Source organism: Pleurodeles waltl, chromosome 7 (genome assembly GCF_031143425.1).
Source record: "Pleurodeles waltl isolate 20211129_DDA chromosome 7, aPleWal1.hap1.20221129, whole genome shotgun sequence".
Taxonomy (NCBI): Eukaryota; Metazoa; Chordata; class Amphibia; order Caudata; family Salamandridae; genus Pleurodeles; species Pleurodeles waltl.
The window spans coordinates 704,316,407-704,604,764 of record NC_090446.1 but is presented as its reverse complement, the minus strand read 5'-3'; the positions used below and the strand labels follow the sequence as shown (position 1 = coordinate 704,604,764).

Here is a 288,358-nt window from a genome sequence, read left to right as displayed (position 1 = left end):
AGAGCCACTGTGCTCACTAATTATAACTCTATATTGTAATAATTATGTGCAAGTAAGATGGAGGGGCGAGGTAACAGATAGAATTCCTTTATGAAAGTGGGGATCCACTAGGGATGTGTTTGAGCCCCTACATTGTTCACACTTTGTATTAACAGGGTGATTGAAATAATGATTCTCCCTAGATAGGAGGCCAGAACATTCCCACCTTCTTATTTGCAGATGATACATTACTAATACCTAGAACACCAGGAGGTTTACAAACCTCGCACAATACATTCTCAAGCTTTTGTGATTCCTTCTGACTCTAAATTAATGTGGATAAAAAAAAATTGTGGCATTTATCCCCCACAGGACCTTTAGAGGGAAGATGCATCTGTGGGGAACCTGGGGGTATGGACTCAATGATCTGGTCAGCATAGATTGCCAATATACAGGCTTTCCTACTGCACAGAGAAGGTGCAGTACTGAGAGCTTTAAAATACTATTTTTACTGTCCATTATAGCCTGGCTTGTAGATTTATTGAGTCAAAGTGGTCAGTGCTGCACTTTATGGTTCTGAAATATAGGGCTTTGGTAACTCGTCAAAATTTAATAACTGAAAATAGATCAATGGGATCTCTCACAGGACTTCCACATAACGCTCCACAGAGCCCCCTAAAGTGAGGGCATTATTCTTGAAATTTAGCTGTCAACACGTTCCAAAGCAAGTGGTGCTCAGTGACCAAGTATCTTCAACCTGCCCAGTCTAATCATTTCTTGCACGACTGTAGCTCACTTCATGTTCTTTTGTCCAGCTCATGCTAATATTAGGAGATCCTGGCGAGCACCCGCCTGCAGGGAATTGGGGGGTGCGTGATTTCAAAGCAGGGCTAAGGATTTTAAAAGCTGATGGTAATGATTTTTTTGTATGTGCAGTTGCCACATATTTCCACAAGGCTTGTAAAGTGAGACAGAAGATATGCAGAATATAACTAGGAACATGCAGAATTGTTTGGTGCCTGCAGCAAAGTCAATTTAATATCTGGCTTTTGCAGCATGTAGACTTCTAGGATACTATGCGATTATGAAAATTACAAAGTATTTTTTAAATAGTGCTATAGTTTAGTATATACGAAGAGAGCAAAATTAAATTGGTTGGTTTTAATGTGTGATACAAGGTATTTGTTTCCAAAATTAATATCGAGCTTCGAGTTGCTAGGTATGTGATCTGTAAGTCCACTTGAAAGCAGCTATCTGTGATGGTATCACCAGGACTTAATTTGTTAAAATAAAAAATAAATGCCGGGGCCCTCTTCAGGAGGCTCCTGCATTTTGCACCCCCATTGCCACTGTCAGTACCAACACAACTATTAACCATCACACTGCTATGTGGGTGACAATTCAGACTGTTCAAGGACCCCAAAGCTATATGAATGGGTTGGGCAGCAGGTATTTGTTGTCTGTAATGTATTTTAAATTAACAAACAACTATTGTTTGCTCATCTCTAAACTACATAAGTGTCTGTGTTGACAAGTGCTGGTGCCAAGCACGGGAAACCACCGGCTCAAACTAAGCACTAGGTATCATGCTAATTGCACAAATCTCCACTTGTTTTTATAACTTTCTCTCTGCACTTCACACTTTGGGCTAGATGTATGTAGCTTTTTTCTTGTCACAAGGCCCATTTGTAACAAAAAAAAAGCATTTTGGTATGTATAGACCCTATTTTGCGATTCGGTAATCTATTTACCGAATCGCAAAATAGGTTTGCGAGTTGCAAGTAGGAAGGGGCGTTCCCTTCCTAATTATGAGTCACAGGGGGATGTAGGATTGTGTTGTGACCATGAATGCAGTCACAAAACAATCGCAGTTAGCACCAATTTCAAATTGGTGCTAACTCATTCGCAAGCAGGAAGGAGTCCCTTTCGGACACCTTCCCCTTAGTGAATGGTAGCGAAAATATTTTTTCAGAGTAGGCAGTGGTCCCAATCAACCCTCAAGCAAAAAATCCCTATACTAAAACTTTTCCAGGAGCACAGAACAGGGGTAGGTGTGTACCGCCACGTGGACCATGTGCAGGCAGATATTCAGACCAGCCTGGACCACTGATGCCTGTTGCTATCCCGAAGGGGCCCATCCTTTAATATAGGGAGGGTACCTGAGAGATGACTTAATAGCCAGCTAATTGCAATACGAGGATTAGGTAGGTTTGGTCCTGACGAATCGCACCGATCATTTTTTACTTTAGATGCGAGAAACATGTTGACCTTTTTTGAGGCAGTATAGGGATTTCTGTACTGATACTCTACACACTCTCTGATTTTAGGGACTGTAGATAGCATACCATATATTTATGATCGAGGGTTGATTAGACATTACAACTAATCTTTTCCCCTATAGCATTGTTTTTAACCATGACAAGGGTCTGATCCTGATTAAATATGAGTTTTGAGGACCCTTAGTAATTTTTATTTTCACTTTCATACATTCTTCTGTACCAATCCCACTTTCTAGCATTCAACAACCGGCATTTTCTATACTCAAAAGATCTCTGGCAAAGAGCCCCCTTGATGGGCCCGTCAGGCATTGCAGTGCCGGCCTGACGAGGAGCATAAGCCCGATGATAAAGCATGTCACCAATTGGTGAGTGAGGGCTCTTGTTCTAACTAGAGTTGTCTCAAGGGCGCCTTTCTTCACTCCCCTCTGTTTGGAACTGTGTACCTTCAATTTTGGCTACGTTTGATGGGAGTAATGTACACAGGACCATTTATTTCTCAATAACTCCCACTTCATGAGGCCTCTCTGTTTTGCTTTTGATGTTTTCTCCTGCCACCAGGTGTGGGGAAAGCTCCTGTACTATTTTGCCCACCGGTGAGGCTGGATGGCCTATGATTATCCCATGGGGTACTCATGCAGCCATAGATGGCATGAGAGCCCCAGATTCAAATGCCTGTGTCCATTTTAGGCTTGGTATCTGCTCCTGGACATGGAGCACATTCTCACAAAGTAGTTCCCCTCAGGGCCTGGGGCTACTGTGGCAATGTTTACTTTGTGAACCTCAAAAAACATTTTTGGTTTTAGCAATGTTTATTTTTTTTTTAGTGTTGGTGAGAGCTAAGCAGCTCCTCCAGCAACAAGGGTTTACAAAAACCACAGCAAAACAAAACAAGGACTGGCAAAGTTGAAATAGGTTTTGGCAATGACTGCTGAAAATTTGGCACTGAACCAATAGACCCTTGTAAGTATTGTGCAGTTTGCAGTGCTTCCTACTTTGTGAAATTGATACCAATCACCCTCTACTCACAATAACCAGTCTTCCTAGAAGTAAACAATCTTCTCTCTTGATGCCATCTTTGGTGGAGCAAGGAATCCACATAGATTGCAACATGGGGGCAGCCACAAGATTTCGGTGAACTCAAACAGACAAGCACCCCTTACAGTATTATTAGATTCTTTGTTAGGCTTCACTATTCTGCATCAGCAAATTGACCTCTTAGGAATACTGGGCATTGTCCTTCAATAGATTGCTGCCTCCTATGGTGATAGATGATTAGTACTATCAGAGTCTCTTTTATGCCTTCGATGACAAGAGTTCTCCCAGAATCATCACTGGCCCTCTTTGCTCCTCTTCAGTGTCTACAAAACCTAACAGAACTTATCCCATCCTTCAACATCACCCGCTGCAATGACTTGGATGACATGCTAATCACATCAAATCTTGAAAACCCTTCTGATCTTGAATCCTGAACCTTTGGCCCGTGCCTCATACTTATTGACCATTGCATGCAAATAAATCTCCATGAGCTAAACAAAAATGGAAAAACTTGTTTGTGGCAAACACATTCCATGCAATCCGCATCCGGATAAAAGAGCTTGGCCCATCCTCTAACTCACCACACCAACTGAGGAATGATGTGGATATAAACCATCTGGAACTCTCGTATTAATCAAGTTACAATTAGATCATTTTACATGAAAAGATGCCTTCGTCGAATTCTCATTATCTAGGTTTCTCTAAAAAAGCTACAAGCCATGATAAACTTAGAACTCCTGTGTCTAGATCTTCACTTAATGTAATAAAAAAACTAAAGAGCATCTAGAACGATGCATCAAACGAACAACTTAACCTTGATATCCTGGCTTGCAAATCCCCCGTGCGATGATGACCAAGAGCCGGTATTAGCAGAAAATGCAGATAAGATTTATTAGATGCAGCTCAGTCACAGCCCTCATCAGGTCCAAGTGTTATTCTCAGAATCCCCAACTGAAGTTCCCCATTAAACATTCTCGAATGGAATTTCACAATTTGAATGCTAAGGATGCCACAACCTGCACTTCAGTTTTTACATTGGCTATCTGTGGCTAGACACAGTACTGTCAAAGCAGTGTGCATTACTTACTGTACCATTCAGGGCTCTGTAACTATTTTCCATTAGCACAATTCTCAAATGAGAGCTCTTTTACCTAGGTTGGCCCTACTCCAAATGATCCTCTCATAAAATGGTACTCACTGGGGAAGACTCCTTAGTACAAATAGCTAACATATCAACCTCACTTCTTTCTAGAAGAATATTTCAGAAATCTTGAATTCCATAGAGCTCTAAAAACTTTGCTCTACTCACACACAGAGAAAGTTTGAGGGGTGAGGTAAGGGCATATTAGCAGTGGGAATACCAGGTACATGTGAAACATGAGATATGGCTCTGTTGTTTGAAACCTAATGCTTGGAAGATCTGTAACTTGTACAATAACCTTGCTGTATGAGGCACAAGGGAGCATGTTCTTGATCTCCTGAGGTATAGCTCTGCTGTATTGGTGCTGAGTCTATAAATTGCAGAGGATAGCGTTGTTATCGTAAGCCAGAGCCTTTAGGACTAGGCATTCTCCTCTAATAATTATTTGCTATTATTGTTGGAGATGCTTAAAATGTGGCCCCTCAACAAGGCCAATACTTGCGTAGCAAGCACTTCCCACTTAAAAACCATGTGTATTAACCACATACCAAACAGAAACTCCCCTCGCTAATCCTGACCTATAGCGTGCCATTCAAGCAACTGCAGCTACTCATTGACATGCTAGAGAACAATAGTTTGGCTCCAATATGTCCCTGTAATACATCACTCCCCACAACTTAGTATCCTCCATGATGACAAGTGCTGTTGTAAATGTCCTTGTATTGTTCCTCTGCACGCCTACTTAGCAGTGGCGGCCTGCACTTTTAGCAGGGAAAGCCGTCCGCCACCACTCTGCCTTGGAGATCCCAGGAGCACTTGGACTGCTGCCTTCCCTCACTGGCTGACCTTAGCAGCGAGGGGAAGGCAGCAGTCGCTCACTCGTTACAGAGTGGGATGGGATAAGTGAATGCTGACCCTACCCCACTCTCTGACAATGTGTCACTGATCGACACTTGACCCAGGGAACTTCAGGATTTACAACTAAAGGGCCAGGTTCGATGCAGTCAGTGATGCTCCTCCTTGTAACAAGGGGGAGGACCTTGAGGTGCTTTGTCAGGCTGAAAAGTTATGCCCACAGTAGCTGTGATTTCTTCAGCATGGCAAAGTTCATCTTAGGGAGCCAGGAGCCTATGCATTAAGTGCATGTCTAGCTCTTGGCTGGCTGACCTGAAAATAAAGAGTGTCTGTCAGGCTGACCTTTGCTCAGGCTGACAGACACTCTTTATGGTGGCTGAAATGTGAGGGGGCATGGCCCCTCAGTCTATAAGGAGGGGCCCCGGTTGCTGCTTAGGGAGCTGCAAACAAGGTCACACTAGTAAAATCCGATTACACCTTCCGCTCTCCTACGTTGCATGGTAGCCCTCCAACACTCCCTTTTGTGGCAGGTAGTCGTTGTCACACCTGAGAAATTTGTCGTCCCCAGTGTTACAAAGTGGAGTCTTTAGTACAAAAGTTTTTGTTTTTATTCCAGTAACAAGAAGGTAAATAAGCCTGTACAGCATGAGCTGGCATCTTCAATCACTTTAATCCAAACGTCCATCGCAGGTAGCCCTCCAACACTCCCTTTTGTGGCAGGTAGAGTCGTTGTCACACCTGAGAAATTTGTCGTCACCAGTGTTACAAAGTGGAGTCTTTAGTACAAAAGTTTTTGTTTTTATTCCAGTAACAAGAAGGTAAATAAGCCTGTACAGCATGAGCTGGCATCTTCAATCACTTTAATCCAAACGTCCATCGCAGGTACAGAGGACACTCATAACACATTATATACTAAGCAGTTCTTTATTTGGAAAAGAGTAAGGCACTCATTACAACCCTGGTGGCAAATCCCGCTTTCCGCCGTGCAGAAGACCGCCAACATACTGCAGCTGCCACGGAATTCCGCTACAGGTATTACGACCTACAGCTCGCAATCCGCCACAATACAGACACCCACACAAGTCTGCCACACCAAAGGTCAGTGATAAACTGGCGATAACAAAACCTCCACCGTCACACCAACAGGAATACGCCCACAGTATCACGACCCACGAATCAACGTGGCGGTCTTTCAACTGCGGTATTCCATTGGCTGTACACACCGCCGCGCTCAAAATACACACACATTTACAAAACACAACCACATTGGACAATTCGAAATACACACACCTGATACACATCACTCCCACACACCCAATCCAATATAAAACACACACCCACATCACCCACAAACCCTTACTACTACCAATTCTTTTAAAGAAGGCCAGAGAGAGACATTACCTAAAACAACACCAGCACCCACAGACACACAACACTATCACTTACACACAACACCATCACTTACACAACATCCACGCACCTCAAACAACACACACCAACACATCTCCTCACACATCACAACAGACACCACCTCACTCATCACCCACACCACATCATGGCACCTCAACGACACCCCAGGTTTTCAGAGGAGGAGCTCAGGTTCACGGTGGAGGAAATTGTTCGGGTAGAGCCACAGCTATTCGGATCACAGGTGCAGCAGACCTCCATTGTTAGGAAGATGGAGCTATGGCGGAGAATCGTCAAGAGGGTCAACGCAGTGGGACAGCATCCAAGAACACGGGATGACATCAGGAAGAGGTGGAACGACCTATGGGGGAAGGTAGGTTCCGTGGTATCCAGACACCAGATTGCTGTACAGAGGACTGGCGGTGGACCCCCACCTCCTCCCCCACAACTAACAACATGGGAGGAGCAAGTCTTGGCAATAATGCATCCTGAGGGCCTCACAGGCGTAGCAGGAGGACTGGACTCTGGTAAGGCAAATCTTTACTACTTTATCCACCCCACCTGCATGCCATCACATACCCCCACCTTTACCCTCACGCCCATCACCCCAACAACCCACAGATACCCCACTAACGCAACCCACACATCCCAAAACCAAGCCCTGCATGTAACACCAATGCATGGTCACCCATCACCAAAGCATGTCCAGTACAAAGACACACTCATGCCCCAAAATCACCAATCACACAAGGACCAAGCCAATAAAGCAAGCACAGGAGTAGAGGGTCACTCACCCACTGCACAAGATGGCACACACAGATACAATAACTATGCATTTACACCCCAACAGGACCCATACCCAACGTCACCGGACAGGAGGTGCCAGACATATCCAGTCCCCACATAGAAGAGACCCGCAGTGATGACAGCAGCTCTGCACGCCTGGATCAAAATGACCAGCCTGGCCCATCAGCGACCTCTGGACAGTCAGTTCCCCTGACACAGTCACAAACCACCACAGAGCCTCCCCCTCAGGAAACACTAGCACAGCACCCACCCAGCGGGCCCATCCCTCTGTCCCCAGGACACGTCAATCAGCAGTGTGTCCACCACTACAGGGAACCCAGGCAACCCCACTAACAAAGGACGATCAGGGACCTGGGGGCAGTGGCAGTGGGCACACGGTTCAGGGGACAGAGGCACAGGATAACAGGGAAGCTGGGAGGACTGCTGTGTGACAGGGGGAGGACAGGCCCAGGGAACCCACTCTCCACAAGGCACTCTCCAACATCATGGGAGCTTACCACCATTCCCAGGAGACCGTGGGCACGGTTCTGGCCAAGTTTCAGGAGACCCAGCGGCTGCAGGAGGAACACTACCTGGGGATCAGGGAGGAATTGAAGTCCAGCAACACCAACCTGGTCACCATTGCAGGGGTGCTGGCAGACCTTCTCAACACCAGGAGGGACACAGTGGCACACCAATGGGCCCCTGACACTAGCCTGGATGATGAACAGCCCTCCACCTCCGCCGGCACTAGTGGACAGGAGGCACTGCCACAGGAACAACAGGACACCAGCACCCCACCCCCTGCAGATGGAGAACCACCCCGCAAACGGTCCCTGAGATCCAGGAACAAGATGGAGAACATTGCCAAGACCCCCGCCAGGAAATAAGACTCTCCTGAATGTCACCCTTCTGTCCCACTATGTCACCCTGTCCATCCTTAAACTGCCATTGCTCAACTTCCTATGCCCCTTTGGACAATGCACCTGTGAAACAAATAGACTGGACTCTGCCATGGACATGCCGCCACCATCACCCCAGGCCATTTTACAACCCCCTCCACTTATTTGCACAGGAATAAACACACTTCAATCACAAAACAATCTTGAGTCAGTCTGTGTTTTCACAAATGTGTAATTGCAATATCAATGGAACATAGCAATGTCAATGTACTTGTTCACATACCAATGTAACACAGCTGTAGGCCAGGAGTAAACATAGCAGAGGGCACAAAGTGGGGCCCAGATCTTTGAAATGGAAAGTCAAAGTGACATGTGTCTATACACTGAGTGAAAATGACAGACTTATGCTAGCTCCAACAATAGTATGAGATGTGGGAAGCAGTAACATCTTCTTACCTGTGTCTCACTGGAAGTATTGCATGATGATGTTGTTTCGGTTGTCGATATCCTCTTCTGCTTCCTCTTCCTCACTGTCCACAGGCTCCACAGCTGCCACAAGACCACCACCTGGCCCATCCTCCTGCAGAAAAGGCACCTGGCATCGCAAAGCCAGGTTGTGCAGCATACAGCAGGCCACGATTATCTGGCACACCTTCTTCGGTGAGTAGTATAAGGAACCACCAGTCAGGTGGAGGCACTGGAATCTAGCCTTCAGGAGGCTGAAGGTGCGTTCGATTATCCTCCTAGTTCGCCAATGTGCCTCATTGTAGCGTTCCTCTGCCCTTGTCCTGGGATTCCTCACTGGGGCAGTAGCCATGACAGGTTGGGGTAACCAGAGTCACCTGCAAATGTCGAGGGACAACTGTTAGACACACACTAATCCTTAGGGACAACCTCAGACCCAGACACCTATGTTAACTGTATTGGGAGCTTGGGCTCACCTATTACCCACACACGGTGCCTCTGGAGTTGCCCCATCACATAAGGGATGCTGCTATTCCTCAAAGTGTAAGCATCATGCACAGAGCCAGGATACTTGGCATTGACAAGGGAAATGTACTGGTCTGCCAAACACACCATCTGCACATTCATCGAATGATAACTCTTCCAGTTTCTGTACACCTGTTCACTCCTGCGGGCGGGGGTACCAAAGCCACATGGGTCCCACCAATGGCACCTATGATGTTGGGGATATGTCCCAGGGCATAGAAGTCACTTTTCAATGTGGGCAAATCCTCCACCTGAGGGAAAACGATGTAGCTGCGCATGTGTTTCAGCAGGGCAGATAATACTCTGGACAACACGTTAGAGAACATTGGCTGGGACATCCCTGATGCCATGGCCACTGTTGTTTGAAAAGACCCACTGGCCAGGAAATGGAGTACAGACAGGACCTGCACTAGAGGGGGTATCCATGTGGGTTGGTGGATAGCTGACATCAGGTCTGGCTCCAACTGGGCACACAGTTCCTGGATTATTGCACGATCAAGTCTGTATGTGATAATTATGTGTCTCTCTTCCATTGTCGACAGGTCCACCAGGGGTCTGTATACAGGAGGATGCTGCCATCTCATCACCTGCCCCAGCAGACGTGCCCTATGGAGGAGAACAGCGAGCAGAGAGTCATCCAACACTGAGGTATCACAATGTGTTATTTGCTGAAACGTTAGTAATCCGCTATGTGCCGGTATCTGTCTGTATTTCCGGTCCAGATAGGTGTGACGCAGTTTATGTCCATGCCATGTGGCCCCCTGAAATGGCGGCTGCCTGACCTGTAAGGTGGGACAAGGGGATATGAGGTAACTGCGCTGGCGTTGCACACTGTCGCAGTGGGCGGTCGAAGACCGCGGCGCAATTCGGCATTGGTTAAAATTGGGCCCTATGGGTTTCAGGAGCCAATGACGGTGAACACCGGCGGTGACGGTACGCACCGCCGCGGACGTGACCGCCATTTTCTGTCTGTTCACTCACTTGATACCTGACCTTCAACAGGAGAGGACCTACACTGCAAGTGCTGCTGTGATCTGTGTCTGGAAGCGACGATGGCTACAGCGTCTGGGGAAAGGGCCCCTACCTTTACTTCGGAGGAGTTGGAGAAACTAGTGGATTGGGTCCTCCCCCAGTACACGCAACTGTACGGTCCTCCAGACAAACAGGTGAGTACACTGTGATCATGCTGCATGGGCAATGCCTGCTTTGAGTGGTGTGGATGGACTTGCAGGTGTGCAGCAATTGGGGTAAGGCCTCGTACCCCATGGGCATGTGAATTTTCTAGGAACTGTTAGTGCATGGCGTAGTGCAGAGGGCTGCTCCCTGTGTGTTGTGTCCGCCAACGGTAGTGGTGTTGCATGCACTGAACATGTTTTTCTTCTGTCTTTCCCCCCTTTTTGTGGTCTCTCTGCTCTTGTGTGCAATAGCATCATCAGGCGGGGGAGCAGTGGCACCGGAGCAGGAGGGAGCTGCAACCCACTTGGCCCTGGAGGGTGAAGCAACGGAGTCTGAAACCACCAGTGGGATGGAGGGCGAGGGGAGCTCCACGGCGGGGACAGGAGCATACACCAGTGACAGCGACACCTCCTCTGATGGGAGCTACGTTGCGGCGGCGGGCACCTCTGTGCCCACCGCATCAAAAGGTACAGCCGCCACCCCCCTACCAGCACCGCCCTCCCAGCAGTCCCTCCGCGTGTGTCCTGTGCCCGCTCACCCAGGAGGGTGGGCATCTCCTTCGTCCCAGGCACTTCAGGCCCTGCCTCAGTCAGCCATGCTGCCCTCAGTGAGGAGGCTATTGACCTCCTGAGATCCCTCACTGTTGGGCAATCTACCATTTTGAATGCTTTCCGGGGTGTTGAGAGGCAATTGCAACAAACAAATGCATACCAGGAGGGCATTCATTCTGGGCAGGTGGCCCAACAGAGAGCATTTCAGGCTCTGGCCTCAGCACTGATGGCAGCCATTGCCCCTGTGTCCAGCCTCCCCCCTCCAACTTCCTCCACCCAGACCCAATCCCCTGTACCTCAGCCTATCCCAACCACACCATCAGACCAGCATGCACACACATCAACACACAAGAGTGGCTCAGGCAAACATAAGCACCACACGTCCCACAGGCACTCACACAAGCACCATCCCCATGAAGACACACCAACATCCACTGTCTCCCCCTCCACGTCCTCCTCCTCCCTCCCTGTCTCGTCTCCACTCACACCTGCATGCACTACATCCTCAGCCACTACCTCCATCACCAGCACGCCCATCACCACACACCACTCACGTGCAATCATCACCCCCACAACCATTCACACATCCCCAGTGTCCTCTCCCAGTGTGTCTGTGAGCCCTCCTCCCAATGTACAGAAACGCAGGCACACACCCACCAGCAGCCATCCACCTCACAACATCCTCCGGCCCATGCACCTTCACCCACATTCAGCAGATGTACACCTCCTCCAACCACTACCTCCTCCTCCACTCCCAAACCCCCTCCATCTTCCCGTCCCAGTGTGTCTAAAAAACTTTTCCTTGAGCTCTTCCCTTCACCTCCCCCCGTTCTTCCCCTAGGGCCAGGCTTTCCAGGTCCCAGCACAGCACCTCAGCCACCAAATCCCCAGGCATAGTGGTGCCAGGAACTGCGGGGTCATCGAGTGCGCCACCCATCAGGGCTGCCAGTGTGCCACGTAGTGAGGTCAAGGACATTCCCCCACCTGCCAAGGTGAAAAAGGTGCCCACATCCCGGAGGGAGAAGCCGAAACAACTAGCCACCAAGGCCTCAGCAAAAATAAAAGGGGATAGTGGCAAGACAACTGCGGCACCATCAAAGGTGGGGAAGGGCCAAAAGCAGAAGAGCAGGTCAGGAGAGGACATGGTGGCCCTGACTGAGGGACCAGTGTCACACCTTCTGTCCACGACCACACCAACCTGTACGGCGGCGAACACCGCTAGCTGCCCTGCCACCACAACTGCCACCTGCTCCGCCACCTGCACGTCTACAGCCTCAGCGACAGCCCCCAGCCTCTTCCCCAGTGGGCAGCCGTCCGAGGCTGCAGGAGACGTCCTGCTGTGTCCCTCAGCAGGTGCTGACCCATGCACCGCCGTCAGAACCGCCGGCACAGACACCGCCGCAGGCACCGCCGCCACAGACACTGCCGCAAGCACCGCCGCCACAGACACTGCCGCAAGCACCGCCGCCACAGACACTGCCGCAAGCACCGCCGCCACAGACACAGCCGCAAGCACCACCACCAGCCCCGCGATGTGCTCGGACAGTGGCACTACCGCTGACATGGCTACCATCCCCAGTGATCAGTCGTCCGAGGCTGGAGGAGAGTTCCTGGACCCTGGGCAACTTCCATGAGGCATGACTTCCATCACTGTTTGCACCTGCAGGTGGAAGGCGAAGCCGCAGCAGTGAGGGGTATGACTGCCTCCATGGCGTATCATGCTACCTGTACCTCGGCAATCTCGTGGCACACACACCCAGGTGAGGGAATTGTACCAGCCACACTGCACGACGAGCACTCTGGGCACAAAGCCCCCTCCAGAACCAGTGGAGATTCACATCCACTTTCTCAGTCCTTGGCAGGATGAAGCACTCTGGGCGCAAAGCCCCCTCCAGAACCAGTGGAGATTCACATCCACTACCTCAGTCCTTGGCAGGATGAAGCACTCTGGGCACAAGGCCCCCTCCAGAACCAGTGGAGACTGTTATCCGCTTGAGAGACTGTGGCTTTGCACTCCCCAGGATAAAGCAGTGGGCAAACCACCCACTTGAGAGACTGTGGCTTTGCACCCCCCAGGATAAAGCAGTGGGCAAACCACCCACTTGAGAGTCTGTGGCTTTGTACTCCCCAGGATAAAGCAGTGGGCAAACCACCCACTGTAAAGACTTCAGGGACTGTGGCTTTGCACTTCCCAGGATAAAGCAGTGGGCAAACCACCCACTGTAAAGACTTGTGAGACTGTGGCTTTGCACTCCCCAGGATAAAGCAGTGGGTAAACCACCCACTTGAGAGACTGTGGCTTTGCACTCCCCAGGATAAAGCAGTGGGCAAACCACCCACTTGAGAGACTTGAGAGACTGTGGCTTTGCACTCCCCAGGATAAAGCAGTGGGCAAACCACCCACTCGAGAGACTTGAGAGACTGTGGCTTTGCACTCCCCAGGATAAAGCAGTGGGCATGGAGCCCCCTTGTGCAGCAGTGGTGTTGTGATTTCATTTGCTGAGGTGTCCTCCCTCCCCCTCCCATGCCTGTATATTTTCGGTGTGATGCCCCAGATGTGTTCTCTCCGTTTTGAGTCAGGTATCATGTGTGGGCTTCGCCCATGCCTTTTGGACCCAGTGGTCCACGGACAATGATTGGTACACTATCCGGACTTGTGTAGTTGGTGTACATATTTGTATATACTGAATTTTTACTATCTGATGTTTCATGATTACAATCGTTACAATAATTTCCTTTTGTCCTTGCGTTCTTCCAGGTGGTGGGGGGTTGTATATGTAATGTTGCTGCATGTTTTTGGGTGTATGTTGTTGTGGGTGGGGGTATTGCGTGTTGCGTGTGTGTGTCACTCTCTTTCCCCCCACCCCTGTGTTGTAGGTGCAGTACTCACCGTGGTCGTTGCCGCCGCCGCCGTTCGTACTCCTGGTAGATGAGAAGATACACCAGCATGGGCAGTACGTGGAACTCGGGCTCCATGGCGTCCTAGTTCCTCGTTGGGTGTCGAGAGGTGAGTGTTTTTCCTTCTGTGTACTGTTTCCGCCGTGCTTTTGATTGCGTTGGTACCGCTCCAGAAAAGGTGGCGGGTAGGCGTCTTGAAATACAATGGGCGGTACTTTGTCTTCCGCCTGTCTGTTGGCGGTGACCGTCGCTGTATTTGTTTCTACCGCCGTGGCGGTTGGAGTGTTAAAGTGTCTGTCTATGTTGGCGGTTTCCGCCATGGTCGTGATTCCATTTTTTTTCTGCTGGCCTGTTGGCGGTATTACCGCCACTTTAACACCGACCGCCAGAGTTGTAATGAGGGCCTAAGTGTTGTGGCCCAGAAGCCCGAGGCCAGCGCTATTGAACCTCAGGGGTCCCAAATACCAAGACTGCGTACTATTCGTTCCACCGCATGTCTCTTTAATCTTCCGCCAGACACTCCCTGCTCACTTATCTCACTCTTTCATGTTCTTTTTCATCCTTGCTTATTTCTTTGTCACCATTTTTCCATCTTCCTCTCCCTCCCTATTTCCCACTTATGCGTTTTTCGCTGTTGATCTTGGTCAAAGTCTGATGGGGAAAGTTAAGCGCAGGTCCTCTAAATAAGTGCCATTGGACCCCACTTGCAAACTGGCTCAATTTAAGCACTGATTTTTAAGGCATCACACCGGGGGCTCTCAAACTGCTTTCTGCCGGCTGAACGCACATTCTTAATAGTGCTAATATTTTTTCTCTCATCATAACTGGAAGTAGTGCTGATCCTGTGCCAAAAAGCACTGATGCCTGGGTCATCCTGACCTGATATTCTGGGCTCTACTGGGAAATAGACCTGCTAAATTATATTAATAAAAGATATGGGGTGCTGGGATTTCCACTGAACACAATGGAGTGGCAAATTTCCAATAATGGCTGGCAGAACTTCTGCTCCAGCAGTCCAATGTATGTCTTTTTCTTCCTCCTGTTTAATTTAGGACAATGCACCCTCAGAAGGTGGAATGTTTTAAAAGCCTTATAGCCTTCGGCCTCTGGTTATACCAGTTTGGAAAGACCCTCTTCCTCGTTATGGTCTGGCGCAGAGGGGCTTTAACAACCGATGTAGCTCCTGCCAGCAGGCTGTAAAGCTGTACCAGAGACCGCTCGAAATGACTGCTAAAATGGAACATATCTGATCAGCAGAGAAGTGCCTCGTCTAAACAGGATGTGCACAGCTAATACAGTTCTCCTGGTGGATTCCAGTTGGATGACCTCACTGCTCAAAAGAAACGAAGATCAGACGGTAATTTGGGAGTGAAAGTTGTTCTTCAAAGTAACCAATTTTCTATGCAAAGTGGGTTCGTTTAAAAGAAACTCGATCTACGAACAAACGCGTTTAAAAACCAGCTGGTTGAAGTACATTATGTAGCTCTGCAATGGGGTTTTAAAAAACACGAGTTTCTCGTGTGATCTGTTGTCAACCTTCCAGTTTTCTCTTGTGAGCAGCGGTTAAAAATGCTATATTTCATAAGCATGGTATTCATCTGGTTTTTATCAAGTGGAAAAAATGACAACATACTAAACAACGTTTGACACATTAAATGTTTACCACATCTTTGGAGTGAATTGTGCTTTTAGTTTTTGCAGCAGCGTTCCTCATTTTACCTGAAATTTCTAGGCCGGATTTTACTAGAGGAAAATATTTATACAGGTCACACCTACATCTGGAACCAACAGGGACTGTTTTAGCTGGATGGGTGAAAGTAGAGCTCCTTGGCCCCGAAGACCAGGTTGATTTAGTTTGAGATTAATTTTACGCCATGTCCCTGCTAATTGTAAAGTGGCATGTAAGGTTCTCTTCAGCAGCCTTAAAGCAGAGTGGAGCAAATGCTCGCAGTATCTAAAGAAACTGGCTCCCCTCTCCTACGCTTCATCCAGAAATATTTACTCGCTGTCCCACAGCTAATTATCCAACTTTTCTTTAAAAATTAAAAACCGAAACCAGATCCCTAAGGTTTCAAGTCAGAGTCTATTGAACAACATTACCTTGAGATCTGTACTGAATCACAAGGTTTCATGAAAAATCTGAAAACTGAACTTTTCGGACCCACTCTAAACCACACTCTGTACAGTTAAGGGGTCACTACTGAAGAATATCAGATATGACTGGGACCTAATCCATTGAATTCTAGCTGCGTTCTTGCCACCTCAGTGCCTGATGTAAGTGAAAGGTGACAAATAGTATTTTACAAAAACCCTCAATAAATAATAATCTCTTTGGTCCAAACTTGTGTTTCCTTCAGTGTAACCCGAATGTCGATGAACAACAAACTAGAAATCGCATTGTATTTATTGTTTGACTCTGTGCTTAATTTGTAAATGAAAACGTGCCGGTGCCAGAAGCCCTTCACTGAAACACGCGGCTGCTGCAATTAAATGGACAAGCACAGAATATTGAGCCAGGTAATCCTGAAGCCATCGCGGACCTCTTCAATCCATTTACAGTCATTCCCGGCCCCTTCAGCCCACTCTTGCAGCTTTCTTCCTTTGTGACGCTTTTTCCTTTTTCTCTTCCTCCGTCTTTCCCATATGTGTCTTTTGCTCGCAGTAAATGCTTGAGGCAGAAAAGTAAGAGCCGGCCCTCAAAAATAAGTGCCGGTGCTCCTCACCGGAAACAAGCACAAATTAAGCACTGGTTTGAGTAAAAATAGCTATAAGGTACAAAGTAGAACAAAGTGTTCCTTAGTGGCAGAAGCCTGTTGACACAAGGGGAAGCTCTGTGGAGGGGCCTAGCACGATGAGGTGCGACTCTCCTGGCTATATATTCATCCTAATCCAATGTGGGAGGATCATGATTTTGCAGTGGCTAAATCTAGCCTAGAGTATGTTACAGTATTGTGACTGTGACTTGTTTTTTTCAGCTGCACTGTGGCATACACAGAAATTGTCAGGATGAGGGAAGTGTATGTCAGGAGAAGGAGGTGTTGGGTTTGTGAACGTCTGATGAGGGATACCAGCACAGTGCAGCCAGAAAGAACACCACCTGGTTGAAACGCTGTACAGTGCGGCCTACCCTTCAAATCAAATGCTGGCAGACTGACCAGCAGGACAGCCAACTTTGGCCAAGCCAGTGGGCAGAGGGAAAGGCCTTGGAAGAAGAAGCCGAGATGGGACATCTGAAAGATTTTACAGGATAACCATTGATTACCACTTAATTTACATTAAGTATCAGTGTATCTAAGGGCCATATTTATACTTTTCGACGCACAACTGCGCCAACGCAGTTGTGCGTCGAAAAAGTTAACGCCGGCTAACGCCATTCTGAAGCGCCATGCGGGCGCCGTATTTATACAATGACGTTAGCCGGCGGCGCTGCCTGGTGTGTGCGTGAAAAAAAATGACGTACACCAGGCAGCGCCGGCGTAGGGGAATATGGAGCTTGGGCGCCAAAAAATGGGGCAAGTCAGGCTGAGGCAAAATTATCGCCTCAACCCGATTTGCGCCATTTTTTTCGACTCCCAACCCCCATTGAAATGACTCCTGTCTTAGCAAAGACAGGAGTCATACCCCCTTGCCCAATGGCCATGCTCAGGGGACTTCTGTCCCCTGAGCATGGTCATTGGGCATAGTGGCATGTAGGGGGCACAAATCAGGCCCCCCTATGGCACAAAAAAAAATAAAAAAATTACTTACCTGAACTTACCTTATGTTCCCTGGGATGGGTCCCTCCATCCTTAGGCGTCCTCCTGGGGTGGGCAAGGGTGACCGGGGGTGTCCCTGGGGGCATGGGAGGGCACCTCTGGGCTCCTTCCGAGCCCACAGGTCCCTTAACGCCTGCCCTGACCGGGCGCTAAAAAATGACGCAAAAGTGGCTGGACGTCATTTTTTTTGACCCGCCCACTCCCGGGCGTGATTTTTGCCCGGGAGTGTAAATACGGCGCACATGCCTCGGAGTCAATTTTTTAGACGGGAACGCCTACCTTGCATATCATTAACGCAAAGTAGGTGTCCACGTTAAAAAGTGACGCAAACTCCATGGACTTTGGCGCTAGACGCGTCTAACGCCAGAGTATAAATATGGAGTTAGTTTTGCGTCAAATTTGCGTAAAAAAACCCGACGCAAATCCGGCGCAAACGAAGTATAAATATGCCCCTAAATGTATCATATGTCGCTATCCTGACTGTCTTACATGGACCTTAGCCCGGAACTCTACTGTGTACTTCAGCCACAGGGAGAAGTAAGACGCTTCCATGAATGACTGAGTGACAGCGGCTGGACCAGACTGGCTCCGTATGACTGGACTGCTACCCTGGAAAGACTGCCTGTGTGGGTACCCACTACCCAGCCTAGTCTGCCCTTAAGGTGAGGTTCTACCTTAATTCAGTACTAGTCAATTTCACGTGTCATGTTATCGTGCATGTTTAACGTGCGCATAAAGTGTGGCTAGCTTATCATTATGGCTTCCTCTGCTTCCACCCTGCCTTGATGTCTGTAGCTCCTCTTTCTTCAGATGCTTCTGGAAGCTTCAATGCGCGCTTTATTTCTTAGCCAGGAGCAAGTTCCACAGTAACAGAGAGAAAATCTCAATTTCCAAAGTATGAGTCTGTCTTAAACTATCTGCAGACCACGTCCTAAATCCGTGCACATTACAAAACTGTTTTCTTTAGAAAAATATGGCCGGGCAAGAGGAGATTAGGACGCGATCCTGCTCGTGATGCTAGCGGCTCAAAGAGTCTGTGAACCAGTTCTGTTTGTGCAGAAAGCAGCACTGATTGCTTCTTGTTTAGCACGCAGGCAGCTCCATCAACTGCAAAGACGGCGGCTTTCAAGGGGATTGTTCATAATTGTTTTACTTCCACCGAACTGAGCAAAATAGGACACGTTTTTTTCATGAACTGAGTCTACATCGTCTTCCGCAGCTTCCTGGGCAGCCTCGAAAAGGTGCTTCGAAGCGGTTATGTAGTTTACTTACATCACCAAACTGGAAGTAAAGACTGAGATCTATTTTTGGCCTGTCCCAGGCTGGCCACTGGACGCTGCACGACTTCCCCTGTAAACTTCCCTTTCATCTATAATGAGTGCACTTCCTCCTAGGAAATGCTAAGTAATTAAGATGTACAATGATTGTATTCGGGTGACTAAGTGTATCCTTTAAAGATAACAGTGTCTGCATTGAAGTCGGAAGAGCACGACAGCACTTTATGTGCAACAATGCAGATATGGCATCTACAAGTGACAACATATAGATTGGACAGCATCAAGGTTTTTCTTTTCATTTTGTGTTTCAGCATTTTTACTGCCATCCATGGGCCTGAACCAGGGTCAAAGAATTTGTGGGATCCTACAACGGGGGTGTTTACCAAAAAATATGGGGGCAGATTTAAGAAAAGTGGCACTCTACCCAGTGCAATGCCACTTTCCTCGCGCCCCTTTGCGCCCCACTACCCCCACCATGTGTGCGCAGTATTTAAAATACGACGCACCATGGCACAGGCTAGGGGGCAATAGCGTCAGAATTTTTAACGCCATTGATGTACTGTTCAGGGTTAACACCAACATTTTGGTGCTAAAACTGAGCAGTACATAGGGATCCATTGTAACCAATGGTGCTCTGAGCGCGTGTTAAAAATGTCAAACAAATGAGGCAAAGAAATCTTCTAGATTTCTTTGCTCCATTTTTTCAGCCCCCCTAATAGGGGAACGTCCCACTTGCCTACATTATGTCTGGCACAATATGGCGCAAGGGGTCACAAAGCGGTGCAATGCATGCATTGTGTCACATTGTAAATCTGGCGTGGCGATTTTGCCATAATATTGCCACATTAGCATAAAAAAAGTGATGCTAATGTGGCAATAATATGGTGCAAGGGGCTTTTAAATCTGCCCCAATGCCTTTAGTCCATTTGCCATGGATTTTAGCACTTGCTTAATAATAGTCGGACATCAACAAACACAAGTATTTGCAATGTAATGGGTCTCGCGTTTGCTCGATTTAGAGCTATTAATGTTGTTAATTCCGAACTGGACTTTTCTCGCCACATAAATTGAAAATTAAAAATAAAACTGTTGACATAAGCAAGCCAATTCAAAGCACCACGGCTGCCATGAGTGTGAGCGCGAAGGAGAGATACAAAAGGAAAAAAGTTTGTTTGCAGTCAAACATATTGGCAAACATGCAATTATCCATGTAACAGGGTCAATGTCCATGGCAGTAACAAAACTGCCCTAAGGAGGGACAAGTGTAAAGCATTTACTAATGATAATAAAGGATTTTTGAAGGCCAAGCCCATGAACAAGTGATAGTGATGGGCGTGCAGTGTGTGTGGTTAAAAGCCCACAGATAGATTACAACACAACGGAGCGCTTGCGCTCTCAACCTAAAAACTAGCTCAAACACCACTGCAAATTGAGTACAATGCAGCTACTGACACTTTGAAAAAGTGAACTGGTCACCTCAAATTTAACCTATAAGTCATATCAGACATCTCCTGAAGAAGCATTTCTTTGATATTCAGACAACTACAAGACTCCTGTAATGATCACGAAGGGTGAATTCAAGCAAGTTAATACATACGTTGAAATACACAAGTGTGATGGTCAAGTTGGGCAGAGTCATTGATGATCTCATGATGTAAATGGATAGAAGCAGAGCTGGTAGTTTCATACTTTGGTCCATCATCTCACAATTACCCTCTGTTGATATTATGTTGACATATACGCCAAAGCCTTGAACTGCAAGTCATCTTTATTGCACACAATTGCATCTTCACCGTGAGACATCAGACAGGGCCCTGCTGTTTATTTTATCCTAATCAAAGTTTAACTAAGGCCCCTACCTTACTTGATTGAATTCTTCAGTTTTATGTACTACAGTTATGCTGGTAACACACACCTCATCCTGAAAGTGAATCCACATTTACATTGTACTACTGAATATCAATACCAACAATATTGTGGTATAAGAATATCAAGGACAGAGTATCAAAAGGTAATTGGATATAGGGAAGTATAATTTTACTGTTCCTAACTTCACATCCATATAGCTTGATATATGTACCATGTGGATATCCATAAGGGGAGTTAAGTATAGAAAATCTAGACTTATGTGTCAATATTTAATAATTGATATTCTGCCCTCAATACTGTGTGCCATTGATATTGTGGCTTTGATATTCAGGGGGCACACACACAATTAGACCTTGATCCTTAACTGCTTGGGGCCTGTTTTGTCAGATCAATGACTAAATGACAAGAAACCACCAGAAGCTCAGTTCCATCAAGACTGAATCCAGCAATGCAAATCTTTAACACGTGAATTGATCTCCCATTGGTGGCCTAGTAGCTCAGTTCCTCACCTTCTCTCCAATCTCGGTAAGGAGTCGGACCTTATTCTCTGGTTCCATTTATCTATTACGTCCTCTTTCGTGGTCTAAAAAATGCTCCGGTGAATCTTCACTTTTCTAGGCTTCCACATTGGGTACAGGCCCAAATGCTTGAGTACTCCCATGCCTCGAGTAGGCTACCAGGCTATATTTAGGTGTGCTGGAATACCTCATGCTTTGATTCCATAGAGCCAAGACTATAGCAGCAAGACTCGTACTCCATCTTCAGCCATGGCACAAAATCACACAAGCACTTTGTACTCTGCAGTGGCTTCCTGTAGAATGGTTCTTCCTCCCACCTTCCCATTGGAACTTCCCTACAGTGCCTGCATACATAGGAGCAATTGCTCAGCCCTCTCTCACCACTTTTTTAAAATCATTCTATATGCATCGTGCCATGGCATGTCCCAACTGGAAACATCCATGGCACTCACACACATCATCCACCTCTAAAAATGTAGGTTACTTTACCAAATACTCTTTACAGTCGTGGATGCAACTGTCTACTTCTTTTCCCGCGCAAAGGAGCAGCACTTTGAGGATACACAAGCAGCAGGGGTGCGCTTTATTAATAATAATGGCAAAGAGGCAATCGTTTTACCAACACTGTTTAGTATCCCTATGCAAATGGACAGAGTAGGGGGCTTTTCTCTACAGCAGAAAACAAAAACAATATCTATTTAAACGTACTTCAAAGTGAGAGGCAAGGATCATTCAATATTTGTAGTGAAAATGTTCATTTTCCCAGTAAATAACAATTCAGGTAATTTAAGAGGGAACTTATCATTTTTTTTAAACGTCTGGCATATTGATCATATAATACTCCATAATCAAATACGTCTAAAATACATATGTAAGGTACAACACAGTTAAGTAGGGTTGTTTTGTGTGGAAAATGAGTGACCCTAGAAGTCTCACTCTGCAAATACATCGTGATATTGATAGTGAACTCTACAAGACATGTTTTAAAACAGCAGGCGGTGTACCCAGAACTGTTTTAATACATATGCGAATGGGGTAATTGGCCGGCTACCCACCTACCAATGGTTCCCTCTGGTAAAGTGATGGAAACAATGAGAAGACGCGCTTCCTGGCCCTCTTTCTGTACATCAGCCGCTCTCTGCCTACCCCTGACTCTATCTCCCCATCCCTGTCTCACCACTGCCTACAAGCTCTCTTGCTCTACCTCACCTGTCTCCTGCTCTGTCACCATTCCCTGTCCTGTTCAGCCCTTTAGCTCTACTTCTCCGCATACCTCCCTCCAACATACTCCTCCCTCCCTGTCTATCTTGCCTCTATCTTCCTCTCCTCTCTTTCTGCTGCACCTGATAACGCATCCCGACCTAGCTAATTTTACTTATACGGGGACTCGTTTTAGGCCAATGAACCTTTTGACCCTGATTGGGGACTCCTTAGGACGAGATAGCTATTTGGAATTTCAATCAATAGATCAATCACTTCATCAATATTTACAGTAACTAATCAATTCTACTTATCAATACCCTCCAATAAGAATGAAATACCATGACCTTCCAACCAATAAATGATCACACAAATCTAGTAAAGGTTAAGATATTTATTCCCTATTAGTTACAATTCTAAGGTCATGTTTATTAGTCTCAATATCAATAAGCACATCAAAAGCGTTATAATATGGCAACTTGAATAATACTTTATCAAAGCATAAATCAGGAACATCAGAACAAAGCACGGCGTCAACATGAATCAACTTTAGCAGAGTATCATTAGTACAGTATTCAACAAAGCAAAGATTCAGTCATTTGTCTATTTGCACCCGATTTAGTGAATCCCTTAACTAACCTCGAATTAGCATCAGCATGTTGGCCTTCATGCAAAACAATTTAGTAACATGGATTTAGAAAACATCTAACTATGGCCTTTGTCAAAAGAGCAGTTGGTACCTAGAAAGAAAAGGCAAACATACAATTTCAATTCATCATCAGATAGTTACCCATCCAGATGGGGCGGCATACAGTGACAGTCTTCGTCCTCAGGACAGCTGTCGATTCGCCATCAGACAGGATAAGCAGGTAAGGCTCAGCAGGGCATAGCAAAGGGCTCTTCCCTCATAAGGAGGAGAAGTGCAAATCAGGCAAGGGGTAAGGCGAGGATGGTTTAGGGCATCTAACAGCTAAAGACAAAGTCACTCAGGATAGCTAAGAAGAATAACGGCTTCAAGAGTGGCAGGGTAAAGGCGAGTAATGGCTAAAAAATGGCAAAGTAATAATGGATGATTTCTCCTTGTGTCACGTCATTATATTAAAGTTGCCGGACAAGTCTCTAATTTCCAATTGGGCAATATTTGGTGCATCGTTATCTCTCTCCAATAATCCGTTGCTCACCTTACTAGAATTTTCACGTAAGACAGTTCTCATGCAGTTTATTGGCTCCCGTGATTGACGTCTTCAACGGGTAGAAGGTCAGGTAGGAAAAGTTACACTAGTCATTCCAGTCAGTAGTCCCATTGTCTTCCTTTGGTTTAGGCGACCTTGTACCTGTTGCGAATTACACTGTTGCATTCGGCAAGAATGTCTCCTTGAGCAAGTCGGGTCTCATGAGAAAGAATTTACTACGGTTACACCCACATCTCTAGCTTCTGGAAAAGTACAGCTTCACATCCTTCAGGAAGACAGCACATTGCACGTTAGAAAAACAGATTTAATATGAGACCAGGCAGATAGGCCCAGACCCTCGCTAACTAAGTCCTAGTGATTAATTTAGCAAAACCTTAATACATAATTCATAGTGCAAATACCGAATTATACATGAGTACATTATTAATTCATTATTAGTCAGTTTCATTAGTCATCGTATACATTGGTGGCCACTCCCCGTGGCCACATTTCAAACACGTGCATTAATATTTATTCTACCACGTTTTCTATGCAGCATCATTTATACATTATTTTGCAAGCTTTTCATGTTAATATTGATTATAAAGGTCACACTCCAACACACCTTTCATACTCCATCGCTCTTTACCTCTCCAATCATTATCCCACTTTTCTATCTACTCCTCCCTGTCACCTGCTGTGTCTCGTGTCTCCCTCCACACTGCACCTCACCTCACCTCTTCTGCCTCATGCCTTCCTTTACTTCTCTATCTACCTATACTTTTTTATGTCCCTGCTCCCTAGCCTTCTAGCTGTTGTCTGCCTACTTCACCTCTCTTCAGCTCTCTGTGCCCCCCCCTTCATGTCCCAGTCTTCATCTCATCTAATTCTCTACCACCTTCCGGGGCTACCTCTCCATCCCCGACCCATCTGTTTACCTCAGCTCGTTACCTCGCCTACCTCTCTGCACCATGCTGCTCTCTATCAATCTCCCACCCTTGTATTTATCATCCGTCTGCTTCTCTCTTTCAGCATCACCGCTCTTCACCTCTCGCTCCCTCACCACTCTCTACATCGCCTGTCTGTACCTCCTTTCTCCCTCTACTTCACATCGCTCTCAAGTTTTATCTCAAAAGGTGTAGGCATGGTTTCACCTTGTTATGATTTAATTGAAGCAGATAGAAGAGTACTAAAGGGTCTTTAAATCACATTTATGCTGCTCCACTCTTCCGAACAAATACCAAAGACCAGCTACAATGAAGATATTCTAATTAATAGTCATAATAGGTTTACTTTAAGACACAAGCAAAGAATGTAAACTAAGGCTTGAGGTGTTCAGGTATTTTAATCATCAGGACAAAAAGACCTCACCCATCACGTAGGTGCCATGCTTCACCATTGGGTCCCTCCTGGCATCAGTCTTTGAGATCCGGTTGGAGGCAACTACCTGTGTAAGGGACCTGGGAGGTGTTCAGAGTTTCAGAGTTTGTGTCACACTGGGTGCTGAGGGATGAGTGTGTGCGTCTCGGGTGAAGGGCTGAGGTGCAGAGGGAAATCTATTGGTGAATGGAATGATGAGGTAAGAGCATTCTTTAATCCCATAGTGCCTCTGAAACAAAATATCAAGCAAGTAATGTGAAAGAGCATGAAATAAAGATTTACAACCGATGGTCTAGAAATTTCAAATTATATATCCACTTGGGTAGTAGAATCAGATCTAAAAGATAAAATAGGCCTGATCTATCTTCAAACCAACACAGCTCAAGCAACAAAGGCTGTGTCCACACGTGTCAGGCAATCCGTGAGTGAATATCTGAACACTGCATACTTTGTTTTCCTATTTTCCACTTTCCATGTAATCGTTCCCCTTCACTAGGGTGTCAGCGCCTCATCTGACTGGTTGCTATGCAAGTAAACATACGTGGTATGACTGGAGACATCAATGACTAAGTTACTTTGCACAGGCATCTGTATTCTGCTGTTATTTTCATAAAGACAGCAGTCTATCTCTAATTGGGGCAGATGTGCCATAATATGGACAAACAACTGGAAGAGCATGTAAATGTCGTTATTTTTAGAGCCCGAATTCATATGATTGTCCATTTATACACTGGCAGTTATGGGTAATACACAACTGGATTAATCTGTTCTCCTGTGTGTGATCCCTAGGAGAAGAAATCATAGGCAGGCACGGGACGATGCGGGCTGCATCGTTGCAGAGATGGCAATCAAAAACACCCACTGACCTAGTCCCTGGGTGCCAGGCGGGCATGCTTCCATCCCAGAAAAGAGACGCCGGATTGCACGCAGAGCGAGGTCTAAGATCGGTGGTGAGAGTGTCGCATAATTATGTATGCCGGTCGGTGACATCATCAGTGCGGAGGGCACCATTGCATGCTCAAAGTGCAGCCGTGGCCCGTCCTTTAGGGCAGAGGGGTTAACCCCCCTTTACCTTTTGCTCCTCATGAAGAGTGCCTGTCAGGCTGAGCAAAGGCCAGCCTGACAGACACTCTTCATGCTCAGGTCAGGCAGCCAGTAACGAGACATGCACGATTTGCGCAGACTCCTGGATGCCTGAGCTGAACTTTACTGGGCTGAAGAGGTCACAGCTCCTATGGGCGTGACCTCCTCAGCTCAGCAAAGGTGCCTTGAGGCCCTCCCCCTCAGTGACGAAGGGAAGCGTCACCTATTGACTCTGACCTGGGAGCTTCAGGTTTAAGCCCTGAAGTGCCCAGGGTGAGTGCCAATCAGTGACACCTCGTCACAGAGTGGGATGGGGTCAGAAGTCTCACTGACCCCATCCCACTCTGTGACGAAGTTTGGACTGCTGCCTTCCCTCATTGGCTGGGGGAAGGCAGCAGTCCCAATCCTCCTGGGACCTCCGAGCTGAAGGTAAGTGTGTGTATTTTTTAAATGAATGTTTGGTACATGCATATATGTTTGAATGTTGATAAGTGTTGTGAATGGATGTGCGTGCGTGCGTGTGTGAATGAATGAGTGTGAGTGTGCTTCCCGCCCGCCCCCTCCCTTCTAAAATTACCAGCCACCACTGTCAAAGTGTATTGCGGTTCATAGTTCCACATTAACGCGTACTGGGGGAACAGCTAAGGAATAAAGTGATCCAGTACACAAGGTGAGGAGCGCTCAAAAAGCTTACTTTACATCGAAGTGTCAAAGTACATCAAGCTGTCATGGTAAGACGGTATAGCTCACAATCCGCTACTGCCAGTAATCAAACAAACATTGGCAAAGCCAATAGGTCTCGCCTATGCAAGAGCTCATGGGGTTGCCAATGTCTTCTAGCCATGTTGTACAGCAGTGTGGATAAAAGTAAAGTTAGAAAAATGTTTAGATGGGGCCCAGTGCTGGCCGCATAATGCTGTTTTTTTCCCTACAGGTGGGGGTGGGCAAGAGTGAGGGAGAGTGGAAGGGAGGGAACTGATGAACATGGGAGTGAATGGTTATAAAAAATAAAAAAACAATCACTGGCATAGCTAATGGTTCTCACCTTTGAGCCCTTATAAATATTTAGTCATGCAGTACATTACACTGTGAGATGGAACATACCATAGCTGACATTGTGCAACCACTGGCGATCCTCTAGAAGGGTCACCTAAACATATCAAGAGTGTTCCAACAGTCATAGTGTAATAAGGATGTTACATTGGTATGAATTATGGTCATAACTGCAAAAAGGAAAGATCAATAAAACATATACATATCAGGTAAACCCAATAAAAAACTTTATCAGAAATAAACTTTGTGTTTGTGCATTCCTTCATATACTTGGCATTAGACTGTAATGCTTAGAACAGCCACTAGAGAGCACCACAATAAAAATAGCATTTGTAAGAAACATGGTCATGTAACCATACAGTCAACACTGAGAGGGCATAATCACATGAAAAGAGAATGGCAGAAAGCAATGCAGGGAAACCATATATTTAGCCCCTAGAAGGGGCAGTGCTTTACACATTTTCAGGCCTAGTAGACCTACTAGAATAATATTACATTACAAACAAGGCCCTTAAAACATAAACTACTCCCAGCTGTAAAGCAAAAAAGTTCCAGCTAGAAGGAAGCTTGAAAAGACACTCAATGGTGGGAGGGTTACTATTTTGGAGTTCTCCCAACCTAGTACAGGACCCAGAGATGACTTAAACCAAAAGAGCTCGCTGTGCTGAACATTTTGATGGTGGTCCATTGTCCCAGGACCACCACACAGTGAGTTAGGGGCAACAATGTTTTGTAAAAGAAGTGCCCCACGAAGCATTATGGGGCAAGTTTCTGAGTGCAGAGAATATTGAAGTATCTTGACTGTAATGCTCAGAACAGCCCCTTGAGAACACCACAACAAAAATAATATTTGGAAGAAACATGGTCATGTAACCATATAGTCAGCCCCTAGAGGGCATAATGTCATAAAAACAGAGTGGCAGAAAGTAATGCAGTGTAACCATATATTTAGCCCCTAGAGGGAGTAGTACCTTGCACATTTTCAGGCCTGCTGCAATAATATTACAAACAAGTCCCTTAAAAACAGAGACTATTCCCAGCTGCAAAACAAAGGTTTCAGCCATGAGAGAGCTTAAAAAGACACTGAATGGTGGGATGATTATTATTTTGGGTCCCCCACCAACCTAGGGACCTAGAGAAGACTGAAAGATCACACCATGCTGAACATTTTGATGGTAGTCCCATTGTCCTAGGATCACCACACAGCGAGTTGTGGGCAAACATATTTTGTAAAAAGAATGCCACGTAAAGCATTAAGCATTATGGGGCGAGTATTCGAGTACAACAAATATTGTAGTATCTTGACTGTAATGCTTAGAACAGCCCCTAGAAGACACCACAACAAACAATAGCATTTGGAAGAAACATAGTCATGTAACCATGTAGTCAGCCCCTAGTAATCACATGAAGACAGCATGGCAGAAAGTAATGCAGTGTAACCATATATTTAGCCCCTACAGGTATAGCGCCTTACAAATTTTCAGGCCTAGCTGGCCTACTGAAATAATGTTACAAACAAGGCTCTTAAAAACACAAACTTCTCCCAGCAATAAAACAAAATTTCCATTGATGAGATAGCTTAAAAAGACACGGAATGGTGGGAGAGGTTATTATTTTGTGCCCCCCCCCAACCTAGTGTGTCGACTCCAGAGGAGACCCAGACAGAAAGAGTGTTTCGTGCTAAACATGTTGGTGGCAGTCCCATTGTCGTAGGACCACCACAGGCCGGGTTATGGTAAAAAATGTTGTGTGAAAGAAAAACCTGCAAAGCATTATGGGATGAGTTTCCCGAGTGCAGTGAATACCGTAGTATCAGCTCTTCCGCTGTGCCGGGAGAGCCGCATTGAGGATTTCTGTGTTTTTTTCTGTTTAAAAGGCATCCATGTGTATATTTTTCAACTGCTAAACTTATAGATAAGTGGTACTCGTGTAAAACGCTCCTCTGATTTAGTTTGGGTTATATGAAAGTTAAAACAAAATAAATAAAAAAGAAAAGTGCCCCCCTCCAGCTTGCAGCCTTTAAGCACTGACACCACAAAGAAACAGCGGCATAGCCAAAAACATGAAAGAGGAAGAAACAACATACAGCCACGGAGCGCGAAGCGGAGAGACAAAAGAAAAAAATAGTGTGCCACACTAATATATATGGCTCATTGTGCAATAATCCATGTAACAGGGACAGTCTCCGAGGCGGTAACAAAACAGCCTCAAGATGGGGCAAATGTAAAGCATTTACCTAAAAATTCAAGGGAATTTTGAAAGTCAGGCCAAGGAACAAATAAAAGTGATGGGTGTAAATTGGGCATGGTTAAAGCCCACAGAGTAGATTATAGTATGCCGAGAGAGCAGCGCATGTGCACTGCCAGGATCGACCCAAAAAGCGCTATAATGTAGCCAACACTGACTGCCTCACTTTTTATGCGGGGTGGGAGAAGGCAACACAGCCAATAAGAGGGTACCGGTGAAAGGGATGAAGCAGCACAGAAAAAGGTGGGGGTGGGTGGGAAGAAGCAAAGGGTGAAGAAGCAATGAAGGATGGAAATATATTAGTACCTGAAGCCCAGCAATTAACGGATGGACACTAATAAAAGTGAATCAATCAGTAATTGGTCATTTGCTTCAAACCGTTGAATTGGAATTGACATTGGGAAGCGCTGGCTGATTGGGAGGCAGTAAACAACAGTGAAAATGAAGCCGACGAATAGTAAGCAATGGGTGTCCTCCAATTGTATGTTCTGTAGCAAGGTGGAACCTAAAAAGGGGTAATGCTGGAAATGGCACACTCATACTCAAAGGAACAAAAAGTGAGAGCGGCGGCACAAAGGCATGGAAGGCTATACTCATTTCCCTCAAAGCAAAAATGGATGAACGCCCTCCATGAGAACACTGTGCACTAGGCACCCCTTGTTCAACTGTAGATATATGAGGCACAAGACTCTTATAGCTTGGAAAACATCAGAACTCAGTGCAGCAATGGCATAGGCCTTTCTTACGTATTACAATCTGACACTAATAATAAATGGGGCTGTCCAAAAACAGAATAGATCCTTGGGGGGGGAGGGCTCAACAACACTACTCTACCACTAACACACCTAGATGTTAGAAGTTGTCTCCAAGTGGGCAATGCAAGCACTAGGATATCCTGTACTATGTTCCTAGTCTCAAATAGAATGTACTGATTATTTATGAAGAAAAGGCTAACTAAAACAAGCAACTAATTCAATACGTTCTCTGAATAATATCATGCAAGCAAAGTGTGTAAAATGTCACTGCTAAAAAGCAATGCAGCTAAAACATGTAAAATGTAAAATATAAAATAAAGCTATAATAGGGACCCAACCTAGGTCCAAGAGCATCACACTACAGAGGGATACCAGCAGAATGAAACTAGGTCTACCTGACTAGGTGAAACACAATACCAGAGTGACTAAAAGACAGCTGTAATATTTAGACCACGTTCCGTTTGTTGTTAAGAGTTGTATTCAATGACAAATGTGACTCATACAGACACTACTGTTATACAATATTAATGCAGTAGTGTATCAAGCATGCCATGGGCCCTGGTGCAAGCAAAGGAAATTCCCCCTTTGACTTCTGTTGTGGTAATAAAATACAGCAAATATCGTGGTCAAACTGGTCCCTCTGGGCTCTAGTACCACTGCACCTGTTACAGTAACGGTAAAGCCAGAAGTATGGCACCAAGTAGGTGCTACAGCTGTTCTGGGACTCTTGGAGTACGTGTGAATACAAGGCCGAACCTATGCCATACTTTGAGGAGCATTACAGACCCTCCTTCTGGGCGCAATAACCCTATGACATGAGCGTCCTCAATGCAATTGGCAAGTAGCCTATAGAAACCTAGCATGCAATGATACTTGGCATGCATTTTTCAAGATCACCGTCCTTGTTTAATTAAATCAGGGGCAATCATATTGGTCATGATATTGGTGATGTCCTGGACCACTGGACCATTTGTGGCTGATTGTGTAGGGCAGAATCATGTTGACAGTTTTGTGAGTCATATGATCATTACTCCTGAGTTACTCCCAATATACAAATAGTTGTTTTTATTTAAGCCTACCCACTCCACTAAGAAAGGGACACCTAGGAGTGGGTTTGTCATTTTTAACTTTACCTCCCCAGGACCTCAACTATATAAAAAGCACCCCCTGTAATATGGTGAAGCCCATCCTGGCTTTCTGCAGCCAGGATTAACCCGATGATGAAGCACGTCACTACTAGAGTGAGTGACAGTTATACAACCACCACTATGGTGCTTATCTGATCTGCTCTAAATCAGACAAGCATTATGTCAGTGGTACACGGATACTCCTTTTTGTTATAAGCACTAATGGTAGCTACACCCTATGTTAATGCTGAAAATGCAATAAAGAGCTATTTAGCTACGAAAAGATGCTGTGCTGCCGCTGCTAATGGAGGAAACAAGGACTAGGAAAGAAGAAGCAGGACACCTCACACAGCACACTCACTGGGCTTAGGGCAAGGAATATCACTGGGCTTAGCAGGGCTTTGAAAGTTGCCCATGTTTGGGCACCCTGGGAAGGAACCAAGTCTTATAACAGACACAGGTAAGGAAGAAGAACATGAGGGTAGGTGAAAGGAAAGAGTGGAATGGTATGAGAGACTTGGTCATCCTCCACTTGTCCAACTATTTGTATTTTTGGTAAAGCAGAGTAAAGTACACAGCAGGAAAGACAGTTCTCTTAACATGGCTCCAGCAGAAGGAGTTGGTTTGCAGACGGGCTGGATGCGCTAATCTTAGACTTATATCTGAAAGCCTTGCACAATCGCTGCCAGGGCGGTGTAAGAAAAGAGGCTAACAAGAGGCCGTATGATCAGACGAAACAAGCTCCAGGGCTGATCTACAGAAAATAGGGTCACTAGCTGCAATCTGCAGTCAAGAAGGAGAGATGGTCCCAAGGGTACTGTGCTATGCTTTCTAGGCACATATTATATAGGACGGAGTGACATACTCACAGACAGACGGACATACTCTTGGAAGGTGGGCTGAGAGCAGCTCCAGCCTGTGCAGGGTCTGCAGGGTCCACAATCGTAAAAGAAATGGAGAGAGAGACATCCACAGAATAGGAGGGACTAGAAGCACTGCTGGCATGTGTGCAGGAAATGCATGCAATATCAAACAGTCGAGGAGGGGGCAGGGATGAACGAGCAATAACAGCATAAGCTGATGACGGGAAGCATCAACGGCAGGAGAAGAACAAATAAAAGTACCTCAATCCGAGCACAAGCCGCAAAAGGACACAAATAAAGACATTAAACAGTACTTTGTCCATGCTCCATTGAAGAGACGAACACAAGAAGAGGAAGTGACGTCTTCATGTGATGACCAATGAGAATCAAGGCAATGACAATGATGGCAAGGCCAACCAATGGTAAGTAGCGGGCGGCTTAAAGCTCCTTCTTAGATTTGTTTATTAAGGCACAATAAAGTGCATGCATCCTTTCTGTAGGTGAAACCTAAAAACGTCATGAGGATTGTAATTTGATCCTGAATGGATTATCCCAGGCATTTTAAAGAAATGCATATAAATGTTTAAAAGCCACGATGTGTCTGTGTCAGTTTAAAAGTTATGGATTAGAATGTATTTCATTTCAAGTAGTGAAAAACCAACATACAAAGGCTTGAGAAAAACAGTTCAATCCCCATAAATGGAAAATGAGGCGTGGGCTGCTCTCTTCCCTGTTGCCTTATGAGTGGGAGGAAGCTGCTTATGTCCAAGGTACTTTTAAACATACACACCTCAATATTTCACCATTTGAACTGAAATAAGTCAGAAACTTCAATCTTTTCTAAAGCATTAGTATACATTCTATAATAATACCTACGTGTGTTAACATATAATATCAAGATGTTAAGGTCGCATCATGTTTTGTATAACTTTCCTATAATAACATGACATATTTAATAATTAGCATTTTCCTGCATCCTAATTCCCTCACTCCTGCTTAGTTAAGTTCTGCGTTGCTGTACACTGACAGTGTGACTGTTCAGTTGATTGCCTGCATTAGTGCCCCTTGCACTTAGATGTGCATTGCAAATTGTGGACATCGTAGCCAGGCGAGGCAAGAACATTGATGTGCTGCAGGTAATAGAACCTTAATTCAACACCAGGCACTACATCTTCCAGAGCTCGAGTGCAAGGACCTGAGCTGAAAGTAGGCACTGGGGACATACCAGGGAGCTCTTGCTCCTTCACATTACAAAGACATCTGGGGGGGGACAAGGTTTAGCTCATATGAGGGTGTATTAAAGGCCTGAAAGGAGAAGCTGAAGACTAAGCAGGTTGCATCGTACTGGGTTCAAAAGACGGGAAAAGAACTGTTTAATGCCGGCAAAATACATGATTAATATTCTGACATCAATAATATGAAACTACAATGAATACGTATAAAGAAATAGCATAAATTATAGTTTGTATGATCCATGGGATATTAGCAGTCATAAAAAATTAACTAGAATAAACCAAGGAACAACTATTCTGACAGTGTATATAGAGACACCCAGCAGCTCTTATGGAAGAGGAGTGCCACGTGAATCTCGGAGTATGAGGAGCCAAGCTTAAGAACTCACTGTTTTCCATTTGTTTTAATAATTATGGGTTTGAACATAATCACAAGAAACGAAAAAGGAAAAAAGAACATGGGACAAGAATACAACAACAGAAGTCAAGAAAGGAAGAACTGGATTCAGTGCTTAATTTGTAAACAAATGATTAGTTAAAATCTTCACAGTGTCGCCACAAAAAAAAGCATTTCCATTGCATCTTTGTTAGACCTGGCATCCTTAGGGTGGTCTTAACCCAGACTTTGTGCCTTTACCTCCCATTTTGCTGCTGTTTTTTGTTGGCCTCTGAGCACTTTACCACTGCTAATTAGTGCTAAGTGCAAGTGCTTCTCCCCTAAACATAGTAACATTGGTGTACCCACAATTGGCATATTAAATGTACCTGTAATTACCTTGTAAAGTTGTATTCCATATGCCCAGGGCCTGCAAATTAAATTATACTAATTGATCTGCAGCACTGAATGTGCCACCTACTTAAGTAGCTCTGTAAACATGTCTCAGGCCTACCACTGCAGAGTCTGTGCGTGCAGTCTCACCGCCACCCCGACTTGACATTTAAAACCTCTTGCCAAGCCCAGAACTCACCTTTTCCTACATATAAGTCACTCCTAAGGAAAGCCCTAGGTAGCCTGTATGGCAGGGTGCTGGGTAAATAAAAGGCAGGACATATACTTTGAGTTTTGACGTCCTAGCACTGAAAAAACTCATAAATCTGTTTTTAATTACTGTGAGGCCTGTCCCTCTCATAGGCCAGCATTGGGAATTCCTTATATTACCTTTAAGCTGTAATTTCTGACTTGAGGTGAGTAGCTGCATCATTTTTAATACCATTGGAATGGAAAAAATAAATCCTATTTAGTGGTAAAGTAACTATTTTAGAAATGCAACTTTTTGAAAGTGGGCATTCCTCTGCACTCACTCTCTGTGTGCCCACAGCATGTCTCCAATACACAACTGACCTGGGCTGGGTGACTGCTACACTTGTGCATTCCCTTTAGACACTCACAACAAAGGATGCTCAACTGCATTCATCTGCATACTGATGGCCCTTCCTGGGGAGGTGATTTAGAAGGGCTCCTACTTACACCCAAAGGGTAGTGACTAGAGTCCACAAAAAGGGACTAATTACCTCCCACTAATAGTCTGTAGCCAAGGCTGACCTGAAAGGGGGACCTGTGCAATTCACAAGAACTCCTTGTAGTTATCCCTCCCACATCAAAGGCACTTCTAGTATAAGTACTGGGTCCATGACCCACTCAAATAAGTACACTTCTGGACTCAAGGAAACACTGCTGGAGTAAAGACTACTGTGTGCCAGGATTGACTGCTTCCAGGAACTGGTGCCCTGCTTTGCTGCGCCATCCTGCTTCCTGTTGATCTCTTTCTGGTAACCGAAGAGTCATTCACCAAACCCAGAGTGACTCTGAGTGGCTTTTAGTTCCCTTTGTCGCTTGTTACTTCAATCATCCTGAGCAGCCTTGCCTGACTTCGCCACTCGCTACTTCAATCACCCGAGTGGCTCTACCACACTCTGCCACTTGCATCGTGGATCACCTGGAGAAGCCATGCTAAACCTGGCTGCTGCACCATTTCCCCGCACTCCACGCACTTGGGAATTACTCATTCGCTCCCCAAGAGGAGTGCAACCAAGACATCACTGTAATCTGTGGAATCAATGCACCCTTGTGCTGAGGAGTCCCCGGCACCACCTCTTTGACCTCATCATTAGTTATCAACCCTGTTTTACTTTGATTCTGCAAAGCTAATTTTTAACCATTTACAAACTGGATCTATATTGTTCTGACTTTAATTTAACCAGATAAACAAGCTTTATTTTTCTGCATCAGTGTCGAGTCTTTTTGTGGTATACCTCTTGTGATTATCATGTGTGTGTGTTGCGCACATACTTTACACATGGCCTTCTAAGTTAGGCATGTCTCCTCTGCAACAAGCTACCATATATGTATGTATGTGTACTTTTATGGCAATACGCCGAATAAAGTTATTCTGACTGACTGACTGAGCTACCAGAGAGTGAGCACAGGCTAATTTATTGTGTGGAATTGACTTGCCCTGACTAGGATTGTGGTGCCAACTTGGACAGGGTGCATATCTCTGCCAACTGGAGACCCAATTTCTAACAACCTTGTTAAAACAATTCTAAAGCTAGCCAACCTTGATACGATGCTTTCAAAGGAATTTTCACTGAGTGCACAATACAGATTCATAAAAGGTGTAATGTGCAATCCAAAAGCCCCCAGGGGATATTTTATGTTTAACCCATAGCAGTATTTTGAGCTAATTTATATATCAGTGATAGCACCTGCCAGGACACTCCATACCTTGAGAGTGTCATTAGTGGCAATCAATGCTCTAAATTCCACCAGAGGCACTTAGCAGCTCATTATGCACATTACAAGTGTCATGGATGTAAGTCAATGCTTTAAAATCAAGGCAGATGTAAAAGAAGACAACCATAATACAAAGCATTTAGGTGCGATTTTTCTTAAGGTGTAGTACCGTTCCATAGAAAGTGCAATGTGCAATACAGAAGCCCCAAGGAGGTATTTTACATTCACCTCATGTCCGCATTTTTGAGACAATGTGTTTATCCATGGTGGCACCTGCCAGAATGTTTCATGCTTTAAGTGTGTCATATATGGACATCAGTACTCTTAAGCCCAACAGAAACACCTGCCAGATCCTTTCATGCATCAAATGTGTCATGGGTGGGAGTAAATGCTCTAAAATTGAGACATATCATCCTAATGGTAATAGATTTTTTCATACTTTAACTGCGGCACAGTAGAAAAAGTCAAGAAAAGGCATACATGGGCTCTGCATGTGTCTAATGTGTGTAAAAGTAGACCATCCCAAGTAACAAAATTATGTGCTATGGTCTCTCAGTTTCCATCTTGTTGTTGCATAAAACTTGAAAATTCTGACTAATGCCATAGGGACGACACACATGTAAACATAGTAGCTGGCCTCCTTACAAGGTCGAAAGCCATTGTGATGAAATATTGGTCTTAGGGAGGCACGTATTTGAGGCAACAGTGCTGGGCAGCAACACAGTAAATGAATGATTCTGGGTCGTGAGCACATAGTCTGCAATGCTGGCAAGTGTGTTTTCCAATGCGCTCAAAATGTGCAGATTGGCAGTGTCAGGAGTCTAGCGTGTAGGATGTTCCTAAAGGTCTGCCTCCCCATGGTGGCTTTCAGGTATGGCTGGCAGGCCACGTCCACATGTGAGTTATGGAATCCCAGGGCACCGGGAATCTGCTTGTTCATGGACAAGTCTTGTTCTTTTGACCGTTGCTTTCCTTGCTTTTTTAATATACTCTTTAGGTGTGGTAGAGTCAGGGCTTGATGTTTCAGGTTTTCCTTCATACGGTTCAGTGTTGTAGAGCTGCTGTGAAGTTATCTTGCCCAAGAGCTTCCTGCAGCACTAAAAATCGTTCGCAGAGCACCTTTCATTGAGCAAGCTTCAGCCCTACTTACTTGCTAGTAATACTTGACTATGTCCTTTTTGCATTCAGCGTCCATGTTCACCAACTCAAATTCCAGCCATATAAAGGTGCACCTTGTTGTTTTAGGGAGCTCAAACATTTTCCTGCAGGAAGCAGTATGACAATGCTCCAATAAGTTTGTAAGCTTTCGTGGATGGGCAAGGTGCTCATAGTTTATGGTGGGGAGCACTTTGGCACGGATTACTGTGTGTATCCCTTCTGCTGTTGGACTCTGTAGTTTATGATGAAGTTTTGCTAAGGCAAATGAGGTTTTAGTCTCCTTCTCCTCTATTGCCCTTGCTTATAGAAAGGCTTTGCCAGTATCCAACAACCAGATGCCAAGGTAGTTGTGTATATCAGTTGTGGTGATGCTTAAGGGCCCAATGTTCCATGTCAGCTGGTGTTTTTTAGCTCATTATCCAAAGATTAGGACTTTGGTTTTGCAGCATTCGCCTTTAATGAATTTGCGATGTAATTATATAATACGAGCAGCGTCCTCTTCATTCCAAAGCGAGTGTGGTCTGTGATTACCAGGTCATCTACATATTGTATAATGGGTAGCTTAAGGTTCCCGAGTCTTGGGAGAAACAAGTTTCCTTTCAATAGTGCTCAACCAAAATCTGCTGTATGCAAATTGAACATTATAGGAGCAATGACGCATCCCTGCTTCAGTCCCTTGTTCATGTGGATCTGTGGAGTAGCATGAGTTTGGGTTAACCGGGTGTCTGAGTATAGGGCTATTATCCCCCATGCAACAACTCTGGCCCATATTATTCTTTGGTCAATGCCGTTTTATGAGGCACTGTATTCTATGAAACACAAATTTCAACAATTTTTTACTGCTTTATCTGGACAATTACATTATCTGTTTTAGAGGTCTTTGGTTGGAAGCCCATTTGGTTGTATGGAATTATGTTGTTGGCCATAACCCAAGCCTCTTATTCATGCAGGAGCAGCTTAGCATTTATTTCCCTTCCATGTCCAATAGGGTGATTAGTCTATAATTCTCTGGTGTTGTATTATCGCTTTTTTATAAAGAGGGTATAAGATGGAACCCCTCCACGAGGCTGGAATACTAGATGAGCGAACACATTCCTTGAAGAGAGTGTACTTGTGGGGTGCCCAGAAATCATGTCTTCCCTATACACACTACCAGGAAGGCCGTTTGGCCCAGGGGCCCCATGCTTCCGAAATGATTTAAGGATTTTTGCAGTTTCCACCTCCGTTACATCAGTTCGGTCATCTTTAAGTGTCTCTGTCAGATCATTAAGTGCAGAGATTCCCAAACTTTTTCGACCCACGGCTCCCTTAACCTATTGGCCGTTGGCCACAGCTCCCCAATTTGTAACTTTTTTTTGGTGGGTTGGTGAATGTAAGCCCGACCCTCAGGAGTACTTAAATTTTTATTCCTGAAAATAATTGGGATGAAGCTGATGAAGGTATTATAATCATAGATGTAACAAAATAAAAATATAATATTAGTTATATAATTTTAAAAATTGGTTAAGTGAGGGTTTGTGCTGTGGAAAGACCTGTAGAGAGTTAAGAGATACTGCCAGTGCATGATTCCATTGTAGGTAGCAGTAAAACAGTTTCCTAAGCATCCTTTATGTGTCTGTGAGGTGTAGAAATGTGCATATGGAGCTGTCCCCCCCGACATCCCCTAATTCGGAGATGCCAATGATGTCCCAGGCTTGGAAGCCCTTCTATTTTACTGTGTCCAAGCCAGTTTCCATCCCAAAGCAGTGTTTCAGCCTTTGGTACACCATGCCTTGATCCACTTTAATGATGCTTGGTGCCAGCTTGATATCGATGTTTGTGTTGCGGTGAGTGGGCAGTGTGGGGGTATGGGCAATAGAGTAGGTCAAGGGTAAGGTGTTGTTCGAGAGCCCGAAGCTTTACAGCTATTGCAGGATCTTCCTTATCTGCAAAGAGCTAGTTGTTAATTAGCACCATCTGACTTGCAGACAAGTCACTCACTTCTCGGGTACAAGTGATCATTTGCCTTCTTGTTTATCAGGTAGGGTTCATGGGATCTGGAAACGAATGGACATGGGGAGAAGGGAGTGCTTATTTTTCATTGAAATGTGCATTTGCAAGGGCTCCATCTTTATTTTTATTTTTATTTTTAAGTTGAACAGTAATGATCTGTGCTGCTGCCTGCATGCCCTGGAAATCCTGCGAGCCTGAAGGGACATATGGGTCAAGTGGTAAAAGAGCCACTGCAATGAGTAACATGTACCAAACAAAACATTCTCTGCTGTACATAAGAGTATCTTGCAAGCCATGTTGGAGTTCAGTGCACTTATAACGCAGCCCAACCTTCTGCCACATTTCTTAAAGATCCAAGGACTCCTGTGTCTTGCAACAGACCTACAGCATTGTTTTGTTGTGGTTATGTTTTTAAGGCCAATTCGGTAATGATAACTGTATTTCAGTTAGAAATACCACTGCGTAATTGTATTGTGCAAAAGAGCGATAAAACACGGTTACTACATGTAGGCACTGCTACAAATCTAAGTCTATTCCTCATCAGAATTTCACTTCAATTTCTGAGCATTTCAGTGTGTTTTTCAGTCTAAGTTGGACTTTTAAATAAATCTTCACAGTGCTCCTGTTTTTCATACGTGAATATTGATGTTTTGATTCTGAATGCAAAAAAATAGGCACCGTGCAATAGAACAAGGTGTTGGGACGTGAATTGGAGGCATAAAGGTTCATTGAAAAACTGTAAGCCGCATGTGCTGTGCAGGAAAAACCCACCTGTTTATTACATGTCGACCCTTGAACACTGCACTGTGAATTGTTCTCCCCTCTGCTACGTAACCTATACGTGCAACTTTCCACAAACCTAATTCATGAAAATGTGCATCATAAGTCTGTGCACATTTGGTAACTTGTGCCTTTCACCTACTGACTAGACAATTATTAAATTGTGTGGTAGAATTACTGGTATTTACAGCTGATCCTAGCATCAATCTGTCAACTTTTCCACCAAGTTTTTCCTTTTGTGTTGGCTAAAGCATCAGCTTGTAGGCATGAGTGCTAATTAGAGGAAAAGTATGAGAACAGTAAGTCATGACTCTTTGTGAAGTAGTATTTCACAACCACTTACATTGTGTAGGTGTGGGAATAGCATTTCTTGTAGGAAATGAAATTATTCCTGATGTCCTTTTCCATCCAGAAGAGCTGCAGAAATGCTGTAGCTTTCATACTTCGGAAACTGGTCGAACACCCTGCTTTTAAATTTGACTGATTTATGTGGCTGTCTTTTGTGAGTTAGGATGTGAGAGAAAAGAGCAGAAGCCACTGAGTTTAACGAAGCACATTTAAACCAAGGAATTATCCTGCCAAATTTCTGTGTATTACGTACCCATCCCCACTCTCCCAATCTCTTCTTGACTTCAAGTCGACACATGGGGAGGACAGTAGAGGATCTTTGTTCACGGCACCCTGGGGAGCCACGGCGCACAGATTGGGAATCCCTGATTAAGTGGTTCGTGCAGTGTGCCCATTGGTACCACAGCGTCCAGGAATAAATGATGCACGTGTTCTGTAACCCTGGAATTTCTATGATTTGCCTGGTGCAAGAAGAGTGAATATACACAACCACTCTTGCTCTCTGTGCTTTCGTTTTAATGCCCAGGCTAAATTTTTGTGTTTTCTCCTCGTCCCTCTTAGCTCTCTTTCCGCAGCTGCTCCTTTCTGCTTTTTATACTTGGTTTCAGCCAGCCGGCATGTCCTTTTGCTATGCTTGGATTCATTATTCCTGGTATATGAATTATGAATAAGTCTCCACGGCATTCGTGATTTTGTGCCAGGGTTATTAGTAGTTCATGCGGCATGAGGACTCCTTATTAAAGCCCCCAGTCTTTTTCTACCAAGGTAGAGTTCTGATTGAATGCAAGTGGTTTGTGCTGTGGTACAACAGCTTGCTGCCAGGCCCCCACTTAACTCTTTTCTGTAGGGAATTGGGTTCAGTTGTCAGAAATTGCCGAGCCGGTATTAAAAGCTTTTGGTTGTTAGAACTCCAATTGATCTTGATTGACAAGAGAGGATGATTGCTTTCAATTCTTGTTGGGATCTTATATTCAGCACATCTTGTTTGCAAGTGACCGCTCAAGACCACATATTTCAGTGTTGGAAATGTTTCTAAATGTGGGCTTCCTTGCTGATCACAAGCCTCAAAGAGATTTTGATTTACATCCTTTTGATCCCTTCCTGCTTGGCTTAGGTTTCGTATATTAAAATCGCCTGCCAGGATAGCCTTGTGGTCCGGGTGCCGATATAGGATTGCCCAAATCTGATCACAAATGTCCAGGACAACTTTTTTCCCTTTCTTTTCAAGGATTAATGCATATGTTTATCCGTATAATACAAATTGATTGGCCACCCATTTCTAGACCTATTGGTTCAAATGCTTGTAAGTCGTGAGTAATTATTTGTACCTCTGACTCTTAGCTGAAGGACAAGCTTCACACAGATAGATAGCCCATTGGCAGGTCTTTCAAAGGGGTTCTTCTTCTGTGCAGTTTTGTGAATTGCATGATTGCCTAGAATTCAGGCAGCTGCAGTGGCCCAAGGTTCCTGCAGAGACAAAACATCACCAATGATCAAATAGCAGAGGGCATTTTTCTGCTCTAAAAGAGTGGCCAATGCTTCATCATATCAACTTATTGTCCTTATGCTGTATCTGATCATGTTTTATTTACTTTCATATTGCTCGGCACCCTGATGATCCTTAGTTGTTAGAGCTGCGGTCAGCCATCCCCAGTTGGAATGCTCATCGGGTAAATAGTTGTCGCTTGCGCAAGTGCCTAGCTTTTTGTCACCCTGTTTGTCATTTGCACAGTTATTTTTCTCTCCTGTGTTAGAAACAATACTTGCTTTGTCCCTCTCAATATACTTCTTGCTCTGCTGGGCTAAAAACGGACATTTTGTTTTTGCATTAACACATGAGGGTACTTTTTCACCGCTGACTCAATGATGAGGATGCCCCAGGCCTCAAATTGCTAACTTTCCTATAGAATATATATATTTTGTTTACATCGCCAATGTCCCTCCACTCAGTTACTGTTGATTCCTTAAGGCTAATCCAAGTGAGGGTTTTAAACTGCATTGTTTTTAGATGCTCACATGTAAGGTATGATAATGATGGGATTTTTTTTTTTTCTTTTACAAAGGAAAAGTTCGGTCTATTTAATGTGTTGCATGCCCCTCTCATAATGTATTCTGCTGTGAAGACTAATGTTCCTACTGTTGGGGTAGTCAAAGACTGTCCTCCTCTGCAGGCACAATGGGACCAACAAATCAAGCGCCTGTTTCAATTGGCCCGTTCTAGAATCTTTCTTCCTCCTTGGGCACAGAGTGGCAGGCGCGCTTTATGCTTGGTTGGCTTACGACCTTCCATATTGGATAAATCCGTGTTGTTTGGTGTCCAAACGATGCTCCTGTTCAGTCTCCATTGCCATTGTTGTGGGGAGTTCCTTTCTCTTGCCTTCCACCTGTTGGATCATGCTTTCAACTCTCCTGCAGGCGTCCCGTTGAGCCTGCTTGCCACCTATGATGTGAACAGTGGCCTCTTTTATACCTAAATTATGCATTGGTGACACACACACTCATTCTTTCACACAGTCACGCATGCACACATCCATTACCAACACTCATACCATTCAAACATGCACGCACCAAACATTCATTTTAAAAGATCACACACACTCATTCTTTCACACACACACACACACACATCCATTAACACTCAAACATGCAGCGCGCACCAAACATTCAATTTAAAACATCACACACATATATATATACACACACACACACACACACACACACACACACTTACCTTCAGCCTCCAGGAGGGTTGGGACTGCTGGCTTCCCTCATTGGCTGGCCCAGCCAATGAGGGAAGGCAGCAGTCCCAGCCTCGTCACAGAGTGGGATGGGGTCAGTGAGACTGCTGACCCCACCCCACTCTGTGACAAGGTGTCACTGATTGACACTCGCCCTGGGCACTTCAGGTCTTAAACTGAAGCGCCCAGGGAGAGTGTCAATTGGTGACGCTTTCCTCGTCACCCAGGGGAGGGCCTCGAGGCACCTTTGCTGAGCCGAGGCGGTCACGCCCATAGGAGCTGTGATCTCCTCAGCCCAGCAAAGTTCAGCTCAGGCAGCCAGGAGTCTGCGCAAAACGCTCATGGATCACTCCTGGCTGCCTGAGCTGAACATGGAGAGTGTCTGTCAGGCTGACCTTTGATCAGCCTGACAGACACTCTTCATGAGGGGCAAAAGGTGGGGGGGCGTGGCCCCTCCGCCCTAAAGGACGGGCCGCCACTGTTGGTGACTCCACAACGATTTTTCGTTTACAGTTCCCTTTGACAATACATGTCAGTTTTTTTCCTGGTTGCTATTTTGACCTTGCACCTCAGCAGTTGTTGTTAATTGTTGTCTCCCAGTTGGTCAGTGCTCTATATTTCCAGGGCTGTATGTGTACCTTCAATTTATTTAATGTTTTTCATTGATTTCGACAACCTCTTCTTTTCCCACATTGATAGGGGTCTTTGTCACTTTTTCGCCTCTTGGGGGGCTTTATGTTCAATGTTTCCGGCGGATTCTCAGTCGCTTTGCCATTTTCTCTTAAAGTGCCTGATAGGCTGCGGTGGACAGAAGCACTGTTCTGCTCAGCCTTGCAAGTGTCCTTTTGATATTTGTTGTGTTCTGCTCTTGGTTGTTCCTGCTAGGCCTTGGGGGAGGATGTTTCATTCTGTCTGGCCTCACCAAGGCTGTAAGCATCCGAGTCCCTATGGAGCCTTCAATAGTGTCATTGCCTACCTGCTCAAATGCATGTTCTTTTGTAGCATTACTACAAGGTAAGTTAACCAGTACTGGCCTACACCTGTGGTTTGTAAATGATTTGCTTCTGATGATAGCAACTCAGGTAAGGTACAAAGTTTGTCTATTATGGCTTTGTAGCTCACAGTATCGTCTGTCTTACCATGGGACTTAACACTACACCCTTAATTATCTATTTTTTGGTCAAACATATCCATCTTCTTGTCAAGTTTTAGCATACTGTAGGAAAGCATTTGTATGAGATCCACCTGGACTTCTAGTTCATGTGGCTGCCATTTTAAGGCTTTGATATTAGCTAGTAAGGAGGAGTTGATGGTGTTGAAGATCATATTGGATGCAGTTGATTTTTCCTTCTGTGTGTACATTTGTGCATTAGTTAATGCAGAACTAACCCCCTTGGTTGTGGCCCCCCTCTTCCCTTTTATTGAGATGATTGTACCTCCCTCTACGCGTGGGATGTTGCTAGCTGCAGTTGGATCATATTTAACATTTTCAAATATTCCTGAGCTTGTGGAATGGGAGGTCCCACTAAGTGTCTGGTTGGCACATTTGGGCAGTGACCATCACCTCTCCTTGCAGGTATCTATAGGAGTTAAACTTTCCAATTTTTCTCTGTCCCTGTCCATAGGCCATTGTTTCTCCTGGTCAGGTTCACGATTAGTAGGTTGGTGAATTTGAGCCACCGATTTCCATCCCTTTACTATCTGTCGAGACCTCCCCTGTGGAAAGAGTCCTATTTGGATGTCTTTGGTTTGGTGTCCCCCATAGTTGTAGAGGAAAGTTCTATAATCTCAGTGGCCTCTTACTGGCCCTAGTTTTGGGCAAGATCTTTTGCACCTTTGGTTGTTTGAATCCCTTAAATTGCCCGATTTCTCCTTCGATGTGCTGGCACATTTTTAGCTTTGCAGGAATCAACGCCTGACAAGGACAATGAATCTTTGGGCCCAGCATAAGGGTGCAGAAAACAAATCATTAAGTCTCAATACAAACCATTTCAATTACACTGTATGATAAATGTGGTCATACAAGGAAAACTCCAGTCAGGAATAAAGTCAAGGGGTTTTATTGCAAGCTTAAACTCATAGTCACGTAGACAATTCTCAAGACAAATTAAAAAAGATACAGGGGCATATTTATACTCTGGTTGTGCCGGAATTGCGTCGTTTTTTTTTACGCAAATCCGACGCAAAGCTAACTCCATATTTATACTTTGGCGTTAGACCTGTCTAGCACCAAAGATCTTGGAGTTTGCGTCATTTTTTTGCGTGGACACCTACCTTGCGTTAATGATATGCAAGGTAGGCGTTCCCGTCTAAAAAATGACTCCAAGGCATGTGCGCCTTATTTAAACTCCCGTGCAAAAATAGGGCACGGGAGTGGGCGGGTCAAAAAAAATGACATCCAGCCGCTTTTGCGTCATTTCTTAACGCCTGGTCAGGGCAGGCGTTAAGGGACCTGTGGGCTCAGAAGGAGCCCAGAGGTGCCCTCCCATGCCCCCAGGGACACCCCCTGCCACCCTTGCCCACCCCAGGAGGACACCCAAGGATGGAGGGACCCATCCCAGGGAACTTAAGGTAAGTTCAGGTAAGTATTTTTTTTTCTTTTTCTTGTGGCATAGGGGGGCCTGATTTGTGCCCCACTACATGCCACTATGCCCAATGACCATTCCCAGGGGACAGAAGTCCCCTGGGCATGGCCATTGGGCAAGGGGGCATGATTCCTGTCTTTGCTAAGACAGGAGTCATATCAATGGAGGGTGGGAGTCAAAAAAAATGGCGCAACTCGGGTTGAGGCAGATTTTTTGCCTCAGACCGACTTGCCCCATTTTTTGACGCCCAAGCTCCATTTTCCCCTACGCCGGCGCTGCCTGGTGTGGGTCATTTTTTTTGACGCACACCAGTCAGCTCCGCCGGCTAACGTCATTACATAAATAAGGCGCCCGCATGGCACTTTGGAATGGCGTTAGCCGGCGTTAACATCTTTTGGCGCAGTTGTGCGTCTAAAAGTATAAATATGGCCCACAGTATCACCAAGGATTGACTAAGGTAACAAAATAAGTTCAGGCAAACTAACATTAGGATAACTAGGCACTCTACAAATACAATACAAAACATAAGCCGAATTACCTGGTGTACAAATAAACAAGTGTTGCTCAGTTTTATTAAGCATTCAGACAGTTTAAATTATCTAAGTTCAGCTAGTTTGAGCAAGGAAAAACCCTACCGAATAGCCAATCAGAGGTTAACATGTGTTGGGCAGAATATATACAAAACAAAACTAGTGGTTGATGATTAATGATCGCGCATCCGTATACAGATGTATGACTGGTAGGTAAAGGCTTGCTGAGAGTCTTGTGGGTGCCAAACTGGTAAAAACCCAACCACCACGGGTGTTAATGCACTGATCAAAAGCAATTGAACTGTGCTAGAAACAAACAAGAAAATACCAGTGCACTCCAAAAAGTGTGTTGGGCAGAACACATGCGTGCAAAAGACAAAAAGGGCAAAAAGAATTATGAAAAACCAAATCTTGGACGACAGGTCACTAACTAGTGTAGGCAAAAGAGAAGTAAAAAGGGAAGGTGTCAGCATTTCATGAGCTCATTGAAGAGTCTTCTTCTTTGGGTTAGGGGAATAATCTCGAAATCCTAGCACGGCATTTCAAAGTGGCAAGAGTAGAGAGGACAATATCTCTCAGAGTCTTAAGAGTCCAGCATGCAGCTCAGAGTGGCAGGAAAGATTCTGCAACTTTGGGATTCATATTCCGACCAAAGTCCAGCTGGGGAATGGTATATTAAAAGATCTTAGGGCAAGATGAATCATCAGTCCATCTTTCCACATGCCACTGAAGGTGTAACTTCCAATGGAATTCAATTATGCGACTCAAACTGAAATACAGATGCAGATTTTCAGTTTTTTTAATTTTGGGAACGGTGTTCATCTGTACTTTTCTGTGCAATTGTGCAACTACTGTATATTTTGTCAGTCCACAGTCCTAAATGTTTCTTCCTCAAGGATGACGTTCCAGGCTAACTATGTGTAAAACAATATCGAAATCTGGAAGAAAGGTTAACGTTAGCATGATGAATGGACATTTCTACACAGTCACAAATACAGGCCCTAGCAGGCCTCATTTAGGCTAATGCAAGTGAAATAAAACATCACATTAAAATACGTTCAAATAACACACACAACACACAAATTATAAATTCAAAGTTAATAAACTTCCATTAGCATTCGTGTTACATGAGCTCCAAGTTAAATGGAAAATACTCTGCTAATACATTTCTATTAATGTGGCGCAGAACTACATTTCTCTACTTTTTGCGTATGAATTTAAAGCATTTCTCATCAGAAATCTAATATCGTTTTAATGTAGACTATTAGTGTACACTCACAATATAACATAGTGGCAAATTAAATCTGCAAACATGAAACTTTATAGCTATACTACATGGATTTCATCAGTCTAGATTGAATGCACACTAATATGGCTACTCAGTGAAGTACAGTCGAACTATTGATACTTTGGTTAACAGAATGCATAAAAGGATCACTGTGACATGAGGAACAGTACTAACATTTCTGCTACATCCGTTGTAAATCCATCAAAAGCAAGCATATCGTTCGAAGTGGGCCTTGCAGTGCTTTGTGGTGCTTGACAAATGTTACTTGTTGATAGGTTTTGAGGGGCCACCTTACCTCGTCAAATATTTGTGTATAGTGTTAATGTTCCTTGAAGTGATGGCTGTTTGGCCTACCTTTCCACTGGCTAAGTTCATCCTCGCCACCTTGGCTGTCTTGTGTCTGTGGCAACTGCTTTGGCGAAGCCTCCTTGGATGCAGCGTCTTTGCTAGAACCCAAGGGGGGCTGACCCTGGTTATTCGTTATTCATTCTCTACCCCATGAACCTCAGTCTTCGCTTGATCAGTTCTCTTCTAATCTTAGTGTTGAGTTTATGTGACTCAAAGACTCTATGGGAGAGCTTCCAGTTTGGGGCAAAAACTGTTAACCGTGACGTCAGCCTTGCCGCTACCACTGCCGTAAGTGTTGCCACAAGCACTGGCGGGCGTGCCACTGATTTTCCCACTACTATTGATGTGGTGTATGGTCGATGCTCAGATCAGGGCTCAGTGCTTATTGCTCCAGTCTATGTGGCAAGATGTGACTTGTCGGACAGTCACAGTTACTTACAATTGCTTAAATTGCTTAGACCAATTGTCCATGTGTGTTAGCTTATATCCGTTAGTTGTTTGGGTTTTTAAGTCCTGAGATGGAGTTGAGTGGGAGCTCACCATGGTACCATCCAAGGCTCACCCAGTCCTAGCTGGGCTGCTTCCTCGGGCTCCCAGAAGTGCTTAATTTGTAAATAAAAATGTGCTGGTGCCCAAAGCCCTCCTCTTAAACACACCACTGTTGCAATTATATGTGCAAACACGGAACACTAAGGCAGTGTAATCCTGAAGTCATCTTGTGCCTCTTCAATCCATTTAAAGCCACTCCCTGCCCCTTCGGCTCACTCTTGCAGCTTTCTGCTTTCTCCCATTGTGACGCTTTTTTGTTTTTCTCTTTCTCAGTCTTTCCCATATGTGTCTTTTGCTTGTAGTAAATGTTTGAGGCAGGAAAATATGTGCAGGGCCTCAAAAATAAGTGTTGGTGCTCCGCAACAGAAACAACAAGCACAAATTAAGCACTGGCTCCCGGGCTCACACTTACAGGGAGTGAGAATAGCCCTTAATCTCACTGCCTGTTGGTGACACCAGAATGTGCCCAGCTGCCCCTGGTCCTGTTAAGGTCCTATAAAGTGTTTTATGCCTGTTCAGGTGTCGCAGAGTATGTGGTAACTTAACTATACAGCCAAGTCTGAGGAGCAGACAAAAAAAACACACTGCCAGATCAGGAGGAGGCGAAGGCTCTGCCGTAATGCTGTGCTTGCGCTGGCCTGACAGCGCTTATACTTTAACTCTGGTTTCTCCTCCACTTTGGCATCACCTCCTCAAGCTCCTTATGCACCACCCCATGAGTCTGGACCATTGTGCTCTGCCATGCCCGCCTAACCGACTGGTAAAAGACATGAAACTAGGAATTTCAGCTATGAGGAGCAAGGATTGGTAGTATGTAAAAATGACATGGGACCCTGGAATACAGGGCAAGTAATCTGCAGTATTCACAAGAACTGAATTGGAAGTGCGCACACAGAAGAAGGAGCTCAGGAATACAGAATAAAGGGAGGCACAGCATCAGCAAGAAGGGATAGGGGAGGTATAGCATCAAGACAGGTTCTGGGAAATCAATGAATCATGAAAGTTCAAAATCACCCCTAAACTATGAATTATCTTCCAGCAAAGCAGGAAGTAAGACCAGTTCACATAATGTCTCTGTGGCAAGACAGCTGCAAAAACCCAGAGCCCTGGGTCACAGAAAGATGTTGCTGACAGCTCTGGTAGGACGCACCGGGAGAGAGCCAGGTAAACGCAAGAATCCGAGCTCCACTAATAGGATGGAAGCTGCACTGAAACTTGAGTGAGCAAGAGAAACCAGACAGCACAAGAAGGGATGCATGGAAACCAGGAACAGACTGCAGAACCAGCTCTTATAGCGGAACGTCCTGAAAACTTAAACGTAAGCATCAGTAAACCTGTAGGGACCAGGAACAATGCTGATAAACAGAACCAACCTCGGGGATGTGGTCTTGGTTCAGTCTGAGCAAGGAATAAACTAGATTGATTAAGCTGCATCGGCTTGGTAGCGTAAACACCAGGACTGGAATTAGGTGTCTGGGCTGCATTCTTCATACTATTAGGGATGGATGGAGGCGACCGTCAATGGAGGTCTAACAATGATCCCAATCTGATTTTGAAAGGGAAATGTGTTGCCCATGAGCTGTAAGTTCCATGAATGGAAGCTTACTTTTGAAAAGCCCAGAGTCGTGGTGGTGGCAGTGAAAGGACAAGTGCAGTGAGAAGCCAGGGGAGATCCCAGATTGAACTGACATTTTGGGGACCCTGTGGAAATGGCAGTAGGAGGGACCCATTGTGTGAGTTGCAGTCTCGACTACTGCATAAAACACTACCCTTTAAATTCAAGTAATTCAATGTTCCAATGAACTTAAAAATGAAGTTTGGGAGGAGGGACACAGCAGACACTACTCACCCAGCCCGCATGAAAATTAGTTCAACTTTTTAATGGGATGTTTTCCTGTTCTGGGGTGGAGGCACCACTGCTTGATAGTCAGTATCTATAATGTTTCATTTCTCAGACACGAGTAAAAATATCTCCAAAGAAGACCCTTTTTCCAGAAGACAAATGTCCCTCCCAATGGGCCTCACTGCGCGAACATCAATTTCTCCCCCACGTGGGTACTCCAGTACATTTAAGTTTCTCTCCTGCCCACATATGTGCTTCCAGATGCCCAAACCAATTTTTTCACAGCCTTCCCATTCCTTGTGTTTCATATTACCCCCTTTCCATTCCCTTTACCCAACTGCTCACTCTACATACCTCAAGTGCCCCCATCTGTGCACCAGTAGCCGCTCCCACTGCCACCCCACAACCTACCTTCTTTAAGTACTTCCAAGTTCCTTCCGTCTCTCTCTCTCTCGTACTTTATCATTCATTCAAAACGATCCAGGCATTCTGGTAGAATTTCTTCATTCTCTTTCTTTTCCCTACTCCCTCTTCCATCTAAATGCTGCAAAATGCCCTGAGCCGTGATTATCTAATAAAAACCCCACAAATGGTCTCTTCTCTCTCTGCCCTGGTTTCCCTTTCACTGTGCACCAACGCCAATTGCTCCCCTTTTTATGGGCACCAAATACCCCCACATGTGCCCCACCCCCAATTGCTCCTTCAAATGCTGCAACTCCTTCCTCTGCCAGATCTGTGTTCCATCCACAAAGGTCTCGCAGTATCACCTCTCGTTACCAGTTATGCCCATTAAGTGCCCCCAGGTATCCATGTTTTTATATGCACTCTGCCCACTCCCCAATAGTAATTGCTGTTTATTTGTGGTCCACTTTTTCTCTTTTCCAGGCCCCAATCAATTTGCCTGAAACGCCCCCGCCCCGCGCCCCCCCCCCCCCCCCCCCAGCACTCCCCGGTATAAAAATGTTATCCACCATAAAACTAGAAAGTCTGAGTATCCATAATGGCACCCTTGCTTTGTGCCCCAGGTACCCTGTCTGCCTACCCTCCCCCCCCCCACCCCTCCGGCCCAGACAACAGTCCCCACTTCCATCCTTGACACAGATGTTCCCAGCTATAGATACCCTAAGTGAACCAGGCAGCCTCTCTCCATGCTTTCTACTAATTGCTCCCCTACATTGGCCATCCCCAAGTGTCCCTCATTCCGTGCGCGAGATCCTGGGTGCCCCTTATTGACATGCCTTCCTTACATGTCCTCCGGCTCTCGATTCCTGAGTGCTGGAAATGGCCTCTCTGCCCGCACACGACTGGCCTTGAACAACAGTCCAGAAATCAAATGTCTTATGTAAGTATCCTCTCCTTTTGTCACCCAGATACCCACTTGGTGATTTCTGTCAAGTTTGAAATCCAAAGCATCATTGAACATCCCATGAAGCCAAAAACAAGCACATATTCTGCTAAAAGGCACACAAAAAAGCACATGCCCCGCCACAAGAAGCCGAAAATGTACCCACACCACAAGATCATGGAAATAAATAAGAGGTTCAAGAACATGAAAAAAACAATGCATTCCAATGAAAGATGAAGAAATATTTACCTTGTATTAGAACAATCATTAATCTTTGCATAGATAACGTCAGTGAGTGGTATGCTGACATCCAAAAACCGCAGAGAACAGCAAAAAAACATGAGTGATGTCAAACACTGGGGCTCCTGGAGCAGCGGTTAGTAGATCCTCATTCCTGCAGTTTTTATAGTGTTAAACTTTTACTAATCTCAATTGGCTGTTGCTCTGTCTTTATCTGTGAAAAACGTTGGTTGATTCGCCCACTTTAATTTGAAAGTAAATGCGCGAAAATTGTATTCATATGTATTGGGTGTTTGGGAACTTTCTATAACACTTTTGTGCACGCCATTCTATGAATGCTTCCACCTTGACATTACTTGAAAACAAAAACACAGGTCACAGGTAGATGTAATTCCCACAAATGTGGAGTCCGGAGTGTGCGTCTGTGCCCCAGTGCCCTCTTGACTGTCTCAGTTAGCAGGGTAACGTCGTCGATTTGTGGGTTTCTGCAGGGCCGGACTGGCCGTTCATCCACTCGGTCTTTTTTCCTTATGGGCTGCAGATTCTACCCTTCTGCAGGGTGCGGCTGGTTTGAACATTTTTGCCAGGGCTGAGTTTGGTTTCCAGTTCGGCCATGGGTGACTGCCTGGTAGCTAAGGTTCCTGGAGCTACCCCAGCACCGGAGTGGAAGAGTTTGGATATGTGTGTGCTAAGAAGCAATGTTTCGTGCTGTAGTGCCTAGTGTTTGTGACACTGTCTTTAGCACTGTCGGCTGTATTTATGTGACAGGTGTCCCACTGGGCACACGTCTGAGAAGCAAGCTTGGTGAGGGTGGTTTTGTTGCAGAATTCTGTGAGCTCATTTGTGGTCGGCGCACTGTCCTCTGTAACTGCTAAACGGGTCTGTTCCTCCGAAAGTTATTCAATGAAAATGTTTTCCAGAGATCTTGTCAGAACTTCAGTTGTTTTTTTATTAGCTTAGACAGAGAGCTCGTGATGCAAATGGTGTTCCCTGTGTTGTGAGATGGAAACAAGGCGAGGTAGAAGAGATCATGTGTACTGCAGCTTTCTTTAAGTTTTTTTGAAAAGTCAGATTTTGGTGACAATCATTTCCAAAGTGGATTAGGATCACCAAAGAGGAGGCCCTTGTGCATTGCTAATAAGGCTGTTGACATGATCGGGGAATGTTATTTTATGTCCAAAAGGGTGATAGATATTTTGAAAGCAGATGGTTTTTGTTGCGTTAGTTTGATGGTTATATGTATAAGTTAAAGCCTACATTATTAATGAATTAATAATGTTCTTAATAGTTATACTATTCACTGGACCTTCAGTTTCGTCTGTTTTTATGCCTTCATGCTATGACTGAGTGTTCAATCTCTGCCAGCCAGCCTGAACTAAATTTCCACTGCTCAGCTTCCAACCCCAAGGAATGTCAAGATCCTAAAGGGACAAACTTGGTTATCCAGGCAGAGTTCAGCAGTATTGGCAACTTTGAGATACCTCTAAGAAATGAGAGATTCACTTTGGATTCTGCTCGGTGACCACTGATAGTCTGAAGAACCCCAACTAAAGGCCTCACGCAGAGTAGCAAGGTTCTTCCAGAGTTTAGGGTTTTGGTTCTAGGCCTTAAAGAAGTCAAGGAAACAGCAGTGTCCCATTACTGGTAAAATGTGTCTATGTGCTGGTAAAGGTAGACTTTCTTTCACAATACCAGACAACTGCTCGAGGAAGCCAATGTTTATCTGTCTTTGGTGCAATAGAGAAAATCATGGCTGACCAATACTGATCTTTAAAATACTCTGATATCAGGACGAGTGTGCATCTTCCTAATCTTTTGCAGAGAAGGTGGGGTGTTGGGGAAAGGAACTGGTATTAACTAGTCCATGTTTTTTGTGTATTCACTGGGCAGTTATCATAGCAGTTTGGCCAAGGTATTGGTTTGCTAGGTGACACCCAGCACTACACAGAAAGAGACGGGGGGAGTCCGATACCAATGTAAGATAAAACTGGGCTGGTATGAAACTAATATATGTTCATCTGGCCCTCGAGACAGGTACTGAGATTCAAGGCATGTTCTGTAACTCAACGGGCAAACAGATTGTCATGTTCATAAAGGGATAACAGCCTTGAAAGGAACAATAATCTTGCTTGGGCACTGTGTCACCATTGGACGGCCTCCAACCATGCGTAGTCTGTCTGCCATGCACATGTGTATGCCATGCTGCGTACAACACACCTGCTCACCACACGCCTCAAGGGGAAAGTCCAGTATTCCAGTTATGAGTGACTCCACAAACATTACAGAGACTGGTAAGACATCTCCACTGCAGGGGTTCGGTGAAAACGCTTGATCCCCATCAACTGCATCAATCTTCCTGTGACAAGATAATAGTTGAGAGTAGCCACCTTCAACTATTAGCAGGATTGCACTTTGTGTGCATTCTGTAACCGTAAGAGCAAAGCTCCTTGTCCCTCCAAGCACTTACAGATTGTAGAGACCACTGTGGGGGCCCAGGGCAGAGTATGCCTAACCAAGGCAGTAGGTACAGATTTCCAATGCACAGAAGGACTTTATTCATTACAAATTGCTGCCATCCCAGTTATCCTGCCATGAAAGTCTACTGAGTGGCATGCCAAAAGCTATAGTTCCCTTGAGCACCACCAACATACTTTGTGGCATCTTAACTTGTCTTGCATTGCCTTAGAACATTGGTGATCACAAACATTTTTCCAGGGGATCAAAAGTATGATCTGTGGTGTGACTGAGGGCTCCATGGATGCCAGCAGTTTGGAAATTAGGCTTTGGGGGCAGAGGGGTTTAAGGGAAACAAAGCGCATATATCAGGTGGACAGTGAGTCATGGAGTTATTTTGAGGGTTTCATTCCATACTGGCCTCTAAATGAAGCCACTAGTTTCTAGACGAGTCTACATTTGACAATACTTTGTTATGCTGTATCTGAATTGTGACCAGTCTACCACACCTTGGAGTAAAAGCCTTCTCTGCTCGCTATTGCTCCCTTGACAGACTCAAGTGTAAAAAGTAAGTAACTTGATTATTGAATTGGAATGAAATAGAAATGCACAATGTGAAACCAGAAAGCCTTGGATCAATCCTGACTTCCCCACTTGGCCAAATTGTGTGACCCTATGCAATTGTTTTAGTTCACTTTGCCTCCTTTTCTTCATTATCATATGTAAGAGCGCCTTGAAATACATTAGTTCAGGAAGTGTGCTGTACAAAGCCTTCTCTTGTGTTTGATTTCATAAATGATATTGCTGTCCGTGTTTAATAACAACCCTGGTGACACGGGGAGGTCCACATGACAAATGATTGTCCCTTAGTTCACAATTGACATTGTTGTCAGGGTGCAAGGAGGCATGAACGTATCTACATTCATTGTTTCAAAACTATCACTTTTAAGAAATAGTTCTCAATGCACGGATATAATCTGATGTAGGATGGTGAATACACTTCTGCGTGTTAATAAAATACGGTTTTTGTAAAGATTTTATCACATTTGGAATGTTTAATTGCAATATGTCTTTAAAACGAATGTTTCCATTGTTAAATGGTGCAGAACACCTCATTTGCATCTTTTCTTTCACGTCAGTCAGCGGGTAGATAAATGTCTGCCTGTGTATTTAACATCTTTCTGCATGTTAGTGCTCTCTCAGGTAAACAGCAGCCCAGGTCTGCTGTTTACCAGGGGCCTCATGTTAGGTCGGAAGGGCCACAGCTTTGAGCGTCACTGCCCTAGAATCTACCTTAAACAAAGTTGGGAAATTGAATCGTGGTGGGTCTCTGTTCATTTGGTATTCCACGAACAAATGTAGCCGAAATCACGGCCGGAAATAAAACATTAAGTAAATATGTGAACATAAAGAAATTGATTTTCTCGAAATGGAAACTTTCAAAAATATTTTTATTGTTTTTTTTATTAAAGTTAAAATTGATGCACAGTTTTAAAGTGATTTACTGGTAAATATCTATTCTTGTAGCATAAAAGGCGCATTTTGCAAATGCTTAAAAAGCCAGCATTTATTTCCTTCTGCCACTTTCATTTGAAAAGCCGCTGGTATGCACTTGCATTTCAAGGTAGAAATAATTTCTTCTGGCACGCCGAAGCACCTTTTGCGAGCTGCGTGTCAACAAAATACCCAGAACTCTCTACTTAAAATAAATAACCAATACAGTTTGTACGAAACACATTTCTGCAATTTTGCGTCTTAACAATCAATACTATTCTTCAGGTAAGTACCTTTGAACCTAATACACCTCCTTTTGTCCCCAGCTTGCTGATCAACGCTTTTTGGACCTCAACAAATGATATGCATGACCCCCCACATTTACAAGAAAACTCATCCGTCACAAACTACAAGCAGGTTCAGTGTCTCGCCTTTCTTGTTATCACACTTTGTGTCAACGCACAGAATTCATTATGGATCTATCATATCAGTAAAAATGGAGAAGCTGCACACTAAGTTTTTTTTTTTTTTAACAATGCGTGATGCTGGCAATAAATATTGCATGTTTAATGCTATAAATTAAAACCAGAATATATAATTGATGATTTAGCATTGATTTTGCACTCTTGACCTGGGCATATCCCTGATGGTTACAACATGTTAGCTAATCGTACATAAGCAGCTCCATTAAAAAAAATATATCACGTCTCCATTTTTTAAATTTAATATAATTGTCTTTTATTTTTCCACTTTTGAAGAGTGAGTGACAGCATACAACCTCAGCCTCTTAAAACGCGGACAGACTATACAGCAGGTTAAACCATTTCAATGATATCCAGGGTGCTTTATTTGTTCGTTCCTATATCCGTTGTCGCCAGTGAAAAAAACAAATTAAAATAAACAGTCAAAACTTTCGGCCTGTAGTGCTTTATAGAGAGAGAACGAGCACTTAAGCACAATAAATACGGATACTTGGTTATTTCAATGCAATGGTACCACTGGCCCTTAAGTACGAGTGGCTGCTTGGAGAATTGCGGCCTACCTACATCGTTGGTTGACAGCAGCCAGCTCGAAATTCGTATTGTGGGTTAAGTGCACCTTAGGCTCAGACATGGGCAGGCCTAGAGTGAGTTCAACCAGAGGGTAAACTCACTCAAAGGCTAGAGGGCTGGACATTGAATTATGACTAGAGCCAAAACTACCTATCTTTTAGAGGCACTGACCTACTAAGAGAAAAACAAAATCAACTGACTTCTTGAATGCAACGTGTGTGTCTGCGAAACCACTCTTAGCTAGCGAGGTCCACTGTAACGAAAAGCTACTCTACAGTTCTGTGGATATAGTTTGGATTTTGTAAAGCACAACATCCACCCTCACTAGGCTACCTTGCCTACAGAACCTCACAGGAATGTCACAGTCACAACAGAACAGGCTTATTTTTTGAGGAGCAGAAAACAAGCATGCCTTAAGGAGATTTTGAAATGTCAGGAAATTGAGTTGCTGACAGAGGGTAGGAAGCTAAGAGTTCCATCTCGATGCAGCTGTGATAAAGACCTACCTATGAGGGCTCGAAGATGAAATTTACGCACTACTAAGAGGTATTTATCTTCCGGTCTCAGAACACAGTCTGGAATGTACCACTTAAGTCTATGTTTCAGAGGGACAATATTCACGGAGTAGACTGCCTTACGCACCAGGAACATAGACTTGAACATACTCTGCTCCTTCATGGGTAGCCAGTGCAGAAGGGCCGGGACTGGTGACACATGCTTGCTGCGGTATTAGCCTTACAGTGTCAAACGCTGCAGAGAGATCTAAGAGAATCAAAGCAGCTGAGATGTTTAATTGATCACAGTGATGTAAATCATCATGAACAGAGACAAGGGTAAAATATGCGCTAAAATTTGGTCTGAGCAGTGTAACATGTTTTTAGAAATATAGTATTATGTTTGCCAAATCATAAGACAGTACTAGAGTTGAAAAAAAGGAATTTTCACTGCTCAAGAATATTTGGAAAAGCTGTATTTATTGGTGCTTCATGGGGGGCAAGGGGTCTGAAGGAATGCAGGGAGAAGCCACTGCAAACAATGGTGGACAGCGGGTTCAGGGGACAGATGGTTTAATGAGGGATATGACAGATTCTTCCGAATTACAACCCAACCAGGAACCCTCAGGGAGAATTGGCAATAAGTGGCAACACCCAGTGTGTGGAAAATTATGCTAACTATGTACGATTCTCTGTTAGAAAAACAACTAATCATATTTATGTGAGCAAAAATATCAGCGTTTAGATAGTGCATTTCTTCAATTTCTAAGGCCCTGTGCACCTTAGAAATAGGATGAACTTGTGTAGGATTTGGGCTGGAGTCTGTGCAAAATGTCAAGCCTGTGATTGTCACTGATGGGAGCCAAGATGGCCTGGTGCAGTCGTGTATGGACCATGTTTACTGTCACCTAAGCAATGCATTCTGGGTAAATGTGTTGTTTGTGCTCATTGCCGAATGCATCTTGGAAATAGAAGTAGTGCTCGCTTAGGCTCAACTCTGAAGTACCACGAGACAGTGCAAATTGTTACATAATCAGAATACAGATAGGTTGACAGTGAGATCCGCCAGAGGGAGTGACATAAAGGCATGCTAAGATGCCAACAGACCCACTGCATTATGCACATGTGACAGCCTTCCCCCACGCACTGTCCGTAAGCCGAATACTCTGGGCTTTGTTTCTACAAGTTTGTCATAGGCTGAGAATAATAGATCGATACTGTAACTTCTTTACCAGCTTATTTGCCTATCAAGATCAAATAAGTGTGTTGCTGAACTTTTTTGGAGCGACTGGGCCGTCTTTTCTTCTCAGTTACTTGGATAATAGAAATGCTGTTTTAACACAGAATTGAACATTCCTTATTTCGGGTTTTCATTCAATCCATTTAAAACACCAGAAAAGAGGTTCTGTATTTTAGCTCTGCATTGACTGGATGGGTGTAGTGTGAGTGAACATTTTGCATTACTAGCCCAGCATTGGTCCATCCCAACACTTCAGCTTTGCAATCAATGAGCGATCTTTACATGGGCAGCAGAACCCCCTGCACCGTCAAGGATGTTCTGTTGGACAAAGATGGCTGTTTACTCACTTCCGTATTTAGCTTTAGCAAATGTTTATCTTTTCACTTCCCCATGGCCCAATTTCTCTTCTAGAGGAAGTCAAGGCAGTGGAGGAAGGGATGCTCAATAAAGAATAAAATAAAGATATAAAACACCAATTTTTAACCCCTACTGACTTCAGGGGGATGAAATTGCAGATTTTACTCCTGAGGTGGAGAAATGGTAACGGATCTAATAAACAAGTAGCAGTGCACAAAGTTGAAATAGTAATTAACGGTAATAGAAAAGATGCATTGCCAGTAATTCATCGGGCCCTAACATTTTATAATAAATGCTTCACTCGGGCCTTCAGCAGGCTTTTAGTGTCACTACCCTGCCTGCAACTCCCTCCTCCAAACCCCCCAAGTTTCCCCTAGAAGTCAAGTGTGCCTATGACCTTTTGCATTAGCAGCATCATTCAAGGCCCTATGTATCACCTCACAAAAGCGGTACGCAACAGCAAACCTAAGGTGTGAGTAAAGAAACAGATGAGTTCAGGAACAAAGAAAAGAGATACTTATTTCCTTATTTACTCATGGACAATGCCTGGGATAAGACTGCCCTGGGTGCCTAACGCTGCGCGTCCACAAATACAACTTGGCACAAAGGAAGATTGAAAGGAGGCTTGGGAGTGACGCCGGAGACATCATGACAGGTATCGCATAAGAGATGACTAAGGCCTAGAATGGCTGTTGTGGCTGGGCTTGTTGGAGGGTATGGAGAGCAGATGGGTGCATCTCATTCCCCTCACCCATTTAACGACTGTTGCTTATGTACCCAGGCTTAACCAGCATTGATCAATGTCATTAAATCAACTTCATCCACTCCCTTGCACCAGAACCTACCAGATCCAGTTCCTGTGCTTACAATGGAGTGTGAGGGTTTACATTTAGTGCAAGGTAATACCTTTTCTTCCTAAAATAAATATATATATATATATATATATACACAGGGAGTGCAGAATTATTAGGCAAATAAGTATTTTGACCACATCATCCTCTTTATGCATGTTGTCTTACTCCAAGCTGTATAGGCTCGAAAGCCTACTACCAATTAAGCATATTAGGTGATGTGCATCTCTGTAATGAGAAGGGGTGTGGTCTAATGACATCAACACCCTATATCAGGTGTGCATAATTATTAGGCAACTTCCTTTCCTTTGGCAAAATGGGTCAAAAGAAGGACTTGACAGGCTCCGAAAAGTCAAAAATAGTGAGATATCTTGCAGAGGGATGCAGCACTCTTAAAATTGCAAAGCTTCTGAAGCGTGATCATCGAACAATCAAGCGTTTCATTCAAAATAGTCAACAGGGTCGCAAGAAGCGTGTGGAAAAACCAAGGCGCAAAATAACTGCCCATGAACTGAGAAAAGTCAAGCGTGCAGCTGCCACAATGCCACTTGCCACCAGTTTGGCCATATTTCAGAGCTGCAACATCACTGGAGTGCCCAAAAGCACAAGGTGTGCAATACTCAGAGACATGGCCAAGGTAAGAAAGGCTGAAAGACGACCACCACTGAACAAGACACACAAGCTGAAACGTCAAGACTGAGCCAAGACATATCTCAAGACTGATTTTTCTAAGGTTTTATGGACTGATGAAATGAGAGTGAGTCTTGATGGGCCAGATGGATGGGCCCGTGGCTGGATTGGTAAAGGGCAGAGAGCTCCAGTCCGACTCAGACGCCAGCAAGGTGGAGGTGGAGTACTGGTTTGGGCTGGTATCATCAAAGATGAGCTTGTGGGGCCTTTTCGGGTTGAGGATGGAGTCAAGCTCAACTCCCAGTCCTACTGCCAGTTCCTGGAAGACACCTTCTTCAAGCAGTGGTACAGGAAGAAGTCTGCATCCTTCAAGAAAAACATGATTTTCATGCAGGACAATGCTCCATCACACGCGTCCAAGTACTCCACAGCGTGGCTGGCAAGAAAGGGTATAAAAGAAGGAAATCTAATGACATGGCCTCCTTGTTCACCTGATCTGAACCCCATTGAGAACCTGTGGTCCATCATCAAATGTGAGATTTACAAGGAGGGAAAACAGTACACCTCTCTGAACAGTGTCTGGGAGGCTGTGGTTGCTGCTGCACGCAATGTTGATGGTGAACAGATCAAAACACTGACAGAATCCATGGATGGCAGGCTTTTGAGTGTCCTTGCAAAGAAAGGTGGCTATATTGGTCACTGATTTGTTTTTGTTTTGTTTTTGAATGTCAGAAATGTATATTTGTGAATGTTGAGATGTTATATTGGTTTCACTGGTAATAATAAATAATTGAAATGGGTATATATTTATTTTTGTTAAGTTGCATAATAATTATGCACAGTAATAGTCACCTGCACACACAGATATCCCCCTAACAAAGCTAAAACTAAAAACAAACTAAAAACTACTTCCAAAAATATTCAGCTTTGATATTAATGAGTTTTTTGGGTTCATTGAGAACATGGTTGTTGTTCAATAATAAAATTAATCCTCAAAAATACAACTTGCCTAATAATTCTGCACTCCCTGTATATATATATATATATCTGTCCTTTTTAGGGTTTGTACCAGAGAGAGGAGATTTTTGGTGCTAAGAACAAATTGCTTCATCTATAGCCTTTAAAGCTCATTTCTTTTGGATGTCAGAACACTGCGACTATGTAGACTTAAAATTACCCCACTTACTATACTTTACATCACTCCATTTGAATTACAGAGTTCTCCCTTATAGGAGAGTTGTTGCTTAACTGTGTCCAATTCTATTATCCTTAAATCTCCCAGACAGGGCACAATCCAGTTAATTTGCAGATGTGTCAAAGATGCAGATGTGTTGATGTTGGGATGGTGCACAAATTCACACATGAGCGCATGTTGCTCACCCGAAGGGCACTGAGCTGACACCATCAAGCTGCTTTGAGACAGTACAGTACAAAGAACAAGCAGAAACTGCAATCAGGATCTCAAGCTGCAAAGCGGAAAGGCTCTAAACGTAATTTTACTGTATAATGAACCGCGCGGAGTTGTGAACATCATCTTACTTAGCTATCAGGGCCAAGGGACGTGCGCTGGAAAGAACATGGATAACAATACTAATACCAGTGAAGTGAGTAGTTGAAAATTGGTTTATGGAGTTCGGGTCAGTGAAGAGAGCATGTATGCGCAAAAAAATACAAAATGGTATTACCCTTACTGTTATTTTACAATTGGTTCATCTGACCACTGGTAGCTCCGAGTAGAAACCCTACTGAGTGTTATCATGGTTTTTTGGCGCTCTATGACTAGGTTTGGTCAGGAGCCTAGGGGTCTTTTCTGGGAAGTTGGCGAAGAATGCAGATATGCATGAAGTGGAGTTTTGCCAGCGAGCTCCCAGATGTTTGATCACTGAAATGTCACTCAGACTCTCTATGTAGGTTTAAATGGCGGGTGGGGGGAGGGGGGGAGAGGAGCTGTGATGTGGGCAGGCACGGCTTTACTTGCACCCCTGTAAACGGCAGCAGGGCCTAACTAGAAGAACAGCACTCGCCATCAATTTTATTCTACAAATGATTCTTCATAAGGCTTGCACAACAAAGGTATCTTGTCAGGTTCTGCTGCTGTGGAACAAAACAACACATTGTGCAGCGGCTGGGGGGTTGTAAATCACGTGAATGCAGGAAGGAGAATGTAAATTTCAGGGGGAAAAAAACAAAAAACACAAAGCACCTTTCATTCTCAACCCTTGATAGAGATAAAGGTTTTATTGTCCCATTCTGTGGGCTGGTAAATGTTAACTCCCCGTCGCTTTTTACTGAAATCTCACGGATGGTTTTATCTTGCCATTGTGATCTATTGGTTGAGGCCGCACCTCTGCTATCTGCAGAGGGCGGGGGGAATCTCGCGAGTTGGCAGGTAGGAAAGGGACGGGGAGAGAAATGGTACCTCCACGTGTACTGGCCTGCGAGGGTGCGGATGCCTGCAGGTGAGTGTCTCTACCCAAAAGTCAGTCCTAGTGGCCTCGTCAGTGCCTGTTTACACTGAAACCCGGCCTGTGCGCCGCAGAGAAACACCACTACCACATAAAAACACACACAATAGACTTGGGAAACGGGTCTCCGCCCTTCTTCTTAAAGAGCACTCCAGGCACTGAGGGTGAGATTATGTAATCAGCGAGTGGCTGGGGAGAGGCCAGGATGTTGTTTAGCCACTTTTGAATACTAGGCCTGGAATCTGGTACTCCATCACACCACACATCAGTCTTCCCCACCCGTCCTGCGCTCCAGCAAATAACCTAAAACGTAGCCCTTCGGGGAATACCCCATCCACCACCAATGGCGTGCTGCTCCTCCAGCCTCAGCGGAAATGACATTCAGGACAGGTCTTGAAAAGCGACCCAGAGACGTTCTATCCTGGGCAGCTTCCGGGCTACACAGGAGCTCTGTACTACATGCCAATACCTGCCTACAGACACGCACGATGAATGCATGACCGACTTCCCAGGAGATGGGATGGAAACAAAAACGGGTCAATAAAGTAAGGTGGGCAGAAGCAGCGGTAATGAGACGGAAAGAGCCTTTTCAAATTACGCGGTTCTTTAAAAGCAAGAAAACCAAGTTCATTTATCAGGATGAAAACCTTCTAGCTAGATGACCGTATTAGAACTGCACGTCAACAATCTAAACGAAATGAGTGCCAAACGAGGTAAAAACAGTAGCATGCCTCAATCATCCTAGAAGCCAGGCTGGAAATGAACAGAATCGTGGAAGGATAGCACCGAACAGCTGGGAGGTTTTCTACCCCAGGTGGCACCTTGTTCATAGCAGACATTAAAAGGCATGCAAAGCCCAAGCTAATTTTGACCACGCTATAAGGTATAATAATGATTGTCCACATGTACGCGACTCCATTAAGGTCAATGTGGTGCATTTTAAATAAACATATGTATTTCACATGAGCCCTGAAGCTTGAACAGTATAAAATCATCACGCTGTTAGCGACATTAAAAAAAGAAATAGCAATACTTTCATCTTTAAGACATGCACACTCAACAAACTGTCGTAAAAACATAAAATGATGAACGCTCCATGAAATGCACACAAACAGCAATCACCTAAACTTAAGTAAAGCTTGGTCGCAAACGTAAACGTCAGAGCGGTGGCTTCGTTAAAAAGAATCGTAAAGTTTTGTAACAAAAGAACAAGCGAACTGAGCCACAATTCTTTTGAGACCGGTATTTTTATAATGATTGCCAAGCAACTATCGCTCATACCAAACCTGACAACACAAATATAGCTAACATTGGAATGAGGAGCCTGTCTCCTGCTTCAACCTGCTACGTTTGACATTACGTATTCACGCCAGTGGCAGCACAGTCCTGTGCCGCAAGAGAGCGCTCTGGGACCGTAAATGCTTGAAATGAATAGGTTCTATAGATACAGCTGTTCTTCAACCCGAATTATGAGCTGTTCAGAAAGCACGGGTTGAAACATTCATGCCCATGTTTTAGAAGAAAAACATATTTTGACATTACTAAACATAACACCATTGTTCGCAAAAATATTAACTGAAACGCTGCATACTACCGCTGTGCATTGTAAAAATCGGGCACTGGTCGATTTGAATGGCGAAAAACCCCACATAAAACAGTTACATTCAATACACATTTATTTCATGGTGACGCCGCCTGGCATGCAGCATAGTAGAAGGAGTACAGAGTGCCAAGGATTTCAAGGCTTCTCGCGGTCTCATCTATCAAACACACAAACACCCTGCCCCTGAAAGGCGAACTTCGTCTTCAAGTGATATCAATCACGATATCCAGGCGACTCGTACTACAAATGGTATGTCTGTTTCTAGTGCCGTTTCCATTGGGACCGAAGGGTGCAAGCCCCTTAAAGTTGTAGTCGCGATACAAGACACCGTGAAACTCCAGGTAAAACAATGTACGTGCTTTACACCATTATTGATTGACAGGTGAACGTTTCCTGCCATTGTAACAACACTCAATGCTTTAGGGAGTACACAGCATGGGGGAAAGGCCTGCGGATGCGTATTAACAAACGTAGTAATTTCAGTGCTAGAGTGAGGGGAAGAGGGCACAAGCTGGTAAACGCATCACTCGCCTGGGTTTTCAGGGCGCCAGAGTCCATTGCTCCTAGGAACGGATTTCAAGGCCCGGGCATCGTCCAGCCGTGTCAGGAAGTGGTGGTCCGGGGCAGACTTTGCTGCTGAGCGATGTCCAGCAGCCGCGTGAGTACGTGAAAGGGCAGAGGTGGTCACGCAAATGGCACTCACGGCCTGGAGAACCTGCAAGGACCACTTGCCACTGTAAACAGCTCACCACTTCTCAGGCAAAATCACCACGGAACAGAAACGCAACACTGTAATGACAAGGTAAAACCACGCCTCTAAAACATCGATCTCCAATAAAGCTACACGGCGAAAGGAAATTATAAATACACTTCTGAGAAGAGTTTCTGATCTGCCAATAAATATTGTGTGGAATAAAGGAAGAAATGTAATAAATTATAGAAGGGTGTGGTGGGGCATACTAACCCTGGCTCCCATCTTTTTAAAAGACCCCTGCTTGAAGCAGTTGCAGGGGTGACTGAGAAGGTCCCTACATCCTCAGCTGTGCTCTTATGCTAAACATCTCATTAGCTCCGTTCAGGCTCACACACAAGGCAGAGGGCTTTGGAAAGTTCCTTCTGAGAGAAGGCCCGATCGAGAAGTCGGTCCTTCTGTGGTAGATCTTTCATTCATATCACACCACTAGTGGACTACTGCACCCACAATGCCTCAAGGCTTAAATCATACTCTGGAAACACTCTGATGAGAATAGCAAGCCTTTAGCAATTCCAAAACTCTACTTGACTGAAGGGACAGTGCCTCAGACTGACTCCATGGTTCGTTTAACCTTTCAACATCTTCCTACTGGTATCCTCTCCTCCTGGTATGCAGACCGTGTCACTCTTATGGTGGAACACGTGGTAAAATAAAACTCTTGCACAACTCTGCACACCACCAGTAGAAACCTTGTACCTTCTTTCGGACCATCTCTTCTGCTCACTCAGAAGACCCCATTTGTTTTGAAAGGACAGAAATACAAAATAAGGGACAACGTTAGAGAACACAAACTTGGAAGACAGTCTGAACCGGGGCTACTATAGCAATTCCCTATTTTCCATGCAGCGCTTAATACTGTTGATTATCTTGCTTCTAAGCGCTCCCAATTATTGCCGAGAAGGGGACTGAGGCACACAGGGATAAAGTGATTCGCCCACCTTTACACAATTGGGTTGAGTGAGGACATCACAATTGGAACATATCTGTCCTGCGTTCCACGGTCGACGATTTTGTAACTAGGTTACATCTCCTTTAAGACAAAAACTTCTGCAATATGAGAGCCGATGGCCGGTTTCAATTTCCTGTGGCACAGTAGAAAGTGTTTTGTTTCCCTGTGCAGCAAAGAATCCCATCAGTAGCAATCAATAGCGCAGAAGCAGATACCACAGCAAGAACATTTGAGCCCTTGTTTGCAACCGCGAAGGACCTATCTGCCCCTAATTGGGCAAATGAATGTGGCTTCATCATGCTGGGATGCTGTCCTGCAGTCGTTCCAGCTGCTCCTCATGAAAGCGAATCTTCTCATCCAGGTCCTTCTGCTCAACCAAGAGGCATGTCTTCAGCTTTACGAAAAGCTGGTAGTCCTGCAGCTGCTGCTCACTAAGGTACTTGGCCAGGATGCCTGAGACCACCTTCTCCCGGCGGTCCAGGTTCTCCTTAAGGTCCTTTGCATCCTCCCGCTGCCTGGACAAAAGGTTGTACCTCTCATTGAGCGACTGCTGTAAAACACAGGGAGGAGACAAGTCACACAGGGCCATGTCCAGGAACAGCATTTTTTTAAAAAATAGCTACAACTTTTAAGTTAACTTTTTTTGTAAAATGTTTCCAACTTCAATCACAACAAACCACCACATTAGGCTTAAAGTGTTATCAGTATTCTCATTTTAAAAGTTAATAAAAAGAGAAGCAAAACGAATATAAGAATTAAGAACAAGAATCCTCATCACCACAGAGAAATTATCCTTCCACCTAATGATGCTTGGATCCACCTCAGATACAATCTTTCCCTTGAGACTGTCGTCATGGATTATACCAATATTTCTCAGTTGTGTAATATGCAATCTTTACATTTCAAAGGAACATATCATATAGAATATAATATATTTCTTTGGCAAGCAGTGGTACACGACTTCAGGCTGTCCAAGGCATTCTCATGTGAGCTCTTTACAATGGGGACCCACCTACGTTTTCCTGGGCAAGAGACCACTGTCTATATCGCAGATTTTGTGTTGGTCCCTAAATTTAGAATTCATGAAATCGATTCTCTTTGCAAAACATAGGAGGGTTCAGCATGTATCAGCATTCTTTCATCTATTGGCACTTGTTTTCAATCTTGCTCTAATGAGAAGATTACACATTTGTCAACTGTTGTTGGAAACATTTTTGGTGAGTAGGTTACTGCCAAGGATTATTTTAGCTGAGCAACGGATACCTCATTTAAACAAGATAGATGCCTTTCGCACAGCATTACTATCTAGACTTTCTTCTCAACAGAAAGGAGTAGTGTGTGCAACAGCTTTGCAATGCTTTTCACTTTATGGGTAAAGTGAGAACTTGCAAACCAGCCAATGGTACTTGGGCAAAATCAGTTACACGCCAGGACACCGTTTGATGGTGGTTGTCCGATATTGTAAGCCTTGACGTTCACCAGAAAGCAAGCTCCCTGGCTTTTAGCCAAGTGCTCAGGCCCGGAAACTGGAAGAAAACCAACAATAAATAGGTCTAAGTGCTGCAAAGAAAACCTGCTCTACAGGTTTGAGCGAAGTCTTAACTAACTTGCTTTTTGGCGGTGTGATGAGAGATGTCATATTCCATCTGTAGTCGGCGAAGAAATTTCAACACTATGGCAGGGTTAAAAATAATAAATAGAAGAAGCAGCCACACTTTAGGTTCTAGGGTTCCAGGCAACAGCTCAGTATATCATAATTCAAATTCAAAGTCACTCTAAATGCGCCCATAAGACAACTACCACTGCATTTCAGAGACGTCTGCTTTCATACAGACACATGCACGAGCATGAGGAAACCTTCGGGACCTACAAGGACACATATTTTATACAACGCCACATGAAGGAGAGTAAGGCTGGTGGGAAACTACTAAGTACTTAGATCTCCGAAACACCCTGTGAAGTAGAGGAGCGTTCTCTTCGCCAGCGTTAGTTTTGTTTCTCCAATGGAGCGGTTGCAACACACCCAAGCACGAATGGTGCTTAATCATTAATTTTATAGCCAACGTTGACACCCTGAGGCTCCAGGTACGCCCTTTTCTTTATAATGTGATAACGACTCCTATCAAGAATTGCTTTTTTTTTTTTTTGCATCAGTCTCCAAGAGATGAAAAATAGTTATACCCAATCTACAATTCAGCAAAGGTAATACACTTAACAAGCTCATGAAGTTAGGAAATAATATCCTGCTCGCAAAATCTCTCATAACACTGAATGTACAGCAAAAAGATGCTCGCGGCTCTGACAAAAACACGGAGTTTCTGGGTTTCTTCCTCCCATAAAATCTACTCTTTATAGGATTTTTTTTTTACATGCAATTGTTTAACAGTTCACCAACTCCTTTATGGTGGTGATGTTGGTGAAGTATAAAATAAAAAAACTTCATGTGGCAGCAAAAGTCCATTCTTTGACACCTGAGGGAGAAGACAATTTGATTAGTTTGGGAGGCTGGGATTTCACACCAAATGTCTTTGTTCCGATATGTGCAACATAGCCACTAGAGACAGGTAGAGAAAACAGAAGCAACAGGATGATTAGAGATGGTACAAGCGTACATACACTTTTCTGGCTTTGACCCCTTAACCAAAACACTTGCTTTTGAAACCACATTCCCCACCAACACCCTCGCCCTTTTCTACCAACCCTTCACCCCCTCCCCCCGTCTCTCAATCTGCTTCTGGGTCACTTTGTTGAAATTTGACTTAAACATCAATGATTTACAGAACATACTGCTACCCTATAGTATCACCTGAACCTTAAAAGTTTTTACAAAGTTGACTTCTCTCGGACTCTAGGACAACCAAGATGTCTTTCCTCAGTTCCTGCTACCTCACCTCCATAGGCCTCCCATGGCCTCCCACCAAGTAGCTCACCATTGGCTGCTGGGACATCTGGTGTGAATAAGGTTCAATGACTCTTCTGCCCACCTGCACATCCTCAAGTAATTGTTTGAGTGGCGTGAGGGAAGGGGGCTGAGAGAAAAGCCTCCTTGCTTTGCGTCACTGGTCTACTTGGCACCATGGCAGAAGCTGTCCTAGTGCATATCTGTTACTCAGACCTTGCCTGCATCTATTGAGGCACTTTGAAGATGAGGTCCTGTTGTCCCTCCCTGTCTGAGGCTGGCAGTCACGCATGGTGCTACTGCCATGGCGGCAGAGCGACAGGAAGCAAGCCTTGCTTATGCATTGCCATTTGTAGCTGTACCTGGGTATTGGGAGTATCAATGGGCATTTAAATCTATGCCTGGGTATTTGAGGCTGTGCCCGGGTGCATGATGGCTACACTAGGATAGATCTGGCATTACAGCATGAATTTGGGCAAGGTGGTGTTAAGGCATATAAGGCTGTACTCAGGGACATGTACATTGTAGAATCATAGACCACTGCAGCACACCTGGCACATTATACATAATCAATCTATGGCAAATAAATATATAGTAGCATATGTTTTTTATTTTATTAAAGTTTCTCTTTAAAGATGTTTCACAAAAAAAAAAAAAAACATAAATGTAATTTCAAGTGATATAACCAGGGCCGAAGGTCACAAAACATCACTTCCTGTGATTTGACTGGAGTAAAGGAACACAGTAATGTAATGTCACTGCGTGTGATGTCATCATGGGACCCACAGTGCATGACATCCTTTCAGCTACCTTCTGCATGTTGGTGAATTGACATACGTAGAAGACCCTAACACAGCCCCAGTGGAGGTACGGTTGGGCATTTTGGAGTTCTCCTGCCTCAGGGTAATCATCACCCAGTTAACGTGCGTAAAGGGTATGGGGAAAAGGTGCCTCGTTCTTTGGTTTCCACTGTCACGCGATACCAGGATATCACTCAGACTCCAACCTGAAGGAATTCGCTAGTTGAGATGAGCTTATCACAGACTAATCAAATCAAATCAAATCAAATCATTAGCATTTATAAAGCGCGCTACTCACCCGTGCGGGTCTCAAGGCGCTAGGGACAAAGGGGGTGGTTATCGCTGCTCGAACAGCCAGGTCTTTAGGAGTCTCCGGAAAGCGGAGTGGTCCTGGGTGGTCCTGAGGCTGGTGGGGAGGGAGTTCCAGGTCTTGGCCGCCAGGAAGGAGAAAGATCTCCCACCCGCCGTGGAGCGTCGGATGCGAGGGACGGCGGCGAGTGCGAGGCCAGAGGAGCGGAGGGGGCGGGTGGGGACGTAGAAGTTGAGCCGTCTGTTGAGGTATTCCGGTCCCTTGTCGTGGAGGGCTTTGTGTGCGTGGGTGAGAAGTCGGAAGGTGATCCTTTTGCTGACTGGGAGCCAATGCAGGTGTCTCAGGTGTGCGGAGATGTGGCTGTTGCGGGGTACGTCGAGGATGAGGCGGGCTGAGGCGTTTTGAATGCGTTGCAGGCGATTTTGGAGTTTGGCGGTGGTCCCAGCGTAGAGGGTGTTGCCGTAGTCCAGGCGGCTCGTGACGAGGGCGTGGGTCACGGTTTTTCTGGTGTCGGCGGGGATCCAGCGGAAGATCTTGCGGAGCATGCGGAGGGTGAGGAAGCAGGCGGAGGACACGGCGTTGACTTGCTTGTTCATAGTGAGAAGGGGGTCCAAGATGAAGCCGAGGTTGCGGGCGTGGTCTGCGGGGGTCGGTGCGGTGCCGAGGGCCGTGGGCCACCAGGAGTCGTCCCAGGCGGACGGGGTGTTGCCGAGGATGAGGACTTCAGTTTTTTCAGAGTTCAGCTTTAGGCGGCTGAGCCTCATCCAATCTGCGACGTCCTTCATACCCTCTTGTAGGTTGGTCTTGGCGCTGGCGGGGTCCTTGGTGAGGGAGAGTATAAGTTGGGTGTCGTCGGCGTAGGAGGTGATGATGATGTCGTGCTTGCGTACGATGTTAGAGAGGGGGCTCATGTAGACATTGAAGAGTGTCGGGCTGAGTGATGAGCCTTGAGGTACGCCGCAGATGATCTCAGTGGGTTCTGAGCGAAACGGAGGGAGGTAGACTTTTTGGGAGCGGTTTACGAGGAAGGAGGCGATCCAGTCCAGGGCCTGGTCTTGGATCCCGGTGGAGCGGAGGCGGGTGATTAGGGTGCGGTGACAGACGGTGTCAAAGGCAGCCGAGAGGTTGAGAAGAATGAGGGCGACTGTTTCACCGTTGTCCATCAGGGTTCTGATGTCGTCTGTGACTGAGATGAGGGCAGTTTCAGTGCTGTGGTTGGTTCGGAATCCGGTCTGTGAGGGGTCGAGCAGGTTGTTGTCTTCCAGGAAGGTGGTCAGCTGTTTGTTGACGGTCTTCTCTATTACTTTGGCTGGGAAAGGCAGAAGGGAGATGGGGCGGAAGTTTTTCAGGTCGCTCGGGTCAGCCGTAGGTTTCTTTAGTAGGGCGTTGACTTCGGCGTGTTTCCAGCATTCGGGGAAGGTAGCAGAAGAAAAAGAAGAGTTGATGACGGTCTGGAGGTGCGGGGCGATGATGTTGTCGGCTTTGTTAAAGATGAAGTGCGGGCAGGGGTCCGAAGGGGCGCCGGAGTGGATAGAGTTCATGATGGATTTGGTTTCTTCCGTGCTGATGTGGGTCCAGTTGTTGAGGGTGATGGTCGGGGATGTGGGTTCGGTGGTGTTAGGTTGGGTCTGGTGTCCGAAGCTGTCGTGGAGGTCGCTGATCTTGCGATGGAAGAAAGTGGAGAGGGATTCGCATAGATCCTGTGAGGGCGTGACGGCGTTGGCGCTGGGGTTGGAGAACTCCTTGACGATGCTGAAGAGTTCTCTGCTGTTGTGGCTGTTTTTGTCCAGTCTGTCGGTGAAAAAATTCCTTTTGGCAGTGCGGATCAGGTGGTGGTGTTTGCGGGTAGCATTCTTGAGGGCGGCCATGTTGTCAGCAGTGCGGTCCTTGCGCCAGGCTTTCTCAAGTGCGCGACAAGTTTTCTTTGATTCTTTGAGGGTGTCAGAGAACCAGAGGGGTTTCTTGGTGTTGTTCTGTCGCTGCGAGCGTTTGAGGGGAGCAAGGTTGTCTGCGCAGTTGGAGATCCAGTTTGTGAGGTTGAGGGCTGCGACGTTGGGGTCGGTGGTGAGGGTGGGTTGGTTGGCGGCGAGTGCGGCGAAGAGTTGCTCTTCAGGGATCTTGTTCCACTGTCGGTGAGGGATGGGTTGAGTGCGGAGGTGGCGGGTCTCGCGTCGGAATGTGAAGTGGACGCAGCTGTGGTCGGTCCAATGAAGGGCGGAGGCGTGGCTGAAGAAGACGTGTTTGCTGGCGGAGAAGATAGGGTCGAGTGTGTGTCCGGCGATGTGGGTGGCAGTGTTCACCAGTTGTTTGAGGCCGAGGTTGACGAGGTTGTCGAGCAGGGTGGTGGTGTTGGGGTCGTTGTTTTGTTCCAGATGGAAGTTGAGGTCGCCTAGGAGGATGTAGTCCGGTGAGGCGAGGGCGTGCGGGGAGATGAAGTCGGCGATGGTGTCGCTGAAAGGGGCGCGAGGTCCGGGAGGACGGTAGACGAGGGATCCTCTGAGGGTGGTCCTCGGGTCGGTGCGAATCTGAAAATGCAGGTGTTCAGCGGCAAGAGGGGAGTCTTCAGTGGAGGTGGTGACGCTGATGGAGTCTTTGAAGACGATGGCGATGCCTCCTCCTACTTGGTTGGTGCGGTCTTTCCTGGAGATCTTGTAGCCTTCGGGGATGAGAGGTTCCTTTCGTTTTCACTGATTTCTAGTTTTATCAATTTTGCGCTTTTTTGTAGCACACACGAGGTTTAGGGTTGCAGAGGAGCACTTAACAGATTTTCTTTTATTGCAAGAGAGAGAGAGGGAGAAAGAGAGAGAGAGACAAAGACGGGGCAAGATGCACTTATTGAGGTCTTCTCCTTAGGCCCAAGGTCGCCCTTAGCTATGGTGCCAGGCAAGAAACAAGGCCCCGGTGGATTGTTGTTGGCAGGGCAGACTGCTTGCCTGTCCTATCAGGCATTTCCTCTCTGGCTTGGGCCACTGTAGGCTGGTGTTTGAAGGCACAGAGCCGCTGCCGATATCTCTGCCACGTTTCCAGCTCCTACAGGTAATTACAACAGGCAAAGCGAGTGCTTTATGTAAGAGAGAGGAAGGATCAAGAGTCAAAAGAAGGAGGCAGGAGAGAGAGATGAGAGAGGAGTAAGGAAGTAGGGCTGGTTTGAACCTTTTTACGAAAGCAGCTTTTGGTTTCCAGTGCGACCCTGGCTGTGGGCTGCTCATACTAATAATAATAATGTTAACCTGTTTCAGGCTTGCTGACACTAATCTGCCATTCCATAGTAATGTAAACAACAAATATCAATATCACCCAATTAAATGGCACTTTAATGGTACTCTCCAATCTGGAAGCCAGGTACCATCAACCTCCACACCTAGTCTGCACCTGCGCTGACCGCCGGGCCAGCCTCCTCCAGCCTCTTCATCACTGCTAATATAGAGCACATTCAACGAGTGTTTTTACACCATCTGTGTTAGGGAGAGCATGGGAGATTGGACTACGTTTACCTCACTCTCGGACAAAAGTGTTGCTAGCGAAAGAAGGCCCGATGACTTGACAATCTGTTGGGTCATTATTTAGGAATTTGATTCTCTGAGGATACCCCTCTGATATATACTTCTTTACCTGAATGACAAACTAAGTTTGGAAGACTTCCTAACTTTGCAGTGAAAATACATCAAACAACTCAAGTATTAACGAGCTCCTGGGAAACAATATGTACAAGGGTCCATCTGAAGTGTGTACTACCAAGGTACACTTTATGCACATAAAGTCTCTTTTGAGGGAGCCCATTCCCGGGGATTCTAACCTTATTTCGGTTGTGAAATATACCCACTGATGTCTTGGAGGTGCAACTCATGGGCTTTGAAATGGGCAAAGTGTAAAAGGATTTGCTGTTTGCATTGCCTGAGCGAGGCAAAAGGAAGTTCACCTGTTCTCTTGCCATTTCCTCTGCTGGCTTTTATTAATGTTATTGTAGTACTGTGGAGAGCCAGATGTTGGTTGTCATGTGTGGAGAGCCAGATGTTGGTTGTCATGTAAGATGGTGTCTCTCAAGTAATCACCCAAGTTATTTTGTGTGGAAGGGTGTTAAAATTTCAAGGTAGCTCACTTTTAGGTTGTCCATGACTTATTGATGACTTGTGTGTGTAACAGACCAAAGATACATCCAGTAGGAGCAGGACTCTGCTGATTGCAGTTTCCTTATAGTCTAGAACCACTGGGTCCAGTGACTGCCCCGGATTCCCTGAGATCTCCTGGCACCTGAAGATCTTGACTGTGACCAGCTGCTCTCAAGATACAGGACTTTGAAGTTTGGTACACACTGGACATGTCCATGTGAGCGCAAGTGTTAGTCCAGCACCTTGTCCCTCTTCATAGACAAAAGACAAGTTATGCCCCTAAGGGTCCCCCCCTTATGAACTTTGCCCGTGTGATGCTAACAATATACTCCTTGAAAGCCCTGTTAACTGTATGATGAGACATTGACAATGGTCCTTCCAGATTCCAAAACAGCCATTTGGAATTGGGTTGAATGCTGGTTCCATTTTAGGTAGTAGATTTTTGGCCTTATTGCTTTTTGTATTTTTGTGCTATAAAAAGTGCAACACTTGCTAAATACCTACAGTGCTGGCCATCTTTTACCCAGGATCCCATGATGCTAAGGCGGATGTCTCATACCAAACTTGTAAAATTACATTCTTTCTTTCACCAATGCCCAAATGTTAGATTCGAAAAATACACATTGTAGCAAATCAAAGAACAAACAAAGGTTGCAAAATGTTTCTTTTGGCCATACTATCCTGCTTTATTTTAAAATCTGGTGTTTTTAACTACTGAATTATAATAGTGTCTGGGGTCTTAAATCAGCACTAGGCCTCTCTGGAGTTTGAACATTTCCATACAGTAACTGTGCTACACTTTACGCTTATTTACATGTACTCAAAGACATAACTCCATGTATATAGCACTGAATGAACATTCAGCAAACTGAGTGCAATAAATTGTGTCATACAGTATCTGAGTTCCAAACTCCTCTACTGCTTCTTGGAGTAAGCATTGACGTGTAGAATCATGTGTACTAGTGAAATAACTTTCATGTGAAGGGTAATAGAACCCGAGGCCTGGGAACACCAGTTGTAAATGGTATTATCCATCACAAATCCTGCAGAGTAACTACTAACTACCCCATTGGCTAATGAAAGGACCTCATTATCATCGAAATATTGCCAGAAACCTACTACACATCAACACCTCTGCTCACCTCCTTTAAAAGAGTTAATACTGTATCAGCCATTGCTCTGTCGGCCTTTAATTTGAAACACAAGCTCAATTTTAGGTTTCGCCTGCACGTGTGCTTGCGCACATGCTTGTTAAGTTGCGCTTGCATGCATACTTGCAACATTTTTTGTTAGTTAAAAAAAACTTAAAAGGGGCTTGGAACCAGCCCCTTACCTTAACTTACCATTGGCTTACTCCAACGTCGCTTTGATTTACCTGCTTTGGATTGGCCAGCACGTCGTCTTTACGTCACTTCCTGTCACTGTCTTCTTGCCAATCTTGCTGTCAAGTAGCCTGTGGGCCAGGTATTCCTTCAGGTTCCTTCCCATTGGACACTGGCCAGTGTCCTCTGCTTCACTGTCGCCTTCAGTTTGTGATCCATCTTGCTGTGCAGTGGGACAGAGAAGAGCCGCTGGAGCAAGGAGAGGACAGTGTTGAGTGACTCCACCCTCTTTGAGTACCCGCGTCCTGCCAGGCTTGGTGCAACCTGCCCCTCTGCACAGACCCCGTGTCTCGCTGCTCGATCTGATGGAGACCGATCTTTGCTCCTCTTCTTCATACACAATTCCGACTTGCTTATTGGTTGAGGCTGTGAGGTCCACACACCGTTCTTTCAGCTGTAGTCGACAGGGTAATGCCGTACATTTTGGAACAGGGAAAATTTTATAAGAGGTTTGCGTGCGGTGCTTTAGTGATGATTCCCATGATGTCAGCCTCTGTTGGTTTGGGGAGAACAGCTATATTCCGGTTGTTCCAGAAGGAAATGTGGAAGACACTGTGGAGTGGGCCTCAGATGGTGGGAGTGAGTGACAGTTGGACCCTACTTGGAGTATTGCGCTGCTGACTGATGTCAGGGCAGGCTGATTTGGTGCCTGCGCACTTGGTTATCAGTTCAGTCATGGCACCCTTTTTGGGACAGATTTATATTTCATTTAAAAACATTCTAAAGGGAGAAAACATATCCTAAGTCGGTGTAGTAGTCATCGCTTGGCAACTTTTTACAAATCTGGCGATGTTGTGCAGGCGCATCAGCTTGTGTGCCAGATGAGTGACACAACAGGCCTCCACCCAACTTTCACAATGAACAAAAAAAATGTAAGTTTATTTTTAGTAATATTGAAAGTTCTCTTAAGCGATGGGTTGGACTTTTCTCAAAGCACATGCCATACCATGTTTTTCTTTGTGAACCAAAAGACTAATTGAGTTCATCCTACACTTCGTTGGCAGAATTCTTTATACAGCCATGATATTTCTTGGGGAAAAATCTGGGCTCAGTTGTTGCGGGCTCATCCAGGTAGGGTGACTACTGTTGCGATGTCACAAAGAAACTCAGGAACCAAGGTAAGTAAATACTTTTTTTGGCTCTGGAAAACAGCCTGATGCAGTCTCTCTATAAGGCTGCTTTGCTCCAGCTGTCCCTTATGTAATTCTTAAACATTGTTGTAGGAGAATGGCTCAGTTTATGGTGTACACCTATTCTGTGGTACCCTATGCTGAGTCCAGGCAACCCTTAGTGATAGTGAATAGGTGTCCAGATAGCCGAAGCTCTCTAAGCGTAGCTGAGGTGAACAGCTAAAGCTTATCCAGGAGGAATGTAAAGCATTTGCAATACCACAGTAGTCAGACAGTAACTCACCCACAAGAAAGAACCCCACAAGTGTTTAAAAAATAAAGGATACTTTATTACAGCACTACTACTAGACTAGCATTGGTATATCCCCCTTTGGAGATATCTACACACAGTATATACACAAAATAACCATCAGAAATAGCATCAAACTGTACAGGGTCCTTGGGGAGGACCAAACCATATACTAAAAAAGTGGAATGAGAGATAGTGACTCCAGCCAAGGTAAGTGTGGTAGTTAGCTAGGGGCAGTGAGGGACACCAGAGGTAAGTACAGTAAGTGACCCCAGCATCCAGGAGTAAGGCAGTTCCCACCCAGTTGTCCCATAGGCTAACACAGAGAATGTTGGTTGGAGTTTGCAGAATTCAGGACCCCAAAGAAACCAGCAGGCAAGAGGAAGGATGAAGAGTGCCCCCACCCCAGGATACCCAGAAGACAGGAGTACCTACACCTGGACCCGGATGTAGAGACGAGAAGGGTCTCTCTCTGAAGACGATAGATGCCTCTGATTGTCCAGCTGCCGTCATGATCTGTGGACCAGGCCAGTGCAACCCAGGGACAGAATACAGACATGGAGGACCTGCAAAGGAAAGGGACATAGTCCAGCACCCTTGGAGGTGCCCAGGTGGTGCAGGTGGCAATGCCCACTCTCCTGAAGGTGAAGTTCCTGCAAGTCAGTGGAAGAAGAAGTCCAACTCCGGGGACCAGAAGCTGCAGAAGTTCCCAGGATTGGTCTATGAGCTGTCCCTCGATGGTTGCTGGATTGCAGGAGAGTTAGTGATCAGCCAGGTCACCAACAAGCACTGCCAAATGCAAACATGAGTTCCAGAAGAGTTTGCAAAGTTTGGGGGACGAGTAAGGTCCAGGAGACTCTACCCACGAGGGAGAGTCAGAGATGGCCCTCAGCACATAGGAAGGCCAATAGAAGTCAGTGGAGCCCCCACGGGTGACCCACAGGCGCTGGACACAGGGAGTTGTCCAGCCCAGCAAAACATAAGCCCCACGTCGCAGTAGTTGCAGGACAGGAGCTGATCTTCGGTTTGCAGAGTGCTGGAGGCTGGGGCTTCTTGGAATCTGAAGATCTCCTGGAGGAAGAAGCAATAAGCCTTGGCAAGTGCAGCAGTCGCAGTGAACAGGAGTGCCAGTTCATTGGCAGGAGCAGGGGGCCTACAGTCTCGCAAGTTGAATAGAAGAAAAGCAGGACCCAGAGGAAGCCACAAACTCACCACCTTTGCTGCAGGATTTGCAGATGTCTGTGGACAGCAGACACCACCATCCGGTAGACATTGTCTTGAGGTGCCTGCAGTTGCAGGGGAGTGACTCCTTCACTCCAAGGGGCATTTCCTTGCGCTTCCTGGTGCAAACAGAGTCCTTGTGACCCTGAAGGATGCACAGCCTTGGACGTTGCAGAATTATTGCAAGATCCGGAGAAACAATGTTGTAATGGGAGCCTTCCCACCAGAATCAGACTTGTTCGGGTCCAGCAGTGGGTCCAGAGGCCAGGGGCAGAAGATGTTTTGCAGAGAGTCCCTTGTAGAGTCTTTCTTGATGAATCTGAGGACCCACACACAAGGGTGCCTTTAAGTAACCCAAAAAGGGGGTTGGTCACTCTCTGCATTGACCCAGCTATCAGAGGGGGCCAAGGACATCATCTGCCAGGCCTAACCAGTCAGATGCTCCCAGGGGCCTCTTCAAATCTTATTTTCAAGATATCAGAATCAAGTGGCCACCTGGCAGAGCTCTGGGCACCTCTCTAGAGCAAGAGCTGGATAGGGGGGTGGTCACTTCCCTGTCCTTTGTGTAGTTTTGGCCCAGAACTGGATCCATAAGTTCCTGAACTGGTGCAAACAGGATTTTGCAAATAGGGCACCAAATGTGCCCTTCAAAGCAGTCTGGTGGCACTAAGAGGTCACTTCAGCCCAGAAACACCTAATACACAGGAAGAGGTCATCACACCTCTCCCTTGCAAATCCTTTGTTCTGCTCCTCTGGCCTGAGCCTGGCTCACCAGCAGGAGGGCAGAACAATGTCTGGGGTCAGCAGCAGCATGGGCTGGCAGATGAACCTTGTAAGGCTGCACAGGCAGAACTGGGGGATCCCCTAGGGAACCCCCGAGCACATGGTATCATGCAACTAAGACTGGAAACGGTGCATGATTGCAACATGTTAGATACCAAACATGCCTGGGTTCAGAGAAGAAAAATATGTAGTTGGACCTCTCGTGCTGACCAGTGTCCACTACATACCTTAAGATGGCTTCCCCGAACTTACAGAGATCATGATTTGGCGTAGGTTTGTAGGAGCACCATACACATGTAGGGGGTACCCTCACACTTAGAGACATGCTCCCTGCCCTTGGGCGGAAGGGCCTACCAGAGGGGTGGACTTATAATGTCTAAGTGCAGTGGTCAGGTTTGGCAGGCCTGCAGTCACAGTTTGCATGGGCTCCCACGGGTGGCATAATATATGCTGCAGCACATGGGGGACCCTTGGTGTGCCAATGTCCTGGGTACCTAGGAACCACATATTTGGGACTTACATGAGTGCACCAGTATGCCAACTGGGGGTGTGAAAAGTTACCAACAATTACATTTAGGGGAGAGAGCACAGTCACTTGGGTCCTGGTTAGCAGGACCCTAAGTAAATTACAGTCAAAACACACGGACATCAGGCAAAAAGTGGGGATAACTATGCCAGAAAGATGGCACTTTCCTAAAATTATTAACAAAACATTGTACTTTCTATTCTGTATGACATTCACAGTGATAGAAACAACACAGAGGAAAGACTGCCAGAACACTACACATCACACTCTTAATAATGAACACTATGTGCCATAGGTATAATAATATGTACAATGGTAACCATGCTAACAGTAAAATAACAGTAAAATGGATACACAGCAATACACTAAGGACCAAAGGGCCATATGTATCAACGCATTTTCCCATTGACACATAATGTATAAAACCCTTTGATACATCTGGACCAAAATACCTCTAATTATTTGGGCGTTTATTAGCATGACCAAACTCGTTTACGAAAGAAAAAACAAAAGTGAAACCTATTGGCTTTGCCAATGCTTGTTATGATTTGCAAACATTTGTTGGATCCACATTCCAAAATTCCAGGTGCAGATCAACATTCACCAGAGGCAGAATGGCCTGTCACGCAATGGGAATAGAAATATTTACTGATATCAATGTAGTGCTGAGCATATCATGAAGTGATTATACATATTTGCTGGTCATTCCCTATTTGCCTGTGCAAAATTGGGTACATGAGCATTGGCTTTAAAAGCAATTTATTGAAAACAAGAAAGGAAAAGGCAGTTTCCTCCCACCTACCCGCTCCTCTGTATCTGTGCGCTCGTTGACTTTGCTGAGTGCATTTTCAACGCGGGCGAGTCGCATTGACAGGCACAGCAGCAAATTTACCACCTTCTCGAGATCCCCTATAAACATCATGTAGCGGTCATATTCGTTGGGTTTGCAGACTTCCTTCACCAGAGCCTCCAGCTCTGTCCCATGACCACTGTTCTCCTCCACGTCAGCAAGTAGAAGCTCATGATCCTTACGCAGGCGCTGAAGTTTTGCTTGAATATTGGATACAAGCTCTACCTGTGAACAAAAAGACAGTATTACAACTGAACGGCATGGGATAGGCACTTGATCCCTCAAGAGGCGAAAGAAAATGAGTTTTTTTTAATTAATTTAGTCAATGTCACTTCTGTAATATGGTTACTGCATATAAGGCAAAAATGTATCTGGAACTTAAATATTTCAGGGAAATTAAAAGAAATGCAAATGGTGAATCCTGCAAGTCTTCCAAAACAAGTGGATTTTCAATGTGAACTCTTCAGTTGAGAGGAGCTTCTCAAACAAAGCATTGAACTCAAGAAGGCCCACCCACCTATAACTACATGACAAATACTACACTGTAAGTGGTTCAGGTGGCTAGGTAGAGGCTGACTGCATACTCAATCAAGCTCTGGCCTAACAGTACCACAATGACCACTAGGCCTTCAGCAATGCAACCCAGGTGCCAATAATACATGAGATGCCTGGCTTGGTAGGATCTGATTTCAGACAGCCTTTCGATCTCATAGCCATGATTTTCTTAAACCTGAGTGTCAGTTCAGTGGCCTGGGGTGTTAAGAATAATTTCAGATGAGACATTGCTATCTACTCTGCTTTCCCCCCATCACTGAAATTAAACAAAGCGATTGGTCGATAGCGAACCAGCTATTCAATATCGAACTTCGATGGGACAGGGGCAGCCCTACTTGCACCAGTTACTTTAAGACAGCCTTTTTAGGAATCATGCCTTCTAAAATCCAACCCCAGTTGAAACGAGTATCTCAAATATTTAATTACTCATATAACCTGCAAGCAGCATGCTATGAAATGTGTTTTCTGCATTGTCTCCCTAGATCCTCTGTTTACTAATGAAATTAATTAGGTTAATATAGTAATATAACAATTTCTAATCAAGGTAATCATATTACCTTCCTGATAAGCTGTTGTGGAACTCGAGGGATAAAGACTGCTCTTTATTGTCAGCAGAAGACAGTATATTTCCTTTCGCTCTAGGGTGCTCGGTTTGTTCTCCATAATCTAAATTAAAGTCATGTGACAAGTAAATGAAAGGTCACGTGCACTCATTATGCTGCCTTCTAGTTTTGTATAAAATATTTTTATTGAGTGTTTGCAATCAAAACCAAACAAAGGGGGCACGTCTAACAAAGACAGATTTCTAACCATCATGATTATAGAAAGTATATTATGTCTGCTGCTTGCATACAAACTCTTGCTGTTCTCATCAGTTTCTTTCACTGTTATAACACACAGGCAGGTCAAAATAGGCAATCCATGAACGGTATATTTTCTGGTGTTTGTGCAGACAGCCCTGTGCTAAATACATGGCTTTCCCTGTGACAGGGCATCTATCCATACCCAGGCACTCATCGGTGGAGCAGTAGGTGTTACCCGGTTTTTGGATAGGTCTCCTTTTGCTAACAGGAATCCCAAACCTCTAACTATTTCAAAGTATTTTTTTTTGGAAACCACCTACTTTCATAATGCCCAACAAAGTAGATTTCAGGGATAACGTGATCTGAATTTGCAATTCTTCTGCCAGCGTTTTAGCAATTTTGGGCCAGTATTTCAGGATTATTAGGCAAGCACCTGTTAAATGGAACAAAAATTCACCTATATTTGCTACACTTCTGGAGCACCAGGGGTCAGGTAGAAGTCTTGCGTGTCAGAGACGTTTAGGTGCGTGATAGGTTCTCTGCTATGCAGCACTTCATTGAATTGTTAAGTTGTTTTGATAGCTCCGTATCTCATTATATTCACCTAAATATCTATGTTTGGCCTTAGCTTTTGTTGATATCTGGAACAATGTTCTTGACTCCATTACAAATCTATGTGATCTGCTGCACTTTTTATAAAATTCCAGTGGCATTTCAGATCTCGGAGTGATTTTTTTTTTAAGATGGACCAATTAATGCAACAGATGAACAAGTCAGAATGTGTTGTGAATCAGTATCTAGACAGGCTTAAGAAAATAAGAAGCACTGCCAAGTCCAATAGTTTTTCTCATGGGCTTAATGCAGCCAAAGACAGAAAAGAAATACCTCACTTTTATAACCTCGCAGGCTGAAACACACACTAAACACTCCATTAATTGCATCATTTGGATCATGTGCATATTGTAGATGAATGAGTGGTGTTAGATGACTTCTTGTTATGTGAAATGCAGTTATTCACGGGTTTCTGTAATAAGAGAGAATCCCTTTCTGCTACTCCGTTTCTTATTACTTTTCCAGTAGATGGTTTTAAGAAGCAATTCATATGTGTAGACAATCCTAAAAATAGTCATTTCAGTATGCGGGCCCAGATGTTCACCTAAGACAACTCACCATGTTCCCCTACAAGTCATATTCCCACATCTTCACTTACTTTCTTATTGGTGATGTCATCGGGTTCCTTCCACGACTCTCCTTCAGTGGTCTGCACTTGGTATCGCATAATATGGGTGACAGGCTTTGGAGACGTTTCCATTGGACCTTCAGCCTTCTCTCTGTTGTCAAAGAGAAAAAAAATAGTGTCACATTATTTTGGCATCATTGTAGGTGCAGGTGGACTGGCATAGAAACTCAAATAGAGGTATGAACACCAAGAAGGTAAGTACATTCATACTCATGATACCACCCTGCCTAAAACTCCGGTGGCACTCAAAAAATTCTTATCAGAAACTATCACTTGACAATGTTGCAATAGTATATTTACCATCATTTGGAATGCAGCACAAGTGATATTTAAAACCTGCCATGATCAATCATTGGGCAGCTGAATAACAAATTATAACCTGTATTTGGGTATTGTAGGGCTGGATAACAGATATATTTACGTCTATAATTTGTATTGTATTCAGGGTATTTTGTTCTACAGAGCAGACCGAGCCTTGATGCTAAAAAGAAACCTAAATTGTAAATCCTTGTATATATTTTACTCTGATAAGAGGGGAAGAGGTTCTCTGTAATTAGCATTAATCAACATAAACATTTTCATAAACTGCACAAGCAAGTCAGGCTTTCAAGGCAGAAGATTGGGGCAACCCTCAAGGTGAACAGGATGGATTCTACTTTCGAGAATTTCAAGCCTTCCCCTCTCCCATCACAATTATAATGGAAACACTGCAGAGAGAAAGCAAGAAAACAGCATTTCCTCAACCACTGCATTGTAGAGGTTGTGTAATCTAGAACACAAAGATCTATTAACAGATCCCTGCCCTAGTATTTAACCAAATGGCAAATTATTCCTTGTAGTAGAAAAAGAAAAACGCATTCTAAACTGAAATATGTAGGAAGACTCTAAACAAAGGTGACAAACATGAATTTTATGCATAGCAAAACAAAAAATCAGTTGAATCAGAGTGTGTGCCTATTTTCATTAAAAATATAAAGGGGTAACAGAATGATAAAGGTGATAAAAAAAAACCCACTAGTGATATCAATAATAACATTAAAACATATATCATTGAAGTGATAAAGGCCCTACCATTTAATAACCATCCTCAGCGGTATCTTCAGCTATGCCCCATAAACCACATTTTTAACATCAGGCCACAAAACATTTTCTGTACTTACTCGTCATTTGATTTTTGGAAGCAGTTTTTGTTCTTGTTGTTTTTCTCTCTGCGAGACTGGTCGAGTAGCGACATATCTACTGGGAACAGGCCCTCCATTAGATCCACAGCTGTTTTTCTTAACGGGTTGGGATCCAGGATGTCCACAAGAGACTGGTCTTTGGCAATTATTTCTTGTGCAAGCACCTCACACCGCTGATCCTCAGGGGATTTTGCCTTCACAGGTGATATGGCTACTATCTTCTCCCCATCAGCAGGATCATGGTCCGTGCTCTCAGAAACTTTGACTTCAGAGTCACTGTTTATTCCATTTTGATGAGGACCTGACTGCAATGATGGCAGTGACTGGCTGCACGCCTCTCTATCCTGGCTGTTGACGGTATCTGTTGTGCCAACATGTTGGCTTCCTGCTACAGTTTCGTCTACCTTTAGAACTGAACTCACAGGATTGTCACAGTTTTCTTCTTCGGAAACCATTGTTGTGGTTTTAGTGTCCATATCCTTTGCAGAAACCGCAGTTTGGTCTGTGTGGATTTCTGGAGGCACCTCGGGTTGAACTTCGCGGTTAACATCGTTCTCCTCAGACACAGGAGTACTAGATAAAGTAGAGTAAGGCATTTGAGACATATTGTAAGGTTACATTTGCTGTACGAGACTTGCCTAAACATATTCACTATCATCTGTAACTTGTTTATTTAAATAAACAGTAGTTAAACACATGCTTTTAATATTGTATAGTATAAAGCAAATTATATTAAAGTTACAAAATAATATAGATTCATTTTAAGGTATCACAGCAACCCTTTCAAAGGAAGAGCAACATGCGGGTATGGTCCAATGTGCTTTGATCTTCCGAACTACCTGCACCAAATATATCAAAGGAACTAAGGAAACTAAAACAGATCAGGGTCCAGGTTGGGAAGCAGAGAGTTAATGGTACTTAGTGATGCACTATGAAGACATATTCGGAAGGCATACAAATTTCCTTTGAAGGAATTTGATGGTTTGTGGAAGAGATCGGAGTTGAGGAGATACCCTAGAGTAAATGCGGGCAGCCTATCCCGGACCATGGTTTGTACTGAAAGACAAATAACATATTATAACGAGGGCAGGAGAAGTGCTAACCTAAACAGACAGATATAAGGGAAGCCTCTGTAAAATGACAAAGTTAAAATAAAGTATGAACACCAATCTGCTTCAAAATTAATGCCAAAAGAATACAGTTTATAAAAATGTCCAACAAACAAACTGTCAAAACATTGGTGATATTGTTAACACTAAACGTTTGAAAAGATGAAAGTAATGCATGCAGGGTGTGGGAGGATGTGAAGGAGTTTATTGAGGGTTCTGAGAAAAAAGTATGTGAGGTCCTTCCTAGTTTCCACCACTTATCTAATTCAGTGGTACAGGTTCCCGCGGGTAATACCATGCTAGCCTGCCTTCAATGAAGCAGGTAGGAATAGGTATGGAACCTAGGAGTGCTCTTCAAACATAATTTACCCTTTAAAGCCCCTAATAAACAATGGGATTAAGACATTTAGCTACCATGTTGATTCTTTCTCGAGCTCATAAGCATACTTTACCATCATTATAGCCATTTGTTTATCAGATAACACTTCCGCAACAGGTTGTACCTGGGTGCACCGCTAAATGAGTCCAAAGGCAACAGTCCAAAAATGTCAACTTGGCGGAGCATGGTTCTTAACCATATAGAAGGAATTAAAAGGATCTTTTAGTTCTCCATTGATTCTCTGTAAAAGATATGCTATTCTAGTAAACTGCAGCGAGCTTGCTTATTTAATAGAGAGTTAATAAGATGAAAAAGGAACATTATTTTGTCTGGAGTTATGGCAATGACATTTTTAAAAAATATTTCATTTTCCATAATAATTTCTTTCAAGGAAAAAGTATCAAGGCTTTATGTTTTTTTTTTTAACAATTTCATTTACACTTTTTTTTGTTATTACTTATAGGCCCTGTTTACTAGCTCCTCTGTAATCTCAGACATCCGCACAAATCATGGGATTGCACGGGTGTCAGAAGCATGGTATAAAATTATATTATAAAAGTATAATTGTGACGGCTTAACACTGTTAAATCAAACTTTCTAAAGAAACGAAATGCAAAGACTTGGGTTGGACATTAGCCTTTTCACCTACCTTTTATAAGTTTTAGAGGATATTTAATAGAGTGTGAATCAATACGTAGGGATCTGTCTATTATTTTCAAAGAGATTAAGCTTTATTTAAACCTCTGCTTTCAGAAAATGTCCACACTGGCTTCCTGTTCAATGGCGAATTATTTTCAAAACGATGTGTAATTTTCATTATGCTACTTATAGCAAGATACAGTCATTTAGGCTCTACCAGCCTGCAAAGGTGCCATCCTGATACAACACTTTGATCATCCAACATAATCCTTTTTAGCACCCCTAATTATTGTAAGGCCCGCACAGTAGAACAGAACCTTTTCAGTATTCGCCCCTACTTTATACAACAATCTTCCTAAATAACTGTGACTCGTCTCAAACCATCTTGTTTTCAGGATTAACCTAAAAACTAGTATGTTTCTGTTAATAGCGGTTAGTATGTTGATCTTTCTAATTTACGGCTAGCTCCAGGAGACCTTCGGGTAATAGAGTGCTTAACAAACTAACATAACAAAACACTTGACACGACGTGACACAGGCCACGTTGGTGATCCTTTTTAATTTTAACCTGTGAGATGACAAACTGAAATCCTTAAATAATATGCAGTCAATTATAAACGTCTTACACCGGGAACAAACCTGGCCTCAGTAAGGAAATGTAATATATTGAGGATCCATACAAAATAATTAATGCAAAAATGTTTATTGCAATGGGACTTAATCTAAGGATTAAAATAATATTTTGAATTCTCTGGTACGCTGTAGCATTTCTGGAAAAAAGTGTAAAGATTTTGGCACAATCACAATGTGTCAAGATCTATAGATTTCAGGTTGTGCATGGGGATTCAGCTCTGTATTTAAGTAGAGACTAGTCACCACAGTGCATTCCAGGGCCTTGCTGTTTCTGGAAAGAATTACGAAGTCTGTTAACCAAATTGAGACAGCAGGTCCTTAACCACGGCAGAGCAAATATGAATTTTGCCCGATCAGTTTCCTGATGATACTCTGAAAAATGTTATTTATATTTTTGGGAGCCTTTCACTAGTAGATGGACCTTGATTGGCAGAAAAATGCCTTTTCTCTGTACCTTTTTGTTGAAGTTTGCTAGACAGTTCAGCATAGGTGAGCCACTGACATTTGATTAGACATCCAAACATGTTACCTGCTCTGAAGAACATCACAAAACTAAAGAACATCAAGTACCTTATGGATCTAAAAGCTGTTCATAATATCCTTGATCTCCATTCGTGATTATGTTATGGATATGTTCCCGGATACTAATTTTTAAGAGCGATACAGAAAGAAATGGCAACGTTATACAGATTATGGTCTTCAACATTAGAAAACACAGCAGAGCTCCCGAAACAAATAGTGCCATGGCTGTGACACAAGACAGTCCTTCAGCCATGGTTAATGTTTGAGACAGGAATCTGCAAGAAATGACTGCTCATAACAATGTGCTGGCAAATGCCTTATGAAATTTCTGGTCAAAGAAAAGTGAAAGGATCCAAAGTATTGGTTCTCATTGATGAACAATACAAGTCAGGAAAGCATGGTCATCAGAGCAGTCCTCTTTCTACCAAAGGAACTCTTGAACAGTTAGAAAAAGAATGGGTTGTTACCTTGGTCAAAGTCCAAATGAGCATTGAGGCTCAAAAGGAAGGAATGAAAGAAAAAAAAAAAAAAAATAGAAAAAAAAAATATTATATATATATATATATATATATATATATATATATATATATATATATATATATATATATATATATATATATATATATATATATTCGGGAATACCCATAAAAATTAAATCACCACAGATTCTTGTAACCACAAGAAAAGGTCGGGACACCAGAGGGATGTAAAATGTTTTACTGACACACAGATTCTTCCTCCCAACGCGTTTCAGCATTTGATCTGTGAACAATGCTATGGCTGAAACGCGTTGGGAGGAATATATATATTTTATGGACAAAATAAACATCTATGTTTTAATGACAGGCTTGGGCTAATGTGAAGAAGAAGCAGATGCTGGATTTAAGAAATGAGGATGGCACAATCCTTGGGATGCTAGGTAACTGACGCAATGCCTGTATGAATGAGCATCTAATGAACACTTTTAATGTAGGTTGTGGGTTGCAGCAATTTTCTTTTTTTCTTTTTTTTTTAAACAGTTTTTATTGTTTTAAACAATTGGTGCAGCATGCATTAAAGTAACAACAATCAGTGTTGCATCTTCGAACACATATATAAATGTCCTTTGCTACACCACAAAGTCAAGCACATTCATACAATATAAGTAGATCTCCAATTTGAATAAAAACTGTAATAAAAATAACAGTAAGCATTGATAAATGTGAACACAATGCTTCAGTGGATGAATATTAGCAAAAATATATTTTCTCACGGGTGGGAACAGCAAAATAATGGTAACTCAGTTACATTTGGGTAAGGAGATAAATTAAGGAGTAGGTCCCGCAAAAGGGGAAGGGGTTTATGGCAATCCCAAGTAATACTTTAGGGATGTGTGCAATAGTGAGCTGGAAACACAGTCAACATGATATCTTAGGGAATAATGAACAAGGTCTACAACATAAACTTTAGATCCACGTAGCCCGAGATACCCAAGAGGTTCTTGTGTCCTCCTTGACTTATAGGGTTACAATCATGGCATCCCACATGGGTATATGCACAGACTCACCTTTCCTTCTCTGCAGGGCATGTAGGGAGTCCCCTTCACCCATTTAAGCACTATTGCAGCCATGTCACCTCACTATTGCAGGTGCTTGTGGGTTGCAGTAAGTTCTAGATGAGCCTAAAGTTCCTTAACTTGAATACCAGTGAATTTGAATGGTTGTACCACTCCCCTTATCAGTGGAGGTTCTTTCTTATGGGCTCCAGGGCTACACCTTCAATGTTTTCTGGCCAGGTTTTATTATACCAAGAGTGTAATCTATTACTCACTGTTGACATAGTTAAAAGGAAATGCTGACCTACTTCATATCGAGCAACAGCCTGAAAAGAGATAGTGACAATGTCTGAAGGCTGACACAGGCACCTGAAGGCATCTGAACCAGCTGCCAGAGAGATTGTTCAGGGCTGCTGAAATCCCAGCCCTAGCCTCAGGGCGCCAGCACAGCGACTGAGTTAACTGGAATGAGTGTGAATGAGTAAAACTAAGTGAGATTGAGTCAGATGAGAACGAATTAAATTGCACAAGTATTTGAGAATAAGTCAATGAGTAAAAGTGAGTACAAGTGCGAATGAGGCTAGGTGAATGTGAGTGAGAATGAGTGAGACTAAAACAAATTTCAAGTGAGTGTGAGAGAACATCCAAACTCCCTTCTTCCACCCTTCCATCTAAAAAAATGTGGGAAAAATGAAAAGGCATTGGACAGACAAAATGGACACAGAAACTGCAGAGGAGGAGGTAGTTCCCCAACGTTTCCATTTCTCAAAAGGTCTCTCAGAAACTGTAGTGATCCACCAGCTGATCAAGATTTTAATTTTTCGAAAATGGCACACCCTTAAGAAGACATCCACTAACAAAGGCATCTTGACACAGTAATCTTCCATTCAAGCTCGACCAGGCAGAGTAGCAAAGCACGGTGACATGCCTCTGATTTTCTTATTTTAGATACTCCTACGAAGATAGATGTGTAGCTGTTGAAATAGATTTCAATTAAAAAGAGGTCTATGACCAACAAAGGCAGGCAGTCATCCAGCAAAATCTAGAGTGCACAGCCATACTGATACTTTTCATTTTAATAAAAAAAAAAAAAAACACACACCATTAATGGTCTTAGCTATATCGTCTTTGTAGCCCTTGGTGTTACTTGTTAAATAAACTACCGACCGGCACATACAGTCCTTTGTTCAAGGAAAGGGAGCTATTCCATGAGAAGGCATGTCATTCTAGCTGAGACATTTGAGGGTCTTTTGTTTGACTGACCAAAATGTGATGTTGAGGTTAAGTCCTAAAATGATAGGTTGTATTTCCGTGAAATAACACAATTCACATGTTATTGTATTTACAGTTAAAACTTGTCTGATCTTGATGGATTGTAATTTGGAAATGGAAGTCGTATTGTATTTATTGTTGAACAGTCACGCTACACAATAAAAAATGTCACAATGATCTTGGTTTTATAATTCTTGTAGTCCAGCAGAAAACAGCAGAAAATTCTGACTCTTCTATAAAGGTTCATGCACAACGACCATAGCTTGTGAGTTCAAATGATGAAATGGCCAGAAATCATCACCCTCCACTGGAACCGAAAAATTAGTGGGATCATTTGTTTCAGATGTGAGCATAATGAGCCCAGCATGCTCAAAGCACAAGGGAGCAACATAGCTGTTGTAAAGTGAATCCTTTTTAGGGGCGAGCTAATCTCTCTTTAGGGGGATTTTAACCACACCCATGATACGTCAGTCACTTTAATTGGTTCGTGGGCTTGCCTTTTAAAATCCGCTTGTTTTCATTCGTGAAAGGCATGCGTATGTCATGCCTTTTCCAGTGTTTAGCCCTCCTCGAGAGCACAGGTAAACTACTGGAAACATACGAGGCTCCATGTGTTCCGTATGGTTTCTGGACTACTTTTTCTCTTTATTTCACAGCGCGATTGTGTTCGTTTTTTGTTTTTCATAAAATGTGGCAAGAAAGGTTCGGTTAGGACTTTACAACGCAAATAGCTCTAACTCGATGTAATGCGAGACCCGTTGCATTGCAAATGCTTGTTTTCTCCAGCAAACCACTGGAGTGCCTAGTTGAGAACAATTGTACTCTATTTGGAACCTTAGCCACAATAGTTTGTACATTGTTTAGATTTCCCTGCAGTCTAACCCTAATTCTTCCTGTAGCCCAAATAAGAGATATTACAGTAATGTAAGCATGATCCTTTGATGGTTCTAGCTATTATGGCTTTTTTTCCTCTGCTTTGAAACAAAGCTGAAGTCGGTTCATAAGATGACATGTATAATTATAGAGTTCTTAGGGTTGTATGAAGTTGAGGGGGGGGGGAAATGGACGTTGAAGTATTCCTCAAACCAACCAACATTAGTGCTATTTTGTTACAATATAAAGCTAAACAATTGTCATAAGCCCATTATCCCATTGCTTTGAAATGGTCATTTAATATTAAGGACTTGTTTCTAAATTTCCAGGTGAATGATAAAAGCGAAGGTCTGCAGTGATGACAACCATCTTGGTTCACCAACAGAATCGGTTTGAAGACTACACGCCATCAGTGCTTACATCGTAAAGGATTAAGTACCAGTGCCCAAAGCCTCACTCAGAGGCCTGTGGCTGGCTCCATTAAATATCAGCACGCCAAATACCAAGGCTGCCAGTTTTACATCCAGCCCAGGACTCTACAATTCACTACCAGGCACACCTTGCCTCTTTATCTTACTCTCGTGGGTTTTCCACTAGCTGAGTGAAAGATGTGTTAGCAGTGGAGAAGAGAAGATAAAAGAAGTCTCTGTTTACTGTAATCGGCTTTGCCAGTCTCATGTCACCTTCATAAGCAGAGGTGATTTATTTCTTCCACTCTGGATTTCTACAGATTAAATAAATACATGTGTTGTTGGAGATAAGACCAGATGGTTAAGATAAGTAATTATTAGTTTTGGTTTTTGAGCACACTTTTGATTTGAAATATGCAAGTGTAGAAATTGATTAATTTTAATATGGAATAAATGTTGTTGGTTCTTAGAGTTGTCCACAGAACACGTGTCTGCAAACCAAACTGTATCTATGAATTCACCATGTGTTCAAGGTAAGCCATCCACATCTCAGGAGTGAGTTGGAGTTGTTTTGACAAAAGATGTAACTCAGGGAGAATAATATGAGAACAAATTGGTGGGGATGCCTGTGGAAAGAAAAGCGGTGCGGGCTTCACAAAGTCTCCAAAACATTGCATTTATCATGGAGGACTTGAGGTAGTTTGCCAACAGGCATTAGGTTTAAGATTCAGAGGTAACAATGTGTAATAGAAGAGGGAGTTTCTTCTTCTATGAAGACAGCAGGGTAGGATTTGCTGCCCCTATCAATTCCACATCAGCACCCAGTCAGACCTGGATTGATATTATAGCATAGGTGAGCATAATCCCAATAGCACAATGGAGATGTCATTTGGAATGGGGTATGCCAAGACCTCCCTCAGAGCAGCAAATATTTCCTCTCAAAAAGGTTTGACAAAGGGCATTCTTAAAAGATATGTTGAAATATTGTATTTAACCCCACCACCACCAGCATGACGGTGTGGAACTCTGACACGCGGTATGTAACCTCACTTGCTGGAGATACCAATCAAACATATACTTACAGTCAGTCTCTGTTCTGTGTACTCTAGAATATCCTTTGTTGATATCTTGTCTGAGTAATTCACTGTATTTGGTATCTCTTTGTCATATATGCCCCTCCATCACTTTGCATGTCCAAAATCTTATTGGTTGACATAAAATAAGTCATTATAGATAATACCTTGTTTAAAGCAGCCTATCTACACGTTGAAGCTAATCCTAGATCCTTAAATGAGCTGGTTCGTCTGCAAAAAATATATTAAATTGTCGTGTTAAAACAGTGAAAAGGGACACTGACTCCATGACACCTACTTGAAGCAACCCAAAATCTACAGGAAACAAACTTTCTAATTGGAAAGAACAGATCTAATTTTTTTGTCTTCATTAATATCAGAAAAACCATGGGATCATATACTTCATTGTTAAATAACGGCTCGAAGCTTTGAACAAACATGCCCCTATTTGGAGTTCCTGGAATTAATTAATCCTCCCAATAACTTGAGTGATCAAATGTTAAATTCTCCAGAATGAGAATAACCTGCAGGCCCAGAGTTAATAGGTCCTAAATTGCAGGTTTCCCCAGATTCTCAGTAGTCTATCACCAATATCTCCCACCTGCTCTGAGCAGGTGTTAAACATGTCTTGGTGGCTGCTGAGGTCACGTGCTGGGCAGGGTGGGCATCTGGAGTTTGGGCCTGTCACTTAACTGAGGGGAACATTGTCTGCTCTCCCCCCATCATGCTGGAAGAGGTGGCTAGGCTGGGCCTCTGCCAACAACACCTGCCCTATCCACTCATAGGTTTACCAGTTGAGGAAATCAGCCTGGTGGTTTTCCAAAGCCAGTAATTTTGGGTCCATTAACATCAGACCACTCTTAATTGCCCAGAGCGCTATTCCAGTGCAACTGGTAATTAAGACTGCAGAGTTTAGGAACTACCTTTGTTGAAACTAACTTTCAATGGCACATCCAGGTGCTAGCGTACTTTGGCCTTGTAATTTGCTAGATTATTTGACAATGTTACAAATATGTTTAGAGGAATTAAACTTCTATATTTTATATGGCAGTATTTTCATACAAATATACAATAAATAACTTCAGCCAGTTTGAAAGAAAAAAAAAACTAAATGACCAAGTGGGAATTATTAATATTTTCTGTCCATTCTAGACCTTCAATCCTTAAGTACATTTCTAAAGTGTTTGTTATACACTTTAGAAATGAAAATAATGGCATTCATTTAAGCCTAAAACAAGTGTAATTTAACAATCAAGAATTGCTATAAATCATACGAAACGTTTACTGAGTGTCTAGAATTGTGTGTTCATACAGACAACGGGCTGCACACCTCATCCTATTTAGCTGTATCAAGATGTTCTGATTAGCTTTGTAGAGCAAATCTTCTCTGTATGACACAAAGTTAAATAGTAGCTTGCTTGGAACAAGAAGGCAGGACCCAATAAGTCACATGTTTGATATTTAAGTACAATGTGAGGTCAGCATTGGTCAAAGCTCACAAAACTTTCACACTCAGTATCTCTTCTGCCATAGTAGCTGCAGGTGCCCCACCACTACGTTTTTAGACCTGCATCTTCATGTGAGATACAGTCAGGATAGCAATGTTTCTAACGTCCACCTAGTATCCAAATAATCATTGATACTACCCCACAAACGTCTGCAGTTGGCTGCTGTGAGTAGGTGGGATACAAGCATGATACGTTGCTTGGTAGTTTGTTGCTGTCGGGTTGGGGGCATGAGAAGATGCAATAAGTTCACCAGTACTTTAATAGTTGCATAGGCAATGTGCTATAAATATTTTAAAGATTAATAAAGAAGCTTTGAACTGGAACAATAAATTCATGACGCAACCTTGACAGACAGACAACGAGGATTTCTTCAAGATCATGTGTAAGACTATTATTTTGCCAGTTCTCTGCATTGGAGAATACAGACTGCTCAATCAGTGGCCATATCTGAAGATTTACTGCCCACTTTATCACAAAATATCTAAGATTCTAAACTGAAGGATATTTTTGTTGCATGGAAGTTCAGAAGGTATTCTGTCAGAAGTGCAGTAACAAATTTGATGGCTTGAAGAGATATCTTCACATGAAAATACTAGTAGCACTTCTGAGGATTTTGCAGCATGGAATCTATTGTGATAGTGGATGAAAAACCTGGGTGAACAATGGTGGTATACAAAGTCTGTTAGTCCTATATCAGGCTGAAGTATGTTTTTAGAGAGTAAATGTTTTAATCAGCTTCACTATATGATTTCCAGACTCAAATGGGATACTAGATGCAGCAGAATATGGCATGAATAACGGAGCTAAACTGTAGAGGACTGTGTTTGGATATTGCTTGCTATTTATGAGCATTAAGCCCCTGCTTTTTCATATTTGCGCTAACTGAAATACTTTGATTTATGTGTTTGTTAAAGTATAGCAATTTTGAAATACATTTCTTTCTGATTAAGGAATTGTGGGGCTGCCATTTTGAAATTCAGACCTCAAGTCTAAAACAATATTATATATTGTATTTATGTTAGATACAAAAAAAAAAAGAGTAAAGAAATATGCTCATTTCAATGGAATCGGCAATGGTCTTTTCAAAATAACCCAGTATTCCACAAGAAATATCAGAGGTTAGAAGTACATAGTTGTTGCACGCTATAGCCCATACATTTTTACAGTTCATTAACAAAAGTAGAACTGTTATTGTCCTCACTAGGATGTTATTGTGCAAGTTCTGTATTTACCTTTTTGTCATGGACAATGTAAAATCTGAGAAAATTTTAAAAAGCATAAATGAAAGTAGAGCAAAACACTTTTTGACAGGGCTGCTAACCAACAACTGGTTCTATTTAAAAAAAATCTCAACTGAAGCATTAAATTAGTGCCTTGTGAACCAATAGGGTTTAAATATAAATTTAATGCAGTACTTATGTTTTATCACCTTTATTTTATTCTTGCTTATGCAAGCAGAATGGACCCAGAGTTCAGTGTAGCAGATGTCCAAGTTGTGATAAATGAATATACAAAACATGTATTTATTGCTCATCTCTTAGTGTGCTACGAGCAGCTCCACCTGTGTCACCAGATTTGAAAACTATACAGCTTGGGGCACTATGAAAGGGGTGGGGAAAACCCAGAGGTTTGATTTTTTTAGACACCCTTGCCGCATGCCTAATAATTACAGAAAACTGCTCCTATCTTCGTGGAGGATTATGGTAGATGAAGAATTAATTTTATACAAGAAACTTGAATGATTAGTTTGCGTGTATAGGGGGTACATTCGCATTTCGTATATAAACTATGTGATTCAAGGATTCTATATATTAAGAAATATGTATAACTGTGCACTTTATATCATACAGTTTTAATCTTTTGTAGGTTGGTGTAACCATTTGCATTTGTGGATACCTACTAACTAATAATCTATTGTGGCTATCCCTTCCTTATTTATTTTTGTTCGATGCAAGTAATAACTCAAGAAGTACATGAAACAGACATAACTGTGTAGGTATTTATCATGTCAGGGCGTCTGTTTGCTACTGAGAAATGCTGGCACTCTGCCATTAACAGCATTGCAGGTGTGCTGAGAATTGCTTGTACTCTACTTTTCACATTAAGTAGTGGAGGTAATGAGTACCTGACAGTACCTGCCCATTAAATCATTTCTACCAAGGACATTTCAAGTTCAAGTTTTGCATTGTGTATTGCGCTTTTTATTATTGATGATGCAACTCTGTTCTTAAATAGCAATCTAAAATAAGAAATATAGAAATCGATAAATAAATAAACATTACCATCAAAACTACCTGTGATCAACTCACATCGTAAGATATAATAGGCTTGTTGCCTTGCTAGAGAATAGTCATACTTATTGCATGTTCATGTGTTTTGGGCTGCAAGTATATTTATGAAATATCAGGGTTTATAAAAGAACTAATACTGCTCGTACTTTTTATTCCCTTACTAAAAAACATTTACACTAGCTACAATTCCTCATGCTTTTTGTTGCAAACACATTTATCAACAGTTATATTGATAAATACAGAGTAAAACCCCAGGATAGTTATTTCATACTTTCTTCCATATACTAGTAGACTGAATAAATGATGGTAAGGCCTGTAGGCAACTTTCTTTTCCTCTTCTTGGTTCTTAAGTGGCTGTTTCAGTTTTGAAAAGTTCTGGTGGATTTGTTTTACACCTTTTGTCCTTCTAATCCAGAGGAACAATACTCTATCCAGCTGAAGTTATGTATTGATGATGATTAAAGCAAATGTGTTCAGGTGATAAAAGTTTGCAGATTGTAAATCACTCATTCGGAAAAAGGGTCTTGTGCTATTTTGCTTTACTTTTTAAAAAAATCATCCTAGCTAGAATTCTATGAGCTTTCAAAGTAAAAAATACACATGGCTCAGGTTACAGATTTCATAGTCTGCACTTATATTTTCATCAGTGCTCCAAGTAAAAGAGAACCGTAGAAGCTATAAGCCTGGGAAGAATTTTGCACTAATTATCTCCAGTTGAAACATTCTGAATTACAAACACCATGTAATAAACTGAAGTAGATCTCATATGAGGATTGTTGCCTGCTGTGACGCGGAAAGTTGAGAAGATTACCAGTACTCATACTCTTCATGAATGCAGGGAAAGCACATTTTGGCTATTTCCAGCTGACAACAATATTTGACGGCAAGTTTAGAGTAGGCATTTGTGGTCAGATGCTAATAACTGAAAACATAGATATTTGAGACAAAACAAATGGAAAGGCACATTACAAATCAGAGCCCAAGATACTCATTATCACAAATGAGAAAGGAACTGAGGAGGCACTATCAAATGGTAAATTAGCTAGCAAGATAAGAAGCATTGTGGGAGCCAGTAAGGTGCTGGAGAATAACTATACAAAGTGCTTGTGCTGCTACACTATAAATCATTGATCACATCTTCATTTGAAACATGGGTTCAAATTCTAGAGACCAAATCTTTCCAGACACCTGAATACACACAACATACAAACTGGTGCTGCGTTGTCTTCTATTTTTCATATTTTATAATACACCCTAGCTCTTGCACATTCTATAAACAATAGCATACTATCTAGGCACATGTGAACCTATATACACATTAAGCCTTTTGTAGGGAAAATGCTTCCTAAGTTTGTTAAGTTCTTAGTGCCTCCAAAGTCTGAAAATAACTATTTTCTTGAGTTATTGTATGCAATAGGTATTGTTTATCCTGTAAGAAGCAGACCACCAGTTCCTTTCAAAATTATTAAATCCTGCTTAAAGTGTCTAACCCTCCAGTTTTAACATTAAACATCCTCTGGTGCCTTTGGACCTGTGAAGAAACTCTGTAGATGACTTACTCCAAATAGTTATTTTATCAGATATTTAATAAAGGATCAGTGTGCAGTAGCACCCTGCCACAAACACTCTTTGTTGATACTATGCCTTACCATTCATATGTGATGTGACCTGAAAAAGGAATGGGTGCCAAGTTAACTTGCTTTGCCATTTTGTATTTAAATTTGAAGAGTTTTCTTGAAATGTAATTTTAATGATGAACATGCAAAATTTAAAAAACACTGTTAAGTTGTGATTTCATCATTGACACAGATCTCTCAGAAAAGCATGCAACCAACCATTACAAATAAACAGTGACAAACATTACCTTGAAGTATGCATGACTGCAGTTACGTCATCTACAGTGGTAATGAGACACGATAACTGATTTGGCGACAGAGGTGAGTATTCTTGACTCTTTGAGCACAGTTCTGCAACATGGGTATGAAGGCGAGGAGGTGTCCCAATGGGGATATCCTTGCTGGGTGAGCTATCTTTGAGAAAAACATCATCTTCTTCAACAGGAGAAATGATTGGCAGAGTCTGAGCTGGAGTCCCTGGATCCAGTGCTGAAGCCTGTGGCATGCATACAGGAGATGGTACATGTGGGGGTGAAGTGTTGGCATTCAATATTGTCCCACTAGGTTGTATGGTGCGTGAGTACTTTTGGAATGCTGAATTTCTCAAGTTGAGACTGCAAAGTCCCACTGTGTCCTCACTGGTGGTTTTCCTAGGCAGGAATTCATATCTCTTTTCAGTGCTGTGTTCCAAATTGGTTTGAAAGTTCTCAGCTGTTGAGGGCTTGGCCTTTGGAGGGCAAAATAGTGGTGACATACCCTGGTCTTGGGTGCGGTGGAGCTGGTCTGTGCTCAGGCTCAACACTGAAATTTGCACGGTTTCAGAAGTCCCAATTTCTTCCATGGACTTTCCTCTCCCTCGGTTGGAGCAAACACTTTGTTTTCCAGTGAAGAATTGGTCTATCCCTTCTTCCGATGCTGCTAGAGACCTGGAAATTTAATAAAATGCATTGAACTTAAGAGTACACTTTATAAAATGGCATATCTAAAATAAACAATGATTTTTTACCAGACCTTGAAATTCCATTCAAAGTGAGGAAGAAGACCTACAGGACCAGAGGTGAGCGAAAAGTAGTAAATAAAAGTTACCAAAGAATGTGAGGAAGTGAGCAGAAATGTCAGTCAACTTCTATAATAATCTGTTTCTGGTTGGACATACTCTTAAGTGTAAAAGCAACAAGTGTTTTGAAGTGAGCTTCTGAAATCCAAACTATGCTAAAGATATCGAGATGTCACAGAAGTATAAAGACAGTGGTCAAGTTAAGAATATTTCAGCGAAAGGGCAACTCTAGGATATGGGGTCAAGGGGTAAAACCTATAAGTGATGGGGAGGGTTTAGAAGAAACATAAGGACAATTGTCTTCAGAAAGAGTGTCACAGGCATGAAAGTGGATTCGAGAAAGAGGTCAATATCAATACAATAGTTTAAAAGGCAGAAGAGTCACAAGGAAAATTATTGTTACGAGTGGAGACTGAGCTAGAGACTAATGGGTGATGTACGTTTCGGGAAAGCTAGATAGCCCTGGTTGTTATCCAGAGTAAGTACCAATACTCAAGAGCAAATATCCTAAGAGCATATGGTTCTTTGCAGAGGCTGATGCTGTGGAAAGCCAGTACTAGGCAGCCTAATAGTACATCTGTAACAAAGACATTATTAGTTACTCCTAGAAAGGAAACAAAATATTACTTCACATACCGTACCAAGGATGCTGCTCCTCTGTATAAACCTGATGTACACACGCATTTAACATGTTAATCCTACAGCAGAACTTAACATTTGCTTGTCACTTAAAGTCAGAATACACACATACATAAACACACATTTTTCATTTTAAAAGGAGTATGTAGAGATGACCACATTTGCAGCAGTTTGCACACATGGACACAATGGCCCAATTCACAACATTTGGGGTATCAGAAGGTGTGACTTACTCTTGTAGTACTCACAATGTATGTTCAGCCAACAAGGAAGGAGTGAGAATACATCCTCAAAAGGGATACCTCCGATTCACACTAATGAACTGACCAGACCAACAGGACAGGTAGACTGGTGGGGCCCTATTTCTTAACAGACTCTCACCCACATCAATATATGTGGCATTCTTTATCACCAAGTCCTCGCCTGGCAGTCTAAACTATAAGCCAGGGGCGGGGTCAACCCTACTTTTTGGGGGAGCACTTTCATTTTATGACTGATGCGTTACTGGGACCTGCAAAAAATGAGATCGCTAAAATGTCTCTGAGTTTCCCCAATATAAGGAAATGTAATGAATGGGCTCCTAGGGAAAGATTAAAAACAGAAGATTGGATGTGTAAGGAGGGTCAATTCTTTCATAAAGCAACACGTTTCAGGTGATATTTAATGCCTAAACAATTCAGTCAGCTTTCATCAGGACCGTCCAGGTTCCAGATATTGTACTTAGATCTAAAATGCTAATTTTACCACAATCACACCATGCTCACACTCATACACCTACAAAACTAGATCGTTTGTAGTCAAGTATTTCCTAAATTTAGCGTTTATTAAAAACTGAAAATAAATTTGCAGTTAGTTGGCTTCCATCACACCTGTGTTGCACTTGTAATTCACTGCACACTGTCATTCCAAACTGATTCCTTCTCAGTGTTATAAATAGTGATTGTTTTCTGCATCAATAAAAACTTGTGATAATACAAAGGTACGCCCACTTACCATTATATCACACATTTTGGTTTACACGTACAATCAGGCCACTGTAGTTTTGCTTCCCCCACCATATCTCTATCAATGCAAAATGTATTACCATTGGTGTAACGCAAAATGACAGGGCTCCCTGCAGAATGCGAGATGACGCCCCCTAGTCTCCCATTTCTCACAGATATTCAAAATGTGGCCTCTTTGAAGGGCTGGAGCCCCTGACAGATTGAGGGCCCTCCTGCATCGCAGGGGTGCAAGGGCTTGCCTTGTTTATTACCGTCAGGAGGGGACTGTCAAAATGACATTAAAGAGTCTGTAGACTTCAAATGGTACCTACTTTTCTAAATACATTTAAGTAGCCCCATGAGTGGTAACGGGCCAGCTGTCCACATGCCACATACTGTAAAATAACATAATATTCATATACAAGAAATGGAACAGACCAAACACTAAATCTGTAAAAAATGTCTGGCCCAAAGGGCTACTGACATATGTCCTACTCACGCCATCAAAGATACAGCCTGGCAATAAACCTACTTGGATTCCTGCAACTCCATAATGTTGGAGTATGCAGGCCTGGATGCCATCTTATGTTTCCTTTGGCCTCCGGTGCACAAGATGATGATGACAGTATGCCCTGGAGGCCAACCAGAGTCACTTTTCTGTCATGAGGAGTGCTGATCAACAAGATGAAGGTGGTCCAATTTTGTAAACTGGTTCATATGATTTTCTACTTCATGGTACTTTCTAACAGCATACCCCACAAACGAGGTATCAATTATCAGCCTCCATGTTGGTGGTAAACAAATACAATGAAATACACAAACTAAGTGAGAAATATGGTGGCGTAATGTAAGCATTTTTATTTTAGACCTCTTTTGAACATCTTTTGAGTGGTATATCAACCTTTGTTGGGAGCCTTTTCTGAAGTTTTCAATCCAAAAATCAAGATTCAAAGAGGTTGAATAAGAGAAAAATACAGTGAAAACACTTTAAAATATGGTGAGGTACGAACAAACATTTTTCTATGTTACTTATTGCTACAATGGTAAAAGTTCATCCTTAAGAACCCCAAACAAGAATGTGAGGTACAAACATACGAAATGCTATCCATAAACTGCACTTCTAGAGTACTTCGTTTTTTGTAGAAGTACTATAGAAATGCAGTTTGTGAATAGTATTTTGTAGTTTATTTTCAGTACTATCGTAGTACCACAAAATGTACTACAAAGCTCGGTTTGTGACTAGCCCTCAGGCCTTTCAATTTGGTGGAGCTATATATGTTTCACTTTTGTAGTAAATTTACACTCTGATTTTGTGAATAGTCAAAAAGTAATGAACTTACTCAAAAGTGTAAGCTACCTTTGTGAATCAGGTCCACAAAGTGACTGGTTTACAAATGAAATAGTAAATCTGTGCTCATTTAAGTACTCCTTGAATGGGTGCAAATATAATACTTTTTAGAATTCACAAAAACTGGCAGTAGTAGACTTGTAAAGCTGCACCAGTCTCAGGTTTCCAGGCATAATACTGGCAATCTAACGCCCAAAAGGTGATGGGATGAATGCTTCCAAATAGTCTAGCCAGTGGCAATCGCTCAAGATAGCATTCCTCTCTACTGCTTTTCACACACTGTAACTCTTGACAGAGTCCCACCTAATGCAGATTAGTACTGACCCTGTTCCTCATGGAAACAATCCATCCCGAATCTTAGACATCTCACCCTTCCACCCTGCAACCCACTGCTTTTTTGGTTGCAAAATTTGAGACTCACACCCCCACCCCGAGTGTCACTGACAAAGCTACAGCCCGAGTGTCACAGCTGGACAAGTGTGCATGGCAGGATATTACTGCATTGTCACATGGAAGCATGTTCACATATATATATTTCCGTAAAAGTGATAGTTCTGGTTGTAACGTTTTCCTGCAGAAGTTAGAACTTACCCCACTTCGGTGTTCATTTCAGAATTGTGAGCAAATACTGTAAATGCAGAGCTTCTAGGAGAGATCTGAAATATAAAGAAGACAGATTGAGGAGTGGTTTGTTACACATGCAGACTTAAAACTAACAATACCATTACATAAAATATCAACTTTATTGTATAACTATTGCTGTGAAAGTTTTTCTTTTGAGACCAATGTGAATAACATGTAATGCTGTCAACCAACTTAATTGTACTTGTTTTAACGTAAATACCCTCATGAAAGGTGGAGCTGGAACCTTAATTAAAGGTTATTTACAACACAAAGTTTAACTCACCGAACTATTTCATTCTATTTATTGTTTTTATAACTAGCTCTATCGACCAATGGACTCTACAGACCATCATTTACACAAGGAGAAAGGGCACCAGAAACTAAAGTCAGGATAAAAGTCTTTCAAGACATGTAGTCTTGAAAGTTTAGAAAGAAAATCCTGAACTGCGCCTTGCAAAATCCTGTGTATCAATCAAACACTTTTAAATTCAGGTCTTTGAATGGCAACAAAAGGGGGGAATTTAAACCTTGAATTATGTGATCCGAAACTTGGGCTTTGAGAGTGAGGAGAACAATGAAGTCATATGTTCTTTGCAGTTTATGTGTGTTTTTTTGTACACAAACCTCCATAAATTCCATTGTGGTAATCAATGTATAAGAAGGCCACAACAAAATGAGAGCAATTGCAATCGCAGAAAGGATCTTTTACCTTATATTGATTAAAATGTTGTTTAGCAAAATAAATTTGGCCTGTGATATCATTCACGTATAACGGAAATAAAGAGAAACACCAACAATAGTTCACAGCTTCTGCTTTAATAGTTTTGATTGAGTTATATTGTCTTTGAGGCTGTGGATTCTTAAGTTGCTGGGACTGAAAGGAACACAATTATAACTTACCTTTACCTCCCTTAAGATCTCAAAGTTTGCTGAATCACATCACAGGTGTCTTAAAAAGCTAATGAATATGATACCTCACATGATATTTAAATATGGGTTCTATGTGTTCTTCTTTGGGACCCTTCTTTCAAAATAAATGTAACCATTTCTTGAATGAGAACCTTCTTCTGATGTTCTCTTTTGTTGCCTATGATCCAGTAGAGGTGGTTCTATTCTTGACCCACCCTCACTGTACCGGGCGCCTCCATTCATTACCTAATATCCAGTTAAAGGAGTTCACAATATCTAGCAGTGGGTCTTTGCAGATTTGCTCTGGAATCCAGTACAGAAGTTTTCATTCACGACTCAGGATTTTGTATTGGAGTCTCCCTCACCCATTCCTTCTCAGAAATTCACCACTTTGTGCTTCAGGAACTGGCCCACTATAAAGTAATCAACTTTCCCATTGCCAACCAAGGAAGTAGAATTGGGTGCTGCATTTTCTAGGTCTTTTATCAGTAATTTGTGTTCCCGTTCCAGGCCAGGTTTGGGTAGTATAATCTTGTCTGAGGGTGAACTTCTTCGTGTATCTAATGCTGGCCTTACTGTATCTAATATTGCCTTATCGTAACTGTAGTAGCAGCAGCCATATTCTTGGTCAACGCTAAACCAATGCTACCAACTTATGTCTATCTCTTGACTGGTAATGCCTCACTCTCATAGCTTATAGCTCTTTTTCTTGTGTCCTTCCACTTTTGTTTTTCTGTGTGACAGTGCATGTGTTTTCCAGCTGCCTCCCTTATGTACTTCTCTCCTCTCCTCAGTGCTCCATATTAATCTTTCTTATGCATGTGGTTCTCCTCCTCCACCCCCATTCTAATGCAATTCCTTTGTATCCAGAGAAACACAAAATTATAGATTACTCTGAAGGTATATTTCAAGCCACTAAATCTGGTTAAAAAAAATGCAAGAATGGGTAAAAACAACAAATTCAGAGACTTGCAGAGGAAGAAATGTCTGCAGTCAAGTTCCCTTGACCTTTCTCTCACCAGTGTGGACCCATCCTCTTTTCCACAAATATCGTATCTGGCAGAGGTTGTTGGAAGTCCTGATTTAAAAATGGGTCTGGTCAGCCTTCTTTACTGCAACCCTTATTGCCTGATGGACTGTGTGGCTCTGTGTAGATGGACCAGATGGTGGGAACCCAGGGATCAACAGCAGCTTGAGCCTGCCAGCCACCTTGGAGATCAGTGATCCTTGCACAGTAAGAACACCTTTTTCTACCTTTTAGAGAAATATCTACTGAGCCTCAATCTTTCCTGTGCCCCTTGCCAACTGATGCTTGAGATGTGTGCATGGTCCCTGTTCCTTTTGTTGAAGAAGTATGTCTTAATTATAACTTTGTAGGGCAGTTCCCCTTAAAAGGCAGATGACTGCAGGTTTTCTAAATAAGATATCATGCCTCCTCCTATTCACCTCATTGACACTGCTCATAATTGTGATGTGTTTCCTGAAACCCAATTTGGTTCTGAGCTTGATCCTCATCATTTAGAATGTCCCTCAGGAGTATTTTATCCTGTAGCTACTCTGAACAGCAAACTTATACTTACTTTGTTTGTGGTAACCAAGCCTATAGCAGGTTCCCTGAGGACTTGTCTGGATCTAGTTGCTTACAGCATCCCTGCCATGTGGCGCGCTCCTGCTAAGAAAAGATTGTCCAGAGAAATATCCAAAATATCTAAAGCTACTTATTTCTTTGCTATCGTGTTGCCCATCCATGGCATAGGACTAACAACCCACAGAGTTAATACTGTGACTAAGATTTAAGAAGAAGTTGCCAATTCCACAGCCACAAAAGTAGGGCTAGTCTTGATCAATTAGAAGCCGAAAGTGCTGTACTTCTGGAAAATCAAATAGCTCTCAATTTTATTCGGTCTGCCAGTGGTGGAGTTTGTTCCACTGCAGGATCTGAATTCCTGCCATTCATAACCAAAATTCTATTGAGTTTACAAGACCAGATTGATCACATCTGTTATAGTGCTGAGTTACACAAAATTAATGATGACTGGTCTTATGAATGGAGTATATGGTCTTGTTTGCAGGGCATATTTGGGAGACTGGGAATGAAGACACTAGAGCTGCTCTTGGTAGTTTTCATAGCACTTATTCTGCTCTGTATGCTCATGAGAGTTGACTTGTTCCATCAAGTGCTTTACTGGAAAATAGAGAGCCTGCCCCTTATTTCCCCCTCTTAATGATTTGTCTCACAAAGTAAACAGGCTTTAATTGATTTGCTTAAAAATGACACTATAGATACTGCAAAAGGATGAGATTGTGTATTTTAGAAATATTGCCTAAGCGTAACCACAATAGCGGCAGCCATATTCTTGCTCAATTCTAATCCAGTGATACTAAGTTTTGCCTGTCAGCTATATTTAAAGCCTCACTCTCATGCCTGGCAATGTAGAAGAGAATTATTGAATAGGCTGCTCCACTCTGAAAAGTTTACATTTTTATATTTCTTTGAAGGTCAACTGTGTATTACCTCTCGATTTGAGCTCCTGCACCTGTATGGCTAATTTGTTTTCCTTTCTTTTACTTTCATTACGTGATCTCCATTGGAACTCAGTATATGAAAACAATACAATTTGCATTCTGTGCTTATGAACTTTAGTTTTATGCTCAAGAGGTACTAGGGATACTCATGTTGAAGGCTCTGTGATTTGCATATTAGTTTCCTTTTTGCCAGTATACAGTTGCTAACTTCTAATTTGGTGTGAAAGCAGATCTCTTCGGCAAACACTCAGGATGATCTAGTACTTATCCATCCCTTTACTGGTCTAGACTCTGGTACAAGATGTTTCTGTTCATAAACAAGCTAATTTCATGGACTGTCCAGGACTAGATGGTTATATTTGCCTAGGGAAAGGATCTGTTATTTAACAGAATTACATTATTGGACTGTTGATAAGGTTGTAGTAACAGCTGCCAAGACTAGGTGGGAATAAAATCAACAGGAGAGGATGTGTTGATCCCCCTGTGGAGTCTGTCTATGTATGTTAGTAAGTGACTGGGTATGACCAAGGGGAAATTGCTTGGGTTTAGGACAACCCACAACATGAGGTCTACAGTCTCTCAATCCCACAGCAGAAATGAGGAAGAAGAACAGTACAGCAGACTTTAAAACTCAGCTCCTTCCCTTTCATGTCACACCCTCTCAAAAAAGATATTTTTCTTATGGTAAAGTATACACATCAGGAACAGAAGCTCTGTTCCCAGGGATCAGGGTGGGTTGTCTCCAAACTATCTTCTCCTCTATAAGGGAACAAATATGAAAATCAATTATGGGTTTCCTTTCTGAGACTAGGCAGGGAAATGTGAAAGGTGCAAAAATTCAAACAGTACATACAGGGACGTTGAAAAGGGATGCCATATCATGGAGCAGACTGTGTTGACCATATAAATGCAGCAGGGATGCCAGTGGGATTAGAAAAGTTTGAGTGTTGCTAAGCAAGTCATAAAGGAAGATATCCAGAGTTGAAGTATGATGCAAATCACAACTATAGTCAGAAGTCAAGGGTGTAGGGATCCACAGCAGAAGCAAACAGGTGATTCTCGACTTGGGGATGGGGACCTCTGTGGGGAGAGATATATTGAAGACACTAAGAGAAGGGAGAGTGATGGACTTAAGAGCAGGGAGGCAGCAATTGGTTGTCAGTGCAATGCAGTGAAGACAACAAGAAAATGGAAAAGATGAATATCCACTCTGTTAATGAAGAGGCACAGGAAGGAGTATATAAGACTGGACCGGACATTAGGTGTTTCCCTGGAAGGGTGGGGGCTGATTTTGTTACTGGGGGCTAGTTTTATAGTAGTGCAGCAGTTTTAAAAGCCCCCGTTGCAGAGTTCCCTTTATATATCCACCACTTTCAGGCAACAATAAAAGTGCCAAGATAACTCTTGTGACTAATGAACCTGCGGGCAAGAGATCAGAGTTTTGCCTAGTGACAGTTTTGATTCACCTACGGTAGTGCAGAGGGTTAATATGCCCGCTGCAAGGAACATGAATCATGCAGATCACAGGACAGTATTTTATGGGCATCGCTCACTGGGTTACTACTTCTGTCATAAAGATCCTTTTGTTACTGTGCAGTTACAGTCATAATCTAGCACAGTGAGCTGTGAACTGCCATCAAAGAACTCCATGCAAACTGCCTGGTACAGGTTAGAAAATTATATTTTTTCCCAGTCTTTCCTTTTCCTAATGTTGCAAAAAAGGGGTTGTTTGGGTAGAAATAAATTCTTATTAGTAAAGAGAAACCTAAATACTGTGTTATGATCTGAATCCTGCATTTGCACTTCTCCAGACCAAGCTCTCTTAAAAATGCCTACAAGTATGGATGACGTGTGAATCCCACACCTTGTAGTCCTCTTTGTCTTATGTATCATTTTCAATACACTGATTTACACATGCATGACTCATTGTCTCGGTATGTGTGCATGATGCAAAGTGCTCCAATACCCTACACTGGTATAAGAGGTGCTATAAAACAAATGAAATACATGTGAGAGAGAGAGCGACTATTGCGAGATGAGAGGCTATTGGAAGGTGATAGTGAGGGAATCATTGAAGAGCCCCAACAAAGTTTCTTGTATCCTGCTGCACTGCACTGTAAGGTAATCATTTACTATTCTTAAAACTAATACAATTGAATAGATAATGAAAAATGTGCTGTAGAATGGACCATTTTTGCCACTTTATTTCCCAAATTTTGTTATTGGGAGAAACCCATTAAAGTCTAATTTTAGTGGTCAGGCTAAGTCGCTGCCCTCACTCGCTATGGACCTTACAGGGACTGGTCTGACCAAATTTGCCAGGGCTGCATTGGGTTCCAAATCCGGCCCTGAGACTATATCCAAAGCAGGTTTGAAACAAGTAGGAAAGCTTTGAATAAGAGAGAACCAGAAGACACAAACATGGCCTAGTTGTATAATCCTACAATTAATCACCATGGACATGAAGTGTTCTGCTTGTTTGAATGTAAAATGTGAGCTCATCCCTTTGGTACTCAATTGTCCTTCATTCTTATCTCTTCATCAAACAAAGGGACAACTCTTGCTTCTTAAATACAGTGCAATAAGCAGATCTGTAGTTAAAATTTGTTATGTGAAATACGAACTACAGAAATCACATTATTTAGAACTCCGTTTTCAATGAGTGCAAAAAATGTATTTTAAAAACTATGTTACCTTTTTAAGGACGTAATTGTATAGTGTTTTAAAAGATGTAAGTCTTAATAAACTATTTTACTGGAAATGAAATGAAGTCTACCCATTTGAAGGGTCCAGGAGATGTTGAAGATGAATCAAGGCCAATCACTCAATCAATCAGTGCTTTTAAAGCGCAGCTACTCACCCGTTAGGGTCTCAAGGTGCTAGCAGAAGAGGGGAGTGTAGCGTATACCGGTGAGGTGGTTTAAAAAAGCCATGTCTTAATTTCCTTCATGAAGCTGGTGAGGGAGGTGGTTTGTCTGATGTGGATGGGTAGGGCGTTCCAGGCAGTGGCTGCGAGGCAGGAGAAGGAGCATCCTCCTGTTCTGGTTTTCCTGATGCGGGTTACATCTGCAAGACAGAGCCGGGCTGAGCGTAGGGGCCCGTGGAAGTTTAGTCGCTGGTTCAGGTAGGCTGGTCCGGTGTTGTGGAGGGCTTTGTGTGCGTGGGTGAGGATTGGAAAGTGATTCTTTTCTCAATGGGGAGCCAATGCAGTGTACGTAGGGGTTGCGAGATGTGGCAGTTGGGGTAGGCCGAGGACCAGTCTGGCGGCGGCGTTCTGGATGTTTTGCAATTTGCAGGTGAGTTTTTTGTTGATTCCAGTGTAGAGTGCATTGCCGTAGTCTAGTCTGCTGGAGATGAGGGCATGTGTGACGGTCTTTCTATGTTCTAGGGGGATCCATTTGAAGGTTTTGCGTAGGAGGGTGCGGGAGCAGGTAGAGGTGACGGAGTTGATTTGATGGTTCATGCTGAGGTCGCGCTCCAGGATGATCTTGAGGTTGCAGGCTTGGCTGGCGGGATTGGGCGGGTTTCCGAGGGTGGGTGGCAACCAGGAGTCGCTCCATGTATTGGATTGAGGGCCCATGATGAGTTCTTCTGTCTTGTTTGTGTTGAGTTGAAGGCAGATGTTTCTCATCCTGTTTGTAACTGCTTTCATGCCTTCATTGAAGTTGTGTCTGGCCTTGTCGGGTTCGTTGGAGAGGATGAGTTGGGTGCCGTCGGCGTAGGAAATGATGTTTATTCCGTAGTTTCTGACGAGGGTGGCTAGCAGGGCCATGTAGACTTTGAACAGCGTCCAGCTGAGGGAGGATCCCTGGGGCACTTCGCAGGTGGTGGATGTGGGGTTTGCGAGGCCAATGAGTAGTGAACTGGCTTTTCTTGAGGTCCTGGTTTAGACAGTGTTACCCTCTGTGGGTACTGACATTTAACAATACCATCTGAGGGTCAACACAATACTGGTACTTCAGTTGGCTAAAAATGTAACCCTATTTGGGTGTCTAGCTCTCCTTGGTTAGTCAAGATCAACAGTGAACTCAAGGAGGTGGGAGAAGTTAGAGAAGTTGGTACAGCAGTAAGTAGCATACACAAAAACTGAATGTCAAGTCAATGCTGTAACTCCAAAAAGGAAACTTCTTCTAGGGCTGAGATATGTCCCAGATCGTATGTAAATCCTCTATGTGTGACTCACTAAATTTTCAATATCATTGAACTGTGACGCTAGTGTTATCTTTTGGCCAAGTGTTCATTTATTCTCATACAGATGTGCAACTCATCAGGTTTAGTACATTGTTTCTAAACAGAACGGAGGTGGACAGATAGATTTTATCCAAGTGTACACTTTCTATTTGCCATCTGCATTAGTGCCTACTGTACTTGGTGCAAAACTGGACAGCTCATTGGGTCTAAAAACAATCAGCAGTGTTTTCAAAAAGAATAGTTCAAATTCCCTGTAGTCCAAACACCCAGCACCTAAACAGAACAATGGCTCCACTCAAACAAAGGCTATAGAAGCAGGATGCTAAGGCAGGGGTCTTACGGTTTATTCTCAAATCAATTTGTAAATTAATATCAGTAGGTTTGAAGGAAATTTAGGAATTCTTAAAAAATTCAAATGTAATCCAGAGACACTGTGACAGTCACAGTTATACTGAGATACCTACATGCTCAAAGTGTACATTTGCGAATGGGTAAATGCTTAGAAAAAGTAAATTTGAAAAGGCTGCCCATATTCACCTTATAGGGATTTATTCTTGCCCTTGACAATGGTACATCTCTAACTTTGTACATGGTGAGAACAAGCAGTCAAACAGTCACGGGGCACCCAGCAGACCCAAACGCTCAATCATTTCCCACTGGGGGCTGGGATATAGGTTTATGAACCATCTTTCAAAACAGGATATCTCTGGATCATGCATGTAAGAGAGATGGTTTACATGATTCAGTGATAGAAGTGACTAGCTTAATACAATGGAACACAATTCCAAACAGCTGTCGAGATGAAGAACTTCTGAGTACCCCGAGGATATGTAGGAGCAGGCACCTCAGGTTACCAGGTAGATCAGAGGCAGAAACCAGGGAAGTCCGTGACTCTCCACTGTTGGCATTGTGGAAGTGTAGATGTAGCTCCTCTGCCCTAGGCAGTGTTTGGCCGGTGGTCACTTTTTCTCTTTTCTGTATAGAATAAGGTGCTAAAAAGCCCAAGGCTTACCCCCGGACTTAGGAAAGACAGGCATTGTTGAAGCCACTGTCTCTGACAACAACATCTCAGAAATGAATTGCTGAGCCTCCCTAAACACAGACATAATTCCAAGCTCCAGGCTAGAGTGGCCCGGTTTTAATCACATTTCAGGAGCAGAGATGAGATGCTACAGATAACCATATATCAAGTTGTTTAAAATAAGAAAATCTCCCCATTGAGCCAGAGGAAGTGAATCTCAGTGGGCCACACAAGCTTTGAAGATCAAGATCATTTGTATAGTAGATCCAGACTGGTTAGGCTCCCTTTGCCTTTCACAGGAAGTGGGGCAGTGGAAGAGGAAAACAAGGAAACATTGTACTATGAATGAGATGAGTCCTACCCCTGGACCAGAAATCTGCACCAATTTTGTGAAGGGGGCCTGAACAAAAGGGGCAGGCCAGATGTCACGATCACCCAGATCAAGAAGATCTGAAGTAGAATACACACACTGTACCCCAGTGTGAAACTGGAGTCATTTCATGTCATTGAACACATATGTATGGGAAATACTATATGCACCGATTATATACATGCAGAAGGAAAGGCCCCAGTTATAGAAACTGGACTGGCAGCAGGCAGCCTCACAAGCAAAGGTAAAAAAAAAAAAAAACTGTATCCCTAATCTGCAATCGCCACCACCAGAGCCACACTCACTGTGGTTGGCGGTCTCATTTCTACAGAGATAACAGCCACTGCTGACATCACTTACTAAAGGAAAAGCATCTCCGCTGGATTCGCAGATTGTCAAATCTACTGTGGACACATTCCAAAAAGGTAAGAAAAAAAGCAGGGCAGAGCTGCACATCTTTTCCAAGCAGCTAAAATTGTCGGTTGAAGGAAGAGGCACAGCTAATAAATGGAGATGGCTGCAGCATCACCTTTCAATATTCTAGTGGGCAGAGACATTGGTATAACTAAGAGACATAATGACTAAGACATGGTAATTAAAGGAAAAATGTGTCCACAACAGACAAGTGCTAAAATGCAGGCAGCAACAAGGGGAAACGTACACTTTTTGCAACTAAATGTTAGGAGCCACAAATCTCCAGTAAAGGCTGGTGGTGGAGACTATCATTTCTCTGAAAAGGCAATCTTAGTTTTGGCAGGATAAACACAGCCCGTAAAAACCATGGTCAATCTAAGAATCAAGTTAGTGGGGCATGGGGCAAGGACAGCTGTAACTGTTCACAGCTATGCCCTAACCATGACCACCAGCTCGAGCCATTATTTCTTCTGTGGCACACAGGGATGAGAGAGCGAGGATTGAAGAAGCAGCTCAGATGAGCCAAGATGTGGAAATTGTATTGGGATTAACCAGAATTTATCATAGTTCATCCCCTTTCAAGCCTCTCTTGTTGATTCAGTTTCACACAGCTCTTTCCTCTCTCTGTCTCTGTCTAAGAGAAACACTGGGTGAAGAAACAGTTGCGTGCTGTGCCCCAGAAAGGAGCCAGGCACTGTTTGGGTTTTTTGGCCTATGAAAACATCCAAGCATTGCCAGAATCCTTACAGTAGCATAGACACTAGGATTTATTGCCAAGCAAGGAACCAGATGGTGTTTGGATTTTTTCTTGCCTTAAGAAATAAATCCAGTGTCTGACTCCTTTCTGAAGAACAAACACACAGCTTATGAAAAACACATAGCCTCAGAAAAGTCCAAACTGCATCTGGCTCCTTGCTGGGGCACACATGTAAGCCATGCCTCAAAGAGGAGCTGGATGCATTTTTTATGATTTCATTGGTAAGAAAAATGCTGAATAGCATTTGACTCCTCGCATGGACATACACATGAGTTTATATATCCCAGCTAGGAGTCAGAAAACAGTTATCTGTCAGTGCCTCAGCGAGGAGACTGAAGCTAAACCAAAAAAAAAAAAGGGGAACCATTGCCTGTATCTTTGCTGTGGCACATAAACACAGGGTTGTGCCCCAAAAAACAGAAGGGAATGTATGTCTGTGCCCAACAAGGAGACATGTTCTGTTTGTATTTTTTGTTAGGATATTAAAAATCCAAACGGCACCCGGCCCTCTGTTGGTTCATATAAACAGACGTCTGTGTCAGAGTAAGGGGCCGGATTCTAGTTGGAATTTTTCTTGATATTGAACCAAGACACACATGTCTGTAACCCAGCAAGGATCTAGATGCTGTTTGGATTTTTTTTTAGCCTAACAAAAATGTGAATAACACCTGCCTCCTTACTAAGGTACAGACACAAACATCTGGGCCTGGTGTCTTTTGCCAGCTACGGAAATCTATCAACCTTTGGCATTTCTGAACAAAAAGCACCTAGAAGAGTCCTGAGTGATATGGCTTATGTGGATGTCACGGTTTTCTCTTGCTCAGAATCCCCTGCACAGGTCATATGTTTGTCATAAAAAAGAATTCCATTACATTTCTGTGACCGGAAGTTCCAAAACTGATGAGGAAAGCAAAACTCCCACAATCCAGTGTTCTCAACTTCACCCAATTGGAAAAGTACCCCACATGTGTAGGGTTAGCTGTTTTATCTAACAAGAAAAGGCCAAATCTAAGACTGTGTATAGTGCGCACAACATCAATGCGTTCTTCACATGGTGAAACGTGTAACCTATTCCTGTCCTGTGCGACCAGTCCATCCACACAGATGATACACCCTTTTTCCCAGGAAAAGTGTGGGAACATTAAATGGCAGGGCTTTCGCACTTGCCTGATGTTCTGGAATTTCTGGTCACCGAAAAGCAACGAAATTTAGACTTTTTTTGCCCATATTCTGACATTTGCAGAGGATTCTGGGTAATAAACTCTGTTGGCTTCATTCATGCCACATTACCATGGACTCATCTGTCTCTCCAGTTTTCAGAAAGTCTGGGATAAGAAGGTTACCCTTTTTGCTTGGTGAGGCCAGGGCCATGCACTGGCGACACCCTCCATAGAATCCCCTCTCATCAAAAACACTCCCTGGTGTCCAGTGTCTGGATCACTTCTAACCCCATAGAAAAAACACACTCACACTTAAACATGGGAAAACACAGATTTGGCTAAAACCTTGACATGGATAGATTCCTGTGCGAGGAAGACGGAAGAAAGTTATGATGTTTTGGGGAAAAATGCTGACACTCTGACAAATGTCTTGTTCAGCGCATTGTCCTGGCCAGTCAGTCAGGGTGAGTGTGGGCAGGCAGCCAGCAATAGAAATCTTATGATGCGTTGATCGTGGGGATATATATTTGTGGCATATTTCCATACAGCACAGGAGTAATATCTTCAACCAAGTGGCAGGAAGCCCAAACCGGCATTTTCCTTCCGGTTGCTTACATAATTTCAAAAATGCATTGTACCCAATATGTCCTCTGTGGACATCCCAATCCGACTTAAATGCATACGACTGGTAGCCCCACATGCAAGAGCCCCACAGGAACCAAATTTATGGAAAAGTCTTGTCACAGATATGTTCCTTCATGTGTGAGACTGGAGAGACTTTTATTTTAGAAAATAAATTGTTAAAATCTCACAACGGTCACATTCATTGTGATCTCTCAGCCTGCGAATCAGTTCTGGCACCTAGCAAAAGAAACCATACAATGTGTATAGGTTAAGATCATATGGTTGCGCTGCGTTTCCACAGAGCTCGAGGGTGATACCTGCGACAAAATGACTTCGAGCCTAAACTGGCATTTTCCTTGCAGATCCTTTCCAAATTGTACTGCACCCAGTTTATTGCCTGTGGTCACCCTGAACACACAGAACACCCCTAAATATCAGGTACACCCATGCTCAGGAGCCATTAGACGAATAAAAATGGGAGGTCAAGCTTTTGCACAGATATATTCTTGTGATAGGGAGATTAGTGAGAATTTCCATGTTTTGGATTAAATGTTAAAAATATGGAAAAAAACAAAAAACAATTCAGAGTGATCACTGGGTCAGCCAATCAGGGTGACGGTAGTCCGCCACCCAGCGATACTAACCTTAGGATGTGTAGATGTTAAAATATAGGGTTGTCTTATGTTAACATACAGCCCAGCAATTATACCACTGAACATGAGACAGGTAGTCCAAACCAGTATTACTGTCTTGTAGTAGCTGTCAGCATTCGAAATTTAAAAAATGTACAGTACCGAGTTTGTTGCCTGTGGCCACAATGAACCCATAGAAAATCCATACATATCAGTTACGCCCACACTCAGGAGACCAGAAGAACAATAGTGCAGGTACATCGTTGGCTGACATATATTCTTGAGTGAGGGTGACTGAAAGGATTTGCAATGTTTATTAAAAAACAAACAAAAAAAAAAAACAGAAAAATGTTCAGCGCAATCGCCTGTCAGCCGATCAGCAGGGAAGGACAATTGGAATCCAGTAACAAAATCCTTAGGCAGTGTACATGTTAAAAAATATGGGTTTCCGGGAAATTAGAATAGTGTTTGAGCCTTTCTATCTCAGCTAAACTCCTGAGCCCCTCAAATAGGAGGACATTCTGCTGGTCAATGTCCTACAGCCTCAAGATTAGATGAAAGGGAGGGTTAATCATGCTGAGACCAAAATTCTAATCCTACAATTCACTTGGTGGACAAGGGTTGCACGGCAACACGTGGTACTAAAAAACACCCCTTTCAAAAAACACCTGCACTGATCCAACCGATTTATGAAACACTGACATGGAAAAGAAGAGAATACTATGATTAGTTGTGCAAAGGTTCTTTAAGGTCAGTTATTCAATTTCCCTCTGGCATTGGATACAAAAGTAACTCTTTAGGCAAGTGTCGGCTGGGCGTCTCCATATTGAAACCAACCACGCACTGCTCACAGTAGCACACTGTTAAAAGACACGCTTTGTTCAGCGGTTACGTTTTCTTGATAGCTTCATAGACCATGCTCCAAAATCACTATTTCATCTGCACTGAAAAGCAGAATGAAGGATCTATTAGGACGGTGAAAGAAAGCTGCAGTTCTTTAATCAGATGTTTGACACTAGTAAGATTATGAGGAAACAAACAGTGCTTTGGAATTGGTTGGGTCGCCCTCCAACTAAATTCAGAGGCACACACGTTTCAATTTCTCAACTTAACAGGTGGTTCCTTGGGTTGGAGACGGAAGTGATATCCAAGAAAAGCTGTTTCCTCCTTCTCTTCACAATTGTACTGTGGTGTCCGTTTTTATAGTGTTTTAGTACCAATCTGATGTGCAATAGGCAGAAAAAACAGCACTGAATGGCAGCAGAGCCTTATTACAAGTTCAGGAGAACACAGCAACAGTAGGCCAAGAAACAAAAGCCGCCAGCTCATTTGCAAGCAACAGTGCCAAGAGCAATTAAAAGAACTGGAGCAAATTCCAGCCTGACATCAAAAACACCCATTGTTGGATACAATGACTATTTTGCTGCTGATGGGTCAAATGAAATGTATCGGACTTGTACAAACTATCTTGCTGAAAATACTGTGTCCCCTAGAAATAAAAGAACTTTATGCTTGGACTTGCCCATAGCAAATCAAGATGATTGTGCCTCCTAAAGGCAATTGGCACTAGGGCAGGATGTTACTGACCATACACAACACACAGTTAGTATAGAATATTATGACATTATTTTGAAGCAGCAGAGGACAATCTGATTTGCTAGAAGTGAAAAAACGAGAGGGTGGAAGTTACCTCTTGTTAAACGAGAGGCTTTTCTAGCTCAGAGTGAAAACTCAATTGTCTTTAGGCTTCCTTAAGGATTCTCATTGCTAACCCCAGATCTACGAAGAAGCCACAAATTAAGCATTGCAAATTATTTCTCCTACTTGCTGGTGCAATAAAGGCGGCTGGAGACATGTAGGGGACTTACTTGCAGGGACCATTCAAGGGTGGTTCCTTATTAAACCAAGGTCTTTGCATACATGTGACGTGGCCTAGCTGTGTGCTCTGGGACAGTAGTTAGTTGTGTTGATACACCATAGAAGGTTTGTTACCTTAGGGGCCCCTCACACACTTTTGCAATGAGGCCAACTCCATTTTTGTGAGGCTTTGTTAGAGCCAAAGGGCATAAGATGATGTATGCAATGTGCGATAATTTAATTGTACGATTTAAGAAAGCTTAAATAAATAAATGCAATCTAGCTCATTCCTTATATGCTCCTCCTGATGTGCAAGGAAACATTTGATCCCAGTATGCTTACTTCATCATCCAACGCTAGGAGGAGATGATCTGCTTTGTTTCAATATGAATGCAGATGACACAAAATGTACATTTTCAGCACTTTGGGGGTCATTCTGACCCTGGCGGCCGGTGACCGCCAGGGTCACCGACCACGGGAGCACCGCCAACAGGCTGGCGGTGCTCCCAAGGGCATTCTGACCGCGGCGGTTCAGCCGCGGTCAGAAAGGGTAAACCGGCGGTCTCCCGCCGGTTTACCGCTGCCCCATTGAATCCTCCATGGGGATTCAGACACCCCCTACCGCCATCCTGTTCATGGCGGGAAACCCGCCATGAACAGGATGGCGGTAGGGGGTGCCGCGGGGCCCCTGGGGGCCCCTGCAGTGCCCATGCCAATGCCAATGGCATGGGCACTGCAGGGGCCCCCGTAAGAGGGCCCCACAAAGTATTTCAGTGTCTGCTTTGCAGACACTGAAATACGCGACGGGTGCAACTGCACCCGTCGCACCCCTGCAACTACGCCGGCTCAATTCTGAGCCGGCGTCCACGTTGCAGGGGCATTTCCGCTGGGCCGGCGGGCGCTCTTTTGGAGAGCGCCCGCCGGCCCAGCGGAAATGTTTGAATGGCCGCCGCGGTCTTTTGACCGCGGTGCGGTCATTTGTCGGCGGTACCTTGGCGGACGGCCTCCGCCGTCCGCCAAGGTCTGAATGACCCCCAAAATGTCTACAATCTTGTAAAAGATAATTGTTTTTGTAAAGGTACCTGTCAATAAGATTTTCACAACTCTAATGTAGTTTTTTTTAGTCCTCTAAACCTCTCTGGTTGATCTCACTTTCGTGCCTTCTCAACATATGAACTTCAGAAACCCTGTACATTTCAAGAAGCTTACATAGCATATGTCTGACTTCCATAACATTAAATCCGCCATGATGAAACCAGCTCATTCAATGCCTTGTTGTCTGGATTTGTGTCAGCATTAACGGTTTGATCTGATTTTGGTCTCTTATAGATTGAAAATATTTTTGTCAAACTCTCGAAAATATTTGCAGTAATAAAAGGGCCCCTTTCTTTCCTTAATGACATTTTTTCCATATGAAGGGTCAATGCCATAGCAAGGGATAAATCAAGCAGGCCAGAAGCCAGATGGAGCATGCACAGTGAATCAGAGCTCTGGCCTCATATGGTCAATTCTCCATTTCATACCTTCAGTTTGTAGCCTAGAGTTTATTAAGAAGGAATTTCTGTGGAAGCAAAGGTAGTTCTCCAAAGTAGCTGCTAATGTGGCCTGAATATATTATCTCCATTTCCATTCCAAACAACTAGTGGGTGACAACTGAAATGGCTGAAAAGACTATCCACCTTCAACACGTGTCACAGTGACTTTCACACCGTCAGCAGTCTCAGAAAGTCACCATGTGAATCTAGACCACTTCTCCTAACTCGCATTCAGCAGGAAGGTAGCCCCTGCTGTACTTGGTAACACCCTTCTTCTGGGGTAAAAGACACCAGCCATGTCTTTTTGGGTCTGCAATGTGTGTTGTCAATGCAGCTGGGAAGGTATAATTCATAAATTTGGATTTTCTAGCAAGGAACAGACGGATTGTCACACTGCAATGTTCTGAGATGGATTCACTGAATTTGTGAGAGATAAAAATATACCTCCCTCTTAAGCAAAGTATGTGCTCTCCATGCAACTGGGGGAAGCTAAGAACTGTATGTGTGTCCACACTTCATGGAGCCCAAGGCTGTAGTTTGATTGTGTCAAAGGTAGTCCGAAATAGATACAGGAGCTCAAACATTTAACAGAAGCTTACATGAGCTATAACTCCTGCCCTCTGATTGGCCTTTACTAAAAAAAAACAAGGCAGTCTTTCACATCCATGTTCATTTTCGGTCAAAAGCAGGGCTTTAAGTGGGCCGGGTCCTGCATGTGCTAAGCACTGGCAGTTTTAAAAGAGGGGCATCAAAATGGGTCCCTATCGAGCTCTGTTTTTATGACCTGGCCAGACAACACCAATTGCTGGGCAGGCCTAGCAAACTTGGCTACATGAGTCACACTTAATACTTCTCCAATCCCACCTCTGGCAGAAAACCGGCAAATAAAATGTAACCTAAAGAGGGAGCGTGAAATGTTGTCTTAAATGCATCCCATGTCCGCCAAGCCTCCGTTCTCTGCTCGATTAGAGCCGCATGGCAAGAGACACTTGGGAGTCTCCTGGGGCTTCACAGCTTGACATCCGGTAGATCCGACCTTTCCTGTTGGGTGGGGTTGCTGGTAAAACAATCATCCCTGGACAGACACTACGTCTGAATAAGGTGAGTTACAGGTGACACTTGGCGGGAACAGGGTTATTTTTAAATAATGATTTCATGACGGTGCATTTCCCCTGTTTTTGCTCTCTTTCCTTCTCCTCACCACCGGATATTGACGGATCAACTTTTGAGATGCAGGGGCAGGATTCTGGGATGACTGCAAATATCTATCTTGATGCTGGGGTTAACCACTTCCGCGGTGAAACAAGTCAATAAACCAACACGGTAGCTGTTTAGCTTCCAGTCTGATGTGGACCCCTGCTAGAGCCGTGCTGGGGAGAAAACCAAACTGCACTAAATTTAAATTCAAGGATAGGGATGTGGCCTGGAGACATGGCCGACAGGACGTGCGCTCCCAGCCAGTCAATCTTCAATAATCCTGCTTCTTTCCTTGAAAAATTGCACCCCGCACAACTACACTCAACATTGGCAGCTGCACATAATACCAGCTGTAAACATTGTTACTTGCACCGAAACTGGGCAAGCGGAGCAGAATGTGTACAAGGCGTAGTCAGGGCCTGGTCCGCACCGCAGTACAGCCTAATATGTGAAACAGCCAAAGGCAGTCACAGAGTAGTACGACAACAGCAAGCGAGCAGAGCAACCTTGATGTGAGTGTGCCCTGTGTGCACTGTACCTGACTGCTGAAGTGCCAACAACATGGCACGAGCCTGAGGGTGGGATCCGTGAGGGACGAAAGGGTCAGGTGGTAGCAGTCAAGCTGGACAACAGTTCCCACTAAGCCTGTGCTTGCACCAACACCTGGAAAAAGGGGCCACAGGTTCCTCAGTGTATTGGGGATAGGAGGGGGCGATTGGCCTTCGATGACCCCCCCAAGCCGGGGAACAGGTGCACCCAGCTCAGCGGCGCACGAAATGCCAGCTGGCTGAAGAGGCGTTCATCTCTGGAAGATCCTCAACCAACTTCCTCTATGGAGGCCTGAACCGGCGCCATAGATACCAAGATCTGTAGATCCTGGCCAAAGTAAGCCCGTCCTGAGTGGTTACTAAGGTTGATGCTGCTGTGTGGCAAAATTGGTGCCGCCAACCGGTGAGGCAGTGCTGCAGCTGATATACTCTGGGGCTGACAGCATTGAATGGAGGACTGTGAGGGGGTGCAGCTGGGAATGTTGCCCATACACAACTGAAGACAACACCCGGTCAAAGCGCCCGGGGAATACCCAGTGCAGGCCCCTGGTTGGATCACACAGTCCTACGATACTCCACCAGCCCGAGGGGAACACAACGTTCCATCTGCCTACCACCAATTGGACCCGTGCCCCCACCCCCTCCATTGGCCCGCTGCATCAAACATATTGGTACTAAATATCTGTGGGCTTGAGTGGTAGCCCGTGCTGCCCGCGGGCGGCATACCTGGATCCAGACTGTCCTGGCCCCTGCCTGTTTTCTCCTGGGGTTTGTATGCAGAGGGCTGATGTTTGCTTGTCCCACAATAAACCCCAACTGCTCAGCTGCAGAGAGTAGTACGCCATGGGGACTGCACTGGAGACCCTAAATGGGCTGGATCCTGACTGCTGTAACGCTGACTGGCCCAGGTCAGCAAAGATCCAAAAGGCGTTAGCTTTCACAGTGTTAGTGTTGAACAGACAATTAGATGGCTCTCGAGTACTCGAACATGAAATAAAGACAGTATCTATTGATGTTAACCTCCTATGAGTGGATCTGAGGACATTGGGGACAAAGTTACAACAGAAGGTAACATCACTGAGCTGCAGGGCGAATGTGCAGTCCATTAGCATGAAATGGCCATAGATGACCACGGACACCTGGGAGCTGGGACGTCATGTCCGAGGATGCAAAGGGATGCTCCCGCCGTAGCAATGTCCGTGTCTTGTAGTTCACCGAAAGGCCAAATGGGGTCTCTGAATAAAAGTTCCTGGAGGGCTGGGTAAGGACTGAGCTCAAACCACTAGGCCTGTCTGAGTTTTTCAAAGTGGAAAGAGCACACAGGGCTTTGGTGCCCTAAGCTGCCAGGAGCTCCTCACGGGGCCACCATAGTAATATCCTTAACTACAGTGACAGGGATAGTATCCTCTGAGCGGCCCAATAGCAGGCCATCCGCTCTTTGGCAACAGAAAAATAGCCATCAACCCGAACTATACAAAACAAGTACAGGAACAGCGCAAATCTTTCTCACATCAAGTAAAAACTTAGGAGCGCTCCAGTTACAATACATGTTTCTGTACCTGGCATGCCTGAAAGTCATGTTCCAAGGGAAGGCACACTTCTTTGATCATCCAGAAGATGTGTATTAATGGCTGGAACTCTGGTACAAGACAGCTGTGCCCCGACCGGGTAGCAGCTAACAACCAAACAGGGGGTCTCTCCCCTGTGGGACCCCATGCCGTAACCGCTTGGCAAGGAAGGACCTTAACTCCTTTCCCCTAGGACTCTGGAAGGTGATGATCAGTGAGGATAGAACCATGCACCTGAGCACCCCAGAAATACAAGACATTGAACTGGACAATGGCACACAACCACACAAGGCTGGAACTGAGACCTGGGCTCGAGCCCCTCATCAGATTTTATGCCAGATATCATGGTCTCCCAGGAGATGGGGATGGGGATTGAAAATGACTGACTGGAGGTGCCTGCCTTCTGAGTAGTAGCTACTTAGGGCTTGGTTTGATGCGTGTCGGGTGGAGAGGTCGGGGGAAATCAAATGTGGCTGGCAACAAATGTGACACTGTTGTATTACAGCGCAGTAAGGTAGTATACAGGTCCACCAGACAACAACAACACTAATTGGACATGAATGCATGTCACAGGAACCACCAGATAGAGTGCATGAACATGCTAAGCGAGACCAGTTGCAATTGAAATGTAGCAGGTATATTGTATGCAGCTGTGAGTGGCTGGCCGGGTTCCAGGCTGGTGGAGTGTGTTAGTCTTTCTCCGTTGGACAGGCTGAGATGTGTATGTCATGGCACAAGCATGCGGGCATAGATAGTCCAACCGGTTGCATTGTTTGTCAGTGGATATGTGTGGGTTGTTAAAATTATTTGGTTTGTTTAGTTTATGTGTGTTAATAATTGAACAGCAGTTGGTGGGGTGATGGAATGGCGAAGGGATAGGGGGCTCACACCTGAAGTCACAGAAGATGATGGGGGTTGACATCAGAGTCATAAATTGGAATTTCAGGGGCTAAGGAGAATACATTAAAAAGGTACAGGATGCTCACCTTCCTGAAGCGGCATAAAATAAATATAGCATGCTTGCAGGAAACACACTTGGAGGATGCAAGCGCCACACCACCAGCCAAGAAATGGCAGGGACAGGCTTCCAGCTCCTATTCTACATATGCCAGGGGCACTCTAATCTAGGTGGCACCAGGAGCCACGTTCTCCCTAACTTACATGGAGGTCACTGTGGTTGGGTGGTATGTCTTGTTGCAGGGGACCCTGGCCGGACTGGACCTTCTTTCAGAGCACGCAGGGCCTGATATGGCTAGGGGACTTCAACGGTGTCCTAGACCCCAATTTGGACAGGACAACCCCAGAGCGGGCACAAAATTGCTTATGACTACATCCCTAAATGGGGTTATGCAGAATTTGGGCATAGAAAATGTCTGGCAGGTAAGTCACCCCACCCACAGGATATACACATGCCATTTCACAACACATAACACCTTCAGCAGGTTAGATAGGATACTCGTGGCTGGACTCCCATGAATAGAGGACAGCCAGCATGTTTTCTGTCAGATCACCCGCCAGTCAGCTGCGTGTTCCACTGGGGTGGCTCCACACACAGTGAGAGGTCCTGGCAGATGCTGGTGGACATCCTAGCAGACCTTGTTGGCCAGGAGACGCTATCGCAGTTATTGATAGACTACTTGGAGGCTAACTGGGGCTCCACTGACACTAGACTTGGTCCATCAGCAGCCAAGGCCGTAAAAGCTCTCATAGAACTTGAGGAGTTTAGGTCTTCACTGGATATACTCCCACGGTCTAAGGCACTGGGAGCGGATGGCTTCTCACCTGAATTGTATCAATTATTTTCAGCAACAATCACACAGTGCCTCCTAGAGGTCTTTCTAGAGGTGCGCAAAGTTGGGATACTACCACCAACCATGATGGAGGGGGAGATATGTATGTTCCTTAAACCGGATGGTGGCAAGTCTGAAACCACAGCATTCAGACCACTCACAAAGATTAATAAAGACATGAAGATCCTTTGCAAATTACTTGCCAAACAAATGACAGCCCACATGACACAACTGGTTTACAAGACCAGTGTGGGTTCATACCGGGCCGGAATGAACCTTAGAAGTCTAGCTTATACGAAGTCAGGAATTGCAATGAAGAAATGGCTTTGGTCTCAACTGACTTGGAAAAAGCCTTTGATACTGTGAACTAGGCTTATTTACTCAAGACTGAAAGTCATGGGTTTTGGTCCTCTGCTGTACAATTAGCCCAGTGCGGGAGTACACATGAGATGCAGTCGATCAGACAAATGGATTCTGGGCCATGGGACACAATAAGTTTGCCCGCTTTCCCAGCTCCTGTTTGCACTTGTGATGGGGCCTCTGAAGGTATGGGCATGTCAGAAGCTGTGAGACTAGGGGATATGCTTGGGAGACGTCAGCCAGGTTATATCGCTATATGTGGATGATGCCGTATTTTATTTCTCTTTACTACCTCCCCAAAACCCTGTCCCAGAGTTGCAGTGATGATACTGCCCTGCCTCACCCACTTCAAATCACTACTGTTTCCCCTCCTTTCACTGGTCGGACTGCCCCTGAACATCAGCTTGTGCTGGGAGCTGGCACAATTTAGATAATTAGGGATCAAGGTGGCACACACCAGAGCACAGAAAATATACCTCAACATAGAGTGCTGGGCATGCTAAAGATGTTGTTGATCTTTTGGAACGTGTTGCCCCTCTCTCTGATGGGAAGGATGTCCATATCCAAATTGGCGCTACTGCTGAGATGCCTCTATGTCCTGCAGAACTCGCTATGTCCCTTCCCAGACAACTGGACTCAGTCTTTATCTCCTTGCTATGGGCAAGTAGGTGCAGTAGTGTGGCCCTGGCCACACTGACCAGACTGTATGAAGAAGCGGGAGGTGCCACGACTGGACCTGTATTATAATGCCGCACACATACAGCACACTGCACGTTGGCTGGATGAAGGTGACAACTGGGAAAAGAGGTTGCTGATTGGGCAGACGGAATCCAGTCGATTGCCAGAACTATTCACGGAGGGTGCAGGGATCTCAAAAGATATCCCATACATAGTCCAAAAGACAGTGATAATATGGCAACGCTTCTCCAAGACAGTACTGAAACGGACCCCTTTCCAGTGAAAACTCCCGGTCTGGACACTGATGCCAATTAGACATATGATGGACAATATGGTCATTTCCAGCATGGCAGGAGGAAGGGTGTACCCTACACGGGGATTCATGCACCAGAGGGACTTTCTTAACCTTCAAAGAGGCTTGCAAAGAATTTACGCTTGGGCCTGGGCACTTTCAGCGTCATTCCAGACAAGCCGAGATAGCCAATTTGACCTGGCCCTCTTATCCTGTTGCACCCACACCTTCTCACACCCTGGGTGATGCTACTGTCCTGTGGGATAGGCAGACATTTGATTACGCTGTTGTATAAAACTATGGGAGCTTGTGCAGTGGGGGGGACCCGCCATGGGTGCGTGCTGCTTGGGATGTTGACTTAAACACCCCTTTGGATGATAGGGACTAGACGCACATCTGTGACCACTCACATACAGTCTCTTGTAATGCCTGCTTAAAGTTGGTGCACTACAATTTCCTGCACAGGGCTTACATCACCAATAAAGACCTCTATCATATGTCCCCAACTTTACTGGCCAACTGCTCATGTTGTGGTGTTAGTGGGCAGACTTCCTGCATTTGGCCTGGAAGTGGCGAGCAATAGAGAGCTATTGGAACCACATAGTAGCAGATTTAAAAAAAGACCATGCACCTTAGTATAAATCACACTCCTCAGAGCTGCCTGCTGGGCAACACTAAAAGGCCAGAAGGCTGCAAAAAAGCAAATACATGTTTACAATTGGCATTGGTGTTGACTAGACATAGAATTTCCATTGCATGGATGGGTTAGAGGGCACCCATGTTTGAACCCTGGTACAGGGACGTACAGGAGTGGTCACTAGTGGAGGAGACCTAAATGAAACTCAGCAGAAGGGACCAAAAAGTGATGAGGACCTCACAGTCTAGTGACATCTATGTGAAAAACTCTTAGACCCGGATGCCGACACAGAATCAATAGACAGTGACAGCTCAGAATACCAGGTGAGAGACAACCGTGATTCGGTGGGGGGGGGTAAAGGGCCACAGTTAACATCAGTAAAAAGAGACTTACACTACCACAGAATATTGTGTTGCACCTGAGAGGGATTCTGATGAAAAAAAAGTAACTGAGGGATGGATGGTTGGACAAAATCCTTCTTAAGTTGAGCACATAATGCTCTGTACGTCACACTGAAGTAACTGCTGCATTAGGTGTTTTAAAAAACTGAAAAATAAAGGTTTTTCTAAAAAATAAATAAAAAAAAAACTTTCAAGAAATTAAGTTATGAAATGCATGAGCAGGATTCAGTAAGTTTGGCTTATGTTGTATAATGAATGACGGATGGAGGAGAGACGCGACTGTGGGCATTCACTTGTTGGGACAACATTTACTTGGCAACATTCCTGGGCTCTTTGGTACATGTTGCCCACATATGCAAACTTCATCGCAGCTATATTAGGTCACCCCATTGACACAATCCTTCTGGGAAAAAGAAACTTGCCAAAAAACTCTTAGGGTGAGATGAAACGATTAAGGAGAAGATATGGTTTGACTCGCAACATAAGTAACAGTAGGTAAGCATTTTGCTGCATTCAAATTGTTCCTTCTGACTATCACTTGGAGGGATTTTCGAAGAGGTACTGCTAAAATGATTGTAGTGGTAAATAAAACTACTTTATGAGCTGTGCAATCTAAAAACTGGAATACCAGGAAGCCTTCTAGAATTATAGCCCAAGTAATCAGGTTCCAGTGACCACGAATCCTAATCCTAAACCCAGTACGAGTGAATACGATGTATAGCTTACTGTTCTGTACAGCATTACCATTTATTTAATACCATATGCAGCAGCTAAGAAGCCTAATATGGAGTGCATTCATGCATGTAACAGTTAACTGGCCTGTAAGAAATCTAGATATTAGGCAGGTGGTAGTAATCTGTTTCTCATGCCCACCAACATTGAAAAGACTAAGTTCCAGCAGCAAATGCCCAGATTTCAAAAGTGACAACTTCACATTGAGAAACAGCAAGGCATTCTATTATAAGTAGGAAAAACAATCACTACTGTACACATAAGTCAGCCCCTTATTCTGCAAAACAGTACCTGAGTAGGAGGTGCAGACTTTATCCTTTCTCGACCCTTGATGGATGAAAGCTCCTCTAAATGGGCAATATGTCCGGCTGATGGTGAAAGGCCTGTGTTGCTTGGCTCAGATTCTCTTACCAAAAGCTGAGCTTTTGGTGGTGTTACCTCAGAGGCGAGCCTCTCAGTTCTGTATTCTAACACATCATAAGAGGAAGCAGGCAGAAAGGAGGACTCTGAGCTTCTTCCTGGTGCAGAGGGGTGGAGGGAATCCTCACAGAGCAGGATAGTTTGGTTGCTGCTTGGGTAGGAACTCCATTCAGAATGTCTTCGTCCTGGTGAAAGTCTCTGAGTGGGTTTGTGCAATGGAATTTGCTGTATGCTGGTGGATTTCTGGGCGGTCTTCCGTTCAATGTACTGAATAAGGGCTGTTTGTTGGATTTGTTTCAGTTCGTTTTTTGAAAGATTTGAGGCAGAACAAGCTCTTTCTCGGTTTTCAGAGGCTAGTTTCCTGGAGGTGGCCAAGCTTGCCTCTGCTCTCTCATAGGAAACCATTCCCGTACTGTCACCCTTTTTCAATGGCCTGGGATCCTGCAAAACTCCGAGCTGGTCAAGCTTTTCTGGTTCCGAATGATAAAGCTTTTTTTCCTCTTTCGTTTGCCTTTTTCTTCCTCCAATCCGAGAAACAAGGGGCTTCTTTGTTTCCTCATTCTTGATTGAATCACTGCTTCCCAGTGCCCCATTTAGAGGAGTGAATACAGCATCATCACTAGCATTGGTAAGCGAAAGGGACTTAAAATGTTCAATACTTGGCCTCTTGGGAGTACTGACCTTTAACCTGATGGGCAGGCTCATCTGCAGGTCCCGTCTCTTAAAGGACGTCTCACGCAAAACTTTCTTTTGGGCTGTTTTAAGTTTTTCCCTGTAGTCGTTCATGAAACTATCATCCATAGAAGTAGTAGGGCTAAGTGGCATCTTCTCATTCCCATGATGACAGGCAGTATCGCCCTCTGTAAACTCTTTCTTGTGGTCCTTCATATTTTGGGTGGGTTTACTTTCCACATGCGTGTCTGTCCCTTCAGTGGTGCAAACGTAGGTGCTTTGCGACATAGTCTTTGGCTTTTTTTCCAAGATTTCATGTGGTGGTGTCTGCTTCTGTAAGCTTAAAATTTCCGCCATCTGAGCATGCCTCCCACTGGCAAGGTGGTAGAGCATAGGAGTTTTTTCTTTGGTGATCTTCTCTCTGGTTAAATCACTCAAGGGATGAGTTTTTAACAGCTGAGAATCCAGTTGTGCTTTGTGGATAATGGATTCTGAAGTTATCTCTCTGTCTGTTTTTAGGTGTAATTTGCCACCACCTTCATTACTTTGATTCTCGCATTGGTAGGCACTTGATGTCAGCAAAGCGGGCTCGGATTTGGGCCCACAGTAAAATATCTGATTGGACTTGTTGAAAAAACGCTTACCACAGATCTCAGTTTCTTCATGATGATACGCAGTAGCCTCTGTCGCATCTACACTGGTGAAGTGAGATGGGTGATAGGGTTTTGATGCTGGATTTGGAGGTACTTCCTGCCTATCCTTGCTTGTTCCTTCTGGGAAGGTGCAATACGGAACATCAACATCTGTTCCTTTGCTCTGAAGGTGACTGTCGTAAGCCAAACCACATGCTCTATCAGACATCGACTCCCTTTGAGACAGGCGATTAGCGTATTTCAAGCTTGTAATGCTAAGTGGCACATTCTCATCCTGTTTTGAATTATTTTTCGGCAATGCATCAGGGCGATTCATAGGGAATTGACTATCTTGACCTGTAGAGTCTGATGCTGTGCCTGGCTGGTGTACACCTCTAAAGGTTTGTTTGTGGACGTTGGAAAGATAAAAATACTGTTTGCTCTCAGGCAAATCATTGACATTGTGATTGGAATGTGCTGGGTGCAAAGCTTTAGAATTCGAAGGACCAAGTGCATAATAATTTGAAACAGTGTTCTGACTACAGAGTGGCTTGTCCGTTTTGGCCACACTGCTGGTCTGAAGAGATTCTTGAAGAATTAAAGAGGATTGTTTCGTGCAAGCCGACCTCTTGTCCTTGGTCCCTGAATCATCTGATAAGTCTCTCTCTTCAGCTTTGTCTAGCAGGCTCTGGTTCTTTTGTTGAGAATTCCAGCTGTCTTGAAAACACCTTCCTTTGGTGCTGAATGTAGAAACATAGCTATGGGCGCTGTTACCACGAATCGATTTGGACTCTCTTTGGTTGAGAAGAATACCACTGTCCTTTGGCTTATCAAAAGTCCTCAGTGTTCTGTAGCTATCAAGCCTAGCAGGAGGGTTTGGGGGATTAGGCAGAGGAGGCAGGGGTGGAGGTCGAGGAGAGGTACACTTCTGTAACGAATCAAGCAAAGGAGAGCTTTCACACTGTCCACCAACACTGACCTTATTACTATTTTCAGAGCTATTCAATCTATTGATATCTACAGGTTTCAGTGGATACAGGTCATTCAGATCAGAATTCATGATGGTGGGGCTATAAATAGCTCGGACATATTCTGAATCCATGTAGGATATTTGCGTTGGTGGCAGGCAGTAGTCCGAGAATGAGCTGTAAGCAGAGTCCGCTTTACTCGGAAACTGAAGTAGGTGGTCTATGCTGCTGATGGATTTCACAGGGGAAAGCCTACTGGTGTAATTGGAGCCCATGGGATGCAACAGCTTTGCAATTCCACCTGTTTCATGCAGATTCCATCTTTCAAACTCCTTTTCAATGGAAGCCATGGGCGTGACAGCGAGGGCAGAGTTTAAATCTTTGGTCTCAGGATCCTTCGGCAAGGTGCGCTCTGTGATTCCTCATTACTCACTGTAAATCTTACACGGGGAGCCTGCAAGAAAGGGAGATTAAAGTGGTTACAAATAGGTAAGGAATGCAGGTTTCAAACCATTTTTGTGTTGCACCGAATTGAAAGAAAATATAAAAGCACCTAATGTAAAGCAACGAAAATTATTCCAACTAAATTACGAAATCTAAACCTAACCCTAAACCCAACTTTTTTTTCGTTTAGTAACTAATACTTTACTTATTGCAGATTAATTAGAATAATTACATGTGTTGTAATACAACAATTAAAACTATCTATCAATAGTTAAAAATCAGTATGTTGACGCAACGCCTCTGATCATTAAAATAAAGATTTATACCCAAATACGACTGAGTTGCAGGGCCGACAGCATATGACGTGTGTGAGCCCCGCAGGGTTAAAATACGTATGGTCAAAAGACTGAAGCCACACCCCCAATCGATAAAGTGCATACTTTGCATAGGTTCTAATTGAATTGAAATTTACGTGACTAGGAGATCGTAACATCGGGGATTTCAGAGTCCCACTCCTACATTGACAGGCCAATTTTACAGTTTGGTGGCTTTTAAACTGTTCCTGTGAAGAGAGGCTTTCGAAATGTGCTGTAGAATAAAAGGCAATGTGCGTGTTGAAGCGTGACCCAAAACCCCCAGAAAGTATGGCTGGGCTACACGCTAAAATGTAATGGGAGAGAAAAAGACTGAGGCCTCAAAACATAAGAACATAATTTACAAAAAAAAAATACAACATCGACCCATAACTAAAGTGCGGAATAGTGGAATAGAGCAGCTCATGATCCATGCTCCATAGTGCGTAAATGACATGACAACAAATGGCGAGTTCAGAAGGTAGCCTATAAGGTCAAATGGTTTATTTCAGTTTCTGAAAGTCATAACTCCTTGTTATGACATTGCAACAGCTGATAACAAAATTGGTTATCAACTGTTGTAATGTCTTGAAGGCCTCCCAGGCCAGTTTGACAGGTCTCCCTGACAGCTTGTCACCACAACGCTGCTTGTCTTCTATGACTGAAAGTAAAGAGCACAGCCAGAGTGTGAGGGGGGGGGGAGGGAGGAAGGCTGGGAAGGTGGTGGGGGTTGGTCAGAATGGCAGGTAAGTTTTTTTTTTTTAGCCGATGGGACTGAGATATATAACAGAGTCCATGTTCTGTATGGCTCCCCCATTACTACTCTGCCACTGCATAGCAGATAAAAGCAGGGACTACAATTTTATTTGTGTTAAAGCACTTCACAAGAGCGCTCATGTTTTCACTCACACCGTTTCTGTAAACAGGCCTGTAAATCTTGTTCCTTTTGTCATATTTACTGTGTATACAAAGACTGAGGCCAAATGTCAAACACTGCTTTCCGAGGGCGCCTGTTTGCTTTTCGTTCTCTGACTTGCAAATGTTTTTCATTTGCCCAGTTCTTCATTTGCTGTTGGCCCTTTCCCCTCTCATGGCAAGGAGGCAATGATTGGAGATGTGTGTCTGAGTCACAGGAATAGAATTACATTTTTTTCTTTTTGTGGAAGAACTCCACGACAATTCAACAAGCAACTGATATTCGCAACTGATATTTTTCAGGAATTACTGAGACTTGCCTCTCGCCACCCAAGATCACTGCTGCCTGGTAAATTTGACTTTTTCTTAAATGTTTAGTGCATGTGAATATATGGGTGTGAGAGTGCACGTAAATGTGTGAGTACGTAAATGGCAACAATGTCTTAAGACTTAAAAGCCACGTCATCCCCAGCAAAAGACAACAGCATCCTTCAGCAAAAAAAAGGAACCATTAAGTCCTTAAGCAGAAATATCAATATAAACACTGTGCCATATAGCTCCATAAAATGATCCTGGGGATCACTACCCAACATAACCCATTGCTACCTGATGCATTAATCTTTTCCAAACTTTTTTGAACGTTTGGTGGGCATTTGGAATATGAAATACATTTTGCGTAATGCATTTTCATTTTGAGAGAAAAACACTATAAAAAAATCTGTGCACTGAGTACTTGCATATACGAAAGGGTAGGAAATAAATCTAAAGTAGGTTATGTTGAACTTAAATGGAGGATGCGTTTTTCAGACGTGGCCTTACACGATAAATCTGCATACAATTTTGCACTAAAATTTGAGAACCTATTTAAGAATTGCATTTTCAAATACAAAATAAGACACGAACAGCCAAGAACTTTGTGTGATTCTTTCAGTGCAGCTGGTGAATCGAACAGCCTCTGATTGGCCGTTTACAAACTGGGTTTTTCAAAGTGCTCACTTAATTGGCTGAGCCAGATACAGGCAACTCGTCTATATAAATAATTCTGCAGGGCTACCTGGAGGCAAGGTGGCCCTACCCCAACACCTGGAGCTAGGAGCACATACACAGGGTGTGCGGGAGACGAAATGCACTCAACACAAAAAATAGTAGGGGAATTGAAATCCTCCAGTTCTAATTCAAGTACTAAAGCAAGCAACTTCTGTGGGGTTAAGAGGGGATTCTGCAGGAAAAGTTCAATTCTTGAACCAAACATCACGATTCTAGAAGCAAAAACAAGTTTGTTAAAAAGGTAGGATTTGTGCTACCCACAGCAACCATAACACAGATACCGGAAAACTACACCAAAGGAACATGAAATTGTGGTGTATTAGGATGAAGATAGTGACATCTACCCGAGTCCAATAGCTCAAATTCAGGTGCTTTTTCTTAAATTAACCTTCACATTTTTAATGTACATCCTCAGTGATATATATTTCCATGCAGAAACTTAAGATTAAATGACAATTGTCATAGGAAATTCTACATCTATGGCCTTTGAAGTCCTGGAGTACAGCTCATTAATCAATGCATAGGCGTTGTTTGCCACATAAGCTTACATGTGTAAGGCTAAGTAAACATTTCAATCATATTTGTTTGAGAAATTACCCTTACCTCCCAAGGACCGTTTTATGTGGATAATTTTCACAAAAGAGATATCCAAACTGTCCACATCACATTTTACCAACTTTTACATGCAAATACAACTTAAATAAAATAGATGCACATTTCAGAAATGGCGAAAAATTGACCAACCCTCTTTCGGAAGGAGGGTGCACATTTGTGCACAGAACAAAAAAGTTACTTTCACAGTCCTAACGTGCACTACTGGACAAAGCCATTCCAAATTTATGTTGAGCACCGTGAAGTGGGGCCGTTAGCAAAGAAAGTACAAAGTTGTTTTTGTTCTTCATTGCACTAAACGTCACAAGTATCAGCAACCGTGCATTTGTACACCATTAAAAGCACGAGTCAACAAATGCCTACACAGCAGTGGATCATTTGTGCCACTGGTTGCTGGCAGGCAAAAGCTGGCACTTATTTCTTGGGACTATTGCTATGTCTTGTACAGTCCCGACCCTGCTGGGGCAGTGGGATACAGCAGATTAGTATATATATATATATATATATATATATATATATATATATATATATATATATATATATATATATATATATGAGAGAGAGAGAGAGAGAGAGAGAGAGAGAGAGAGAGAGAGAGAGAGAGAGAATATATATATAGGATTCCTCACCATATCATTGTATTAGTAGACCTTCTTCTATTTCCACGAACAACAATGCAAATGAAAGTAGAGCTCACGTCCGTACACCGATAACTGCAATAGTCAAAGAAGCTTCATTGTAAACAAACTTGTACCCTGCTTAAATACCATACGTCATAAATTACGCAGTAACATTCAAGGAAAATCTATACAACAGACTATTTCATATTCATACAAAGGTAAAAGAACCTGGCTAACGATCTTATCATAATGCCCAAAATATGGTTTGAGCAGTGCCAATATGATCCACTCCCAGTGTGTTGTCAACAGCTGATATTTGGCTTCTGGGTCAAGATGGGTCTTCTTACGCAGCAGACTGATCGCCCCTCGCTTAAGCGATCTTGAAGCTGACCCTACTGCAAATGATAAATGAAAGCACTCTCTTAGCACTTGGATCACTTGAGAGACTCCTCCCAGCTCCTAAAGTATTTGAGTGGAGGAACACCAGTAGACTAACAGCTGACATATTCTTTACATTCATAGCCGATAAATGGTTTGTTTAGGTATGTGCAAAATGGGGCAGAGTAAGGTGAGAATTGCTACTCCTGTTTCCTTGGGAGTTGCTCTTCGTGTTGCAGTGTTTGTTTCATGTTCTTTACTGTACTGCACTTCGGGGTGCATTTACACGCACAGCAATCTAAACGCATTTTTATTCATGATGTTTCCAACAAAGATCCTCACTGTAATAGGATGAATATGACCTACGCAACGTAATTAACTCAAAAATCTCTTCCTAGTGGGTGATGTGTTCGTATGCTATGTGGCTGTTTTTTATGGAATCCTCGGGGTAATCTCTTTGGTTCAGTATCTGACAGAACTCCCACTACACTACTGGAGCCAAGAAGCCTTTTGCGAAATGAAATAACTAAAGGAAACCACAAACTGAGTCCGTTTGCAAAGTTCTCTGACCAAATAAGAAGCACCTTACGACCTCCTGTTCCATTGCAAAACACAGATATCTCTGTCAGTGCAGTGACCAGAACCTTTATCAAGCTAAATTTCAGATGCTTCTACCCTCTCCTGATGTCATGCTCCATGAAGACTCTTGCTTCCTTCTTGAGAATCACGACGGATAGAAGCACTACGCTATCCTTTTCATCTAGGCACACTACTCTTACAAGCTGCTTTCTTCCCCACGCTCACTACTACTGCTAGGACAGCTGGTACTGCCTTATCTCAAGGCTCTCTGGTGCTCTGGACCCTGACCGACCATTCCTTCTACTTCAAGTGTGATCCCGAGTCATTGTAGTCAACAAAGGTGAAGGCCAACAATCCAGGTAGATAATCGAATAAGTCAAAGGAGCAATCTACCATCAGAATAAAAATAAAAAAATCAGTGTTAATAACCGAAACCAAGTGTGTCGTAAATTTACTTGTTCATGGTCTGAATCTTTTCCACTCCCTATTATTTATTTCGCAGTTTTAGAGTATGCCGTATGTAACATTTTGGCTATGGTTTAGCACTAGATGAGAAATACAATATATTTTAGGCAGAAGAAAAGTGGATGAGGGAAGAACACATCTGATAAATGCCCTGTAGCTGATATTCTTTTTTTTTTTTTTAAAGTCCTCATGCATCTCAAACCTTCTGTCGTACCTCCACACTGCAACCTTCTCACTTTCCAAAAGGGTATGGAGGCGACCTAAGCCAGAGGAAACCAATCTCACTCAACCTTTTCTGGGAGCGCCTTGCATGGCTGAAAGGTGAAGAAAAAAAAAACTGGTGTTTTAATCATTGGACTTTATCTTCCAACTTTTACCCACTCCAATCCTCACCAAACCCTCCAAGGTCTCCAAGTTCTAAATTGTCCCCCCCTCCAATAGGGGGCCTATATCTTCTCCTTTTTCTGCCTCAGCTCAGGGCCACCCGCCTTTGTATGTAATTTTGCTATATACAAAAGGGCATCAAACCATCTCCTATATATAGTAGGGGACACTGCAACCCACTTTAAACAGATCATTTTCTTGACAAAAGAATGGAATAAAACAGCAAGCTCCTCTTTTCATTAGTCCAACCCTTTAAATCTTGTGGCTTCCCGAACATAAGGGGGAGACTCACTGAAATCTCCCTCCCCAATATCTCCGAGAGCGTTCTCAACACCTCAATCCAGAAGGATACTCCACTCCATAAACATCCATAAACATGTTGATAACTGCTGTATTTGGAGCCCCACATTTGGCGCAGTTCACCACTCCCCCTTTCTTTATTTTGGTAAGCTTTACCGAGGAGATATAGGCTCTATGTATTGAGTACAGATGATTTTTCCTCAAAGAGGCAGGTATTACTACATCAAACAAGATTTTCATTGATTCTGGCCACCCCACCTGTATCTGTTCCCGAGGCATAGTGCATTCCCAAAGATACTCAGGCAATTTACAATCGCCGTCAATTAACTCCAAAATTTCCCAATACCAGACTGACACCTTTTAATACTAGGAGAGCCGGTGAACAAATTCTCCGCTAGAGGGTCCCCCACCCCAAGACTCATTGGAATGTTCTGGTTCCAACCTTTCAGCTGAATGTATTTAAATCTAGACAAGATGCCCCCTGTCTTGTCACGTAACTCTTCCCAGGGGAGTAACGCTCCTTTTCCTTAGGAGGTCGCCCCAGAACTCAAAGCCTGCTTCCCTAATTGATTTGGCTAGCACGTCTTTTAAGCATTCCAGTGTGCCTGGGGAGTCCCAGAATGGTGCGTTCTGGCTGTAGGAGGCTATTTTAGTTGCTATTTTTACATGATACCAACATTTCGTCACATCTTTCAAGATCATTAGTTTTACTTTCTTGGAGAACTTTGGGTCACCAAATTTTAAAAGGAAATTGTTGGCTGCCCCAGGCACGGTTTCTGTCATTGCCCCTAACATAGCACCAATTGCTGTGGTATCCGGTGAGGCAAACAACACCCTCGAGTTCCTCAGTTGGAATGCCCATGCATAGAGTTGTAAGTCCGGCAATGATAAACCTTCGTTCTCTCACCTTCTTCGTAACTTTTTCCATGCAATCCTGGCACCCTTAAAGGCCCAAATTAATTAATTTATGGCTTGTTCGATCTTGTCGAGATATCTTCCATTCATTTGGAGTGGGATAGAGTTATGGATAAAATGTATCATGGGCAAAATTGTCATCTTGACTAGATTAACTCACACCATTATCGTCAACGGGAGATGCACCCATCCCCTCATTAATTTACTGCAATCCTCCAGGAGCTTTTTCTGATTCCTTACTATAAGTTGTTCAATGTCCTGAGTTATCACTAGGCCTAGATACCTCATTTGTGCATTCCTTTGCCATGTGTCACCCTCCTGATTCTAGGACATTATTTCCGACTTCTCCGGGTTTACATGATATCCAGAGACTACACCAAAATCCTCAGCTAGTCTCAGCAGGGCTGGATATGCAGTTGACAAATCTGTAGTATACACCATTAAGTTTTCCGCATACATTGCTACCTTTCTCTCCCAGTGTTTTCACTTGAAGGGAGCTATTACAGGATCCTGCCTTATTTTCCTGGCAAAGGGTTCTATATAACAGCAGCAGGGACAAAGGGCAACCCCTGCCTAGTACCTCTGGATATCCCAAAGGACTCTGTTGGTTTCCCATTTACCAGAATTCTTGTAGAGGGGGCACGATAAATCTGTCTAATGGCCCTGCAGAATTTGTCACCTAAATTATAACACCTCAAGATCAAAGTTAAGCATTCCCAATTGAGCCTATCAAGAGCCTTCGTAACATCCAAAGTTATGATACCTAGAGGGGTCTTATACGTAGTTGCCAAGTCTATTGCCCCATGCAGGTTAAAAGTAGGTTCATGTAGATATCTGCCTCTAATAAAGCCTTTCTGAGCCACACCAATCAAGCATTTCACTATCACATTTAATATTTTTGCATATATCTTGTATTACAGTTCACAGTGACATAGGTTTATAGGACTCGCACCTGGCTGGGTTTTTACCTGATTTCCAGATCAATGAGATACTTGCCTCATTCCAGGAGGCTGGGATGTGGGAGCCATTCCCAAATATCCCAGTAAATAGTTCTAACAGAAAAGGTGCTAATATGTCCCCCAAAACTTTGTACAGTTCCACCGGGAGACCATCTGGGCCTGGTGCTTTCCCTCCTTTACTTCCCCCACAAAGCTGCTGTTATTTCTCAAACGTTTTTGATTTATTAAATCAAAGCTGCTCTTCTTGTGATAGAATAGGGAGTATATCCTTCCCTAGCCAGGTTCGAACCTCTTCCACCCCAAAATTTGCTTCCTCAGTATAGGGCTGTGAAAAAAACTGCAGAAAAGTCCTGTCTATTCTGTCTCTATTTGTAGTGCATTCCCCTAACTGATATAACTCGATTTCCTTGATATAGTTCCTCGTTTGATCCTTTTTTGGCCTTCCAAGCTAATATCTTCCCTGGGCTTTCGCCATATTCAAAATGGGCCAGCTTGCTCACCTCCCACCTATTTATGACTCTAGATTGTAGAAGACCTTCAAGTTGCTGTTTTATTACCCCCAACTTTTGTTGCAATTTCAACTTCTCGCTTTCCTCAGTACTGTTTATTAGCTGATCTCTGCATTTCCGAATCTCTGTTCCCAAGGTACCTATTTCAGCCCTGTACTGCTTATTCTTATGAAACACTAGATTTACTATTTCCCCACGTATAACTGGTTTAAAAGTATCCCATACCACGTTAATCGGGCTGACCCTAAGTTTGACTTAAAAAACTCCTCTACCTCTGTACACAACTTAGTTATAATTTCCTCATCGAAGAGTAATGTGTGATCCAACGTCCACTGCCTGTTCTCTCTATCTTTTGATAGCTTAATTTTTAATACTACCGCCCTATGGTCTGATGGATGAGCAAGGAGGTACACTATATCCTCTACCGAGTCGCACTACTGCCGATAGTGAAGAGTCACTGTATTTTTTTATTATTATATGAGAAGACCTGTTTTACACCTGCTCTGTGCCTCCACAGATCGCACAGGGCCCAATCACTCATCATCCCTCTCAAATATTGCTGGGATTTTGGACTAGCCACTGATCTACTCTTCGTTGATCTGTCAAGTTTACTATCTAAAACTACATTGAAGTCTCCTGCCACTAAAAATGGGTCAGGGAAATCCAAAAGCTGAGCGCACAACTTCCTAACTGGTTCTGTATCATCGCAATTTGGGCCATAGTACCCTAACAACATGATATTCCTTCCAGATATTTGTGCTTTCACTATTATCCACCTACCCGCTATAACTTTATTTACCCTTAGTATTGCTGTGTCGACCTAATGCTTGAACAAGATAGCCACCCCCTTAGAGTTAAAATCATGTTAGGTGCAAAAACAATGATGGACCCACTTTTGTGCTTTAAATAATTCCAGGCACTCATCTCTGGTTAGGTGTGTTTCCTGTAAAATTAGCACGTTCCATGACAATATTTGAATGCCTTGTTTGCCACTGGCCCCCTGGCTCACCCTCTTACTATCCATTTATTGCGGTTGGTTTAATAGTTCCTAAGGTGCATGAGGCTCTTTTTTTCATGTTTTCTCCCACATGCTCTCCATCCAGTGATCCACTTTCACCGCCACCATCCCAACCCCCCAACCCTTCCCTTGAAGAAACCCCCTTCATGATGAACTGATGTTGGTCCAGTTCTGAAGCACTTTGGGTCTTCCTATGTAGGTGAAACATCCTGGACCTCTAGCTTCTCTCAACACACCCTCTTTTAATGACCTCCAATAACTCATCCACTGTTTTAATCTCCCTTATATTATACATTTTATTATTGTACATGACTCTAAGGTCATCTGGGACTTTAAGCTGCACTGATGCACCATACTTTTTCAATTCATCGATCTGTCTCCCCAGCTCCCACTGTTTGTTTATAGTTGCCCTAGATAAATCTGACCTGATCTCAAATAAAAAGTCTTCACCTTTTAGTGTTTTCTGCCTGAGCACCGTAGTCAGAATCTTTTCCTTCAGCGAATATGTTTGGAAGTTTATCAAAATCTTCCAGGGCTTTTTGCTATTGGGGTTTCTTTTAAAAGGATCTCTGTGAATACTCTGGATATCACTTGGTATTTCTTCCGAGATTTCCTCGAGCTAGAGTGAAGCTTTTAAAAGAGAGCTCAGATACAATTTGAGATTTTCGCCAACTAACTTTCCTTTAATGATTGTATTTCTTCCTTATGTGCCCGCATTTCCTCCTTCATTACTTCCACTGACTCTTCTAATACCAAAGTTCTTAACATCAGGAGGCCCAGTTTTTTTCCAAGCCTCCACCCGCCTCCCTTATCTCCCTTTGGACTGTTTCAGAATTCGCAAAACCCCTTTTATTATCCTTTGACAGGGCCGAGAACACCTTCTCAATTGATGAGTCTGATAAGTTTGCAGCTGAAACTGAGCCCGGGGTAGGGATCAGAGACAGGGGAGTAGGACTGTGAGAGCTAGCTAATTCCTTTCTCGACTCAGCCATTGGCGCAGGTACTAAGAGATCTGAAGTGTCTGGTGGTTCAAATCTAGTTCCTGACTCCAGACAGTCCACCCCATGTCCAGGGTGTGAGAGATCCAAGTTATCTATGTTCTCCCTGCTTCCCTTGGGGAGGCCAAATGTTGCCTGGGATGCTGCCAAAGACAACGGCAGCTGGCCCTGTAAATGGCTCTCTGTGTGATGGTCCCCTGCTCCCTCAATAATAAAGGTCCCTGATAAGCTACAACCCACTGCTCCTTGTTCATTAAAGAGCCTTGTTGGGTACCTTACCTTAAAGTAGGACTTCAAGGAAGTAATGATTTTTACACTGAATTTAACAGCAGCAGTTTTTTTCCTCACTTTGGTATTTTTAAAACTACACTTTTCATTCCCTTTTTCAGTTTGAGTGCTAGGTAGGGTTTGCCTTTCTTGTTCCCTGCTTTGCCTCATAAAACCAGCTTTGCCCCGGTCAGTTTCCTCTTGTTTCCCCCGTCACCCCCAAGACAGTTCCTACCTTTTTCACCCCAATTAGCTCCTTTCCTGTGAGAGGGCCGGACCTCGATCCCCATCCCTCTGTACCTTCGTGCTTACTCCTCCTTTGCTGCTGCCCTCGGTGTCTCCATATTCCCCCGGACAGACTGCAGCCCATCAGCGCTTGTGCTGACTCTGCTGGTTTCCCCTCGGAAGGGGACTCACTCTGCAACTTGTCGCTCCCAACCAGCCCATGTCCAGCTGGTTAAAACAAGAGGCCAGTCGGGACCTCCAAGGGCAGCCCCCCTCCAAGTTTTGGGGGGCTACACACATCAGGACTGGTGCGGGCGGTGCCGTCTCACGACCTCGACGCCCGTAGTGAGGAGGACCCAGGTGAGTGTTTCAGCGCACTGCCGTCCCTGCAGCCGCCAGGTTCTCCACGCCTAGCTAATGTTCTACGTTCCATGTTAAATCTGCAGTCTGTTGCAATGAGAGTCTAAACATTTTAGTTTTCAAAGGTTTCCTGAAACTCATGTGGTTGGAGTCTGATTTCAAAGAGGGGCTGTGGCATTCCACAGTCTTCAACCAGGCACCTTCCTTTATGTTTCATTCATATGACAGAGTATTGGTGAATCAGGTTAGCAGCTGTCCTTTTCCCAAACATCTCAGCAGTTCCACCCACTGAGTAGTTTGCAGGAGCATGGAGAATTTTCTGGATCCTGGAGAATGGCAAATTGACATTATTGACTACAGCACTGATATGCACTGATGCAGACACGGGCATCACTCTGTTGCTCACAATCTATGTCCGTAGTATTGAAATAACTATACATTTTACATATATGAAAGTCAGAAAAAGGACAAACGAAAGGGAAGCATTCAGTATCATCGAAACAGTCGTCCAATTGTGAAATGGCTTTCAATTTTCTTGATTGGGTTTGATGATGAATAAGCACATGTAGATGCAATTTTTTCTGCATTCATATGTTTGGCAAATAAGAAGCTTCTCTCCATTCCAAATGGAAGCATCTGAATACAACAATTGATTCCTACTTGGAGTCAGCTTTGACAATTGTTGCTCTTTGTTACTTTATACCTCTGAACTACTATGCCGCTCTCTTTCCTCCCATTAATCAAGCATGGACTATTTTAAAGGCCTGGCCCCAGACCTCAGCATGGTACCCAACAGATAGGAGGGCAGTGCTGAAACTACTCTTGTGAGAAGAAGAAAAAGGTGGCAAGCAGCCCTGAATCAACACAAGCAAGAAGAATAACGTATAATAGGACATCCATACCAAACCTACACAGCTAGCAGTGCACGCACGTGGAACATTACGCTTTATGCCGCCTGCTTCGGAGAACCACACGTTTACCAATTTACATCTATTTGAAGCACACAAAATCTAATAAACACCGACGGCTTTACTTCATCAGGCCTGCCCTTATTATGAGGAACCTACAACCTCCAGGCTGGCAAATCTGTGCCAGCAGACAGCCAGAAAGCACACACCGTGTTGTCAATGACACCTACCTCTCATCAGATAGTCTGCTGCCAATAGCACAGAGGTACTTAGGATGAATAGGCATTGAAAGCTTTCAAACGCTTTTATTAGAGGACTGAGACAAAGGCCAGGGTTCTATTCAAGAGCAGGGCCTGCAGTAATGAGTTTGGTTATTGTGATGTAGGCCCTGTACCCTGCCGTGAGTGCAGCATGTGAAAGTAGAATGACTTGTTTTCATGCCTTACCCACCATTACTTTGTTATGACTATTCTAAAGTTCATACATGCCTTAACTTGTGCCGATGCATCTTATTTCTGAATTGCAAAGTGTTTTTTAAATTAACCTGCATATCACACTAATTATAGTGTATGATAAGTTTCATGTATTTTCAAAGCACATAAATCATTTTGTTGGTATTGTACAATTGCACATTTTCTGCTAAACCTAGAATGCATAGTCCTGTTTTGAAGACTGGTGCCGTAAACTCTGAATTTGAGAAAGTAGCGAAGCCCATGCGTGTTTGTATTTTTTGTATCTAGACTTCAAGAACTTTTCAGATTCTTTCTTGTGAAAAGGTCCCGTTATCTGCTCATTATTCACCTTCGTTTAAATAACAGTAGCGATCACATGTTCTCGTGTACCATTCACTTGTATTGAGAAAAAACTGCATAAAATGTGCACAAAGTGTATGAATTCCAGCAATGTACACTCCAGCTGGATTGAAGGTGGAAGCTCTGGTCTATTGAAGCGGCAATTGTCATGCACTGTTTTACTTACGCAGCGGCTATTTTGCATTAAACCCACTTTAGACTGATAGGCTTGCCCGAAGTGTGGTTTCATTTTGCAAGAGCCAGTGAGTTGTTGAGCTCTACATATGTGGAAGACTTACCATTTTTCTACTCTTAAAAATATTTTTTTTTTAAATAATTTTAAAAAAAACACACAAAAGCTTCAGTTTCGAAATTTGCATCTTCTTATCATTGCGTTCAACCCTCCTTGAACTGAGAATCTTTGAAGAGCGTGTCAGGCAATCCTTTCTCTCTCACACCTTCTTCTGAAAAGTGGTAAAAATGACAACCTCTTCAGAAGTCGGAGTTTTCCTGCTAGTATGGATGATAGGTGGTGGTGGTGGTGAACAGCATGTCACGCCCTAATCACCTGCCTTCAGGTATAACTTGGTTAAAAAACTACTGGGAAGAAAGTGCAGATTGTATTCTCATGATTTAACAGGACATCAGGTCTATGACTGATGCATAAGGCCAGATCCAAGTGAGCCAGTTCCTTCAGTGACCGAATCAGAGCTGAAAACTGTACGTTGTGTACAGTGGGTTACACTCAGACCATGCAAAGACCCTTACACAACAGCCCCCTGCAAACATCCAACTGCAGCAAAATAGACCAGCCTGCTGGAAACAAACAGAAATTGATAAAAGGGATAACTATTCTGATAAAAAAAAGAAAAGTAAAACAGTCTCCAGTTCCTACATCAATTGATATATATCGAAAAACATCTTTCACTTTCTTCTGAATTTAGATGATATGGACTATTTATGTTTTCTGTGCCCTATTACACCACATGTAGAAAAGCTGTACCCAATATTCAGACGGCACATACCAGAATCAGTAATGGCCTCCAGCCACACACCAAACTCTACTTACAATGACACACGAGTGAAAGAAAAACTGCCCCATACTACTAATGATCCTACTGCAATTGTAAACAAACTATGTTTGTGACCAAATCCTGAGAACAAGGCATAAAAATACCCAAGTTGTTTAAGGTCTTTGACCACACACTATATTGAACTAGCAACCAAACATATATATGATAGATTCACTGCACCCGCACACCTGATGATAATACTCAAATAGAAAGCAGACTCTTGTAAAGAACAGAATCCTTAAAAACAACGTTTGAAGATACCCCAAATGGGTAATGCTGCAATTCAATTCAGTGATATACAAATCCAGTCTAATATAACATGAGATCCTGAACCGGACTCAAGGCTTTCAACAACCTTTACCGGAGAAGTGAAAGCCTTGAATGACTTGTCTTGCTCAACCCTCGGAAATCCATCACTCCTACGAAGAACTGCCTGACAGTGTACAGACTCACTTCGCTTTTCGTTCAAGGAAAGTATTAGCAGAAGTTATGTCTTTTCACCCATGAGCTGCAAAAACTAGCAGCCTGCGCACTACAGGCCCATTTCTAATTTTTCCTTATACTGTGTGATGTTGAGGACTCAGGGTTCGGATTGTCCATTGCTCTAAGGGCAGGCTGTGTACCTGACAGAGTAAATACATATGCTGGAATCTTGGAACTGCTACTAGAACTCTTGCTAATCTTCTCGAACCCTGGAGTCCAACAATCTTAAAACCTATAAAATGTCTAAGCACACTTAAGAATCTTATATTTTTTCATATAGATAAAGTTCTGCTTTATTATTCCAACTGGCATGCTTATTTCTTGGAGGGATTTGCCACTAAGCACAAGATTATTTAAGGGCACCATGAGTCAAAGGAGCCACTTGGGAATTGTAGCATACACCGAATAGGCACTGCTGTGAAATTAATATTTGCACTGTACAGGGAGAGAATGAGTGACTACTTTCTCCCTTAGGAGTTGTCGGACTAGTGCACCTAATCAAGATACCTTAACTCACTAATCTAATTCAGTGTATGGCATGAACATCTAGGCGGATTACTGTCTGCTGTCCATCATACATTATAAAATATCCTTACACCTAAAGAAAGCATCCATCCTGCAGATCCGGGGGTAAATATACCAATATTTCACCTAACGCAGCAGGACAACTAGCTGTACTGTGTTGGGTGAAACTGCTTTTCGTGGAAGGGAGACAGTAGAAATGCAACCTTTCTACTAAGATGTGGTGCATTTTTTCTGTCTGCTAGTACTTGTGGCAGCCTAGCACCAATGCAGACACCCTTGTGCCATGCTGCATGGGTGCATGCATTATGAGCATGATTGTTTTTGTGCAGGAAGGGACACCTTCCTCCATAAAAACAATCCTTTGGGGCATTTTCCTCTTTTTATGTGTGCAGCAAAAACCAGCACATGTAGAAAGAGGAAGAAACGGACATAAATAAAGGTATTTCTCCTCGTTACACCAAAGTCAGGGAGGCGCAGCATTTTGGCGCAATCCCAGGTTTACTGAGTTTAGTACATCTGGGATTGTGTCAGAAACGGCCAAACACCACGCATGGAACGCCTCCCTATCGCAAAGCAGCTGTATGCACTGCCTTGTATTACTTTGGATTTACTAAACCATGCAGAGCCATGCGCAGTGGCTTTGCATGGCCTGGTAAATACCATTGAAGGACTTGTGTTGCCTTACGATGACTTGCATCATGCAAGGGTAATGCAACCGCTTAGTAAATATGCCCCCGGGTCTTTACAGAGACCAGTGCAAGGGCAGTGGTTGGAAACCTGATATGTGTCATCATCTATCATCAACGATCACCCTGTCCTCAACATCTCAGTAACGGCAGAAAAGGCACGAGGTATCTTGAGAGTATATTCATAGAAAAAAAAATGTATTCCCCAGAAGTGATCAGTATTTACCAAATTACAATTAAAAAGCTTTTTTTGTAATTCAGATAGTGTATATTGAAATCACATAAAGCCCTCAGCCATTGAATGTGAAGGCTTTTCACCAAAGGGAGCTTCTCTTAAGGCCTACAATCAGACATAGTGGGTGAGTGAAAAGACTTGAACAGAATAAATACTGAGAATCAAAGAGCAGGACAGTCAGCTCCCTCCACCAATCTTCATTAAATCAAGCAGTGCATGGCATTTTGAGTACATGAATTTTTAGTTCAGTGTGCTATGTGAACTGATCCGCCTGAGGGGCTTGGGAGGCAGAAGGGTGTGCCTTTGTTAAGAATGAAAGCTGGTCGACAGAGCACTGGGGCTTCAAGCCCCCGCTACCCTATGCACCACAAGTGCTAGCACCACATTTGTTTTTGGTGAAAACAGTTCCGGTATGAATGTAATCGAACTCCATACCATTCCATTCGGGCATCTCTGCAAAGACTGCATAGGACTGCCAGATTTCTGACAATTGTGGAGGTGGAAATTGGAGGAAATAGTGTGGAACGGAGTAATAATTATAGACAGCCAGTGTAGCAAGGAATAGGGCTATGCTACTGCTATTTTACAGTCTAGTGTAAGACACTGATCCAAAGAAAGGAGCAGAGAGAAAAAATAAAGCAGTCATCAGCAGAATGTTTACAAATTATTCATATGGGCCTACCAATACAATTGTTAAAAACAAATTTCTGCTTTCATTTGTAGACTGGAGACATACCAAAAAGCACTGGCTACACCCATTGGTTTGTGGAAACAGCAGAAGATATTTCAAAAAAAGATATTCCACATTGTGAAGTCAAGAACAAACAAGCATTTGCAATGCAATCGGTCTCACATTTGCTCCAGTTAGAGCTATTGGTATTGTAAATTCCTAACTGGACATTAGTTGACAAAAGCAAGCCGATCCAAAGCGCAATGGCTGCCATGATCATGAGTGCAAAGGAGAGACACAAAAGGAAAAAGAAGTTTGCTCACAGTCAAACATATTGGCAATCATGCAATTATCTGTGTAACAGGGGCAGTCTGCAAGGCGATAACAAAACCTCCCTAAGGAGGGACAAATGTAAAGCATTTACCAATGAACGCAAAGGAGTTTTGGAAAGGCAAGCCCACGAATGAGTCAAAATGATGGGCGAGAAGTGGGTGTGGAAGCCCACAATACTAACAACAGGTTAAAGCGCTTGTGCACTCGACCTAAAAACCAAGATTGCCCAATGTACAAAAAGAAGAAAATACTTAAGATGAAACAATGGAACGTGTAATAATCATGTTTCAGAAAACATGTGAACTGACCTGTAAAATAATAACCAGTTGTTGACAAAGACGATTCAATTCATGGAACTAGTAGTAACTAGTAGTAACAGCAGTGCTTTAAATGGGCCGGTACAGTCCGGTACTGAGTACCGGCACTTTTTTATTTTGAGAGTGAGAGTACCGGCACATCTCAAGAAAAACGTAATACTTTTAATTGGAGAGTACCGGCACTTCTCGGAAACAAGCAGGTACTCTGGCACAGAGTACCGGCATTTTAATTTTTCCATTTCAAGCACTGAGTAACAGAGAACCTAATATCTAGGAGAGAGAAGTAACCGTGCCTCCCAGATACTATTACCTCTTCTCAGCTCGAACTGGTCTAATAAATACCACAGAGTTGCACTATTTAGCGAAGTTAACAAACAGGTTATTTTTTATCATTTGCTAACGTTTAGCTCTCAATAAAGACATTGACTACCTGGAGGAAAGGGCAATGCTCAAAAGCGCTTATGTATTCCTATACCCCCCAGAACCTTGCTCTCAGTGCTGAAGTCTTTAAGTGCAAATCACCACACTTTACACTCTACACGCACGTAGAAAAAGTCTCAACAATTTCACATCCGAGTAGACAGCCACTTAACGCGAGAAGAGTTGGTCGACAACACTGCAAAAACTCATCTCCCCCTGCCAGCTGCGAATTACAAAGGCTCCTGTGTACACACTCTCGACTCCCAGGGCAGTACTAGACTAACACTTGAGGGCCACTCTCCGGACCGGCCTTTCCGAGTGACAAGCCATCGAACGCAGCTTAATCGAAAACACTCACCGAAATCTCCAGCTGCGCACCCCCCCTGAGAAAACCGGGTCTTTACAGCTGGGGCTGTCCGCGCGAGGCTCCGCAGACTCCTCACAACACGCACGTTCTTGGCTGCAGGGGCGCAACGAGGGATTCCTTTCGCCACTTCTTGGCTGGTGTCGAAGACAGAGTGCCCTGGTATCTATGGCTCGAGAGGGCCTGGGCAGGAGGTGGCCTCGCGCCAAGCTGCAGGGGCAGATGCGTGCGGATTCCTCACTGCAGGGAAGGCCGCTGAGGCCTGGCCGCCTCTGCGAGCTCACCGCGGTGAAGGCCAACGCCTTCCCCGCACACGCGGCAGGTTTTCTATCCCAGGGTTGTGATATTAAAGTCAGTATCGTTCTCTGAAAAAGTATGCACTTTTTTTATTAAGTTTTCCACCACAGTTCCGGTTGTGGGTCCAAACGTGGGTTGATTACATTCAGTTAGACGCATTTCGCAGCATGTTCAGGGCCTGCCCGGTTTCAGAAATTTAAAACCATTAATAAAGGCGATTCGCTGTTTTTTGTGAAGGGAACTGTGCCCACAGGGGCATTCTTTGCAGCAACATAGATACTTTGCTTCCTTCTCAAAAACCACGAGCTAAAAAGGAAAAATATATATCCCCCTTCCATTTGTAGTAGAGATTGTCTCTCCGAGGCCATCAGCAAATATCAAATGACCTTGGGCTCTAAGGAGAAGCGTCCTCTCTAGTATCAGCTAGCCTGTTTTTTTTCTTCTTTATTTTACAGCCATTCAGCTGCCATTCGAGATCTTTCTTAAATTCTGTCCAGTTTCCGAAGAAGAAAGAGCACAGCAAAAACCTCCGTAGTGGGAACAGTATGCAGAGTGACGATAAATATGCGCCCCTTGTGCAGCAGCTGCACATAGCGCATGATTCATGTACTATATAGCAAAGACCAGCATAACTGGGAGCCAGACAGCTGTACATATGAATCTCAGCAATGCAGACTTGAATCAAAATAGAAAGGAGGTGGAGAAAACAACTTCTGATGAAGAGGCCCAATGATGTATATCGGCGCTTGTGAGAAGATGTCATGTAATGGACACTTGCATCAATGCATTCACAATTATAAATGGCTCATGGTGAGATCACAATTCGCACAGGGACACAACATAGGTAATCAGCAAAAGAAAGTCCAGACTGGATGCTGGAGTGCTTGCGGGTACAGAGACGATCTAGTTCTCATATATGGTAAGAGCACTTCATGTGAGAGACCATTAAAAGTAAAGGGAGAATGAGGATATCACTGCTAGCTGAATTAACCAACGATGTGTAACTTGCCCGAAACCATCAGATGCATCTAGAATGGTTTTGAGGTGAGTGTGGAATGCAGGGGACTATTTACAGCTTCCACCGGCTATCTAGATTGACATTTTAAACTAAGTCACCAGCGCTGGCGAGTTGGATTCACATTGGGGTAAGAATATTAGCTAACTGGAGGCTTAGGTAGTCAGATGGGAAATATAACTGAGTAATGTAGGCCATGTAACCCGGGATAGTCAGGGTTCACCATCCCTTATAGAGTCCGTTCTCAACCCAAGACCTTTGTCTATCCATAAGGTAATCAATCTATGTACATTTTCATGACAGCTCACCACATTTTGCATGCACAAGCCATCATTTTGTGTCGAATCAGTTGAGAGATAACTAGCAGGATAAAGATTGAATCTAGGGTGTAAAGAGCAGCCTCGAAATGTCCAAGAGAAAAATCGAGGAAATAAGGCCCTACTCGTTCAAGGATTTACATACAATCATGGGTGGTGTAAGGTAAATGTCAGCAAAGGAAGCAGTTACACCAACAAGATGAAGCTTTCGTGGAGAAAAGAGATAGGGTGGCATTAAATTCTGGCAGGACAACGGTTGACGAGTGGCACACGTCCTAGGATGAAGAGTCTTCCCTCTGGAGAACATCTGAAGTTAGGCTATCAGTAAAGTCTTCAGCACGGTTTGCGTATTCAGGAATTTACAATAGTATTTGACTGTAAAGAACGAAACTGAATTATACTGATGAATATGTAGATAATTTAAAGTCCCACAGTGCACAGCTATACTCAACCTTGAAAGCTAGGAGTTTATCAAGCCTTAGTCATTATTTCAGTCCATAAATATTCTCTCTACAACATGCCCTGAGCTTTCTAATTAAATTCAGTTATCTTGAGCCCATGAAGCTGCTAGTAATATGACAATTACCAATCTCTACTACTCAGGTATAACTGAAGAATGCAGACCAGTGACCACACCTCTCCTGGGAACACATTACAGACCCATGTCTACAATAGGAGATAATGCACGACCTCTTAAAGAAATGTTGTGTAAAGAAGAGTAGTCCTAATAAATGTAATCGCCTGTCCACTCACTCACTTGACACTTCATCGCAAGAACAGGTTTGGTGAAGAGCTAAGTGCCATGAGTACTTCCAGCTCATGTTCCCACAGTCCACTGCATTTGAAGCACAATAAACCAGTGGCCATGGTGCACCCAGGTTCAGAGATGATACTTAGCTTGCAGTGTTGGTCACACAAGAAAACACATTCGTCTGTCACTTCTGTAATGAAGTGAACCCCTTGGTTATCTCCTGCTCATTTTGATGGCTCTGAGGTTTTTTTTTTACACATATGTATATTTTTCTCCTCATACATATTTCCTTTGCAGGTAAAGAAGCGTCTTTCCTCTTACAAAGAGTTACAGCAACTTCTTGGAATGAGTCCAATGTCTAAAACGAACACTGCCGAGGACTGTGTAAACTTCAGTCCAATGCATTTCCAAAACAGTCAACTCTAAACATAATTCATTTTTAAAGTACTGCTTCGGCAGATAGCACCCCACAGTATATACAAAAAATATCAACATTATTCAACGGCCTAATAGGTTAGTATGACATATACAAAGAGGAAGTAGGGTTAACATTATTTAGGAATTGACCTATCCAAACACCATCACCAAACAATGATCAAACACAGTGATGGATGATCGCAGAGGAGAACATGGACTTCAACAACCCCATATAAATATTTATGCTCTCATGGTCTCACAAGTTAAACCCTTTTTTGAGGACACGTGGATTGCAAAGAGAGAAGTGAAAGATATTCAATTTGCTTTTCATCAGACTCTCACCACATTTCTGTCACTCCAAAATTTCACACAGTCGAGCAAACTTTTCTCTCTCTGGAGCCTCATTCTGAAGGACATTCCAAGTTTTCTCGCTCTTTCCTGGCATGTGATCAGGTCTTTCCAAATGTACATTTAGAACTACTCACACAACCGGATTTTCTCCCAGTTTTCTTTGGGCAAGTGCACCTCTGGCAATGCCCTCTGCAATTTAATGCGGCAAAGCATCTACTCCAAGGATCTGCACTTACCCCAAGGTCACTGGTTAGAACCCCAGCAAGCCTACTCAGCCTTTATCCCCACATATAGATAAAACAAGTCCCATTGGAATGGGGAATAATGAACATCTGTTACTCTGTGCCAATATACCCATGGATGAAGGAGTACTTCTCAAATACGCTCGTTATGTTACCCTCACATTTTTTGACTTGACATTTGAAGGAGCCATGTACTAAACATGGTTATGTGACCTACCCGCTTTGAAGTGGAGAAGTGGCATGAAATCCCATTTTTATGGGAGTGGAATATGGAGAACTGGGAGATATTTAAACTTTCATATACTGAAGTAAAAAATGTGAGCAATTCTAGGAGCCTCCAACCACTGCTAGCAGATATGGAGAAATAACAGAAGTGTCAACATCCACGAAGAAGGACTCATCCAAATGGTGGTTTGTGTTTGAGTTGTATTGATCTGTGTTTATGGCTCTGCTAGGCACATATAATTGGTTCCTGCCAGTAGAGGGGAGGTTAAGGCAGTTTGTAACCTACTAATCATACTTGAAACATAGACCCAAAGCTTTTCCTTTTCCATGGATGGAACAAAAGTGTGTTGGGTCAAGTCCAAGAGTGAGGTGGTCCAGGTCAGCTGCAATATAACTAGAAGACTGTTTAAATCTTATCACATTTTGTCACGATTACTTGTCATCACTACTATAGAATGTTTGTTACATGCACATTTGCTATTTATCACGCGTAGTGTCATGACAATGACTCCAGTGATGTCTCCATCTCTCTGAGGAGGGGGTACATCTGTTCCTGTTGGTGTCCCTATCCCTGTTAGCAGAGCTGTCTCTTGCATAGCTGGGAATGGAGTATCCATCTCCGTGGGCACTGCCACCTCCTTCCCTTCTTCCATTGCAACAGCCATCTTGTTTCCATTGCTGTCTTTTCTGCTTGGCGGGTCAAACTTTATTACTTGTGGCCCTACTGTGTCTATCCCTGCAATATTCAATGGTCTATTTATCCTGGTGGTAGTGATGCCCTTATCCCTGTTGGATGGTCCATCTCTACCCACTCTGGCAGTTCTATTTCAGGCACTGCATACTCTCACAGCTACAAAATTTTACACATGCTCTAGATGACGTTCCACAATACCCAAGCCAGCAGGTTCCACATAAGCACACCAAAGATCTCCTCAAAGTATCCTTTCCCTCCCTTGGGTTGTGAGGGGCACGTGCAAGACTTTCCCGGAGGAAGATGCTCAGAGGTGCAGACAACTAAGGGAATAAATGATGTAAGTTACAAATTAAGTTGTTAAAAAATTACAACGTAGTATCCAACTACAACAAAAAGTAGGACACAATCAGTTAAGTGGAGAAAATTATTTTTAACAAGTTTAATGAAAGTCAAAAAAATTAACAGTTAACACTCCAGTCTAGGGGAACCAATGTTACCGCACAGGAAATGGTGTTGCTACAGTGGGGCAAACATCCGGCCAAATCTGGTCTTACACTGCATGTCTTGTCTTGTGCATGTTTCTGGACCAAAGACCCACCAGAACAGGCTTCTTGGCACTTGCGACACAACAGCAGAGTATCCCACTGCTCAGTGGGTAGATCTGGAAGCTGGTAAGTTAAGCAGTAGGTATGTTCACTTGGAAAGGATGGCAGAACAAGGGAGTTCATATCCTTCTCTACTTTTTGGAACTGGGAGTCAGGAATTACTTCTTGAACCAAAATGGATGAACAGTTCAGTATGCCCAGTCTGGCATTTTGACAGCACCCTCATTTCTGAATGGTGCAATTTTCAAACCACCAATTCAAAAATCCTAGCAGTTCACAAAACTGACCAAAATACTTTTACAACAACATGACATGTCCCAAATCAAGAAAGACCAACATCACACATCCTCCTAATTACAAAATGGAAAAGGAGTCTGCTTCCTGCTATGATCTCTGTCTTCTGCTGTTTGTTAGTAGCGCTGAAGCAAGAGAAACATCTGTCAGAAAAAGAGAAAGGGAAGGTTATCATCCCATGATTAGGGCAAGTGGGTTTACCTGGACCTGTAAGAACAACAGTGTTCTCCGGAGAGAGGCCTTCACTCCCCTATTCAACACCTCCTTCCATCAAGGAACCTTCTCAGGCAAACTTGGAACAGGGCTCATCCTCCCCTGCTGACAATACTCTCTTTATCAATTACAAGAAAGACCCCCCACCTCCTAATTCTCTAGACCTCACCAAAGTTTTGATACAGACGACCACCAAGCACTAATCCACACACTGAAAACATGCACAGGCTTCTCAGACACAGGCCTCTATCTGTTTTCCTCTGACTTTGCCTACAGCCACCAACTCATCCAGATGGGTTCCAAAGATCCAAGAAGCTCCCCATCTCCCGTGGAGATCCCTGGGGTTCCACCCTACCTCCATCCACTTCACCTTCCACATGGAAGCCCTTGGAGTGGTTGTCACCAGCAGCATCAGGTCCGTTCAGTACACAACCCTACCTGAAAATCCCCATTGCTCTTGACCTTTGGTGACACGGATCCTATCCTAATCTGAAGTGTGGCATGCCAAGGGCGGAAGTTGGAGGGAGCCTCTTAAGAAAAAATGTAGGCACCTGCACTTTTTATTTATTTTATCAGCAGATTAATAACTCCCAGTGTGACTCTACTAAAGGGAAGTGTTGTTTTAATTCAAACAGGAGGGAGTGAGGCAAAAATAGGAACCTCCACCCTCTAAAGCCGTCTAAAAATAAATAAATAAGAAAACAAATGGAAGTTTACACAGAGTGATAAAATAGACAGCCACGTAGGATTGTCCTTGCCTAGAGCCAACAATTTGCCATGTCCTCTATAAACTGGTGGACACAGGTTTTTAGAAAACGGCGAATTTCCTAGCGCGGAGTGAAAGGTTTGGTGAAAGGTCGAAAGGCATTGATGTGATTTTTTTCCACATAGCTGCAGCGAACGCCCTTTAGCCTGCTCGCCTCCAGGCGTAGCCTCGTTGGTTTCAAAGATTTTAAGACGTGTGCCTTTGGCCATCTATCAAGAGCTTCTGGAATCTTGATTCTGCAGTAGCCACATTTTCTGCATAGTTGTAAATTTGTAGACTTTGCCACATAATTCACCATCTTCTGCAAAATTTGCCCAAAAAATATTTCTGACTCAAATGGCTCCAAAGTTACTTAAAAAGTGCTAAAACGTAGATTTACACAACGGAAGACTGTTTACTGATGTTATCTGTTAACTTTTCAGTTGCTAATTGCTGAACTCAGGCTTTAACATTGGTGCTAACCAGGTGCATCTTTGTTCAGACAGTATCAATATGTGTTGAGCTGACAAAATAACAGTGTCACAGATTGTGCAGCATTATTTGTTTTTTCATGCCACATAAGTTTGACAACTGTGGCACGTAATTTGGTCTGACATAGTTCCAGTGGCCCGACATATAGCAGTCCTCGGATGGATTTACAGTCGCCAGATTTTGTGTGTGTCACAGGGAAATCTGCCAGTTCTAGCTCATGTGGCCTTGGTCGTGGACTGCGGTTTATAAACTGCGCCACGCAGACAGCACGTGACCTCCACGCCAGCAATGGGGGTTACATTAATGGACTGTATTTAAATAGTTATGTACCTTGGCATAGCAAATGGTACAGTGCTGCGAAATTTGTTGTGTAATCAGTCTGAATGCAGATCGACCTCGGAAATGAGTCGAGGACGTGGATTTACAGGAGATTAAATGGAATTCTGTAATCCGTGGGCACTTTCTATCTCTTCCAGGCGTTAGAATTACTGTAGAGTGAAGGAGACAGAGAAGAATTTGTCACCAAGGTGCCTTGCAAGTCAGATGGACAGGAGGGCTGGTTACGGAGTAGTGTTTTCTACTGTGTGCTTTTTTAAATACAATTATCTGCGAATAAACAACCCTGTCCCGTCCCAAGCCATCGCTGTGAAAGCGCATCAATGCATCACAAAGCTCATTCTTTCCTCCACAGAACAGTGTGAAACGTGTCTGTCATTGTGGGACGTTTTTGAGCGAAATGCCACATTGTCAGAATTATACTTAAAGTGACAGTGCCTTGGATTGTGTACTTATTCCGATATTCTGTTTCTTGTTTTAGGCGCTAAAAGAAGGGTCTATCACTCATCCACCTGAGGTTTGACTTCCAGGTGAAATGTGCTGATAAACTGCTGGAATAGGACAGTGTGAGGCCCAGATTTGTAGTGGTAGGGACGGCATTTATCTACTGCACGTCCACCTTCAGGAAGGGAATGGGTTGGAAGGGGTAACCAAGCTACCCAGCAGCCACCTTAGCAGAGCCCAGCACCTAGCTAAAGCATTATATGAAGGTGGCATTCACTACTCATCTTTTATCGTGAAACCAAGCACTTTGTAGGGAAAACACATTCCTGATGCTTCCATGTCTAGTGTTCCCCTTTCACCAAACCTTTAATGTCCAAGCCAGCTTGATCTATTCACACCTAAAAGAAACAGTGACCTGAAGCCATAGGTGCTGAGAGGAACTCTGCCCCAGATTACCATACACTGAAATACCGCTGGCGGAGCCATTGGTCACGATATAGCGCACTTCATTACATGAAGTGTCTACTAACACTTACCCGAAAGATGCTATTACCAAACTCCAAGGTCCCCCTTTTAAAGTGGCTCAAAAGAAGGTGTTGGCTCTACTAGAATTTGATCATCCTTCCTTCAGGCTAGACAGGGTTCTGTGCAGCAGTGGCCAGCCCGCTGAATTATCTTACTGAGCCTCTGGTATAAGACATAAGCCTCTTTCATTTCAAGAATGAAATAAATCCACAGTGTTCGGGAATCCTGAAGGCGAACAGATTCCAGTCTCTGGACACTCACTGCAATAAAGCGCTTTGTCAAGCCACACGTCCAGGGCACACTATTGAGTATATGTGTGGCATCCAAATCCTGGACTTCTGGATTTCTTAGACCTCTCCAGTGGAACATCCACCCCATCGTCCACGGAGCTGAATCCTCCCAGGCTCGGTTCATGTTGGCCCTCAGCTCACACCTCTTCATCCTTTGAGACCCAACTAGAGCACAAACCCCTGCACCCAACGCCAACCACAGCCCAGAGAATACATTTTCTGAAAATAACTATATGTCACAAAATGCCATGGACTCATCCACCCAGTTGCTCTCAGTTTGTAGCACCCCTTTGCCACCTTTTACTTGGAGTACTATTTGATTCATCCAAGGATGCTTTCTTCTCCAAGAAATGCAGTGTGCAAATTGACCTCCTCGCCAAAGTACCCCATTGAACGGAAGGAGTGGCCTGTACAGTAGGTGGCCAAAATGGACACAGGGGGCCTGCGTTCTAATTGCAACTTCACCGCTTCACCAAAAAACAGTTTCTAAATTCCCTTATGTGTGCAAACCTCAGCATCTTGAATCCAGTAACCTGCTGAAAGCACATGCCTTTAGAAAAAAAGCTAGACTGTTATGTAGCCTGCAGGTGCCCAGAAGGTATTGAGTGCTCGCTGGGTACCGCTATAAAACCCTGTTCACTCAAGGCACGGCCTTCTGAACACTCCTGCCTGCGCGCAGTACAATGCTTTCCCATTCATTTCCGTTGATAGCATCAGGTACATGAGGAGGGGCTCCGAGTCTCAGGGAGAGCTGGCATCTGACCAGGACAGCGAGGACCCCTTCTGCTGGCAGGGCAGGGTGCAGCCGGAATCTGTCGGTGCCAGAAGACAGGATCATTTGCTCTCAGACCAGCTGATGTGAAAGGATGGCATTGTGCTGGTAAGCCGCTGGGTGGTTAAGCGGCCACAAGGAATGCCGTCGTTGGGTTTGAGAAATGGCCTGGCAGCATTCAGCCGCGGACACTTTGCACATTCCAGGCGAGGAGCCCACGTTGTCCTTGTAATCTCCTTTTCAAGGGATTAGGCAAAGAATGCAAGAGACAGATAGCCAACAAAAAGCCTGCAGCAGGTTACAGGAAGTGACACCCGAGGTAGGAACTTATCGCGCATTAATATACCGCACCACCGCAATGACAGTGGGAATAAGAATACTTGAGGGGTTCTGGGCTCAACAAATCTCTGAGAAAGACCTGAACTTAGTTGGGAGGTGATGCTGTCGCTGGATTGAGACATGCTTCTGACTTTCTGCTTGCAACCATTGAAGTTAAAAAGTGGACATCTCCAGGTAAAATTTAAGCAATAACAGGATCTGAGCACGATGTAAAATCCTACAATAAAAGAAGTCTGGTTTGTAGATTACTGTGGATGTCTAATTTCTACTTCGGTTAAGGAGGGAACACATTACACCTGAAAATATATATTGGTTTTCAGTATCCAAACACCATCGCTACGTAATGTATACCAAAAAGAAATCCAAAGAAATCAAAAAGGCTGACTGTCAAACGATTTCCTATTATTAATAGGAACATCCCTATGCTTACATTTTTGCCTGAATTAAGTGTAATTAACATGGCAGCAAATTCCGAAGAGGGTCGGGTCCTAAATAACCTAAGAAAATGGGTCAGGAATGGGCATGGCAAAGGGATGGTCAAGAGTTTTTATTTACTAATTTATTTAAGGTATTTAATATGTGCCATACATGTAACCACGTGCCATGCTGCTATCACACACACACACACACACACACACACACACACACACACACACACACACACACACACACACACACACACACACACACACACACACACACACACACACACACACACACACACACACACACACACACACACACACACACACACACACACACACACACACACACACACACACACACACACACACACACACACACACACGTTAATATGAAAAATGCGGTCAGTGCTCTGTAGTTTCCGGTAAGAGGAGTATGTGGATACTTTGTGGAAGGGGTCATTCTAATGGTGAGGAAGTTATTGCTATAGATGAAGGGGTGCAGATACCCGATTTGCACTGCTCAGGTACTGCTGGTGTATACAGGCTGGTCATCCAGTGTTGATCAAAAACTCCTTTTTGAGAGTACAGTTGTGGGTGGAAGTCTTGCTTGAATGGTTAAATTTTTAGGGGATTATTAAGAGCCAATGTTTGTGTTAGGCTGTCGAGGAAGAGCTAAGAGTGCTCCAGAGTCCAGGATCATGAATAGTAAGAAATATGTCCTGTGCCTTTTTGCTATTTCAACGTTTGCTAAAATCCAGTCCTTATAAAGGGTGACCACCAATTTCTACTTGGTGCAATAAGGGGGCCCAGTTTCCACAAGCATACTGCCCGGGATACTGTATGTGTCTTTTTTTAAGTCAAGCTTACCAACCAGCGCAAGCTGACTGGTTGCAAAATAACTATTATGGGCATTATCAAGAACTTACGTGGGCTTTCATCTAGTCCACTGGTTGGCTTTATTGTTACTCTCATTTACTTGGTTATTTGATGGACTTACTTGTCCTGGGTTATCCATTTTCTGTTTGTCCCTCCCCTGGAGCATAGTCTCCTTACCATTTCGCTGATTGGATGTCTTCAGTCGTTTTACTGCTCACTTTCAAGGAACTATTTTCTTTCTTTTTTGCTTAAGCACGTCATTAGAGTGCAAACTTTTCCAACTCTCTCCCCTGAATGCTTCTCCCCTCCCTCAAATACTTGTTCCTGAACTCCTTGTTGCTGTCCGGCTTGCTTTGCAAGCTCTCTCTCATGTGCCTCTCCTTGTCAAATTCCCTGCTTCCCATTCTCTCTGTGTTGCTTTCAACTGTGTTTTCTCCTCCGCCCAGTGTTGCTCACCTTCAAGTGTCACAGGGCAAATTAAGACGTCTGATCTAATTTAAAGCAATCTTTTAAAAATGTTTTAATTGAAAAGTAAAGCATGTTTAAACAACAAAAAATGTAATTCAAAAATAGCAACATTTCTAGGTCGAAGCCTACCAGATAATGCAGCTGTCTGGTTTGCGAAGACATCTTGGTGACATGCGGAAAGCTACCCTGGGTATTCATTCTGCCCATTGCTTACCATTGGCTTTGTGGTTTGATACTCATATTTGCTTGCTTTCTAATTGCTGGATTTATTTGTTTTAGGCTGTCCAGCATGTCTTTGCCCATCCTGTGGAGCATCACCCGTTTACCATTGCTCCTTGCATTCTTCAATGAGTGCTCACTTTCTGTAAATAGCCCTTTAAATCTTCTTTTTATCTTGTCACATTTACTGTGCATTCAAAGATAGAGGCCACATGTCAGGACCTGTCTTCCACAGAGCTTGTTGTTTACTTTTCTTTCTCCAACTTCGAAGTTAGAGGATTTATGTGACAATCTTTCTGTGAAAGGATATGTGACAATCTTGCTGTGAAAGGAATGGCGTTTTTCTTGCACACAACAAAACAAATGACTGTAAATTAATTGTGCAGATAATTCAGAATATATCAGAATTAGGAAAGTACAAATGAAGCACTTTTTTGTAATTCTGAAGTTTGGTTGGAAACAAATATTTTAATATGATCACAACAAATCTATGCTCTATGTAATTACATTGCCACACCTTATTTGTGCGCTGTGTACTTTTATCAGTAAAACTGTATGTCTGCGCAAATGTAAGGGTAATTTTATTTGAAAATGTATTAGCAGTAATGACAGTGAACTAACAAAACATGCATACTCTACTCCATTATATGCCCTGCACTCTATTCTGCACCACTCTACTCTGCATCACTCCCCTCCACACTCTGCACTCTACACCACTTCACTCTATGCATCTCTACTCTCCTTTACACCACTCTATTTTATGCCAATGCACTCTACTCTGCACCACCCGCTCTATGCCGATCCATTCTACGCCACTCTACTGTAATCAGCACCACTGCACTCTAAGCCACTCTACGCCACTGCAGCCTACTCTGAAACAATCTAGTCTACCTCACTACACTCTATGCCTCTCTATTCCACTCTGTGCCACTCCAATCTACGCTGCAAAACTCCACTCTATGCCACTGCACTCTGTGCCACTATAATATACAGTTTTCTACATTGGAACTCTGCACTATATACCAGTCATCTCTATGCCACTGCACTCTACTCTGCACCACTATATTCTATCTTTCTCTGTGCTGAATTATCCTACATAACTGCACTCTACACCACACCACTTCATCCAACTGCCATTTATGCTGCACCATTCTATTATATGCCAATGCAATTTACACCCCTCTACTCTGCAGTGGTTTACAGTAGAGTGGTGTAGGGTGGTGCAGGGTAGAGGGGTGTAAATTGCAGTAGCGTGGAGTGGTATAGCATAAATTGCAGTGGTTTAAAATAGAGTGGTATACTTTATGCCACTCTACACCAGTCTAATCAGCACCACTGCCCTCTACACCACTATAATCTACAACACTCTACTCTATGCAATAGCACTCTACGCTATTCTGTTCTGCACCACTGCTCTCTATGCCACTGCTCTCAATGCCAATCTATGCCAATGTACTCTATGCCACTTCACTCTTCTCTGAAACAATCTACTCTATGTCTCTGCAAGAGTGCACTGCACTCTACAATGTGAAAATCCACGCCATGCCACTGCATTCTATGTTACTGTACTCTGCACCACTCTATGGCACTCTACAATACTACAGTCTATGCAACTGCACTCTGCATAACTGCAATCTACTCTGTACAACTCCATACCACTTTACTCTACCCCAATCAACTCTACAATACTGCACTCTGCCCTGCACCACTCCACGCCACCTGTCTCTACTCTGAAACAATATACCCTATACTACTCCACTATTTATGCTGCGCCATTCTATGACACGGACTGTACGCCCCTTTACTCTACGCCACTGCACTCTACACCACTATTCTGCAGCATTCTCCTCTATGCCACAACACTTTACAACACTCTATTCCCCTCTGCACCACTGTACTCTATGCAATTGCTCTCTATGCCACTGTACTCTACCACACTCCACACCAACACACTCTACACCAAAGCACTCTACTACACTTTACTCTGCAACCATGCACTTCCTGCCACTGTACTCTATGCCACTTTACCCTGCACCACTACACTCTATGCTGCTGCACAACTCTAAGCCACTCTACTGCACCCTACGCCAATGCACTCCTTGCCACTCTACTTTGTATCACTCCACTCCGTACACTCTTCTCTAAGTCACTACACTGTACTTTGTACCACCCTACTCAACGCCACTGCACTCTACACCAATGCACTCTATGCCACCCTAATCTACTCAATAGTATTCTATGGCACTGCATTGTACGCCACTGCACCCTATATCAATGCACTGTGCCAGTCCACTCTACACTAGTCCACTCCACTGTAGACCACTCTGCGCGACTCCCCTCTATTCCAAGTCACTCTACGACACTTTACTCCACTCTATGCTACTCCACTGTATGACACTCTAATCTGTGCCCCCACGACAATCTACTCCACTCTTTGACACTCTAAAACACTCCCTCTAAACCACTAACTTTTAGCCATGCTGAACAGAAACCACACTGATGTATAACATGGCTAAAACACATTGACAAAGACAATAGCTCTTGGATAGGCAAGACCTATTGGCTTTGTGAATGCTTTTTTTTTTAAACGTTGTATAGTATAAAGCCCGTAATGCTGTAGCCAGTCAACCAAGCACCTTGACGAAGCATCTCATTAAACAAAGCACCCTAGTACTCTGTCCCGTTACACAAAGCACCCTAGAGCAGCCATCACAAAACGTACGCAATAGGTATTGTCTCCTTCAACAGAGAAGATCAAGAAACTTAACTTATATTGGACATAGTTTTGTGACGCACAAAAGTTCAACATCACAATCAAGGGAATAGATCATGCCAGAGAGAAGTCCTCGCTGCATGGTCCTTGGCCAATCAACATCCAGTTACCATTCTTGGCTTCATCCCTCAAATTTCAAGGGACACTAAGTCTCTTTTTATTTATTTTTTCAATTAAGGGCGACTCGTTTGATTTTAAAACTAAGAGCACAATCAGCTCGTCAGCAAGTTCAATTAACTACGGGCTAAAGTGACAAACAACAATATATGTTGATGACATTTCGCCATTGTAGGACAATTTGAGAATATAGTGTCCGGGTATAGATTCTGTGACTGCATTGTCTAGGTTTACTGTCATTCAAAATGTACGTAAGTGCACCAATAATGGTGGTGACTGGTGAGGGGCAGAGGTGTGATGAATAAGGATGGGAAACAGGAAGCACAATTGTGTTACATGGGGTCCGAGCTATCTGGGCAGTGTGGAAGATTGAATCTTGTGGTAACATGCCACTTGGCACGTTAGGATGACAGGAGCATGTGGGAGTGGACGGGTAGAGGGTGTAAAAAGAAAATGAGGTCAGTGGTATGGGCTGTAGGTCCCGTGTCTCTGACACAATGGAACGTTCTCACCGCTGCCACTCCATTTGAGACAAAGGCACAGCTAGAGCCACCCTGTCAAGAGTGTGCGGAATGGCATGGTGTGTAGCATTAGGTAAGCCAGGTATTGCGCTGATCAGGCATAAACCCCATATGAGGTCAAACGGTGTCATCTGATCTCGATATCTGTAAATCACATGTTCATGGGCCACGATATGCATCAGTTTTGTCGTACATTCTATGCGAGTTGAAGTTTTGGTCGTCTTCCAGTGTCTGAGGATAAGGCTTTTGGCTATGGACATTTATGTAGCTATCTATCAGTGAGAGGTTATGTCCCCATCTCAGTGGTGTTGTATAGTAGGGCTAATTTGGCTGATGGTAGTAATTCGTAGCTCACAAGAATTGCGAGGTTTCCATCTAGTAGGACAAGATCCTGGAGCAGGACCACTGTATATGTTGTAAGTCACATTTCAGAGATCTGCGCCTCCAACAGACATCTGTCAGGGATGGTTTTGCATGCTGTAGTTTGGATGGTGACCAGTACCAGTCATGAAGTATCTTAAAGTACGTGTACTGTAGGTGAGCCTCTCTCAGATCTCAGTCATGGATGTAAAGAAATGAGGCTCAGTCCTCAGGCATGTAGTCTTGTTGCAGTAGTATCTGCCATCTTAGTCTGGTTTCTTGTTCAACCGTTTTGAAATGTAGTTTGGAAATTAATGTATTGTAAAGACTAGATTCAACATTTTTGACCTCAAGATATTTTGTCATGTACGAAAGAATTGTTGAGGCTTGGATCGCAATTGCTCCCCTTCCATGCCCTACCCCAAAGAAGTGCATTAATTTGTCAGTGACACCACCTCTGTGATGGCTCTAGGTTTAAATTCCTGAATAAAACCATCAAAGGATTTCAGGAAGCCCCCATGTATTAAGTCATCTGTAGTGCACATGCTATTATCTGCTCAAGCTTCCCAGTGGAATATATTGCCTCTAATCAGCAGCTCTGCAAGATGGGACTGTACAGTAAAGTATAGGCACTGCACCCTAATTGTCAAAATCATAAAGTGTGAACACCTTAAGTCGTAAGTCTGATACCAAAACATTAGTCCAACATTTGGACCAAATTTCTGATTCTCTTGAGATTTTTAAAGGATGCCATTAGTACTGAAGCAAATCTAACCGACTCGTAGATTTCCTGGAGTTTTAATGTGTGTTACACCTGACAGCCTGGAGGTGGTCACCCCGCAACGTTTTTCCTGCCTCCCTCCATTTTTTTTAACCCTGTTTTTGCTCATTTCAGGTTTCTGCACACTTTACCACTGCTGGCCAGTGCTAAAGTGCATGTGCACTCTCTCCCCTAAACATGGTAACAATGGCTCCTAACCAATCGGCATAATTAATTTACCTGTAAGTCCCTAGTAAAGTGCCCTAGAGGTGCCCAGGGCCTGCACATTAAATGCTACTAGTGGGCCTGCAGCACTGATTGTGCACCCACATAAGTAGCCCATTAACCATATCCCAGGCCTGTGTGTGCAGTTTCATTGCCACTTTCACCTGAAATTTAAAACGAATTGCCAAGCCTTAAACTCCCCCTTTTCATATATAAGTCACCCCTAAAGTAGGCCCTAGGTAACCATTGCACAAGGTGCTATGTAAGAAAAAAGGCAGGACATGTACTTATGTTTTATACATGTCCTGGTAGTGGAAAACACACAAATGTGTTATCCACTAATGTGAGGCCTGCTGCTTTCATAGCCAGCATTAAAAGTGCCCTTATATACTTTTAAGTGGTAGATTTTGATCTGAAAGGAGTAGTCCTGTCATGTTTAGTAGGGCCAGAATGGTAATAGAAAATCATGCTTACTGGTGAAGTTGGATTTAATATTACTATTTTAGAAGTGCCAATTCTAGGAAGTGGGCATTTCTTTGCACTTACTGTCACCTGTGCCTTACAGCCTGTCTCCAACCAATACCTGGTCTGTGCTGGTTGACAGCTTCCTTGTGCATTTCACCCAGAAAACCACAAACACAGGACACTCAGGCATATCTGCATCCATCTGCATACTGATTTGGGCCTTACTGGGCTGGAAGGGTGGAGGACCTGAACCTTACATTTCAAAGTCCAGTGGCCTGCCCTCACACAGAGAACTGATAACTCCCCACTGGGACCCTGGCAGACAGGACTGAAAGGGGAACTTGTGCACTTCAAAACTACTCTTTGAAGTCTCCCCCACTTGAAAGGCTTTTTTGGGTATATATACTGGGTCTCTGACCCCACCAAATCAGACACTTCTGGATCTACACCTGGACTCTGTCAGAGGCACTGTTTGGCTGGCAAAGTACTCATCTGGACTGCTTTGCTGAAAAGGACTGCTACCTTGCTTGTGGCCCTGCTGCCGGCTGACCCCAACTCTGCTGAAAGGACTCTTCCTTCCCCATAAGTGCTCTCCAAGGGCTTGGATTGAGCTTGCCTCCTGTTCTGAAGTCTCAGGGACACAAACTTCAAAGAGAAGAAAATCCCAGTGCATTTGAAAAATCGATGCAACACCTGCACAAATCGACACAGTACATGCCTCACAGCTGAAAAATTACCACATCGCCTACCGGATCGACGCAGCACCTGCTTCTTCTTACCAGCGCATCAAGGGTTTTCAATGCATCATCTCTGGGCGTCAAAATACCCCCGCAGTGAGGAACCAAGGCTGCGCTCCTGTAAATCGATGCATCGCCTTACAACACAGAAAGAAACAACGCATCCTCTGTGCCACAGCAGAAAATCCGATGCAGTGCCTTATTTTTTTTTTACGCTTCTCCTCCTCTGCGACCCTGTGTGTTGTTTTTTTTATGCATCCCAAGTACTGTGTGATACAGGGATACAACCACTGATTCTTAAGGCTTGAGACTTATTTAAACCTTTAAAAAGTGATAGCTTTACTTGTGAAAATTGGATTTCTGTTGTTTTGGTCTTATTTAATTCAGATAAATATTATCTATTTTCCTAAACTGGTGTGGAGGACTTTTTATGGTGTTCTCATTATGTTATTGTATGAGTTATTGCACACATACTTTACACATTGCCTTCTAAGTTAAATCTGCCTGCCCTGTGCCAAGCTACTAGAGGGTGAGTACAAGATAATTTTTATTGTGTTGTGACTTACCCTGACTAGGATTGTGGTCCCTACTTGGACAGGGTGCATACCTCTGCCAACTAGAGACCCAGTTTCTAAAAATGTGTAAAATGCATTCATGGAAACGTTCCACCTACTGAAATATTTTGCATGTGTTAATCAGGCTAACTATATGTATATGTAGATTTTAAAACATTATCCTCAATGGCAACGAGATTGACATCGTGAGGGGCTGGTGAACCGCTGCAAACAGGTAACCAAGCACAAAAAGTTTTTTTCTCTCTTCCATATAGTCAAAAAACCTATTACAAGCAACTCTGTTTACATCTATAATGCAAAAGTGCACAAGAAAGTTCATGTTCAAAGGATGCATGATTAAGCCTGCTCCCTGCCACTTACCAAAGGAAAATGTGTGCATTAAGATACTGTTCTCTGTTTTGCCACAGATAACCCATCCATCGCCACCCCAATCTCCTCAGCAACCTTCTAAAAGTGGAAATATACTTTACCCACTCCCAGCCTGGGAATTTACTGAATCTGCCCTAAACGGAAGTAAATGGAAATTTGTTTCTTGGGCGAGGAACTACCTGCAAGAGGTACATTTATGACACAAACTTATGAGTTCATAAATCTTCAGCTAGTTTTACAGGGAAATCCAAGAAAAAACTCAAACGAATCTATCCCTTATGCTTTATTTGTCAATGCAGAAGTTAAACCAAACTAGCAGAATTAAGACATTTGCAAAGCCACAATGCACACATGAATTCCTGCAAGTCCTTATTCTGCAACTCAGGCCTTGGAAGTTATGTCACAAACTCATCTATTTCGCATGGCTAATTTAAGTATAGATCGACCAAATGTTATGTGAATCGTACCCCATCTGCGTTATGGAATAAGCTCACACTATAGCTTCATTTCAGCACTAATTTCAGGTGCGCTGCTTGCTTCTACCACACTGTAGTTAATAAATAACATTCACATGTTTAATATAGTGCGGTAAACCTCCCACCCCAGCATTGTTGATTTTGGATCTGGGTGATAGTACCTAGCATCTTGCACATAAACCAGTGCTAAATTTGCAATAACAGAAATACATAAATACATACATAATAAGTTCAGAGGCTCCTTAGAATGATCTGAGCGTCGATTCTGATCAAAATGCCAGGGTTGCCAAACAACAAAACAGCGTAGTCTTGAATACACTTCATGCCTCTTTCTTTTACCTCTCCCTTGTTTGCCTCTGGGTCAAAGAATGATGATGAAAAAATAAGTCCCATTCTCAAAAAGGAGTGTCGCACAAGCACAAATAACGCACTTTATAATACCCACTTGAGTAGTTCATCCAAACCATTCACTGGTCCTTCGGGTATAATCTACTGGTGCAGATCTTTGACTCCTCTACATATTGCTATGAAGTAATTTACCCCCCCCCCCCCCAACACTCACATACTTTGCCAGTCTGCTTTAAACTTACATGGTTCGACCACACAACCAGCAAGCAAACAGCACCAGCGTCGAATAAATATGTATTTAACAAGACAGCTCCGTTCCTACCTGGAAAGCTCTGCACTCTGCTAGACAGCAGTTGTGAGGTGTGTACATGGTCGTTTACCAGACGGAAATAGAGCAGCATCAGTCATAACCACGGAATCACGATACGGCAATTAGACATCACCACGAGCAACGGAAAACCTATGGATCCAACAGGCCAGAGCTGTGACAGGCCGCCATCTTAGCAGGCCACGGTGTACACAAACCCACCACCTGCCTTAACCTGGATCGCATCACAAGCTCACGGCGCTCACAGGAAAGAGTGCGGCCTGCAGCTCCATTTCCTATTCTCAAGCAGCCCAGTGCGGGTACGAAATATTAATTGTTCAACCAGTAGGACAAACATAACCAGGTTAAAAATTAGCCAGCCGCCGGCAGGAGTGGCAAAGGCTAGCTCGGAACCCGTCCACACAGAGACCTGCTCCATTTGAACTTCTCTTATATCGTAAAACACAGGAATGTGTGTTCGTGGGAGTAAACAGCAGGAACTCCCCGAAGCACCTTCAGTGTGAGAGGCCTAGAGGACGACGTTGCTTGAAGAGTGTTTAACGTCTGCTTTATATAGGAGAAAGCTCACTCCTGAGGCCGTGCGCCTTCAGTCTACGGAGCGAGGAGAAACAGTCACCATTGACATCATTCAGATGTCGCAGCTGAGACCCCTGACCTTCCCTTTGCGACCCCTGGCTTTAGAGGTGGGAAATTCAGCGCCAGAAACACAGTAGCATCTCGTCCTTATGTACGTCAGTTGAGGTTCCGTTCTCTGTTTTTTTTTTTTTTTAAATATGCTAATGGTGAATAATAAAATGTATGCACTATTAGCAAAATAAAATGTGAATATGTCCCCCATTGGCAGCTCATATTAGTAAAAAGGTTTTTAAATGTATGTTGTGTGCATGCTTGGTGGGGGGGGCAGAAGAGAGAGAGTGAGTGAGTGAGAGTGTGTGTGTGTGTGTGTGTGTGTGTGTGCGCGCCCCTGTAGTGTTGGGGGACCTAGGCCCTCATGATGCAATAGGGTGACACGGACACACAGTTACTGGGTTCTGGTAACTGGTTGCGGGCACGTGTGCCCGGCTCGTGTTATTGGAAGGTGCACCTGACCAGTGACGCGTGTGGTGTGTGTGTGTGTGTGTGTGTGTAAAGCCAGCCCTCAGCAGAGTGGCTGGTGGGAACACTAGAACATGTCCAGAAGGACACTACATTCCTCCTAAACTTTATTGAAAAATCAAAACAACCAAGTCCAACCTTTGGGAGAGAAAACATCAACTATAAACAATCACTGAGTCTCTTCAGGCAGTCCGCCTGACCTGAGGCATGAAATGGGTGCAGCTGGGCACTCGGCATCACAGCACGCCTCCCTTGTTTAACCAGATGGCGCTGTACACGAACAGCATTGCAGATGACATTCGGATACTTCAGTTGCTTGTCCACAACCTTACAGTTCGCTGGGGATTGCCATTCCGGTTCCGTCTGGGCTTACGTTGACAAAGTCTATATAAAGGTTCGATGCGGGTGCATCTGGAGCAGTGGGGAGTCCACTGTACACAGTTCTGGAAGGCATTCCGGCTCTGGGGATGGCACTCCTCCGAAGACTACAGATAAAGTGAAAGCCTGGTGAACCGGACTGTCCAACGGCAGAGCAGTGGCAGGCTTCCCTTTTGTGCCAGAACTCCATCGAACAGGAGTCTCCTCGAGACCCTGCGGCGGGCTCTTATGGGACTTTGTGGACTGTGCCGGGCCTATGTGAGGAGTCTTCAAGGAACGGCATTGCGGTTTTCTTTCTTACAATAAGGATTTAGCACCGAGAATACTTGGGGAATTCCTAATTTGTGTAAACTAATGAATAGGCCGCGTTGCATCTTGCTGACAACAATGTGTAACGAAGAGCATTGCAGTGATAAGGCGGAACATGCCCGTGCATGCATGCCTTCCGAGGAATACCTCAGCACTTCGCACAGGTCAAGGTTTTCACACGGTTTAGTGACAGCTTATAGAAGTAATTGTCTCCAACGCAACATTGGGGTACTGTATCGCCAGCAAGCTGTTAATGAGGAATCTTCAATACATGCCGGCTGCCACATTGAAGGTTTTAGAAATAGGAAAAAGTGGGAAGGGTAAAATAAACAAGTATGTACGTCTCTCACATCAAAAGAGAGCCCATCTGTTCAATTCCTCTGAAAGGTCGATTGCTGTCAGAGGCATTCCCATTTGCTCCTGTTTCCCAACCTGTATGCTGGTCAAATCTAAAGCTTTCTCTCATTTGAAACTTCACCACACACCCAAAGACCAGGTATTCTGACTGCCCCACAACAATCCCTCCCTGGACTGTCCTCTGCTCCCTAATGATGAGCGAGCCTGAAACTGAGAGAATGTCCGTTTCCTGCTCAGTGGTGGCTCCTCCGTTTGGGTGGAGGAGCATCATCTCCCCCCCCCCCCGCCAGCAGCTGCAAATCCTTTTTTGCACTGTGTTTATTATTGTTTTCTTTAAAAGGGGCGGGGCCACAGGGGTGACGTGTACTTAGGGGGAGTGCTCAGCACTCCCCCTTCACAGCGCATGTGTGTTTGGACGGCCGTCTCGGGCTGGCCAAACACACATGCACTGTAGGCTCTCTCCAGCCCTGCATCACAGTTGCTGGGCTGGAGAGAGCCTGCATAGGCTCCCAGTCTGCCTGGGAGCGCCCTGGCTGGGCGCTCCCAGCCAATCCCGTCGCTGCTCTGAGCAGCATCAGGAACGGTGCAGAGCAGGCTGGCAGCCTGTGCCTGCAGAGGAGTGTCGAGGGACAGATGTGCGGTGGAGGAGGTAAGTGTTTTTTTATATTTATTTATTACATTTAATAATGTTTATTCCCTGCCCCGCCCCTTCCGCGGTTCTCAAGACGCTACTGTTCCTGCTTCCCCTGCACCCACCTGTCTCCACTACCCCAATCACCTTTGCACTGACCCTGCCCTATCAGCCACAAACCGACTACGTGCGAGCTTGACTTTATTTACAACCTCCCATCATGTCAGCTTGGTACCCGGTTTTGGGTATAAATGCAAGATACACCCAAGTACCCAACTGGTAGTCGCCACATTAGTCCAAAACAAAGTCAGTATTTGATCAGCTTTTCAGTCAGTCAATCTTCACTCCTCCTCGCTGGGTAAAGTGCTAAACGTTGCCACAAGAACCTTGAACAGCCATTCCAGATATTCCCACGCTTCGCCTTCTCCACCAGGTGTAATGAATATCATCCACGAAAAGGGCTCCTCCAATCAACTAGCTTACACCTGTTTTCACAGATTTTAGTGACACCTCTTCTAGCTAACTCTCTCAAATGCTTCCCCAACTTGTTATTGGCTAAAAAAACCATTTCTAATGCATCCTAAATCTTCATGCGCCACCTCGATGTTCTGTTTTTCCAAACCAGGGGTTACTCCACTGGAACTTACCTCTTGCTGATCTGTGACCAGAGCCACTGGAATTGTGTCAGTAGAGGGCTGGATTATGCAGCAGGGTTTACTAAATTATGCAACACAAAATGCAAATTATGTGGCCTAAAGCAGCACATTTTGTTATAGTGTTAGCTCATTATTTTGTAATATTTACACAGGTTAACACTATCTGGACACAGGCTTGACCTTATTTGTACCAATTGGACAACCAAACACATCTATAAGTAACAGAAAGATGACCAGCCAGCCTTTGCAGGGGTCCTTCCACTGATCAGCAACAAGTGGTGGCAAATGGCATGAATCCATAACTATGTGAAAAAAGGCAGAAGAATGCATATTCCTCATTGATGACCAGTTAAGCTTAGTGATGGACGTTCACTGCACATGAACACATGTTGCCATGCATTAGTAACTTTTGATCTTTTAAGCTTGAAACAAAATTGTTTTTGTTAAAATCTACACATTTGCAACAGAGTATGGAATATGTAGCAAATGCGGCATAACTATAATTTCATAACTATAATTATGTGAAAAAAAGGCATGCCTCTATTCCATTGGCCCCGACTATACAGTGAAACATGCATTGCACATAAAGACAATAACACTTTCAATGCTTAGAGAGGGAAACGTGAAAATTCAAGTCCCAGAATGCAAGGAACTGTTGGCTGAAGATCCAGGATTGGGATGTCTTACAGAGCGGGGCATTTCATGGTCTGCTTTGCATCATAGCACATGCCAATCTCGAGTAAAAAAATAAATACTAGGACAGTGCAAAATAATGTAGGAAATATATATTGAAACATTCACTTCATTTGTGAAAAAAAGTAGTACATTTATATCACTGCAGTCACATTTCCCTTAGTTATGGTCTCCATGTTCGTCCTTGAGTTGTAGAGATTCTGCTTCTTTCTTTGGTGGTGGAGCTTATGCCTGCTCTGGCGTCAGCCCGCCTTTTCTGCAGAGGTTTTTCTGATTCTTCATTTCTTTTTTTATGGGAGGTTGTCAGGTCTTACCATTGTCACATCCAGGCCACAATGGTGCTCACCTCCCACCAGTGCTTAAAAAAATAAACAACAACATATAGATATAAATATGTATTCACTGAAAAAGAAATATATTACAGGGACGTTATAGTTAGGTTGACGTTTTACCCATACAAACAGCAGTTATAGTTATACTTATGTTAAGAAACTATAACTTGTTGTCCAAAGTTACTTTTCAGTACGAGTTATAGTTATACTTATCTGAAGGAACTATAACTGCTGAATTTCTATGTTTTTTATGGGTAAAACATCAACCTAACTATAACGTTCATGTAACCTTTCAGCGAATTTCTATGGTTTTTTTAACACACACGTTACTATTTGTGTCAGGTTGCGGCAAGCCAATCAGGGCCTTGTTTTTCCCCTGGACCCGAGGAGAATCCTCGAATCGGCCAATTTTTCACACATGGGATATATATATGTATATATATATATCCCAAACTTTTCTTTAGCACTCCACATCAGATGCTGACAGATGCCGGGATTGCCGAATGCCAAGGCTGCCTACTCTTGATCCCATTTCTTAGCACAGTCTCTCAAGAGCCTACTCTTTCTGTCTCTTTACTTCACTTGTGCATGTTCTTTTTCATGCCTTCTTTCTCCCTTTGTCTCTGTTTTCCTATGTTTCTCTTCTTCCATCCTTCTTCCTGGTCTGCCCTTTTCACGCTTGCTCTGGGTAAAAGTCTAATAAAAATACGAGCTCCCGTCTCCAAAAATGAATGTGGAGGCCACCAGTTGCAAACACTGACACACATTAGGCCCTCTATTTTCCTTTAAAGCACTGGGTTGCAAACGGCATTGAACCGCCCACCTGCCATCGTCCTCTTGGGTTCTTGCAGAGCTTTGGATATGAAGTGGGAGTCTGAGTGACTGCTGGCTCTGACGTCATGTCCTGGCAGCGGTCATGGAAGCAAAGGACAGGCCAGGTAAGGTAGGACAGGCTCCCACGCACCACCTACGCAAGGCCGACACAGTAAAGTTCAAGGCTAAAGACCAAAAAAAAAAAAAAGATACGTTTTGGCACAGCTAATCAGTAGTGCCTTTTGGCTTTTCTAATCAAATTCAGTGGTTTTGTGAACTCTGTGCCTGATAAAAGCTAAAGTGGAGGTTGCCACTGGACCTTATGGCCTGGTAAAACGGCCCTCTAAAACGTTTAATAGTTTAATTCTTGGATTCTGCTGGCAAAGCCCCTAATAACCATTAATACCAGGTAAGGACTGAGACAAGTGGGTCAAGAGTTGCTAAGTGAGCCAAGTTCATTTAAGGAGACCGAGAAAGAGGTTATGTATGGCAAAAGCAGACAGCTGCAAATGGAGTTAAAGAAGATAAAGGTAAGAGAGAAAAAATATGATGCAAAAAGACAGGAAGATTGGAAGCAGGGCCAGACTGGCCGTGGTGGGAGTTTCCCCGGGAGGCTGGAAGAGTGCGGGCCGGTTTTACAGCGGTGGGGGCCGGTTTTGTTACTGGGGGACGGTTTTGCAGCAGTGCTACAGTATAGGCCTCCACTAACAACAGCAGCAGGGCTTCACGGCTGCACCGTCCCCCACCCTCCACAGAGGCTAGTAGGACAAAATTGCCAGGGCTGCTTTGGGTTCCCACTCCGGCGCTGACTGGAAGTCGCAATCGGAAAGTATAGTGGGGAAAAGGAAGAGAGAAATGGTGAAAGTAAGTAAATGTAAAAGGAACGAATGGAACATTGAAAGAAAGAAGGGTGAAAGGAGAGGTAAGAAGAACAAAGGCTGGCAGGGGATAAGGATGGATGGATACATTTGTGAAAGAATGTCTGGAAAGAAGAATTAAATGGTATATGAAACGGATATATGAATGAATGGATGGAAAGACACAAAGACCATTTAATGAAGAGATTTGTGGAAGTATTGATGAAAGGGTGAAAAGATAAATGGATGAAATAGTCAGCCAATGGGTGGAATGGTGAAAGGGTGGAAGAGGCGGGCACAGCTGGAAAGGAGGAAGCATTCAGGAATAGAGTGGATGAAAGGATGAATGTATAGACTGGTGGGTGCAAGGGTGAACTGATCAATCCTAGCAAGGGTTGAACTTACGTTCTCGCTCTCTCTGAGGCACTGGAGATTTAATTCTAAGAGGGGTAATTTTAATGTCCAGGCTACTCCCTTAATAAAACCTATTGGCTTTTTCAATGGTAAGTCAAGGAAATGAAAAAAGTAAAGAACACCCCTTCAAATGGTATTGGGGCTGCAGTGAAAAGTAACCGGGAAAACACGAGCGGGGATGTCTTATGGAGGAGGGTCAGTGTGAGAGGATGAATGTGTGGCATGTATAAGAGAATCAGAAACCACAAGAGGAAGGCGAGCTAAGCAGGAGGCCAATGGAGGGAAAGAAGAAATGAAGCTCTAGCAGAGTGAAGTTGGATCACTTCGAATTGTTCAAGGTTGATTTATATATTCATCGCACCAAAACTGCAACGAACGAGGTTTTACAAGCAAACGAATGGAACAGTATTGATGTACCATGAAGAAGTTAAAATGTAAGCTTTGATAATTAAAAGTGCAAAAGTTAATACAAGCTAAACATTTAAAAACTGAATTGGTCGTCGCAGCCGGGTACGCAAAGATCAGCTTTATGAACATGCTAAAGGAAAGCAGGGGCCCCCAGGGCTGTGGCACATCAGCCTGAATCATCTACTAAAGGGCATTACTGGCCAGGACAACGCCTTCATTACTGAGCATATATCAGTCACTACGATTAGAGCGACTGGGTCATTATCAAACCTTTTCCTCCCGTCCCTCTGTCCTCCAACTGACTCGTGAAACAAAAATTGCCTTTTATCCAGAGCAAGGGTTTTTATACTATATGGATTAAGGGGGTTGTCCAAGACCTTCCTGCTACCAGGACGTAACAGTGGAACACAGGGGGAGTGATGGGGTCCACAGAACAAGAGAGCCAGTCAGTATGCAGATGTACAAGGTGCAATAGCGCTCAAAGGAATGTGCCTGATAACGGTGTGAAACGCAAAGCAAATAGCCTTACCAGCTCATGGACATTATGTCATGTACGCCAGCCGTGAGAGAGTCGCGCCTTATCAAGGTACAAACACAACGGGTAAATATTGACCTGAATGTTTCACATTCCATCAGGTTGCAAAGTCTGCAGCGGCAAAGGCCAACCTGGAACCCTCTTGTCCCAGCAGAGTTTTGTGGCTTTTGCTTCACCAACCTTGTGCTCCAGAAGAAGGTTTGAGAGCATTTCTTGAGATTGAGGCTACTGGCTGATTAACTCCAGACAATCCATAATCTTTAACCAAAGTCAACTTAGGAGGGCTTGCAGATTTTGTGTGCCTCAAATACTTCTCTTTCACCATGAAAATTAAGGGGGGGGGGGGGGGGCTACGGTTCTTTCAGCCCATGAGAAAGCTGCAGGAGGAGTACTTAGGATGAATGCAAGCCTAAGGTGGACATCCTAAGGGTTTTTACATGAAGCAAGCACAGTTTGTATATTTGACTTTACGGAAAATTTTATCATAAGTAAAATAATATGCACACACAATCTGTCCTTTTTGGGCCTCATTACAGATAACGTAGGCTGTCTGTAAGCCCTTGGGTAACTCATTTTTCAAAAGAGTATAATGAGAAGGAGTACAAAGGAATAGTAGGCTTTGAGTTGGCTCCATGTAGACATTGGCTTTCCTATGTTTTACGGTTTGCCATTGCTAAAATGGGCTATCCATCAAGGTAAGGACATTTCATGGATTGTTATATTTTCCCATTTAGTTTTTTTCTGTTGATGGTAACAAGTTAAATTTATAGGGTTTTGTTTTGGGTTATAAAAATGTGTGCTTCTATTTGTCAAAAGGATCTACAATGCAGTCATTTGTTGTATATGTGTAGGAGGCTGGCCTGGCTTGTAGTGGGTACCAGAGGTACTTACACCTTGTGCCAGGTCCTGTTATCCCTTATTAGTGTAGAAGAGGTGTTTCTAGCAGCTTAGGCTGATAGAAGGTAGCTATGGTAAAGCAGCTTAGGCTGAACTAGGAGACATGTAAAGCTCCTACTATACCACTGGTGTCATATGCACAATATCATAAGAAAACACAATACACAGAAGTACTAAAAACTAAAGGTACTTTATTTTTATGACAGTATGCCAAAAGTATCTCAGTGAGTACCCTCAGTATGGGGGTAAGAAATATACACAAGATATATGCACACAAACCAAAATTATGCAGATAATAGCAAAAGGAAGTAATGCAAGCAATGTAAAGTTACAGTAGATTGCAATAGGAGCACATAGGTATGGGGGAACACAAACCATATACTCCAAAAGTTGAATGCGAACCACGAATGGACCCCAAACCTATGTGAGCTTGTCGAGGGTCGCTGGGACTGTAAGAAAACAGTGAGGGTTAGAAAAATAGCCCACCCCAAGACCCTGAAAGATAGGTGTAAAGTGCACCTACTACCCCCAGAGGGCACAGAAGTCGTGATAGGGAGTTTCTGCAGGAAGAACAAACACCAGCAATGCAACAACAGTGGATTTCTGGACCTGAGTACCTGTAAGACAAGGGGACCAAGTCCAATAGTCGCGACAGTGTCGAGAGTGGGCAGGAGCCCAGGAAATGCCAGCTGAGGGTGCAAGGAAGCTGCCACCTGTTGGAAGAAGCTTGGAGTTCTGCAAGAAAGAAGAGGACTAGGAACTTCCCCTTTAGAGATGGATGTCCCAAGTCGTGAAGAAGCTTGCAGAGGTGTTCCCACGCAGACAGACCGCAAACAAGCCTTGTTAGCTGCAAGGATCATGGTTAGGGTTTTTGGGTGCTGCTGTGGCCCAGGAGGGACCAGGATGTCGCCACTTGGAAGAGGAGACAGAGGGGGGCGCCCAGCAACGTAGGGAGCCCTCACAGAAGCAGGCAGCACCCGCAGAAGTACCTGAACAGACACTTAGAAGAAAAGTGAACCGGAGTCCACCTGAAGTCACAAAAGGGAGTCCCACGACGTCGGAGGACAACTCAGAAGGTTGTGCACTGCAGGCTAGAGTGTCAGGGACCCAGGCTTGGCTGTGCACGAAGGAAATCCTGGAAGAGTGCACAGGAGCCGGAGCAGCTGCAAATCACGCGGTATCCAGCAATGCAGTCTAGCGTGGGAAGGCAAGGACTTACCTCCACCAAACTTGGACTGAAGAGTCACTGGACTGTGGGAGTCACTTGGACAGAGTTGCTGAGTTCCAAGGACCGCGCTCGTCATGCTGAGAGGGGACCCAGAGGACCGGTGATGCAGTCTTTTGTTGCCTGCGGTTGCAGGGGGAAGATTCCGTCGACCTACGGGAGATTTCTTCAGAGCTCCTGGTGCAGAGAGGAGGCAGGCTACCCCCAGAGCATGCACCACCTGGAAACAGTCGAGAAAGCCGGCAGGATGAAGCGATACAAGGTTGATAGTAGTCGTCTTGCTACTTTGTTGCGGTTTTGCAGGCGTCCTGAGCAGTCAGCGGTTGATCCTTTGGCAGAAGGTGAAGAGGGAGATGCAGAGGAACTCTGGTGAGCTCTTGCATTCGTTATCTGGTGAGATCCCCAAAGCAGAGACCCTAAATAGCCAGAAAAGGAGGTTTGGCTACCTAGGAAGGATGATTGGCTACAAAGAGAGGTAAGAGCCTATCAGAAGGAGCCTCTGACGTCACCTGCTGGCACTGGCCACTGAGAGCAGTCCAGTGGGCCACGGACACCTCTGTTTCCAAGATGGCAGAGGTCTGGGACACACTGGAGGAGCTCTGGGCACCTCCCCTGGGAGGTGCAGGTCAGGGGAGTGGTCACTCCCCTTTCCTTTGTCCAGTTTCGCGCCAGAGCAGGGCTGGGGGATCCCTGAACCGGTGTAGGCTGGCTTATGCAGAGATGGGCACCATCTGTGCCCATCAAAGCATTTCCAGAGGCTGGGGGAGGCTACTCCTCCCCAGCCCTCATACCTATTTCCAAAGGGAGAGGGTGTTACACCCTCTCTCAGAGGAAGTCCTTTGTTCTGCCTTCCTGGGCCAGGGCTGCCTGGACCCCAGGAGGGCAGAAACCTGTCTGAGGGGTTGGCAGCAGCTGCAGTGGAGACCCCGGAAAGGCAGTTTGGCAGTACCCCGGTTCTGTGCTAGAGACCCGGGGGATCATGGAATTGTCCCCCCAATGCCAGAATGGCATTGGGGGGACAATTCCATGTTCTTAGACATGTTACATGGCCATGTTTGGAGTTACCATTGTGACGCTGTACATAGGTAGTGACCTATGTACAGTGCACGCGTGTAATGGTGTCCCCGCACTCATAAAGTCCGGGGAATTTGCCCTGAACGATGTGGGGGCACCTTGGCTAGTGCCAGGGTGCCCACACACTAAGTAACTTTGCACCCAACCTTCACCAGGTGAAGGTTAGACATATAGGTGACTTATAAGTTATTTAAGTGCAGTGATAAATGGCTGTGAAATAACGTGGACGTTATTTCCCTCAGGCTGCACTGGCAGGACTGTGTAAGAATTGTCAAAGCTCCCTATGGGTGGCAAAATAAATGCTGCAGCCCATAGGGATCTTCTGGAACCCCCATACCCTGGGTACCTCAGTACCATATACTAGGGAATTATATGGGTGTACCAGTATGCCAATGTGAATTGGTAAATTTAGTCACTAGCCTGTTAGTGACAAATTTGGAAAGCAGAGAGAGCATAACCACTGAGGTTCTGGTTAGCAGAGCCTCAGTGAGACAGTTAGGCGTCACACAGGGAACACATACAGGGCACATATTTATGAGCACTGGGGCCCTGCCTGGCAGGGTCCCAGTGACACATAGACTAAAACAACATATATATATATAGTGAAATATGGGGGTAACATGCCAGGCAAGATGGTACTTTCCGACAATATGCATTTCAAGTTCACCACTATCAATATAAACTTAATCTTCAGACTCTTTTTCATAACACTCTTCTTGGAGGAAACACCTTGTATCTGCTAACTCAGCCTTTTCAACAAAACGACCCTACTCTCAGCTTGTATATTGCTGTGGCCCAAGGTGTTTCTTCATTAGAGAATTTTCTTTCTAAGACAGCTGGAAACAAATGCTTCCTCTAACAAAAAGCCAGCCCTGTTGGCTTCGCCAGTGCTTGTGCTGTTCCGGAGGTCTGAGAGTCGAGGTTTCTGCTAACTAGCAGCATAGGCGAGACAGCCACAAAATGTTAAATTGGAAAAGTAGACTCATAAATGCAGAAACATTACTGAGAATGACCCTTTGACTTTATTTGCTCACCGCAGTGACAAAACAGTGCTAGAATGTAATCTGAATATCAGACCCTCCTTACCCACAGATTACTGCCCAGTCCAAAAAGCATGACAAATTCCTATGTGCAAATAATCCCAAGCGTTTCTGTGAGCTGCTCAACCAATCCACTCCAAGTGCGCCCTGGCTCAGTGCTTTGTTGAGTCTACAATCTAGAATCTGTCCTGTCAGGCATTTTCTCCAGATCTTGGTTTTGAGGAGCAGCCAGCAATATGAGATTGCAGGATCTCCCAGAAGACTCAAGATGTTGGACAGGGCTGTGCTGAAAACTAACATCAGTCCAGGCAAAAATGTTGAAACCAGACCCACACTGTGGGAGGCAGCGATGAGAGATGTTTTAAGGAATGTGCAAAGTGCAATTGCTCCAGTCCCCCCATCTTCCTAGAGAACCACCGAAAAAAAGAATTATTCTATATTACTTTTAGCATTTCTTTTTCTTAACCTCTTTTCCTCCTCCTGCCTATCACCATGGTTGGCAGTGCCCGGTGGGAGGGTATGATAGATAAGTGTGTGAACCCGTTTTTTTTAGCAGGTTTTGAGCCTGTTTTATGGTCTGGTGGTCCGGTTTTTACTGTTCATTTTCCTGATGTTATTACAAATAATATAAATAATGTGTTTGCTACAAATATTACCTGTCTCCCACATCTTACAAGTACAAACCGGGCCTGATTTGTGTCTTTACAAGTACAAACCTGGCCTGATTTGTAAATGTAGTCCACTGTTTTTTGCTGTATGGGTCGTTAAAAGGGTCCACTTTTATTTTGGTGCCTTTCCTATTTTTTTTCCAGTCCAAACCTGCCACCTCTACTTCAATCTCGGTCTCTATCCAGTATCAATTGGAGGAAATTACGGCCCCAGCCGAGACATTTTTTAGGTGTTTTTTATGCGACCCCGTTTCTGACCCTTTAGCATTGTTTGGCATCATGCAATCTTGAATTATCAGAATATGGCTAATAACATTCAAAGTTGCTTAAAACAGGGGGGCCTAAAATATGTCTTGCCGGGACCCAAACAAACCCTTTGGATGACACTGGCTGCGTTGACAATGGGACAATGGGGGAATGGTTGGGTCATAGCAGCTCCTCCTGGTCTGAAAGGAGCCTACAGAATATCAAGAAAACGCTAAAGTGGCAGAACGGCCAGTTGATCCTGACAATGGATGCTATTCCTTGAACAAGCTGCATTAGATACTGTTGATGTCCATAACTCTACAAGGGCAGCTTTAGCCAAGAAATCAAGATGGACTCAGAGAATGTGTTGTAAAGGTTGGTTTCAGACATATTCTATATATGCTACGACACCTAATGTCTGCTCAGAGCCATGTCTTAAACAAGCATTGGCAAAACCTCTACATCTCGAACGTGTGAGGAATTGGCTTTGTGAATGTTTTAAGCCATGCTATACAGTAGTGCAGCCGCAGTGAGCATGGCTGAAAGTTTTTTTTTTAAGTGCTCTGTTCCAGTGAGCACTGGCTGCATCATACCACTTTTTTATTGTTACGGTGGGTGGGTAGAGCCAGGTAACAGCAAGGCAGAGGGTGTGGGGGCGAAAACAACAACAGAAGGGAAGAACTGATGGATGGTCGACAGTTTAGAGCTATGATGGAGCCATTGCTAGGCACATCATAGTGCTCTTTTTTGTTATGGTGGAAGGCGGTGGAGTCAACAAAAAGACAACAAAAAGAGGTCGGGGGGGGCAAGCAACAACAACACAGAGTGTGCAGGCAGCAACATGGGCAGTGGGAGGAAGGCAGGAGTGTGCAAGCAACAACACAGAGGCGGCAAGCAACAACAAAGAAGGTGGGTGGAAGCAAGCATCAATACTGTCAGGGGTGGTGGCAATCAACAACGGACAGCAGGAAGGGGCAGGTAACAACACAGTGTAAGTAGGAATTGTGGGGGCAGGCAACAACACAGAGGGGGCAAGCAAAAACACGAACAGCAGGGGAGGCAGGCAGCAATATACAGCAGGAGGAGGGTGGGAGGGGGCAAACAGCAATGAGGAGGGTGGGAGGGGGCAAACAGCAACACAGGAAGCTGAAGGAGGCAAGCAACAACACTGACAGCGTAAGGGGATAAGCAACAACACAAAGAGTGCATTGGAGCAAGCAACAGAGGACCAACCATGGAAGGAGGGGGTACGAAACAACATAGTGAGAGGGGCAAACAGCAGCACAATGGTAGAAAGGAGCAAGTAACAACATGGGGGAAAGCAACAACAAAGAGTGAATGACACAAGCAATAACTTGGCAGTTCATGGGTCAACATGAGTGCTTGAGAGGGGCTGAAGCATACGGGGGACAGAGAGTGATACGGACGGGGACCCATGAAGGAAACAGCGCCTATAAACACACACTTTTACAGATTGTTTCAACGAAAAGAAAAAAAAAGTAGCTCCGTAAACATGAGCATTGGAAGGACACGAGTACTTGGACCACACTCCAGGGGAGGATGAAACAGAAGAAGAGGATGAGCAAGCTAATCACAGATTCAGAAGCAAACTAATAAGAGTGATGATGCCGTCAACCAATGGTAAGTAATGGGCAGGCATCCCACTATAAAATGTCTCACAAGCGACAATAATGCTCCGTCATAGGTGTGACCTGCAAAGAAATACATATTTTACACATAGTTAAAACAACAGAGGAGTTAGAGTAAGAAATGAGATATGATGGTGAAAATCATTTCAGTTTCAAAAATATGTCCGAAATCGGTTTGAAGTAGAATAACGTAAAAAAAAAAAAAAAATAGCGCCAACCACCTATACTTTGAAAAGGCCTATGCTAGAACTCAAAATAACTTATGTTGCATGATATACAAAGCTCTAGTGCATTTGATCTTCAAGAACTCACTTATTTGTTTTCAAATACACAGACAGTCAAGGAACCAATGTCCTCTGAAATGTACAATGCACCAAGGAGTGCCTGCCAGACAAGTCCACCAAGGCTGACCGGTATGCCAAACTGTTATCTAGCATGTATTTTTCCAGGGCAGCTGAAGGGATTCTGCTGCAATGTACTTGGCCAAAAGTTCAACGTTATTTAAGTAAACTGTAACACAAAGGAGTTTCTTTGATAAAATCAATACATAAAGGTTTATAGTTAAAAGTTTCCCAAGTCCACTTGTGTGACCTGGACCATTTCTTGGCTCGTTTGCTACCAGGTGGCTACAAAAGCAACACATGATCAACAATCATCAATTTTCTTGAGCCACTGAGGTACCAGTTACACATGGCCAACGTTTGGCACACCACAGTGGCGTAACAAAACTTAAGGGGGCTCCCTCTGACCCAGTCAGAATCTCTAAGGCAGGGGCATGCCACCCATGCAATTTACTGTGCTGAGGGAGAGCCCCTGGCACTCGGGCCCCCCCCCCCTGTACTGTGGAGGCTGCAGGGTCTATTGTTACACCAGCAGAACACCAGGCAGGCTTAATAGCTGCACATCCTATAGGTGACCAGTTGTGGTTAAACATTTTAGTGTCCCGGGGTGAACCCCATGGGGACCTAACATTTATAACCAATGGGTAAACTCATACAACAGGTTTTACTGTTTGGCTTACAAGCATTCTTTCACCTATGGGTGCCTACTGACCTCCGACTCCTGTTCAACAAGGTCTAGGCTGAACAGGAGTACGGGGGTCACTCATCTCCTCCAAGGTTGTGCAAACAGAAGGCCGCAGTTTGATTCTGGCCTGTGGGTTCCAGGTTGTTGTATCTCAATGCCAGGCCTGGCAGAGGTCATGGGGGGAAAAAACCAAGAGCCCCTAGGCCTTCTCATACTGTACCATAGGGAGCCTTTACATGTCTCCGCTCAGTGTCAAAAGTGAACAGTGTGTGTACTGGTTGCTAGAAATTGGGTCTCTAGTTTGCAGCGGTATGCACCCTATCCAAGTAGGAACCACAAGCCTTGTCAGGGTAAGTCAACATACACAACTTAAATTAACCTGTGCTCACCCTCTGGTAGCTTGGTGCAGAGTAGCAGGCTTAACTTAGAAAGCAATGTGTAAAGTATTTGTGCAACACAACAATCACAGGAGGTACACCACAAAAAACTCCACACTGATGTAGAAAAACAAAGCTCATTTATATGGCTAAATCAAAATTAGAACGATACAGATTCAATTCTTCAATGGTTAAATACTCACTTTGCAGGATTAAGCAAAACAAGGTTGATAATAGATGATGGGATGGAAGAGGTGGTGCTGGGGACTCATCAGCACGAGGGAGCGTTGAACCCACAGACTGTGGTAATGCCTGCGATGCGCCCCTCTTGAGGAGCAGCTGAGTGATTCCCGGGTGTGGTGACCAGGAAAGCAGGTGGGGACCGCGGAGTCACTGTGAGGAGGGAGAGTTTAGCAAGGCTGCTACGGGTAATTGAAGAAAGCGGGTGACGAAGGTTGGTAGGGCCGCTCCGGGGGAGTGAAGAAAGCCAGCAGCAATGACCATCAAGGCTGCCCAGGGTGTTTGAAGGAAGCGGGCAGTGAAAGTTATCAGAGCCACTCCAGGTGATTGAAGAAAGCAAGCAACAAAGTCTAGCAAAGCTGCTTGGGTGATTGACGAAAGCAGGTGGCAAAGGTTAGCAGAGCCACTCCAGGTGGTTAAAGAAAGCAGGCTGCAAGATCCAGCAAAGCCACTTGGGGTAACTGAAGAAAGAAAGCGGCAAAGGAAAGCAAAAGCTGCTTAGAGTCACTCAGTGTTTGGTGGATGAATCTTGGGCTACCAGACAGAGATCAGCAGGGCAGCATTGCCAGGCCGTGCACCAGTTCCTGAGAATAGTCAATCCTGGCAAAGTGGTAATCCTGGCACACAGCAGTCTTTACTCCAGAAGTGTCCTTGTTTTCAGAAATGTACTGATTTGAATGGGTCATGGACCCAGTACTTATATAAGAAAGTGCCTTTGATGAGAGGGATGACTAAAAAAAGTTCTTGTGAAGTGCACAGGTCCCTCATTCAGGTCAGCCTCGGCTCCAGACTATCAGTGGGCAATAATCTGCCCCTTTGTGTGGACTCTGGTCACTATCCTTTAAGGTATGAATGTGAGCCCTTCCCACCCTCCGCCCCAGGAATACCCATCAATATGCAGATGAATGCAAATGCCCTTGAGGATTCTGTGTTGTGGGTGTAGCTATCACCTAGTCCAGATCAAACGTGTATTTGAGATAGGCTGTGGGCCCAAATGGCAGTGAGTGCAGAGAAATGCCCATTTTCTAGAAGCGGCATTTCTAAAATTGTAATAATAAATCTGACTTTGCCAGCAAAGAGGATTTATTATTACCATTCCAATGGCACTAAACATGATAATTACAGCTTAAACATATTATAAGGACTTCCCAATGCTGGCCTATAAGATGGGAAGGCCTCAGAGTAATGAAAAAATTACTTTAGGAGTTTTTCATTATTAGTACAAGATAAATATACAAGTACATGTCCTGCCTTTTGCTCACATAGACCCCTGTCCTATGGGTCCTACTTTAGGGGTGACTTATATGTAAGAAAGGGGAGTCGAAGGCTTGGCAAGAGGTTTTAGATGGCAAATTGGGGTGGCAGTGAGACTGCACACACACAGGCTCTGCAATGGCAGGCCTGAGCCATGTTTAGAAAGCTACTTAAGTGGGTGGCACAATCAGTGCTGCAGGCCCGCTAATAGCATTTAATTTACAGGCCTTGGGTATATGGTATACCAGTTTACAAGGGACTTACAAGTAAATTAAATATGCATATTGTGGTTACACCAATGTTGTCATATTTTAGGGGAGAAGCACATGCACTTTATCACTGATTAGCAGTGGTACAGTGCTCAGAATCCTAAGGCCAACAAAAAGATACAGCAACAAAACAAGAGGTAAAGGCAAAAAGTCTAGTGTAAGACCACCCTAAGGATGTTCGGTCTAATATTAGTGTAGAGAAAATCAGGGAGGGTGAAAGAGCACCTGTTTTGGTGTGTAGATTCACCAGTCCTGCACTTGGTAGTCATCATCACTCTGACCAGCTTGATGAGATGATCCACCACAACTACCACTGGCCTTACTTAGACTGCAGCTACCGTCTCTGGCAGGTAACAGAGCCCGGGGGATGAGAGATGAAGTCCCCTTTGTACTACAGATGCTTCAATTCAACAAGTCCTTCAGGAGGTAGACAGTGAAGCCAGGTCAAAAGCCAGGCAAAACTTACCCTGGCGTGAAATGGGTACACCACAGCTCCTTATTGAGGTAGCACAAGTCAGGTCCTTTTCAATCTCCGGATTAAGACAGGGTTGGACGTACCACGGTTGCACTAGCAGAAGTTCAAACTGACTGCATGCTGTTCAACCTTACGCCATGCTCCACATGAGCCAAAAATATGATCTATTCTGCATTTGCCCTCTAAACAAATTAACACATTTGCAGTTGGGAGTATACAGCACTTATTACCTCTTCACTCGTTTTTCCATGTTCATGGGGCTCCCTCCATCCTTCAAGGGGGTCCAGAAGGTCCCTGTAAACATGGGTGTAGACACAAAGAGTATCTATCAGTGTGGAGGAGGTCAGTGTCTCCTTTAGGAGGCTGCACAGCCGGTGCCTGTACATAGGCACACTTGGCTTACCTTTAGAGGGGAGTCAGGAGCTCCCCTATGTGGTGCGCAGGCTGTAATTTGCACCTTCATTGGTGGTCTGGGAAGGCACCTGGTATTATCCTTGCCCACTCCGTGAGGGTATGTTAAATGTGACACACGCTTAGAGCCCCCAGTTGCCCTTTTGACTGTGCTCCTATCATACTAAGCAAGAACACAGCAGGGATTACTCAAACAGCCAGGGTCGTTCATAATGCGAAATAACCTTCAAGGAAGGGCCCAAACACCTGTTGCAGTAATGGTTGTCATGGTGTTACTCTACAACTTAGTTTTCCAAAACGTCTGGTATTTTTTTCACATAGAGCTGGACAGGGGCCCCGCTCCAATTAGCTGAGCTGCTCGCTTCAGTTTTGGAAGGTCGTCAGCTAGACAGGAGGGACGATTCGTTGATATTTTCCCTGGACAACTGGGGCGGGGTCTGGTCCGAATGGGAACAGGTGATGTACTCCAGCCCTGGAGCCAGACCTCTCAAACAGCACTTCTGCAGGGAGCTGTAGCTGAAGGCTGCACTGGCGCTGGTGCTGTGAGGGGGGGTATGAACGTGTGACGGCCCACACCAGAGGAATAGGAGCATCCACTCCCTATCAGCGAAAAAAAACATGCAGTTAGGCCTTCTCCCCGCCATCACTAAAGTGAAATAAAGGCTACAACGTGTAGTTTACCAGGGATGAGTCAGCTGGACAAGGTTTAGATTTTTGCCCAGTCGTACTCTGGAGCTGGCACTGTGGTTTTCTTGGGGAATCAGAGAACTCAGGGAGGGAATTAAAAAGTTAATAATTTACTAGGAAAAAAAATGTCAAGAAGGAACTATTGCCGCAAACAGCTCTGGACTTGCGTCCTGGCACTACAGAGAACAAACAGCTCTGGACTTGCGTCCTGGCACTACAGAGAACAGACAGCTCTGGACTTGCGTCCTGGCACTACAGAGAACAGATTTATAAAACAACAACAGATGATGGGCGAATCCTTGCAACCATCTACGGTCAACCGTTTGGGCCAAATGGGTGCAGCAGCAACGCCAGACTGGGTCCAGCGCCGTTGGGCGTCATCAGTGGTGCGCCCTGGCTCTCGTGACGGAGTGAGCGCAGGAATCATATCCACTGCTATTAGGACGTCAAATGAAAATCGGCCTTTCAGAGGGGAAGTGGCCTGGAAATTCCAGCTGAACAGAGCAGGGGCTAAGACGGATTTGCTTATGGTCTTGAGCGACACTGTTTGCAAAACAAACAAAAAAAAGATGATGGACTGGAATGTGACCTGAGCTATTGCCAGTGGCAGAGACCTTGGAAAGCATTCAATCCATCATATTTCATTTAATGAGAAAAGTTCTGTACTATGCTTAATTTGTAAATAAAAGCGTGCTGGTGCCCAAAGCCCTCCTCTTAAACACGCGGTTGCTGCAATAAAAAATGTGCGAACACCGAATACTGAGGCGGCGTAGTACTGAATCCATCTTGGCCACCTCAATCCATTTGACCACTCCATGCCCATTGAGTTTGAGCTCACTCTTGCATCTTTCTGCTTTGTCCCTTTGTGACGCGTTTACGTTTTTCTCTTCCTCCGTCTTTCCCATATGTGCCTTTTGAGCGCAGTAAATGCTTGAGGCAGAAAAATAAGTGCCAGTGCCCCGCACCAGAAACAACAAGCACAAATTAAGCACCGATTCTGTATGCTACTGCGGTGCTGATAAATATAAAGTAAACCCAGAGTTTCTAAAATGCGACAAGTGACATTTAGCTTGCAAACCTAGGAAATAAATATATTAGGATTTTGGTTGATAGGAAAGAAGGCCTCGACTATGATCTAAGCCAGTGGTTCCCAACCTTTTGACTTCTGTGGACCCCCATTTTATCAATACTGGAGCCCGGGGACCCCCACTGAATCATTTTTGGAATCCAGGGACCCCCAACGAGTCATTACTGATAGTTGGTACTTAATATTATTCAATTTTCTAAGCAGTCGCGGACCACCTGAGGAGGCTTCGCGGACCCCCAGGGGTCCCCGGCCCACAGGTTGGGAACCACACTGATCTAAGCAATAAAATCAGTTTATTTGACTCTCTCCTCTGGGGTGAGTGGTAGTGGGAAGGACGGCTTGTATTTTGGATTTAGCACAATGTGATTTTTTTTTGGGGGTTTCTTTCTTATTTTCTCAGGTGATTCCACAATTGCAGGTGAGACTGGAATTTGTTCTGGTGAACCTACCTGTGAGCTAGTATGTGCAGTTTTTGAATTTCTGAGCCTGGGCAAGGAACGGAGAGCGAGAATCGCTCAAAGGCCCAGCATGCAGGAGCTGCTCACGGGTTGTGGAAGGGGCAGAGGGGGGGAAGAGGGGGGGGGGGAGGGGCGGGTATCGGGGTGAGGGGGGATAGTAAACTTTAAAATACATTTAAAAAAAACACCACTTATCTTTTCCACGCCGTCCCACAACGCGCACCTCTTCCCTGCTGGCTGGCTGCACGCAGGCACAGGCTCCCAGCCTACCTTGCTGCCAATCCAGACGCAGCTCAAAGCAACATCAGGATTAGCTGGGAGCACCCAGCCAGGACATTCCCAGACAGACTAGAAGCCTGTGCGGGCTCTCTGCAGCCCGGTACCTCTGTTGCTGGGCAGCAGAGTGCACACTGCGCATGTTTGTTTTGCCAACCCGAGACGGTCGGCCAAACATACATGCGCTCTGAGGTGTGCACATCACAGCCTGTGGCCCCACCCCTTTAAACAAAAGGTTAATAAACAAAGTTTATTATCCTTTTCTTTTAAAGGATTTGAAGCTGCCACTGCTGGTGGGTGGGGGGGCTGGAGGTGGAGAGACGCTCTTCCGCCCTTAAAGAGGAGCTGCCCTTGCCAGCATTGAAAATGTCCGAGGGGCAATAATACTAATGCCCTCACCCATGGGCTTTATTTTCTCACTGGGCACTCAATAACTTAGGAGCAGGGCAAGCTTGGAGAAGCAAAAACAGCTATGGACGTGCACTTGAAAAACTCCTCCTCAGGGCAAATTGGTAGCACTTAGCTACTCACACACATAATGAAGCTGCAAAGGTAAACTCAGCCCTCAGGCCGTGCTGTTAGTAGGGACCGTGGTAATGTATTTTTTGTAGCAATTATAAGTTTATCTCTAACATGACCTGACCAAGAGTTGCAGAAGTATTTTGGGGTCAAAAGAGTAGACACACTTATTTTGGAGTTTAATTTTTTTTTTCTTTTTTTTTTAAATGAGTTTAACAACTATTTTCCATGTGACTATATTAATAGTAGGTCTGGGTGGAGTTCACGGAGTCCAACTCCACAGAATTCCGCTGAGTTAAAAAAAAACAAAAAACCTCAGTGGAAGTCCATACAGGTGGAGTTCCGTGACCCACACAGTTCTGAATGCTCCTGATTTCAAAAGCGCTAAGCAGGGTCGGGCCTGGTCAGCCAGGGCCGACCTGTCTTAGCACTTCCGAGATCTGGCGCATTCAGGAGAGGGCCTTGGCAGTGAAAGCTGCCATTTCAGGCCTCTTGTGCACCGGCCTGCCCTGTGTGCACTACACATTGGGCAGGCTGGTGCACAAGAGGCCTGAAACAGCAGCATTCGCTGCTTACGGCCCTAGCCTGAATTCTGGCCAGGGACGTAAGCACCGAAAGTAGCTGTTTCCCAGGGGGTCTTCTTCTCCTCGTCATCTGAAGACAACGAGTCTCTCCCTGCAGCGGGTGCCTCCCTCTGTGCTCCAGTACTCGCTGCAGCCCAGTTATGGGCTGCGCAGCGCAGACTGTCTGTGCTTGCACTGTGCGGCCCATACTTGGCTGCAGCACGCACGGGGTGAGCTCTGCTCTGCTCTGCTGGCGGGGCTAGCAGAGTTTTTGGACTTACTCCACACTCCAAGAGGAGCGCAGAGTTCCAAAAACTCTGCTAGCTCTGCCAGCAGAGCTCCCCGCACATCCGTAATTAATAGCATGAATGATCCGAGGAAAGCTCCTATACATTTATGCACAGAAGTTGTGCCAACATTCCTTCGATTAAAAACAAAAATGGCTTGGGGATAATCAGACTTGGAGTTCCCTGGCAGTCAGCTGTACATGGTTTTCTGATTTAATAACTAAGATTCTCAACCTGTGGTCCAATAGTCCTCGCACTTGTTAAATATGGTTTGCAACGGTTTTAAAAAAAACGTGATGGGTTTCTTCATGCTCTTCGGTCATTAGTATGTTTTGTGCTGATTTTTATTTATTGACATCACATTTTATTGAACTGAATATATTGAGATTTAGGTTTGTAGAAGATTAGAGGTTACTTTCCAAGCAGATCCGTGCCATGCATGAGCACAGCCTCTTCTGCTTCTAATTTCAAACAGCTATTTGGGATGTGGGGGGGGGGGAGGTTTGAGGACAGCTGCACCATCACCCAGTTCTGCTATCATTACATGCCCAGGATAAAAATGAAAGAGGAGGCAATTACCACGCACTTCGGGAAGACACTGGAGTCAAACCTTGAGTTATCCGCTATAGGAGCCTCTCTAGCGATAGCAGGAAATAAATGGTAGCCAGGTATAATAAATAACAAACAAATAGTTATATATCTGTGTTTGGAGTCAGTGTGAGCTTAGATCTGAATTTTTTAATATAACAAGCAACGAGGTAATGGACCAAGTGGAAGAATAAATCCATGTCACTGGAATTCGCTCGGTACGCATTTTTTGCCCATCATTTTTTGCCCACCATGTCACTCTCTACTGACACTGCTCCTAATGGGAGCAGTCGATCCAGAACTGCCAGCCAAGGTCTGTTTCCCAAGAGAACACAAGCAACCCCAGTTGGCAGTGCTTAACTCATAAAAGAATAAGTGCCCGCCAAATGTTTTGCTCAGAAGCCTGCAGACGGTGCTACGAATATTCGGCTGCCTAATACCAAGGCTGAAGCGTCTTGATTTCACCTCATGCCTCTTTCATCTGCCACCAGATACTCCCCTCCTCTTTATGTCAGTCTTGCAGATTCTTTTCCATTCCTGCTTTCTGTCACTATTTTTCTCTTCTGTTGTTTTTCTTTCTCATGCTCTGGGTGAAAGTCTGGTGAGGAAAAATATGTGATGATCCCAAAAATGAGTTCCAGCAGGCCTCACCTGCAACCACCCGGTCACATTAAGCACAGTGGTTCAGCCTATTTGGGTCTCATTAGTAGGGTGTAGCTCAAATCCTGTGGCACAGTAAACACGGGATCTATGTCTGGACATATCCGTCTCACTTAATGCATCAACAGCAACAAGGTAATAGATGGAATAGTTCAATTAATAACAGCCACTAGTCATCACTTGGGCCGAATTTCAGTCCATACTTTTTTGCCATCAATGCTACTCTAGACCGAGGGCTGTCATTTAAATCAGTATGGAACCTGCTCCTCATGGCTGATTTGCATACACCTGATACATCTGATTCCTGTCCGAGGTGGCACTGTGGGCAAAAAGATAAGCTGGTATGCAGTCCAGACTAATGACCAGTGACTGAGATTAATTCAAGCACCCATCACTTTTTGTATTCCTCAGCGCAATGTGTATGCCCAGGTGTGGGTCCTTTGCTCTCTGTCTCTCTGGAATGGCGACGTCCCATATTGATGAAACCTAAATAGGCCAAAACCAGTCTGGGTTTGCGTGTGTTTCAGTTGAGAGGACCTGGACTGGCAGATGGAGCTGGAATGTGTCAACTGGAGCAGGACCAAGGCAGACTTGCACATGGCTGGTTCCTATCTGAGGTGTCATATAGAGAAAAAAAAGTGATGGAAAGGCATGCACATTGAGAAATTACCAGTTACTGAGATTAATTCAAACATTATATCTGTCATTAAAAAAAGATATAATAATCATCTATCACTCAACTACCCTGCTTCTCATTTGTGGTGCTTAGAAACTGCCGTAGGGCTACCATGTGTGTTACATAAATGAAACCATTTATTTGTTCATGTGTCAGGCGCTCATATCCACATCTAGCTACAGCAAGACCACATTTGCGGTGTGAGATCACTAGTCGCCCGCCTACTTGTTGATAGTGAGCTATGAAGCAAACATAAGGCGCATCCGTGTATTTTCACCCCAGTTCACATACGTTTAAGGAATTTAAATATCTGTGCCTTAAGATCGCATAGAGCCCGGGTCAGAAGTTCTCACACTGCAGGCTTCCTATGTCACTCCTTGGTGAACCAGCAGCCTGTGGCCGCGTCAGACGTCCTCACAGCTTAAGCTCCAGGACCCTTCCCTCCTCCGAGCTGCTCCCCTCTACCATACATTTATCTACGCTCCATTTCCTTGACAAAGCAGCTGCTCCAGTTACAAGGGGAAGACATTTCCCTGCCAGCACAAGACGTTACACCCACGTACCAACTGCCAGCCAGTGCTCATTTTGAGATGCAAATACTAAATTTAGTTCTCCACCAACACTCGGATAGAAAGGATGATTTAGATAGCCCAGCTATCCATCTTCGAATTTCAGCAAGAGAATATTTGAACAATACTAAAAACCTACTTATCAGAGAGGTTGTGGAAACCCTGTCTACAAGTGTACAGGTTTAATGACGTCCAGTCTACTGTCTACAAAAGCAGGCACTGCTACTCACTGCCCCACTCAGCAAAGCGAAGGCACAAAACACCTGTTCAGCCGCAGGGTCTGCCAATGAGTGGTGCCTTCTCCATGAAGACATCTAGGTATCCGTCTGGCAGCCGAAACTTAACATAGCTCACATAAACCAGGGGCAGCCTTTTACCTCAATCTCCCCATTATGAAGATCACCACAGCCATAAAGCCCATGCACCCAGGGTTGGACTGGTCTATAGGGCAATCAGGCAGTGCCCGCTGGGCTGTCAGAGAAGTGTGTGGCCTGGTTGTTGCCTTTTTGTTGGCCTGATTTATGGTCTGGTGGGCCATCTTTTACTGTTGAGGTCCAGGATATTAAAATAAACATTGTCTGCATCTATCTCAAAATCACACAGGCTTCCAGTTATATATATATATATATATATATATATATATATATATATATATATATATATAAGGTTAGAAATAAATAATAAATACACTTTACCAAAAGCCAGTCTGGAGAGAACATTTGTATTTATTATCTGAATTTTCAATCTTGTCTACTGTAAGAGGCTGGCCTGGCTTGTAGTGAGTACCTAGGGGTACTTGCACCTTGCACCAGGCCCAGTTATCCCTTATTAGTGTATAGGGTGTCTAGCAGCATAGGCTGATAGATAATGGTAGCTTAGCAGAGCAGCTTAGGCTGAACTAGGAGACGAGTGAAGCTCCTACAGTACCACTAGTGTCATATGCACAATATCATAAGAAAACACAATACACAGATATACTAAAAATAAAGGTACTTTATTTTTATGACAATATGCCAAAAGTATCTCAGTGAGTACCCTCAGTATGAGGATAGCAAATATACACAAGATATATGTACACAATACCAAAATATGCAGTAATAGTATTAGAAAACAGTGCAAACAATGTATAGTTACAATAGGATGCAGTGGGGACACATAGGGATAGGGGCAACACAAACCATATACTCCAAAAGTGGAATGCGAACCACGAATGGACCCCAAACCTATGTGACCTTTTAGAGGGTCGCTGGGACTATTAGAAAATAGTAAGGGTTAGAAAAATAGCCCACCCCAAGACCCTGAAAAGTGAGTGCAAAGTGCACTAAAGTTCCCCAAAGGACATAGAAGTCGTGATAGGGGAATTCTGCAGGAAAGACACCAACCAGCAATGCAACAACGATGGATTTCCAGTCGAGGGTACCTTTGGAACAAGGGGACCAAGTCCAAAAGTCACAAGCAAGTCGGAGATGGGCAGATGCCCAGGAAATGCCAGCTGTGGGTGCAAAGAAGCTGCTACTGGACAGTAGAAGCTGAGGTTTCTGCAGGAACGACAAGGGCTAGAGACTTCTCCTTTGGAGGATGGATCCCCCACGCCGTGGAGAGTCGTGCAGAAGTGTTTTCCTGAAGAAAGACCACCAACAAGTCTTGCTAGCTGCAAATCGTGCGGTTAGTGTTTTTGGATGCTGCTGTGGCCCAGGAGAGACCAGGATGTCGCCAATTGTGTCTGGGGACAGATGGGGTGTCGAGCAAGACAAGGAGCCCTCTCAGCAGCAGGCAGCACCTGCAGAAGTGCCAGAAACAGGCACTACGAGGATGCGTGAAACGGTGCTCACCCGAAGTCGCACAAAGGAGTCCCACGTCGCCGGAGAACAACTTAGGAGGTCGTGCAATGCAGGTTAGAGTGCCGTGGACCCAGGCTGGACTGTGCACAAAGGATTTCCGCCGGAAGTGCACAGAGGCCGGAGTAGCTGCAAAAGTCGCGGTTCCCAGCAATGCAGTCTGGCGTGGGGAGGCAAGGACTTACCTCCACCAAACTTGGACTGTGGGAGTCACTTGGACAGAGTTGCTGGATTCAAGGGACCTCGCTCGTCGTGCTGAGAGGAGACCCAGGGTACCGGTGATGCAGTTCTTTGGTGCCTGCGGTTGCAGGGGGACGATTCCGTCGACCCACGGGAGATTTCTTCGGAGCTTCTAGTGCAGAGAGGAGGCAGACTACCCCCACAGCATGCACCACCAGGAGAGCAGCCGAGAAGGCGGCAGGATCAGCGTTAGAGTTGCAGTAGTCGTCTTTGCTACTTTGTTGCAGTTTTGCAGGCTTCCAGCGCGGTTAGCAGTCGATTCCTTGGCAGAAGGTGAAGAGAGAGATGCAGAGGAACTCGGATGAGCTCTTGCATTCGTTATCTAAGGAATCCCAAGAGACAGAGACCCTAAATAGCCAGAAAAGAGGGTTTGGCTACCTAGGAGAGAGGATAGGCTAGCAACACCTGAAGGAGCCTATCAGAAGGAGTCTCTGACGTCACCTGATGGCACTGGCCACTCAGAGCAGTCCAGTGTGCCAGCAGCACCTCTGTTTCCAAGATGGCAGAGGTCTGGAGGAGCTCTGGGCACCTCCCAGGGGAGTTACAGGTCAGGGGAGTGGTCACTCCCCTTCCCTTTGTCCAGTTTCACGCCAGAGCAGGGCTAAGGGGTCCCTGAACCGGTGTAGACTGGCTTATGCAGAAATGGGCACCATGTGTGCCCATGAAAGCATTTCCAGAGGCTGGGGGAGGCTACTCCTCCCCTGCCTTCACACCATTTTCCAAAGGGAGAGGGTGTAACACCCTCTCTCAGAGGAAGTCCTTTGTTCTGCCATCCTGGGCCAGGCCTGGCTGGACCCCAGGAGGGCAGAAGCCTGTCTGAGGGGTTGGCAGCAGCTGCAGTGAAACCCCGGGAAAGGCAGTTTGGCAGTACCAGGGTCTGTGCTACAGACCACTGGGATCATGGGATTGTGCCAACTATGCCAGGATGGTATAGAGGGGGCAATTCCATGATCATAGACATGTTACATGGCCATATTCGGAGTTACCATTGTGAAGCTACATATAGGTAGTGACCTATATGTAGTGCACGTGTGTAATGGTGTCCCTGCACTCACAAAGTCCGGGGAATTGGCCCTGAACAATGTGGGGGCATCTTGGCTAGTGCCAGGGTGCCCTCACACTAAGTAACTTAGCACCCAACCTTTACCAGGTAAAGGTTAGACATATAGGTGACTTATAAGTTACTTAAGTGCAGTGTAAAATGGCTGTGAAATAACGTGGACGTTATTTCACTCAGGCTGCAGTGGCAGGCCTGTGTAAGAATTGTCAGAGCTCCCTATGGGTGGCAAAAGAAATGCTGCAGCCCATAGGGATCTCCTGGAACCCCAATACCCTGGGTACCTCAGTACCATATACTAGGGAATTATAAGGGTGTTCCAGTAAGCCAATGTAAATTGGTAAAATTGGTCACTAGCCTGTTAGTGACAATTTGAAAGAAATGAGAGAGCATAACCACTGAGGTTCTGATTAGCAGAGCCTCAGTGAGACAGTTAGTCATAACACAGGTAACACATTCAGGCACACTTATGAGCACTGGGGCCCTGACTAGCAGGGTCCCAGTGACACATACAACTAAAACAACATAAAGACAGTGAAAAAATGGGGGTAACATGCCAGGCAAGATTGTACTTTCCTACATCTACGTCATGCTTCCAAATATTTTCTGACCACTGTCAATAAGACTACTAGGCCTACAGTTGATTGGGTCACTATGGCTGTCCCTTTTATAGATTGGAAGGATTTTGGTTTCAAGCCAAGAGGAGGCGATCGAGGCATCAGCCATAGTATCATAGGCCAGCTTGACAAAAAAAAAACAGGTCCAAATTGATAGTTCAGAAATATGTAGTTCCACAGGTACCTTACCTAGCCAAAAGCTCTCCTACCACATTGGCTCAAAATTGCCAGCAGGGGCTTCTAGCTCTGCAATGGTTCCAGCTCTGTAACATATGCCGTAGGGTTCTTTGTACTGCAAGCATGTAATGTTAAAAATGGATAAAACCAGCTAACTTCATTATTGTACTTTTTGAATGTTCAGAGCTCCACTTAAACCAATATTGTGTGCCCAGGACCAATACTGGCTAGTATCAGAGAGGTGCGCCAACATTTCAATGCTTGTCTTTCTGTTTCTCCCTTTTCAATTTAGAACATTCTATGAGAACATCCTACTCAGTGAGGGTAGACTTATAACCCTTCTTCTTCAGGCTATACTGGTTGCTAAGGCCTCTGCCTGCGGCTTGGACCTATACTTCATGTTTGGGGCCTTTAACAAACGGCAGCGGCCTATAATACTTGATTCAGTAGCTACAATAGCCAACCTACTGCCATGCACTACTATCAAACATTGTGGGAGGTTATGTTATATTCTATAATTACTAATGTTTCTGTAGTTTAGAATAAGTACTTATTGGATTTTATCCTGCCATTCTATGCCATTTCTCATTTTGTAAGTAAGTGCCCTGCCAGGTCTATTCTCCACCCTCTTTCCCCCATGAGAGTTTATGAGCCCCAATTTGAGGCACACTCACCCCATTTGCATTTGGCAATATGGAAAGGAAACCTTCTACAAGCTCTGCGGCAGGCTTAACCCTGATCCTCCCTATCCCCTCCCCAACAAGATTGTTTATCCATTGCTAGGCCAACCACGGTAAGGTAGACATCCTGCGAACAGACAGCATGCGTGGCAACCACCAACGCCTTGCTACACTACGAGTACTCTGTGGGTGTGTAAGATGGTGTTCTCACATGAACTGGGTCCGTTTTTCAACTGTGTTCAATTATGGGTAAGAAGGACTCCACAATCAGAACACAATTAAGGTACCTCTCTATTCAATAAGCCTATACCGATCTCTGCTAAATTGACCTGTTATTAAGTCTTGTGTTTTCCCTAATACCAGCAAATGGCTGCTTATGAACGCCCATACTAGGAACAGGTGAAAGAGGAGACAAACCACAGATTGTGAACAGGCTCAGAACAACTGAAAGGAGAATATTAATTCAAAGAACCTCCATAAATTGAAGTCATATGATTTATCCCATCCAAGTTGTCACTTAGTGTCACAGCATAAAGTATATTTTGAAGGACATGACGAGCACATCACGGACGATCAATGGCTGCAAGCGGAACAATAGGCTCAATTTAAAGCATCAAAGAATTGATCAAAAGTGTGCAATCAAGCAGCAGTCAGGGTAGGGGGGTACTTAATGTTTAGCTATGTGAAGCAGATGCTCTGGGTCAGTGTTAGAAATGGGGCCTGTCCAAGTAGGAACCCTCACTCTATTCAGGATAAGGGAGTTACCAGCTCAGATAACCCCTGCTCCCCTCCTTGGTAGCTTGGCACGAGCAGTCAGGCTTATCTCAGAAGCAATGTGTAAAGCATGTGCACATAACACACAGTAATATATGAAAACACTACAAAAGGACACCACACCAGTTTTAGAAAAATAGCCAATAATTATCTATTTAAAACAAAACCAAATACGATAAAAATCCAACATACAGTAATAAAAATATGAATTTTGCAAGATTTACTCAAAAATACAGTTCCTTGAAGTCAATAGCTCCACCTGGGGCTATCACGGCATCGTGAGCAACAAAAACAACAGTTCAGGCCGGCCATGGCGTCGCGGGCAAGCTACGAGGTCGGGAAGACCTGCAAACAGTACCTTGGATTTGTAAGGCGTCGTGACCCTTGCGGTGACCTCTGGAGAGAGGCGTCGCTGACGTCGCTGTGTTGGTTTCAGAGTCAGGGCAGGAGTCATCGGGCCATTGAAGTCACGCGCCTTGAACTTCGGGCTGATGCAGTCAGGTGCGCTGGTGTTGATGGAGTCGGGGCTGCGGTGCGAAGTGGGACGATGCGACGTGCGATGCCCATAGGTCACAGTGCAGGCAGCAGCTCGGTGACAGCATCCAGCGGCATTAGTGAGACCAGGGCTGCGGTGTGAAATGGGGCAGTGCAACGTGCAATGTCCACTGCATTGTCGTTGCGGAAGCGCTGTTGTCGGTAGGCGAAAGCCAGCGGGACGGGGCGGTGCTTCGTGCTCCTCACGAACGGTGTCCACAGGCCACGGTGCAGCTAGCGGTGCCAGTGTGAGCAGGATTAGCGTCGTCTGGGATGCCCAGGCTGCAGTGTGAGCAGGCCCTGCCAGAGTGCAGCGCCCACAGGTCGTGGTGCGAGCAGCGGCTCGGTGAAGTCGTCTGATGACGGTGTCAAAGAGACCAGGGTTGCGGTGCGAAGTGGGGCAATGCGACTCCGTGCGGTGTCGGCAGGTCACAGTGCAGGCCAGCAGCGTCATTGCGGTGGTTTCTCCTCTTGAACAACACAAAACACACAGTTCCAAGTGCTGCGGGTCGAGGAAACTGAAGTCTTTGGTGTCCCCGAGACTTCCAACAGATGGCAAGCTCTACTCTGAGCCCTTGTAGAACTTTCTCAAGCAGGACACACAGCAAAGTTCACCCTTTGCACTCTATTCAGGCAGAAGCAGCAACTGCAGGCCAGTCCAGCAAAGCAGCACAGCAAAGGGACAGTACTCCTCCTCCAGTTCTTCAGCTCTTCTCCTTGGCAGAGGTTCCTCTTAATTCCAGGAAGATTCTAAAAGTCTGGGGTTTTGGGTCTCCTTCTCATACCCTGTTCTGCCTTTAAGTTGGAAAACTTCAAAGCAAAGTCACAAGTGTTTGCAAGATCCTTCCTTGTTCAGGCCAGGCCCCAGGCCCACACCAGGGGGTCAGAGACTGCATTGTGTGAGGGCAGGCACAGTCCTTTCAGGTGTAAAGGACCACTCCTCCCTCCCCTCTAGCTCAGGTGGCTCATCAGGATATGCAGGTTACACCCCCATCCCCTTTTGTGTCACTCTCTAGAGAGGTGCAAAACAGCCCAACTGTCATACTGACCCAGACAGACAATCCACAGGCAGGCAGAGTCACAGAATGGTTTAAGCAAGTAAATGCCTTCTTTCTAGAAGTGGCATTTTCAAACAGACAATTTAAAAACCAACTTCACTAAAAGATGTATTTTTGAATTGTGAGTTCAGAGACCCTAAACTCCACATTTTTAATCTGCTCTCAAAGGGAATCTCCACTTTAAGGATATTTAAAGGCAGCCCCCATGTTAACCTATGAGAGGGGTAGGCCTTGCACAGTGAAAACCGAATTTGGCAGTATTTCACTGTCAGGACATATAAAACGCACTAGTATATGTCCTACCTTAAACATACACTGCACCCTGCCCCTGGGGCTACCTAGGGCCTACATTAGGGGTGCCTGACATGTAGTAAAAGGGAAGGTTTAGGCCTGGCAAGTGGGTACACTTGCCAAGGCGAATTGGCAGTTTAAAACTGCACACTCAGACACCGCAGTGGCAGGTCTGAGTCATGTTTACAGGGCTACTAATGTGGGTGGCACAACCAGTGCTGCAGGCCCACTAGTAGCATTTGATTTATAGGCCCTGGGCACCTCTAGTGCACTTTACTAGGGAACTTACCAGTAAAACAAATATGCCAATCATGGATAAACCAATCACTTACACAATTTACACAGACAGCATATGCACTTTAGCACTGTTTTAGCAGTGGTAGAGTACCCAGAGTCCCAAAGCAAAAAAAAACTGGTCAGAAAAATTAATAGGAGGGAGGCAAAAAGACTGGGGATGACCATGCAAAAAGGGCCAGGTGCAACAGTCAGTCATAAAGAAAGGTCCTGAGTGGAATACACAATACTTTAATCTCAAAATAGTGTTTGGGTATGTGCACAAATGGAACTACAGCCTGCTAAGTGGCATGGAATAGATTATGTTGTATGTGAGTCTTCAAGTAATCTACTTGTCTTCATCTCTAAATACAAGCTTCCGGTGGGACCGCACCCCTGCCACCTAAATCACCCTAATAGGCTCAGATTACAGAAGGTGCATATGATGTAATTTTAACAGCTGTATGTCCTGGAAATTTAAAAAACGCGCTCTACGCTTAGCCTAGGTCTAGAGTTCATTCCTACGCTGTGGATCATAAAGCATAAGGTCTCAAGCAGCAGAGTAATCATTCTATGAGGCTACAAAATGCATAGTCTCATGTGTGTCAACATAGGTTTTACAGACCTAATGAAATCCGGACTCATTCGGCAAAGCCATCTCTGAAGTTACAGATGTTGGCATAGCATCGGTTTCCAGAAACTAAGACAGACACAAATTGCTAGGAAGCTAGTTTGAACACTGACCTGGTAAATCCATATGACCATGATGGCATTTTTCAAAGTGTCACAGTAAAGCATACTTCATTGTGGCCCTTCTCACTGCAGCATATTCTAAGATACCAGTTTCCACATTGCCCCAAAACATGCATTGGCATCCCAAATTCTACATTACCCAAGTAAGACATACAATGCCACCACAATTTACACAGTGTCACAGTAAATCATATATTAAACTGCCAGTTTCCAGATTGAACAGGTAAGGCACTACCTGCAGTGCCAGTTTCCACACTGTCCTAGTTGAAATTGCCATGTCAGTGCATACACTGCTCAGGTAAAATACCCAACCGTGCCAGGTTCCACACTGCCCCAGTAGAGTAACAGTGTCTTACTCAGGCAATGTTGCCGATAAGGTCGGCTCGGGCTGGTTATGACATGTGGCCACGTACCTAATGACCGTTTTTTTTATTATAGCGCAACATAGACGCAAATGTACTCCAAAGACTTACAAGCACAAGTGCTGAAGCACACAAAACACAACAACCACCGACACACATTTAAGTTTACCACACACATTATCTCAGCACATTACCCTGTGGTGAGGTAGATCTGGCCCTATGGGGTCCAGGGTTCCTAGTCTACGCTATAGGGCACTCCTGAGAGCGGCGTGTGATGGGGAGCACCCGCCTTCCAGCAGGTGTCCAGGTCCTGTAGACCAATACGGTGATAGATGTAGGACCCATTTTACAGCGCCCTCCTCCTGCCATCCCATCCCTCAGTGCCTCCTCTAACACTGCTGTCTCCCTGCCCTCAGACGTCCACTCGTTCACAGCACCCAAAACCGGACACTCCTTCACTTCCGGTCAGATGTCACCTGGGTCCAAGGTCGTGCCTCACAGCAAAGGTCCTCCCCCGACCTTAAGAAATTTGGAAGATGGCTCTTCTACATACAGATAGTAAAACCACAACGCCCCCCACCCCAAACACACATCCTAATGCCCCCACCCCTTTCTCTCAAATATAACACGGTACAGGTGTGTCAGGTGACCCGGGAGCTGTTGTTTCCTGAGGGAGAGTCTGTCACGCTCCTGGAGAAACTTAAGGTGATTCTGCTTTTAGCGAGGGGCTGCCGGGTTGGGAGGAGCTGTAGCAGGAGTATGAAAGCCCTCGCACAGAATAGCTTCCAAATAAAAGCGGTAACATCTCCCTGAAACATAACACCCAGCGCACATACCATGCACTAGTGAGTCGCTCTCTTGCGCCGAGAGCAGCAGGTCCTTGGAGACAACATGGGATGCTCTCAAGCCACCCAGAACTAAATGGGGACCCACTCACCACGACAACTTCGGACCAGGGACTTGGCCAGAGAGGTCACTGAGGCCAGGGTCAAGTATGTGCAGAGGCCGAAGAGCTGCAGGTGCGAAGGCGGCCCGGGGGTCGAAAGGGGTCCGGGGACACACCGGGGTCCAGGCCAGTACGGTACTGCTCAGGCTCGACGCGCCGGTTATCCAAGGAAGCCCCTCACTGCGTCAGAGCAGAAACATGTTAAATATTCATCTGATGTACACACTGGAAGAGACGGAGCGGGCCTACTCTTAAAGCAGCAGCGCAGCCTGTAATTTACACGCCCCAGTCATCTCCCACAAGACGGACACTTTACTTGTGCCACCATCGAGACGGATTCCTTATTTCTTTGTGCACTGACAGAAACGGAGCGGTTCTACTCTGAGCCACGTAGTTCAAGTCGTTTTCTGAGCTATACCCTAAAAATAAATCTGAAATGTTATAGAAATTTGGCGAAGAAACTGGTGTAGTTTATTAAGTCCGAGTGTACCCGAGGCTTTTCGCTTTGCTGCTTTAAACAGAAGCGGTGCGCCACTAGCAAACCTCCTGCCACGGAGCACAAGGATTCTTTCGGTTGTCACGCACATGCATTCATATACATTTCCCCCCAAAACGGTCTTAGTGGGCACAACATTAGCCTTTCTTTTGAAATTAGTTGAGAGGCCAAAAATAGAATGGGTATGAATGTCGACATCTCTCACCAATAGGGCCACTTAGCTACACTCTGCTAAGATACTTGCAATGGTGCAAGACGTCCGCACCCTCATCTGTCGATTCAGCACTTTGCACGCACACCAAAAATCAGACACTACACCAAGTTCATAAAGCTGTGTAAGAAAACCGCACCTTTCCCTTGTAGTGGTGTTGCTCGCCCTGCGACAAGATGATTCTCGTTACCGTTTTCCAGGCTAAAAGCTATTCCATACCTACAGGTATGAAGTATTTTAGTTTAAAAATTGTAGGCTATGTCAACTGTTAGAAAGTTTAGCTTATAATGGTAGATTCCAGACCTCGCTGAAGTAGGAGCTTTTGATAAGAGCGGTTCAAAGCACTCTTTTTCGTGTCGGAGTCAGTCGAGGTCATGGATTTCATGGTAAAATTCCTCACCTGTGAGGGTTTGTGCTAGGGGCGCCTGCTTAGAGTGCCCAGTTCCCAAAAGAAGAGGTGTTCGATAGTCTTTTTTTCCTTTTTTTTGTTTTACTTTTGGAGTCCGTAGTAACGTGAAAAAGCATTCATACCACCCAATAAAATAAACAGGTCTCCCTTCTTCCGCGTAACCTCTTCGCGGTTACCGTGAAGCATTCAGTCGATCATAGAAGGCCAGCCAGTTCAAATTATTTCTTGAACCCTTGCAGCCATTTATAAAGCCTGCCTTCCCGAGCACCCCTTTCCGAGTAGCCTGACCGTCACATACCTTAACTTAATTGAAGCAGAGGTAAATAAACTCCTTATCTGGAAGGTCGCCAGAGTATAGACCCACGGACAGGAAGGGCGTGGCATTCAGGGGACCGTCCGAAAGTCACCTGTAACACCCAGATCCATGACCCGGAGGACTTCAGTCTTCTGAATGCCCACATCTCTGGCTCCCAGTAATGGCTGTACTAATTCTACAAACGCAACATTCTGCGTAAAGCTTGAAATACCGACTGAGCAGCGACGTAAACGTACTTAAAACTACAGAAAGGATTTAATGGCAGTATTTGCAATCCGTATGTAACGCAAAATGATCGGGCCCCTGCAGAATGTGAGAGATGACCCAGAGTCGCCCATATCTTGCAGTTACTTCTTGGCCTTGGACTGAATTGGGGCCTCTTGAAGGTTTGGGAGCCCCCTGGAGGGCTGGGGGGACTTCACGCCTCAGCGGCTGCAGAGATCCGTGTTACACCTATACTCGCTGTCTGTGAATAGTGTCCATCTTGGGAGGATGTGAGCTCTTGTGTGTTGCCCGCCGGAGGAGAAGCAACCACCCATTTACAGTGGTGACATCTCCTGCATTGCTCTGAGATGGCAGTCACCCTTTCCTGCAGACACACTGAAAGGTTCACCTTTCCACCTTACTGTACCGATACCAATGCGCACCGGTCCCTTGACTCTATGTGCACTCCCCCCTGCCCCTGGGCCTGCACCAGGATTCAGATTAACCGGCCCAAAGCCCATTGATGCTACTTGACTTCCATAATGCCCATATATGTGTTTGAGCTGCACATGATTAACCTTTCCTTTTCTCTTGTTTGGTTTTGTCTTTGTGCTCTATCCATCTTAAAGAGACTGTGCACTGCAGAGAAAACAAAGAGTTACTCCCCCCCACGCTTCTCTAACAATCACCTACATAGATATACCAGAATGTTCTTCTGTTTGATGATACCTGCTTAGGCTTTGAGACCCACTTTGACGACATTCACCACTTGGCCCGCTTTGTGTTCCCTACTAGACAAATATGGGCCGGTATCCAAAAACACATGACAGACCAGCATCAAGTAGAAACCAGTGGAGAACAGGATTGCCAACATAGAATACATTCATCTGAGAGGAAGCGTTTACTTTTGTCAATAGGTAAATATAGTCTCTAGCGCCGTTCGGTCGTATTTCTCAGCAGCACTTATGCACAAATGTGCATGGAAAACAAGTACTACCGGTACTCTAGCATGTCGGGGGTAGGAGAGATGCTACCAGCATTTCCCCTGTGTTTCTAAAGCAAAACATGTGTCATTAGGTTGTTAACTAGCAAACAAACAGGCATCATCCTGACACATACTCTAGAACCAGAAAGAACCTGAATCTATCACCATTGTACTTCTCGCACACCTAGTCACGTTGGAGATGAACTGGATTTCTAGCAGGTTAAACGAGAACCTTTCTAGACCTGACCAATGGTTGTTGTTGGCTGGAGGTTTGCTGGCTCATACCAACATCTGTACAAAAGGGGAGACGCAAGGTCACAAGGATGAGTTTAAACTGCAAGAGTTTATCAAGGTACGCTGGATTCAAATAATGCATCCACGTCAAGAACCTCATGAATTTGTTACCTGCAACGCCTCGGTACACGTTTTGATGAAGAAACTAAACTGCTACATCCCAGAAAGCCATTTCCCATAACTGTCCCACATACCGATTTGCCCTGGTCTTCTCCTTGGATAGCTTGGGATCGTTCTTACCAGCTTCTTTGGCCTCCATCTTTCTATCCATGGCAGGTAAGTATCACAGACTTTTTTTCCCGTTTGATTCGTTTGTTATCAGATCACTTCAAGATGACATTCTGTTTATTATGAACTCACTTGCTTTTGTTGGTCTGTTACCCCTCCCCATTAAATGATTGATTGTACGAGTATCAATCTCCAGCTGTAAATACGACTTATTCTCTATAGTAGGTAGGGTTTATTCCACAGTGCACCTCATAATAATCACTTACTTTTTCTCAGTTAGACAGAATGAAGAGAGGTTTCCTTCTCTATTATCAAACAGAAACTAACTTTATTTGGGGGTGATCTGGGCGTTTAAGGTTGGGCGATGAAGAGCATTAATCCCAAGTGATATATCATAATGGTAGAAAATTCTTTATTCAGAAATGATCTTGTCTGGATTTTCCATCTTCATATTTTAGGATGCTATTCTCTTCTGTTGTATTGTGTCATCTCCTTGTACTGTCAAAAATGTGAGCCTCAGTGACTTTAGAAAAGGCATTCTTCACTCTGTGTTAGGCTCTCAAGGGCCTCCTTAGGTTTGCCTACACACTAGTACACCTGTCCTCCAGCTCTCATGTGAGGAACCAAAGTTCATAACAGAGGGGCTTTGGGCCAGCCCCTTTCAGCTACTGGTTGCTATGGGTCAACCCCTTCAGCGTTTGCGTCTTTTAAAAAGGCCCTTAATTGTTTCTGTCAATCTATACGACTGTAACATCATCACAGTGACAGGTATTTTTCATCCATTACTGACTTGCATTTAACCTGTGAGCAGAAATTAACAATCTAACTCTGAAACTTGCACCAACAGTTACCACATTAATAGCGCCTCCAAGTTTGTTCTGAAAATCAATCTGCTACGCAGGAATAGGTGTCAACAAGGTAGATGAATGGAGATAAACAAGTAAATGCATTTTGTTTCATTTATTCAAAAGGACTGCTTCTGCTAACTGGAAACCACATGAAAAAACAAGTAAAGTACACATCTCACTGATTAGAAACAATGTAAAACACATTTTGGTGCGAGCCAAGAGCTAAAAGTACTCCCATCTCACCTACAAGCGATAATGATGTTTTGATTTCAGTCAATCTTATTAAGAGACTCCACGAATGCACAATGCCCCACGAGACAGATAAGTAAGAACAAAAAGTGCAGCACATAGTTCTCTCCAAGGTTTAGCAGCCAATGCCCTTGGAAAAATAATTGAGGTTACGTGCTCTCACATACAAAGGAATAAAAGAAAAAGAAAATATATGACATAAAGCTATAATTACTACTAGAAACCATAAAAGCAATCATATAAATCAGCTTTGTAGGTTTGGAAGCAACTGCAAACTAGGCCACCCTGTTGAATGGGTGAGGTTCCATGGAATGTGTAACCTTTGGCAGTCTGAACTAAAGGAAGAGTTGGGTCAGTTTGGAGTAAACATCTCAGGTACTCCAGGGTTCAGTCTTAATTTACCCACTGGGTCCTGTGCCTGTAATGCTTTAACACCAGGCTAGAGTCGAGAGCTCCCCAGAAAAGAACAGGTAAGGGCAGGGAGTTCTGCAGGGCACATTTTACATTGATCCTAACCCGTATAGTCTCAGCGCTTTGGAACATTGCATGCATTCAGCATTGCCTACAAAGCGGCTATCACTTTTTTTCAGGCACAGGAGTACAAAAAAAGATGGGAAGTGAGAGAGGATAGAAAAGTTGACCAGGCCAGGTACCATGTGTTACAAACTACAATGACTTCTGTCAGCTAGCACAATTTCTTTGCATGAAAAAGAGGTGTTAAATTATCATGCCTATATTAGAAGATCAATGTATGTTTTTAAAAAAAACTGGGAGTGTGTGGGCCTACACTAACCATTATTCAACATCCCCAAAGCACATCACATAAATAAACAGAACACAACATTTACAATTACTTGGTATACTCAAAGTCATATGTCCAAATAATATGCACATGTTTTTTTCTTTTTCATATAAGGCTGTCAGACACACAAAAAATATAATAAATGACAAAAATTAGTTATAAGTTGACACAGAGTGGAAAAAAAAGAACTTTAACATTACATAATATAGACAAAGAATGATTTTAACATGATATCCATAAAGTAATTATTACAAAGATGCCTGTTCTTTCCCGTATCAACAGCTCAACAAAGACCCTATGTCATTATTAGCACTTCTGTAAGATGGTTGACAAAGAACATGAAACAATCGGACTGCCGTTGATGTTTCGACTCTATGTGAATGTATTAGTAGGTAGACATCACGGCAGGTCTTATTCAGGTCTAGAAGGTTGTGGACAGCCTAAATGATTTTAATTCTAGGAAAATGAACTCTTCCAGACCCAGATAGAGTCCACCAGACTGATCCACAAGTACCTATAACCATCAATTCAAAATTCAGTATGTAGAGACCTCCCAATAGGTTCACTTACCAAATTGTTGACCCAGGGTCCGTATTAAACAGAGCAACAACTAGTACTTTCTTCCTGGTCCCCAAGTGATTCACGGACAGCTTGCATCAAAAACACATTTCCCCACAGCGCCTGAATACATTGCATGTGTCCGACAGCCTTAAATGAAATAGAAAAAACGGGTGAATATTATTTGTACACATGACTTTGAATATATCAAGAAATTATAATTGTTGTTGTGTGTTGTTTATTTAGGTGATGTGCTTTGGGGGATATTGAATAATGGTCAGTACAAGTCCACACTCTCCCAGTTTTTTGAAGAACATACACTGATTTTCTTACATCAGTATGATAATTTAAACACCCATTTTGCATGCAAAGAAATTGCAATACCCAACAGAACGCGTTTTAGTTTATAACTTTAGATACCCAGTTTCTGAGGAACACAGGGCAACCCATCGTTGACCAGATGCCAGGCATTTTAATGGGGTGGTTTTCTTCAAAGGAGATCTTTCAAAATATTTATGAAGCTGAACCCGGATTCTTGGCCAAAGGTGGGAACTGATGGGAGACAAGTTGGATTTAAAATTAATAACAGGAATATCAGAGGCCGAGCCCACATTGGGTGGGAAATCGCATTTTACAACATATCCTTTGAATTCAGATCTGCAATTTCTCTTCAGCAAATTTGGCAGTTGAGCATTTGCAAGATCACAGACCTTCTGACTGCTGGAGTTATTGAAAAAAGAGAAGGAAAGAGAGCAGTACCAGAGGAGGCCTTGTGCCTAACCTAGCTTTAGCAGGTGAATCAAGTCCAAGGTATCCTCCGCTCGAAACATTTGCCTCAACCGATAACTCATAAATCTAAAAGGGGCACCAGTGCTCTTCAACTAGCTCCCTACCTTCCCACCACTACTTCTACCACGTCTGAATACTTGCAACGAGGGCAGTTCCGTCCCTATTCTTTCTCCGACACCGGTTTTACAATGTCTCTTTCCATCGATACCACCTCCCTGCAATGATTTCAGGTCTCTTAATTTCTGCCCACTTTCCTCCATCACCACTGCCACAATTTCCCAATAGTACATCAGGTGTGCATGTCACTGCCTCGTTTCCATCTTTGCAAAAAATCGTTAAAGTTGATTCACACTTTGCACTGATGGCACCGCGACCTCTAATAATGTAATTTTGCAAAAATCTAAACTTTTATTGATTTTGTGCCTTTACCACATCAAACACAATGTAATAATCTTCCACTGCACGAGTGTCCCACTATCCTACCACCTTCACCCCAAGTACTTCAATACTTCATCTTCCATTGTGCATGCATTGTTTACCTTTTTCCACCATTATCTTCTGCATCCTTACTGTTTCAGGTGGCCCTACAGCATTCTTCCCACCACTGGAGTAATTTCCCTTCTAAAAATACCCTGCTTCCCTGAAAAAATGTATTTTTCATGCCCTTACAATGCACAGGCTAGTTATAGATCTTTACCTCAGACAAAAGTATGTCTCTCTCTCGAACTCAGGCACACATGGGATGCAATTAACCCATTTAACAACTGTCTAAATTAGGCCAATCACACCATCCGTAGTGGTGTGTGCATAACCATCGATGCAGTTTCCGATCGAAAAGTTGCTACAGTTTGAGAAGTACATAAAAATATTTCTCAGTTGCTGTTCCATCTCAATGAGAAATATTAGAATTGCTGCATTAAAAGAGTGGAGCTGGACCTCCCTTCCATGAGAAAGGCAAACAAAGGGTAACGAAACGTCCTGGTACACTGGAGCAAATCCAGAAAGGCATTGTGGTGAAACTGGAGGATGAGAATGTTAAGATTACCAGAGCAGCAGATTCAGGTGTACTGCCTTCTGCAGAAAATAAAGGGGTTGTTTCATTCAGAAGAGATGTTTACCCTTGCAGTTCTCATTAGATGAAAAGATAGAAAGTGATGATTTCTTGAATGACCAAAATATGAAAAGTGATTTACAGAACAGCAGGAAAAAGAATGTCGGTGGGGTATAGAGAGTTGTACCCAGATCCAAGCCAAGAATAGCTGCTGGAAGCATAAGCCAGCCTTTGCCCACACAATGCCAGCACTACCTCTACAATGGTGAACAGCCTTCACAATGCTGTCTTTACCACGCATGACTTTTACCATGCAGTTTGTACTACACAGGTAGGTACTATGCAGGCAAGTATATTGTATGTGTTTTTACCTTTATCAAGCCTGCTTTACCACCAGGAACTTTACCACACAGGCAAACATCTTTTCTTTTTTTTAAATATACAACATTTGTAATGTTATTTTAACAAAGGGGGAGGGGTAAATGGAGGTCAAGGGCGGTTTTAGAGTTTATAGGTGGGTAGTATTTAGGGGTGGGTAGCGGAAAGAGAAGTAAGGGTAATTTTCTGGTTTAGGGGTGGATAGAGGTAAAGAGAGGAAATGGTAATCTAAGGGTTCAGGTGCGTAGAGTTAAAATATAAAAAAAAAAAAAAAAAACACACACATTATAAATGTGTCAGGGGTTGCTTTTGCTCATTCCAGGTTGGCATTTTACCACTCCAAACCTGTAATACTGTGCCCTAAGTGGTGAAAAGCTGTTGTCATTTTGCAGCTCGGCATGGATGGCATTGTGCTAGTCCTACGCTTAAAGACCTTGCCAGAAAACACACATTTGAGGTGAGCAAATTTGTAGTGTCGCTGGTGTTGAAGCGTGCTCTATACTGGAGCTTCTTTCCAACTCAACTTGGGAACTACTCAGAAATTTCTCCTCCTTTTCGCATAATTTATGCGGCACTCCAAGTCTGAAAAAGAGTACTGCCTTGATATATATAAAATCCAGAATTTGTAAAGTGTGCAAATTACCAATGAGGCTCTCAAGGCACTGGGAGATTAAGTGATTTGCCCAGAATCACAGGATGTTGAGTCGACGCCGAGACTCAAACCTAATTCCCCCAGCACGGTAGTCGGCAGCTCAGGCTGTTATCCATATATATACATACATATACATACACACACACACACACACACACACACGGCAATTCCTTTTCAGACTTGGAGTGACGCATAAATTATGCAAAAACAGGGAGAGATTTCTGAGTAGTTCCCAAGTTTGGGAGGAAAGAAGCTCCAGTGTGTGTGTGTGTGTGTGTGTGTGTGTGTGTGTGTGTGTGTGTGTGTGTGTGTGTGTGTGTGTGTGTGTGTGTGTGTGTGTGTGTGTGTGTGTGTGTGTGTGTGTGTGTGTGTGTGTGTGTGTGTGTGTGTGTGTGTGTGTGTGTGTGTGTGTGTGTGTGTGTGTGTGTGTGTGTGTGTGTGTGTGTGTGTGTGTGTGTGTGTGTGTGTGTGTGTGTGTGTGTGTGTGTGTGTGTGTGTGTGTGTGTGTGTGTGTGTGTGTGTGTGTGTGTGTGTGTGTGTGTGTGTGTGTGTGTGTGTGTGTGTGTGTGTGTGTGTGTGTGTGTGTGTGTGTGTGTGTGTGTGTGTGTGTGTGTGTGTGTGTGTGTGTGTGTGTGTGTGTGTGTGTGTGTGTGTGTGTGTGTGTGTGTGTGTGTGTGTGTGTGTGTGTGTGTGTGTGTGTGTGTGTGTGTGTGTGTGTGTGTGTGTGTGTGTGTGTGTGTGTGTGTGTGTGTGTGTGTGTGTGTGTGTGTGTGTGTGTGTGTGTGTGTGTGTGTGTGTGTGTGTGTGTGTGTGTGTGTGTGTGTGTGTGTGTGTGTGTGTGTGTGTGTGTGTGTGTGTGTGTGTGTGTGTGTGTGTGTGTGTGTGTGTGTGTGTGTGTGTGTGTGTGTGTGTGTGTGTGTGTGTGTGTGTGTGTGTGTGTGTGTGTGTGTGTGTGTGTGTGTGTGTGTGTGTGTGTGTGTATTTCCACCCTAACAGATAAATAGCCACAAAAATGCATGGATAAAGCTCACCAATATAATGCAAAACATTGTAATGGTCAACTTATTGTATTACATGCATGGTAAATGCATGTCTTGTCAAGACATATATATTCCTTAACATCAGACACCCTGCCCTCCCTCCTGCAATTTTTTAAAAGTGCTATGATGTGGCCAGCACCAGCCAAGTTACAGCTGTTTTTCTTATTTCAACTATTCTGCACAGCAGGTGCACTGCTGTGCAACATGGCTAAAAACATCGACAACTGCAACAGCTTGTGTAGGTGAGACATATTGCCTTTGTCAATTCTGTATCTATCTGGCTCGACAGGAGTGAGGAAGCAACAATATGGGTGGAAGTGGGCAAGCAACAACGTGGTAAGCAGCACAGTGCCGGAAAGGAGGGTGGGAGGCAGGGCCAGACTGGGAATTCCGGCAAATTTCATCAGACAAGCCCCAATAGGGTATATAGCAAGCAAGCCTGACGACTACAATGGGGAGTGAGAGGCTACTCCCCCCAAGAACATTTGAAAACAAAATGGCAAAAACTGCATTTTACAACACATTTTTCAAATATATTCAATTGTATTCGTTTTAAAGCATAATAAATGATGAGCTTACGGAGCAATGGGATATGGCAGTTTTTATTGGAGCTCTTCAATGATTCTCTCACCATCACCCTCCAACAGTGCCTCTCATCTCTCCATAGCCTCTCTTTCACATGTATTTCATTTTTTTTTTATAGTGCCTCTCCTACCAGTGTAGGATGTTGAAGCACTTTACATCACACACACGTCCCAAGACAAATCATACACGTGTGAATCAGTGTACAGAAAAAGTTCTAAGACAAAGGAGTCTACAAGGAATAGGACCCACATGTCATCCATACTGGTGGGCATTTTTTTTAAGAGTGCTTGGTGCAAGGAAGCATGAACTCAGGATTCAGAAAGTAACACAGTGATTAGGGTTAGCGTTACAAATAACTAATTTGTACCCAAACTATTTTTAGCAAATTTAGGATAATCAAAGACTATGAAAGAAGCATATACTTTCTAACCTGTACCATGCAGTTTGCATGCAGCTCTTTGATAGCAGTTCATAGCTCACTGTGCTAAATTTTGATTGTAACTTATGAACTGCACAGTAACAAAAGGAACTCTATGGCAAAAGCAGTATCCTGCTGAGCATTGCACATAAAATATGGTTCTGTGGTCTGCATAGTACACATTCTTTGCAGCAGGCATATTAACCCTCTGGGCTGCCTTAGATGAGTCAAAACTGCCACTAGACAAAACTCAGATGCTCTCCAGCAGGTACATTAATCACCAGAGTTATCTTGGCAATTTTATTGTTACCTGAAAACTGTTGGCTATACAAGGAACTCTGCAGTGCTTTTACAGCTGCTGCACTGCTACAAAACCGCCACCCCAGTAAGAAAAGCGGCCCTCCCCCCTTCTAGGCTCCCAGGGAACCACCAGATGCCGGGTATGACCAGTCCAGCCTTGGTGGGAGGGGGAAGCAACAATGTGGGCAATCAACCTCGCAGGATTGGAAGGTTGGGGGATATAAGCAACAATATGGGAGGGGTAAGTAGAATAACTTCAGGAGGGTGGGTGGGGCAAGCCAAACAACACATGGACAGTGGGAAGGGCAAGTAAAAGAACAAAGGGATGGTTAGAAATTGGGTTTTTGGTTGGCAGTCAGGTTACCGTCTGTCCAAGCAAGAACCCTCACTCCAGTCAGGGTAAGTCACACACAATCCAAAATGATCCTGTGCCCACCCTCTGGTAGCTTGGCACGAGCAGTCAGGCTTAACTTAGAAGGCAATGTGTAAAGTATTTGTGCAATAAATCATACAATAACACAATATAGCACCACCAAAAATACACCACACAGTGTTTAGAAAAATATATAATATTTATCTGGATAATTGCAGGTCAAAACAAATAAAGATGCAATGTAAAATTGTAGAGATATCACTGAAAAGTGATATAAAGTGTCTTTAGTCTTTAAAAAATAAACAAAGTCTCTATCAAGCACAAAGTACCTGGTTTAAAGTGGAAAATCTCCGCAAAGGGCCGCAGAAGAAGAGATACGTGGAAAAATGGTGTGTGCGTCGATTTCTCCCCTGCACACACAGACTTGCGTCGTTATTTTTCACGCGGGGAAGTCGGGTGTTGTTTTCCGGCGCGCGGACAGTCTCTTTCTGTGGTTCGTGGGATTACCAGATGTCCCGGGGTCTGTGCGTGGAATCCTAGGCTTGTTTTCCGGCTACACGTCGTTCTGGTGGGCTGTGCGTGGAATCTTCTCCCTCACGGCAGGCGTTGCGTCGATTTCCTTTCTGGAGTCGGGCGGCGTTTGTCCAGGCGAGGCCGTGCATCGAAGTTCCGGTCGCACCGCAGGCGTTGCGTCGAGCGGCGTCTTTCCGGATCGGCGTGCGGTGAATTTTTCACTGCGGAGCAAGCTGTGCGTCAAATTTTTCAGCGCACAAGGCGTCCAAATGAAAAAGAGAAGTCTTTTTGGTCCTGAGCCTTCAGGGAACAGGAGGCAAGCTCTATTCAAGCCCTTGGAGAGCACTTCAGCAGCAGGACAAGAGTTCAGCAAGGCAGCAGGGCAACAGCAAGGCAGCAGTCCTTTGCAGAAAGCAGTCAGGTGAGTCCTTTAGGCAGCCAGGCAGTTCTTCTAGGCAGGATGCAGGTTCTGGTTCAGGTTTCTTCTCCAGCCAGTGTCTGATGAGGTAGTGCAGAGGCCCTGTGTTATACCCAAATGTGCCTTTGAAGTGGGGGAGACTTCAAAGAGTGGCTAAGAAGTGCACCAGGTCCCCTTTCAGTTCAATCCTGTCTGCCAGGGTCCCAGTAGAGGGTGTGGCAGTCCTTTGTGTGAGAGCAGGCCCTCCACCCTCCCAGCCCAGGAAGACCCATTCAAAATGCAGATGCATGCAAGTGAGGCTGAGTACCCTGTGTTTGGAGTGTGTCTGAGTGAATGCACAAGGAGGTGTCAACTAAGCCCAGCCAGACGTGGATTGTAAGGCACAGAAAGATTTAAGTGCAAAGAAATGCTCACTTTCTAAAAGTGGCATTTCTAGAATAGTAATATTAAATCCAACTTCACCAGTCAGCAGGACTTGGTATTACCATTCTGGCCATACTAAATATGACCTTCCTACTCCTTTCAGATCAGCAGCTAACACTTCAATACTGTATGAGGGCAGCCCCACTGTTAGCCTATGAAGGGAGCAGGCCTCACAGTAGTGCAAAAACGAATTTAGGAGTTTTACACTACCAGTACATGTAAACTACACAGGTACATGTCCTGCCTTTCACCCACACAGCACCCTGCTCTAGGGGTTACCCAGGGCACACATTAAAGGTGAGTTATATGTGGAGAAAGTGGAGGTTTAGGCTTGGCAAGTACTTTTAAATGCCAAGTCGAGGTGACAGTGAAACTGCACACACAGGCCTTGCGCAATGGCAGGCCTGAGACAAGGTAAAGGGGCTACTTAAGTGGGTGGCACAACCAGTGCTGCAGGCCCACTAGTAGCATTTAATCTACAGGCCCTAGGCACATATAGTGCACACTACTAGGGACTTATAAGTAAATGAAATAGTCCAATCAGGTATGATCCAAGGTTACCATGTTTAAAGGGAGAGAGCATATGCACTTTAGCCCTGGTTAGCAGTGATAAAGTGCGCAGAGTCTAAAAACCAGCAAAAACAGTGTCCAAAAAGTGGAGGGCGGCAGGCAGAAAGTTAGGGGTGACCACCCTAAGGCAGTCAGGTCTAACAGGGAGGTTGTGAGGCAAAACAACACAGGGAAGGCGGCAAGCAAAGCACACAAACAAGCAACAATGCAGTGAAAGAGGGGGAAAGCAAAAATGCAGGAGAGTGGGAGAAAGCATGCACCAACGTGGATGGGAGAGAGTAAGCAAGAAAGGGTTCAAACAAAACAACATGGGACAGGAGGGTAAGAACAGGAAGCAACAATGTGGGCAAGCAACAATACGAGGTAGAATGGAGCAAGCCACAACCGGATCAAGCAGAAACACAGAAAGGTGAGATGAGACAATATCGCAGGAAGAGAGGGTGGGACAGAGCAAGAAACAACATGGGACGGGAGGATTCAAAGGGGCAGACACCAGCATGGGATCAGAGAGCAGGACAGGGTAAGTAACTATGTAGAACAGGGTAAGCAACAGTGAGGAGTTGGATGGGGGGGGGAAGCCTGCTATTACATGCACTTTTATAGATCGCTGAGATTAAAAGAACAAAGTAGCTCAAAAACTGTGAGCAGTGGAAAGCCACTGGGCCAGGAAGAAGTGCTTGGGCCTCGTTCCAGGAGAGGGATGAACATGCAAAAAGAAAATGAAGCTGGCACATGCTGACCAAAAAAAAAGTAAGGAAATGTTAGCAATGCTGAAGCCAACCAATGGGCGGGCTCAAACCCTGTCAGTAAGCAAAATCTCTTGCAAGCAACAGTGTATTTGGTGTCTTAGACAAGACCTAAACTTCATGGTTTACATTTGAAAACTCTTCTAATCAATGCATGGAACATGATGCCTCTTCCCTTAAACATTGTGGAACTTTGGAGGCATCACTAAGGTGTAGGGCCAACATGGTCACTTACACCCATGAAAATATCAAAACAAAAAACAACTATATTCAAATAGCAGGCTTCATGTAGAGCCTGAAATTCACTTCGAGTTAGGAACAGAACCTGCATCTTGCCCACTTTTTATACTTTGTGTGATGTCAATAAAGGAACTGGGACCCTTGTATATTTTTCCCCAGAGTAAGACAGTGTAAAGTTGATGCAAACTGTAAGCGTCAGGGCCCCATTTTAAAAAACAAACTTACATGAGTTATAAACATGCTTCAAATGGAGGGATGACAAATTTAAAAACTGTAACTTTTATGATGTTGCATGGTATTTTAACCTCTTGTCTTTTTAGGTCGCTTTTAAAACATTGTGGATGCCTTTGTGGGTTACTTGGGAAGTTACTTGAATAGAGATGGGACACGTTGTTCTGGGACAGTCCTGCATCACATGTGGGTTTTCCCTTTTAACAAAAAAACATAATTGTGTAAACAAATCGTAGTGTAGTTGTCAGCTTCAAACAAGTGGGTTTAATTATACATTTCTAGATTGTTTTTACGGCGAGGTTTAGTTATGGGGAGGTTTTGATTAGGGGGTAACAGAAGTCAAGCGCTTTGCATGACATCGACCCTTTTACGTGGATAAGTGCACTTTTTGCTGTACCATGGATAATTGCACTTTTGCCGTTACGTTTGACTGCAAGCTAATTTCTGTGTCCTTTTGGGTCTCTCCTTCACACTCATGGCGGCCATCGGCTCGCTTATGTGAAACTGTTTTACTTTTAATTTTTAGTTTATGAAGCAAGAAAAGACCAGTGAGGAGTTTATAACTCGAGCAAATACGAGACCCACTGCATTGCAAATGCTTGTTTTACTTTTCTGTTCAGCACTCCCTTGATGTGCGTGTGTTCTCATGCCCTCCTTCCCATGTACTGCTTCCTCCTTTGTATCCCCAACCCACTTAACTTTCGATGTTGCTCTCAGCGTTGGCAACAAGTCTTTTTCAAATTCTTTCTGCCAATGCTACTGAACTTCAACAACAAGCATTGGAAAAGCCAAAGGTTAGGCTAACGTCCTTTATTGACCACACCTATTCCTTTGTCAAGGACTGTTTAATATTAATTATGACATTATGACAGTGTTTCTAAAGAAACTAAGAACGAGGTATCTAACCCATCAAATCAAAAGGCACATCAAAAGTGGTGTGGAAAAAATCAGCTACGGACAAATACATAAAACTACAGTCAAGAAAACGGATTCAGGTTTTGTTGGTAATTTAAAATTGCTGAGCTCTGTAAAAGTCACTTCAGGCCCAGAAACACATTTACTTAGTTTTAACAGATTACAACTTAGTTTAAAAAATGAATATCACATTATTGTGCAGTTTGCAAAATATATCATATAGTATATATTTAGGCATTGAATTTGTAATTTGTATTTGTTGTTCTTTTGTCAATTAATTAACAATACATTATTTCAGCAAAGCCCCCTATAAATATCTCAGGACGACTTAAAACGCCAGAATATTGAGCCAGCCAAAGCAGATGTGCATTATTTGGATGAGTAATGGTTAAACGCATCAACAAAGGCTATGTTGGAGGTGATATTCAATCCGAAGTACCCCGGCCCGAAGGAGCATATACAAAAAGAGACTTCTGGCAACTACATTAATCATTCATTTTTCAATATCCATTGTATACTTTAGAATGTTTTTGTGTCCTAAGGAAGGGTTACAAAATAAAATAGAAGCAAGCCATTCAAAGATTGAGACAGTAACCAGTGTAACATAATCTCACGGTGTTGCAGAAGGAATACTATGTTTTACTGGGTACTTCCTCTGAAATATATAGCATCAGAATAGCAATGTGATACACGAGCCCCAGAATACTGTACAAAACTAAAAACATTAATAACATTGACTGTCAGCATCTGTTGTCATGAAGCACACACCCTTTCCAAACTCGAGTGAGGCTCTTCTTTCGATTCAGGATATCCACTGCAAAGGAGTCTCTGTTGCACAAGGTTTAAATAAATTACACAACAGTCTGGCTACTCCACAAAAGGAAGATGCTTTGAATAATTCATTTATTCTGGAGCCTGTCTAGATGTTTCATGTTTATTATTTTAGTACAGATATGATACTTTGGAAATACAGTTAGGAATCAAAAATAGTTTACAAATTATTTCCTGGTATACAGAAAGAACGTTGTCAAACTTTAGGCACTGGTCCAGACCAAAGGCATTCCTGGCTTCAAGAATATTTGATATACAATAAACAATTGTGTGTTGTCTTACATTAATGGCCAGACAAAGGAACCTTAAATAGCCCATCAATCTCCCGGATGAAAGCAGGAGGCTCTTAAATAATCTTGTAATCTACCATCAGCAAAAAGAACAGCTCTTTAATTTCTATTCGAAATTCTCCCATGAATTCAAACTATTTCTTGAGTTTGGTGTGCTTCCAGTCACTTTAACAGAAAGACTGTGTGTTTGGCAAAGGCACCCCGACACACTAGCAGTCACACCTTCCATAACCAGTCTCCAAGCTTTAACAGACCAGCAGTCTTTTACCAACAGTAATCTCTCAACCCTCACAGATTACCACTCGCGCATTACCAACAACATCCTCCCACCCCTCAGCCCACACTACCGGAAGTGGTTTCACATCCCTCAAAAGTAGCACTAGTGACTAGCAACAAAGTCCATAGGTATGGCTGATAACTGAAAGGTTCTCTTCAGTGGTTGGTGAGTTTATATATGTGTATTGTGGATGGGCATGAACAGATGTATGAGTGCAAGGATGAGCGACAGAGTGCATGGGTTATGAGTGAGTGCAAGGATGGATGGATGGAATAATGAAAGCATTCATGCACTTTCAGACGCATTAGCATTACCAATGATTGTGTAGTTACGTTAGATATGTTATAAACAATGACAATAAAAATAAGGTAATAAAATCAGAAATAACACACCTTTTCATATTTGTGGCACTTTCTTGGGCGTTTTGTGCCCCTAGTGGACTCTACACAGTAGTTTACTGAGTGTTTGATGGTTCATCAGGGAGTCTATACTTCTACTGGTCCTAGGTGAACTCTCACTAGGCACCAATGGAGGGGGGGGGTGCTCTCCAACCGTTTCATACACTCAAGTCTCCCAGTATGCGCCAACAGGGAATAATGACCACCTGAAGCTATCCAAATTCAAAATGGTAGTAAAACATGGATGTTTGCAAACTCTGCAGACCTGAACTCAGCTCACACTGGTTTTTAGACACTGCCTGCCCTGCAGAGCTATCCCTCACACTGCCTTTGTATTCTGCTTCATGCGTAAGATGTTTTTACATGCCACTGTACGACGTCTGAACACACTATGGGTTTCATGGAGGACACGAAAACTCAACTCTAATAGAGGACACTGCAACCAACAGAACTTTTGTCAATGAAATTGAAGATTGAGTAACCACCTACACAAAGAGTTGGAGAGCGCTGAAGCGCCTCAACAAGACGTAGAAAACAGTCAATGAAATGCCACAGTATAATTTATTCTTTTTTAGTGGAATCTTCCTGAACACTCCAAATTCGCCACCCTTCAGTACCCCAGTCTCCGATTTTGAGGGCCATATTTCAGTGGTAATCTCACTCCACAATACCGTTTCATAACTCTTTTCTTCACCGCACAAAAACCCCTTCATGCCATCTCCATCCCGTCGCAGGCCGTACAACCTCTTTTGGATTTTAGGGTAATTTTACAATGTGTAAAAAACATTTTGTTTTACTGTGTTAGTATGATATTATATTTTTTAAACACTACATTTAGCATAATATATCTCAATTACCAAACTTATCAGTGTTCATTTATTTGTTTTTCCTGGTTGTTTTCTCATGGTAATGGGTTACAAATTAAAGATTTTAACTCTGATCCAATGGAAATAGAAGAGGGTCAGACAAAAATTCACCTCAACAGAATGCAGTCTACCCCATTACTCCATGTACTACAGGAAGGCCCTCCTCCTTTAGACATGGGTGGGGGACCTGCTTGAGCCCAGAACTAACCCCCAACACTTTGCCGCCATTCTCACACCACATCTGGTGGCAATATCTGCTTCCATTTACAGGGGCGGGCAGCTCAGGCCACGGGTGGAGCAAGGCAGGCAGTCACATACACCGGCATGGCTGTACAAAGACAATCACACCAATGAAACATTCATTTAGACCACACAGAAGAACTTGCACTTTGTGGACATTGTATATGTCCTGTGAAACACTCAGGACACCTCTCAGGCAGTGCCATGCATTCCACAGGCCCTATGTACGCAAGGCATTTTTGTTATGTTATGCAGATTTGTAGAGTGTAGTCACATAGGAGGATATCCTGACACTGTGGTTACATTTACCTTCCCACTGGCCCCGAGTACCCCCTTACAAATGGGGATTCCTTTACTAGGACCACTGAAGGAAATCCAAAGGGTTCCCCCTTTTCGCTGAGAGATCAGGAGAAGCAATTCAAAAATTTACCATGGTGCCTTAGAGTATGACCATGACAGGAACCCCTCCTTCTCCCCCCTGGGACTCTTTGCGCCAAAGCAAGGGTGACAGGGAGGTGCAAGGTGGCTACCGCAATGCCTGAACTGGGGAGTCCACCACACTGACATCCACCCTTGCCAACAAGCCTTGTGAAAAATTTGACAAGGAGTCCTGCCATTTAGTTCTTTCATGGGAGGCGTTTGAGGGGCTGCTCATAGGTAGAAGTGGCACAGCCTCCATCTGCCAAGACTGAAACAGAGGTCAGGACAACTAATTAAAACTAATACTCAACACAGTCCTGTTGTACGTCCACAATCTCGGGCTGTATTCATGGCAAGCACTGGATAAGGTTAACCCCCCTCTGGTGGAAATCTGGCTGTTTCCACCCACCATTGCTGTTATTATGGTTCTTCATAAAGTAAAAAAAAAAATACATTGATCTCCGCACTTTCATAATACTGCTATACAACTCCCAGGCAATGTGCGGAGAATAATATTATCATATTGAGTTTGTACCTATATGACCTCAAATGCACCCAAATTAGAACAAAATGGAGGAAGCATTTCACTGAATACAAGATATTTTGACAGTTTTCAGATACTATTATGCTGATACAAAACGTATGTGCTTCGAGTGTATATCACGCACCATCACATTGGTGGGCTATTTAGGATTTCTGTTTTTAACTCCAACCATATTATTAAAAGAAGTGATTAAGTTTTAAAGTTTGTAAACTCATATCATTGGCAGCAACTCCCTGGTAGCAAACAGCAAGAGAAGCCTCCACATCATCATTAACAGTGACTGCAGATGTCTCCCGTTATCACCAACAAGCGGGTTAGAAAAGCATAACTGTCCAAAATTCCTGTTGGTGCATAACATGGATGTAAAATGTATTGGCAATGTTTGATGCATGCAACCTCAAACCCTCCTCCACATCACAGATGTACTGGTATCTAGGTCTATGGGCACAAAGTTGACCCTAGAACTAGCCCTTCATTGTACTTTCCCCTTTTTGCAAATCTGGCACTTACTTGTGCGGTCTCCTATCGCTAAGTAGACCTGTGCTTTTTGTAGAACTGTACACCGCGGATATGCACAACAACCCAATATAATTTCATATTGTTTGTATTTTCTACTTCAGAAAATACTATACTCAAAACATTAAGGGCCTCCCCTCTGTCAAGTAACAATGCGCTACCCAGGCAAAAGACAGATACATCACACATGTACTTAATATACTCAGTCACCGAAACACTGCCTCCGCCTCAAACCCAGGGTGTGAAGCATTCTGTGCGTTTACCAACTGAACTAAGTACACATAATTGATATACAACAGAAATCATAATGAATAAAAAGGGTCAGCCAAAATCTCCAAGCATGGATTGTTTATCCATCCCACAGATATACTGATTGCGGAGAACTCAGCGTCTTCACTTATCTGAAATCAGTAGTTTTTCACAGCTATGAACAGCACATCAGTTGGTTCTGAATGTTCCAAGTATGCTCAAAAATATGGATGAATTTTGTTTAATGTGGTTTGCTGAAACCTGTTAGGTCCCATGTCTTATTGTGTTTGTTCCTTATGATGACTAGCAGAGATGTGCTACCATTAGCAATTCTTACTAATGAAAGAGACACAGTAATCCTCATTATACTTTGCATTAATGCAGCTCAAGGTGTGATCCTTGTGGTTCACCAGTAGTCCCATAGTTCACTTTGTCCACCACTCACCTTCACAGTTCTCCATTAATTTGGGGGAGAAGTTCTACAAAATTTTGGAACCTGAGCCCTTTTTCAGTATCTCACATGAGAGGGTTACCGGGTAAAGCTCCTCCATATGGGTGGAGGAGAGTCGCCCCCCCACCCTCCGCCAGCAGCAGAAGCTGCAAACCTTTCAGAACAAAAGGATGATAAACTATGTTTCTGAAAGGGCCGGGTCATTGGGGGTGACGTGCACTGAGGGAGGGTGCTCAGCACTTTCCCTCAGAGCGCATGTTTGTTTGGCCAGCCGTCTTGAGCCAGGCAAACACACATGTGCAGTAGGCGGTCTCCAGCCCGGCAAACGTGTTGCCCGGCTGGAGAGAACTGCACAGGCTCCCAGTCTGCCCGAGTGCGCCCTGGCTGGACGCTCCCAGCCAACCCTGACACTGCTCTGATTAGCGCGAGGATTGGCGCAGGGCAGGCTGGGAGCCTGTGCCTGCAGCAGAGATGGCGGAGCAGCGAGCGGAGGTTATTTTTTGTACAAAAATAATTTAATGTACCCCTCCACCTCCCGCTGTTCCCCCTTCCCCTCCCTGTCACGCCACACCCGACCCACCCCTTTTAGGAGCTGCGAGCCGCGACTGCTCTACACTGAGCCCAACTCACAGACCGCTTCCAGCCGACTCAAGCCTTAACACACACTCTGCAGCATTGTCCTGGCCCTAGAATGCCATCTGGGAGAACTCGCATGCATCAGTCAAACACACAGACATCAGTCTAAATGTAAGAACTCATAGCCTGGGCCTCTAAAATTATGAAATCTTGCAGCAGAGGTGTTTTACACATCATTTTTGTTTTGCAGCATTCGAAACATAATCCATCATTTGCTGCAAAATCTGCAGTTTTCTAGCTCAAAAGAATCAAAGATTACTAAAAATCCAGCAATACTTGTTGCTGGGCAGTAGAAGGCCTGGTACAATGGTTGACTGATCCACGTTCTGCTACTTATTGCTGTAAATATGTGTTAAACATGTATTGAACGGTAAAACATATGCCCACATTGTGTTAATCTGTGTACAAATTACAAAATAATGAAGTGATCGTTATCACATGTGCCCATATTACGCTGCATAATTTGCCATTTATTTCCACGTAACATGTTCAACTCAGCCACGTAATTTGGTCCTCCACTGCTAGATAATTCGGATGGCCATGTTTATTGCATATAAATCAAAAACTTGACCTGAGCACAGGCTCAGTTTACAGCTAGATGAAAGTATATGGAATCGGACACACAATCTACCCCTCCCGAGCAAATCCATGACACACCTGACTACACCTCTTAGACGCCACATAAAAAACTTATTTCTAGGGGTAGCTTTATTTACAGGAACCTTTTCTTTTTTTTTTTTTTTTTTTTTTTTTTTAACAGGCAAGGGAAAAGCGAGAGCTGAAGTACGAGGAAATAAAGGTTAGTATCTCAGGATGTATCACTTATTTTGGCGCAAACTGGAGTTAAAACTTGGCTGACCTAATTAAAACATGAAGAGCTCTCTTAAACCTTCACATAAACAACGTTTATAATCATCACAAAAGCTTTATAAACGTTATGTAAACAGCATTGGGAACACACTGAAAATGTTATTTATAAAAACTGGATCTGTATGACTTTCAGAAACTACAGTCTGGTAAAATGTTTTCAATGGAGGGTCCCGCGAAGAGCAGACGCAGTCTAGTCTCTCCGCAGGATGATCCGGGGAAAGGAAATGGCACAGGTAAGTCAGGCTTGGTGGAAGGGTGCGTGGGGGTGGGATATAAGGGTGGAGATATATAGGGTGGGAAAGGGAGGGACCAGCCTCTTCTGCGCCAGCCCAGAGGCAGAAGGAGGTTTGGCCAGTCCGTCCCTCTAGCTAGGTAGGCGAGGGTTAAATTGTTTATATTAACTTGCGGCATGGTGATGCCGGCCGCGCCAACCTACTCAGGCCTGGCGTGCCCGACCAGGCCTGGGTAGGGATGTCGCACCCTGTGCACGCGGCCTCCAGCTGCGTTGAAGCTGCAATTGCAGCCTGCAACGTGCCAAAATGGAGAAAATCGGCGGGGAGGGGGGAGAGGACGCAGAGCGACCTCCGCCCCCAGATTGCAAAATGGGCCCTGAGGGGCAAGCAGGAAATAACCTGGAGGAGGGGGGCGGGGCCACATACCAGCACAGTAGTTCTGCTGCTTTTGAAGCCTGCTGTGCAAGGGCAGGCTCCAGATGAGACCCAGGGCACGGGGGCTGGCCCCTGTGATATGGGCCGCCCCCTTATGGACCCCATGCTGCTGCTAGGTGGCCCCACACATGGGGGGGGAAGTGGGGACCCTGGCAAAGAGAAGGGAAAAGGCCTGGGCAGTCATGCCCCAGGGGTGGTTCAGGGCACTGCTTTGGTGGGGGAAGGCCAGGGTGGGGGGAAAGGGAAAGCTTTGGGGCCCCGTCACAGCACCTTCTGGTGCCTCGGCAGGACAGGACATGGCACAAGACTGGTCCTCTGTGGACATAGAGGCCAGGATTCGAGAACAGAGGAGGGCAGTGGCAGAGGAGAGGTGGGCACAGCTATGCAGGGATAGGGAGGAGGCACAAGAGAGGGGGCGGCAACCAAAGAGGAAGGTGGGCAGACAGGAGCCCGAGAGCATTCCACCCCCAGGGAAGGTCAGGGTAGTTGGGTGTGGGTCCCAAATGAACAGGAGGGTAGTCAAGAGGCTCATGCAGCCGAGGGGTGGGCACGAATGGCGCACACAGCCATGGGAGGGGCGGAGAGTACAAGCCACTAAAAGAGACTGGCACTAGGAAGGTGACGCCAACGGGGTGCAACACGGCCTCTGGACGTTGGTCTGAAGCAATAGAGGGGTCTCTGGCAGCCTTCTCTACACCACATGAATGTGTTGGTCGCAAAGGTGGCAGGCGCCACGGGGGAAGGGTTCAGGACGAATGCAGTGACGTAATGGACGAGAGAGGTGAGGACGAAGAGGGTGAGATGGACGAAGAGGTAGTGGTGGAATTGGATTACGAGGATGAGTCAGACGAATGGGAAGAAGGGGTGATTCGCAAAGGCGAGGTGAGCAGGGAGAAAGGGAGGGGGAAAGGACGCAATAGCGGCGCAACCCCCCTCTTCAATTTCCGTCTTGCAGGTGACAGCGGATAGTGGACCGTAGCATGCCACAGGTAGTGGCATGCAAGGAGGAGCGTGGTTGCCAGTTTTCGATGGCGTCAAAAGGGGAGGAGCACCATGTTCAAGGTAAGGGTGAGTGGTGGTCTGTATGGGGTGGGGGTCAAGGTACGGCTTTGTCAAAAATGCACAAAATCTATAGGGGTAGGTGATCATTCCTTACACAAGGCTCCTGGTGCTACTGCAACACAGGCTGGGGATGGTAAGCTGCTGTCAACGCAGGATACGGCTAGCACTGGTTAAGGTGGGTCTGGCGGTGCCTTTGGGTTCGCATGTGGCGGACAAGATGAAAGCAAGGATTTGGTGCCAGGAGTATTTTCAAATTGTTGCATAAAGATATCCATGCGAAGGAAGTCTTGATAGAGGAGGATTGGGAGTTAGCTAGGCAGCCCAGGGTGCCGATTACTATGGATTACTGGACATCTGCTTTTCGGATATATGCCAGTATCTACTGTGAAAAGTTTCCCGACAGGGCATCGCACTTTTCAAGTACATGGATATTATAAGGAAGGCCCAAATGCACTTTGGGGGTTTAACATGGCTCAGTTATGATGAGGAGTTTTGGGCATGGGTGAGTGTGATTCCTGAAAAGCCTTGGGGAGATGTGGACTCCGAGCTCTGGATGCAGTGGATGGCTTCATCGCACTCTGCAGCCTCGACACATACCACTAGCGGCCTCCCTGTGATCTACAAGCCTTTTCAGTCCTGTATTGTCCCGGCAGGTATGGAACAGCGACCCCAGATTCCTACCTCGGGGGCATGTTGGAACTTCAATAAGGGTTTCTGCTGGAGACATCCTAGTAAGTTCAAGCACGAATACTATAAATGTGGGGGAAAACACCCGGTCACGCAGTGCTTCTTGCTTAAAAGCCCAGCGGAGCAGTGGAGAGCGGCTAGGGGAAGAGGGATGCAAGGAGATCCTGCGCCTAAGGGAACCTATGCCAATTAAGCTGCAGGTATTGCTGCCATGGCTGCGCACGTACCCCAATAGGGACATAACAAACAAGTTGGAGTGGGGCTTTCAGGAAGGATTTCAAATAGGTTATCAGGGGTAGAGACAGAAGAGATGGGCGGACATTTTGTGGTCTGCCAAAGACATGCCACGGATAGTACTGGACAAATTGGCAAAGGAAGTCACAGAAGATAGGACTGCGGGACCATTTTCAGAGTGGCCCATTGAAAACCTGATGATTTCGCCTCTGGGTGTGGTTCCCCAAAAGACTACAGGTGAGTTTCATCTCATCCATCATTTTTCATGGCCGGAAAGAGCGTCTGTGAACGATTTCATTGCACCTGAAGATACAAGGGTGGTTTATGCGTCCGTCGATGGTGCCATTCGGCTCGTTCGGGGATGTGGCAGTGGGTCTCAGCTAGCTAAATGCAACATCAAGGCAGCTTTCAGGCTCTTGCCAATTCATCCTGAGGATTTTGTTTTACTGGGCATGCAGCTGGATGGGGCGATTTTTGTAGACAGAGTACTCCCGATGGGCTGCGCCCTCTCGTGCGCACTTTTTGAGGCTTTTAGAACATTCCTCCAGTGGGTTTTTGTGAAAGTGTGTGGGCATCGAGAGGTGACACATTATTTGGACGATTTCCTGTTTGTGGGTAAGGCTGGCTCCAACTCTTGCGGTTAGGCATTGGCAGGCTTTAAGAGAGTGGCTGGGAAGATGTGGGTTCCTTTGGCTCCTGATAAAACTGAGGGCCCCAGTTGCGTACTGACTTTTTTGGGGATTGAGCTAGACACGGAAAACTTGGTAGCTCGATTGCTGCACAGGAAGGTGTTTGAGATGTTTCTGAGACAAGTTCGGTCATTGCATAAGACTGATTTGCACAGGGCACAGCAGCTTTTGGGTTACCTTAACTTTGCATGCAGGGTGGTCAGGGGCGGGCAGAAATTTTTGTGGGAGTCTGGGGTTGGCCATGTCAGATGCTTCCCCTCCAGCATCACAGGATTCGAGTGTCTGTAGGGTTGCAAGAAGACGTCAGAGTGTGAGAAACCTTCGTAACCCAGTTTAATGGGGTTTTCATGAGGAGGATACAGTCTGGCAGGTGCAAATTTTTTTGGATGCTGCTGGTTTTGGCCTTTTTTGGGATGGGAGGTGGTGTGCGGAACCATGGCCGGCGCTTTGGTTGAAGCAAGGCAAAAGTATTGGTATTCTGGAGTTTTTTCCATCGTTGGTGGCCTTGACTGTTTGGGAGGGACAAACTTGCCAACAGGACAGTAGTTTTTCACATGGACAACAGGACGGTGGTAGACCTAGTGAACAGACATAGGGCAAAAGATGTGAGAGTTTTGCGTTTATTGAGATGTTTCATGCTCAGATGCTTGTCGCTAAATGTTATTTTTAAAGCAATACACATTCCAGGGGTAAACAATCCTATTGCAGATTCCCCGTCTCGTTCACAGTGGCAAAATTTCACAGTTTGGTACCAGAAGCAGAGGGGCACAAGATGGTCCTAGCCAACATTTGGGAATTGGAGGGGGGGCGTGATGATCATTGGGCTGGTGAAGATGTCACAAGCGGAATCCACTCGGAGCAGTTATTGTCTGCTATGGTTGGAATTTCAGAGTTTCAAATGTTTTGAAGGGGATTTTTGGGTACAGAGTGAGGCCACGTTACAGTCTCGTACTCTGCATTTTGTGTTGTTTTTAATCACAAAAGGTTTATCGCCCGCTACGATTGGGGGCAAGTTGGCCGGTGTTTTTTTTTTTTTTTTTTTTTTTTTAAATGGAAAATTGTTTTTTGGTTGGGATCCAGCAAGGGATGATATTCTGGGTAGAATTTTGAAAGGGTGGGGTAGGACTAGAGGAGGGCCGGGTAAGGAAGCACGGGAACCCACTAAATTTGACTTATTGTTGGAGTTGTTGCATGTGTTGCCGGTTTGTTGTTTGAATGCTCGTGAGCTTGCGCTGTTGTGTTTGTGCATGGTGTGGATGTTATTCGGGGCTTTTCGTGTGTGAACTTTTGGGTGTGGGGAAGGCGGTAGGCGTGAGACCGGTCGATGTATGTTTGAGGGGGGAGCGTTTGGGTATATGGCTTCTAAAGTCTAAAACGGATCACCTGGGGTGGGGGAAGTGGGTCTGGTTGGAGAAAGGGGGGAATGCAGCGGGTTGACAGTGTTTGAGTGGCGCTGTTTTCAGTCACAGGTGCATACAAGTGTTGCTGGTGTTTTTAGTCATGCGAATGGCAAGAAGGTTACAGCTTTTCAGTTGTTGGCTGTATTGCGGATGACGCAGTGACGAACAGGGAGAAGGGCATAGTGCTATGGGACTCATTCGTTCAGAATAGGTGCAGTGCAGCTGGGATGGGATTGGGCTCCGATAAAACTGATTGGTATGTAGAGGTCTAGATGCTCCGATAAAACTGATTGGTATGTGGAGGTCTAGATGCTGCGAGCTCTACGTGCGGCCTTAGCTAGTGGGGGAGGCTCTTTGTAGGGAAAGAGGGAGAGCTGTTGTTTGTAGTGAGGGGCTTGGTTGGCAATGTTGTTAAAATGTATTCTACTTGCAGGTTGTGTATCAGGCCCCAGGAGTGGAAAGATGGTCACTTGGATGGTTGGCCATTCATTCATACATTGGACGGCCAAGAATGCTGAGCGGCAGATCTATGATAGTCATTGGGACTGCCATGTAGCCATCACGAAGTTTTGTGGTGGGGGAAGAGTGGTATGAGGTGGGGTAACCTGCTCCCTTTTTTAACATCCATGATGCCAAATTGGGGATGCCCGGATCTTCTGCTATTGCACCTGGGGGAAAATGATCTGGTAAAACTTTCAGGGCTAACCTTACTGCAACAAAATTTGGAGTTGACTCATCAGAAGATGCACGGTACCTGCTTAGTCTGGACTGAGTTTGTGCCCAGAAGAAGTGGAGAAGGACAGTGACGCATGGGGCTATGGAGAGGGCTCGGGGAAGCTCAACAGGGCAATGAGGGTTTTCTGCTGGCACATGGTATTAAAGTGTTGAAACATGAGGACAGTACGGCGGGAGAGGCAGGTCTGTTTAGGGCCGATGGTGTGCACCTCTCGGAATTAGGAAATGCATATTATCTGATGGAGTTGCGTTTGATCATGGGTGATTTGTGGGGAGAAAAGATATGGCTCAAATAAATGGTGTAAGGTTGCAATGTTGCAGTAGGCTCACTGGTGGGGCAGCAAAACACCTAAAGGGTTTGTACTGAGTGGCAGAAGATGGGGGAGGGTGGAGAGTCAGATGCGGGCCTGGCCACCCTTCCAGGGGGGGAGAAAGAAGCAGGTGAAGGGTGATACCGTGGGGGATGCCTGAAGCAGGCAGGGGATGAAAGAAAAAGGGGAGGATGTGTGGGTGAATTGAAGTGGAAGATGGGTGAACAGAGGCAAAGTGAGGGAATGAGTGAAAAGGAGGACTGGGGAGAAGTTTCAAAAGGGTGGGGTTTAAAGTTAAGAGTTTGAAGTGGAGTATATACAATGTTTATGTATGTGATGCAATCCTGTCCTAAATAAATGGCCTTTTGCGCTAAGTAAATCAGTGTGTCAGTGACTGTGTCCCCAGGATCAGAGAGAGCAGCAGTTGAGGTTTTATGCTTCCGGCCCACAAGAATATCAGCTATAAAACCACAATTGTGCAGAGAAATAACAGCTGTACGTTTTAAGTGTTGCACCCTGAGCTTTCCTCCAAGTCTGGGCAGGCTAGTGTTTGGAAAGTGAGAGCTGCAGGGAGCAGCTGGGAAATGAGGCAAGCCGGCGGTATGGAGAAACATGGAAGCCTGAAGGGAACAGAGGAAAGTCACAGAATCGTTTTTTCAGATGGGTAAATCGACTCCCTGACTGTCTGAGCACCTGTCCCCTCAGGACGGTGCCTCCCACCCCTGTGGGGAGAACAGCTGAGCAGATCAGACACAGAACCTCAGGCACGGGAACAAAATGTAAACCACACAGTGATGGAAGAACGAGTGCGGGTGCCCAAAGCTCTACTTGGAAGCCTGTGGCATGTCCAGTTGCCAAACGTGTAGTCTGGAATCCACCTCATGCCAATTTAATTCACTCTTGCACGTTCCTGTTTCTACCTTTGTGATGTTTTCTCTGACATTCTCATCCGGTCTTTTGGTTTTGTGTGTTTTCCCCTCACTTCCGCTCTGTAAATATCTAAATGTGTAATGTAGATAAATAGGTGCGGTGGCCCCCGCTGCCATCCAGAAGCTCAAATTAAACACTTGTAGAACCCATTATCTATTTGGGGTACCAGGAGTTGTCATTTGCTGCAGAATACCCAAGAGGTCCCACAAAATAACGGTTCCAGCTCAGAAGGGTTCTATTTGTTCTTTTTTTAAACAAAAATATTCATGCAATTCGTTTTCAGTTTTACTATACCAAACCAAAAATTAATATATTATATGTGGCGTCAATTTAAAGTACTCCATTGAAACGGAGTACCTGTCTACAAAATTCTAAATCAGCCCCAGAAGTCCACTTAATACAAAACAGTACAGACCCTGCTTCTCATGGAAACAGTCCTTCCTGAGCCGTGGTCTTCTCACCCATTCACCCTGCAGCACACTGCTTTTTAGTCAGTAAGATTCGGGGATATGAATCTCAAATTTCCCAGGCTAAGCCCTTCTCACTGGGGGCTTGCTGAAGTGGTTGCATACGAAGATACAGTTATAGAAAATTCTAACTTCATGGGCAGATCAGTTGATAGTGTCTGCTTGTAGCCGAAGTGTGTTATCAAAACCTTTGGATGGCCATTCCACTCCCCCAAACTAAATGCTAGCAAGCATTGACAACGCCAATAGGTCTCCGCAACGCAAAGTATTGGCTTTGTCAGTGTGTTTTTTAGCCATGTTGTGCAGCATGAATAAAAGTTAAATAAATACCATGATCTGGCCAGTTCATAGCACTTTTTTTTATTGCTGGTGGAAGGAGGGGCTGGAGGCAACAAAGAGGAGGGAAGGTAACATGGATGGTGGAGAGAATTGGGAAAACAGTGCTATGCTGCGTCTGCATCATAGCGTTTTTTTTTGTTGCTATGGCTGAACAGGACTGGGCAACACCAACAATGGAGGGAGTGCAAGTGTGTCATGGCAAGCCAGCAAGGGCTGCGAATGGAGGAAGGGAGCGTGGAAGCAAGCCTGCACGGGCAACAAATTGAAGGCGGGAGGCAGGCTGGGGAGAGTCCAACACTGACAACAACAGAAGGAATGAGAGGGCAAAACAACATGGATAGCGAATGGAGAGAGAGTGTGAGAGTGAGAGAGAGAATGAGAATGAGGGAAACCCAATACAGCCAGTGAATAGAGGGAGAAAGGAGGAACATGGAGGGGTAAGAGGTACATTATGGAGGCAGACAAAAAAGAAACACTCTGGTAAAGTGTATAAATCCAAAGAAGAAGCTAGCACCTAAGAAAATGAGTAGTAGAAGTACAGAAGTGATGCTTTCGTGGGCCGGGAAAGGGACAAACATACAAAGAGAAAGGAAGCCTACGGCAGCTGAACAATAAGAAGCAATGAAATTGGAGTGACACTGAAGCCAACCAGCGGTAAGCGACGGGTGGTCTCTAAGCCCGGTGATAGAAAACAGGAGGTCTCAAAGAGACTAGATGAAACCTAAAATAGGGGGACTATACTGCTAACTGTGTCTGAATGAAAAGATCCCTCGGAGTTTTATCTGGGCAGCAAATTTTAAAGAAAAAGTAGGCGTTGCATAAAAGGAAGGCTTTGTGACAAAAACATAGCACCTTACATTGTAAAGATATAATTTGTTGGCAGCAGTGGCCACTGCAAATTTCAAGGGAAGGGGTGGCGGGGTGGGGAAAGAGGGACAGTGGCAGGGAGGGAATAAAAAAAATAAACTTACCTCTTTCCATCACCGCCACCGCCGCCTCGATCCTCTTCTGGTGTCCCAGCATTCACTGCTGGGACACCATCACAGACTCCCCAGCAATCCTGGCACTACTTACATGCTATACATAGCATGTAAGCAGCACCAGGATTGGTTTGGGCGGCAGTCATTGCCGCTCAGACACAAGCCTGAGGGTCTGTGCAGTTTCTCCAGTGTATGCCAGAGACATTGGAAACTCAAATATCTTCAGTTGCCTCTGAGCGGTTAATCAGTGGATGACTTGCTGCCATCTCAAAATGAATTCCTCCAAAACTGAAATACTCATTTGGTGATTAGAAAAATGATGACCCCACCCTTTCTTCGCCTGGCCCGATGTTCTGGACCACCTACTAAAGTATCCAAGGAAGTAAGAAACCTTGGAATTACCATGGACTTCAAGTTACCAATGAATGCCCAAGTGGACAAATTTGCAAGATCAAGCTTCATTACTATGAAACCTCTGTGACACATCTTCCCCCACCTGGGGTTTCCACACCACACAAGGTCCAGGCTATTTTCTCTCTTGTACTGTCTAAACTGGATTACACCAATGGCCTCTACCACGGATCAACTTTATCAACTATGAAAAGACTACAAAGAGTTCAGAACTCTGCTGCCAGAATACTCCTACATGTAAAGCCTCAGGCCCTTCTCTTGCCCTGCCTTGAGGGACTTACATTTTTTACCAGTTGCCAGAAGATCCATCTTCAAGCTGCTTTGTACCACCTACATGGAACAGAACCACTTTTCATCAGGAATAAAATCACCAAATACATGCAACAAAGGACATTCCACTCCAGATTCGTGTCACACCTCAAAACCCCAGCATACATGAAAAAAAAATATTGGTGATACATCTTTCTCTATTCAAGCAGCCAAACTATGCAATTCATTAGCCCCAATCATAAGATCCATGGATAACCATCTTATCTTCAGGAAACTACTCCAGAGTTGGCTCTATCCTACATGACCACCATACTCAAAACACAAATGTACATCATGTGCTTGTGTAATTGCATTTATATAGCGCTGACTACCCCTGACAAGGTAGCTGTATTTATATATATATATATATATATATATATATATATATGCATTTCTTTGTACAAATGGATATACTACTTATGGTTTAAAAATATATAGATATTCTTAAAGTTCTGCTTAACAATTGTATATATTACTTACGGTTAAAACGTGTATATATATATATATATGTCAAACACAAATCAGGGTTAGAGTGACGCATGAATTATGCAAAAAAGAAAAGAGAACTCTGGGTAGTTCCCAAGTTTAGGTGGAGAGCAGCTCTAGTAAGGAGCACTCTGCAACACCAGCGACACTCCAGATTTGCTCACCTCAAATGTCTCTTTATCTAGCAAAGTTTTTAAGCATTGGATCAGCACAGTGCTATCCACGCCGAGCTAGATAGTGACAAAGTCTTTTGACATTTATACAGGAAAGTCTTTAAGCATAGGTTTGACACAGTGTCAACCTTGCCGAGCTGTAAAATGACAAAAGCCGTTTACCACTCCAGGCACAGTATTACAGCTTTGGACTGGTAAAATACCGTCCAAGCCAACCTGGAATGAGTAAAAGCAACCCCTGACACGTGTTTCACTCTCATTAGAGCTCATCAGAGAGGTTTCGCTTTGTCCAGGCACAAGGGAGCAGTCAAAACAAATCCCTTTCAGGGTTAGAGTACATAAATTATGTAAAAAAGAATAGAGAACTCTAGGTAGTTCCCATGGCTTTTGTCATTTTACAGCTCTGCAAGGTTGACACTGTGTCAAACCTATGCTTAAAGGCTTTGCTGTATAAATGGCAAAAAAAGACTTTGTCACTATCTAGCTCAGCGTGGATAGGACTGTGCTGATCCAATGCTTAAAAACTTTGCTAGATAAAACAGACATTTGAGGTGAGCAAATCTAGAGTGTTGCAAAGTGCTCCTTACTAGAGCTGCTCTCCACCTAAACTTGGGAACTACCCAGAGTTCTCTATCATATATATATATATATATATATATATATATATATATATATATATATATATATGTACATATATACACACACACAGACTTGAAATTTATTTAGGCCACTGCATAGTTTACATACAGGTCTTTTGATTATATGCTATTGGGTCTCGATTATATTTTATTTATTACAATGTGTAATTATGATCATAATAATTGTATCTGTAAGAGCTTCACTATTGCCATCTCAGGGAAAATATAAAATAAAAAATCAATAATTTTAAAAAGGACATAAAATTACCAACAAATATTAATAAAAAATGAATAAATTATCTTTATGAACCATAAAACTTGAAAACCTGAGTTTCTAAATATTTATCCATGCACATACATATGGGACTTTATATGATGCAATTTTATCTCTATTTATTATATACCATATACATGTATACTTTTTATGTAGTTATGTATCGATATATTTATAACTTCACTCCCACTGTAGATAAAGAAAAAAATGATCAACTCTCTCTAATTCACTATTCTATATCTCAGTCTATGTCTCTTACAATTTTAAGCTTCGTACCCAATGTTGAGGTTACAGTTAAATCTCCAAGAAGAATTGAAATCTAATAGCTCACTCAAAAATGAGTAAATTGCTTGGAGAGCACACACTGCTGAGGCTGTTGGTTAGAATATGCCAGCTGTGGAGTTATGCTCTGGCTGGTGAATGTGTGTGCCACCTGTAGAAATTTGTGTGTAACCTACAGATTCATGGATCCAATCCCAGTGAGACCCGATGTGCCACTATTTATTGTAAGAATTATATTTTTTGTACACCTCCCTTAGACACTACATCATTCCTTTTTCAAAGAATTGGATTGCATGATAATAAACTTTATCTGGGCTTAAGGACGGCACCGAGTAGCTTTAAGAACTCTAAACCTCCCGAATGATGCAAGGGGCCTTGGACTCCTGAACATGGAAATGCATTATTTGGCAGCTCAGTTTCAATGGGTGAGTGGCTGGCTGGCAGGGCACTTTTTGGTTGGGTAAGCACTACAAGGAACAAGCCTAACAAATGGTGCATTATGGCGACAGCTACTCCCTTGAAAGTCACTCTGTCCTCGTGCAATCTGTTATGTCCTCCTTAGCGCACACTTGGCAATCACAAAACATAATCACCTTTATGCCCAAGAAACTCCGCTACTAGGGTCTGAATGTGGCATAGGCAAAGTCGGAAATCTTTTTTTCAAAACGGGGTGTTGTATGAGTTTGAAACATTGGCACAAGAATGTGATATCCCATGTGGAAAAACCCAGGCATTTACTCAAAAGGGATTTACTCAAAACCTTGACCTTGTTCAAAATAAATTGTGAAACCAATGGGAATCGAACATGTCCAGACCCTGTATGATACAGAATGGACAAAAGAGCTCACATAGCCATACAAAGTATTGTACAATGTACGCTTCTATATAGATTTAGCATGGTAGACTGAATGGGACATCAAGTCTACGAATTACAAAATCAAATAATGGCTGCCATCAAGACTGTGGCAGACCACAAAGTAGATTTGTGTAGCACTAGGTTTATCAATCAATCAATCAAAAAGATTTATAGAGCGCGCTACTCACCCGTGAGGGTCTCAAGGCGCTTTGGGGGGGGGGGGGGTGGAAACAGGGGGGAGGATCGGGGAGGACAAGGAGGGTCACTGTTCGAACAACCATGTCTTGAGGTTCTTTCTGAAGAGCAGGAAGTCTTGGGTTTTGCAAAGGTTGGTGGGGAGGGAGTTCCAGGTTTTGGGGGCGAGGTAGGAGAAGGACCTGCCTGCTGTGGTGGTGCGTTGGATGCGGGGGACTGTGGCTAGGGCGAGGTCGGCTGATCGGAGGTTGCATGTGGGAGTGTGGAAGTTCACTCTTTCGTTGAGGTAGGTTGGGCCGGTGTTGTGGAGGGATTTGTGTGTGTGGATGAGGATCTTGAATGTGATTCTCTTGTCTATGGGGAGCCAGTGAAGGGATTTGAGGTGTGGTGAGATTGGTTCGTGGCAGAGGAAGCCAAGGACGAGGCGTGCGGCTGTGTTCTGGATTCTCTGGAGTTTGCATTTGAGTTTGAGTGTGGTGCCGGCGTAGAGGGCATTACCGTAGTCTAGGCTGCTGCTGATGAGTGCATGGGTGACTGTCTTCCTGGTCTCTGGGGGAATCCATTTGAAGGATTTTTTTAGAGTGCGGAGTGTAGAAGCAGGAGGAGGTTAGAGCATTGATTTGCTGTGTCATGGAGAGTGAGGGGTCCAGGATGATGCTGAGGTTGCGTGCGTGGTTTGCGGGGGTGGGTGCGGGGCCTAGGGCGGTGGGCCACCAGGAGTCGTCCCATGTGGTTTTGTTGGGGCCGAAGATGATGATCTCGGTTTTGTTGGAGTTAAGCTTGAGGTGGCTAGTTGTCATCCAGTTGGCTGTGTCGAGGAGAGAAGCGTGTAGGTTGGTTTTGGCGGTGGTGGGGTTGCGGGTGAGGGAGAGCATGAGTTGGGTGTCATCTGCGTAGGAGAGGATAGTGATTCTGTGTGATCGGAGGATGTTGGCTATGGGGACCATGTAAATGTTGAAGAGTGTGGGGCTGAGGGAGGACCCTTGGGGGACTCCGCAGACGATCTTGGTAGCGGTGGTAGAGGTTTAGTGTCCATGGAGGTGAATTTGTGGAAGTGTTTAATGCTGCTAAGAAAAGAATATAGGATTGTTACCATAAATGCTCTGATGTACGCTAACATACGGCATAACAAGAACAATGACCCAGTTGATATGTAACCAAAAAGAACCAGTATTTTTTGTAACATGCCCTTGCTTGTACAGACAACAAAACATCAAAATAAGTGTCAGTGGTTTGGATAACATTAACATGTATCATCATCGCACTTGGATAACCGAGTAGTGAATAAGCACTATGAAATGCAATTCCTCCACTGAGACTGGGTGTAAAAGAAGTACTTCTAAGCCAATTATAAGGAATGATTTTTAACAGTGCAACATTCCAAGGTTTTGCGTTTCAGACGGGATCACATCTGAACGAATGAGGAAATGGGTGTGGCCTAGAGCATAAAGATGGATATAACCAGCCCCAAAACTCTATTCAGTAGCATTGGTCTTTCATTTAAAATGGGTACTTGGGTTATGGCCTCTGTCACAGCTTCATGTATTTTGTGAAAAACTACAAGGTGCATAGCCTTAACTTTGCTTTCTTATGGTGTTCAAGCATTCCGTTTCTTTATGCAATCTCAGTCAATTCGCAAGGAATTTTACACAGTGTCTGTTGTCACTTCCTGTTTAACGTTACTGTAGAATGTTAATCATTCATCGCATGTTCTCCCCCTTGACCTGAATGATGACCACCAGTTTAGATTTTCCAAAAGCTGGATATTGGAAATCAGATACTTAATGCACCAAATGGTGAATTTGAAACCCGTTGCAACTGGCATTGTGAATGCAAAGTCACAACGCACAAAAATATATTGATAAAGTCCATTAAAAAGAAATGCAATCACAAGGTAAGCATTGCAAATCTCTGTGAATCACACAGGAAAGGCCACAGCCAAGGGATGTTCTCCCAACTCCTGCAATTTGCAGTGGAATGTACAATAGTTTTGTGACTGTTTTATGGTTGCAAAGCATGAAATGCTCAGTGCCTGTGAAGAGCAGGTGGTAACCAGTCGCAAAGTGTACGCTGTCAAAATGTGACAGCTCACACTCTTCTGCGGTGACAGAGGCTTCAGTGACAGTGGGGAGCACACAGAGGAGTTCCACTAACCACCGAATGCACCTACCGATGTCCCATTTATGATGTGACACTGTTTGTGGCATTGTGACCCCTGTCTATTTGTGGGAAATGGGTTCTAACAGTGCAAAAGATCGGATGGAGGGAAAGTGTTCCTTGGAGGACTCCATCTACAAAGGAGTCACTTTCAGATTCCTGTTTCATTAACATTCTGGAGGCAGGTAGACCGCTGAGCTGTCCTCATACAGCTAAAAGCTATCCTGCAACAAACCTCTTCTGTGCTTCATTCCTCAGACCTATAAAGGGAGAGCATCTTTTCTTTATCCTCACAGCAGTCACAAACTAAACTACTTCAATTGTGACACCCTTGCAAAACTCAATGAACTGCCACTATTCCAGAACTCAGCAGTTTGAATCCTCTCTGATCTTCATTGATCCCCAACAACGTGTGCCCTTGCCTTCATCCACGGCCTTCAGAGGGACACAGGGCACAGTTCAAGGGCCCCTGGCTCATGTACAGTGCAAGGCCAGCATGACCATTAAAAAGCACCCATCATTGCAATACCGGCAGATGCAGAACACAGCTCCACTTTACACTAACTCTGGCGTGGAGAGACCGAAAGCATTGGCTTCAAGGGCAGCTAAAATCTGTAGAATTGCCCAGCACTCACTTTGTCCCATGTGATCCATTCAGACAATTCTCATCGCCTACAACACTTCCAGACCTTGAATTTGCCTTTACCTTCTTCTAGATGCACCAAGACCATTGTGCAGTGCTTACCCTGAAGGCACCCCATGGGTGCCCTGGCACAGTGTACATCCAATTTACACTAATTATTGTAAATATGATAAATTATATTCTCCCCGGGGGCAATGTCATTTTCATCAGGAAGTGCGTGTAAAGAGAAAAAAAATGCAGAAAAAAAAAAAAAAAAACTCTTAGGACCATTTCTAGCAACACATTTCCCGATGGACACAGAATGGGCAAAACCCTTTGTTTGATGCATTAGGCCCTGTGAGCCAGAGTGAAACAAGGAGCGTTAACAAGGATATATAATGGTGCCACGGTCTAGCAGTGAAGAATCATCGAGCCTGTGAGACTGTGAGGTGGCCATTTATTCTCTACATTAAAGCTGTGCCCGTCACTGCCTCTCCTGGTGGTGCACACTCATACGCAAACAGGTGTAGAACAGACATTGGCTTTAGACGCTCCTGCTAAAGTATAGATCACATGTCAGTAGGAACAGTTAGTGGACAGCTAACACCGAGGCACAGCAGAGCCCAACCCAGAAGCTATGTCTGTGCTTCCTCGCTGCCTGCAGCCAGCTGCTGCTCCCCGCATACCGGAGGAGGGTAGGGTGCAGGCCTGCGCGAGGAGCCCTGTGACGTGTCTTTATTAGATGGAGGAATAATTGTCAGTTCTGTTCTGTTTTACCAATAATCCACGAGTGATACTGTCAGCTTTCTGTCCCCTACGCCGTCCATCTGTCAATCGTGTGCTCTCAACATAGGTGGGACCTACACAGGTAGTCCCCTGCCAGAGGACACCCCATGTATGTATATAAAATAAAATGGCTAAATAATTAATACCGCATAATATATATATTTTTTTTTCTTAAACACAACATAATTTAGTTAACCTTGGCGCATAATTGTTTTTCTCCTGCCGCATAATTACAGTGGTCCTGGCACGGAACAGCGTCTCTAAATTGTGATACAAAGTTGCCAATGGTTTGGTAAAATCTCTTGGCTGCCGCTCCCAACGAAAGCAGTGAAACAGAGGCCTCGCTACAAGTAACCGGTCTCAGTGCCTCTGCGTCTGCTCCCGCAGTCCTCGGTCCGCTCTCATTGCCCTGTTCCTTTATGTACCCGGCTCACCCTGAAACACAAATAATTGATTGCCTCGAACAATGGCCTCGGACGACGCACATATCCTCAGCACACACAGCGCGTCTGGATCCGGGAGCGGGTGCGGCCTGGAGGCACGCACCGTGCTCTAACCTTTCCAAAATGGCGTGTGCTGTCAAAAGGGGAAGTTTCACGTTTTCTTACCCTGTTTACCAGCTCAAGAAGTTCAAAATTACCAAAACAAATTGTACTATCCAACCCCAGGGTTCACGATTTTCCTGTTTTAGTGAGTCCCCCTGCGAGCCTTCGGTTCGCATTCAAGCATCTGGGGGTCAGGTAGAAGCTGTTTAAAAAAAACTGAAATAACAAGCAGAATTTGTCACCAAGCAAAATCTACGTTGACACTAGCAGGATTACAAGACAGCTCAATGTCACTCAATATGTCTTCATTGCTAGGCTGTCATTTACCATACCAATGCATTCTGGGAGATGCAGTCTTGGTTCACTTCAATGAAACTGAACTTTCTTTCGAACAAGAAAAGGAGCATATCGGAGTTAAAACATTGCACAACAGCACTCCACCCCAAGGTATAACACTGCAGAATGCAACTCTAGCAAACCACTACAATCAGGGCTTTAAATGGGCCGGGTATTTCCCAGTCTCGAACCCAGTAGTAATTAAAAACAACTTTCAACCGGGTCTGTATAGGGCTCTATATTCATGTCCTAAACTGTACTGGCAAAAACATATGAGCAATTAAATGTAAAAACCTTAAAGGAATCCATGTTAACAGTGTAGTTCCTGTTTATATTTTACACTGCTGTTCAATCTTGTATCCCCTAAGAGTTTGCTATTTCCAGGATGTTGTGTTTCTGTATTTCTTTCTCCTGTAGCATATTACTCCTTTATAGTGCAAACTTTGAACTGAGTCACTTCCAATTGTTTATAAAAAACCATGCCTGAGAAGTTATAGCCGAAAGCAGTGCCAGTTTTTACCAGTGCCTGTCAGTGGGTCAAAAAGGTGTCCAGAATACATGGTCATCCAACCTTGGCCCCTCTGCAGAGCGCGCAGAGCAGTGGTCACGTATTTTAGTTCTAATGGTGACTCTGTGCCTGCGAAGGGGGTACACATACACAGTCGTCAAAATATTGACAAGGAAAAGCTGAAAGAAAATACAGTGCTTACGAGCAAGTGAGTGCTTTGTGTGTTTGTGGGGATGGTGAACTGAAGGAGATGGCAGGAACGGCATTAAGGAGAGAGTGAAAAGACAAAAGAGAGGAGGTGTAAGATATGCAGATGGGTGAGACACAGAGAGAAAGAGGTTGTGCATGACTAACAGAATAGGAGTGATTGTGACAGTCTGGAGATCACTACAGCTTCCACGGGCCTCAGAAATGCTTATTTCAGTCACAAAATTCCAAAATATTAATATTTTCAATATTATTTGCAACAAAATCATTGTTACTAAATTATATTAAACAGCTAACAAGCATTGACAAAGCCAATAGTCCTGGCTGGTTTTAGCTGTATGTCAGTTGTTGTGTTATATGTTCGGACTACCTAACAGAAAGCTCTGAGAGAAACCGAGGTAACGGCTGCGTGGCACATTGTGGGAATCATTGAAATCTAGTGACATATGTAAGCCACACCCTTAATTACACAGACCATGCCCCTTTCAGGGGCCCCTCACATTTTTATGTCACTTAAAACCCTGAATACAATCTGTTTCCTCAAAACAAGTGAGGAAATGTATTTGAAGAGTCTGCTCTGAAAATGCCGTGTGTACTTTGTGAATGATTCATATAGCAGTGTTTTCTCGTGAGTTCTGTCTTTTAAACGTGAAATTTAAAAGACTTCAAGCATCCTAGGTCTATGTAAGTAGCTCATCCAGCCCAGGTTTTTTCTTTGCAATTCAGGACTCAAAATACCTATTTACAGTCCTGCCAAGTGTCCAGGTCACTGCTCGGCTAGCTGCTCCAGAATGTATATTTTTTTTATGTGACTTTTGCAGTCTTGTTTATTTGATTATAAAAAAAGCCAGACCTACGGGTCCCATTATTCAAAGAAAATAACTCTCCTGGCATGGATGTCAATTCACAGAAATACCAGGGATAGCAGAAGTAACATCGTACGCCTTTGACCTCCACTTTCACTCATACATATACACACAGATTCAAACTTACACACACTCTCTCACAAGAACACACTCACACAACATGCGTTTAAAAACATTTTTACTTAACCCAAGAGCTGTGAAAGAGCATATTCCGGCTAACTGTACTCCATTTTTATTATACTTATAGTGAATAATGTACTATTATTCACTATTAGTGTGATAAACAATTTGACAGAAAACAAAGAAAGTGAAGCCCCAACTGGTGCCAATAAAGATGAGCTACCACCGTGTTCCTGGCACTGAATTTGCCATCTCTGAGGTCAGGGCCCACAAAAGCTGTGCCAGGGATAGAAAAGGGCAAGCCAGGGGTCGCACCTGCAACCCCTGGCGACACCTAAATGTCATCCGTGTGTCCTGGAGAAGCTCATCCGACATTGACCTGGGAACCTGGCAGCTGTGTGCTTATTTCATTAGAATGGTGAAGAAAAACCTGGCAGTGAAGAGCTAGTCACACGTGGGCTTGGGATACTTGAAACCTCTGGAATTACAACAAAAAGCCAATAAACTGCAAGAACAGGACAAAAGAACAGAAGAAAAAAAAATACAGGACTGTAGACAAACCTACCTACTTTGGAATCACTCCCACGGTGTGATTGTATGAGAAACAAGGGGGTGCCGACTTGGGGGGCGGCATGTCTACGGAGAAGAGGGCCACAACTGTGGACCCCGGCAAGGCCAGAATGGGCAGACACTGTTAATCCGACTCGCCACAAAAACAAAGCGCCCTGGAGGGGCTTTCATTTCTTTGTGCAGTTTTTTTTATGCCTACGTGTATTCCTGCAGTGCATAGCCTTCCCCACACGCTGAACACCTAGGTGCATGCAATTACTCCCAGCGCACCTTCTGGTTCACCGTGTGAAACTCAGTCTTTACATGGCAGCCACGTAATGAGGGCCTACACCAAGTCACAGGTGGCATCGTGTGGGATCAATCAATCAGCATTTGCTAAGCGCAGCTATGTCACCCCTAGGAGAATCTGGGCGCTGAAGGCCCCTTGTCTTCATGAAAGAGACAGATTTTGAGATGGCATGTCTGTGGAGGAGTGGCTCACACAGGTATCTGGTGGGAGGTACAGAGTGTTCCTCGAATGAAACAATGACAGCTAAACATTCAGACCAACAAAACAATTACCACCCTAATATAGGGTGACCAGAATTTTAAAGCCAAAAAAACAGGCCATTTCACAAAAAAATAGACTAAGGACTACAGTTTTACTTCAACTGGGCGCACAGAATGACAGCGCTCGTCAGCATTGAATTCCAGAAGAGGCACTAAGAACATAAATAAAATGCAATTGTTAAAGCCAGTGTAATGTCTGTTAATTAATTTGCTTTCTTATAACACCTGCTAACTATCCCTGCTTTAGAAAACAGAAAAAGGTACCTCCAGCTGTTTGAGTCGACCCTCTATAAAAAAATAAAAAAAACAACAACAACAACAGGACATGAGCTACCTTTCCCGAAATCTGCCAGGACAGCTAGCGCAAGCCGGACGGTCCCGGCAAATCCGGGACGCCTGGTCACACTACCCAAATATGAGTGTGTGCAGCACCACGCGGGCTGCAAGAAAGCAATTTCCCTACAGCACCTTGCAGCGTGGAACTCTTTATCAAGGAGTTCATTTAGTATGTGACCCCATAATAAGGATGCCTCGTTTCCAGTTTATGGCCTTTGATCGCTGCTATCTGGGACCCGTTCCTTTTTATTTAAGATATTTTTTTACATACAGAGGGGATTCGACATATCGGGTGTCAGAGCGCTTATACATGTAACTAACTCGAGACAAGCATGATAATATATAATTGGTTCTGGGCTTGAACTGAATTCATCGTCACACTTGGAAACAAGGGTTTGTAAAGTCCAGGGCCAGAAATGTTGCCTCATTGTGAAAAACATCCATATATGTTCGGGCCTTAGAAGCCAACATGCCATGGCATATTTGTTTTACGTTTTTTCAATGTATGAAAGTATAATCGCCTACCATATGGAATCGCTGCATCAAAACCCCGAGGTCTCGGCTAGGTTTATGCCAGATATTGGCTGCTGTAGTTCTTTCTTTGCATACATGTACCCCAGCATTTATAACAGGAAAAGCAAAACTACAAGTCCCAGAATGCATAGGGGAAGACATCAAGATGTGACAGTATACTAATACCTGACGGCGGCAGTTTTAGGTTTCTGGAAAGCCCATATTTCAATTAAGCTAGTTCCCTTCCTTATCCTAGCCGTTCAAAGGAATTTTCAGTGCTTAGAAGCTGTACTGCGGCAGCATAGGCGCTATCCAAATAACATGAAACATAACACCACGCTGCAGGCTACAACCAAGTTCAAAAGTAAAGCTCACCTGCTGCTCTCCTATCCTGTAACCTGGACCTTCGGTAAGCAGGCGCCTCGAGGCCCCATAAGATTCTCGGCCAGCGCAACGTCCTGGGTAAAAGTCCAGTGTTTTCCGTGTGTTCATCCCACTTGCATAAATCGGTGAGAGTCCACGGTTTCCTTGGCAGCTTCTCTGTGTCCATAAAGGTAAACCGGGTAGTTCCAGAGGCTCCGCCAATCGGCGAGAGGGGGGCGGCTCTGAGGCAGGAACCTGAAACTCTGATGTCACAGGGGAAACATTTCCACCTGACCCAGATCCACTCATGCGAAAAAATGCAAACACCAACGGGGCAGGGGATTAAGATATTCGTAAAAATCTGCGTGCGCTGAAATCAGCGGCACGTTGGGACCAAAACAAAATATATATGTTTTTCTCCGTGAGTTAGATGAATTCTGAGATTGCCTAAAGTTGGCTCTTATAGCTATTTACAATCGAAAAAAATACAACCGCGAGTGTTTTAGAAAACAAACCCAAAAGGGCTGGAGACAGACTCGCACCTGGCCTCGGGTAACTCAAATTCACTGTAACATTTGTTTGCCAACATCTGTCTTTTATTTTTGCAGCAAGCATTAGCTGGATGTCGCCGACAGCACTGTAGACAATATATTGGCATATACTTAGCGTGGGCTTTGGCTGTTCCCTTTGGTCAGGATTGGGTGACTTTTTTGTCTGTTTCAATGCCTGCTCCTGGTGAATATTATTGTTATTATTAACATATTCTTGTGTTTGTTCTGCCCCTCAAGCACTTAGGGTTCTGACTGATCTTTGATTTATTTGGTCCTCTACTCCTGGCATAGGGGGGTACTGACATTTCAAGTTGTAGTTTCCATTTCATTTGAGTTTTATTATGGGAGTGCACGGTTTTCCTCTCCCCCATCCACAATTGCCCCAGTATTACAACTCCCCCCGCCCCCACTCTCTCTTCCTGCTTCAAAGAATTCCCGATGACCACCCAACCTCTGGGCTCATTCGATATTCCCCTGGTCCCTTTCATCCCTACACCCACTTCTCAGTATTAAGGGGTTCACTGTTTTATTTTTCTTTGACTTTTAATTTGTTTTAGCTAGGACCTAGGAGCTGCACACTGCTACCGTTTGTATTTATTTGCAGTGCATCCCATGCATATTATATTTTGTAATTTACTTTTTAAAAAATGGCGTTCTGTCACCTTGGAATGTGACATTAATCGTAAAGTATAACAAAACGTTTTCAAGACGTCTGTTGGTGCATCAGTGCACATGCATGTGCTGGCTAGGGCGGCCATTTTGGAATACCTTTTTAATGATAAAACATTCCAAGATGGCCACATATGTACTCAAATCCATGCTGATGCACTCCTGGCAATCACAGAATGGTTTTCATCTTAAAGTACATGAAAAAAACATTCTATAACGGCCACTCTTTGTGCAACTACATCATCAAGTCCATTTTATGCATTGATACTTGTAATCCTGTTGATCACATTATAAATTCAAAACCACAAGTACAAGAATGCAGATTAAAAACCTCAATTGAATGAGTCGCTCATCAGTGTCACTGAAAACTTGAGAATTCAGCTACAAAAGCAGACAAAATATCATGTTCTGCTGCTTCTATTGTTCAGCACTGGTAGGGTTTCGCCCCAGAACAAGGCATACTGTTTCCAGTCATGTACTGCCATCTAACATCCTAAAGCATTCCGTGAGAGTATAATAATGTGCAGAATTTAAAAACAGGATGGGAAATACAGTAACCAAAAAATGGAATAATTTGGTAATCTTTTATTTACAGTATTGTCAGGAAGTTCAATACGTTAAACAAGTATTAGCAAAGTCAATAGATCTGTTCTTGGGAAACCTGTAAATTGTCTTTTTTTTGTTGCAAATGTAGGCAAAAGGCATTCAGAGTTTAAAACTAATAAAAAGTAACAACGCTACTATCCAAAGGTGGAGTACATGTTTATGCAAAAAACACCAACTGGAAAATAAATAAATAAATAAAATTAAAGCAGAGATTGCCACAACAGGCCTGAGACTGAAGGGGGCTATTTTGTAAGCAGATGTGCACACGTGTACAAGTAAAGTGCTGTCACTCACATTAAAGAGAACCAATGGTTCAAGTGGGCTAAACTGTTATGGGCGGAAACAAAATTTGAGTAATACTTAAACAGACCAATGGAAAATAAGATATATACACATATGCATATGAGTGAGAGCAAAATGGGTGGTGTTTTCAAGCTGCTGTTGGACAATTAAACAGTGTATGACCTGACATGATATGGTGTGCGATATCCTAGTGCTCATGTTTGCCAGAACCATGGGCTTGATTCACAAGTAACTTACAGTTTGGAATAAGTTTACTACTTCTTCTTATCCACTAAATCCGAGTGTAAGTTACTACTAAAAAAGTCCATCCTTTGCAGCATTTAGGTTTCACCATAATTTTTTAATTCTAATGCATTTTATTAACACATTTTCAATTTAAGAGTGAATGTAACCATATGTGTTGTTGAATATAATGAAAGTAATTTTAGTTGACGACGTGCATCACTCTTGATATTTATTAATGCATATTAAAAACATTCTTTAGGTGGACATTTTAGTTGTTTTATTTAAACTTTGGAAAAATAGTTTTCATTTAATTTAATATATTTCCATTTATTAGTTTTAATCAGATATTAAGTTAAAAGTGCTGTAGCATTTTTATTTTGTCATTTAAAATAAATATTGACTCTTGAAGGTACTTGCACAACTGTAACGTGATTTCCGTGTGCTCATGAGTGAGAGCTCAATGGGTAGTGCAGTCAAGCTGCTGTATGCCATTTAAATAATGTCTGACCTGACCTGATCTAGTGTGTGACCTCTTAATGATGATACAGAGTGCTAATTTTTACTAGGACCACGGGCTTGATTAAAAAAGGTAACTTGCCCTTTTGAGTAAGATTACAACTTTTGAGTGTTTACTACATTTTGTTTATTCACAAAACCTGAGTTTATGTTACTGCTAAAAAGTCTAGCCTTTGTAGGACTTAGGGTTCATCTTGATTTGTGAATTCTGACATATTTTAATAACATGTTTTAAATGTAAGAATTAATGCAACCATTTATTACATTGAACAAAATTGATTTTAATTAATAGCAGACATCACTTTTAATATTCGTTAAGGCATATTAAAAACATTTATTTCTGTAGGTAGAAATGTAGTTCTTTTGTTCAAACTTCAGAAAAATAGTTTTATTTTAATCTAATATAGTTGCATTTACCATTTTAATTCAATATTAAGTTAATAGTTATGTAGCATTTTTATTTTGCTTGACATCTAAAGTACATATATGCAATTCATTTACATCAAAAATTCACATGAAATATTTGTAATATTTATTTCCAAGTTAAATACATGAATTTAATTTTCCCCAATACTTTATTATGCAGTGATCTCCACTTCACTCAGCTGGCTTCAATGAATGTGGAAGGGTATGAGGTGCTGAACTGCATGTCAACATTTTTGTTTTGTTGGTGTTGAGTTTTAGGTAATGCCTTCTCATATAACATAGAGACCACAGAGCCCTAGCACACAGGAGTCTGAGTAACTCTTACCAATAAATAATACAATTTGCCTGGTTAATATGGGAGGCTTCAGATCAATGTTGTAGTTAGAAGAAGGTGCAAGAAAGAAGAATAGAATAGGAAAAGTCAATACTCCTACCAGAAGTCCCCACCATATGTAACATTTACTTCTCATTAAGTCTCATTGACAAGTACCGCTTGGGCATATCATTGCAAGTGATAAAAGAATGATGCCATAAATGTACTATTACATTGATCTCCCACATGTTTGTTGGAGGACTAAGGATGCATGGTTACATTTAGCTTACAGTATGTAAATTAGATACTGTTAATATTCAAAACACCTACAGAAGTATAACAAATTATCAAAAAATTGACATTTTGTTATCCACAATAAGATAAATCTATCTAAAAGGCTGACATTTTTAGTGCAAGACTAAATTACTGAAGTGCAGTGGAATTGCAATATGAGTACAAATGTATAAGTAAGAGTGCAACCGAAAACTGAGTATACTTGAGTACTAGTTTGAGAATATCATTGCAAATATGAACATAGCATCCACAGATATGCCTGGTAATCAACACATGGATTTAAACTGATTGCCATGAAAAAACAATATATTGGTGTCTGGTGTAAGAGTGAGGTAATGGTAATAAGTAGACATGAACTAAGATGCAAATAGTACTAATAAACCACTCCTGTAAACTGAGTAATATAGAGCACAAATAGCAAAGGGTATGGCCAAAAAATTCCAGTGAACGTGTTCCCATTAAGAAGGTATAGTGATATACCAGTATCAAAGGTATTATTGTCCATTGAAATAAAAATGAAAGGAGTTAATGGTTTACCAGACTGGAAGTCGACCAGTGCAACCTTTGGAGAACACCGCTGAAGCCGACAGGCACCATGCTTGTACACTTTGATGACTGTCTTGGTGAATTGATACATTAATCTACAGAAAACATAATGGCATTTTAGAAAATGCAAGTGTATCCTTGTAGCATGTCAGACTTTTCGTGTGCAGTGGAGGAGAAAGAGGACATCTTTGAAGCTTATGGATTTTTCCTTTGTTTTTCCAGGGCCATTTTGTCCTGGAAGAACAACCTCTAGAGGTTACCAGGATTTTAAGTTGATTTGGTTCTGTCCTGACAGGAGGCGCCCAACCCCACTCCTCCTTTCTGCGATTACCTTGTAACAAAGACCTTGGCCGGGCTGGGCTCAGCGAAATAAGGAAAAGGGGAAGATCTGTCTAAAACTGGTTTAAGAGCTGATTGCTGAAATACAGCAATACTGTCTCCAACTTTGTTATAAACTTAGGTAAAAACTTCCAGCCAATGGCAAAAGTGAAATAAGCGATTGCCATGCTTTTATATTAGTATTTTATTGTAAATATGCCAATATCGGAAAGTGTCTTAACATGTACTGATACAATAATCTCTTGAATTTCAGTTTTGAACTAACCAAAAGAGTATTTTAATCATAACATGTATTTAAAATTTTATGAACTTCTGAGGTTTAGAACTCTAGGTACTTAGTGTCACACATTTGCAAATTTTCCTGCATTTTTTAGTAAGCGTAGCTTCATTTTGAAACAGGCGCTGCAAAGCATTATTTCAGAAAAATTATAAACTCAGCATTTATTTGTATTTTTTTATCTTGTCTCCCACGACTTATCACATTTTTCTCAAGTAAAGCGCCTACCATTTGCTTAATAGCTTGATACCCTAACAGTTTTAATAATGTGGGTTTGCTGTCATTCCCTTTTATGGTAAAAAAATATTTTAAAAATGTGTGTGTGACACATAGATTTTAGCACTACATGCTCTAATCTAAGTTAGGCAGATGCTCTGTCAGTGAAAGGTGTTTTTAAGGAACAAGGGAAACCTATGGATATAGAGGGAAGAGGAGTAAGCATATTTGTAAAGGAACAAAGGTCCCTCATGTAAAGTATATAAATAGCTTAATGCAATAGGAACACAACGAAATCTATATCTATTGCCCAATGGACAGTACATAAATTATTTAATATAAATATCAACCAATAGCGTGGGAAGCAAAAACAAAATGGAAAGACAGTCAATTTTGACTTCAAAGACTCAGGCATTTAAGTGTGACAAATTAAAACTCAATAGGTGTAATCACAATTCACAAGTACCACTGCTCTTGTGTACAATAATATCAACATTTACAAATGAGCCTAGGAACTGAAGTCAATAAAATTCGATACTTAGAAGATCATAGGATCATCATCAGGACATGGAATAATATGCCTAAGGAAGAGTTACAAAAATTGTAAACCAACATGAACTGAAAAGAAGGAAAGGAAGACAAGGGGATAAAAAAGGGAAGGGAAACAAGAGAATTAGTTGCCAAGTTGTATTACAAGTTAAGGACTTCATCCGACTAAAAAAAGTAGAGATGCATTATGTGTCTAGGGCCAGGCATAAATGGGTCCTATGCATACAAAGATGGGTCCCCACGGGTACCCACCAAACAAAGATGAAAGATTACTTTTGAGTATATGGAAAATCATTTCCAAAGTAAGAGCCAATAATATGCGTGGGGCCTGAACCCAAAAAGGATATAGGTGTGAGCTAAAAGGAAACAAATGAATCATTAACATGTGAAGCATGAGATGTATATGAGAATTGTGTAAACGCAAGCCACTCAACGGAGCAAAGTGCTCGGTGTGTAATTATCCAGGACCACCTATCTCCAGGAAAGTGAAGGAGTCCGTACCAGATGACAAAATGCAGTGCGCAAATTAGTTCTTCTGTTGGAAAGAAGTGCAATTCACACTAAGATAGGGTTCAGGTGTCAATGACAAGCCACAGTGTATATGGGAAAGGTTATTTAAAAGGTGAGGCATGAGTGAAGGGTCTACGGGCTAGATATATCAAAGCTTTTTGCATTCGCAAACAGTGCGAATTGCAAAATTCGACAGTTTGTGAATGTAAAAATGCCTTTCAAGATTTATGAAAGGCATTCGCAGTGCAACTTCAAGGAATTGCTAAAATAGCTATTCCCTGAAATTGCGACTACATTTAGGGAATCTCAAATTGCGATTCTCTAAATAGGAAATCACAAATAGGGAATTCCTATTTGTGATGTCCAAAGGACATGTATCATGTATTTCCTAAATGCGAATTGGGCATTTAGGAAATGCAATTACCACCAAATCCGATTTGGTGGTAATTGCAGTTTTAAAAATGCATTTTTTAAAATGACATGTGCGCTTCACATGTCCACTGATATTTTTTTGGGGTGCATCAAAGGGAGCCTCAGGCCCCCAGCACCCTGGGATTTGCATTACCTAATTTGCTAATTCCTAACAGGAATTCGCAAATTCGGAAATGCAAAACCATTCGCATCTATGGGCGTGAATGGAGTCCCATTCCCTAATTGCGATTCGGTAATAGCGATTGCAACTTTTAAGAAATCGCTATTACCGAATCGCAATTTTCAAACATCCCATTTTGCATTTCTTAAATGGTGATTTCTTAAAAATCGCTATTTAGGAAATGCAAACCGGGATAATGATACATCTAGCCCTACATTGCTTACCCGGTTCACTTACAATGTTGCACATCCAGCTGGGTGATAGCCAGTCAAGTGAGAGGTGAGGGGCATACGGCTGCTGGGAACTGCTGGGAAACCATGAATTGGATGTTAGAGGAGGAGCAAAGTAGTACATAATTAAAGTGGGGCAGCGCCTGTGCCACCTTACCTGTAGTGTGGACAGCCATGTGACTGGCTAGGAATATAATCAAAATGATGACCACAGATTGCCTTGGAATGGATTGGAGCATGCAGCATCAGGAATTGCTGCAAAAATGAGAAGGCCGTTAGCAGTGGGCCCAAATGTACGGGAGTGAGACAGGGAAGAGTGGATGTCACGCTTACATAGAGCAGGGCAGGTTTTTGAGTCTGGCTGGGAATCGAGCCAGAGTGGGACTGCGGTCAGCGCAGAGTCAGAGGCAGCAGCAGCTTGCTGATATCAGAGCAATGCATGTGCTGGTGCCGCCGGCATAACGGCAGGCTGGGGAAAAACACTAGAGCATAGTGTGTGGTGCTCTATGACTATAATAGGCGGTCTTAGGTTTCTGTGTAGATTGACTCTATAGCAGCCACACTGGAGGGGAGATATACGCACAACAGAAATGGTGAAAATGAATTAGTATGTGATGCACATGTGCTGCTGCGCCTACTTAAGAGGAGAGACCCTAGATTGATGGGCTTGAAGGCAATTGTCATTAAAGTAAAACTGGTTATAAGCCACAACTTGTAGTCAGTGGCACTGGGGGTCAATTGGGGTAGAGACTCTGCTTCAAGGGACAGAGTTAACTGACTGCTCAGAGGACCACTGGTGGTTCCCTTGGACAGGGGAATCACTGCTCAGAAGAATTGGGATTGTGAAGAAGCTGAGACGGGACAAGCCGAAGACTTCAGATGCAACACCAAGGAAAGACCTGCAGCAGAATGGGTCTAGGCTAGGTCCCTGAGTCTCTTACCTTACACTATCTCCTTGAGTAGACCTCGGACTGCTCAACTTCGTTGCCCTGAGATTCAAGTGCTAAAGTTGTGTACATGATGCTCATGTTTCAGCTCAAAATTAAGATTAAGCGCCAGGACAAGCGTGATTAAAGTCTCCTCTTGACACAACATGAGCCTAGTAAGCACTGTTAGCCATGAAGCTCCCGTAAAGATTCCTACAGCATCACTGGTCTCAAGATTCCACGAGCTTATGCTGAAGACATGCAGCATGATCAATAAAATGCATGCTTGTAATGGATCAAACAGCACCAGCAAAGAGTTCTAATCGCTACAGTACCTCCCCGTACATCCTCTTGTTGCAGGCTAACATCTTTAATACTTTGTGCTGGCCAGCTTAGTGTGTATGTGCATGTGTTTGTGGGTTCTTTTGAAAAAAAAAAAAAATATATATATATATATATGTATATCACCTACTGGCGGTCGCCGGTAGGTAGTTATAATTAGGACCATGTTTCCATAGAAAAAGCATTTTTTGACTTGCCTATGTCTTTGGTGCCATTTGAAGGGTCTTCACAAAATGGTCCCCAAAAAGTGTGCTGGTAATTCTTGTTGTGCATGGAAGGTTTCTGGGTGATTCTTCAAGTGGAGGCTGAGAAAAATGAGGCCCAAAAAAGTGCATTTCCCATGTTAATTCCCATAGATGTTTTGAACATGACTACGCCCCGAACCACTGGACGGAATTACACCACATTTGGCAGAAAGGTAAATTTTGTTTCACAGATTGTGCTTTTGTTATTTGGTGTAAATCCGTTCAGTAGCTGTTGAGAAATATAAGGGAATCCAAATTTGTATATCTATGATGACTTCGCAAAGAATAACAAGCTTGTGCATGGGAATGCAGAGCTCTGATTGGCTGCCAACACTTCAACCAGAAAGTGATGGCAGCCAGCTTGGGTCTCGGCTTCACCAAAGTCCCACAAAAAAATGGAAAAAAGGAAAGGGGGCAGGGTAGGAATGCCCTTACCACCGAACCCTTGGTCTTGGCGTCCCAGAGGGACCCTGCCAGGGCAAAAAAGTACTTAAAAAAAATTCATGCAGAATTTGCAGCCAAAAAAAAACAAAAAACAAGCACAGTCTCCCTTGATTGTTCATACAAAAGCCCCCAGGTGGGCCAGCTCCCAGGGGCATGTAAACATATTTAAAAAATAAAGGAGGTGGGTGCACAGGGAACACTTCCTAGGGCATTTTTATGCCCCAAGGGACCACCACCTCTCCGGGGCTTATGTAAATTATAATGGATGAGCCTCATGGTGCCCCCGGGCCCTGGGGACCACTATAGTAAAGTGACCCTTTTGTCATGGTTATCCCCCTTTCACCTTTGTCTGATATTGATGCTGACTTGACTGAGAGTGTGATGGGATCCTGCTAACCAGGCCCCAGTACCAGTGTTCTTTACCTAAACCGTACCACTGTTCCCACAATTGGCACATCATTGGCACACAGCTAAGTCCCTTCTAAAAGGTACCAGTGGTACCACGGGCTCTGTGACCAGGGAAGGCCCCTATGGGCTGCAGCATGTATTGATCTATTGTGCCACCCTAAGGGACCCCTCACCAAGCACATGCATACTGCCTTTGCAGATTATGGCCCTCATTATGAACATGGCTGTCTGGACCGCCACGCCAGCGGAAATTACCGCCACTGGCATGGAGGTCCGGAGTGCCATATTCTGAACACAGGGAGACAGCCACAGGCGGAACTCCGTCACCGCTAGGCAACCCCCGCCATGCAGCCTGACGATGGCAGAGTTCCTTATCCGACAGGGCAGCACTGCCCGTTGGATAAAGAACCTGTGTTCCCCCAGCCTTTCCCAGGCAGTTTCCCCCACCAGGGAAAGGCTGGCAGAATGGGGTCCCCTGCACTGCCTATGAACTTGCCATGGGCAGTGCAGGGGACCCCTTGCACAGCCCCGTCGTTCATGTCACTGCCCGATTTACAGGCAGTGATATGCGCGACGGCTGCTGCTGCACCCGCCGCAATGCTACATAGTCGAAGGCTCCATGTGGAGCCGTTGGCCGGCTGGTGGAAACACTGTTTCCGCCCGCCGGCCCAGCGGAATGTTCTTTATTGGGCCGGCGGGATCCTCAACGTGCTGGCGGTCGATGTTCCGACCGCCAGCACCGAACTCGGTGGGATTTCCCACCGAGTTCATAATGAGGGCCAATGTGTGCTGGTGGGGAGAAAAAGGGAAAGTCGGCATGGCATCCCTCTCAGGGTGCCATGCCTACCAACCATTGCCTGTGTCATAGGTAAGTCACCCCTCTAGAGGCCTTACAGCTCTAAGGCAGGGTGCACTATACCACAGGTGAGGGTATAGCTGCATGAACAATATGCCCTTACAGTGTCTAAGTCCATTCTTAGACACTGTAAGAGCAGTGCGGCCATATTAAGTACATGGGCTGGGAGTTTGTCATTACAAACTCCACAGCTCCACGATGGCTTCACTTAAGGCTGGGAAGTTTGCTATCAAACTTCTCAGCACAATAAACCCACACTGATGCCAGTGTTGGATTTATTGTTCAATGCACCCAGATGGCATCATAGGGATGCCCCCTGCATTTTAACCAACCCTTTAGTGTAAGGCAGACCAGTTTGTGCCAGCCTGCCACTAAAAGACATGTTTCTGACCCCTTGGGAGTGAGAACCTTTGTGCTCTCTGGAGTCAGAAACGCAGCCTGCTCTTGCTGAAGGGGCTTCACACCTCCTCCCTGTGGGAACTGCAACACTTGGCAGCAAGCCTCAATGCCCCAGGGCCCTCCAGCTAGTGGAGATGCCTGCCCCCGGACGAAGCCCCATTTTTGGTGGAAAATCTGGTAGGAAAATTAGGCAAAATGGGGAGGAGTGACCACTCCAGCTAGGACCACTCATAAGGTGTCCAGAGCTGAAGTGACCCCCACTCCCTGCAGAATCCTCCATCTTGGTTTGGAGGACAGGGCCCAATAGGGTTAGGAATGGTCCCTCCTCCCCAAAGGGAGTGGGCACAGGAAAGGTGTAGCCATTCTCATGGACAGTAGCCATTGGCTACTGCCCTCTGACCACTCTAACACTCCTAAATCTGAGATTTAAAGGCACCCCTGAACCCTAGCACACTAGATTCCTGGCGACCTCAAGAAGAAAAGAAGAAATAAGCAAGAAGAAAGCTGACTCCTGCAGAGAAGACTCCAGACACCAACTGACTTGACCCCAACCCTACCGGCCTGTCTGCAGCTTCAGAGACTCCTGCACCAAAAAGGCGACGCATCCTGCAGGACCAGCAATCTCTACAAACCCCACAAGACTGTCTGCCCAGCAGAGGACCAAGAACTCCCAAGGACATCGACTCGGTCCACATGACACTTCAAAAAGGACTCCATAACCGCCCAGGATCCACAAGCCCTGTCCACTCTGCATCCGACACCCCTGGCCTGTGTCCAGGTGGCCCAGGTGATTCTGATCTTGAGTCCACCCTGGGTTGACCCCTCCTGGCCAACACAACGACCCCTGAAGCCTGAAACCACAGGACCCCCTGACCGTGACCGGATCTGATGAAGATTTCCGATACCTAAAGGTACCCCGTCACCTGCAGCCCCCGGGCTTTGGGGAATCCGACCAATGGTCCAGTGGCATTCAGCAGGTGGCCCTCCTCCTTGTCCAGCCTGTGGTTTTCTGGAACTGACCTCCTGGACCCAGCCTGCAGCATCTTTGTGACCCCTGGGATCAACATGTTGAAAAGCAGTGGGCGCCCAGCCTTGTGTTTGCACCCGGCCGCACCTGTGCCGCTGAGGGTGTATGATTGGTGCCTACCTGTGGTCCCCCCCGTTGCTCACCTAAACCCCCCAGGTCTGCTCTCCGAAGAAGCGGGTATTTACCTGCAAGAAGATCTTTTCCCAACACCCCATCCTCTTAGGATTCCCCTTGCAAACCTGACGCTAACTTTGACCTCTGCACCCAGCTGGCCCCGTGTTGCTGGTGGTGGACTTTTGGGTGCAAGCTAAACTTTGACCTATGGACATCCTACTCTCCAAAGACTGAAATCATAAGTCGTGTGCTTACCTGTTAACTATACTAATACTCCCCCTAGTGTGTCAACCTTTGAAATAGAAAATTGCTACTTACTTATAAACTGCTTTATCTGCTAAAACAAAGTACATTTGATACATATGCTTGATACCTACTTGCAACTGTACTTACCTGCAACAAAGGTCTTCTGCTTCTAGTAATAAAGCAACAAATATACTTTTGCTATGTAAAAACAATTGTCCTGGAGTTAGTCATTGAGGGTATGCCTCATTTCTTGACTGTGTATACAACAAATACTTTGCACTACCCTCTGATAATCCTGACTGCTCAATCACACTACCACAAAGAGAGCATTAGTATTATACACTTCAGCCTCTGTTACGCCTCTGGGGAACCACTGGACACTGCGCACATTATATCTTATTTTGAAATAGCATATACAAAGCCAGCTTCCTAAAACCACCACCTCCCCGGGGCTTATTTTAATATGGACTGGGGGGGGCAGTGCTGCCCCCCTGCGCCCTGAAGGCCACAACCTTCTTGGGGCTTTGGTTGTTCATGGAGCCAATAATGGCCCTGAGGACTGTCACCTCCCAGGGCAGGCTCCTCCTATGTGTCTGGGTGCCCACCCCTGAGACATAACTGTTGGCTTTTGCTTGGTGGGAGCTTTGACAGCTCCCACCAAGCATAAGCAGACACTCCGGTTCCAGGAGGCGAGAGCTGTCAAAATGCTCCTGCCCGCTGGAAGCAGAGATTCCAGCTGTTGCTCTTGCACACAGGGAACTGCATGTGTGCAATAGCCATTCGGGCTCCCGCAGGAGACAGGGAGACGGCTAGGACTGTGGGGGCCTTTAGGCTGCCCCTGCAGTCCCATTGCACACTGGGTGCCGTGGGAGGCACCCAGGAGACGTGGCTAGACCCCAGGGGACGGGGTTCCCAGTTCCGAAATCGGCCCAGGGAGGGGGGCCGCATGGCCTCCTGCGCCCATTACAAAATTATATATATATTTTAAGGCCGAGTCCCAGGGGATGGGGTACCCAGGGCTGAAATCAGCCCAGGGAAGTGGGCCGTATGGCTCCCCTTCTGCATGAAAAAAAAATATTTAAAGGTAGAGCCCTGGGGAATGGGGTCCCCTTGGCCGAAATCGGCCCAGTGAGGGGGACTGCATGGCCCCCTTCCCCCATTAAGTTGTGGCCAGGCTTCAGGGGATGGGGACCATGGGGTCGTTCTGGTCATAATGCTCATTTCACAGGAATAAAAAAATCATCAGGAAACACTTATAAATATAAACATAACAGGTGCCCCTATTGAAGCTCCACATCTGTAACGGACAAATGATTCTAACTTCTGGGCTTGGCGAAGGCAAAGCAGGTGCGTTATCTCTGCGATTCCATATTGATAAACAATCTGAAAGCCTTTGTTGAGGTGAATGCATCATTGTTCTATTGGAGCGCAATCAAAATTACTATGAGTATGCAAATGTGCAAACCACATGGAAGCTTCACCTTTTTGGCCCTGCCTCCCCAACATAGTAGTATCTAAAAGGCTTCCTGCCTTTTGCCAGGATGATGGAGAGCTTACCAAGCACCCCCCTGCGTGTTACCCGCCAATTTTGGTGAGGAGTTCTTGATGCCGAGGAATATGAGGACATCTCCACTAAACAAAGAAGCACTTAATTCATATAGTGAAGATGAAGGAGTGGAGATTTACCTCTTTGTAGTCTCGCTGTCTTCTCTATAGGAGGATTCATGTTATCACATATTTCTGGATAAATATGCACCAGGAATAATCATATTGCCATTATGCACACCAGGGCACTGGTGACATTTCCTTGTGCTCATTACAGAGCTGAAGTGTAGAATACATACTGGATGTTTAGCAGAGGAGGCAGAAAGAACTCCACTTGGATAGATAATTCTGTGCAAAACTGTGGATTTTTGTTGGGTAAAAGGATAGGTGAGGTTCCTTTGTGGCCGAGTCACTCACACACCTACTGGCACACCCACACAGAAACTCACACACTCATTCACAGACGCACTCAGACATTCACTCAGACACTCATGCATCCACTCTCAGACCCACTCAGACATTCACACACTCACTCACAGACCCTGTCAGACATTCATGCACCCACTCACAGACCCACTCAGGCTCACAAACCCACTCACAGACCCACTCGGAGACTCATGCACTCACTCACAGACACACTCAGAAACTCATGCAATCACTCACAGACACACTCAGAGACTATGGGGGTCATTCCAACCCTGGCGGTCATCGACCGCCAGGGTGGAGGACCACGGAAGCACCGCCAACAGGCTGGCGGTGCTTCCCTGCCCATTCTGACCGCGGCGGTAAAGCCGCGGTCAGAAAAGGGGATCCGGCGGTTTCCCACCGGATTTCCCCTGTCTGGGCTGAATCTCCATGGCGGCGCTGCAAGCAGCGCCGCCATGGAGATTCTGACCCCCTTCCCGCCACCCTGTTTCTGGCGGTTTTTACTGCCATGAACAGGATGGCGGGAACGGGTGTTGTGGGGCCCCTGGGGGCCCCTGCACTGCCCATGCCACTGGCATGGGCAGTGCAGGGGCCCCCTAACAGGGCCCCAGCATGATTTTCACTGTCTGCATGGCAGACAGTGAAAATTGCAACGGGTGCAACTGCACCCGTCGCACCCCTGCAACACCGCCGGCTCCATTCGGAGCCGGCTTCTATGTTGCAGGGCCTTTCCCGCTGGGCCGGCGGGTGCTCCTTTGGTGGGCGCCCACCGGCCCAGCGGGAAAGCCAGAATGGCCTCCGTGGTCTTTTGACCGCGGAGTGGCCAAATGGCAGTGACCGCATAGCGGGCGGCTACCGCCGCCCGCCGCGGTCAGAATGACCGCCTATGTGTGCATGGGATGGGTTGGTATTGAGGACACTGGGAAGTGGTAGTTGGAGGGGGAACAGTAGGACAAGGACAATGGCTGCCATCAGAGAGGAGACCAGAGCCTGAATCGATCTCTGTTGGGCTGCCAATCCACCATTGGTGCCCTCCAGGAATGCATTGCATTGTGCATCTGGGATGCCAGCCCCTGGATGGCATTTACAATGGTTGATTGCCCTCATGAGATAGATCTCAGGAGGTCAATAGCCTCCTCACTCAGGGCAGCAGGGTTCACTGGGGCAGGGCCTGAGATGCCTGGGATGAAGGAGATGCCCACCCTCATGGGTGAGCGGGCACAGGCAACTCGCTGAGGGGCTACTGGGAGAGCGGTGCTGGTACGGGGTGGTGGCTGTACCTGCAGCTTGGGTGGTCACAGAGGTGTCCGCCACAACCAGGGAGCTTCTATCGGAGGATGTATCTGAGTTTGTGTTGTCACCTCCTGTCTCCGCCGTGGCGCTCCCCTTGCCCTCCATCCCACTGGTTCCCTCAGTGTCAGTGGACTCTGCCTCCTGGGTCCTGTGGGATGCAGCTCCCTCTGTCGCCGGTGCCCCTGCTCCTCCGCGAGATGATGCTAATGCACACATGGACAGGATGACACAAGAAAAAAGGGGGGGAGGGAAAGGGAGCACTAGGTCAATTACTGCACCAACACCACAGAAGGCATACACAGTATAGTCACACACAGGGATCAGGATGAAGTCTGCACGTCCTTGGTGATGACACACCAATATCCCTTCTTTTGATGGGTGCTGACCTGCAGAGTCGATACAGACGGGAGGACACCATTACACATACAATCCAGCCTTTCACACATATGGCCCACCAATCCAGTTTCCATCACCATTGGCACACACATCGCCCGGCGCCCACCATGTACACCACAACAAGACACCTGCCCCCCGATGACACGATGCCTGTACACACATCTCCATGCATCCTTCCTACATGCATGGTGCCCAAGGTGTATTCATCTGTTGGTCTGGAGGCCCTTACAGCAGTCCATACTGGGGTAGGACCCCATCCACCAATCACTCCAACTCCACCGCAGTGAAGGCAGGGGCCCTTTCCCCAGTCACCCGGGCCATGGTAGGTTACAGACACAGGTCACAGCAGCACATGCAGTGTAGTTGTTCTCCTGTTGAAGGTCAGGAAACAAGTGAGGATTCAGATAGAAAATGGCAGTCACGTCCATGGCGGTGTGCACCGTCACCGCCGGCGCTGATCCCCATTGGCACTATGCATTGCACTGCCAAACAATTGGCTATATGCCACAGCAAGATGAGGCCCAACCATCGCCAATTGCACCCCTCCTGGGAACCACTAAGCCCTGTCTGACATGGAATGCAATCTAGCTAGGTTACCTTCTTTTCCCTTTCAACCATAACCCCGGAGCTGGATCATGCTGCAATGTCTGGGCTGGCATTAAGGGGCACCCACTAACTGACACCCACCACCCGGATCCCATGCCACCTACAAATTATTGTTGTAATGCCCACTGTACTCACCCCCTTGTGGCTGCTGTGATGCCCTCAAGCGCCAATACAGCTCTGGGTAGGCAACCACCAGTATGCAGGCCATCAGGGGGGTCAGGTTCCGACGGGCACCCTTTCCTCATTGGGAAGCCATCCCCAGCTGGGCCTCCCACCGTTTCTGACAGTGGGTGCTCCACCTGCCATAGACCCCCAGGGTCCACACGTCCTTGGCGATGGCATGCCATAATCCCTTCTTTTGATGGGTGCTGACCTGCAGAGGCGATACAGACGGGAGGACACCATTACACATACAATCCAGCCTGTCACACATATGGCCCACCAATCCCGTTTCCATCACCATTGGCACACACATCGCCCGGCACACACCGTGTACACCACCACATGACATGCCCCCCCAATGACACAATGCTTGCACACACATCTCTGTGCATCCTTTTCACATGCATCGTGCCCAAGGTGTACTCACCTGTTGGTCTGGAGGCCATATAGCAGTCCGTACAGGGGTAGGACCCCATCCACCAATCACTTCAACTCCTCCGCAGTGAAGGCAGGGGCCCTTTCGCCAGTCACACGGGCCATAGTAGGTCCTAGATACAGGTCACAGCAGCACACGCAGTGTAGGTGTTCTCCTGTTGAAGGTCAGGAACCAAGTGAGGAATCAGATAGAAAATGGCAGTAGTGTCTGCAGCGGTGTACACCGTCACCACCGGCGCAGATCCCCATTGGCCACTGTACTCTATAGAGCCCCATATTATCCAATGAGGAATTGCACAGCGGTGCAAGACCGCCTTCCGCCACGATGCCCAAAGTCGGCGGAGTTACCTCACTTCCACCTGTCACTACAGACAGGACAGGCGATCGTCATTTCATGGTGATGGACAATGATCAGATTAACCTTTACTGTGTCACTGCCTAGATTTGCACATACCTGGCCATTCCCACTGTCCCATCACATAAATGCACTATGTACACTGAGGAGTGGTTCCATTGTTCAAATTGTGAGAGCCTACTCACTCTTGTGTCCCTTAGATACCTACTGCTGCGGATGAATGGGAAGAGAAGACGAACCCCCGTGTACAGACCCCTTGTGGACTTGGCTACACTGGAGGACAGGCACATTATACTGACTTATAGACTGGACAGGGCCACAATCACAGATCTGTGTGCCCAATTGGAGCCTGACCTGATATCAGCCATCCGTCATCCCACTGGGATCACCCCTCTTGTGCAAGTGCTATCAATGCTCCAGTTCCTGGCAAATGGTTCTTTCCAAGTGACAGTGGGCTTGGCAGCGGGAATGTCACAGCCAATGTTCTCAATCGTGCTGGCAAGGGTTTTGTCTGCCCTGGTGAAACACATGTGCAGCTACATTGCTGTTCCCCAGGTGGAAGATTTGGCCACTGTGAAGGCAGGATTCTATGCAGTAGGGTATATCCCCAGTATTATTGGGGCAATTGATGGTACACATATTGCATTTGTCCCCCCCGTCAGAATGAACAAGTGTTCAGGAATCGTAAGAGTTTCCACTCACTGAATGTGCAAATGGTGTGCCTGACGGACCAGTACATCTCACGCATCACTGCCAAGTATCCTGGGTCGGTGCATGACGCCTTCGTCCTGAGGATTAGTAGTATCGCAAATGTGATGGCCCAACTACAGAGGCACAGGGTGTGGCTCATAGGTGAGCCAGAGCCCCCTCCCACTGTATGTCAGTGTATGCCTTCAGGTGTTATCCCATGGGATTGTTTAAGTCTAAATGTTGTCCCTCAATACTTGCAGGTGACTCTGGCTACCCAAACCTATTGTGGCTCATGACCCCTGTGACAGGACAGGGGCTGAGGACCGTTATAATGAGGCACATGGGCGAACCAGAAGAATAATCTAGCAAATCTTCTGCCTCCTGAAGGCCAGGTTCAGGTGCCTCCATCTGACAGGTGGATCCCTGTGCTACTCACCTGGAAAGGTCTGCCGGATAGTAGTGGAATACTGCATATTGCACAACCTGTCCCTCAGATGACATGTGCCTTTTCTGCAGGAGGAAGGAAGGGACTGGAGATGACCCTGTGGCAGCAGTGCAGTGGACCCTGAGGACAGTGAGGATGAGGAGGCAGAGGATGAGGATGAGGACAACATAATATAAGTTATACGTCAATACTTCCAATGACACGTTCCTCTGACTATTGATTTATCTGTGTGGCTGTAGCATGATGGCATTCACTTCCTTTGCATCTCAACTTACTGTTACCTATGGCTTCTAATTTTCCAGATGTTAATGATATGACAACAATGTCCTGATGTGATCACTACAGACAGTTACAGGTCATTATTTGTATGCTATCACAGTGTTCAGATCCTTTGCACTAGATGTGACTGTTCAAAACAATGTCACTCAATTTGTGTTGAAGGGTGTTTATTGTAGTGCAAATAAGTGACTGAAAAGTGCAATGGAATGGGTGATGGTGGAGGAAAGTCCAGGGTATTGTTCGAGTCTGGGGCAATAGGAAGGAGAGCAAAGGCAGTTCAAAGTGGACAAGGTGACAGGCTGGGACACAAGGGGGAAAATAAGGAGAGTCTCATTTCCTGGCAATGGCCTTGGTCTTGGCAAGTGTCTCTGGCTTCTGTCTGGTTTACAGGGAACGTTTGTGGGGTGGTTCACCTTCTTCAGGGGAAGGGGTGCTGGTGGCCTGTGGGTCCTGTGGTGGCGCCTCCTGTCCACTAGCTGCAGCAGATGTGGTAGGCTGGTCAATAGACTAGCTAGTGGTAGGGGCCCGATGCTGTAAAGTCCATTCCCTCATGATGTTGGCCATGTCTGCCAGCACCCCTGCTATGGAGATCATGGTGGTGCTGAGGGCCTGCAAGCCATCCCTAATCTCCTGATAGTGTTCCTCCTGCAGCCTCTTGTTCTCCTGCATGTTGTTCAGGATTTGGCCCATTGTGTCCTGGGATTGTTGGTAGGCCCGCAGGACATTAGTGAGTGCCTCCCAGTCCCTGGGCCTGTCCTCCCATGGCGCACGGCGGTCCTCCCAGTGTCCCCGTTGCCCTGTGCCCCTGTCCCCTGACAGTGTGCCCACTGACCTCAGGTCCCTGATTGTCTTGGGGGCGAGGTGTGGACTGGGGTCCCTGTACAGGTGGGCACACTGCTGATTGACGTGTCCTGGGACAGAGGAGTGCGGACTCTGGGTGGGTGCTGTGGTGTTGGATACTGATGGGGGAGGCTCTGTGGTGGATTGTGTGTGGGCTGGGGTGAATGACTGACCAGTGGTCCCTGATAGGCCAGGTTGTTGATCCAGATCCTGAAGTCCAGAGTTACTGTGATCAATGGGGGCATCTTCTGTTGGGGGACTGGATAGTCGTGGCACTTCCTCTCTGCTGACATTGGCTGGGTCACCTGTGGGGATGTAAGTGATGTATTATGCTTCATGCCTGTGACATATTGTACATTCCTATATTCCCCTCTATCATTGCTGTTTCCCTGACACCTTTGAATGTGTGTGGTGATGTATTGTGTGATTTTTAGATCTCCATGCTGTGCACGCTTTGGTGATGAGTGTCCATGCAGGGCTGGGAGGGCTGTCCATGCATTGGTATGGCATACAGGGCTTGGCATTGGGGTTAGTTATCTGCGTTGGTGCAGTGTGTGTGATGAAGTGGAGTGATGGGAGTGAGGGTGAGGGTGTGAGATGGCATGCAGGTATGGGGGGGTGATAAGTGGTAAATGATGACTTACCAGTGTCCAGTCCGCCGGCTATTCGAGTGAGTCCCTCAGGATGCAGTAATGCCGAGACTTGCTCCTCCCTGGCTGTAAGCTGTGGGGGATGCGGTGGGGGTCCACTGCCAGTCCTCTGTGTGGCGAGCTGGTGCCTTGATGCCACGGAATGTACCTTTCCCCGTAGGTCGTTCCACCTCTTCCTGATGTCGCCCCTTGTTCTTGGATGCTGTCCCATGGCGTTCACCCTGTCCACGATTCTCCGCCATAGCTCCATATTCCTTGCAATGGATATCTGCTGAAGCTGTGCTCCAAACAGCTGCAACTCTACCCTGACTATTTTCTCCACCATGACCCGCAATTCCTCATCTGTGAAACGGGGTGCCTTTGTGGGGCCATGGGTGTTGTGTGGTGTGTGTAAGTGTGTGGGTGTTGGGTAGTGTGATTGGGTGTGCGTAGTGGAGTGCGTGAGGGATATATGGGTGTGTGTGTGTGTGTGTGTGTAGTTGTCGCAGTGGTCTTGATGTCTGTCTGGTGGCAATGATTTGTATTCGTAAGGGGTTGTGGGTAATGTGGGTGTGTGTTTTATAGTGGTGTGAGTGGGTGTGTGTGGTGTGTGTGTGGGTGTCAGGTGTGTGTAGTTTGAATTGGCCAATGTTGTGTAGTTTAGTATTTGGGTGTCCATTCTGAGCTCAGCGGTGTGTACCACCAATGGTTTACTGCCGTTGAATGTCCGCCGTGGTGATTCGTAGGTCAAGATGTGGTGAGAGTTGTTTCGTTGGCGTAACGGTATGGCTGCTGGTACCGACAGTTTACCACTGACCTTTGGGCTGGCGGATTTGTGTATGTGGCTGTATTCTGTTTGTTTGGTGTGTGTGTGTCATAATATGCCGAACGGATATCCGCCACTGCGGAGGTATGTTGGCGTCCGTTAGCATGGCGGTAAGTGGGATTTACCGCCAATGTCATAATGAGGGCCTACGTGTCTAAATATATATATGTATGTATCTGTATACATAAATATTTAGACTTTTTTTTTTTTTTTTTTACAAATGAAGCACTGATGCACTATGAAACTATCTGTTAACTACTCGAATGGCCTCTAGTATGAGGAGCATAAATGAGCAAAGTATAGAGATGGTTCCTGCTCTGGAACTTCTTGCCGCAGTTTTGGTGTGTTCTGCACAATCCAAGCATTAATTCTAGATCCTCTTAAACATCAGCCATACCTACATTCACAAATGCCTTTCCTGTTCCCACAGAGCTTGCTTTTTATTACAGGGTGGCTAAGTGTGCAGTAATTGCTTCAGGGCAAAGTGCATGCCTCTAAATTCCAATGAATGCGAGGCACTCGGGTATACAAAAACATTTTGTAAACTATGCCAAGAATAGATTGGCTTATCTGCTTCTAAGTTTCTTACAAAATACCGATGAAATAGCTTTATTCGGGAAAGCACGATGTTTGTAAGTAGTCGACTGGAGGAGGGGTGTGTTTTTTGTTACAATTTGAAAATATTAGTACACAATGAACTGCAGGTGCCATCCTTTTGTGCTTCTTTCTACATGTACCTTGGGTGGGCACGGTTGTGGGCTCTCAGGATAAACACCCTAATCTTTCCCACGCCGCCTCCTTGAGGATTGCACGAGACCCAGAGAGGTACAAGGACCCTGACTTGTTCCTTGACAAAATGGCGCTTGAAGGGAGATTGCAATGTTTCCTATTCTGATATTAGGTTCTGCTTCCCTACAATCGGTAATGTTTCTACCAAGGCTTAAGATAGCTGCGGCCAAATAAATTAGAAGACACCTGAAAGGGAAGACAGCCAAGAACCGAGGACATCTGTAGAACAAGACCGCAGACCATGGTATGTAGGACAAGTCAAACACACGTACGGACCAATCAATTAGGATTTATTGTCTCAGGTGGGATGAGGGTGAGTTTAGTGCAACAGAGTTTTAAACCTTTTTCAAGCAGAATAGACGACCTCAAATATCATACCAGCCTCTATAGGGATGAACCCCCTTTGGCAAAGTTCTGGAAAGTTGGTAATCACAGTTAGTACCCTGGAAGGAAATCATAGTGCCCCTGAGCTGCACGGTGGTTATAAGGGTGCACTGTTTAAGGCCACCACCCATTTACGCCCGCCCTCTTTTAAGCAGATTTAAATGAGGTCAGCTGCAGTGGCGTAAAGAAACTGGAGGGGGCCCTCCTGCAAAGTAAATGGAGGGGCCTCCCTCCGGACTCCCTCTCGAGCTCTCAGGCCAGGGTACTGTGCTGAGAGGGCACCCTGGTGCTCAGGCCCCTCCCCACCCCAGCACTACGGGGGCTGAGGGGGCCTTTGTTATGCCACTGATCACCTGACTACCTGGTTTCACCATTGGGTAATCCTCCTGTCTTCTGGAAGAATTCCATGAGATCACTTGATCACCTGATTCCAGAGTTCAGAGCAATAGGCTACTCTTCCAGCTGGTCATTGGTTCTGAGACAAGAGCATTTTATACAAGTGCAGTCTATCGAGTGAAATCTTATTGACATGGGTATATTCGGGTCTCTGTGGATTAGAAACAGAGCAGAACTGGAATTCATGGATCATTCTTCAATACAATGGGCCGATTTTAGTCAGATTTCTATAGTGAGGGCAGAAACAGCAGAGCCACTCCAAAAATGCTGTTCAGAGATTTCAATGGCTCCATTACATTCACTGGTACAAAGAGACTATCTGTATGTATGAGGCAATTGTCTGTGTCCATTGGTTGTAAGAGGCTGAGTAGTAATTTTGTGTGTAAGCAAGACTGGTAGAGAAACCTGACTCTGCTGATGGCCTCAGGTGCAATGCAGTCTACACCTCAGTTAGTATTTTAACAGCTGTCAAGGGTTTCCTCTGCCAGTACCAATTGCATTTCTACCTGCAGCATTCAGTGGCCTTAGATATTTTAAATGGGAACTCAGAACTCAAATTTCAAATGCATTGGCAAAGCCAATCAGTAAGATGTTGGCAGTGAGACATTTGGCATTGTCAATGAATGCTTGTGTTTCCCATGTTTTTGCATAGTTTTATTGTTTGAAGACATTTCCAGGTAATATATATTTCAGACCTCCTTGGATGCAGAAATGTTCAGTTTATTAAATGTAATATTGGTGGAAGGCAAGCCCACAACCTCCTGATCTGGGCTGCAGCATGAATAAGGGCACGCAGAGGTGTGGTCAGAGGCCACCTCTCAAAATGTGAAATAAATGTATGAATACCGCAGTTACTCTTCTAGCATAGACTTTGATAAAAACATTGACATCAACGTTCAGTAGAAAACTAAAACAATAGGATGTACTCAACAAATGTCCATATGCTTTAAAACTCAATGATAGCCATTTAAAAGTAGACAGGGGTAACACCTCCAAGTATTACATACTCCTTTTACATGCCCTCCTAAAATGGTGACACTGATTTTAAAAACTGAATAAGAAAAAAGGTAACAAATGGTACCGAACGTATAATTCTGCTGCATGTATTCTTTTTTAAAATAAGTATACATTGGTATTAAACTTACATAGTTTCATTGCTGGTTTCTCTACTGTAGCCTCATGACCATACAAATTTTCGTAAAGTGGATTTCTTCACCTGCATCTGGAATCTATCAGGAAGACCATGCTGCTGGTATTTCCTTACTTGCTAAATTGATATGTGGTAGTCATTCAGCACACTGAAAAGACAATTAAGGTCCAGGTGTACAAGATGATTTTGCAGTAGCAAACCCTTTGATTCACATTGTTAAGCAGAGTTTGTGTAGGAAATGGCTATCTTTTGTGTGATGCCCCCTCGCCTTGCTTCCCCACAGACTTTTGCCATACCTGCTTTGCTGGCTTTAGAAGTCTGTGCACTTTAGCCATACTGTCTAGTAATAAAGTGCCTGTGCTCCCCCTTAAACATGAAGGAATTGCCTATAAGCCCCCAGTATATTGTGTAAAAAGTGTACCCAGGGCCTGAAAGCTAAATACCACTTGTGGACTGCAGCATCTAGTGTGCCAACCACCAGAGTGCCAGGGCAAACATCACTGTAGGTCTACCCTGTATAGCCTGTCTACTGCGGTGGAAACCTACACTGCGGCCTTCACAATGACCATTATTGACAGGAGAAATCAGTCCTTTTAAATATTATGTGGATCCTGCAGTCACAGAGTATGCATGGAATTAAACAAAGTGGGACATATAGAAATTAATTTTAACATGTCCCCATAATGACAAGGCCTTAAAAGCTATTTTCAGTGTGGTAGGCCTAGCTGTCCTATGCAGAAAACCAGAGTACATATTAAAATACTAATACTGATAACAGAAAGTGACCATCTAGAAAGATAATTTAACAACCACTTCAATGGTAAAGTAAGTCCAATGTTTAATGCATATTAAGGAAAAGGTACCTTAAGAAAGTCATCTTTTACCTGCCTGAACTGACACAAGGTCAATTAGCCAAAGCTTCCACAAGCTCTCAGCCTATGCTCAGCCTAGAATAGTTGTGAAATTAATGTGAAATGGCTCCGAGAAGCTAACAATAGACTGCCCTAAATGGGCAGAAATGACTCCTCTGAACTAGTAAGAATATTCAAAGTGGAGGCTGTGGGCATCCTGTGACACCACACTGTCAACTCTTGCTTGGCCAGTCTTTTGAGCCCTAACTAACACTTGGGGAACACTTCAAATGGAGAAGACAGAATGGCAAGAAAATTCTTGTACATCCTCTAGGTGAAAGACCCTGCTTTTGTCCTATCAGGCTTCTGTCTCTGTGTTTGCTGTGGGTGCAGTATCATCTTCAAATTGGATTCTAGTGTTAGGTGTGGAAGGATAGTATTATTACCATAGGACACACCCCTGGTTCTCAGAGCCCAAGTTTAGTGTGGCCAAAGACCTTTGCTATCTTGAAAATGGTTACTAAAACTTGAAGTAGTTTTTCAGCCACATAGAGGCGAAACATGTGTTGGCTGCCTACAACATACCAAAAATGTATATGTAATATAAGAATGATACCTTAGTACCAAACCACATGATGAAAAAGTTTATTATGGTACCAACTACCTGGGAGGAAAACTGAACAAACGAATAATAAAAATGTACCACCAGAAAAAGACAATAACTACTTTGAGGTTTTGTAACCTAAAGGGTACATACACTCAATTTCCTTCTACCAATTTATCTACACAGAGGTCAAATAGGTACAAACCTCAAGAAGTGGACTACCCCCAAAAAAGTTGGGTATTTGGCAACAGAAATGCACACAGAAGCCATCTTGAAAACGCCTGGACACATGGAATTGTAGGCCTGTTGGGTAGGGTTTGCCCTGGAACTTTTACTGCATTGGTTGCAGTGTGGCCAGGAATCAACCCCACTTGCTAGCTAATGCAAGGCATATATGGGGCCAGGTACCCATTTCAGAACACTTTCTAGACCTGTGACCTGAGAGAAGCTCTGAACTGCTCCATTGTCTACCTAGGACAAAGAAGTGGACTTAAATGGTCAGATTGCTGATCTCCTGTGTGGCTACAGGGAGACAAAAGGCGGCAAGAGGCCTTTTACTGGAAGTATCCAGCTGCAGAAACAACTGGACCTGGACAGGGCCCTGTTGATGGCCTTTGCCTCATACCCTGTGAGTCTGAAAGTGCCTTCTCTGAAGTCCTGGGAGGCTTTAGTAGTGGTTGATTAAGTCAGAAGTTAAATTCTTTGACTGGAACAAACCTGGGTGGTGTATCAAACTGTGCTCCATTGCGGTCAGACTCAAATTGTGCCTAGGTCCCGGTCAATCACAACCATGAACTATTAGTGGTAGTTAGTGCTGTTTAGGTCTATTTCTACGTAAAACTTTTAAAATTCATATCTCCAGTTCCCCTTATTGGATTTTTGCAATTTTAATGTGACCTGATTTACTAAGGTTTAGTCTATTTTTCTCTATCAGTTTAAGTTTTTTATTGCTTAACATCTTGTCTTTATTCCTGTTTTTGTACTGCATAAATAGTTTACACATTGCCCTAAGTTAAGCTTTTCTGCTCTGTGCCATAGCTACCAAGGGGGTAGAGCTCTGTTTAATTTAGTGATTTTGGGGTTTCATCCCGCTAAGGGTTGTGATTATTTCTGGAAGCAGGCAGCCACCCACCCCAAATTGATATCAAATTTCATATAGTTTACAACTGCAAAATGATATTTTGCAATATACTTAATGCCTTTTGTGATTCGTAAAAGCCCTCTCTGAATTGCAAAAATGGTTTACTGACTCATTTAAATTCTCAGTTAGTAAGGGGCATGAAAGCGGCATCATCTCCTAACTGTGATCTGCAATGAGATGTATCCATGTTCTGTGTCCACAAGAACAGTTGCAAATCATTCATAAGTTAATGATTCCGCAAACCTCAAAGGAGGTGGCAACCCATGTGCAAAGGGAAAGCGACCCCCTTTGGACAGCTCCACCAATTGGAATTGAATCGGATGGCCTGTAGGATAGCAGGCAGTGATCCACTGTCTGCTTCTTCAAATGTGTTCCCAAATGGGAAATTTATTTTTAAAGTTATACTGACTGATTCCTTCAAGGAACATGGACTGCTCTGAAAAAAATTAATCCATAATTTATATAAACGTGCACATATAGGTATAACTTACATTCCATACATGAAAGGCAACATAAGGAATGGCACATGTGAAATATGTACTCTTAATATACTTAGTAGTTAAATTACAGAAAATGTTTTATATTAGAAACATATACCGAACATATGAGAAAAAAATAACATATTATAACTGGAATTCTTAAAAGCTCAGTAGACATGCCATGAATGTGTTTTTCTGCAAGTGAACAAACTCTGGCAGCCGTCACTGCCACGTCATCAGCCCAGCGAAAAAAATAGCAGAGAACTATATTGCTGATCGTAAGTAATTATATAAAGGCATTATGGAAAATATAATTTCAGTAGAAGGATGACAGAGGGCCCAGGATTTCATGTGAGCTCCGCCCTCTAATCTAGGGTCAAGTCGAGATATGAAAGATACAAAAGAAATAAGAAAAAACAGGGCTTGGGATGAAGGAGGATTGAGAACTGAAGATGCAGGAAAATTCGGGGCTTCTAAGTGAAGAGAAATCAAGTGTTTCATACTTACTGTGCACCACAGGGCATTGCTGAGTCGCCAGGATGATCACACCTTGTCCTCCTAGGAACGTATAGCGAGGCCACAATGCAAAAGGCCAACAATGGTACCCAAGGGCAAAAGGCGAATGTGAAAAGAGACGTGTGTAACATGTCACAAGGAGAAATGCAGAGAGACATGCACTGTCCCAGCCTGTTTCTGGCCTTGAAAGATGTGGTGAAATAGTTCTGGTTGCTCTAAAAGTAAATACAATGCATGACATGAACTACTAGTACACACATGTCTGGAAGGCAACTGTGAGAACCGCTTGCTCTACTCCCATACCTTTCTCAGATGTTCCACGACTGTGTGTTTCTTTATATTTGAGGTGTTACCTTACAACTTTGTTACCAGTGTTGCATGATTAGGTGCTTCTTACTTCATACTTCCTCCTGGTCCATTTCTTTGGAACTACCAGTTTATACCCCTGACACAACCCTTCAGTGCCTGATGTTGGGTTATGAAGGCTATCTTCTCTTGGGAGTGGTGCTTGGCTCTGGGGGTCTGTATGGCAGGTTATGTCATGGCCCCACTTTGTGTGTAATTCATCCTTAAGGGATACCCATTATTTTGTGTGGCATCCTTGATCGTACCACACTCCAATAGATAATTAATATAATTAATATCAGATGTGTTTCTTGGGTTTTCCAATCTCATGTGATTGCTACTTGCTGAGAAAGCGTTGTCTTCCATTTCCTCCACAACATTTGCAAGGTCATCTTTATTGGTCCTGAAATAGGCTCTGCTCCCACCTCGCTATTGGTTCACTTGAATTAATGGTTCACACTTGGTCCACACCAGTGCACCAGTACTTTGTCAGCAGCATGTTAGTCATGTCTGGAAGTGTCCGGAGGTGTGCACTGGGATATGAATTCATCAATTTGATGGTTCTAGGTGCAAACAAGGGTGTGCACGCTCATCCGCCTCTAGGGCTTCAAAGATTCCAGGTGCCCAGATGCTGCCTACCCAGCTTCCTTGGGAAAGCCAGATTCATGGCCACCTTTGCTTCTCAGGGGAAGAAACAGACAAACGCTTGCAAGAAAGCTGAGAGAGGAAGTAGGCAGCCTCTAACGCTTTTGTCTATAAACATTGATCATCTGAGTCCCCTTTGCCTCCTGCTTGGGTCTGCCGCATAACCAAAATATTGACTGACAGAAATACTGTGCCCTAAATATAATTTACAAAACATCTCCACACTGGAAATAATATTATAAAATCTACACACATTGGGATGATATTGTAAATTATATTTATTCCATGATATATCTGTCACACAATATTTTTGCTAATGATATTGTGCCATACAACCAGTCCTACTCTTTTCTTGTGTGTCTTGATTGTTGATTGCAAAATAAATTGCCCTGATGTAAGTGGAATCCAGTTGAAGGTGGCAGTAACACAGGAACCTCCAAGGGACACTTTTCACTTTAAGATCTTGGGGTAAGGCAAGAAGGTGAGGAGTGTGTTCCTTTTCTTTGGAACTGATAACGCGTCCCTCTATGATAATTTATTACACATCAGGACTCGTTTTAGGTCAATGAATCTTTTGACCCAGTTGAGAGACACCTTAGGACGAGATAGCTAATCAATATGTCAATCAGTACGTCAATAATGTCATCAATATTTAGTACAACAATGCATTTCACCTTAGTCAAAGTCATTTAATCAACTCAGGACACCACCATGACCTTGCAGCCATGAATAACCAAACCAGTTTAGTAGTATTTATGAGGTTTATTCCCTATTGATTACAATTCTAAGAGCAGGTGTGTTAATCTCAAAACCAAGAAACAAAATAGCATAGTCACAATATGGCAACTCTGATAAGATTTCATTAAGGCAAGAATCACAAACATCAAAACATATCATGGCGTGAACATAGATCAATTTTAGCAGAGTGTCATTAACGCATTAGTTCAACAAAGCATGGATCCAGGCGTTTGTCTACTCATGTCAGTTTAGTGAACTCCTTTCCTAACCACTGATTAGCATCAGCATGTTGGGCTTCATGCAAAACAATTTAGAACACCAATTTGGAAAACATCTAGCTACGGTCTCTGTCAAAAGTAAGCAGTTGGTGCCTAGAAAGGAAAAGCAAACAGACAAATCACAAGTTCATTGTCATAGTTACCCTCCAAGGTTTAGGTCAGCACTCAGATTCAGTCTTCGTCTTCAGGACATCAGTGGCTTCGCCATCAGTCAAAACTCAGCTTTGGGGCAAAAGGGGCACTTCCCTCATAAGGAGGCAAAGTGTGAAATGGACAATTTAAGGAAGAAAATGGTTTGAATATAAACCAAATAAGTCACCAAACAGAGTGACAAAGTTTCTGGATAAAGTCAATAGCATTTCCCTAATCAATCTCTCCTGATCTCCTGCTCCCTAATTCTAATTCACTTCCTGGTGACAGGGGTTTTTATCCCTTTTCGTTGTACATTCCCCTAAAACTTGATTGGACGATTATTGCACCCCACTATCTTTAGCCAATTAAAAAACAGATTATGTAATTAATCTTTCACCCCACACTAGTTCCCAGATAGTTTATTGGTCCATATGATTGACGTCTTCAGAGGTAGCACGTCCGGTACGATTTCATCCTTCTGTAATTTTCTTTGCACATCTTCGGTCAGTAGCTCCATTGTCTGTACCGGTTTGAGCGACCTTGTACATTATATTAATCTACACTGTTGCATTTTGACTAAAACATTTCTACAAGCAATATGAATTTCATGAGAACGGATCTACTGTAGTTACATTCAGCTTCTAGTATGAAGGAAAAAACAAGAGTTCATGTCCTTTTGCGAGTCAGCACACTGCACGTTTAGAAAACACATTTAATAATCGAGCCAGGCAGCTAGGCCTCGACTCATGCTAACTAAGGCCTACAAGATTTATTTTGCCTAACTTTAATAACATAATCATTAATAATTAGTATAAAACTATTTGAATGCAATATTTCATAAACATTAGTCATTTTCGTTAGTCCCTGGATATATATTGGCGGCCACTACCCGTGGTCACATCTCTAGTGCACATTTTATCAAATTATACTAATACAATTTCTATGTGGCATTATCACACATTAATTCATAAACATTTCATGTTAATATAGATTATATAAGCTACGCTCTCTCAGAACCAATCAAGGCTATGGTTTATTCCATCAGGGGTGTCATTATACATTGGCCAGGATTAAATCTGTCAGCCGGATGGAGTGAATTACAGGTGATAGTGCTTTTCATTGAAGGGAAGGGTAAAGAATGAGTTCTAAGTGGAGTAGGGGAAGCCTTTGTGGATATGTGGACCATTTCTTCACCAGCTATACAGTGGAATCTCTCAGTTATCGCCCCTTTAACCAGACTAGAACAGAACACAGATCCAGGAACCAAGACAAAAGTGGCAGCCATTAGCAAATCAGATAGATAACAAGCAGTGGCAAAGCCAATCAGTCTCACCTATGCAAGAACTATTAGCTTTGCAAATGTCTTTTAGCCATGTTATATAGCAGCCCTGCTGAATGGCAGCATAGCTATACATTAGGGAAAAAGCATTAGGATGCAGCCAGATCTCGCCATATCATACCACTTTATTTTGTTATGGCGGTTTGGGGGGGGCAACACAGACAACATTAAGGATGGGGGTAGAAGGAAGAAGCCACATTGACAAAAGGAGGGTAAAGGGTGGAAGTTAAGATGCAACAAGGACAATGGGAGGGTGGAGAATGGGGGTGTGAGGGAAGAACCAACACAGACAAGGGTGTGGATGAGAGAGGAACAAGCAACAATGACAAAGGGGAGTGGGAGGAAAGGAAGCAACTTGGACAAAGGGTGGGAGGAGAAGAAGCAACATGGACAAGGATGACAGGGGAAGAAGAAAATAATACCTCAATCACAAAACGAACAGGGAAAGTACAGTAATCAAGGTGAAGCAATCAGTACGTGCTCCATGCTCCATATGAAAGAAGAGGAAGTGAAGCTAGCATGCACTGGCCAATTAGGTGCAAATAGGAGTGACAATGAAGCCAATGAATGTTAAGCAATGTGCAGACTCTAAAATGACAATATCTCATTGAGTGACAGTGCTTGTGCACTGTCTTAGGCGAGACATAAAAAAAGGTCCCACATTCACAAATCGGTTCAGTTATAAACTAACAAACACATGCCATATAGTGTTTTGCAAGGTATCAGAGACTGCAAGCAATTGTGCCTGCTTCAGGCAATGTTTGTGTTAATATCAGGGAAATCAACAGTAAAAACCAGCCCACCAGACTGTAAAAAGGGCCCATAAACAGCCAAAAAACTGTCCAACATGCTGAGCTTTAAGACAAGTCTTTCTATCACTGCTCAATTGCCCTATGGGCAAGTCTAACCATTCAAATGGCCATTACTTACTACCTGAGTGCTCCGGCACAGCAGTTGCTGTTGCTGTTCTGCACCCCCTAATTCCTTTACTCAAAAACATTATTACATGGAGCTGGCATCTGATTCCAGAACTCGTCAAACATTTGCACAGTGTCTCTTTTGCTTACAGGGATCGCTTAGAATAGCTTTGTGTGTGATTAGTGATTAAGAGGGTGCAAACCTGAGAGAAACAGGTGATTGTAGATAGGTGAAAACTCCCCACTTTGAAACTGTTCACGGTAATCGTCATTGCAAACCAAGTCGGGCAAATGCACAACTGTCTCTTTAATGGTGGGAATAAGGCTAAAAATCAAGAGACGCTGCATGAGCTAGGAGATGGCCGGGGTTGTCATGGATGTCAATTTGGGTTCACCAGGGTTGGCAGCTCCTGCCCCGAGTTTGGCCTTCTGCAACCCTGGCACTGTCCTTGCTTCTCTTGCCCACCAGGGTATTGGGGTCAGATGCAAGGACAGAAAGAGACCTGTTCTACTATGATTATTTGATGTTGTTCCCCGTGTGCCCTTCCACCTCAGCAGCAATTAGGAGGCTGATTAGGGGCTAAGAAAAGAGTAAGATATCAACACTGGAGGTCAAAGGTGTGTAATCAAACTTCCACTACCTGTGGCAATATTGGAACTATTGAACCAGAATATGGAGGAAAAATATTGTGGGACCAAATTATTGAAGCCTACATATCAAGAATTACCATTTTTTTTTTTTACCAAAGAGTTCTGATTGACATCAAATAGTCAACAAAAGTTTAGATTGAGTTGTCTATAATGTCACGCAGGACTACAAGGTGAAAAGCATCCCCGCAATTCACCTTTTACCCATCTAAAATGTTATGCTATATATAGCCTCCAAAATCATCTGCTCCTGCTCTCAAATTCTACACAGTGACAGTGGAGTACTGGGGGAGCCATAGATAACACGGCCTCTGTTATGTATCCCTCCCCCACAGGTTAAAAAAACATCCCTGCTATCCTTGAACAACTCGGAATACACTCCCTGCCTTCCTTCCCCCTTCTGTAGCTGTGCTTTTGCTTCCAGTCAGAGCAGACGAGCAGTGCTGTCCTGACATGCTCTCAGAGAGCCCTGTCACCTGCCCTCTAAGCCCTTTATGACTTCACAAAAATGGGTAAGCAGTTTGGTTATTAACGTTTGCTATGTCAAAGCAGCAGGTTATGAGATTCGGAAACACAAATAACAATAGAGGCTTTTTGTGAGAGCTATAGAAAAAAATTATGTGAAGGTAAGTATATATAAGTAAGCATAGGTTTACTATACTTTACTTCACACATATATAACTTGACAATGAATATGTCTTCATTTACCTAGATGTGGATTTAAGATTAGCAAGTCTATACTTACCTATATTTGCACTTAACTTTACAATATTTTGGTCATCGATATTTAGACGTCTATATTGTGGATCTGCAATATTTTTCCTCATTATTTTCACATACAATGTTGTTCAATCGTCATCCCGTGTGCTGTATTATTATGAGTACACCGGATGTGGGGGCGGGCACTTCCGGCTAGAGTGTGTATGGACCCTTAGACAGCCGCCCAAGAGCTCAAGTGCGTCTTTCTGATGGCGCCCCATTAGTGTTCTTGGAGATCTGTTCTACAAGTGTTTATTTTTCCAATGGGTCCTTTCCTTCAACTTAGGTCCTTATCAAAGACCTAGCTCTTCAATACAATGGGCTGTTTGCACAGTTTGAACAAATCCTGATACCCCCAATCTGTGCAAGCAGGGAGGAGAGGGCAATCACATGAAAGAGTGTGAGAAAATGGCCGCATTCATGGTTCACCTCAGTGACAGCCTCAGCTATTGAGGAATTCCTCCGTTTGTGGTCTACTGATTATACAAGGCCGCCACAGTCAATACTTTGGGCTGTGTACACTGCTGGCACTGTGATAAGGCTGATAGTGGTTCTTTAGTTGTTTCACGTAGCGTTCATAGACTCCCCTTTGGTCGTCCGCTTCGGAGCGCTTTGAGGCAGTGTAAGCATGTGAAAATTGATAGCCAAAACGCATGTCTGGGGCAGTCAGAGAGAAAAGGGTGAAAATTCCGCATCAAAGGGGTTGATCCTCCGATCATGGTGCCCCTCCCGCGCCCTACCCCCGGCGCCAAGCTGGTGACTCCGACATCCCTGAAAAAGCAAGTTCTAGACGCAGGTTGGCCGTGTGTTTGGGGGGTGGGCTTCTCTCTGTGGACCTCATGAAACCATGTATCTTCCTGGAGAATTGCACAGCAGCAGATTCACGTTTCTTCCGTCCGCGAAGAGTACTGGGAAGAAAGCTGACTCCTTTCCCACTCGGCCAACATAACCCACTTTCCTGTCTGCTTTCTTTCAGTGTCTATTTAAAACTGGGACTTGTGGCCACCGACTAGTCAAAATATGAAAGTACAAACGACTGGAAAAGGCTATATTGCATTAGAAGCAGAACTGTGAAGGCCTTGTCGTGTCACACGGAGACTGGCACACTGTTTATGATAAATTAGTCCCTCAGCGCTGGCATCTGCTTGTCACTATAGGTCACTGTTCGTGGCACATTTCCAGGCACACTCCTGTTGTTGATTCCCTGGGATGCAAGTAACTCTTTAAAAAGAAAACATTTTGAGGTTCGACTTACTCCCCTCTTCTCCCGCCCCCATCCTTTAGGGACTTCCATCTCCTTTTCCACCGTGGCTGCCCCGCTAACAATAAACAGTGGGCCATGTGCAGTGAGTGAGTAGTGCCACTCACTGTGTGTGCCATGTGCTCAGCAGGCCATGCCAGCCTTGGGCCACCTTGCTTCTATTGTGGAGCACCAGGCTTCAAGCTCCGTGATGTCAACTCAGATATTGGAATGGATATCAACAGACAATCCTTTGACTTATGGAAGTCTGTGTGATGCCCTCATTCTAAATCCGTGTTAATCTATTTTGCAATTTGGAAATTGGGGGCGTCGTGTTGTGGAAGATGGGCACGTTGCGTTAAAGGAATCTGGTAACAGCATTGCTCCAACAGGAATGAACACACTTTTGTATACTGCGCACTGGAAACGGAACTGACACTTATCTGTCCCATATGTTTTTTGCAGACAAGCGAACAGACAGGTAAAGGCATGAGGTGAATTGTCCAGGATGACGCAGATTGAGTAACGGTGGATGCTGGGATCCAAGCCCATATCTACTAGTTGCAAAATCTGCAACCACATGCCAAAGCTTCGCCCAGATAAAATGAATATCATGCCAAAGCCTTCACTATTCAGTACAGTTTTTGTTCAAAAGTGGGTCTGTTTGTACCTTAGTTATTTCTGGTAGTATTCATGAGCTATATAATGCAATGAAATCCCGGTGGAGTTGTAATACTGCTGAAGAGATGACTACATATTAATGGCAACTTGTTTTTTATGTAGCACGGTTGCACCGAACTGTTGATATTTTGCAGCAATGTGTTAAGTTGAGCACCAAATTTTCACCAAACAGATTTTTAAATTTTTTTTATTAATTAGTAGAAGTTTTCTTGTTAGATGAATTTTCAATGCATTTGCTTACGCCACTTGGGCCCTGCGGCACCAGTTTTTACATCCTAATAATTTGAGTAATCCTTCTAAAAAAGAAAAAGCAAACTGTGTGGGGCACATGCTGTTTTCTGGACACTGGATTCAAACCAACTGAATTGGCAGTGTATGAAGCTCTGGTAGTAGCCCTGGAGCTTGTATCTCATCTTTCTCCCAAGGGAATCCCAGAATGCCTTGTTGGACAGCCACCCCTCCATTCATTTGTGTTTCTTTCTAACTAATCATCTAAATGGAATGTGTTTATACGTCTTGTGTAGTGGTTTGCCCTCGTGTTTCGTATTTTTTTTATACATGAGCATGGAAACCCTTATTACTTTTTATAATAGGTCAGTTGGTTTTTATGTCACACATCTGTGTGACCTGCATGTCACACGATGGGATCTTGCGCTACTATGGTCAACTCAGCCTTTAATGCTTCGAAAGTCAGTCAAACCGGAACCAGGATAGATTGGGCGATAATAACCGCATATTAAAAGCGCACCATTTAAAGCACTTTATGCAAACCGCGTATTTATTTTTATAACATATCCAGTAATTTAAAAAAATAAAATGTATACCTTATGGCCAGTGTATGTGTACAAAACGGGTCGCCCAAATGTTACTTTTTATACTTGTCGAGCCACTAACCCCTTGTGTACAAAAGCTCGCTTGAGAAGGCAGAAGCGGTTTTACAAAATAGTGTCATGAGCGCCAATGGTTCTCTCACCGGCCTCGAACCCGTGCAGCGGCCTCACTCCTCAGAGGCGCTGCGGACTCGACAAGATGGCGCAGGATGTCAACAACAAAGCATAAGGAACAACGGTTTAATGAAGCAGAAGATGATTCTCAGCCCATATTAGCAGTGCAGCCAGGAAGACGTCTCCCCGTTGAAAGAAGAATACTCTTCGGAGAGCGATGAGAAGTGTGGGATTGATGGATAACAGATAACGAGCCATTCACCAAGCCCATTCCCAGGTCTAAATTACAGGTTATGAGAATTATACCGCATGACTAACCATTGAGCTTTGTCCCTCGAGACCAGTTCAACCTCTTTATACTACAGGCCAAAGCTACCAAACACCAGCAGCGCCGCCACTTGTGAAACAAGGAAGAAGCTTGTTATGCAGCAGCGGCCCCACCACTGCCTCTGGACCTAAAGGGAGTCAGGATTATAGGTGTGACTGCCACATCCAGGTCTTGTTTGTTAACGGTTTGTATTTGCAGTAATAACAGCTACGTTTGTATGGAACACCCTAATGTTAAATCAGCATGCAGTAGCACTGAGTGGGCTATCACTCAACCCAGTGGAACTTCCTTTGATGCAGTCATAAGCATGGCGGTGTATGGAGACGCTTATAAAAATGAAGGGGAGTACCCTGTCACCCCACCTTGCTTTGGGTACTATCAGAGCAAAATCACAAAAGATATATAACAGGTAGGGACAAATCTATGCATTAATTAAACTAACCAGTCAATCCACTTCTGGTTAATCGGGATAATTAATTTCCCAAAAATCTTTATTTATTTATTTAGAAAATAGCAGCGAATTCCTCGACATAAGTACGTCTAAAAAACATATCAAATCAATGACTAAACACAAATTCCTCTACACAATTACACACAAAAAAAAAAATTAATAAAATAATTACATCAAAATAAAGTAAAATGTCCAACGAAATGGTTCATAAAGGTCACTCTAGCTTAATTCTCGTAGTGATCCTGTCTTATACCGGTGACCAAGGGGTTAGCACCCAGCTGAAAACACCTCACATACTTTAAAGGTATTTATGTAGTGCTTTCCAATTATTTAAACCTTTAGTTTATTAATTACACGCCCTTAGTTCCGTAAGGAAATGTCAACGCGTTTCGGCCTCTAAACTTATGGCCTCTTCAGGACAGTCGAAGGACACTGGCAACTCTTTCTTTTAAACAACAAAGTCACGTAATCACTGCAACCTTCTGGTTAATTTGCCTATTTTAACTGTTATCAATATTCTGATGTTTCTGGTTTCACTAGGCAATATTATCACCATATAGTCAAATATGGTGTATGGAGACACAGCGATGCCAGCGGAGCAGCATCCTAGGAGCCCGTTCCCTCCTGGAGCAGCGCCACGGAACAGTTAAGTGCTGCCCGAGAGGGAAGAGGGGGGTGTGTGTTGAGTTAGTGAGTGCGTGCATGGGGGTGTGCGTGAGTGTTTGTGTAGGGGGATGTGTGTCTGCGTGTATGAATGTGTGTGTGCATGCAGGAATATGGGTGCATGTGGATGGGGGGTTGGGGTTTAGGGGGGACCTTTATGGAGGTGGGGTGCGTGGGGGATGGTGAGGGGGGTATGGGGAGCCCTGCAGGGAGATTGGAGGGAGTATGGATGGGGGTTCGGTTTTCAGGGTTCGGGGGTGGCGGGGGTTCTAGGGACTTGGGGGGCATGTGGGAGGGTAAGTGGGGGTAGTAGCAAGGGGGGGCTGGCATGTCACATACCAGTATGCTTTCCGCCAGGGATTACCTAGCAGGGTATCCCGCCAGGAAATCCCTGGTGGAAATGGGATCATTATCTCACCATCGGACTGGCCTCCACCTCCGGGTCGAAAGTGCCTGCCGTCGGCCCGGCAGTTGATTGTGGCCTGGCAGTGGGTGGTATTGAACTGGCTGCCCTGCAGCCAGTTCACTTCTGTGTTCAGAATAAAGCAGTCTGGACTGCCATGCCGTTGGCGGTAATAACCACCACCGCCGGTGTGACGGTCATTACCGCCATGTTCATAATGAGGGCCTTAGACTTGTATGCTTCCACTGTCAGTGACTCGGGCAACAATAACACCTGTTATTTTACACCTCTTACAAATGGCAGGAGTATGCTCTTTTGCACTGATACTACTACTACTACTACTACTACTACTAATAATAATAATAATAACACGTTGATTTGTATTAATGATAATAATATTAATAATAATAATAATTGTTGTTGTTATTATTATCTATACTATCTATTATATTTTGAGAAACCGTTGATTACCCTAATAGTCGACATTTTGTTGAAAGCATTTTCATGGGGAGAGTGGTGACTTCCCCAAACACAATGTCAAGGAAATTGTAATGCAGTCAATTATGATATATACAGAGGTCAAAGGTAACTCCAAGTGATGAGCATACCATTGGCGTAGGCTGACTGTTTCCCAAAATGGGCGTTGGGAGTTAAGTGGGAAGGAGGCCAATGGTGTGACCTCTAAGGAGGGCTTTGAGGTAAAACATGGATATAAATAATAACTGGGAGTGGTATTGGAGAACATGAGGGGTAAAAGAACTGTAGCAGATTCGATATGGGCTTGTGCTGTGCAACATCAAGAATCTAATCCCTTTTAACTGTACACCAGCCACCAACCTCAGGTGCATACGTCCTTATTATATAGCAATGTGTAATGAAAGATCTGACCAGGAAGCACAGTAATTACAACTAAGATTTATTGAGGAAAGAGAGGAGACCACTGGATTAGGACCCTCCACATGAAAGTCAAAGAGCAACTGTCCAGGACAGCCGTTGCAAGGAATCTTTCATGAATAAGGGTTCACGGGTGCCCAGTAACTAACATTTTAAATGTGACATAACTAACATTCTACACTGGTGTGAATATGTAACACACCTTTCCCCTTATAAACAGAAGAAATACACATGGCTGTACCGAATAACATTACTGTCTAATATAAATAAAAATCTTTAAACTTTGTGGTTACACACGTTTCACAAACTGGTCTGTGGTTACTAGAACATTTACATTTTCATTGGTATTAGGATTTAAGTTCTTATGAATTATAAAATCTGAATCAACTGAGCTGTTAGCAGAAGAGCCAATATATACTGGTGATCCTGCAAAAGAGAAAGCAGTTGGAGAATTTTGAATCATTGTGTTGGAAGAAGAATTGTTAACAGAAGAACTTTCATAATCAAACCACAAATTCTCTCTTACACATCCTTTTACCTTAAGTATCTACTTTGCCTGTAACTCCGTAAGTTTTATTAAACTTATTTTACTCCACCACCCTCTTTCTGATGGATAAGATTAGTTTTTCGAAACTTAACCTCCACAGTAGCCATATTCCTTGATTGACCTTTCTTGACAATGACTGGTTCCTTTATTAAAACCCAATCACCTACACAAAACTTTATTTCTTTTACATTGTTTTTGTTATCAAATCTTTCTTTTGTCCTAACTTGCTTTTCAGACACCTTTTTTAACATTGCATCCGGATGAAGACCATATTTATCTTTATGGTTTTGTAATTCCTTCATTCAATCTGGATTCAAGAAAGACTTAGGAACTCACATCCTTATCAGTTCAAAAAGTGAAGCACCTGTAGTGTTGTGAGGAGTGATGAGGTACTTCCATAGCTTTTCCCTCACAAAATCTTCCACATCCACCTTAATAGCAACAGCTGTTTGTACCCTTTCCTTAAGAACTCTATTTACTCTTTCTACTAAACCATTGGATGTAGGAGAGTATGGCGGGCATGAAGCTGTTCGATGTCCAATGATTTGATAAATTGTGTCAGTCAGTTACAAGTCAAATGTGTACTATTATCTGTATCCAAAATATTTGGGGGACCCTCAATGGAAACCATTTTTCTCAAAAACGTAATCACACAGTCTGTATTTGGATATGGTACAGAATCCTATTATGCCTACCTAGTATAATAGTGCACCAACACAATCAAGCATTTATTTTCTACAGGTAAACACTCAAATCAAGCAAAATCAAGGGCAATCTTATCCCAAGCATTTTCTGGCATGGGAACAATGTTCAAATGGATTTCTGAAGTTCTCCAATGTTTATCAGATAGAAGACAGGTTGTTATTTACCTAATTGGAAACCTGTGAATCCATACCAGGCCACCGATAAAACTGTTTAAGTAACTTGGCAGTGCTGTTCGCTCTTAAATGATCAACATGTGGCAACTCAATCAACCTATTCCAAAGTATTTTGGGAGGGATTCATTTGTCATTATGCATGAGAACGTCACTGTGGATTGACAATTCTTGGAAAATTTGGCCATATTTTTCTACCTCTGATCCCAAATGTCTTTCTCTAGGCCAACCATTTTTGGAAAACCGTATGACTTCTTGCAACACATTATCAACTTTCAGAGTTTCCAACCATTTATTGCATGAAATATTGCCTTTTTCCTTTTACTAGATCTTCCACCAGGGCCACAACACACTCTACCTCCTCCTGACTGTTATCTTCATCACTAGCTACTAAAGGCATTCTTGACAAGCAGGCTCCTCTCACATTATTTCCTCCTGAAATATACCTAATGTTGAAAACATACTCTTGAAGTTTTGACAACAATCTTACCAAATGAGTTGAAGCTTTGTCACTGCCAGAACCATTGAAAAGATGCACCAGGGGTTTGTGATCCATATATATTGTATACTTATCACCCCATAAAAGGTTTTTCATTTCTCCACAGCCTATGTGCAAGTCAGAGCTTCCCTCTCAATGGTACTATAGATTGTTTCAGGTGTCTTCAAGCATTGTGATGCAAAAGCAACAGACACCTCTTTGTCATTAATCCACTGGGAGAGGATGGAACCAAGCCCCACCTGATTAGTATCAACAGTCAACATGCACTTTTTTTTTTACCAGCAGTAAATGTAGAAAGGGCAAGGGCAGAGACAATTCATTTTTTTTACTTTCACAAATACCTCTATTTCTTCAGTACTCCAAATAAACTTCACCCCTTTTGTGAGAAGAGACCTAAGTAGTTGTACTGCAAAAGCATATCCCTTAACAAATCTAACGTAATATTCACTATGGCCCAGGAAAGATCTAAGAGAATCCTTGTCTTTTGGGACGGTGCATCTTTGATACCCTCTGGTGTAATCCTACGGCCTAAATAATCTAATTAATTCACGAGAATTTTGCAATTATCTGTTCTCAATGTAATACCTTGATTCTTACAAATAGCTAAAATATCTCTTGAAATTTGATTTTATTTGTGCACACTGTCAGCAGAGATTAAAACATCATCTTGAAAAGCTTGTGCTACTTTGAGACCTTTCAGAATAGTGTCCATAAATTTCAGAAAACGCTGGCAGCTGATGCTAAACCAAACAGCATTCTCTGAAACGTAGGTACCAAAAGGTGTGATGAACATTGTTAATTCTTGTGAGGTAACATCTAGGGGAATTTGATGATATTCTGATCCTAATTCAAGAATACTGAAATACTTTGCCTGACCCAAATTGGCTAGTAACTCATGAATTTTTGGAAGGGGATGACAATCTATTTTGATATTTTTGTTAAGTGTGCGTAAATCCACATAGAACTGAATTTCTCCTGATTTTTTCTGACAATGATAATGGGACTGACCCATTCGGATGATTTGGTTTCAGTAATTCTGCCATCATCAATTAATGTTTGTAGTGCTTTTTTAAGATCATCTTGTGCACTTAGTGGAACCGGTTTCACCTTATATGTAACTGGAACAATGTCAGATTTCAATCTGGTGTGGTGTTCAAACTTGGTGATGTGACCAACTTCTTCACTGAACACCTCCATAAACTCCAACGTGAACCATCATCAGATGATTTTCCAGGATACAAAATTTGCACCGGGGCTACCATAACAGGTGTGTCAGACCCGGGTGCCAACATCTACCCAAGTTTGGCTAAATACTCCCATCCTACCAGATTACAACCTTTTAATGTCGTGGCCTTCCTACCAATGCATGTTAAAAACATTTACAAAATAACCAAGCCTATTGATGTCCTGCTCCCCAAATGCTTTGGGGTTAACATCTGTAGGCTCCAATTTCTTATTCTGTACCCACAATATGGAACAAAATTGCATCAGATAAAATGGTGATGGGTGATCTAGAATCTGCGATCATAGTAAGCATTGCATCCCCACAAGGACATCACATAATGGGCCCTTGACTTGTGTGGTTTGTACCTTATTCAACTCCATGTTTAAAACAACAGTGGATAATTAATTTGAAACATCTCGTACTGCTTCATTCATTTCCATGTCTACACAATTAACTCTGAATTGTTTCTGTCCCCCTCTGCAAACAGTTTGAAAATGTCCCATTTTCTTGCATTTAATACAACACTTTCCCACTGCCAGACAATTTGCTTTACTACTCAAATGTGATTTTGATCTGCAGCAGTAACAAGAATTGGCTTTTTATTCTGGATGCTTGACTTCTTATCTTTAACCTGCACTAAACTTAAAGTATCAGACTCTAACTTTGACTGCTGGTTGATCTTGAGCCATACGTTAAGTTGGGTCTATCAAACAATCTATACCCTTAGTAATGTCAACAACCTCAATAAGCGTGGGATCCCTGCACCCCAATAGACGTTCCTGAATTTTCTTCTCACAACAACCACACATAAGCTGATCTCTTTTGTACATATTTAAAGACTCCTCGAAGTTGCAAGTAGAAACTAAAAGTCTGAGAGCAGATACACCTCTTTGATGCTCTTGTCAGTCCCCTGTTTCCACTTGAAAAAATTAAATCTCTCCAAAAGAACACTTGGTTCCTCCAAATATTGTTTGTTAATCTTTTTATTGCTTCTGTGTATTCATCCCATTGACCAAATTAATCGAACTGTGCATACCGTTCTGGCAGATTTTTAAAAATCGGCTGGCCTTCTTTGCCCAAATGATTGAATAGTAAAGCCTTTTTCCTCCTAGGTTCAAATTTAGTTGCATCTACAACAACTAAATAAATTTCAAATGTACGCAACCAATTTTTCCATTTCAAGGTGGGCTTCCCTGGTTGTTGTAAAAATGGTGTTAATGGAATTAAGTATTGATTTGAAGCCATGCTGTATAACACTAAAGAAGACCAACTACCAACAGAAGCAGAATATTAAAAACAAACTGCCTGGGTAATAATATTAACGAAGTCTAGTTTCTACTTTACACCCAGAACAGCATACTTGAAGTTTATATATGTGGTGCCTGTCGCCGATTGCACAGGCAAATAAAACTTAACACAAAGCACAGAGTAATGTTTGCTTTATGAAATAGGTGTGTCTATCACTGGATATACAGGCAAACGTACAAACGTAATTGCTGCTGCAGGCTGTGCCTGTCAATGACAATTCAGAAGCGTGAAATCTTTTTTTTTTTAATTGAACTGTCGTGCCTGTCACTGAAGGCGTAGGCTGAGCAGCACACCATAGTACAAAAAGAACATTTTGTTTCAAAGATGGCCCCCCAGGAGTCAAGAGGGGTGATGATGTACGTCTGCCTGACCTGAAGAGTGCATCACAGAGGGAGCTGCTCACAACTTGCACATGCATACTAACGAAACTTTCGTTGATTGAAGAAATGGGCAGACGGCCACAGCGCCGACCAAAACTGTCACCCAACAGACTGTGTGCTAAAACGTTACCGGGGTTCATCAGGCTTGAATCTGGACCATCCAAGCAATTGTTCGCTCACACGCCGCTAGGACTCAGCAACAGAGTTGCGTGTGATTGCTCACAAACATGCAGGACTCAGCACAAGGTTTGCAGCGTGAACTCCCCTGAAACAACCACAGCTCATCGCCAATATGTAAAGAACGACCCAACCAGGAACAAGGAAAGTATGACTAAGATTTATTGAGGAAAAAGAGAGCCCACTGGAATAGGACCCTCCATATGAAAGTCCAAGAGCAACTGTCCAGGAGAGCCGTTGCATGAAATCTTTGATGAAGAAGAGTTCCAGAGTGCCCATCAACAAACATTCTAAATGTAACATAAGTATCATTGTACAATGGTATGAATATGTAACACAACGTTTTCGCAGATACCCCCAAACGTACAGCGGCAGCACAACATCAAGGTGCTATAGTGTCCTTTAAAGTATGAT

General features: G+C 44.2%; 1 protein-coding gene across 4 annotated transcripts; it reads right to left on the bottom strand.

Annotated features, from left to right (window-relative positions):
* Positions 1 to 61,396: 61,396 nt before the first annotated feature.
* On the bottom strand, positions 61,397 to 244,345 carry SHROOM1 (shroom family member 1). 4 transcript variants are annotated; one of them, XM_069244732.1, is made up of 10 exons: positions 244,135 to 244,345; positions 207,301 to 207,438; positions 133,831 to 133,914; positions 127,430 to 130,284; positions 102,907 to 102,971; positions 98,537 to 99,214; positions 84,409 to 85,002; positions 83,219 to 83,339; positions 80,603 to 80,875; positions 61,397 to 66,901 (listed from the first exon to the last, which is right to left on the bottom strand). In XM_069244732.1, exons 4-10 carry the CDS (start codon positions 130,178 to 130,180, stop codon positions 66,647 to 66,649), a joined length of 4,737 nt encoding a protein of 1,578 aa, XP_069100833.1. In that variant the 5' UTR covers positions 130,181 to 130,284; positions 133,831 to 133,914; positions 207,301 to 207,438; positions 244,135 to 244,345; the 3' UTR covers positions 61,397 to 66,646. The 4 variants fall into 4 exon arrangements, with proteins under 4 accessions (XP_069100833.1, XP_069100832.1, XP_069100835.1 ...); XM_069244731.1 differs by lacking the exon at positions 133,831 to 133,914; XM_069244734.1 differs by lacking the exons at positions 133,831 to 133,914; positions 207,301 to 207,438.
* Positions 244,346 to 288,358: the final 44,013 nt, after the last annotated feature.

What these genes read in the sequence shown, in the direction of transcription:
- SHROOM1 (XM_069244732.1), bottom strand. Translation starts at nt 130,180, where the DNA reads ATGGCTTCCATTGAAAAGGAGTTTGAAAGATGGAATCTGCATGAAACA. An exon ending in GAAATGAACACCGAAGTGGG is followed by an intron (nt 99,215 to 102,906) that starts GTAAGTTCTAAC and finishes TTAAATTTCCAG; the next exon opens with GTCTCTAGCAGCATCGGAAG. An exon ending in ATGACATCACCAATAAGAAA is followed by an intron (nt 80,876 to 83,218) that starts GTAAGTGAAGAT and finishes TTTTGTTCACAG; the next exon opens with GTAGAGCTTGTATCCAATAT.